Raw genomic sequence first — 256676 nt, 5'->3', positions numbered from 1 at the left:
GAATTTTATTAATATATTTGCACTGTGGAGAAATATTTTCCCTATCAAAATCTAAGGTTATATAAGGCGAGGGATAATTTATTTCGTCCTTTTTTCTCCACTTCTGCTTTTGCAACGCGTTGTGGCGGACGCGCAATGCCCACGTCTTTGCTTGTAAATAATTATGCTTTCCCGATGGATTAAAAAGAATTTAAAAAGATAAAAAGACTCTTCACTGTCTTCAAACTGCATTCTGCTACACATAAAATAATGTTACATATATATTGCAATTTCTTTTTCGATGCTTAGTATAGCAAAGGCATTTAAGCGTTCTCCACACATGTTCTCCACACAAGGCAATTCTTTATTAATTTTAATTTGATGAAAGAGTGCTCAGCACTCTCTATAGTAACTGGCAACATAAGTTTACGTTTAAAAATGATTCAGAATATTTATTATTTAATATGTATTGTGCGTTATTTACATCCCTTTTATTCGAAATACTGTAGCAAATCAACTTCCGGTATTAGGTTTTCATCTATATGTTTTAAAACTTTACAAAGTTTTTAGGGAAATATTCTAATTTATGTTTTCATAAAGATTTTATATCAGAGATTAATTTGAAATACTTTTAAATCTATCTTCTAACTATACAATAACAGCAATTACAGTATTAAAAAATAACATTTAAATTCCTCTACCGGATTAACTTCATCTCCTGCTATTTCGGAATATAATCATTTTTTGAGTTTGTTTTTCAGGAAAATACTTTGAAATATTCAAATTATGTACTATCAGTTTAGCTTTGTCTAAAAATGTATTAAATTTTAGATTTAAGTTTTAATTTTATTGATTAAACTAAGTTAAAACAATCAAGAACAATTGTTTTTGATTGAAAACGTTATTCATAGTGTTAATTTAAGATTATATTGCGAACCATACTATTAATCGTAAAATAAATGCGTTTCTTGTATTGAATCAAATAGACTTTTATCTTCGGATACCGCTGTATTATCGTTATTTGCATCAATAAATTCTTCTAGGACATTACAAGTTGTTCAAACTGTGTGTACACTGCGTTAATCGAATCTATTTTGGCTTCCCAACGAGTGACAGCATTTTCCAGTTATTATAGCCATCTATAAATCGTGAAGGTTGTTCATTTTCTTTTCTTTTGGAAAATAGTATACAACAAAAACAAAATACCAAATCTGGGGTTTTTTAATTAATTAACAAGCTAAGAAGTTGGGTTTCATCATTTGCCATTTTTTTTTAAAAGTAATACGTTGTGGAAAATAATTTACCTTCAGCATTCTTCTCTGTGTTTTACAAAACAGTACATGCCATTAACACAAAACATTCTAAACTTCCCAGTTATAATACCGGGCCATAACCTTGAATAACTTATATTCACTTGATCGTATTTATCATTATCATTTTCGTCGTTATTTTCTTATTCCATATTTGTATAAACATATAGTTCTTTAACGAATTTCACATTCACATTTTTATTGCAAGATTGTGTAGAAGTTTCTATAAAAGTTGAAGCTTGAATTGTAACTTCTGAATTCAAAGTAATTTCATTGCCAGAATTACGCCAAAAACAAATATTTGTGACTTGAAATTTGGCTTTTTTTTTTTTTTTTTTTTTGACACCTAGAGGGATATTTTCTTCGCATGGATAGGATTAGCTCTAATAGTGTTAAACATTCTATAGTATGAATTTTCAAAATAATACATACAATATAACTTAGTAAGTAAGGTAAATAATTGTAAATCTACTTGCCTTATGTTTATAATATGCTGTACACTTGCACTAGATTGCAATATACAGTAGACTCCCGATTATCCGGGCCTGCAGCACTAAGGTTTTTTTTTTTTTTTTTTTTTTTTTTTTGCTTCCATGCAAAGAGAAAATGCTTCCAAAGCAAGAAGCAAACACAAATAATTGATTTCTTCAAAAAGGTGTAGTTTTACAGTTATGCTTTTGTAATTACATAATACATTACAGTATTAAAACAGTACATATGTATTCATTTTTCTGTGTATCCTTGACGCCTCTCGTAAGTACAAAGCACTTTTCTGTTTTCATTAACAAAATGCATTTTAGGTTAGTTTTGAGTGATATACTAAGATATTAAGCGTTAGTTAAACATTTCCTGCTGTTTATTTTATGTTTTATTGTACATAAAACGATTTTTCAAAGTTGGAATGACTGTTTTCTCTTTTACTATACCCGTTTTTAGCTTTTTTCGGATTATCCGCGATTTTTGTTATCCGCGGAGGCCGAGCCACCTAATTCCGCGGATAATCGGGAGTGTACTGTATCTGTAAACTTCATATATTTCTAAAACCCTCGATTTTACCAGTTAAATTTCTTCCCCTTTTGCTTCCATCCCGATAATATTACACATGACATTTTTTTAGTTCTTGATCATGTTGGGCCCCTTTCGATTGTGAGGCCCCAGTGCATAGAATCCGCAGCACCCCCCGGATGGCCGACCTTGATTAGAACATCAAGAAAATGGGAGGAGGGGGAACGGACAATATCAGATTAGTTGGAATATTCACATGGTGGCATTCCAAAACGCAGTTCACAAGCATGTTTGATAAAAGCAGTTTTCGGAGAGAATCAAAATAACCGCTCCTTTTGTTTTTATTTCATGATTCTTTTATCCAATTAAACCATTTATGTTTTACTGAAGTTTTGCTGAGCTTTTTTAACTGATTAAAAAATTTTACAAGCATTATTAATGAACAGGTTTCTTAATTTAATGCCTATCTTTAAGCCTAATTTAATGAGTTAACATTTTTATTATATTCTAGAAACAAAAGCTTATGAGCACAAATTAACAAATATCAGCTTTCAGTGCATAAAATTTATTAAAAAAATGAATTACAAAAATCCTCGCTCATCCATTACGGTACCCAACTATAGGTCAGCCTGAGTTATCAGATATTTTGTGGAAGAATATTTCAATTAAATCATGAAAATTTTGGTTTCATTCTACTATAGTTGCTTATAATTTATCAACTGAAATCACACATAAACACATATTTAATACTAAACAAGCATTTATTCTGTAAAACAGAGAAATAATAAATAATGTGTGATATCTTTTTAATGATTCTTAGTTTATTTTCTTTCTTTACTAAATAACAAAGATCCCTAAAAAGGAAACAAAATAAGTTCTAAGTCAAACAAATGTAAATTACAATTACTATAATAGATTGTCTTTTTTTCCTAGTCGTATATGTAAACAATTCTAAAAGATAAAAGCAACGTTAAAAAACGAATAACACTGTATTTATTAACAGAAAAACTAAAACATCTATACAAGTATCATTTGTGTAAATATTTTTACATATTCATATCTAAGACACGTAGACGATAAATTAAAAATAAAGTTTATATTTCAAGAAAACATGGACCCTGGCATGTTTTAAATATTTCAACTCAAAAACAGACAAAAATGTACATATTCACAATTCATCATGGAAAAGTAATGTATATACATATGAAATAATTTTTATAATCATGAAAATAGATGCATAATCTATTTAACAATACAAAAATATTTTACACAGCATTTCTAAGTTAAGGCGCAAAATATGCCTGGCATTTCTCTTACATTTCTCCATTTTAAGTTCATTTTCATAAGAAGTATAAAAAATTTTAAGAAAACTACAACACAAAATTAATAACAATGATTCTTTTATAATGTCATATTTAACCTATATATATATATATATATATATATATTTAAACTGTCGTCACTTTCTCCTATGCTAGAAGATTAATAAATAAAGCAAAATATATCCGTTTAAGAATTTTAACGAAAAACGCATCATAAATGCTTTCATGCATTCACTTCGCTTAATTTTTTTCTAAATATCACCTACCCTATGAAAAGAAGCAAGTGAAGTCTGTGTATAACTTAAGATTAATAAATATTTTCTACAAATGCAAAATGTTTAAAATAAAAAAAAAACTGCAATTTTATTTTTTTTAACTGCAGCAATCTATTTTCATTCTCAATTATAAATAAATAAAATTTCAAAACTTGATGCGTTATTCATAATAGATTTTTCCTGAAAGTTAAAGTGACATTTTAAATTTATTTAAAATAATATTCTTTAATGAAAAGAAATAAAAATGGTTATAGAAATTAATTAATGCTTAGTTCTAACAGATCAACCAAAATAGCTTGTAAAAATACACTGGCTCATAACCTAATCTTGCAAACAAGAGAAATTGAAAAAAAAAAAAAAAAAAAATGCCTATAGAAAATTAAGTATTAGATTTGCACTGATTATGCATTTATACACAATACAGAAATTATTATTCAGAAGCAAAGTTATTTATATTCATAAGTAGTTCAGACAGATTTCTGAGAGCAAAACTTAAACCATAAAGAAAAACATTTGGCTTTAAAAGGAAAGAAAAGCATAGTAAAATAATATTAGGGTGTTCCAAAAGTTTCTTTCAGATCGCGCTATGATCCAATTTTAAAGAGACTTGTCTCTGGAGATGGGACTTGGATTTTATATGAAAATGTGCATAGAAAAGGTGTAAGGACAATAGGCCTTGAACTGTCGCAAAGTAGGGACTATACTCCCCCAAAAAGTTCTTTTGTTCATTTTTTGGGATTGGAAAGGCGTAATTTTCTACGAGCTCCTTCCTCATAGTGAAACAATAAATTCTGCAAAATACTTTCATCAACTGGATCAATTGAAAGCTGCCAATCCGACAAAACGACAAAAAAACGACATCCAGAATTAATGAATCGAAGAGGCGTTGTTTTTCATCATGACAACGCGAGTCCACATATTGCATTAGTCGTAAGAGAAAAGCTCTTATCGTTTGATTGGGATGTTTTACCGCATCCTGCATACTCTCCAGATCTCGCTCATATCTGATTATTACTTCTGTTTTTTTAAAAATTATCTTCGCGGTAAGCGCTTTAAATTCATCAGCAAAATAAAAGTGCACCTCGAGGATTATTTCTTGTCCAAAATACAGCAATTTTGGATAGAAGGCATAATGAGGCTTCCTGGGAGAGGGAAGAAGGTAATAGAGCAAAATGGTACTTATATAACAAAATAAATAATATCTTAAACAATAAATATTGTGTATTAATTTCATATCAGAAATGGAAAAGAAACTTATGGGACACCCTAATACAATCGAACTTTATTAACAGAAACAAAAAGGGTAGAATTTCTTTTTTCTTTTATATAATTTATTTTTTTGTTTTGTTTTGTTTTTTGAAGAAAGTAAGATTTTAATAATATAAAGTTTTATATTTTTCTTGATAAATATTATAAACCATTCACAATATCAAGAGCAGATTAAGTTGCAATATTGATCTGCTAAGACATTTGGCTAAAAGGGATCTTAAAATTAAAAAAAAAAAAAAAAAGAAAACACTATAAGTATATGCCGAAGGCTGATAACGTATAATGTCTTATCAAAATTGTTTTGAACGTTCCACCATCATTTAATTGCAAAGACTGAGAAACCCAACCGAATTTAGAATCACAGGCCCCTGGATCAATCTGTTCTTGCATAGAATAAGCATTTTTCTAAAATAATATCTACTGAAAATAAACAAACAAACAAAACTTAGCGATGAAAATAGAAATACAAAACAGAAAATGCATGCGTCTGTTTTCATGTCATAAGAACACTTTTGAAAAGGTGAAATGATGCGACATGAAATTCATACATACCATTATGGGTCTCATTTCTTAACTACCTGTGTTATTTTAAACTTTCAAAATTAATACATAATTTCATAATTAATAATTTTAAATATTTCATTAAATGACAAAAATTACTTTTAAAACACAATTTTTAGTAATGCTTTATACTGCGATAATTAAATTCCAATTTTAATGACCATCGTTGAAAGTTATAATTAAAATACTTCTTCTTACGGACATTAATTACAAAGCAAAATTATTGCTTCCGCTTTTATTTCGTAGCATGTATGCCATTTAATACATATGCAAAGAAATCCAAAGATATTTGTTTAAATACTAAACAAATGTTGTTTATTTTTTATAAATTTTTAATTCATTCTAATCTGTAATTAAGGTCGAACTAATGAACCCTGTTCCTTAAGAGAATTTTATTTTATTTACTTTTAGTTTCTAAACAACACGACGACTATTTTGGGACGGACTCATAATTTTGCATCATAGTATGACACCTGACCCGGCAACTCCTTCTCCAAATTTCCACTGCACACTAACGGGAAGAGATCTAATTCCAACAGATTTTGCACACACTAGACCCCATATGCATTAATAGGCGATTTTTCGGTTGAACAGTTTCAAACCAAAAGCTATTCACTAGCGAAGCCAAGACTCCACCAAGAGATGAGAAAAACTACGCAGCGTTTTTATAATCAGACACACCAATATCAAAAAGATGTGAATGATATTTCGAGTAATAAAAACCAAAACATAGCTCAAGAAACTTTTGTGACTGTCACAGAAATAATGAGACAGAAAAATGGAATCCTAAGTTGCTGCTCGACTTGCATTTTTTGCATATAATAATTAATAATAATTGATGCCTCTTTATAAAAACTTTCGTTCGAATCACATTTTAGAAAATAACTCTTATACTTTTTTTTGAAGAATAATCTTTAATAAATGACAATAAATATCCAATACAACAAAAGATGGCAGTAAGTAGTTCATTTTTTTTTTCTACTTAGATAGCAGAAATGATATTAAAACTTGTAAATAAGCTGATCAGAAAGAGAAAAAAAAATGAATCCAGGAAAATAAACTTAAAAAGGAATGAAAAAAAAAAAAAAAAAGAGGAGTCCAAGTTGAGGTTGGTGTGACTATTCATCTAATATCTTTAAATTTAATGAGAGGAAGGCTTACTTTTGATTTTCAAATAAATTAGTTGTGTGCACAGTTGGTTTTCATAGGTTGCTCACCAATTGGTCAGAACTGCATTTCATTTGCCTGTATTTCCTTTTTTTGTCTTTTGTTCATGTTTTCTATTTTTATTTATTTACTTATTTAATTTTTATTAATCATGAAACTCTCAGAGTGAAAAAATAAACAGAGCTTTGAACTTTCAAAAAGGAAAAGGAAAATTTAAAAAAAAAAATGCAGAACAAAAAAAAACAGCTATAAGAAATAATATCAAAGGAGCTGCGTCTTAGCAATCCTAATAGATGGGCTGCCACTGATCTAAGTGGGAAAAAAAGCGATGATGCCTAACAAGAAATAACAGAACTATTTAATACATGAATTGTATTATTGCTATTATTTAAATATTTTTAATTCAAAAATTAAAATTACTTTGAAACAGCAATTTTGTTGAATTTTTTTTTTTTTTTTTTTTTTTTTTTCATACTTGTAACTAACATTAAGATGATAAATTATTGAACCATCTGAAAATCCAATTGATATTATAATTAACATGATTTTAAAAACTTAGCTTTAAATTAATAGCTCATTTAAATAAACCTTTTGTTTTTTAATTATAGCTCTACAATCGTAATAATACTTTATCCATGGATTTATAAGGAAGCACACAAGTAAATATGAATTATCTACTTTTGAACTGAATTTTTAAAAAAATGGAAAAAGGTGATCCTGTTGTTCAAAGAAATAAACCCCACTTCTGCTCATGGGTTTACACTTTCAAAACTTTTAAACACTGAATACACATATGACTTAGGAAGTAACACACGATATAAAGTAAATTAAGCTAAAAATATATTTTAAAAAGAAAGAATACACAATTCTTAATATCACAAAATATATTATAAAAAAGGAAATCTAACTTCTTACTTTTGACAAATCTAGAATTTTAAATCATACTTATTACAAAACCCATTAAACTTTTCTAGGAGAATTAGATGCTTTTCCGTAGCATTTTTTAAATACTATGCAATATTAAATATTTCAAAATAAATACATAATTTAAAAGGAATCTAAAAGCTCCATCTAAAATGCTGTTAAAAAAATTTTGCATTTGTAAAAAAAAAAAAAAAAAAAAAAAAAGGACAGAAATGAGAAAATTACAAAATTTTTTCAACTAATTTTAAATACATAAACTTTCTTTGGATACATGAATTACTATTTTTAACTTTAGGTTTGTTCTTTATGCCCCAATATCCATTATTAAAGGCTTAAGTAGAATAAATTTAGAAATTAATATTTAGTGCAAATGCAAAACAATTAAAAGCCATTAGATTTTCAAAGCAATCTCAATTGCAAAATTTTTTTGCAATTTTAGAATCTACTAAAAGCATTTTAAACATAAAATCACAAATATCCTATAATAAAAAAAAGTTTTTAAAAAAATTAAAAAAAATTGTTTTAGTAAATGATGTAATTTAAAAAATTTCTGATTGTTATTAAAAAAATATTTTTAAAATCTAATTCTTTAAAGAACAACGATTCTGGAGCATACGCCGGAGAACACGCCTATATTCCTTCCTTCTAATTCTTAAAAAAAACAAAAATTATTAAAAAGGAATTTTATTCAAAAAATTGTAAAAATCTTTCTCGTGTTTTAGAAACAATGATTTAGATATTTATGATGCTTCTGAAAATCCTATCTATTGATTAGAGAAAAGCATATTATTTAAAATTATCACTATCACATTAAATGCTTTGTTACAAATATATGTCAGAAATTATCTTATAGATCTATAAGATAAAAAGTTAATATATTCAATTCTGTTGTATATAATCTTTTTTCAGTTCCATCTGTACTTAACAATTAACTACTTTAATTTCTTAAAAAAAATATTTATAAACAATACTTTTAGCATAATACAATATTTAAATATTAAAGACAAGTATACATCTTGTACATAGTTTGCTTTTGTATTTTGATAGCATACTGATACTCATTTGCTTCATCAGTTGTACAAAACTGTTATGGATTATTCTAGGTTTCAATAACTAAGAATGCCTTTTAATCCTGAGTCAGAAAAGACTGAGTATCAGCAAACTCATTCTAAGTAGCCAACTTCTGATTTATTCAAGCAGAAAAACTTTCTTTCATGTACATTTAAAAATACTACAGGTTCTCAATTGATTATGAATGTTATACTATTAGGAATATTAATATCAATCAATTCTAAAATAAGAAATTTAAAAAAAAAATCAGTTTTCTAAAAATTAGCCGTCATCAAAAAACAATGAAAAAAATTTACACACTTGAATAAAACATATTACAAATTATCAATGTTATCTTCCATAAATTGACTAGAATTAAAAATTTATCATGGAAAGAAAACATTCAAATAATATAAATAAATAAATTATAGATGCAATTTAAAATACCATTAAATAATGTCTATCAGATTTGTATAAATAATTATTTTTAATAAATATTATTTTCTCTTTGATTAAAACATTAACATGAAGTATAAATAAGCAACAATTTCAAAATAAAGTAGATCCAAATTATTTCAAATTTTGGAAATCACTAATTTGATGAGACAGATAAAAAGTTCTGAAGCATAAGCAACTTTTCGTAGAAATTATGAAAAGGCAATTTTTACAATCTTTAGCTGTTCAGCACTGCATTAATCACTACATTCTTAGAAATAATTATAATATATCCTCAAATCATTCATAACATTTCACTTGGCTCATCATCTTCAGAAAGAGAAAAATTGCTATTAATATTGAAGCTTCTACCTATTCTTAGGTCAGCAAAAGACTGGTTTGGGATAGAAGCATGTCCATCCACAGAATTGGCTAATCCATCATGAGGATGATTGTTATCACTTGCAAGCTTCTTGTCAAGTTTTTGGCTATGAGATCGCGTAGATCTACTTCTAGGCTTTAAAGAACTGTGTTTAGAAGCTTTATATGGCATTTTTTTCATAGCATTTAAAAGCTTTTCAACAGTTGGTGTGTAAGATGCAACTTCTTCAGCAATGCTGCATCTATGATTAAGAAGTTCTATTTGTTGATCCTTTTCACGCAGTAAATGTTCCAGTTTTTTTATTCTATCTCGTAGCTGATCAATTACGGTTGCTAGATCATGAATTTCAGCATCTTTCAAATCAGTAATGTCCCTTATAGTAGTTTGCAACAACTCGTCTTTTTTCTTTAACGTTTCCGACTGCTCTTTTGTAGTAGCTTCCAGTTCCATAACTCTTTCATGAAGCAACTGTAAATGGTCATTAGCTTCCTTTATGCTGGTACGATTTGGACTAGGATTGACTGTACGGTTTGAAAACATAGTAACTTTGTGATGGGTGTTGTCTTTCGTCTGCTAATAACTACGAAAACATATAATACGGCAGAAAAGCCGTGAGACACTTACTCAAATAAATATCGACATGTTGCGTACCATAATAAAAACTTTTTGTTTAACTCTTTAAAATAAATCGGCATTCATAGCGTGTATAACGAGGTTTTAAACATAGTAATAATGTTTGTTTTTTTCATTTCCTCTTTACACATTGCTAAAAGAGGAACTACCGGGTGTTGCCAATTAGAAATAGATAAAAATATAGAATAATTTTTTAAATATTATTTTTAATAACAAAATATAGACTTTAATCTAAAAAAATTCTAAATATATTTATAAATATTACATTTTTTTAAGATTTATGTACATTATATACGTATTTTCGCTGTTTATAAAATACTGAAAAAATTAGATTCCACTATTTTATAATTTTAAATATTCTGTTTTGATTTCTAAAAATTTTTCATAAAATTTAACCTTAGAATTTATATTTTTTTAGGAATTTTATTTCATATTTTTATCCGGCTTTTAAGTGATATTTCCTTTTGTCTGCTTTGAAGCATTCAGCGTAATCCATTAGTGTTCGTTTGTCAATAACGAATGTTGAATTCTTGATTCGCCATCTACTGACAGATTTATGAACTAATACTGAAACCAATTAAGAACTAAATACCGTTCAATGTTTTTCAGATACTCGTACAATCGAATGAAACTGTAAGTTAGCAGAAAGCAGAAGTCTCTCGTCAGATGAGATTTGGGATATGGCGGGAGTAACTGCCACAAAAATGAATTTGTTTGTTTGTTATAATATTTTAAGTTTAATATACCTGTCTGTAATGCCTTAAACTGTGATACTTTAAACTGATATTATTAATTTTTTTAATGCCGATGGAAAGAGAAGAGGCAGCTGGAGGTACATCGTTTTTTCAATTGGGTGATGATACACGGCCTCTTGATAACTGGCTAACAGAACCTGAAGATGATGGTCCACTTGTCTTTCATCGTGTTAATTCTAAAGAAATTATTTATCAAACACGTAAAAAAAAAGCAAAAATCATCGGCAAATATGTTATGGGTGATATTTTAGGTGAAGGCTCTTATGGAAAAGTAAAAGAAATGTTGGACTCCGAAACTTTGTGTAGAAGAGCTGTTAAAATATTGAAAAAGAAAAAACTAAGAAAAATTCCAAATGGGGAGCAAAATGTACAGATGTGAGTATTTTCGATTGCATTGACAGTTTTTATTAATGCATGATCTTAGCAACATTTGTATTGAAATTATTGCTTCTATTCAGTATGATTTTAAAGTTTTTTTTTTTTGTTTGTTTGTGTTTTGATGTTACTAACATTGAAAACATAGTTTAAGATTATATGCCGGCAATTTAAATTAATAAATTCGAAGTATGTAGTGTTATTAAGAGGTATCATTCATGTATCCATATAAAAGAAATTAGTATGAGAGAATATTTACATATACTTAAAATATGTTAAAGTTTCCCTTCTACATTTGAGATTTTGATGGTTAAAAACTTCTGACTTGAATAGTTTCAAATCCGATTCTCTTGTTTTTACCATGTATTTCAGCCTTTGTCAGAAATATACAATGATGGGCAGTTTATATTATTCTAATTAGTATAAGTTACCAAATTAATTCTTTGATATTAATATTGCTAGAATCTACCTCTTGCTGAATTTTATTGTGTGCAGATAAGAAAAATGTATTGGAAGATTGAAAGTTTTTGTGTTGTAAATAATTAAATTCAAGTAAAAACCATATTACCATGATATTACATTACTTTGTTTTACTTTCTTTTAACAAAAATTCTATGGGTTCTTGTTGAATTTGTGTAAATAATGTAGTGAAGAAAGAATAAAATGGGACAAAAAAATTCTTTAAGCTACATGATATCTATCTAATGCACTTCCAGTTATAAATAATTACAAATTTTATTTTTTGCAGTGTTAAAGCTCTTGCTATTTATGCTATCATTTAAAATAGTAGAATTATTTACATATCATGAAATGTCTGAATTGTTCCTTTAGAAATATCTGATATTGGAAGAGAATTAAATCTAGATTTATTAATCATCATGGGTTCAATATCTGTTCAACTGGTCTTTTTTGAAGCATAGATTTAAAATTATTTTTTGAAAGTTTTACTTATAATTAGCATTAAATTGAAACAATGATCAAGTAAGTTGAAAGAAATAAAAAATTTGGCAGAAAATAGACTTTGAATAAAAAATGTATATAGAATCTTCTAATATAAAAATTATTTTACCATTTAAAATACTTTCTTGTATTTTCAACATGTTTTAGATTAACTAAAAAAGTTTTACAATATAAGTTATACATAGTAAACTATATGATTTGGGGATAGTTATTTCATGGTAAATTGTTAAAAAGAATTTAAAAAAATTTATTAATGAAAAATAAAACCTATATATACCATTATATAGATGTTTCTTTTACTTGATCTGAGACTCTTTTTGTTACTCTTTGCTTGTATTAGAATATTTTGAATATTTCAAAGGAGTTTGAGTTAATTTTCTCAAATTAATTTAGCTGTAGTCTATTTATCTTTGCAATATCAAATTATATCCAACCAATTAAAACCATTTTTTTGATAAATTTATTTATTTTTACAAAATTATTAGCCATTAAATTATGGCTTTCTTGTGAATATTTTAATTACTACTCGTTTTGTAGATTAAGAAAATTTTGTGTGTGATAAAAAAATGTGTATTAAAATTATTATTATTATTTTTTTATTATTATTCAGGATCACAATTTTCATAAATTTTTTATGAAGAGATTTTATTTTTCCTCATAATATTCTCATATTTATGCTTTTACTTTTGTTTATTTAGTTAACTAAATTTTATTGCAAAAATTTTGCAAATAATGTAATTAATATTATACAGAAACATTCTATTTGTACATATGTTTTATATGCATACATATACAAATAAGATATAATTCATGTCTTAAATTAATATTTTGTTTTTCTTATATAGGGAAATTTTACTTTTAAAAAGACTCAACCATAGAAATGTCATTAAATTAGTGGATGTTTTGTATAATGAAGAAAAACAGAAAATGTATATGGTTATGGAATATTGTGTTTCTGTACTACAGCAGATGCTTGAAAATCTGCCAGAAAAGAAATTTCCTATTGGTCAAGCTCATGGGTATGTTATTAGCTTCTGTTAAAGTAATTTTTAAACTTAATGTGTTGTAGGACATCAGACACTTTCTTGTTTTACTGTTCATGCATTTTTTGTTTTAGTAGTGTATTTATTTATTTTTGCTATTTTCTAAAGAATGTGGAATATTCTTAAGTATATTTATAATTTTTTAAAAAAAACACCCTAAAATGTGAAAATGAAATATTTATATAAAATTTGATCTGTCAATAAGTTTTAATAAGTATATGTTTCAAGTGGATCTGGTTTTGTAAAGAAAAATATTTATATCATCTAAAAAAACAATCATAAGCTTGGTACTCTTGTTTTATTTATTCTTGCGAGATGAACTAGATACCATTCCTTCTAGAATAATGGGTGGAAAACCGTCTTAATAAATTGATTTTTTAGATTGAATCTGATGTACAGGTTATTTAACAAAATTGTTTGCTACTATCTATTTACTCAGCTAATACAGAGTTTCTAAGATTTTTTTTTTTTATCTTTTTTTTTTTTTTTTTTTTTTTTTTTTTTTTGCAATTAATGTTGGAAATTTGTTTACTAGAAATAGTATTCTTGTCCTTTTATGTATGCTATTTCAAACTGGAAGTTAGTCATAAACCTTGAAAGGCTCTCAAAATAAACATTGACATTAATTCTATTTTAGATATTATGCTTTTAGTGTACATAAGATGTGTTGAATATGTTTTAAAAATTGTGAGAAACTCTTTGATTGGCCTGTTGTGGGAAAAGGGAAAAAAAAATCTTAAAACTTGATCATCTTTATTTATATTATGTTTTACCATTATGTAAATGCTGCATGTTTTAAAAAATATTCTAATGATAAATTATTCTTATATGTATAGGAAAGTCAATTGTTTCTTAATATAGGGAAGTTGCCAGGTTGTTTATTTTATATGGTTATATTATTTTATTTTTGAATAGTATTGTCATCAAATTATTTTTAATAGAATATCAATTTTGTTTTACTTTAAAATAATTTTGCTTCAATCAAATATAGAAACTATCTGTACATTAATATTTGAAACACAATTTAATTAAAATATATTCTTTATTGTAAAGGTACTTCTGTCAGTTGTTGGATGGATTAGAATATTTACATAGTCAAGGAATTATACATAAAGATATTAAACCTGGAAATCTGTTGTTAACTACTTGCAAGACACTCAAAATATCAGATCTTGGAGTTGCTGAGGTAAAAATGACTGTTTTTTCATATATATATATATATATATATATATATATATATATATATATATATATATATATAATATAATATAATAATTTTTTCACTTTTTTATATTTTATATATTTGTTATTATAAATATACAAATATTAACAAATTTATTTTATGTATTTGTAATTTTATTATTCAGATAATGAAAAAGCATGTTTATAATCAAATTTTCTTGCTGCATTTGTTTTTAATCTGAATAAAAGTAACATTGCACCAAGCTACATTTTAATTGAATAAATTAAGCTATTAGTGAGTATATTTTTTTAAATGAAGCTTCACCAATTTGTTAGATAATAGTATCTGAAGAATATACACTTTGTGTCTTGATTTTTTATTGTTATAAGCTGAGAAAAGGATTGCATGCCATATGAACTGAATTTAACAACTTTTATAATTTATTACTGTTATACTTAATTTATATATTTTTACATTTTGTGTCATTTATTAAACTGAAGATTGTCATTAATAAAATTGAAATAAATGGAAAGAGTTATAAGTTATATAAGCTTGTAAGATTGCAATGTTTAATTGAATAAATTCTAAAGTATTATAAAATCTTTATAATATAGGGGGGGGATATGGAACTTTTAATTCTTGTTAAATAATTGTAAATAAACTTGCATGTAATGAAAATTACTTATACACTAAGGTAAGGCATTTTTTTAAGGTAGTAGATATGATACTGTTTGTATATATTTATATGGTTCTTTTCAATAAACTATGCTTTATAAAATATAAACAATGAAAAATTATTAAAAATTTAAAAAAGTAAAATTAAATTTGAAACAGAAATGAAAATTGCAAAATGTATTTCTACTAAATTATGAAAGTTTTAATGAATTTTTTTTTCATGTTATGATTAGTATCTTATAATATTAAGACAATTACTTAAAAGTTTAATTCATTAAATTTAATAATGTATGCAACATAGTTCTGGACTCTTTAAATTTAATTGCATGTTGAATAAATTATAAAGGCTTTACAGTATTTCTATCTTATTAAATGTATTTTATTAAATCATAATTTTTTTAATATTCTAGGCACTGGATCGATTTGCTAAAGATGATATTTGTTATACCAGTCAAGGCTCTCCAGCTTTCCAACCACCTGAAATTGCTATAGGTTTAGAAAGCTTCTCTGGTTTTAAAGTGGATGTTTGGTCTTCTGGTGTTACATTGTAAGCTCCATTTTATTATTATTAATTTGCTTAAATCTTTTGATTAAAATTATCATATTTTTCAAAGAATTTAACAATTATCATTATTAGTTTGATTAGCTCTTTTGATTAAAATTGTCATACTTTTAAAAGGATTTAACAATTATTCATCACTTAGTCAAAGATTTGGTGATTATATATTTGATTTTTTTTTATTAAACCAAATTACTGGTGTATTTTTTTATGTTTATATTTTCTTAAAACATATATATATATATGAAGAATGATTTCTGTATTTTAATAGTTTACATTCTATGTGCAAGGATTTATGAAGTTTAAAATTTACTTCTGTATCACAATTAAAATTTAAATAAATTTGATTTGTTGTGTAAAAACTGGAAAATTAAATTCTTATCTAAATATTTTTGTCTCATTTTGGATTTATAAAACTTTCTTTTATTTTAGGTATAATTTTACTACTGGAAAATATCCTTTTGAAGGAGATAATATTTATAAGTTATTTGAAAATATTGGTAGAGGAGAGTTTGAAGTTCCTAATGACTTAGATCCACTTCTACAAGATTTATTATTAGGTATTCTTCTTATACTTTTATGTATTTCTTATTTATTTTAAATGCCAAATGATGTAAATTTATTTTTTATAATAATTTCTTTTGATAATTAGAAAGTAAGATATAATAGTGCATCTGATCAATGTTTTTACTATTTATTTTGGCAGATTTATTGTATTTTTTGCTTTAAATAGGAATTTAACTAATATTTAATTATTTTTTTAAAAATATTGATTTCTTAAATTGAAATGAGGATTATAAAGCTGAAGGATATTTATAATATGTACTTTTAATAATTTGAATTTATTTACATTCTAAAAATAATTATTTTCTAATCACCTGAACTTCAGATTCACTAACTTTTATTTTCCCATTGTGATGTTTTAACATCTGCCTGGCGAAAATGTTATATCAGTAGATTCCTTTTTGAAACTACCAAAATACTTTTTAAGGTCATTTTCCATGCTAAAAACTTGGTTGAAATTGGATTTTTAAAAAGGCATTTAGATAAACGGATTTTCCTTTTCTTTAAATAACTGCACCACATTAAGAAAGTTTTTAACATTTTGCACACAATCTACAGTTTTTATCATGGCATATAAAACAAATTTTATCTTTTGTATATAAAACAAAAGCTTTGTAAGAGTTAAATTTTAATTTGCTCTGATGGAAACAGAAAAGTGATTGAATATGGGAATCAGCATTTCCATATATGAACAAATATTTTAATGTTGTATATATTTTATTATTTTTCTTCCATTAAAGTTTATTGTTTTCTTATTAAATATTTTATTTTATCCAATTTTTATATAATGCATTTTGTTTAAATACGATTCTTGTGAATAAATATATATGTATATTTTTACATGTAAGAATTTTTTGTTTATTTTATCGTTCAGTAATATTATCATCCAGCTTAAAACAATTCATATTCAATACAATAATAGTTTTATTATTTTTGTTTTGTTTTATAAAAAATACTTGTTATTTTATCTATACAAAAAAATTCAGTTTGTAAATTTGATATTTTCCATAAAATTCATTTATTAATTTATGCTTTAAAAAAAATTACCACTTTTTTCAAAGATTTAAAAAAAAAAAACATTCACTCATGAAAGCTTTTTTTTTTTTTTTTTTTTTTTTTTTCTCATGTACCTCAAGGTGTAATTACCATATAACTGAACTGCCTATCAATAACATGCTTTATTGAATGAAAACTACACATCTTAAAGAAGTGCCACATTAGCTCTTTTCTGCAAACATTCTGTTTCAAATATATAAAAAAAGTTAGAAAGTGCTGTCTCTTATTGTTTCTCTATGTGTTTGTATTTTAGTTATCTGCTATGAAAACTGTTAAGTCAAACCTCATTAACTTGCTTAAGACAAATTATTGTTACTACAAACTAAATTTATAAGCCCTGATGAAAAAAATTGAAAATAAATACTAAAATAGTTGTTTAAAATGAATTCAGTTAATGCAAATATCTGGCTAAGATGAATGAATTTTTGTTACAGGATCGATGAAATATTAAAATTTGATGTTGTCTTGTACATTACTAACTGAGTCAAAAAAAGATAACAGAAGATTTTTCATTAATATAGCAGCAGTCTAAAGGAAAAAAATGTTCATTTTGCAGGCTTTCATCAGCATCAACTAGATAGCAATATGAATGACTGAATCTTTTTTGATCTAACCCGGAAAGTGTGGGCACATTCTTAAAGAATAATTTACGGCCATTTTTGTTAAAATGCAAGTCGTTTACAATGCTGACAAAACTCAAACATTTTTGGAAGGCCCTTCCAGATTGTACCCTGCAAATTCATGGACAAAAATGTTCCATTCATAAATGTAGTGAAGAAATATTGAGTGTGTTAGTTGCCTGCAGTTTGGGTGGGTCAGTTAAGTTAATTTGCAAATTTAAAAAAAAAAAAAAAAAAAAAAAAAAACTGTTCTAAAAATGTAAAGACTCTTCCACTTCAATACAATGCTAGCAAAAATGCCTAAATTATAGAAATAATTTTTTTATAGAATGGTTGAAAAAAATGATTAAAAAAAACTGAATCAGAAAAATTCCTATGATTCTAGACAATTGTATTCCCATAATGATGTGCCAAATTTAAAGGTGATTAAATTGATCTTATTATCTCCAAACACAACATTTAAACTGTATTCTTGTGATCAAGGTATCATTTGTTGCATTAAATAGCATTATTAGAAGGAGGTGATTAAAAGGGCAATACCTTCATCTAACAATTTTAAGGAACGTAAGAAAGCAATAACTCCAAAGATTAAAAACTGATTCAAATTTTCTGATTTCATAACTTGAAAAACTACTGGTGTTGAAGTTATTTAGGTGAAATGAATGAATTAGTCCTGGAATTTGAAGAAACTCAAACAAGAGAAACAGTTCCCTAAAATGTAATAGCTGATGATTATGTGGATATTGATGATAATACCTACACATCAGAAAATGTTTTTACTGATTCAATAAGGAATAACTGAAGTGATAAGGAAGAAGAAAGTGATTCAGAAGATGATTATGAAAGCAATGATATAAGAATATAAACTTTGTTGAAAGCAACAATTGTTTTAGATACTGTTCATTATTTTTTAACAGGGAATGAAAATCCATCTACATACTTGAATTTTTTTGATGATCTGCTGTTGAATTATATAAAATGTCATAAAAAATATGAAGCAAGCATCTATAATGAATGTTTTAAAATTGAAATAAATTTTCATTAAAAAATTTGTGATGCTGCATTGTATGTTCTATCCCCTCCCCCATTTTCTCAATTTTTCCATTTCTTCCATATTAAAATGAAAATAAACAAATCTTGATGGTCACTTTAATTCATCTTAATGAGGTTTAACAGTATCTTCAAGACTGCTGCTAAAATAGAAATTTCTTCCCATCTACAAGGAAGAAATATTGTGGTTTGCATTTTATATTTCATATATATGTAGTAATATTCATTTATCCATATTACAAAAAAAAAAAAAAAAAAAAAACATTTTCTACTTTCTTGATTTTTTTTCTTCTTTGCTTTAATTTTTGAGATGTGCAGTTTTTTTCCTCTCTCGGTGCTTCAGATTCTACATTCGCCTAAAATAAACGCTGTTTCAATTTTAAAAACTTCCTTTTGTAGCTTTATAAATTTTGAATACGTTCCCATAGCCTTCCCCTCCTCTCCCTGCTTTTTTGCCTTTGTATTTGGGCTACATCATCTCTAAAAAGAATTTTTTAAATTTTAAATGGAGCATTTTTTCTTAATAATCATGAAAGAATAAATTATATTATTTAAAGAACTCAGTATCTGTTTTCCTTCCCAGAAAAAAATGCATTTCATATATTTTTAAAAAAATTAATATTTTATTGCCAGTTCTTATTAAATAATTTCTATGCCATGTTGTACTAAATTATGTAATTCCACTTCAGAATCTCTTTTATTATTTTTATTATTAACAAACTTTACTGCTAATTTGCTATTTTGTTTGCATGAGAAGTAATTCTCTTTTATAGTGCTTAAAGGAAGACTTCATTTTGATAGAAAATATAATATGTATAATAAGCTTTGTATGCATTAATATTTTTTTAGCTAAAATAGCTGATTTTGTATTAACTGACTTGCAGACTTTTTGCAAGTCAGTCTTGTGAGCTTTTTGCATTTATATAGTTTGATCTTTGTTTATAGTTAAATCTCCATTACTACATTATCGAAACTGGGACAAATAAATTGTGTTGCATACTTTGACATGAATTAAGGGTAAATTAATGGCTAAATTTAACTTATTAAATCGTTTGTATATGTTTGTGTAATTATTTAATATATATTAATTATTTAACTGCAGATTAATTATGGAACATTTTTATGTAGCAAATATTTATTCATATGTTTTTATTTTGAAGGTATGCTTCGAAAAGACCCCACAGAAAGGTTTACATTAAAGCTCATAAGAGAACATGAGTAAGTGAAGCATTAATTTTTTATATTAATTTGCAAGTGTCTAGAAGGGAAATAAAAAAATGAATTATTTTAATAATTATTTCAGTTTTGTTCATCTGAGAGCTTGCTTTGAAGCTTTATTCATACTTCAAAGGCAAAGCTCCCCCCCCCCCCTCCTTCCACCAAGTATTTGCAGAAAATCAGTAGCCAGACAAGTTAAGAAATATATGCAGTTTTTTATTTAAAAACTTGGCAGGCTTAGTATAAAACCTGCAGCCCAAATCGAAGAATATTCTGAGACCCTTTTTTTAATAAACCAGCCGATTTAATTTTACAATACAATGCATTTTTAACATATTAATACTTTATTTTAGGCTTTATTTTTATTATTATTATTTTGAAAATGTATTTATTATAACTCCAGATTGCCAGGCATCTGTATTTGTGCACAATCTTAAGCAGAATTCCAGTATTTATAAATATTTTAATAACAAAGTAAATGTAATAATACAATAAGAATAGGACCAATTATATTTGATAAAGTGTTAATATTATTGCAGTATTTTATAATTCATAAAATTTATATATTTTTTACAACCATTTATTTGATAATTAGAAAAAAGTTATTTTGTTGATCTGCTGTGGCCCCCTCTCAGCCTAGGAACCCTATCCACCTAGTTGTAAATCCATCAGTGTTTACATTTCTCATATAAGTTATAATTTGGAAGAAAAATTGTTTGAAAATATTCTTCTGACTTTCATTATTGAGGTTAAACTGTTTGTCAGTTTAGAGCAAATTTTCCTTACTATTGTCACTCATATCCCTTATTTTGTCCTCAAAAATGTTCTACAGTCTGGTTTATGAATTATAAAATTGCTTCTTAACTCCAAATGTCAATATAAATAAGTTTTTTTTTAAATTTGTTTGCTTACTTATATTGAAATTTTAGATCTTAAAGAATCTTGATAATTTGCATTTGTATTGCTCTCTTGTGATCAGAAATTTGTTTTTTGAGGATGTATCATAGATTAATATATATATATATATATATATATATATATATATATATATATATATATATATATATATATATATATATATATATATATATATATATATATATATATATATATATATATATATATATTCCTTTCAAATCAAAATTGTAGGAATAATTAATTATATTTACATTTTCCTATATAAATAAAATTTTCCTATCTATTCTGTTTCAATTTTTAGTTTGATTATAAATTTTCTGCTTTCAGTTGGGTCAAAAAGAAATATCCAGAAACTGAATATTCTTATGTGTTACCTTGTTCTAATGAAGATGAATACTGTAGCATGACTGTTTTACCTTATCTCCAAGATTTACATTATTCCATTGGGGATGATGAAGATAGTGATTCTCAAGAGTTTATTACAGAACATGATCTTCAAGGTAATCTTCAGGCACAATAAACTTATTATTGAAATCAAACTCTTAAATAAATACAGCTTTTGTATCAGATTGTTCAAAAATCAGATAATGAAGGGGAAAAATATTTTTAGTCATAAAATATATTTTTTATAGATAACAGGACTTATTTTTAATATAGTTTTTTCCATTTGTATTGTTTGACCAAGTTTAATATTGTTGTCATACTATGGAGTAGAAATCCCGAAATTATTTCATTAACTGAAATTTCCATATTATTTATTTAGGAAAAGTAAATAAATGATAATGATTGATTTATGTGATACATGCTGTGAAAAAAGTTTCCTATCTGTCTTAGTTTAATTATTCTGGATTTGGTAAATATTTGAAAAAATTAACTTTCACATAACTTTTGATAACTATTTTAATTGTGTTATATATTGCTTTTCCCTAAGAGACAATAATTCAAGCTTAAGATTTTTGATGAACACTTTTTACCTTGTACAAAAAAAAAAAAAATTCATTATATGTTTCAAGTTTGATTGATTTTAAATTGACTTTTTCATACAAAAAAATTTTATAAATGTCAAATTTGATGCCTGAAAATAAACCGTATTTTGAACTTTTTAGTTCAAAAACGATATTTAAAGCTGAACTTTTATGAGCATTAAATCTTGTTGCGTCACATTCTTCCATTTATGCATCCAATGATATATTGGAAATACTTTCACATATGCTCACTGTTAGTGAACTAGCTAAGAAATGTACTTTAAGCCATACAAAAATATCGTACTTTATTTGTTATAGATAGTTTAGATCTCATCAGAAATCTTTAGACAATAAAAAATTTGTGATATGCTTTGATGAAATTTTGAACTGCATTTCATAAAAATACCAAATCGATCTTATTGTAAATATTGATGTGAATCAACTGTTTCCACAGGATATTGGAATTCAATATTTTTAAGTCATACCACTCTTCAGGCATTGTTTGAGAATTTTAAAATAGTTATATCAAGTTTTTTACATGCAGTTACTTTTAAAAATTAATATAAATGGACCAAATGTAAATTTTAAATTTTAAAAAAATCTCAAAGAAAAACTTCCATACAAAAGTAGATTTGGGTAGTTGTGGGCAACACATAATCCTTTGATCATTTCAGTATTAATATAAATCTACTGAATGGAAAGTAGATGTTATTCTAAAAATAATGTATAGAATAAATAACCCACTAAATAATGATAGATCCGCTTTAAACATAGCTTCTGAATTTTCTTTGAAATTTTATTCTTTTCACTGGGTAGAAAGTATCAGTCAAAAGTGCTCTTAAAGTTTTTGACAGCATAAAGGAGGACATAGATTTCAATAAAAAGAAGAAAAAAAAACTTTTTCTGCTTCTACCACGAGTGTTAATATTATAAATACTTGTCAAGATAAATTGTCAGAATTCTGACTAAAATTAGCTTCTCTTATATTGCTAATATTCTTCAGCCATATCTTTAAAAAATTCAGACATCTGAACCAATGTGCCTTTCTTATATGAAAAACTTTCTCAAAAGAAGCATAGTCAAAAAGGTAAAAACATTCACTTATTTTTCATTGAACTGAGAATGATCCTAAAACTCTAAGGCTGAAAAAAAGAATGATATTGGAATAATAACTACAAGTGATTGCTAGTGGAGTTACTAAAATTGGGGGGGGGGGTTCTATTTAGCAGAGTATTTTATATTTGTGAAAAATACGATAAAAATATTTGAACAGCTATCCAAAAATTTTACTGATTTAAAAATTGTATCTTAAATAAATCCTTATTTATTGAAGAACCTTACTTTTTCCATTCATTAAAACTATGGAGTACTGTTATTCCATTATTATTAGCACGTGGGTGGTGTTCACACATTTCTTCTTATATTATAAATATGTATAGGGAAAACAACTCTGATTTTGATTGTTATAATTTTTGAATTTACCAGATTTAATTGCAGATGTGATACATTACAGCTGATTTCAATATTTATTGAATCAAATTTTACCATTCTTGAAATCAATGCTTTTTCTTTTATATAATTATACTACAATAGTTTTTATATCTTGGCCTTTTATGTATACATTTGTTCATTTTAGGTTCAATTAATAATTTATTTTATTTCTCTTTGTTTACGCTTGGCACAATTCATTACATATGAAGTTCTGCTTTTTTTTTATTTGTAGCCTGTAATTGTTTATGAAGAATATTTTGAATATAATGAAAATTTAAATACTGTTAACATTATTTTGCTTTAAAAAACGCAATTTTATTTCATTATATATATATTTTTTTAGCTATGCGAAGACAAGATGTTCTACCTCATAGAAATTCTCAAAATGGTAGTAGGACTCGTAGACATTTTAAATCGCTAGGGTCCTTGGCCTCAAATCGTTTAACTTTCTGCAAACAGTCCTGACACACAGTGAATGAAATATTTCAAGTTGTGGGTCTTGGACCTTATTCCTTGTGTACAAATTGCTGGTAAGATTTTCTTTTCCTGTGCAGTGTATCCACAGAAAAATTTAATTATGTATAGCATATTGTAAACAAATTGATTTTATCTTTTTTAAATAAAAGAATATGATCTAATATTATTGTTTTATTGTTTTTAAGGCAAAAAAAAAAATTTTTATATGTAACAGATCCCCTCAATTTATAGCTGACAACAGTCAGAAACTGTCAAATATCTTTAAAAGCATTTGGAGTTAAGGCTTCCTACTGTATGAACCACTACAAGTGCGTGTGTGCATCTTTAATCATTTATTTTGCTTACAATTTGCTTTTTTCTATCTATTCTGATTTCACCATATAAGTTCAACTGAAGTTTAAAGTTTTGCCATGCTGCTTTATTATTACATCATTGATGTAAGTATAAGTAGAAATACTTTATTAAAAATTTAATTCTTTTCATATTCTGCCATAAAAAATTATTTATCTATTAAACTTTCTGAGTGGTTCATTTATAGAATACATTCTGAATTTGAAATAAAAATTTATAATTTATTTTTTTTATAGAAATATATATACTACTGAAACTTTAAATACTCTGTTTACTTATATGTATGTAAATATAAATGTTTTAAAGCTGGAAGATTGTTAAGTTTTCTTTAAAAATATATTATAATTGTAGAATGAATAGAAGTATATCTAATTAACAAACTTTATATACTTATTGCTTTATAAAATTATGTACACTAAGTGTAATTATCAAAGTAGAGTAGTTATATTTTACAAATGTTGAATAATTTTTTTTTCATTCTCCCTTTCCTTTTCAGTATTGTCCTGAAAAAAAGGCACTTCACATATAACAAGAAATTTATAATCCAAGAACTTATTAGAAAGAAGTTATCCTCAATTATGTCTAAATGGGCATGGTTGTATCTAAATACCATTATTTTTTTGACATACCGAGCATTTCCTGTAACCACACGCATTTTTGAAAATAGCTGATACTGCTCTTATTAATCTACCTAGTTTCCTACTGTGTTAAATCTTATTATTTAAAAAAAATTTAGCACATTTTATTTAAATTGTTTTTTAGATTTTTGGCTAATCATATCATACATCAAGAAAAGTTAGAAAAACTGATAAAAATGAATACTTATGTCTCTCATCTAGTGATATTGTTCTGGGAGAATTGTATTCATGCCAATATTAAACATTGGATTGATTTTCATTTGTTATAAAGCTTTTCTTTTGAAATTTCAGATAGTTTTAAATCACTATCAGTTATTTCATTAATGCATTGTGGAGTACTCATTTCAAAGTTTTAAAGACTTTTAAAAAAATTAATTAAAAAAAACAGTGTATGCATTTTTAAAATTATACATAAATATGAAATTTTATGATAGAGCAGTAATATAAACTGCATTCTATATGGTTATATTTATTGGAAGGGGAAAAAAATATTAAGGCATTAAAAAGAAATTTTTATTTTGTAATTTTGATACATACAAGAGAAAAATATAATTATGTGAATATATACATGTATGTGTGTGTGAATTTGTGAGTTTTTATTTTAAATGTGTTTTTATGTTATCTTATTGTATTCTTTTTCCATGACTAAAATTCTTTATTGTATATAAGAAGGAAGAAAGTTTATTAATGATTGACATTGTTCATCCATCCAAATATGTCTTTATATGTTACATTATCTTATTTTTATGACATACAGCAGAGTGCAATAATGCTGTTATTAGCGCACAATATGATTATGTTTTGTTATAATGTTTTAATCATTTAATATTAGAAGTGTGTAATCATGTTGAAACTTTCCCTATTTTACGTGACGGCTAAGAACTTTGATAAATTTAAGGCTTACCTAAACTATAGCATCATAAGTGCCTTAAAATTATCAAAATACTTTTGTGCTCTGTGTTTCATTGTCACAAAAGAATACTGTTTGTTCACAGCATTACTGGGCTTGTTGTTAATAAAATGTTATATCTTATTGAGAAGTTTTATTTTTCGTTTAAAATAAAGCAGACTCGCTTTAAAGTATAAAGCAATTGCTAATGCATAGTAATGTTTGATTTAAAGATTTTTTTTTTTTTACAATTCAAAAAAAATTTAGGATTATCAAATATATTTTTGGCACATAATATATTAAATATCTGTTAGTTATGAAATTAGTATTTTAAGTTTTTAAACAAAAATACTTTTAGAGATACAAGTTTTCTTTCATTTTAAAAAAGTTACTTACTACAAGTTAGTTTTCTAACAAATTGCTCAGTTTTCTTACTTGTACATTGTGCATTTTAAAAATTAATTAAAAAAAAAACTCCCCCCCATTGTTCAGAGTTAATTTTTGATCTCCGAGAGCTGATGCTTGTGAATACCAAATTTTTGCTTCTACATTTAACCACTCTTCCTACAACTTACTGATGATTTTCTAAGGTAATTTTAAATTTAAAAAGGGGAGGAACAGACTTAGCTATGCTTTACTCCAAAGTCAAAAACTTTTCAGGTGTTATATATATATAGATTTTTTTTTTCTGGGTACCTTGAGTATATCTATTAATTTATTGAAAGAATCAGCAATTTTTTTCTTGGACTTCTGCTACCCTATGAGTTACAAAATTGAGTTTTGTTTTTTAAGTTTCATGTTTCATAATTCAATGCAAATCTGTATTGAATTATAACTCATATTTTATTAAAAAGTAATTAATTCATCAGCCTAATGTCAAATAAGATTATTCACAATATGTTTTTGAAATAATGTACTATGTGTAGTTGAAACATGATAGAATGTTTTGAAGTTAAAAAACTGATTTTATTTTTGTTATTGTGGTAGAATCTAGTTATTATTTTTCGTTGCAGGAAACTTTTCATTTTCAGCTTTACAGTCCATTTATAGTAAGACAACATTTTCCGAAGATAATGTTGTCTTACTTTTAGCAAATACGTTTTTCAAGATTTAACTGAAATTTTTATTTCATTACAGTAAAAATCAAGATATTGAAATCTATAAGGTATCGTTATACTATATAGATTATTTTATTTCAATAATAAAAACTTATATATAAAATGTTCAGCATTTTATCTTTATTTATTCCAAAACAGTTTATTATTTTGTTAAAGAGTGCTAAGTTCATGTGCTACTTCTTTAAATGATTCCACAGCTTTAATTATATCTTGTTCAGAATGTGCAGCCGATATTTGAACCCGGACTCTTGCTTTATCTGAAATGGGAAGAAATTAAATCAAATATATGTTTTTGTTATGATTATTAAACTAAAGAATCAGAATATAGCTTACTTTTAGGAACAACTGGATAAGTAAAGCCTATGACATAGATGCCCCTATCTGAAATAAAATTCAATTTTTCATGAGAATATGGAATTTTAAAAGACACAATTAAATCTAATTCGTGAGCAAGATCATCTATGTTCGTAAGCATGATCATTCTTTTCAAATTCCATTCTGCAACAGAAATGTTTTCTCTTTAAGATATTTAATTTTTGAATATAATTTTTCACCAATTGTCTTTAATTTAGATTTATATGAAGTATTAGTTGATTTTTAAAATTTATTGACATACAGTATTTAACATATATAAAGACCTGAGGACAAGTTGATGTTTAGTTTTCATTAATCCTTTTCATACCGATTGAAATTTTTATTTATCAATTTAGAAAGAGTTTTTGTGCCATTAGGCCTTTTCTAAATTCACATCATCAGTATTATTTGCATATTATTTACATTAACATAGTTATAGAAAGTACTGTTTACTGATTTTTTTGTGATATATTTAGTTGAAATATTAACAATAAATTTGTGTTGGAAGACAGATTTTCTGATTAGCTTGATAAATCTCTACCAGTAATAAAAATAAATGTATGCATTTTCAAGATTGACAGTTTGATTTCAGCTGCCATATTTGATACATATATACTTTGAAAGCTGGGAATATACATTGCAAAGTGATTTTTAAAAAATTTATCGAAATTATGTTTTTCTTACGATTTCGAAAGTATGATAGCACAAAGATTTTTATACCATCTTAAAATTAAAATAAAAAGGTAGTGGTGCTAATTTATTAATAATACACTTTTTTCTAAATTTAAACAATATTTAAAAAAAATATTGCATAATTTCCAACATTGCAACCATGCGTTTTAAGCTGTTTCCATTGTTTCATCAAATATTTAATCGCATGATTTATAATTTTCTTCCATTGTTGAAAGCTGAATAAAAATTCTGTTTCCAATATTTGTAGTTTACAAAATGAAGTTTGAATATCGAGAAAGGTTCGGTGAACCAGGCATTTACATTTTTAATAACATAATGTCACTAGTCTCTATCTGAAAGGTTCATGTACACAGTGAACAAAAGCATATGGAAGACAAAATAATACAGCTTTAATATCTGACAGCTTAATATCTAATCATGGATATGAAGTTAAATGTATCAATTTAATGAAACATAACCATTATTCCTGGTGAACTAGCTTGTCGAAAAAGAAGACTTATGATTTTTTTTTCGTTATGTTATATTTTTAATTAATGGATTAAAAAGCATTAACAGATTCATTTTCAGAAATCATTTGGAAATAACGTAAAAGATTTTTTTTTTTAAGTCAAGAAATTTAATCTTTTGTACCTTAAAAGATATTGAAAAATATTTAACGATATTCTAATTATTGTTTCATTGAAAAAAAATAGAATTTTTATACAGAATTATGGCTGGTAGTGACAGCATATTTTTTTATAATTAAAATGAAAGAAGCAAGAGTGAAAAGGTCTATCAACTAACTAAATAGTGCTGGTGGAAGCTAATTTATCTTGTGTATCGGATAAAACCAGATCATAGTCAAAAGCAAGTCATTGCTGACAGATTATTCTTGGTGAATGTTGCCAATGTTTCACATTTAATGAATTCAGAACAACTATTAAAACAAAAATATCCAGTAAATGAAAAATAATTCGATAAGATCATTCATCCTGAAAATGCTTGATCAGTTGCGAAGAAATCTATTAAATGTTTCAAGTTTTTGGATGAAATGTGGTGTTGCGCCTGTTACATACACCAAATGTTGCTTATTTTTAATACCATTTGCTATGAGTTTAGATGAGTGATAATTTTGTGTTTGTCAAGGCGAAAAATCGGATAAATGAGTCGCAATCAAAGATTTAGAGTTTCGATTCCATAATTAACTTATTGCCTGAAAGATAGTTCAAGATTGCAATTTTTAAAAAATACTTATAGAAAAAATTGTACGTGGAAAGATTGTAAAAAAAAAGCTTTTGCAAAGATAAAACAGGTATGTATCTTATTTGTTTATTATTTATAGCAGCAGAATTTAAAATTATCAGAGAAATTATTATTTAGATTTAATAATTATGATGATTACATAGATGTAAATTATAATCGTGGCCCAGAAGCCAATTCCTAAACTATTAGGCATAGACATGTGCTTATTGCTTTATAAATGTTCTAATTGGTGTAAGGAAATAAATTAGATATTAGGTTCAATAAATATACAGCTTCCAAAAATTTAGAAATATAAATTTTTATACAAATCCCTAGTCACATTTAACAAAATAATTTTGTCACTTTAACATTTTAAACAAAAGAAAAGGTCAATTCTTTTGCGACCAAAACTAACCAAGCTGTAAAGTATTGGATATCACTTATGTGTGTTAGTGCATTTTTGACCATTTCAGTGCTTATATCAAGAAAAATTAATACTCAAAGCTCGACGGCCACTATTTATTTAAAATAGTTAAACTTGAAGCTGCATAACTTGATTAGTTTTGTTCATGTAAGAGTTGAACCTTTTGGTTTCGTTTAAAATGTGTGTCAAGAATGTTTTATTAAATATGCATAATAAGGTCAGGGGAGTGTTTTAAAAGAATTATAATTCTTGATTTTTTTTTCAGTATTATATATATATATATATATATTATATATATATATAAACGTTTTAGAAATTAATTACGAGGTTAGAAATTAGAAAGAAAACCTTGTGTCTTGTATGCCCAGTAAATCTTGTAATAAGCCTTTCCCCACATTTAGAATATTTTTATTATCGCAAAAAAATTTGATTATCGCAAAAAAAAATTAAATAGAACCTGCAAAATTCGATCAATTTATTTAATTTTATCATCGTCTTTTTTAATTACTAAAATGAATATTGGTGTAAAGATAAATGGAAATTGTGTAATTTTGGTTATTTAAAATATTTCAAAGGCATTCTGTTCAGTATTGATAATTCATAAGCTTGTGTTAAAAGCCCATGTGCAAATAATTTAACAAAAGTTAATTGAACTTGAATCTGAATTTCTCTATTGTGTGAATTTCTTTATACGATATTTTTTAGCCTTAGAAAAAAAAATACTCGCATTAGATTTCGATTATAGCTTTACAAGAAGACACCGCTAGTCCCTCCCCCACGTACACCAAATTTCCCTTCTCCACCAATTCAATGATTGACCAGTCTAAATGGCTCCAATGCTAATTCTGTCAGGTTTTTTAGCAATGAAAATAGATTAGACTTTGAAATGTCATCACACCATTGGAGTAATCATGAATTTAAAAAAATAATAATAATCTTAAAATTTTTTTCTATAATGGAAAATATTTTCTATCTTTATAATAACAGAATTTGCATGTGTACAAATTCATAAATTTGATTACGAAAAGGATTGATGAGTTAAAATATTACTTTTTGATTAATTTTGAATTGATATTTCTTTAATTAATCCCTTTACTTCATTACATAGTTCACTTTTCTTTTTTTAATTATAACAATATAATCTAAAACTACAATTTTTTAAAAAATATATTTTGAGATTTGAAATTATTAGTTGGTACCAAGTATATATTTTTAATAAAATAATCATATTTTACTGTAAAAAATATCTAAAACTTACCAAGCATTTTATTTGCCATCAATGTTGCTTGGTTTTCTTCTGCCACCATAACAGGGCAAATAGGATGATCATCGCCCTGAAAAACATTCATAATAAGTAAAAAATTTGACTTTTTTTTCCCCCATCTTTTGAATTCTAGACGATTATATATATATGTTGCACCTACCATTCTACAATCTACATTGCATCTACCTTCTGCTACCATTTAATTAATCGTCAAGTTTTTTTAGAGCTGTTTATAGAATTGTACATTAAAAAGATGATTTATTCTCAGTATTATTTAAATTTAATAATAATACTCAGTATTATGTAACAGTTTACTATATTTCATGTCAATTAAACTGCTTAGCAACAAACTTTTTTACATCATTAAAAAAATCGTCACAATATTAGTTTAATATATTCTGACTATTTCTTGGTAAATCTACTATATTTGTAAGCAATAATCTAAAATTAACTTAGAATTTTACTATCTAGCTAGCTTTTTTTTTTTTTTAATCAGACAGAACAATAAATGTTGCTAGGGTTAAAACTTCTGAAATTCAATATTGTAAAATTTCCTATCTAATATTTCATATGCGATTTTTTATAGACCAATCATCATAGTATTTAGTTGAAAAGATGCCAAATATATTTGCCCAAAAATTCATTAAAAGAAATTTAATATTTCTTTTCATATCCTAATAACAGAGGTATAAAAACAGAACGTCTCCTTACAGAAGATCTATTGAAATGGTAGAGACACTTAAATAAACTTAAAAAATATATATCAAATTAAATGCATTGCTTAAATTAATCTATTCGAAAATATGTTTAACAGATATTGTTTATCTACTTTTTAACTTAATTGATTTCAAGAATACTTTATTCGAACCAAACTCAGAATAAAAAACAATTTCGATACGAATTATTTAAAGAAACAGGATTAAGATTCTTGATATTTTAAAAATTATACCCTTTGCTTTTTCTCTCTATATCTAAATGTAAGTATACGTTGGTAAATTTGTGTTTAATTGAAATTTGTTCATTTTCATTGTCTCATTTGTTGCATACAAAAATGTACAAAAAGAAAGTATTATAATCACCAAAAAGTGCGATTTGAAGTTAGAAAGAATTAGAATTATATCTATCTGAAGAATTAGAAGATGAATTATATCTATCCGTTCGTATATAAGTGGGAACAATAATAATGAAAAGAAAGAAAAAAAAAAAGCTAAAATAATGAAATTCCACAAATATCTGCAACAAAAATGTATATCTGTGTCAAATTTTTGATTAAATCCATATAAGGTACTCTATTTGTCATTGTATGCCAACTCAATAATAAAAAATTGCAAAGAGATAGACAAATTAAACCTAGGTAATAACACTAAAACTGTAAATCTGTGCATATATATATATATATATATATAGGGTGTCCCCCAAAAAATTTAGTAAACTTTTATTTCTTTAATTATTGCAATTAGACATATACTTCCATTTGCAAGTTTCCTTAAATAGGGACATAAATCTATAAAAAAATAATATGGCTTCTGTTCTGAAGAGTAAAAAGTTTTTAAATAATTATTTGGAATGTGTGAGATTTATTCCCCCCCCCCCTTAATATCGTTTATAAGCATATGAAGTTTCATTTTTATACATGTAGAACTTTACTGGAATATTAAAAGACAGATTTATTGACTTGCACCATTTTTCCATACCTCATACTGGTGTTTGAGTGAGTCTTTTATTGTCGTTTTTAGTGATAATATACATGTCACAAAAGATTATTAAAACAAGGAATGACAATGCATTTAATAACTTCCATTAAACTTTGAAAAATGATCAAATAAAACAATAAATAAAGTACTTAAAGAACTTGTTCAAAATAAACACTTTCGAGATCTAAACAATTACATTCTTTTAATAACCCTTGTACAGAAGCGATGTTCATCGTTTGTAATATCAAAACCGTGGGTGGGTGTGCGTGCGTGTGTGTGTTTATTCGTCGGCAAAGATCTACTGCATCTCCAGAAGTACAGATATGCACTGAAGAATATAAGCAACACCATAAATAAAAGTCATCAGGTGTCAAATCAGATGATATAGGAAGAAGTTCAATCTGCCTAGCAATGTACAACTGACCTATGATGAGGGTGGGTGATATCTCTTTGTACTTATAGATATAACTATTTTCAAAGACCAGTGGGCTCAGATTAATACCATTCAAAACTAACTGACTATATCGGTCACACGCTGTTGTATAAAATAGGAACAACCAAAGAGTTACTAAGAATGCCATACCACACACTTGTAGAAAATTATTACTGATAATGTCAATTTTATACCAAAATTGCAAAATTCTTTTTTCATTTAAAAAAGGGCTGTTTTTCCATCCATCTCGATTTAAGTTCCTTCGTCTATACAAATTATGTTCCTCAGGGAAAAAAAGAAAGATTTGATTCCATCTGAAATGGGTCCGATTTGTATCTGATCATGATTTGATAGTAGCAGTCCAAGGAATCAGATAAAAATTTAATCATTTTTAACTTATTAATTTCAAACTTTACAGAAGTCTAACTGTTTTCAAACAATTGCCTACTTTATTTAAAAGAACTTTGTAACTGGTGTAATCTCTAGGTGTAATACTTAGAAAAATAAAGGTTTGTTCCAATTTTTTGGAACATCCTGTATATCGCACCAAATTGGTAAATGGTATTGTTCCAATATGCAAACTCTTCTTTTCGCTATAAAACGGAACTAAACAGAAAGTGTGTTTTTTATTGTGGAAACATATGGAGAAATCTCGGGAAGAATATTCTACTTTATTTGGAATAAAGCCTTAACTCACGATTATATTCATTCCAGCAGCTTTCATTGCAGATCTGAATTTTTTCGTGTTCTCTTGCAAAGTGTTGACGAGTCTTGAGTTCTCAGTGAGTATATCCAGGGCCTAAAAAAAAGTATCAAAATTAATGTTGTGATATCAGCTTCGTAAGTGATTGAAAATTTTGATAATATTCATTTATGGAATGGATGAAAATTAATATATGAATGAATAATGTGAATGACTTTTTGAACCAGAAACGATGTTTCTTTTATTTTATCATTTTCTATAAATAAAATGACAGCAATTTGCAGTAAGAATAAAAACTATAATTCAAATTAAGAGAATTTTTATCAAGTTTTAAATTTAATAACTGTATTACATTTTATTTTTCAATTTTTTATTGATTTAACAAATAAAGCAATTGGCAAAACAATTTAAACCTTGTAGCGATCGTGCTAATTGAAAATGGCTTGAAGATTTATGAATTAAATACACTTTTCGGTAAATATAATATAACATTATTTTGTTTTATCAGTCCTTTTACTTGCAAATAAACTATCATAGTTAAAAGATTATTTAAACGATATCATAGTAAATAATTTCACGAAATTTATTGTTTCGTGAAAATGACATCACCTTGTACGCCCTTACATTTATTGAACGGGTGCGAGACTATTAATGAAAAATTATACAAAACGTTTCACTCAAAGATATACAAACTTCTGGGACGAATAAAGTTCTGGCACATAATTTGGGACCATATTTATGCAATATTCATAACTTATTTTCATCTAATGTTAATGAATGGGTTAAAATGGAGATAAGACAATAAATGTATATATCTAAATGAGCAAGTATTATTTAAAAAACACTGAGTATACAGTCCAATAAATTAAACAAATTTTGTTATGTCCTATCAGAGAACATAATACATGTGTACTGAAAATCATTGCAAATAATAATATAATCGATACATAATAATCATTGCAAATATGATAATGATTCATTGCTGGATCATTGCAAATAATAATACATAAAGTGTGACTATCACAGAATTGTTTCCTTTTCAGGCAGTCCATGCACACATTCCTCAAAAATGGATGCATTCGGTCCTCCACAGTTGGTCTATTAACTATACAATAATCACCATTAATGTTATGTATTCGCAGAAGTGAGATCTGCTCACTATCCCAAGCAACTTCATATACATATCATTGTGACGTCCCTCCCCTACCTTCATTGGAGGATTCTGCCCATTAAAAACAAGAATAAAGTTTCATAAAAAAAATAATTTTACAAAATTAGGAGCGAATAATCTTTCTTGCCAAAATATTTTTCTTTTATTACGATAAATTTATTCCATCTGTGTTTCCATTGTTCAAAATATTTTAGAAAGTCCTCATAGGCTGAAATTTTTTACTGTCACTTCGTTTGAAACTCGCAATATTACTAGCCCTATTGGTCATAAAAAAATCACTGCAAGTGGGCTTTTTTTTAAAGCACAGGCGTTATCCTTTATTATTTTCTTAGTAATAATGACATATACAACCTGTATATATATATATATATATATATATATATATATATATATATATATATATATATATATATATATAATTCATTTTTGAGCACTCTATCTTATGGTATCCCTTATATTCATCATATGCGACTCGATTTCACAAACTAATATCTCATACCGATTTAACATGAAAATGGGATAGTAATGGATTATTGAGTAATTAGTTTCCATTGTTGAAAATGATGAAACTGTTCTAGGAATGAACAAAAACTTTATTTAATTTTATATTATACATAATTATATTTCGTTTATTTTGCCAATATATGAAAAAAATAGTTGAAAAGGATGCTGTTATGTAATTTGAAATAAATTAATCATAATTAATTTTGAAAAATTGAAGTACTATAATTTTTTCTGCATTTCTTTATGGAAATCACTGTGTCTAAAAATATATATTTGGGAGATGGTTCTCCTTTTTATGATTGCTTTCCATTATATTTCCAAAATTAGATTTAAAAAATTAATAAACAGATGTATAACCTTAATACCACAGGCGACTACAGCAGGAGGCAGTGCATTGGAAAACAAATAAGGGCGTGATTTCTGACGTAGTAAATCCACCAGTTCCGATTTAGCGGTTGTGTAACCACCTGGAAAAGTGAATGTAAATAACTTCATTCTTATTTTGTTGGAATATAAAAATTATAGCTTCGTTTTTGAAAATAGATTACACAATCGAACTGCATAGTAGAGAAATGTTTGATAACAATATTTATTTGTATATACGATGTAGCAGATTAGACACAGAAATACGATGAATTCCCGGCAGGAAGTTATTCAGTTATAGTGAACCAATATTCTTTTTGTTATTTTAATTGCTTAAAATTCTTTTTTGTAAAGCTAAATACACTCTTTAAATTAAACATTTCGAATGACTTGATGTTATAATATATTTAATTCGATTTATTTTTTTCTTGTATACACTATAAATAACATAAAATATATCTGGAACCAAAAAAATGAAAACTAATGAGCTAAAAACTCAATATTACAAGAATATTTATTTCAATAAAAATAATTAAACGAGCTAAGATATTGTCCCGTACAGTTCGGTAGAAAATTGATGACCTTCATTCTTGAGTCAGAATGAGGTGGGCTCATTTTTATCACATATTTCGTCATTTAGAAGAAATTAAGACAATTGGGTAATACTTTAACTAAATTGACTAATTTACCATGATTTTATGAATTTTTGACTTATGTTAACTGATAACTTCTGTTGCCTTGAGCGTCATTTATTAATCCGGATTCTAATAAATTCTTCGATTTATCAATTTTGGACAATTTCCAAACTGAGTGATCAGTTCAAGATTCCATTTTATTTTTCATTTCCGCTGTATAGATATTATCTGTAACAAATGTACTGAAACTAAACGTGCATTTTAGGAGTTTTATATTCATTCAAATTTTGTTGATTTTTTTTTCATTTAAAAGACGCAATATGAATGTAAATGTTTAATATAATGAATCTTAATAACAATAAAACATTTAGTAAACAAAATAGAAATTTGAAAATTCAATTATTTAATTCTAAATAAAAAAAGATTTGCATTTTAGAAATTTTATTTATCTTATATTCATTCAAATTTTCCTGATTTTATCTATTTATTTGCTTATTTAAAGAACGCAATATGAATGTAAATGTTTAATATAATGAATCTTTAAAGAAATAAACTATCAAAAACATTTAAAAAAACAAATTAGAAATTTAAAAGTTGAATGTATACAATCCTAAATTTAAAAAAAAGAAAAAAAACTTTGAGAATTTAAGAATTGTAGACATCTGATTTTAAAAACGCCAACGACATATTAAAACTATCAAGTTCTTCAGAAAACTTGTTGAAAATTTTATAAAATTAGCATAAAGAGAAATTATCCATATTGCAAAATTTGACGAACACATTCTCAAATAAGGTGTTTTTAGATGTTATGATTGGAGCAGCATCAGTACAAATATATCATCGAAATCAAACATAATATTGATGACTTTATAATAAAGGAAAACATAAGAAAGATACAACGAGATTTCAAACTAGGAATGTCAAACACCTTATTGAGATAAGCTGAAAATCTGAATAAAAATAGTTAAAAAAATTTAAATTTGAATCTTTTGAAACTTATAAGTTAATAAAAATTCTAATTAACAACTTGTTATCTGAAAGGGAATATCAATTTTTGTACTTAATTTTCAAATGCTTACAGTCCCACTTCCCCCTTCATTTCTCAAAGTGTAATTTTTTCAATTGGATTTCAAAATAAAATATTTTGCATACAAATACACTTACAAAAATAAATATGAAAGAAGAAGAATTATAACATAATAATAAAATTATATTTAAAAAAATGTTCAGTTTATGAGGTTTTGTATCCATAAAACAAAAAGAAATGACAGTATTCTGCTTACCTGCTGCTCCTCCTAAAGCTTTTCCCAAAGTAGAATTGATTATATCGACTTTTCCGTTCAAATTAAAATGCTCCTCTGTTCCTCTGATAGAAAAAATAATTCAAATTGTTTTAATTTTTAATACATCTAAAATTTCATTATTTAATTTAATTTCGAAAAAACACAATGTTCAATTTCTTTTATTAAAAGCACCATAAAGAAATCAATATATTCTTTTATTATAAAAGAAATTTAATGTTCAAAAAATTATAAATTTTGTCCATGGGAAAATCTTATGTAAAAGAAAAAATTTATGAAAAAAGTTGCAAGGAATGGGAAAAGAAAAAAGTTAAACTCCTTGACTATAGCCATCTTATATTTACAGCTTATTAGTGTACTTTTCATCTCTGTTAATAATAAAAGTGAATGTTTATCCGTAAGTCTGTAAACACTTCGCATGTTTTATTAGTTGATTTAGAATTACCATATTTGGTACGGATATACTTTAAAAGGTATAAATGTGCACTTCGGAGCAATTTTTTAAAAACTTAGAATAGAATTAAATTAATTAAATATTAAATAAAGAGTTGGTGTTTACCATTTATATGTTCTTGAAATATAATTATTAAGAAAATGTAAACGAATAAATTATGGAGATAATCATAAAATTGTACCAGATTTTACTGTACCTGTATTTTTATATGCTGTAAAGAAAGATTTATAATTTAATAAAATTAGGTTATAATTATAAAAAAATTGTAACATTACTTTCTCATAATTTAAAAGCTATAAATTTTAAAGATTTGACAATTCATTGCAAACTATTTCAAAATAATCTCTTTAGTAAATTCATTTGCACATTAGTATTAAACAGAAATTTAATTTATTCAAAGGCACTTACCTTCCAGTTTTTCCTAGTACACCTGTTGCATGGCATTCATCCACAAATACCAGTGCATTGTATTTTTTAGCCAGAGCGCAAATTTCTCTACGAAGTGAAAGAAAAATATTATTAGGCGATGAATAATTTCATAGGTGAATTATAGTCTTCCCAACTGGTATTCTTTCAGAAGCCATTTCATGATAAAAAAAAAAATCTTTATATTATTCTTTTTATTCTGAAAAATGAATGCAAATATCAATACGCATACAGGTGTAGATAGAATTGTTCTTTAAAAATATTTCTTCTAGTTTTTCATATGCTAACCATAAAGAGATTCTTTCTTTTAAATTTCTACTTATATTCTTAAATATAATATATATATAAAGAGATTAACTTTGTGTTGTGATTCAAATTTCGCCATAATTCAATATTCTTAACTCATCAAATGTTATATTTGTAAAATAAAGTAGATGTTCAATCATATATTCATTAATTAACTTCAAATTATATAAAATCGATGTATTAAAAAAGTTATTTATATTCTAAAACGTTTTATTTAAAATATTATATAAATACATCAAATACTAAATATTTGACTTTCGAGCACACTTTAAGAGAAGTTTAATTCATTCATTTAATGTCAAACTTGTTTTGCGTTTAGATTGCTTAACAGCTCATTTTGAAGCATTTCAGAGTTATTTTTTAATGAACTTTCCAATTTCGTGCTTCTATAGAATAATAAAGATAAAACTGGAACTTTCATCTACTTCCAAACTTCCGCACCACACCAACAGATGAGTACCTAAAGCTAAATAGCAGAACAGAATATCAAAAAAAAAAAAAAAAAACTGTTTGGGGCTTTCAATTTTTCATATACTATTGTTGAGCACTGGTATGCCAGTCTAGCCTATAAGATTCAAACGATAAAAAGGCAATTTTTCCTAACTGTGTTTAGTATTTACGTTATTAAGACGGTTGTCAAAATATTTGTTTCATACATTTTTTCTGGGAAGAATTCAAAAATTAGCCCCATACAACATTCCACATGTTATTGCGGTATGTAACTATGAAGAATAGAGAAATAGAATGCAGAATCTGATATTCTTTTTAATATAGTTCTTATTTTAAAAGGTGGGTCACTAAGTTAATAAATCATACCAATAAAATGAATATCGTTATACAACAAGTAAATAATACAGCAAACATGAGCTTTCATTGTTCCATATCCATAAAACATTTTAGTAAATCCCCGAACTTAATTATAGTTCTTTAATAATTAAAAATTTTATTCTTTTTCGACGAAATTAATAATAATCTATAATATATATAAGGACAAATTCCTCTTAGCCTGCTCTACTATGAACAATTCTACTAAAGGGCATATTCGATTTATCAAATTTCTAAATGAACAGAGAGCGCAGCCATATTTGAACTATCATCCTTTTTAGAATTATTTAAATATGTATCACCAACTGGAGATCTCTTCTTAATGAAGTTCTGGTTCGATTTAAATTCAAAATATATTGTTTAACTGATATAAGGGAAATATTTTTAACTTATTGGTCCTTATTAAAAAATTTCTTGTTGTCATAAGGGAGGCAATCTTATAGAATGGTGGAAATATAGAATGGTGGAAAGTATATGCAGCCTTAACTTTTATTCTTTTTGTTTATACTCATATCAATTAAAATTCCAATCAATAGTTAAAAAAAAAACATATCCAATGTAAAACTCACGGCAGAGGCGCAATATTTCCGTCCATGCTAAAAACTCCATCTGTAGCAATTAATCTTATACGTGCCGAAGAACTTTCTTGCAGTTTCTTCTCCAAATCTAATTAAGTATAATATTTATAAAACAAAATGCTAAATAAAAATATCAATTTATTTTATTGAAATATATTAGTTATATTTCAAGTTTTATTTTTTAAAGGAAATTTGTTTTAATGCATGAATGATAATAATAGTTTTTTTACATGATTTTTATTATTATAATGACACTCATTACTAGAGATATATGATAATCAGCAGGCAAATTCAAATGTTTAATAGGTTCTTTAAAGACATAAATTGAAAAAAAAATTTGAATATTTCAAAATCTCGCGCCTTTTCATGATAAAATTAAACTAGTTAATACTCTACTTATACTTGGCTCATTAACAATGCTCAATTGAATAAGAAATGTATTAACAATAGAGCATATTTTTTTATACATAGTTCTCTAAACGTTTTCCTCTCAAAATCCCAATGAAAATAAATCAATGATTTTAAATAAAAAAAAGTTATTTGATAAAATTTAATAAAATCTTTTAATATAAAATATCTTTATTACGATATTTGTTAATAAATGTTGAGGAATTTGAAAAGTGCTTTTCCAAAAATAATTACAACAAAATTTTATTTAAGATTATATCGTTTATTGAATCATATTGATAAAATTCCGAAATTAATCATCCGGGGAAAAAAAAAGTTTTAAAGATCATTTTTTCCGCATGGCCGGTGTCGCCCTCTAAAAGAGCATGAAGATTTGAGATATCCTTTGCATTATTAAAAAAAAAAAAAAAAAAAAAAAAAAAAACGATTAATATAAAAGTGTAGCTGTTACATAATTCTACTACCTTCTTTTTTAATACAACAGATGGCGTTACCTTATTAACACCAAGGTATATTTCCCATTAACCTTTTTGAGAAAGATACCCATTTAGAGCTCATTATAATCATATGGTATTCTAAATGAATGTCATGTATTTTCGTGTTCGTGTTCGTTTTGTCTTGTGAAGTGTGGAACTTAGAAAATAAATAAATAACTGTTCCTAAAACTCGTGTATTATTTTCATTTACCTTATAATGAAGTTATAAAGAGTCTCGTCCATCTACAAATGTGATTTGATAGTTTTAAATCAAAAATTCTATTTTTGGAATTTTGCATATATGATTCTCAGGAGGCAGTATGTATCATGCGTCCAAACAGTGAAAATTAATTTACCGTACATATCTCTGTGTCTATATCTATATTTTTGAGCCTTGCATAGCCTTATCCCATCAATAATTGAAGCATGATTCAGTTCATCTGACAGAACAGCGTCTTCTGATGTTAAAAATGCTTCGAATAATCCTGCATTCGCGTCGAAACAACTCGGATAGATTATACAATCTTCGCGGCCATGAAACTGGGCAATTTTCTTTTCCATTTGCTTGTGCAAATCCTGAAAAAGAATGACAATCAGATAAAACTTTAAAAGTAGATAAAGAAAAATACAGAACAATATCAATATAAAATTTAAATTTCTTTAGACAAATATATTTTATTACAATTGAAATTCTCAGTTTATAATTTTTTGAATTTCAAAATCGCATCCTATAGCTAATCACTTTTTTTTTTATATATAACAAAGAAATCCTTGCTAAAAAAAACTTTTATTACAAAATTAGCACTAAAAACTCCTAAATATAGCATTTCATTTAACGAGTTGTTATTTATAAAATTAGATTTTTCTCCATCTTGACGAAATGTGGAGATTTTTTGCTACTTTTGGCATCGAAATCCTGTTTCTAAGGCATGCTAGATTAAAAGATTAGATATTTTGTTTATCTTTATCTTATAAGTACACTATTGCAAGTCCAGTTTTGCGAATTTTGATTTTTTTTTTTATCGCATTTACATTATTTGCTTTTTTGAACTTCTTTTGGTTCAATGTAAGACGTTAAATCTGTTTCACGATAATTACCTTTGTAGTATAGATATAAAAATCTATACATTGGTTAAAAAAAATTTCAAAGCATATTTTTAAAATTTTTATTAAATGAATATTACTGCTTCTTTAACGCTAGATGGCACTGGATAAGTTTATTTATAGAAAACCACTTCCCCTCCCCTCTCCTATATCGGTAGTTGTAGAGCAGACTGCCTTATAGCGTAAAAAAGAGGGCAACCGCTGTCATTTTCAGTGCTATGTTAACGTTGCTAAGTTTTACAACTCGTCTTGTATCTCATTTATAACGAGCATTTATAAGTAACAATCAGAACCAAACAGCTTTGAAACTTGGAAGCTGGAAATTCCCCAAATAAATTGGATTATTTCAATTACATTCCTAATATTTTTTATTCTTGTTTGTAAGCTTGCTATGTTTTTGTTAATTAACTGATTGTTCTGCTGCTAGGAGGAGAATATTTTATTTAATAAGTTTATTTTATTTTTAACAAAAACATTCATGTTTCTTCATTGCTACATAGACCGACACGAAAGCAGTCTATCAAATGTCTGGCGCAGAATGACCAAATCTGGTCCTTGTGCCATAAAACCAAACCAAACCAATCATTACTACGTGGTATGAGTTTATAAATTTACTTTTATAAATCTTAATATCTGTTATTCAGATCAATTCTGTCTATATACCATTATTGTTATTTGCATGTATGGTTATTTTTTTTAATTAATTCCTCTTTATTAAAGTTATCTATCGATGAAAAATTTTTTTACTCTATTCAGCATTTTCACCAAACAATTTAAATGCCCTTCTCCCGCACTAGCAAGTCTATTTAATTCAATATATTTATAAAGATGAGCATTGGTTTTAATAAATAAATAAAGAGTAAAAAATTTAGATCTGAATTAAATAAATAATATTCGAATACCTTTAAAAAATTCGTAATTTGGTGCAATTTCATAGGGAGCAAATATTTCAATTGGGCTCAGCTTTAAAGCAGATTATTTCGTTCATTCTATCTGCCATTCATTTAGATTTTCTATCAAATTCTTACTAATTTATTCTTGCGTTATTGTCAGATCATGCATTGAATTATCTCATAAAGATTTGAGATCATTTAAATAATTTTAAAGTTTCTTAAAAAAATGGATAAACATCATATTTTTTTCATAAAAATCTATCTTTTATCATCTAGGTTGTATTAATTAAACATTTTATAAAACTTTTGGTATTATGATATGGGTTTTGGTACAATTACAAAAAACTGAATTAAATTATATAATTTTTGAGAAAATGACAAAGAATCTAAATATACTCTACATTCAAATAAAGAAGAAATAGCTTTGAATTTTCGACACAAAAACAACTTTTAAAAACTATTCATTTTTCATGGCTTATTTTTTAAAACTATATGGACCATTATCTTGTGCATTCTCATGTCATATCCGTATACATGAGCAAACGAAGAGAAATTATTTACTAAAATTTTGTAAATTGTTACCTGTGTTCCGCAGATGAAACGAACCGAACTTAGGCCAGCTCCATATTCATCTAGAGCTTTTTTCCCGGCTTCAATTATGTCTGGATCACTCTGCGAATATTCATGTAATAATTTTTTCTAATTATATGAATTTAATAATTATTCAAATTAAAAAAAGAAATGAATATATAATAACAATATATATATATATTTAAAAGTAATGCAATGAACATTTTTCTTTATTTTAATTACATATGTACTCGTAAATTTTCCTTCATGCGTACGTTTTCTACAATTCATACTAATAGCCGTGTTTTTGAAACATTCTTCGAAAATTAAAGTGTATATTTAACACGTAAAAAGCTATGTCAGTTTTCGGTTCCATCATTGTAGGCATTCTGATTTATCTAAATGTAATTTTGGAGATTTCAAATGCCTTGATGGATAAAGTAATATCCAAACTATATTAATTTTTTTATATTATTTTGTTAATTTTTATGAAAAAATTTTAAAATGACTTTAATAGTATATTGAAATGTTAATGCTTAAATAACAAGTGTTCTAATATATGTTAAAATTAATGTAAAATTCTACATAAAAGAAGAAGAAAGAAAGAAAAAATTGTGAAAAACTGTTTAATTCGACATTTCTAATTTCTGTAAGATTCTATAAAATTTCCCTTTTTAACAAAGTAGAAAAATACATGGAGAAAATGAAAGGTATTTTTAACATTAATAGCTATACTTCAAAATATTACAGGCTGGCTACAAAAGGAGATTCCCTGTTTGGAGGTATCTACAGCCAGCTTTTAGACTCAGATTGTGAAAGTAACAGAAAATGAATTCCGGAAAAAACATTTATTAGAATTACCGATATACTAGTATCTTATACACAGGAAAAGTCGAGATGTACATTTTTCACTTTTTTGAATTTTTTTTATCAGTCAAACATTAATAAAATTTTTATAATCTATTTTTCGTGCTTTCCTTGTGACCCTTTTATCGATTCAACAATGTCAGAAATTTTTCATTGGCTCCTTTCTTTATCTATTTTTTTATGTAGATTATTTTATTCTGCCTTTTACAGTCGATGTATGAAAATATGATTCCATTTCCTCATCTACTGTAGCTGTAGATGACTCATAAATGTTATTTAAGGTTATCCTGTATTTGGCAGGTGTTGGATGAATCATTATTTTTTTATAAAATGTAAAGGAGATTCAACATCGTCGCATATTTATATTTTCTTTTGATTTATTTTATTTTTGAAATCTACTCTATTATAAAGTAACAAAAACATGCATTATTTAACTTTAAACTTTTATACTTAATATTGACAATTAATTTGCGACTGTATTTAATATAGTTGCAACTAGGGATTGCAATACCGGACCAAAATTTCAATACCGGTATTCGGTATTTTTAAAATCTTAATACCGGGATACCGGTTTTAATACCGGTATTAGAAATTTTGGGAAAAGAAAGAAAACACAGGTGTTTCTTTTTTTTTATTTGCCAGTTTTGTTAGAGAGTGTAAATATCACAAAAAATAATTTGTAACTTATAAATTATAACAGTATATAAAAAAGTAAAGAAGCATTTTATTTATTTAAATCACAAAAAAAAAGTGTAAATATCACTATTCAGTTTGTGGTACTATTACAAATTTTTGAAATGCGATCTAAAAAAACATAATGCAACAATTGTACTATCATTAAGCCTGAAAAGTAATTTTGTGTAAAAATGACCAGCTATCGAAAACGCTCTTTCGGCATCTACGCTAGTTGGTGGTACTGTTAGCAATGCGCGATATACTTTTTCCAAGTATTTACCTCTAAATCCCTCATCTTCAAATAAATCGATTTCTCGTCGGATGGTTTTGGATATAGCTGATTTCTGTATTGTATTTTGGTTCGTTGAAATCTTTTTATTTATCGCTAATTCTAATTTTTGTTCAAGAGACAATTCCTTTTCACTATCGACAGTAGTGACATCATAATCTTCGATAACTGAACCGAATTCTGAATGTGGATAGGTTTGTGGGAAAAAATTTTAAGAAACTTTACTCTAACTTAATCATATTTGAATTGGTTCTTTTCTTTTCTTCTTTTCATTTTTAAAATCATTAGAATTATGCAAATACCATAAGACATTTTCTATTTCGGTATGCCTTTCTTTTATGCGATTTTTGAATGTAATATATAATTCTTCAGATACTAATGTGTGCTGTTCTTTCAGTGGCTGCAACATGAAATTTATTGTAGCATTAGCTGTAAATAAATAGAATTTATCTGACATAATGCCTCAATAGTCAGTTTTATTGGAAGTAGAGCTGATATAGTTCTGGATATTAAGTCGAATTCACTATCTGAAAAATTGATTTACAAGTTTAAGTCGATTATTGCTTTTTGGATTGGATTTCTCAGTTTCAAAAATCGTTCCATCATTAGGAGTAAACTGTTCCAACGTGTTTTAGAATCTAATATTAACATATATTCTGTTTTATTTTCAGTTTGTATATATTTTAGTAATATATCCTTTTTATAGGGGAACGTTTCAATATTTTAACAATTTTTCGAACTTTATAAATTATAGGAAGCAATTCTTGATATGTTAATATTTCATCCTCATTAGCAATATCTTCTTCAACAATTACATTGTCATTATCTTCATTGTCAATATCAATCTCACTCCTACTCTTTTCAAAGTTGGAATCCGTAGTTTCTATATCCTCAGTATTTTGGATTCTTCTGTTCTTTATATTTTTGGTATAATACATCTATTACTCCTAATTGAATTCCATGTGCATACCACAACTGCTGATTTGCACCAATCAACTTTCCAACTTTTTTCATAATTGTTGCTTCATCAGTCGTTATGGATACAATATTTTCTTTCAGGGATAATCCATGTTTCGCTAATTTAGATTTAAGCAATTAATTAAGCCATTCATTAGCTAATTAATTTCGCCCGTTAGGGAGACATAAAAACAAATCGTATACTATATTGCTATGTTCGCGATACCTGAACATATAGTGGAGACCATTTTAAAAATTTCTAGTAAATACCGAAAAACCGGTATTTAAACTTGCGAATACCGGTATTACAAAATTGTACAAATGGCTCAAAATACCGGTATTCGGTATCCCGGTATACCGGTATTGCAATCCCTAGTTGCAACCCGAGTTAGTATAAATACAATAATTGAAATATTAAAAAATGTTATCACAAAGCCATAATATTATAAAAATTATTATATTATTGCTTTAATAATTATATTGGTAATATTTTATATTATTAATAATTGATAATATTTTATATTATTAATATAATAATTATAATTATTATTATATTATATTAATATTATAAAAATATTATCTGATATCATTGATAAAGTCATGGCGGATCACTGAAAAACTCACTCATTTTTGAAATGGTGTAAAAATAGTTTGTGCAATAATCAGCGCTAACTTTTTGATTAATTTTTAATTGAAAATATAATTAAAATCTTGAAGCATTTACTTTAGTGAACACTTAATACCCAGGAAGTAATTGTATGCTAAATTTTTTTAACTCTGGGTCCAACGGTCTGTATTGTAGAACAATTTGAACAACTTTTTTTTTTTTTTTTTTTTTGTCATTACGAATATCGCATTATGCAATTTACAGACATTATATTAAACTAGAAGCATGATCATGTTTTTAAAAAATGCTTTAAAATGTACTCACAGATAATCCTAGATAGTTATTAGCACAAAAATTGATTACTGATCTTGTGTCACCTTTGACTTTTATGTGAGCTGCTTGTTTGGACACTATGATTCTTTCACTTTTGTAAGTTTTAGCTTCTTTGATACCGTCCAATTGAGAATCAATCAGTACTTTTGTAGCAGCCCAAGCACTGCATTTTTGGCTGTATATCTTGCATGCGTTTTCCGCTTCCAGAAATAATTTGTTTATGACTAAAAAAGATAATAAAATTGAAATAAAAAGGGACTGTTTTGTTTCTAAATATTTTTAAAAATATCAGTTTCCGTATTTAAAACTGAAATTCTATTGGATTTGGATATAAATTATTGCAAAGATTTGGATATAAATTATTGCAAATATTTAGAAAATGATACGAATAAATGTTAATTATACAGTAAAAATGAATATACTTAAACTGAAATCAATTTAATCATTAACCACATAATTTATTTTTTTTTAATTTCTCAGTCCCCCCCACCCGTTTTTTAATGTCATGCGATGATGCATATGCACGTTGAATGCAATGCAAATAGTTCCATCTTAAAGTTTGGAAAAAATCCTAATGAAACGAATAAGATTTTATTTTTTTAGGTAAAAAATTACACATCGATCGTACCTAAATGAAGATTTGGGTTGAATGTGTATACACATAGAACACACTTAACTGGTTAAACCTCAAGAATATATTTTAAAAATGATATGAAATAGAAATTTTTAACATAAAATGTAATAAATTAAATTAATTTTAAAAGTTTCACTTTTTTAAATTGTAGGAAATTGTAATTATAACAAAAAAAAATTTCAATTTATTTATTTACTTTTTTTTCATTTGAAATGTTGAACATTTGATTTCAAATTTTTATTGAAATTGCAGTAAGCTTAATTATTTGATATAATACTTTAAAAATGAAAATGTTTAAGCTGCTGGATAGAAATCGAGAAATTCAATTATTTCTTACTCACTGAACTGCTGTTATTTTTAAATAAATAAAACATAATACCTAACAAAGTGAAAGCATTCTTTCCACTTAAAAAATTTATGCCTAAAGAAATAAATAATGAAACTACAAAATTATAAACAGCAAAACAAAATAAGTATTTCAGATGTCATTCCTTCAGCATTTATGTTAAAATTGTCATAATATTCTCTCCATTAAAACTTTTTATTATTTCAAAATAAAGTTTATATTGTTTGATCAAAGAAAATCAAGAAAAATCGATATTTTTAAGAACAAGTATAAAGCCACGTAAGAAAATATACCTGAGCGATACATCGTAAACAAACCGATGGTATAAACTGATCGTTCCACCAGAGTGAAAGCAATCGGCTGCGTAACCACCTGCCAAGAGATTTCACCTGTATCCACAAAGCGCCTGTCTGAAGTTGAAATACGAGTTCTGAATCGCTAGAAGGGGATAATTTATTTTATTTATTTATTTTTGTCTCTTCACAAATGAAAGAGGATGTATTGGGGCCAATTATTTTGAAAATTGTTTGGTGCCACTTGTTTTTCATTGCTGTTTGTTTTTGGTACGTTTCGACAACTTACCTAGTGTATGCTACTTAAATAAAATAGAATGCATGAAAGATACGTTATATTTACAAATCTGTATTGCTCTAGAGACGAATGATTACAAAATATGTATAAAGATTTCATACATTTAAAAAGAACATCTAATTCTAATATATGAAATGTATTATTCAAAAAAAAAAAAAAAAGCCTTGAGTAAAAATAATAGGGGTTTTTTCCCCCCCTAAATCTGTCTACTTTTGAAAAATTAAAGTTTATCCATCTAGCGCCGACGCATCGTGATTATTTGGACACGTCATGCGAGATTCGTCTACGTATAGCTTAAAAGTGAGATGCTCATGATTAAAATGCTTTGTTTTCTCTGTAAAGTAATTAGATGACATTTTCTATGTTGATTCAACCGGAAGTTCATAGAACATTTAAAATGTTCATGTACACATGATTTTGAATTGAATTGTAGAATGAAAGAATTATAGTATTTACTTTTAATTTATAAATTAAAAGATTTTATACGACAATTTTGATGTTTGTACGACTCACTTACAAATGAGTGAAATGGTGAAGTTAGCTAATAAATAAATAATTTTAAAGCTTAAACGAAAGAATACTTGGTAGCAAAGGGAAAATAAATGTATTTTTTTTTCCCGCGAGTTATGCTAATTTGTCAGGTCATTAAGAACAAATAAGAAAAAAAATTTTAACTGACGGAAAATGCGTTTTATAGTGAGCATATTCTTTTTTCACTGGTCTTCTATTCCTTAATCAAATTTATATTTATATCTGCATTTTATCCATTATATATTCGGGAGAATGATTTTTTTACTTTTTCCAATTTATTTATTTCGATGATTTGCTAAAATCATCGAAAGTTATTTCATTGAATGATTGAGCCACGAAATATTACCGCCCATTAATCTTGCCTTTTTATAGATACAATTACAATTTTAGTAATAAAACTACACGCCAAATTTCCCTTTACTTATATCGTAACACCCGGGGGGGGGGAGCACCTCGAAATGAGGATGAGATGCTTCCGGCATGGTGGTTGGATCTCGCCACCCTGGAGGGTACACAAATAGGTGGGGGATCTGACTTCTCTCATCGATGAGGGGACGTACTTCCTTCCGGGAGTGTTGTACCGTGGCCGGTGATGGCCATTAGGACTCAACCACAGTTCCCGCCAGTGTTGCTGTTGCGGCGATCCGGTCATTCAGTTTTATGGTTTAAATCCGTGTGCCTTCTTGGCAGGTCGGAGAGTGAGATGGCTGACTTTATTTATATCGTAGCGTTTTCACTTTCTTGAATACTAAGTATACAAAGCGAAATTACTATAATCGTGCAAAAATTCGAACGACATTTTGACGAGTTTCTACATTTCGGACTTCCTGATTTCGAAAGATATATTTCTGGAGTTATGTCTATCTGTCTGTGAGCATGATAACTCAAAAATGCTTTGAGCTAGATAGATGAAATTTTATATAAGGATGTTATACCAAATGTGTAATTTTTTCATTAAGTTTTGAACGAAATCCATTCAAAGGAAATCTGTTTTCTAGCTGCCCAAATACACATTAATAAAATAACTACAAAAAGAAGACAGCTAGATGGATGGATCATAGGTTTAACATATGATGTATAAATCCATATTAAAATTAGAACCATATCAGGTTGATCGCCTGTTGATTTATATTTTTGCAAGCACGTAAATGCGAGAGATCAAAAAAAAAATAATAATAATGATAATGACTTAAATGTATGGTATGTAATTATTTGTTGCAACTGTAGTTTTGTATCAAATGTTGTTTTTAATTGGGTCGGAAAAAAAGACGATAAAAATGCACATTCGATTTTCATGTATTTGTTTATTAATTGCATTCCAGTGACTCATCGCCAAAGATCGCACGCTTGTAAATTATTTCTTAAATGCTGCTCGACAGCGGCATGCGGTTAATAATGCACAAGCAAATCGCATTTATAAGAGAGTACGTTAGACAATTTCGGTGAGATCAGTCTCACTGGTTAAGCTGTAGCGTTTAGCTACATAAGAATATACAGATGTTCAATTTTTCGACTTATTTAGTTCAAAATTTTATATGAACTTGAATTTAAGATGTAAAAATTGTTTGTTAGTTTTTATTTGTCTGTTGGCATCTTGTAATTTTCGTGTTATTTATGCTTCATGTTACGGGAACGGGCAGACAGACAAGCTTCCTGTGGATGGATTTCACACAAAGTTTGATAGATATTTACAAATTTCACGTAAAGACCACTCATGAAATTTCATTCATTTAATTTAAAATGTTTTATAGTTAGTTCATTTATATAAAGACAGATATAATATCAAAAATATGTTTCTTTCAGCTCAAAAAAGTTTAAAATAAGATGGTTCATCATCAAAAAAAAAAAAAAAAAATTATGACAATTACAAAACGTTTCTCTTATAAAAGAAATTAAAAAGCCATTTTAAGACAGTAATTATTTAAATCTTCGGAATTCGTTTGAGGATGAGATTAAAATACGCAAATTTGTATTGCAAAGCGATGTGATTACGTAATCTAATTTAGATTCCCAACTTTCAAAAGGATGAGAATTTTTAGAATAATAGAACTTCTGCAAAATTATTTTCATTAAATTTCTCATCTATGTGAAGATTTTTCGGTAACATTTTAGAACTTCATGTCTATCGATCCTCCGAATAACATGGACTGATGAACTTTATTATTAGAAATTTCCTTTTTACCTTCTCGGCATATATATATACCATCTCGCAATCTTGAAAGAATGTAAATTCGAAATTTTGACGAATTTTTTGTTTCAGATCTCTTTAAATTTGAAAAATACATTTTTGGAATTATGATTATCTGTTTGTCTCTCTATGAACACCATAACTGAAAAATGCTTTCGGTTAAATAAATGAAATTTCGTTATGTGATCTTTATATCAAATTTGTAGATTTCTGTGACATTTTTAATCCATTCAAAAGAAGTCTGTCTGTCTGTGCAAGTGAATATAGTAACTACAAAACATAAAGAACTAGATAAATAAGATTTGGTATAGATTTAGCAATTGAAATGTAAATTCATATCAAATTTCAGCCATATCCTTTTGGTTATGATTGCTTAGCCATCTGTACTTTTCGCGAATAACTAAAAATAATAATAATGAAACTTGATAAGTAATCTCGTTATTAAAATCAATGTTCTTTATAAAATCTTGGTTTGAAGCTGTCGAAAAAAAGGTGTGCAAAATGCATAGCCAGTTTTCTTTTTTACACTACAGAACTCAAAACTTTCATGCGCAAGACTCTGAAAATAAAAATCTGAGTACTCGTGGCATTCAAGGTCTTACTGAAGGTTTACAATGCGGAGAAAGGAAATACGATATCTAAATAGAACTTTGTGAGAAAGCTTCGGGGAGACCGTTTTCCCTGCTTTGTGTATAAATATGTCCCTTAAGTAGGGTTTCTAATTGTATACAAATACGATAGATTTCTGATTAAAAGGATACATAATTTTTTCAATCAATATAAATTTGGTAGAAGGTATAAATGTGGTTTCTTTCTGATGAGATATGTGGTGCAAGAATGTTACGCCAAAGATTTGTGAAAATTCCATGATAAAATTAAGTAGATAAATTTCAATCAAATTTGATTCAATCAAGTTTAAACTTCTGCTTGGCAAAAAAAAAAAAAAAAAAAAGCTAGGACAATGTGTAAAAATGGTGAACATTTAATTGTTGTCATCCAAAACCTAGATTGAAATATACTCAAGAAGATTTCATTAAAAAAATATGATAATCTCTATTTTGTGAGAAATGTTAAAATGGAAAAAGAAAAATTCTACGGAGCTTGTCAACAAAAGCGACAGAATCTGAAAACAATAAGACAGTCATGACAACTGGAGTATGGACAATCCAGAAAGTTATGCTGAACTGGACAAATACTTTGAAGAGAATTTTGTATCTCTATTTAATATTGCTCTCTAATTTAATATTGCTTATATTATTTATATTTACAATAATATATGTCATAAATATTTTTGCTAAACTCTAATATTACCCTTCTCATTTAATGCTTTTTATTCTCTCACTTTAAAGTGCTGTAACTATATTCGTCTAAAAATTGTTGAAGTGCACACTTCAGACTACGATTTTTTCAAAAATGCAGAAGATCATCAATTCAAAATCAATAATGAATTAAGAAAATAATAGTAATAGAAAATAATCCATTCTCAAGTCAAAACTCATTTCACTGCTAGTCAGGATTTTGGGTTAAAACACTTATATTGAGTACATGCCCCTATTTACCTAACTTTTTTCATTATTTCGGCATTTAAGTTCATGGGATTTCTAGTAGAAATTTAAATATTGGATTTTCTGTAGAACAGTGTGAAATTCCTATAAGAAGCTGGCTGGACGAAAAAAATATATGAAATTAAAGATAACATTAAAAAAACAGAAAAGCAATATTACAACGAAACATTACAATTATTTTTCCAGTTTTTTTTGTGGCATATATTTAAAAACTATTTTTTGCTGTGAAATAAGAATTCTTTTATAAGTAATGTGCACTTTCATTAAATATATTATTGATGAAGATTTTGCTAAAAAATTAACTATCCTAATTCAACTATTGAATAAGTGTAGTACTTAAAATTTAGTACAACTACAAAATTTTATCATCTCTGTGCAATGAGTTCCCCTTCTTTTCCATTCAAATTTTGACATTCTTCGATACTTCTGGATAACAAATCTTTTAAAATGCAATTCTTGATGGTTGATGAACTGATGCAATCATTCTGGTTTTAAATTTTAAATTTCCACAGTACATTTCCACAAATGCAACTATTTTGTAGTTTCAGAACCATGTTCTTTAAATAAATGTTAATAATGTTCTTTAAATAAAACCGTGTTCTTTAATAAAATCTCCTTTATTTGCACAAAATACTATACTATATTTTTCTTCTCTTAATAAAAATTATTTTATATTTTCCAAATGTAAATTTAATTTTGAAAGTTATTTATTGAATTTTTCTATTACAAAAAGTGTTATAAGTTATGGAAGCGATGAGATTCATACGATAAGTTTTCTTGTTGCTCCTTCGTCATAGCTGATATTATAACATAACAGAATTTTTTTTTTCTTAATAGTGCTTTTTGTCAAATCAGGGGACTAAGATACTCACATTTCGTACATTTCTTTACCTCACTGCGCGCAGTGAAAAATAAAATAAGATCATAATTTTTAAGTAAAGAAAATTAAATTTCTTTTCTTTTTATCGATGCTTCTTATTTAAGAGTAATTGCGAAACTAAGATCTCCCCTAAATTTTCTCGCGTTCTTTTTAATAAAAGTATTATTTTCCTTTCATAAAAATTGGAGATTTTAGGCAAAGGCCAGAAGTGAACCTTACTTAAAAATTCCGCCTATTAGAATTTTGTTCTATGTAGTGTAATGGAAAAAAAAAAAAAAAAAAAAAAGAGAAAGGAAAAAAAAGTATTTTGGGCGATTGAAACAAAATTTGATATAGAACTACAATTTTAGTAAAAAAAATTATATTAATCAAATTTCCATTTTCTATCATAATGTGGTTGTTAAAATTGAGTTAAAATTTTGTCCATCTGGCTCTTTATGTTTTGTAATTATTGTATGCACTATTATTTGTACATATATATTTGATTTGATTTGAAGAATACATATCAGTTTAGCTCAAAGCACTAAGTCATCAAATCACAGACAGATATAATTCCAATTCCAAAAATGTATTTTTCAAATTCAGGGAGCTGTGAAATATAGAGATGTATCAAAATGTCGAATTCGAAATTTTTTGACAATTACTGTACTTTCCCTTTGCATACTTTGTATTCTTTTTATATAAGAAAGTAAAAAAAAAAAAAAAATCATGTTGTTAATGTTTTATAATTTACCATGCTCAACGTTGGGCAGAGTTCGTCATACTGTTTTCAGATACTTTTTATGGATTACTTTTTCGTATAACTTTCATAATTCTTTTACACATTTTTAGTGCAAATCGAAAAGTTTTGGTGGTTAAGGTTGAATTAAGGAAATAATTTTCTATCAGATTTATATTTTTCTATCAAAATGAAACAATTTTAGTCAACTTTCTCAATCGGCTTTCGATCTAATGTTCTTCAAGTATAATACATATTTATTTGGCAACAGATTTACTCTATTTATTTATATTTTCCGAAATTTGAGCGTGTTCGAAAAATGTGCACGTCTGAGTCTTAAAAATAGGTTTAAGTAAAGTTTGCATACTTTGTATTCTTTTGTAATTTGTTATTGCTAGTTTCCAATAATTTATATTAAAATGGCTACTAAATCTGTGTGTAAGTATAAAACGATAGATTTTTAGCTCAATTAATTAAAGTTAAGAATTGACATTTTGTACGAATTTTATTGATTGAATAAATCTGATGGATTCATTTCATTATTTAAATTTTAGTATCTGAGCATTATGAAAAAGGAGAAGTGACCGTTAAAGATAAAGATCCGAAAGCTGATTTCAAACATTTGCCTGAAAATATCTTGGTAGTGAGAGTGAAACGAGGCAGCAAAGTCAAGAATATAATGGGATTTGTTGAAAAAACTCTTAAGGTATTTTTTCGGATGATTTATGATTATTAAATGTAGAGTTTAATAAAATGAACATCCTGTAGTTTCGAATTATTGCCAACAAATTTCCTTAAAATGTGAATAAAATCAGAACAAATAACTAAATATTTAAGAAATTGTTTATACACGTTTTATATATCTTTTCGAAGAGTCAATTTATTTTTAAAAAGCATTCTGATACTGGATGGACTGTATTAAAAATTCTTAATGGTTCAAGATAACTTAGTAGCTCTTAAAGGTCTTATTTGAACATAGATTGCATATAATTGTTAAAATATAAAATAACAGAATCATAGTTTGAGAAAAAGTATACTGTGTATGATTATTACCACTTACATTGTCTTAAATAGAATTTATTATAAAGAAGATGTAATTGACGTATGATAAAAATTTTGTTTTAGTTATTAAAATTAATGTTATGTTGATTTAAACTATGTTTTGAAAAGTAAGTTCTTGAATTTCATGGAAATTTTTTTAAATTTCTTTTTTATTTGTGTTAATACATTTATATGTATGTATAAAAACATTTATATGTATGAATTTATTTATTTTTAGGATGAAAATAACAGGCAGTTAGTATTTTCTGGTTGTGGAGATGCTATTGAAAAGACAATAACTTGTGTTGAAATCACTAAAACAAAATTTAAAGTAATACTCTACTTTTCACTTTAAAAAAAAAAAAGTGTTGTTTTTTAGAGATTATATTCAGTTTTATCATAAATTATTATTACTGTCAAATTAACATGGAAATTCATATATAATATTTATATCATTTGGAAAATTATTTGAGCTATTTGAAATAAGAATAGCCTTTAATTTTTTCATCCAATAATTACTGAAAGAAAATAATTTTTAATAAAATTGCCCTAATGTGAATGAAATATATGTAATGAAAGAATGAAATATATTCAGTGAATTAAGATGGATTATTTTCATTTGAATAATTGTGTACTGCACTTCATTTCTTTGTTTCACTGTTGAGCCCATTTAGCGGCTTCTCTCTATTTTAGGAATCTTGAATACAAAAATTCCAATTTAATTGGTTCATTATTAAATGTCTTTCAATCCTTGTTTATTCAGCATAGTTCTGTGGTAACGAGTTAACTGGCTATAATTAAAAAAAAGGGGCAGGGGACTCATCCCTTAAAAAGTTATAAGCAAAGCAAGATAGTAATTACTTATAATAATATTTTTAGTTGTTTAGTTGAAATACTTTCTAACTTTTACCAGACTTATTCCAACCACTGTATGTAAAGATTCTTATATCCCTTAGGGATAGCTATCATTCTAATGAACTCAAGGAATGATTTAATTCTCTACATATTAATTATTACAAATTAGGGTATTTGGATTAACTGGTTGAAAAATGCAGATTAAATTCCATGTCAATTTGCATATTTGTTGCACATATTGAAATGATCCACTTGCCCCTGTAGATTGGGTAAAGATGGATGTACTCTGACAGTAATTCAAATTTCATGTCAATTGGCTCATTTGTCATATATCTTTAAATGTCTCCTCTTTATCCTAAAGTATTGAGTAAGGGTTTTTATCCCTATATTATTTTTAACTGCTCAATGAAAAACATATATTTCAAGTTTCATCAAAATCACTCCAATGATATGAAATTTCATGTAAATAATACATTTGTGGCATATATTTAAAGACCTATTTTTCCTGGGGTGTAGAGTTAGTGTTCATTTATTCCAACGGTCTAATTATTACCTAAAGGAAATACATGTAACAAGTTTCATAAAAATTATCCTAACTATTTGGAAATAATGCTAGAATAAACATATATTTATAGTTTTATACATACATACATATTGTTGCTTAATAAATATTGTTTTGCAAGTGTTTCTTTACTGAAACTTGAATTAAATTCAATAATGTTAAGCAGTTGTGTATAGTTCATCATATTTTAATGATCTTGTTCCAGTTTCTTAAAATTATGTGAACTGAATATTTTTCTGTTTGTACTTGACTTTTAATTTTCTTTTTAGGGTTTACATCAAATTACTAAACTAAGTGTTCTGAGGTATGTATGTAACCATAAATTTTATTCACTTGAACTTTAATAAATGTACATCTTTGGTAGTTGAATAAAGATATGCCAATATTTATTCACTAAAAATAATAACTAAAACATGTTAAATACAAGCAGCAATTAATCACACATAAAAAAGTTGCCGTAGTTGGTTTATTGATTATTTTTGTCAATTATATACAGTGAAGCCCACAGTTTGCCAATGACATGCAGTTAATATACAGATACCACATTATATTTAAATTATGTAAGAGCTTTTAGTGTGATTAATGTTTTTCTAATATAACATTTTTTTTATATAATGTGCAAATACACAATTGGTAGCAATTGTGATTAAAAATTGTAGGTTATGTTATTGTTCTGTGGTTTTCATTACAAAAATAGTTCTTTATTAAATATATACTTTTCACACACACCCCACCACCATAAAAGATTACTACTATATGTATACTGGGCAGTTTTTAGAACTTTAAAACATAAATAAAAAACAATGGATTTAAAACAGTTCTGCTTTTATTCATTAATTAGGAAGAATTGTATCTTGTATAAAAGAAAAAAATTTGTCCAAATATCTAAAATCTGTTTTCATTCAATCCCTTCCAAATCTTTAAAAAGCCATTATTGTGATAAATTCTCTTTTATCAGTTCTATTAAATATTTTTGTTTAATAGAGTTTTGAAAGTAGTGCTGTTAATTTTCTACAGAGCAATTTATTTGTTTGACCTAGAGTTACTAAATTTGGTACATAATTTATTTCTTGGATGTAGCAGGCATTCATTAAGAAGGATTTTTCAAAAATTGTATTTGATTTTAAATTAAAATTTAATACAAATGTTAACATTTTTCTACCTTTGTAACTTCAGAAAGTATTATTACATCAAATGTATTTTTGTACCACTTTAAAAGTCAATCAAATTAATATGTCATTAATGCCAATTTTATTTGGTACAATTTTTTTCTTTAATTTTAATAAATTTATAGTTATTTTCTAGTTATTATTTATAAAAAAAAATTGAGTAATTTTTATAAAAGGATTTTAGTATTTGAAGTATATATATATATTTCTGCGTATATTATCACTGTTGTATATTTTAGAACTTATTTTAGAAATAAGGCCAAGATAGACAAAGTAAGACTGAAACACTCTTTATATTTTAACTAGAAGTTTGGATTTTCTTTAAATCTCAGAAACTTACATTTTGAAATGGAATTCTTTTAAAATCAGAAGCAGCCAAAAACATATTTCCATCATCTCCTGTATTTCCATCATCCCTTGTATAGGGTTCATTTACATTGGGGAAAAGGGGGTGGGGGGTCTGTCATCATCATGTTTTTAAAACGGTGATGAAAGAACCCTTATTGACAAATAAAGGGTTCAATGATGTAATCTTTTTAAATCCTTGTTGATAATAAAAGTGTTATTTACAAATTGTTATTTAATTTTATATTTTACTAACAAATTTTCTAAAAGTTAAAAGTTTTACTTTCGTACAGGATTATAACTTATTATTTTATAAAAGGCAATTTTGCAAAAATATAACTTTAAATTTTAATGAGTATTCAGGTTCTTTTTAAAATCATTGCTACTTTATAAGTATATTTAATCATTTAAGAGTTTTTTTTTTTTATTTCAAGAAATTACTCATCTTGATAACTCACTGTAAATTACATTATTTAATTTAATCAATACACTGTTGATATAATATATGCCTACATTCAGAGGTTTGTATGATTTTTGTACTAATATCTAAATCATTGTATTTATAATTTTGACTATTTCAAATACTGATAGGAAAAGGTTATTGAAGTCTGGAAAATGCATTATCTTACTACAACCAACATTTTCCAAAATAATAACAATTTTTTTTGCATACTTTTCATACTTTGCTTTATAAATATAATTTCTTTTAAAATATTTTCATCACTTAATCTGAATCGAATTTATCAGATTATCAAACAATATCTTATTAATTTCTTTTTAAATTAAAGCATTCTGATAAGCATTCATATTAATAAGAAAGTTTAGCTATTACAAAATACAAAGTTTTATATAAATTGAGTATTTGTTTTTGAATACTGACTAGAGGTATCAGTTAGAAGTAACAGAGGAAGGAGAGCAAATATTGTTAGAAAGATTAAGATTACTCTGCTCCATTTACTGGCCATTTAGAAAAAAAGGAGTAAATAAGCATAGGACCTTTTGGTCATCACAGTCCATCAGTTTACATGATGGATTGTTTCATCAAATAGAGTGTTAAATTTTTGTGTATGTAAGTAAGTTTAATGTGTGTGAATTCTGCTTCTACCACTCTCGTTTCTTATTTATTCAGCTTGAGATTTATTGTATATCACTAATATAAAAAAGTGCTAGTATTAAAGTTTTTCTTTTGAGAGCTAGTTTCGCTAATTCTTTTTAGTAATCAATTTTTTGTGATTTATTTGTTATTGAATAATTTATTGGAATTTAAATTGGTTTTATTATGTGTATATAAGCTTTACTCAAATACTCCTGTGACAGATTAAGGGTATTAATTTTTTTTAATTTGATGCTGTCTTGTTTTGGCTGAACAAAATCAGATGAACTATTGAAACACATAATACTTTATTAGCCTTTTTTTTTCCCCCAATTTCCTCACTGGGAAAAAAGCAAGTTTTATGTTAAAATTTAGTTACGTATCTTATTTATTCATTTTTGCTAGCGTATTTCTGCTCAGCAATTGCCAATTAATTTGACTCTTAAATTTTGTCAAATAATAATGAAATTGGGGCTTATAAAAAAGTTGTTACATTACATTTTTAAGAAATGAGTCATCTATTTAATTTTTTGTTTTCTGATAACTTTTTCTTGTAGAAAACTTAAACTGTGCAGAACTACTGTAGCATCCAGAACAATATTACAAATAAAACATTACATTGTAGAAGACTGCTTATTATAATTGGAATGACTAAATTATTACAGGATTTAGATTATTTAATTGATAGATTTAAATTATAATAAATTAAAATTATTAAAATTTCTTATTTTTAATCCATTCTTGAATATAAAAAAACATGTAATTTGATGCTTTTAAAGAAATTTAGTGGAAATGTATTCGTTATAAAAAGTTACTTTTGTACACCATATCAATTTAAAAATTGGCTTATTTAATATAAAGTTTCTTGAGAAATTGTGTGAAATTGATGTTAGAGTATGGCATAATTAAATTTATTAATCAGATATTTGTATTATACAAACATTAAGAAATTTTTCTGAATAATAAAAGACATTATTATTGTTTTTGTACTTCTTTTTTACTTTTTAAAACAATTTTAACCCAATCATAATATTGGTTTATTTTCAAATTTATTTTAGTGTTCTGGAATTTTGGGAACCAAAGCAACCTGAGCTTGACAGGTTACAAGTCACTAGAGAAATACCTACTGTATCTATTTTACTTTCTAAGGACCAATTAGATTCAAATGAACTTGGGTATGTAAAAATGTATATAATTGATTACGTTTGAAACATTTCATCTAATCACATTTAATATGAAATGAAATAAATAAAGCACTGAATAAACCTTAGTATCTTAAGTATATAAAATAAATAAATTCCTTTTTATTATCATTTAAAACTCCAAATAAAAATGTATGTAAAGTATAATAAGTATAAATGTATAAATGTTTTCTTAATATTATAGAGTATATCTTCACTGTTTTAGTTAATCTATAGAGTTTCAGAGTATCTGATTGGGTCTTTTTTTAGATTTCAAAATAAATATAGTTGTATAAATATAGTACCATTGATATATTGTCGACTAATCAAGTTTTTTAACCGAGCATTTTATTTATCATTAATGTTATCATTTTATTCTTGTGATTGTGAAATTGCCTGTGTAGATTTACTGCAAGTTTATGTAGTTAAGTTTTTCTTTTTTAGTGTTTTTATTTATTAAAATGTTCCATAATGAAAAATATAAGTATAATAAAATTAGTAAAATAAGTATATTGGACTTTAAAGTCTATATTTTGAAAATGATTGTTTATTACAATAAGACTAAATTTAAAGTATGCGTTTTTCACCAAATGTTATAGAGATCTACTAAATCCCCTCCTTTTTCATAAATTCTTCTATTAATTCTTGTTTAAATTTCAGAATTAAGTTAAATGAATTCTTTGATAAAGTATGCACCAAATCAAAAATATTTAGTAATGATATTGTTTTTAATTAACTGAAGAATTAACTGTTCTTAACAATTAATATTGAAAAGGGTTATTGCCATAAAGCCTGCTAAATCAGATAGTTTATAAAAGATGTATATTAAAAAGAATTTAAAATGTAAGAAAATCATTCCTGACAAGTTGGTACATAAAATCAAAAATGTGTGTAATAAATGCACTGAATAAATATAATATTGTATGATGTTAAAAGTTATTAATTTAATATAAATTATTTCAATTGATATCACATAGCTTCAAATACAAATTTAAAGTGGTTAATTTTGGTAGATTCAAAGAAAACATACTATTTCATATCTGTTTTGGATTTATTATTGCTCTTAGAGATAGTTTAGATAGTAAGTGTAAAAATTTTAACATTGGAAAAAGAATTCTATTATTGACAAATTAAAAATTCTACTTTGAATATTATCATAAAGTTGACTTGTGAAGGAAAAGTCTATTAAATGCAGCTTTAGTATTTTATTTTGAAAATAAAACTATATTATAGTGTAATGTGTTTGTAATAATCTCAACTGGAATATCTCATCTCATCACATTAATTGCATCAATTAGATTTCTTTTTGGATATTATTATGTAGTAGAATTGAGATTATCGAACCCAATTAGATAATATTCAAAATCATCAAAATAGTTTTTAAATTTTTTTTACTGCAATTTTGACAAAACCCTTCCTTGAGACTTTGCTTAATCATGTGGTGCATACAATAATGTACGGTTTATAAAAATTCATTAATTTTTTTGCAATATCAGTGTTTCATCCCATTCTTGACAATTTGGTCATGAGTTAAAAAATATTTTTCACCAGTTTATATATTTATTTTCTTTATGTTTCTCCCTCTCTTTAAAAAAAAGAATTAGAATTATTTGCCCAGAATAATTTCAGAATAATAATGTCTAAATTCTGCTGTAAAATTCTGAATAAAGATCTGAAACAAAACTTGTTCATTTATTTACTAATTATAAGAATTCAGAATATGCAAAGTGAAATTAACTTTACCATTCATTGTAATAATCCATTTTCAGATTATTATATGGAAAATGTTTTCAATTTTTTATTTCTAAATTAATTATTTCTAAATTTTTATGTGTATAAAGCATCAATCCTTTATTTTCATAATTAGTATTTAATTTGGGGTTATTGATTTTTGAAAATAATCTTCTATTGTTCATTGTATTTGAAGTAATGTGTTATGCCCCCATTTTATATTTATTGGAAATGCACAATGTTTGTGGAAGAGTTAAAGAGCAAATTTATTATACCAATGTTTTTATGATTTTAATACATCAATATTAATTAAAGCCGTTGATGCTGTAGATTGTGCTTAATCTGAAATTGCTTATGCCTCATTGTATTTCATTATTATATAAGTTTTTCTAATTATACCTTTTAAGTTATATTATGTAAAATTTTTATAATATCATGTAAAGCTAAATTGAAACAATATTTCTGTTTCCCATCTTCTATATTATTTAATGATAAATTGTCATAAAATTTTTTTTTTTTAATGTTTTAGCTATCAAGCTCCTAGTAGTAAAGATAAGTCTCCAAAGAAAAGTTTTAAAAGAAAGAAAACAGACCAGAGGCCCAAAAATCAGGCAGAAGGTGAGAATTCTGTGAGAGAAAAAGTTGTTGAAGCAGAAACATGATTCAGAAAACTGAATTTTGAAGATTCCTGCACTATAAAAAATGTTTTTAGACTCATGTTTTTGAGTATGTACATAATTTATACATATGATACATATGTAAATAAAGCATTTAATTACACATGCTATTTGTTTGCTAATTATTCTAAAAATATTTTTGATATTGTGTTTGATAAGATAATTTCTTGATTATTGTAAATAAATTTCATCTTTGATATTTTGCTGCAATTTTGTTTTGTAGAATCATAGTCATTGATAGCTGACAGCATATTGAATGTTATGATGAACTTTTTTACTGGTGGATGGTGTAGTACATGTTTCTATGCAAATTATGGTGCTATTTAATTATGTTTTTATGCAAATTGTTGTGCCATTTAACTAAGCAGTTATCACAAAGTATAGAGTTTGTGTACAAGCTATCAATTTTTATTATTTGAAATTAAATATGAATAAATATATAAATATTCAGATATACAAAAAATCATTAAATAGATAAGAATCATATTTAAGATTATTTATCTTGATAGAATGAAGTTTTCCTCCTACTATCAATTTATGTGTTAATAAATATTTTTTTAGAAAAAAAAATATATATATTAGCACAAACACAATGCATAAACTATTTACAAATAAGCAGAGAAAAAAGTATTCAGCAGTAATGAATTAGAAATATTTTATTGCATCTGAGTTGATATGTTATGATGTACTGTTGCTAAAATGTTTGATTATTGCTTTCAAGTAATAGAAAGCTTATTTTTTGAGCATGACTATTATTATAAATTTTTGATGAAAATTCAAAATTCATAGATGCAAAAAAAGAGTAATCTATATTAATTTTTCATGAATATAGTTTACATATATGTAATGAACAAAATTTCTTCTATTTGTATCAAACAAATTCTTCTTTTTTTTAAATCGGTTTTCGGGGGATGATTACAGCATTCCACAATCTTTTAAATAACAATCACTTTCGTATTTTTTTAAAGGCATGAAACTCGGTTTTTGTTGACAAAAATATTAAAAAATAGTATGTGACAGTATGGAAAATGGAAGTACTGTTTGCTTTAATGTGGAGAAAATATGAATTATTCATAATAATTAGGGTTCTAACTATTTATTAAATAGCATAAGAAGTGCTTTTTATAAGTTATAAATATATGGAAAAAAATGTCTGATAGAAAAGTTTATGATATTAAAAATATCTACTTAATATGTATTTTTGTTAGAAAGTAACTATTTAGAATGAAGCAGATATCTGAAGAATCACTTTTTATTATTATTATTTTTTTTGTGTGTATTTGTTGTAGGAATGCCGATGGTGTCAAATGTTAATTTGACACCAGTGTTGCTTATATTATGCCAATTTGATAGCCTTATTACATCTACATAGTCAGTGCTCAGCCGAAACTGGTTATGAGAATATGTCAACACACTGTCCTTTTTTTATATAATATATTTTATATAATTTTATATATATTTTATATTATTATAAATGGGTTTAAAAAAGTCATTTCATAAATTTTGAGTTAAAATAAGTTAATTAGATCTTTTAAAAATGTTTTTACTTATTTATTTTGTCTATGTGTTAAATTTTAAAAGGCTGCATTATTATTTTTTTTTTTAACTAATCACAGAATTTATTTTTGTTAGAAACGATGCAGTTAGACAAGTTGTAACTTATTACAGTTTATGAGAGTTATTTTTATTCTAAGTTTATTCACATAGTAAGATTTTCTGCTTTTAATTTTAGCAAACACTCTGAACCAAAATAATAAATAATTTAAGTTCCACAAATGCTTTGGGGCCCTAAAGCCTTGTGATTTTTTGCAGTATTTTCAGAGTAATTTAATTTTTTCCTTGTATTGAATTTTTGAAGATTGAGCACATGAGTTTATTCAGATTAAATGTTGGACTATTGTTCTAACAATATTCTTAAAAGGTTATCTTTTCTAAATTAAATTTATAAGGCTTTGAATGTATATCTTTATAATTAAAAAAAAAATCCGATCTTATCATTAAATAGAATTTAGACTGTATTAAAACATTTTTGTCATTTTTTTATTATTTCATATAAAATTACTTTTAAATTTAAATTTTGATTTTTATATACCTGATATACTTAGTTTAAATTTTTTGAAAGTGGTTCTTAATTTAACGTTTTATTATTACTCAAATTTGCTACTTAAAATTTCTTAAATAGAGATGAAATTGAAGTCAATAAAAAATGTATTTGGCTTTGGAAGTTAGGGAATGGAAAAGGAGACATTAAGACTTCCACTGCCTAAGGGCCCCCTAGAAGATTCAATCTGGATCTGCAAGCACCCTCAGAGATCAGGTATCTCCCTAATGACTGACTGTTCCCCATCTGAGAGTCTGATAGAGGTTCGTTTGATTAAATAAAATAATAATAAAAGGAAAAATTCCAGCTTCATCCCTTTGATAAAAAAGCAATAGAAAAAGAAAGCGACAATAAAATTAATAGGAAATGGGAGCAAGAAGAAAGCATGAGAGAAAGAAAAAAGTTTAAAGGAGGGGGGGGGATCCAAAAGAGAAAACTAAAGAAAAAAAAAAGGGGGGGGGCATATATGCAGATTCGGAAGGAAAAAAAAATGGTTTTGTTTGCGGAGATGTGTACAGTAACTTTGACGATATATTATATTGTAGCATGTAAACATTAACATCCCATTATTAAGCGAAGTCAAAATTATTTCGAAATGGATCACTTAGTTTTGAACAATTTTTAAATGACAAAGAAAGCACTCAGCTTTCATCCTTTCACCTCCTTTCGCACTATACCAGGGGAAAAAAACGTTCAAACTTGAGAAATTTAATGCACATCTAAATCGCTTGCACGGCGCCTTTTCAGCAAGTCGGATTTTTAACTGGGAACCCTCCTTTCCTGAAGCCAAAACATTACAAACACGCCATCGGTGTCTGCTACTCGGGTAGAGAAGAATGGGTTCTTCACATTAGGTTATGAAATGTGAGAACAAAATGCGTACGATAGAAAGCAGCATATCATTTGTACGCAATCTTGATGAAGATGAATGACTAGATTGCTGAATTAAGTACAAAATGTTTATGATAGAAAGCAATTTATCATTTGTTTGAATTAACTACAATTCTGATGTCAACTGACTTTGATGTTGATTCGTCAAAAATTTTTATCTTTATTTTCCTTAAATCTCTTGATACTATTTATTACCACTCTGCAAAATGTTAATTTCAAATGCCTTATGTATTTTATTTAATGAAATAATAGTAAAAAATTATTTTAAATATTTTTGTTTTTACTGTTACAATTTGTCCCATATCCGGGGCAAGTTGTAACAGCTGACAAGCTTTGAAAAAATATTTCTGCTGCTAAAATTTGCAAGATTGTTAATTTTCAAATACATTTTGTGAATGAATATTTAAGCTATAAAAACAGTAAGTATAAGCAAGAAATAGCAAAGACATATAAAAGTATGATATCTTTCCAAAAATGCTGCGTTACAACTAGTTTCGTTTACCTTACATTATTCGAAAACTTCTGAAATAAAACAATTAGTTACTTTAAATGCACACCATAGTCGATTTGGTTTAACTATCTAAAATTAAACCTCAATCAAGTTTATATTCATGTATGCATTTAATAATGCTACTTACTGTTAGTTATCTGTCACCTGTTTAATGTTAACTGAATGAATTAATAAAACAGAATACTTTTCAAAAAAATGTTTAATTAAAAGCAGAATTTTTATTCTATACTATCAAACTTTCATACGTGTTTAACAAATTTATTAATTTTATATATGTTTACAAGCCCGAAAAAAGTTTTTATTATGCAGTTTTGAATAAAACCATGAATTTCGTATTCGTAAATTAATTCGAAATTAAAATATAATACCGAATATTGTGTCATTTTTATTTTGGCATTATCAAATTTTTTTTTACGATTTATTTATTTTGAGTAAAAATAAGTAAATTCGAAGTTTGTCGGTCTTTAACTTACATTATGTATTATTGCGGGAATTATTCGGCTATGAATTTTAATCTAACAAAATGTACCGAAATGCTACTATTTTATTATTATTTTGTCTATTTTTATTATTGCTTATTGTTTTATCTTGTTATTATTTTATTGTTTAATGAAAAACAAATATATTATTCCTAACTGCGCCTAATAGTTTTCTAAGAATTCGATGTAAAAAAATGATGTACTAAAAAAATATTATGATAGGAAAAGTGAAATATGATTTTTACTTTTTTTTATTGGAACAAATCATTAGACAGGTGTTGATTAAAGAATATTCTGATTCTTTCAGAACAAGCTTCGTGCTGTTTAATATTTTCTGTTTTAGGCTAGAAATGATTTTTAAAAAAATTCGGAGATATGCTCAGTTTTGTTGAATTTCATGTATGCAGCTTCTTGTTTGATTTTATATAAACAAATTTTATTTGTTCAATATTCAATGGCACGCCGTAGCAGAAAATCGAGATATAAGGTAGTTACAATTTTAGATTTAATTTAACGACTTTTGATAGTTTTCTCGTTAAAATTATTATTTATTAAAGTATGTGCTAGAAAATTTCGTTTATTTGTCTTATGTAGGGAATAATAAAACGTTTCAGAATAAAGGAACTACAAGAGTATTTGGAATTTGTGAAATTAGAAACTCATGGCAAGAGACCAGTTCTTTTTGAAAGAGTTTGGAGCTCCTTGAAAATGATATTGCATTGTTATGAAGAACTTCCTGTAGCTATCGAAAACAAAATCAAAGAGCTGGACGAGTGAGTTGTTTAAATCTTCCCATTTTGTATTTATTGTTTTTTTTATTTGTTTTATTTAGTACTGGATATAATCCGCTGAGTTAAATCTGCATTTATTTTTATTAATTATATTTAATTTCTTTCACTATCGCTTATTAGTGTTACCTTTTACTAAAAAAGAAATTCTGTACATATATTTTTCTATTTTGAGTATCTTATTGTATCCGTTATCATCTGTTAGTTTGAAGTAATGGACTTGAAAACAACTGTTTCAGCTGTATATTTTTCTTTAAAGCTCCTTAATGACGTCATTCAATTTTCGTAGTTTCATACTTTTGTATATGAGTAACGTATAGTTTGTAATAGTAAGTAACGTAAGTAGTTTGTATAAGTTGTATATAGTAACTAATATTCTTCAAATTTCATGCATATTTTATTGCATTGATCCGCATATTAAAATCATTTCCGTTTGTTCCTTCATAGAGTGTTTGCAAAATATCGCCATACTCAAGACAAAAAAAAAAAAAAAATATATGAACAATGAAAATTAAAGAACACAGTTTTACAATTACAATGTTTATACTTTGAAGTTAGTAAAAAAAAAAAAAAAAAAAAAAAAATCTTCATTGTGAAAAGTTTATAAATTGCATTCATTTTTTTTTTTTTATTTTACATTAACTCTTTTTTCTACTGCCAGATACAGATCATTTACAGATAGGAAACCTCCCATTTTGTATTTTACCTAAAGAAATTAAAAAAAGACATTATATCAGAAGGGAGAAGAAATTCACTAATTTAGTTTCTAAAATTTCATTAAAACCATTTGATACGCAATATTGTGTATTTTATTTGTTAAAAAGTAATGAAAGATAATGTAGTTAACTCTTGAACGTTTTATGACACTGATACACTTAACTTTTTAACAAACTAATTGCTTTTCTTGTTATCAAGCCAACAAATATCTGATCGTCACTGCAGGATTAAAATGTTTTTGAATTTTATTCAGATTGTAACTAGAAATCTGGGACCCCCGGGGCTTCAGATGATAATAAGGCTGTTTGTTGTTTCTTCCAATCTCAACTATTTTTTTTACTTATAGTTGATTAATTCTTTTTTATTAAAATGGCTTTATACTCTTTAATCGAATCAGTTTTTTTTTTCAGTGAATGTCTTTTTGATGTGTTCTACTACATTTTAATTTTATTCCTGCTTAATCCTGTTAATTTTTTTATTTATGTCATAAATAAAATTTTAAGATAAATAATAAGTAGTAATTAGGAATTTTAATTTTTTTTTTGTATTAATGAATAATAATAATTTTTCCGGCTTGGAAATTTGAAATATAGATATAGTTAGCGCAATTTTATAATTTAAAATAAAATGTCCAATATAAAAAAAAACCCATATGTTTTGATCTTTATTCGGAACACGGTATTGGTAGTACTTATGGACCTAATCTTACTTTATCTTTCATTTTAAAATGATTGCAGCTTTGCATCAAAAAATTAAAAATATCACTACTATAAAAGCTTTCTTTTCTTTCTTAAAAAAAAAAAAAATCAAAAGGCTACTGGAAAATACAATTTATCCTATTTCCCAGAATTCATATTTAAAATTCATATTTAATTTTATTTAATTGAATTTTTCAAGAATAAGTGTCATATTTATGCATTAGTATATTTAAATAAAATTTATTCTAAGTGAAAAAATAAAAGATGCGGCATAAATTTACAAAATGAAATTTGTTTGTGAATAGTTAATTAGTATTGACAGGGTATAAATACAACAACCTGAAACCAAACAAAAAATATTTTTAAAACATTATTTCTGAACAGGTCTAAATGACTTTTTTTTTTGTTTCATATTTAATTTATATTATATCTCAGGATCTCTACGCATTTTTTTGCATTTATTGATTTAAAAGACGAATCAAATTTTTAAAACACTAGATAGAAACTCGTAGCCTAAATGTATAAAAAAAAACTATTAAAAAAAACTCCCTGATTTTGTTGAATGAAATTATTTGAAGTCTACTTTGCATAATTTTTGATTTTTCGACCGGTGTTTTGAAGGTGCTTATCTTGATCAAAATTGGTAATGAATTATTGATAAATATTTTTTAAAAAAATATGAGCTTAGTTTTTTAAACTAAATTAAAAAAATTAAATTTTTAAACTAAATTAAAACTAATTCAAATTTCTTAATTAAAAGCTTCATTAGCTATAGTTAAATGTATAATGAATAATTATTTTATTAATTATCTGCTATTTTTAAAAAAGTAAAAAATATACTTGAAAATACACTTTACAACTAGACTTTGCCGAGTTTCTATTTCGTCTATTAGATTCTAAACCTATAATGTGCAGTGCAAATTCTCTGTAGTATTAGTGAGTAAAATCTTATATTTATTTATTTATTTATTGCACCGTAGTATGTTTGATATTTTCAGTTGTATCATCATTTTGTTTGTTGGGATGATGATGTTTCCAGAATGAGAGATATATTTTTTTATTTATAAATATCATAGTCTTATTTGAGCAACAAATTATCATATGTAGCATGAATTATAACTTATGCACATCATACTTATAAAAAAAGATATTCTATAATATTTTTCATTTTTTAAATTTAAAATAATTTAATGATTTCTTTTTTAAAAGATTGTTTTAAAACACTCTTTATTCGTGTAAGAAGATTCAGTATTACCCCCTCCCTTTAAAAAAAAAAAAAAAATCTTTTTAAAGCACTAGCGAACAGTAGTGTAAATCCGGAGATAGAGAGAAGGCGGTGGAATGTAAATTTTGGAAAACTGCTCTGCAGGAAAACATGTCCTGGAAATCTGAGGGTGCTAAAACAAGTGTTTTCGAACTTGGGAAAACCGTTAATAACCGAATATATATACATCGAAAAATTGTACATGATACATGTGAAGGCTTGCTGAAATTGACACAGATAACTCTTCAAGAAATCCCAGACAATAAATGGTGCTATTTTTCATGAAAATAGAAGAGTTTTATTCTATACCATTTTCTTTCAATTTCATTTGCCTCATAGTAAATAACTTTGCTTTTACAATCCCTTCTATAACGGTTTGCCCGGTGTTTAAACCCCTTTTTATTTATCCTCTCAGAGCATGATTGTTTATGCAAGTGAGTTTCCACGGTTTACATCCCCCCTCCCTCCCAGTTTACACCATTATTCTTCTGATCCCTTCAAAAATGTAAAAGAAGGGCAATGTAATATTATTATTATTATTATAGTGTTTTTAAAACAATCAATCCAATTGGAAACCCATTAACTCCTTATTTGTTATTTTGCTTCATTTTAGAATTCATTAAAAAAACTCTTTGAGATCGCTTAAAACTTGATAAATAATAATAATAATAATAATAAACCCAAACAAGTTTTTATTTAATGCTTTTTTTATAAGTAGGATGTATCATGAATTATATTGCATACATAAATCATTTCATAAATTTCTTTTAGTTGACCAAGCATTAAAATGTTTTTCATATACAACTACGGAACATCTTAATATTGTTTTTAAAGTACATTAAACCCTTCAGAGAGTATCAATTACTGTAGGAATAATAATAATAATAAATGCAGTCATACCTGCGTTTTTGCATCCTTGCGGAATCTGAAGTGCCTTAATATGTTAGCCACACACACTTTGATTTCCAACAGTGCAAAGCGCATACCTAGGCAGTTCCTCGGTCCCGCACCGAAAGGTAAATAAGAATACGGGTGATGCCTTGTTTCTGATGGATCCATGAATCTGTGAAATGTTTTATAATATCAATCTCAATTTTACGAATATTATCAATCATAAAGGCAAATAAGTATATGGGTGATGTTTTTTTTTTTGTTGATAGATCCATGAATTTTTAAAATGTTTTATATTATCAATCTCAACTAAGTGAATATTATCAATTAAAAGGGAACATATGGAAGATGTCTTGTTTCCTAATGGGATCATGAATCTATGAAATGAAAATAATATGAATCTCAACTCTGTGAATATTATCAATCAAAATTTTAAATAAGTATTTGGATGATGCCTTGTTTCTGATGGATCCATGAATCCGTAAAATGTTTTATAATATCAGTCTCAACTTTACGAATATTATAAATCATAAAGCTAAATAAGTATACGGGTGATATTTTGTTTTTGATAGATCCATGAATTTTTAAAATGTTTTATATTATCAATCTCAACTAAGTGAATATTATCAATTAAAAGGGAACATATGGGTGATGTCTTGTTTCCTAATGGAATCAGGAATCTGTGAAATGCTTTATAATATGAATCTCAACTCTGCGAATATTATCAATCAAAATTTTAAATAAGTATAAGGGTGATGCCTTGTTTTTTATGGATCCATGAATTTTTAAAATTTTTAATCTTATCGATCTCATCTAAGCGAATATTATCAATTAAAAGGATAAATAGGCATATGGGTGATGTCTTGTTTCCTGATGGGTCCATGAATCTGTAAAAGGTTTTATAATATCAATCTTAACTCACTGAATCAATTAAAAAGACAATAAAAGCAATTGTTCTATATAGGAGTTTTTCAAACTTTTCTACTTGCTATTATCCCTCTACCGCAGTAAAAGTGAAAAGTGATCTTGAATTAAAAACATTTAAGTAAAGAAAGGCTTCATTTTTGAAAAATAATATAAATTTAATTTTTAGTTGGTCTTTCGCCAGATTTCAATGAAATTATATTACAGACATATTATTTACATGGAAATGTAACTGTTCACGTCGTTTAACATTTAATTAAGTGCTATCTAATTCTGTTAATTTCAGTTTCTTATTTCTGATATTATATACGCAGTTGATGCTAACATAAAAATGATACGTTTTATTTTACTTCTGTTGTATGAGGGCCCCATGCCAATATGTTAAGTGGATTGAAATATGATAATAATAAAAGTAAAGGATAACCAATATAATCTTTTAGCAAATTGAATATATTATTTATTTTCTCAGAAGTCTTTGTTTATAAACTCCTTAAAAAGATTGATGAAGTAAAATAAGGAAACAAAAAATCATACGCACTGAAAAAAGAAAATAAATATTTGTACAATCATGAAATTTATTTAGATTTCATTCCAAAAAGTGACAATGACGGGTGTATAGCACAAAAATATTTTTAAAAATTGTTGAATTTAGGAAAAAAAGGGGATGACGATCAAAGTGATGTCATTAAAAATATACGTTTTTGTATTTTATGTTACGGTAAATTTTTTTATGTACAACAATATTTTCAATATCTTCGAAAATAAATACAAAACATTCAAGTTGAATTAACGAATAATTAATTTTTGAATAATTTAATTTTGAATTTTTTTTTAATTTTGAAATTCTTGATTAACTGAAATTCTAATTAAAAATTCAACCAAATACTGCGTTTCTTCTCTTTCTAAAGTACATTTGTCCCAAATTTAATAAATCTAAATCAAACATTCTGTGTTGTAGATCACACACACACACTACCCCCCCCCCCCCACACACACACGCACACGCGCACAAACATTCGATTTTCTTATCAGGATAAATGTTAACATTCCTAATTTTTTTTGTGTGGTTAGTTAATTTTGCTAAAATTCCATTTCGAAGTGGATCTTAGCTTAATTTGGATAATTCAGTATTATTGATTATATAGGATTATTTTTCAATTTTGACTATATACAAACTAGTCATTTAAATAAAAGAATCGTGAATGCACTTAGCTTAATATGTTATTCGAAACAATCTGCTACATTACAGTGTTCATTTTACAGTTTATGTATCATTACTCATAATTTTGAACTTGCACTCAATTTTACCTTGGTAAAATCTGGCCCGAAATGGCGTTATATGACATTGTTAGCATGAGAGCAGATTAAAAAAGGCTCTAATAGTTAGTTATGAAGATTTTTTTTTGTATGTATGTATGTGTGTGTGTGTGTGTAAAATCATTTCTTTATCAGAAAGATACAGATAAACTTCAAAAGCAAAAATATTAAATATGAATGCATAAGTTAAAAAATAAAGCAAAAAGCGCAACTCGAATCGGAGGCCCGCAATACATACACCATTCTTGCTGTTCTGTCCACTATACTGCACTGCTCATGCTTCGACGCAGAAGATGCATATACTTATTCTACTAGTTAATTATTTTTGTAAATAACTATTTTTTGTGTAAAATCTCATTTTTTCAGGAAAGATACTAATACTAAATACATAAAAAGTAAAACCTTATTTAAATATAAAATTTGATCCAAATCGTTTGAACCGTTTCCGAGATACACGAAATAAATTTATATATATATAAATTAGGTAGGTAAGGAATATATATATATATATATATATATATATATATATATATAAGAATTATTCGTTTAAAGTTTAGTTTAGTTATATTAACGTCCCGTTTGAAGCAACACTAGGGCTATTTTGGGACGGACCTGGTAATTTTGAACCGCGGTCAGATGACGAGGACGGCACCTGAGCTGGCACCCCCCTCTCCACACCACACCAGCGGGAGGACATTTGGTCAGGATGGATTTAACGGACAACAGACCTTACCACCAGGCCACCGCGGCCGTTTTAAAGTTTGAAACAAGATTTGAAATTGAACATTTTTGAAATTAAAAGCTAAAAGTTTAAAATCTAATATAATCTTACTGATTTAATTTCATTAATGTGAATTTCAAACAATCAGAATGAAGTAAATTTTACCTATTCGGATTAAAGGTTTCCGGATCTTGAAATAAATCCGGATGGTAATGCATTCTATATATAGGAATTGCAATACGGATTCCTTTTTCGATTTTTATTCCGGTGTTTCCCAGTTCGTAATCTTCAGAAGCTGTTCTTTCAGTTCTGGAAAAAAATAGATTTTGTTTAAAGAAAAGAAATGCTTTATGTATGTAATATAACTAATGAAACCTCGAATAATTCTTTATTTTGAAATAATTCTGCTAATCTAACTTTTGGCAATTGAAAAATAATTATTAATGCTTATTTTATTTATCAACACTGGTAATTATAAATACATTTTTAAATTATTTAGTACGTGTTAGATTTTTAAAGTTTTGCTGAATAAACTTCTTTATGATTAGTTTCTGCATTAATATTTTTAATTTTATGATATATACTCGTTGCAGTTTCCTGAGACGACCACTTTTCAACGATTCTATCTAAGAGGTAGGATTAGCGCATTTCCGAAATTCTTCATAATTCTTTTACCTTGATTTCTGCTCTTTATTAAATACTTTTTCTTTCAATTCTTTTGTATTTGTATGTCGAGTATGTGAGTATCGTGTTGTTTCTTTCTTTTAATTCAGTCCACGCGTAATTCGAATTTACTTTATTGTTAAATGTAAACATTCATCTTTCCTCGCATCCCTCTTTTGACGAATTAAACCCATCCTAACGCATGCGCAAAAGCGAGGAAGGTTTTAGAATCTGTTGACAAACAATATATGCTTTTTTTTTTCCTAGAATGATATTTCATTGATATTTTCGTAATTCATTCTTTATTTACTGTATTAAATACTATCTCTTTGTGATTATCGAAATTTTTTTAAAGAAAAATTTAAGGATTGTCAAATGCAATGGTTCCTTCTGTGTGTTTTCGAAAACAGCTCATTAAATTTAATAAGTGGTCAGTTTCTGAAAAAAATTTCGAGTTTTTAGAATTTCGGTTTTTATTGAAAATATTGAAACACCAGACAAAAATCAAATAATTAATATGCGAGTCACTCACACATGCAAAATAATTTTTATATTTCAAAATGTCTATTTTAGCTGGATTATATGTGCCGGATCATCTTTCGATCAAAAGTGATCAATTTTTCTTCGAAATTTATGTTCTAAATATTGTTTTATTTGAAAATATTATATTTTTTACCGATTCGTATCTTACTACGTAATAATTTTAATTACGTTCCTTATGTTAATTTCAGTAACGCCCTCAAAAATTGAAAACACAACAAATAAATGACTATGGACATAGTGGATATTTTGAGGATAGTGGATATTTCTTTTATTTCTCATTAGTTTATTTGATATTTTACTTTACATTAAAAATATACATAAATGTAAATTGAAACTTTTTATAAATTTCTTTCAAAGATAGCTAAATTCAAAGATAGATAAAGATAGCTTGCTTTTTTGAAATCGGCTTTCGCAAATCTTATCTCTTATTATCAGTACAACACTGTACTTAAGTCATCATCTTATCAGTACAACACTGATAGTAAATAGTAAGGAGATTCGAACTTCCATAGGAAACATCGTAGCTGATAAGATTTGAGGCTGCATTTGCTTCTCTTTATTTTATTTTTAAAGATTTATTATCCTAGCGATAAAATGCGAGTAAAAATATATTTAATATCATTGCAACGCCTGTGTATATTGGTGCATTACACACACAAAAAAAAAATTAGTATTATTAATGTAAAATAGGATAACATTTTAAAAACATTAAAATAAGAGATAAGAAATAAAATTAGAGTGACTGAATAATCGAAAACTAATTTTAATATGGTGGAAAAATAATTTTTGTGTTATAAGGTATTCCGAAATTGTTGAGGTAGAAACATTAAAATTTTAATTAAAAATTTAGTAAAATTTAAAAAAATTTCTTTCGCCAAGAGCATTTGCTATTCTATATGATTTTATTCCTAACCCTGAAATAAAAATAAGAAGATACCGCCCATTGACAATCCAAATTATATTAGGACATGTGAGATTTTCGGTATACTTCCAAATATTTGGGAAAATGCGGGGAAACAAATGCAATGGTGGAGTTGGAATTCAATATCATTATTTAAAGGAATGCATAGAAATGTCGAAATTAAAAAGAGTCTGAAAGTAGGAAATGAGAACTTAAGTACAATACTGATGGCAGCAGATAATCTTAAAACAATGAAGGACATGATGTTAAAAATGTCAGTTTTTTGCCCATTATTTGAAAGATTTAAAGTCTTTCGATTTCTTTTGTTGTGAAACGATAGTTTGGAGGAATATTGAGAATTTTGAGGAGATTTTCTTATTTAATAGGATGATAGGCGTAGGGAAGGATCAGGAGGAAGGTCAGAGTTTGACCACTTTGTGGCTGGGGGTAAACTGCCTCGAAGAGGATGTCAGTCGGCTGGTGTTATGGACGGCTATGTTAAAGACAGTAGTTGACCACAACAAATCCTGTCGAAACGGCTTCGCTTAGTGGTGCCAAGGTGGTCGGCTGTACACAAGAAGAAGCATTTACGGCTAATGGAATAAATGTGCACTAAATTAGAAAATCTGCCCTTAACGAGTTTTGAAGGTTTTTGCACGCATTACTCAATTTACAGAGAATTTTAAGTCTATAAATGTTATATTGTTAAAATATATAATGTGAAAGTTTTTACTTCCAGAAATCATTTTTACATAAATTAATATATGAAATTAATTAATGTATAAATGCATTTTTTTTAATATGGGGCTCAAATCTATTTACAACAATACTTTTGTGTAGTGGTATTCTTTGAATTACTCTATATTCTCTTTTGGATAATAGATGGCGATGTCTGAGTAGGTAAACATCACATAGTTCATTGCTATTGTAGATAATGAGATGAGATGCTGCTCTGTAAGAGAAATGCGCGTTTGAATGTCTTGTCTTGTATTTCGTGTTTGTGTTTGTTTTGTGTGAAATGTTATCATTAAAGAAATATTCCAGAAAACATACATCCTGTTGCTTCCACTGCATGGATCATAATGATCTCCATTCCACCATAGAATTCAATTTTTAAATTTCATAAATATTTTGTCGGCTGTTCCTTTTATATTTTAGAAACAATTTTTTCATAACTATAATTACTACAGCTAAAAGTTTTTATAAATTTTAAATATTCATTCTTTGCCATAGTACATGGTCTACAGACTCTATTTATAATTTTAAATTATTCAAATTTTTACTTACAATATAGCGACAGGGTACATTCGCAATATTTCTGACACTATGGCGTCCAGTACCTTCATATCTCGTACAGCGTCATAGCTCATTTCAGACTGGAAAAAAAATTGCCATCGACATTAACATTTTAAAGTGTTTTTTTTTATTTGCTGATAATCTACATTAATTTTTGTCATCCTATCAGAACTTGAATATTGGTATTTGGGACCTGAGGGAAGTAAGTACTTGACTTTCATTTTAAAGCAGGATAAATTAAACATTTAAGAACGAATTTTATTGCATGTATGCTTCTGAACCACATTTAGAGTTCTGTCAACCTATGCAGTTTCCCATTCTGTTTGTTGATGAAAATAATCATATTTTCAAAACATTAATTCCCAAGAAGGGTATGTTACATTGCTGGTGAAAGTTTAGTGGGATGTGTTAAGATTAATGTCCTGTTTTGAAGCAATATGAAACCCATTTTGAGATGCAAGCCTTAATTTTTAACTTGGCAGATATCGAGAAAGACGCTGTCACACCTTCCTTCATAGGCTTTTGCACTGCACTAATGACAAGATAAGATTTGGTAAGATAGTTTCTGGTAGGGATAGAGAAGATTATCTATTCGAGGCTTGGAAATAGTTTCATTTGGAAAATTGGTTTATTGAAAGTGACATTTATAGAAATTGGTAGATAGAAGTAAAGCTGATTTAATAAAAAAGTTTCTTATTTTTCTCAGTGTGTTATAACGAGTATTAATTTATTTATAATAAATCCATAAATATTAGCCCCGCTTATCAAATGCTCTTACATTTCCAACAATTCAAATGGATAAGCACGGTGGTGTGACAATTAGGTTTCGATTTTAGAGGATCACGGATTCTGATCTGATTCCGCCAAAAGATCAAGTGAAGGTGCTATTTGCGCGTTATTTTCGTCAACCAGACTTTCTCTCGAAAGTTTGGATACTTGCAGAGTGGTGGGAAACTGATGAAATGATGTATCGTTTTTGTTATTTGACAATTAATCCAAATATTCAGGTCCGTTTCCAAATAGACCTCATGTAAATTCAAAACGGGACCTTTACTTAACCAGTGTTTCTCTCAAATCTCCTTTGCCTTGTTAGTGTCGTGTAGTTTAATTAATGAAATTTTCAAGTCATGAACAACTTTATCGAAGTATAAACTTTGCCCTATTCATGAATACTGCATTTATTCGATAAACGCTAAAAATCAAATTAATTTGTATCAGATTTTTTTTTGAGATTGCCTATTTCCAGAATGCAATGAAACACAAAAAATTTCTTTTTTGCCTGTTTTAAAGCGATTTTTTTTTCTAGACTGATTTTCACGTTGTGTTCGAATTAATAAGTTCGTTAAATAAAACAAATATATAAAGTAAAGTAGTACTGTTGTTGCCCTTTAATGAGATCAATTTGGGATAACATTAACCGATTGATAACAAAAACAAAACAAAATAATCCACTTTTATAACATTAATTAACAGTTTACTTTTATATTGTCTCTGCTGTTTTTGTTTTTTAAAAGTTGTTGAGCGATGATACATGTCAGGTTTCAAAATATTGAGTGTTTAATCCTTTGTGGCGTTCCTTGGTGGGTTTTCTTGAACGTTTTCTTTCCCATCAGAATCATCAAAGTTTATTGTTTGGTCAGGAAAAGCTCAAGACTTTTTTTTTTTTTTTTAATTTTACAAAGCGGCTATGAAATTTTCATTTGTGATGCAGCATTTCGTTGACTCAAATTAGTTCTTTTATGTATATATTAATTTCATAATAAATCGCGGACAATACTAGTTTATATCTGAACCACAATTTTTTAAAAAGGACCTTGCAGAATAGTTGTCTGTTTAAACCACTCTAGATTATTCTAGTCCAGATTTTTTAAAAATGTGAATCTCCATCTTGTGGGAAAATTACAGCCAGAAAGTTCTTTACAAATGGAGTAAGAAATTTTCCGCGAGCATCAGTGTTAAATAGAAAATGAAGTATCGATCAATTCTATAGTCAAGTCAACGATGTAATCATCACATTAAACAATTTTTTTTAATTACTTCCATCCGGTATTTAATCAATTCTATACAGAGGATTTTGATAATATAACGCATATGATAGCATTTACCTCGATCACACTAAGAAGCATTCGCTGTAACATATAAACTAATATAAATAAAAGATCTGCAGAAAAATAATGTAGAATTTCATAACATATGGAATTTTAATCCTTGATTAGTTCTTATTGAATGAAAATTGTAGATTTGAAATGGCTCATTATGAAAACAACGATTTATCACAAAATTAAAAGCAATGCTTACGTGCTTTTCAAAAGCCTTGTCTACTTCTTCAATAAGTTTTTCTTGCCATTCTGGATTCATTGCGAGCTCGTATGCCAAAAAGGTAAGCACTGACGCTGTAGTTTCAAAGCCCGCAAAGAAAAACAGTACGCATTGCGATAACAACTCAATTTTAGATAGTTCTGAAATAGAGAAACAAAGATACCTAGTAAAGTAAGGTAAAAAAAAGAACAATGCTTTAAATTAAAATAATGATGCAAAATAAAGATACGAAGCTCCAGCTGCATTAAACTTGTTAGATTTTGAAGAAAAAAATTTTGTAATTTTTTTTTCTCTTTTTTTTTTTTTTAAACTTGTACATGTGCTTGATAGTTGTATTGCTAGTTGTAATTATTCTTCATAATTTCGCAAACCACGCAAACAAGCCTTTGGCGACTAGTTGGCTCGCCGCGATTAATGATTGTTATAAATTTTCTTAAAATTTTTGAATAATTTGGTCTTAATGGTTTCCTCATCAAAATATTTTAAAAATTTTGCTGCTTGAAAGGCTGACAGGCATTTAATTTGTTTTATTTTAGAAGCATTGCGCTATTTTGTTCATTATGTTATGCATTTCTCTAATTTTCTCTCTATATCTATTGATATTCAATTACAACACAGAAAAGAACAACGGTATTTAAAAATAGACGCAGTTTAGAAACTTTTCACTGTTATTTGATTCCAAAATTAACTTTTAATTTCAAATTTAACGAAATATTCAATTTAAAAAAAAACATGTTTTATATTGAAAGCTACTGAACAAGGGGGAAAAAATCGGAATTAAATAATAACAGCAATATTGAAAGTTATTTTAGTTTCATTTCATGATATTGTAATATATAATGTTATTTTTCAATTTGTTGTAAATATGTTTAAGATACTTTTTAAAAGTTAATAAAAAAAGAAAAATAATACATGCATCAAAAGAATAAAAAAAAAGAAAAAAGAATATATAATACATCAAATAATACATTTTTATTTTATCGTTAAGTAAAAGTTATTTTTGCGCTGTAATATTTTCGAAAGTTGTGGCAGAAAAACATTAAAATTTTTCTTAATTTTTAATTAAATTCTTATTGCTCTGAGGTATAATTTTCCATCATCAAAAACATATGTGCGCCAATTTTAATAGTTCTAGGTCAAGCAAAGACATCTTTAAACAACTTTTCCTTTTGATTCTATGGATCTGGTTTTGGTCAATTTCTGTTTATCTTTCGAATCTAATTTTGGTTAAATTCCTATTGTTCTATAGATGGACATTGACCAATTTCTAATTTAAAGCACAAATCAATACAATTATATGTTAAATTATATTTATTAACTTTATGCCAGTTTGCAAAAGATAATGTTAAACTTACTTTTATTTTTGAATAGTGAAGATACATTACTCTCTGCAATACTTCCAAATCGGTCGGTTTCATCTTCGAACCCTTCTGAGTTTAGTGATTGTTCATTTTCATCGGCAGCATCCATTAAGATTTGCAAGACATCATTGTACTTCTAACATAAAAAGGCATTTTAATATTCTTAATCATTTGTATTAAATGAAATGGTATAATTTACTGAGTTACTAAGAAAAAAAAATTAATCTAAAAGAATTTTTACTTTTTCGTATACGGAATATAGAGAAAGTATTGAAATCATCACAAAAATTCAAACTCGAGATTTTTAAGAATTTACATGCTACAAACTTTCTTGAGTTCGAAAAACACGTCTTTGGCAGTATGCCTAAATGTGAATACGATAACTCAAAAACCGCTTTGAGCAAGACCAATGGAATTTGGTTTGTGGTCTTTACAACAAATTTGTAGATTTCTATCAAAGATTGAGCAAAATCCATTCAGAGGTAATCTGTCAGTTTGTTTGTCCAAATATAAGTTTACTCAACTGCAAAACGAAAAGGGCTAGGTATATAAAATCTAGTTTAGAGGTTTAACATCTAAAGCGTAGATACTTACCGAATTTGGAGCCAAATCCGTTAAGGAGTTGACTGTATGTCGGTCTGTAGTTTCGCAAGCACATAAACACGATAACTCAAAACATTCAAAGATTTAAATATATGAAATTTAGTCTATATGTTTGAGATTACAATTGTATTGGTTTTATTCTGTTGGAAAAAAGGCTTTTGAAACATCAATTCGATTTTCGGGTCTTATTAACTGCATGCTATGGATTAATCGCCAAAAGAAAAATAGCTGATCTGAAATTGATACTTCATAAAATAATATAATGCATTTCACAAATTTTGTTGTATCAAAGTTGCTGAGAGAGATCTGGCTAAGTACACACTTTTATCGGTCAAAATGACCATTAGAAAGTGAACTAGCTGCATAAAACACGATAAATAGTAGTTTTTTTGAAAGGTAATAGTCCTTGATGCAATGCATTGGTGGATAAGTTTATATCTCGAGTTATTCATGCAATTATATGAAGTTCCAAATTTTAAATCAACGTTAAGAAAGAAAAAACACAAGTTCAGGAATAGTTGAAAACGATTTTTGAAAATGTTAGTGTAAATACTAACAGATAATAGCAAATTGCAACATAAAATCAACTTACTTTCCCAGTTTTTTTCCTTTCCTTAATAACAGTCTCTATGACATTTTGAAAGAAGTGATTTCTATCCAGATGGAATATAGAGAGTCTCAGTAATATCCACGAAGGAAGAATAACTGAAAGAGATGAATTTTTATTGTACTTATAAAAAAAGTAACTTTTCATATTATAAAAAAAAAAATTGTGAGAATTAATAATTATCCAGTATGGGATGTTTTTAAAAATAAGAAACAAGTCCCATTTGTTTTCAAACTTTGACAGATTTTTATCTTAACCCTTCTTTTCGTGATTTTTTTTTATGTGAAATGAATCAGGGTGATATAATTCATGCTCTAGATTAAAGGAAAAATATTTTAAAAAGTCCTAGTCAGAATATATAATATAAAATAATTAAAAAACAGCATGTTGGAAATATCTATCAGCATGCAAATTTACATGCTAAGCCTCAGCCTTATTCAAGAAATCGCACGTTTCTTCCAATCACAACAAACAGTGGAATGACAAGTTCAAACTCTCTATAATGATTTACATTAAATCAGTTTTGAGTATAATTTTTCATTTGCTAAATGTTATCATGGAAATTTCCATTTATCATGCAAAGAAGGCTCCGAATAAAGGAATAAATAATTAAACTAAATATGAAAATCATTGCACACAAAAAATTTCAATTCTCAGCTTTAATGCAGCATCCACATTCCATATATTTCTATTGTTATATAGAATGTTTTTCCCAATTACTAATATAAAAGAGTAGACAAAGAACGTGAAAGTAATTGGGTTCCTAATGTAATATACTGCGATATGGGCTGGTTAATAATCCAATAGGATCGTACCATATTCCAAGTTCTTCACAAAGATTGTGGTTTTCAATTGACTGGAAAAAACGTTTAAGCTCTAATCTAACAGTTACCATCGAACACGCAATTATATCGCTACAAGAGAAATTTAAATTATGTTTTGTCAGCGATTTTGTTTAGATATGTTGTTCTTTCATTTAATTCAGTTATCGCCATCTTAATAAATATCAGAAGACCAAAAAGATATGCCCTGACAATGGTTTGGGAATACTAACCTCGTAACACCTAGAATTCTTTAATATACCGCTTGAAATTAATCATGTCTGGTATATATAATGTTTAACAATTGTTCGTCTTTGTTTTTGAAATGAAAGTTTGAAATTCATAGAATCATTCATAGTATTTACCACTTGAAAAATTAATATTGAGCTCAAATACTTACGTGCGATGAGTATTGTTAGGATTCTTGGTTCCACGAAATTCTTTTTAGCTTCCTTTAAAAAGGCATTATCAGGATCATTGTGAGAATCGATTTGAGTACCAAAAGCAGCTTTTGCTATGACGTCCATGGTAAAAGTATTGAACATGCTGTATAAAAAATATGTAATTAGAAATTAGCAATAAAAGAAAACATTTTACATAGATTCTTTGCACCGTTTTTTTTTTCACGCTTTATTTTTGAACGTTGTTTCTGAGATATATGTTATGTTACTGGGAAAACACTGGCATTCTATAAAATATCTAGGTACTTTATAGAATGCCGAATGTTTTCAAGCAAAGTATGAAATACGAGAATTATTATATGCATTCCTTTGGCATTATATATAATACCTAGGCATTCTATAGAATGATAAATGACATGTAGGAAAGAAAGAAAATGTCATGATTATTTAAAATGTTTATTAGTTTAGAAACAGAGACTGCACGAAATATCATTTTCATTAATTTTACTTGAATGTCCACTTAAGGTATAAATTTTTTTTGACGATATCTAGTACATGTAAGTGCATTTCATGTTTCCTTTAAACGCTTGCAACAAGTAGCAGAAATTGAAATCTCTTCGGTAAACATGTCCTCATCATGCTCGTTTAATCCATCATCGAATATAGTTTTTGAAACATGCTCTTTTTCTTGCATGGATATCATACTTCGCAGGTTTGACATTTGGAATTCTGTAGAATACCTGGAAATGCGTGAAATTTTTATTCATTTCATACGTTGCCAGTTAATATTCGGTATTCTATAAAATTCCTTCAAGTTTTAACAGGAATAATGATTCATAACTAAACAATATGTTGTAGCATATGCTTTGAACTAGTTTGAGTGTCGGAATAACGAGTATCGGTTTAGAGACAATTTTAATTTTTTAATTTCAATAAAATTTATGTCAAAATTATATTTTAATGTGCTAATTTCTTAAAAAGAGGGAAAGAATTTCCAATAAGCTAAAGGATTTGGGTTAAATAAAGACTTATTTAACTTTTAGATACTCTTTTTTGATTGAAGTTTACGTTCGTATCTAATTTCTGATTTGCCTTTAGTTGGTTTCTTAGACTCTAAATTGGTTACCAAATTTTGTGTATATAAAAGTATATTTCTTGTAGCTTTATCAAATTTGCACTTCATTACTGTTAGAAAACTAAGTGGAAATGTTTTTTTAAATACTTTAGATTAGTTTCTATTGTACTGTCACTTGAACGTATTTTACTGTCGCGAAATTTCCAAATATTTAGTTGATACATACCGACTGGTAATTGTAATTCTCCATGCTTTGAATCTGAGAATTTTTTTAGAATTATGATCCTAAAAAATTTCACTTTTCCAAAACGTGTTCAAAACTAAGATAAAATTAGGGGAATTCATAAATCCGTTAGACGTCCAATTAGAATGTGTTCCAAAAGGACAGCTGTAAAATGAGAATCAAACAGTTCGTCTTCGGCGAATGAAATAAAACGAAAGAATATTCAAAGGAAAAGTATAAAAGAGTCAAATAAAAAAAGAACCAGAATATTTGGAACGATAATATATGCATATATTCAAAAATAGGGATTTCTATGTTCCATAAGCATACGTGATTAATTTCTAGCAGCTCTAGGCAATTAGACATTGCCTAGAGCTGCTAGACTGAGGGTAGATTGCAACAAGTCGACTAAGAAATTTAATTTTTTTAGTTGCCAAATGAAAAAGACTGTAATAAAATAGGAATTATATATATTATAAAATATTAAGACAATATTAGCAGTTTATTAAATGTAATTGGTCATGAGCCTATATATTTCACTACATTCGTTTAGTCATAATATTTAAAAACACCGAACGACGACATCAATAATATTGTGTACAGACGTAGATGCCGGACGGTCTGGAGTCATAGTAGATAAACAAAACAAAATGCATATATACGAAATTCATAAAATAAAAAATATCAAAAAAATTAATCGTTAACATATAAAAATAGGCAGAAATATGCATTTACAATCTTGTAAAAAGAGTGATCGAATAATTTGCACTGCCTAAAGTCGCAAATTACCTAAATCCACCACTGCGTGTTACCTATAATATTTTTTATTTATCTTTGGTTAAATAATTTATTTTAATGTGAAAGATATCTTGATTATTTCAGTTAGTATGAAGTTTTAATTGTTTTTGATACATTAATAGTTAATTTTAACATAAAAGTACCATTGTAGTAATTTTTTAAAATATACATAGCAATAAAACGTATTCGAATTTTGAATAAAAAGTTGTTTAACTAAGTATAAAAATAATTACCTTTTGCATTCAACAGATTTTCCCTCATTGAAAGATTTTTCGCAGTTTTCTATACATGATTTTGAACATTCATTTATGATAGATCCCATCTGAAACAAAATTGGACTTTTAACTCTCCAAAATGGGCTTTCGATTTTTGAAAGCAAATCTTGCTTTTTACTATTATTTACTATTTACTTGCCAATATATTTAGTACTATACTAGATATGATTAATAATGTTACTTATGAAATTTTCATGTCATATTGTGAATTTATTATCCTTTAAGCCTGTGCTGTGCTTTTTATCCGATAGATCCATTTCTTTTACATTAATTAACTGCACATCAAATTCCCGATGACCTGATGGTCAGGTCTTTGATTACGCTCGGGGTGGGGTGGGGGTTCCAGTTTAGAAACATAATTCCACTAAAGCTGTAAAAGCTCGTGAAGGCCAAATGAGGAAAGTATGAGGAGTAGATGTCATCTTATGTGTTGCTCTCGATTGCGATTCAAATTTACGAAGTTCGTCCGAATTAGTCCTAATGTTGTTTCAATCTTTGAATCTAATCTCTAATATCTCTGAATTAAATTTTCTTTTATTCATTGGTCCTCTTTAGAGGTCGCTGTTTGCTTTTGAGACCTCTTGTTCTATTTCAAAAATGACTTCGTTCTATATATCTGCCCCTTTTTAAAGCTTATCCGATGATTTCAGAATCAACTTGCATATGTATATTTATTATTTTGTTGTTGTTTGAATCTAATTACATTAAATTGTGGTTTGAGATTAATTTCACTCCACATTTTATTCATACTCATATAGCTATAAACAAGAGGCATACCTGTCTCATTCTCTTTGAAGTGAACGCAGGAGTGATGATCGTGCGAACACGTTTCCAGTCTTCTCCCTCCAACAGAGAAACTAAATTTTTGGTTAGAGGATCATATACGTCTATACGCTGTAAAGAAAAACATATGGCTTTATGATAGATCCATATAACAAGTACTGTTCGTTTCAGTGTTCTGAAATGACCGCTTTTCGACAATTCTATCTGATTAAGAGAAGGATTTCCGGAATTCTTTCGTTATTCTTTGACCTTGATTTTATGTTCAATTTTTTTTTTCACGTGTATGCAAATAGCGTGTCGTTTCTGATTGTATTATTTTAATTAAATCTGCGAATAATCCGAATTTATTTTATTGTTAAATGTAAACATCCCCTCTTTTCGTCTTTCCTTTCACCCTTATTTTGACGAATTAAACGCATTCTTACACATGCGCAAAAGCAATATCGACAAAATGAATAAGTTTATAGACTAAATACTTTGATTTCTGTTTGGGGAAAATGACTTCTTTCTTTTTCAGTTCAATTAAAAATAAGATTGGATTCTTTTTCATCATCGGCGGGCATCTATCTTGTCTTATTAACAATTGATTCAAGTTTAGAAAAAGGGAACGAACCCAAAAAGTGTTGTGGAAAGTAACAAAAGAAAATCCTCCAATTATTGTTATCTGTTATCCTTTCTTAACATCTTTTGTATGAGATATTTTACATTAGTGGCTTGCTGCTTTTCGTTTCTTTGTTGCGGCTAACTGCAGTCTTCTATATGATAGCATGCATGTTATGAGAAAAGGAAACGCATAATATTTTCAAATCTTAACAAACAGATTAATATCATATAACTAAAATTTATGATGTTTATTTTGTGGCATTTCGTTTTTAGTACTATGAGGAATTAATAGAATCAAAATTATCGTAATAGCCAGAAAGGAAAACGTCAGAAGATATATTATTCTTCCTCAGGAAGAATTATGCTTAGAAATGTGACGTAATTGTTCTTCCTTGAATACTATATTAGGTATATAAAGTACAAAAAAATTAAGATTCCATACCCTTCTGGAATGAAATATGTGAAAATCTTTAACCAAAACATCTCTCAGAAGATCAGGCTCAGTTAAAACAAATATAGGTGTGCTTCCTTCAAAGTCCCTATTAGGTGAAAATGAACAAAACAGATAGAATTGTATTAATTATAACTTCTTATATGAACCAATTTGAATGATTCTGTTTAAGTGATTGCATCGTGAAAACAGATGGTGAAAAAAATTCTTTTAATTATTTTTTATTCTATAGCCTTTATTTCATAATTCATATAAATATAATTAAATCTTTTTTTTGCAAATTCATTACCAGATTATGTGATATATATATCACATAATCCGAAATTACACCAATTTTAATATTTTCAAAACTTAATTATCAATTAATGGATTAATTTAATTAGATATTTGATTATATATATATATATATATATATATATATATACTAAATTCTTTGAATAATTTTTTAACTATACACACACACACACATACATACATACATATATATATATATATATATATATATATATATATATATATATATATATATATATATATATATATATATATATATATAAAATCAAATATCTAATTAAATTAATCCATTAATTGATAATTAAGTTTTGAAAATATTAAAATTGGAGGTAATTTCAGGGAGAACACAGAAGTATCCGAAATTCGATAACTAATCAGAAAATGATTAAAAAACTCAATTATGATATTTATGAACATGAAACAAATCAAGTTAATCAAAAGTTTTTAAAAATGGAGAAAATTTTCATTATTAAAAATTATTCTTTATAACATTATAACTAAATTCTTTGAATAATTTTTTAACTGTGCATCCATTATTATGTTTTGTTCCCTTTAATCATCTATAACTTTCTTGTTTCTTTGTTATTGCTATTTTTTTTATAAAATGCTGTCAGTCCTCTTCCCCTTACCTCACTTTGTTATGGCTTTTCTCTATTTTCAAATAGAACTTATGATATTTTATATATGTAAATTATAAAAACATTTGCTGAGACTTTATGCCTCCATTTTACCACGCAAATACATAAATGACAAATAAATAAAAATTTGCTGTTTGAAATAGAAACTGAAGCTATGGCCTTTCAGAGATACAAATTTGATATTATCCCGGAATTCTATTATTTTAGCCGGAAATTTTAGAAACTCTTCGCTTGTTTTCATTTTATACAACACTATGCTGAATGTTGACCAATATATTTAGTTAGTTTTAATTGGTAATATGCCTGAATTTGGTAATGAATTGGCTTTGGTAGTATCAGTATAGATCTTTATATATTTTCATCGACAAAATCAAAAAGCCTGTCTTGAAGACACAAGAGAGGAACTCGCTCGTATTATGAAAAGAAAGCAACTTTGTATAGTTATCGAAAATATTTATTTTGATCACGTTTTTAAGCACTTCAATTAATGAATTATCTGATCATTTTTGAAATATTTAATGAAAGTTATTAATACATTATTATTTTCTGATTCTACCCTTTTAATAAACTTTCGTGATATTTATATTAGCCCTCAAAATTATTGTACAAGTCTCATTCAAATACTGGTTTGTAGTATGGAAAAATAGTGCAATTCAATAAATTTGTTTCTTAGTATCTCAGAAAATTTTACAGATAGAGCATGAAAATTCGTATCTTTTTAGATGAATGTAAGAAAAACATTTCACTCTTTGTTACTTTTTCGTTATGGAAGCTATATTCAAAATTAACGTTTGTAACTTTTTATTACCTTCTTCTACAGAAGCCAGAATATTTCAAACATTTTTTGAAAACTTTGGAATTGGAAGTCTACAATAGTAATAATTAATGTATAAAATCTTGTCCCAGTTTCTTTGGAAAACCTTGTATATATGTATGCACAGGGTGGTTATAATTAAAGTTCTACTTTGAAATGGCCATAAAAGGAAAACTACTGGACCAAATGTTATCAAACTTCGTGATAGTTTAAAAAACGTCATGGGAATTTCTTTCCCACCAAAAAAAGAAAGGGGGGGGGGATGTTCCAAAAACTTCCCGCCCGGGCAGAAATGGCGCTGTATGCAATATTGATAAACAATATAAGACATGAAAGCATTGGTTTAAAATGTGTTTAATCGTTTCTGAAACGTGTTACAAAGCATGTTCAAGGTGTCGTTCTCCATTTTCTGAAAGCAAGTTAAATCGCATTACTGCATTCTCAAGAGTAGCTCTTAACATATCAGGAGGAATGTTACTCACATGTCGGTGTATCGCATCTTTCAGTTCCGCCAAATTGTTTATATTATCACCATAAACAGTGTTTTTGAGATAACACACATTGAACATGCTTTGTAAGACGTTTCAGAATCGATTAAACAAATTTTAAACCATTGCCTTCATGTCTTATATTGTTTATCAATATTGCATATAGGGCCATTTCAATTTTGCTGGGGAATTTTTTGAACACTCCCCCCCTCCCCCCTTTTTTTTTTGATGGAAAATAAATTACCATAACCTCCTTTAAGCTATTACCAAGTTTGACAACATTTAGTATATTAGTTTTCCTTTTATGACCATTTCAAAGTGGGACTTTAATTATAACCACCCTGTATATTAAAAAAATACTGAATTGATCTAAAATGCAAAAGATTTCAATATATTTCGCTGATTATAAGAATTCTTGTATAATAAAAATTAACACTGTTTTTTTTTTAATGTTTTTGTTTCTTTACAAATTTTATTGCCTTCTATACAAAGAAAAAGTATTGTAAATACGAAAAAAAAAAAAAACCCGCCAATTTTTCAAATTATTTTAATTTTAAAGCACGATAACCCAGAAACGCTACAAGTTAGACGGATGGAATTCTGCATTTGGTCTTTAAACCATAATAGCAGATTTCCAGCAAATGCCAGCAGAAATTCCTCAGGAAAAAATCTAACTGTCCATGAGTGTACTTACAAGTACAGTAACTGAAAACTCTGGGAGCTAGATTGATAAAATTTATGATTTTATTGATAGAATTCAAGATTAAATTTTGAACTAAATCCATTATAAATTGTTGGTTGTCATCTATCTATTCTCTCATACATGAAAGTGATCTTAATATCGCAGCAAGCTTGATATGCGAATTTTTGTGTATAATCTTTAATTTGTAGATTTTTCCTTAATTTTGGATTGCATGTATTAATGAATAGATTATTATTGTGTATGTAAGCAGTAACTTCAAAACACATTACACACAATGGATGAATTTATGTGGTTTTTGACACTAAAATCTTAAATTTTGGTCCCAGTTGGTCAATGGAAAAAGATCCAAAATGCATGCCCGACTTTACTATACTAAGAAGTTAAGCACAAAATGCATCTATTGTATGACCGTAGAAGAAATTCAAGGTATTAATACTTTCTCTATTTTGGACAGAAAATATATTTAAGTTATAAAAAAAATACTTTCAGCAATTTTATATTTTGGCTTGATGAACCCCTGTCCAATACTTTTCATTATTTCAAATCTCAGTCAATGTTTTTCTTCTTAGTCAATAAGCCGATAGTCCTATTTGTAATTAGCAAATTCTTATAGTATTTGACAAAGACGCCATTGGAAAGGACCCCACCTTTTCTCATTTTTAAAATCTTCCATAGCATAATATATAAATAAATGCTTATACATAATATATACATAGCTCCCATAATATATACATTTTGTTATTTTTAGTTAATATATTATGGAAGCTTCTTTCAAATATAATATTGAAGTGTAGAAAATAATTCAATCCGCATAATATCCGTGCCGCCTTCTTTATTTTTGAAAATTGGCTGAATTAAATTTGTACAGTAAAAAAAGCAATAAATTTTAAAAGAAAAGTACCGAAAAATAATTGAACACAAGTTGAAATTATTTCCATAAGTTATTTTGTACTTATAATATATAAAATTACAGCTGCAATTAATAAAAATGTAACAAAACTCTGCAATGGCCTGAAGAAATATGCTTTTTTTAAATCTTTAATAGTAATAAATGCTTAGAAAAAGTCCAGAAATAAACTAAATCTGTATTCTACTTACCCTACCGCATGCCCATATTTCCCGATATCCATTTTCAGAAGTTCATTTAGAGGCTACAGGGGGAAAGAAACTGTGATAAAGATTTTGTGGGAAAAAAATGACAATCTTTCCAATATTCAATTATTTTAAATTTTAATGAAGCAACATATAAAAATCTATTTTTATAAAAGACAATGGTGTAACAATGAAGAGTGTCCACAGTTTTGTTCGGTGTTGTTTGATTATATAGACTTGACCTAAAAAAATTAGGCTTTTGTACTTAAGAAAAACTTTCAAAAACTGAAAACTTAAGTTTTAAGTCTATCCAAAAACTGTAACCAATGCTTCCATCAGAGTTTTACCATTTTCAACAGAACACAAATGCTAGTGAATTTACTTACAGGTCTATAGAAGAGCTTGTTTATTAGAAACAGAAAAATATATCTTAATATATATTTTCTTTAAGCGTCGTTTTATTACTTTCTTGTATATGAAGTGTACAAAGAGAATGTATTGTTATCGTCAAGAAAATTCGAATTCGGGATTTTGAAGGATCTCCTCGTTTTAGACTTCTTCTGGTCAGAAAAAATAGTCTGAAAACACGATATTTCAAAAACGCTTTGAGCAAGAAAAATGAGATTTGGTACGGACCAAATTTGTAGATTTCTGTCACATTTTGAATAAAATTCATTCGTAGGAAGGTCGGTCTTCTTGTCCGACTGTCTGAGTATAACTGAACTTGATAATCACAAATCGTATAGAACCAGACAAGTAAAAATGGATAAATTAGTAAAGCGTCTAAAATGTAGATCCTTAAAAAATTTGGAATCGAATTCGTTAAGGAATTGGCTTTCTGCCAGATTGTGCTTTCGTATGCAGGTAAACGTCGTCAAATTTCTTGATGACTTAAATAAATGAAAGATGGTAATGTGATCTTGAGATTACAGTTAGTAATATATGTCAAATTTTAGTTTCGATCCAGCACTTTTTTCTGAATATGTCATCCAAGTATGCATTATGGACGCTTTTTTCCCCCGACTGATTGGAGCCAAAATTTTACACAGAACTATAGTTACAGTCATAGTATAGTCAAGTATACAGAATTTCATTGATTTTAGTTATTCCGCTTGTGAACAGGGCCCGACTTAGCCTAATTGGGGCCTGGGGCAAAAACTTTTTTAGTCCCCCCCCTCTGCTTCACTACTTCAGTAATGAAGAACTTTCATTAAAGAAAGAAACGTAAAATAAACTTTCTATTCGATTTGAGGTCCCTTCTCTGATGGGCCCGGGGAAACTGCCCTTGCCTTAGTCAGGCCCTGCTTGTGAATTATTATATTTACTTGCATCGAAAGTACCGAGTGACGGTCAATATTTAGATAGATTTGTTTTAAACTTTGAAAAGTATATACATTTTAGATATTAAATATGTGTACCAAATTTTAGTGATCTGGTTATTTTCGTTTCGTAATTATCCTGTTATCTTGTATTTGAACAACTAGACAGACAAACTTCCTCTGAATGGTCAATTTTATCCATCTAGCACAAAGTGTCTTTGATTTATCGTGTTCATAGATAAATAATAATGCCAAAAAAGTTTTTTTTGAACTCGGGGGTGGTGGCCTGGTGGTAAGGTCTCGGCTTGTGAACCAGAGGGTTTCAGGTTCGAGACCCGATTCCACCGAAGAACCGTCGTGTAAGCGGGTCTGGTGCACGTTAAACGTCCTGGCCAAACGTCCTCCCGCTGGTGTGGCGCGGTGTGGAGAGGGGGTGCCAGCTCAGGTGTCGTCCTCGTCATCTGACCGTGGTTCAGAATCACGAGGCCCGTCCCAAAATAGCCCTAGTGTTGCTTTAAAACGGGATGTTAATATAACTAAACTAAACTATCGAACTCAGGGAGCTCTAAAGCGTGTAGATTCGTCAAAATCTCGAGTTAACACTAAATAATAATTTATCCTTCATCATTTGGAGCGTATTTTCTTTTTCTGTCGATAGGTTTTATAAACTAAATCAATTTCTTTATTCAAAATAAGATTTATTAACATGATAAAATATACATAAAATTGACATATCTGGTAGTATAATATGACATATCTGGTAAAGTAATAAAATTGTATCAATAAGTCAACATTATATGAAGTATTTTATCAAAACTTTAAAGAAAAAATGCATTTTTTTAATCAAAATTTTACCTTTCTCAGGTCTTGATTTCAAATTATATGCACATTTAGAATTATGAATAGAGTTTTGAGCATATTTTAGTCAAAATAAGGATGAGAAAACCTCCTTATAGCCAAAATAAAATTTAAAAAAGTCCAAGAAGCCCTGCTTTATCTTCGAAGTATTTTCATTATATGAATTATTTTCTTTACAAGCAAAGAATTAGTGGTCGCAGACTCTCGCAATAAATTATTTTATTAATGGTTTGACTAAGTAATTAATTCCCTTTAATAAGCATTTGAATGTAAGAATGGGCTTCATTTCTGTGGGGAATAAGTTTTGCTACATTGGTAATTTCTGAATGGATGAATCCTTGCTGAATGCACATAAAGCAAAAGTCTCACCTTTTTGTAAACCAACCAAAGAAGTTTGAAAATGTTTCGTCGAGGAACAAAAGGCACGCCTCGTTTCTTCCAATAATTGTCATTTCTGGTTATATACCTGTAAATAATTTTTTAAAAACAGTTAATGAAAAAATTATAAGTATAATCGTTTCACTAATTTATAAAAATTCATGATATTTCAAATATCAATAACATTAGGTAATTTGGAAAAGCTTTATTTAACTTGTTTTAAAAGTTACTTCTAAATCGTGGAATAAAAAAACTTTAGAATTATTTTTAATAATAAGCTACATTGTTATTTAATGTCACCAGAATCGTCTAAAAATGTGAACATTGGCAGAAGTAATAAGTGATCAGAGACAAAAACCATCAAAATACTTTATATCACTTTTTGACTAAAACAAGATACCCAAAGATATATATACTCACTTTGAATAACTATAGCATAAAGAATTAATAAAATGCATTATAAAGTTTTACACCTGAAATTAATTAATGCTATTGTAGAACTTAGCAAATTATAAGAATAGGTCAAAATGGTAGCCGTCATAACCATAAGCCCATGTCATCAAAACTTGACAAAACATTGCATCCAGGTACAACTAGGCATTTCCTGAATCAAAATTAATGTAAACGAATTATCTCGTTCTGTCTTTTCTTTAAAAGGGACTTGCTTAATTTTGATACCATGTCCAAATTTTGGTCATACTACCCCCAGGCTTCCAAGAGGACTGGAATTAGACTTTAAAATAAACTTTGATACCCATAACAAAACAGCCATTAACAAATCGAAAATGGCCACTATTCATCTGAGTTAAAGCTTTATTCTGCTTTTATTTTCATTTAAGAACCCATAACCATTATGGAACTTTTGAAATAGCAAGTTTTTCAAAATCAGTATTGATGTGCATCATAAATGCTTTACAATATATCAGACATAAGATCTTTCTCTGTGATTTAAATATTTAAACCAACATTGGACCATGTGAAAGATATTTCGGTTAAATTATGATATAATATCTTAGATTAGCAAAGCAATGATTTCTTCCAAAATTTTCTATAATATGATCCTGCTATTCCCATTTCAAAGGAAAGATGCCGTGACATTTTGGACTGCACATTTAAAAAATTTTCAGCAATTAAGAGAAGAAGCGTTGATTTTTTAAATTATTGTGTTTGAAATTTGATCCATTAAAAAATCCTAATTTGTTGCTGATTTTTTAAAGAGCAATTATTTATATTTGTGTGAGTTCCTAATTAGTAATTCAACTTTGGGATCCATTTAACTTCTTATTTCAAACCAAAGAAAATTTCTTGATTCAAATTCGTAATGAATTCAATGCCTTTTTTTAATATTTATTTAACTAACAATTTTGCAATCAATTTCATTTTCTCAGGCCCCTTTCTGACCATATCAAAATTCTTCTTACGATAATGTTCTTTTTCACAATAAATAAATTCTTTGTTTAAAAATTGCAAAGCTAAATTTGTGTGTCAGTGTATTGCTGATGCTGAAGAGCAAAATTCATAGATTCAAGCAGAATTCGATAATTTCTACTTTGTTACTTACTACAAACTTACTATTTACTACAAAAACAAATAATTGTTCATATACTCTAAAATTTACAACTAAAACAAAAGTATGTTATAAAAAATTTAAAATGTCAAAAATGATTTAAAAGAGTAGAAAAATCAGTAACAAATCGGCTTTTAAAATAAACTTTTGAAATTATGTAATTTTAAGTACATATCATAATGACACGGCTAGTTTCACTATAAAAAATGTTTTAAAATTTTAAAATTTGGTAAATAATTGCTTTATATATGTGAAAACTTTTGTCGGTCGTCTTGAAAAATCTTTGAAATCTGTATTATATTTAAATAAATTGAAAGTAAAATAATATTTTCATGTGGTTGATAAAGAGTTATTTTTACAAATATATTTTCTTTCCTTCCTTTTCTTAAAGAAAAATTATTATATTTTTTACATTTATGTTTAAAGAAAAATCAACTGTCCAAAAACTGTCTTGAAATGTAATGATGCAAACGATTTTTTTTTCTTTCTTTTTTTCAATCGAACTATTGATCCTAGCATAATGAATCCATGACTCGATTTAGCATTTTTCTTTGAAGAACATTTAATAACCAAGAAATATGAGTATATTTTAAAAAATTTTGTAAATAACTTAATTTTTTTTTTTTAAGTTTCGTAACGAAACTGAAGATTGTAATTTTAAAAGAAATAATAAAAATACTAACTTTAGTCAAATATAATAATTTATCTTTAAGAAAATTCTTATTGATCTAGAATTCTACAAATATTGAATTTTATTTACATTCGTTTTATGAATTTTATATTTATTTAATAATTATTTGAATTTCAATCTTAGATGAGATAATTGTATTCAATCGATAAGATTGTGAATTTTTACTTAAAAAATATAACCTTTTTTAAAGATTGATTGATTTATTTTTTAGTAATTCTATGATTTTAAAACTTACCAATACAATACTGTAAATAATACTATCACGAAAGAAATGCATATAGGCATCCAAGTATATAAATCGTATCCGAACATCTCAGTCAATTTTCAAACTTATCTTCGTAAAATAGTATTTGATGATGGAAAATTTGAAGTTCTTGTTGAGCTGCTTATTCAGCTCTAGAGAATGAAAAACATAATGCCTGCTTTTCAACATTCAGTTCAACATCACTTGCTTATTTCTGACATCCCGTTCGAATTACATCATCTCAACGCAACATAACTGTAATTGTTATTATCTACGTACTTCCTTGTCATTTCGTCCACGTGTTTATTGTTTTGTTTAATCTTATTTCTTTTTTGTAAAAGAATGAAATGATTCTGTTTATAACTCTTCTTATTGGTGACTAAGAGATGATATGTTTATCATACGATATTTTATTACTTCTTATCTTGTATAGATGATTCAATCGGTATTAAATGAACAAAGAATTATTTAGATAATGTAGGTATTTCAGAATTTTATCATGCAAATTCTCAAAGATATGTTAAAATAAAGTTGGAGAAGGAACAATCACAAATTAAAATGCAAATGTTTACATTTTCAGTGCAGATGACTTGACGCCGGGATGCATCACAAGGAAATAAAATATGCTTCATATCTTTAAATACAAATTTTAAAATCTATGCTTCCTGAAAAATAGTTTAAAATGTTATATCATGAATTACAGAATATAATTTTTAAAAAAAACACAGTCAGTAAACTTGTAAAAAATCATATGTAATATTTCATTAAAGTAATCTTTCCTTTAAGTTATGTAATCTTTGCTGTATGTTATTATTTCTAAAATTTTTAATACTTTTGAATAAATAAATAGTAAAATTATTATTTATTTATTCAATCATTGCTTTCTTTGTTAATTTGTGTACGACTCCTAAAACACGAACATCCGACATGATTTTTTCTCTTTGCGAACTCATATCCAGGCATCAAAGAGTGGTTTAAGTCAGCATTTATGTAATTTCATATCTTTGAGATTTTTTGTGTTAAAATGCTGAAATTTCGTACATGATCTTATTATATAATGAGGCACATTTTATTCACTGGGAATTATTTTTTGTACAGGGTCCGTATAAAAATTTAAATTTTGTATTTTTTAAAGTTTAATCCCCTGAAAGCTTTAATTGATTTCATACAATTTTCACCTTTTTTTTACCCAACTTTGTAATTTACAGTATATGGCTACGATCAATATTTCAGAAATAAAAGCTGCGGTAAAGGTTTTTGAGACACCCTGTATATATGTATATTGTAAGTAATATTTATTAAGCCGAAAGTTTTCATTCAGAAAAAATATTAAATGCAAATAGAAATTGTTAAAAATTAATAATACTAAAAACAATATAGGCAAGTGACACAAACGAAGAATAAAAGACCTCCAACGCTAAAAAAAAAAACCCCAAAAAACAAAAACCCCTTTAAGCTATATTTATTTTTTTAAAATTTAAAAAGTAACTAAACTTTGTGACTACTTTTTCGATAAATGCTATGCAAGATTATTTCGTACAAAATTTTTTTATTCAGCTTTATCAGGTACTCATTTGTTAGAGATAAAGATAAAAGATAACAACTTAGATAAAGAAAAAAAGATAAATACTTCTATATATTAATAATTTGAAACGCATATTAATAGATGCTTGCATGTATTTTGATTATTTTTCCACTTTAAAAAGACATTTATTAAGAAATATTGGTACAATATATATCAATAAAAATATTTTCCATCATTTTCTACAACTTTTTTTCGTTTTCGTCTAATAATTCTTGCAATTAATTGTCTTCGAATTTCTTGGGCCGTTCTTTGGCATTGACATCGAAATCACCACTCTTAAATCGTTGAGGCCAAAACCGACAATTGGGATATGACGGAGCAGTATCACCATAAGTTTTTAAAAGTGTCTGATGGGCTTTGGCAGCAGATTTCTTCAAATAATAATAATAATAAAAAAAAAAAAGCAATGAATGCCGAAAATACAATTTGGAGCATTCCATGATTTAGGTCTTTATACACTGAATAACTCAATAATACTAAATGGGAAACTTTCAAAATGATAACAGTAAAGTAATAGTAAATTGGTAAAATCCAAAACCATTGTCGCTTATATAGATACTTCGGATGTTTACCAATAGATGTCGCTGATAAAAATACATGCAAGCACTTAATAGAATGCATTGCTCCCTCCAGTAAACAAGTTGTGGGAGGGTGAAGAGATTCAAAATGTTTTGTCTGCAGAACAATGGTGGAAAAATTTTCCTAAAACAAAATTTTTAATATTACAAATACTAAAAATTGATTGGTTTATACTTATAAACCGTAGAACATTTATGCCTTGTGTAGAAGTGTAGAATTTTGAGTTCTTAGGAAATAAGTTTCCTTCTTTCAAGATTTTTTTTTGTATGTATGTATGTATGTGTGTGTGTGTGTGTATTCTGTTTATTTCTAAGTTGACAAACTTGCAAATATTCTATTTGTTGTCAGTTTTTTGTCACATTTCTTCTCTTTAATTCAGGGAATCAAAGATACCTTTAAAGAAGCGTTTTCAGTTCTTTGCTCCGCCACCCGATATAAATGATTACCCGATGTTTCAAGAGATACAGCTCATGATTGCAGGACAGAAATTCAGTAAGTTTCTCTTAATTTTTTTATTTTTATTTTCTCTCATTTTCTTTAATAAATATTAACATTTTCTGCTGTTATATCTCTCTTTTCACTTAATCCTTAACTGGGGGGGGGGAGGGGAAGGTATCTCAGACCACTAAGGATGGAATTTTGGTCACTCCTACTCTATTTTAAGCTCAATGGAATGGGTTGATCCTGTAGCTTCTTGTTTCATGACTGTCACTACATGTGCACTTTTTCAACCGGTTTCAGCGGTTGCTTTTAAAAATATTTCAGCTATTTCTTTGCTCGACATTTGTGAGACCGCACCTTCCTTTTAATGTTCCAGTATTATACAAGGCTTAGCAGATGGCTATAAAACTTGTTTTTCAAAATATCATCCAACTTATTGATCTCCTTATCAAGCAGAGACTTTTAAATGAAGCAAAAAACGATTTTAGTGGTGAGGATAATACAGAAGATTTTTTCGATTAAAGTTCGCGTTCGATTGATTCTGATATGTATGTTCAAATATAATTAATTTTTCTAATGATCATGTATTTTGAGAAATTTCTAAAAATTACGAATGTTCACAAGTTTCTGCGTAGAAATTATGCCGATAGAAAAAAGGTTAATTTTTTTTTATTATTATTTTTATTTGCATATAATTGTTGAATTTTTCATTATATATTTCTGTATATTGGGGAAGCAAATATGATTTAAAAAGTAAAAAGTAATATTTTTTTTCAAGAATATTATTTATTGTAACATGTAATTTGAGAAAAAAAATTGTGCGCTCAAATGCAATTACTTTGATAATTTATTATGAAAAATTTCTAAAATGTATTTATATATTAAGAAAAATATCTGCAAATTTTATTGGTTGATTTTCGTACTAATACTTTCATTAGAAAATTTAATTTGAGTGTAAAGGAAATGAGGTCTTCCCAGCTAAGTCCTAAATTTTCACCGCCCCGGTTAAGGATTAATCTGCTTTTTTCGCTTATCTGTTTGATAACAATATGATTTTAGTACTTTCCATGAAATTATTGAAACTAGAAGCGTATTTATTCTGTTAGAATACAATATTTGAAACATTTCCGTCCAGCTGAAGTTACCATTAAGTCTGATTTAGAATTTTTTCTTGTCCAGTATTAAAGGTTTGATTTTCAAAAAAAGCTCTATATTTATTTTAAAATAGGTAGAAACATATAATATTAAAGTCATTGGTCTTATATTGCATACTAAACTTAAAAACAACATTGACAATTACATTGTGTCTTTATTATTATTATAATTGTGTGCCAACAAGTATACCACAAGGCTTACAAACGTAAATCGATACACAATTGATAGTAGAAGAACTTTCAAATATAAGGAAGCAGGCACAATTGCAAAGGGTATTGGGAGAAACAAGAAAATATACAAATGCAAACAAAAATAAAACAAAATTGCTCACATTCTATTACTCATACAGTAAATCATATAATACAATTGAAGAAGCATGATCAAATAAAAATAAAATATTCAAAATAAAAATGCAAAAACATAAAAGTATATATGCAAATATATGTAGGCGAACATATAGAAATTAGGTTTCAATAGCACGGGGGAAAATACTATTAATATATGTAAAAAGGAAATGAAAGATGATTTACTTTGTACAAAGGCAGATAAATAAGGAGGCCAATCTACACATGTGTGCAAAACTTAAGCAACAGGTGCCCCTTTTTTTTTTTTGCCATAACTCCACGCGAAATCATCTAAGTGACATAAAATTCAGAAATGAGAGACAGAATTTTGTACTTAAACGATAGCAAAAGCATAGTTGCGCAGAAATGAATACAGTGCATAAGGTATGGAATCGCACACACACACACACGCACACAAAAAAAAAAAAAAAAAAAACACTTTATTGAACTCATAGTATCGCTACATATCATTGTCTGTCCAATAGGAAGAACAAAAAGCAGATATTCCTAGTATGGGATATGCCCTTACCTTACTGCTATGGTTGCTTCGCACCGTCTCTCCATACTTAGCACCAGATTGTCCAACAATTCTTGACTCAAGAGTGCTCATTCCTAAATCAGCATCTGTTTCAGTTGTTGGGTGCTCCCCGGAGGATGTAATCATGCCGCAAGGTGTCTCTCCAAAGCATCCCACACATGTTCTATGGGATTTAATTCAGGAGAGAATGCTGGCCATTCCATTCGAATGATATGTTGTTTCCAGTAGTTGCTGAACTTCATCTGCCTGGTGTGGCAGTGCATTGTCATCCATGAAAACTAAGTCTGGTTCAATAACACCTTGGGGCAGACGCACATGGGGAAGGATCACCTCCTTATAAAAGAGATCCTCGGATATAGAACCTCTGTCGAAAACGTGGAGCTCAGTCCGCCCGCACTTCCCCGCCAACAATTCCAGGACCACTATAGCGGTCTCTTTTCATGATGTTACTAAGTTGAAGCCATGCCCCAACCTTTCTAAATTTACTGGCGTTGAGAATCACTTGTGCCACTGAAACGACTCTCATCCGTAAAGGGGACACGACTCCATTGATGAGATGTCCAGTTTTTGTTCTTCTTACACCACTCTAAATGGTGCCACCGATGGCCAGCTTTCAAAGGGGTGCAGCGTTCAGGATGTTACGCGAATAGGCTACCTTTGTGAAGGCGTCTGGCCACAGTAAACCGCGACACTTGCCGCTCTGTTGCTGTACACAGTTGCTGAGCAGTGGCGCTTGCTGACTGGTATCGGGCTCTTTCCGCCTGCAGGACGATATATCGGTCATCCACTGCAGTTGTTTACCTAGGGTGGCCACCACCAACCTTTCTAACAACTATACCTATCGTTTGGAAGGTTTCCCAAGCGCTCGAAACGACACTTTTGTTGATTCCCAACTCTTCAGTTACACTGGTGAAACTGCGCCCCTCTTCCAGCTTTTCGATCATTCTTCCAGGTGTGAAGTCGTTCAGGTGATTTCTTCTAGCCATATTTCAAGAAAGAACTCACTTGCACCTACGTTCTTCTTTTCCTTGTAGTCTTGAGCTGCGCGCGCCAACTGTACGCGTTTTGCGTACACTGTGATGTTTTGTTCCTGACTTCTGCATACGCATCACCTTTCTACTGAATGGTTATTGTATTGATCGCAATAACCACTTTTTTGAAATTTTATGGCTACCTGCTTAAAATTTACATTGTTGCTTAAGTTTTGCACACCAGTATGTATTGTCCTTTAGAAGACAGTTTTTGAGTTTACGTCTTTCGGGAATAAATTTGGTGCATTTAAATATCAAATGCTTCGCATCCTAGACTGCACCACTGTAGCACGAACAGTCGGCGACAAATGAAGCGTTTTAAATATGTTTTAAAGTTTCCATGCCCGGTCGTAAACTGGGTAAGCTTAACATTAGACTCAAAGTAATTAGCTTTTAAACGTTTCTGTATGGAAGAAATAAATTGTGTCTTAGGCGTCAATTATTATAAAGCTTACAATAATTATCCGTGAGTAAAAATTTTTTATTGACAAGACGTAGTCACTGTAAGTGAAATCTCATTGTTAAAAGAAACACTAAAATAGTGTAAACTGTAAATATATAAGTATCAATTAACTATCTTTGTCGTTTAGTGCAAATACTTTTATATACTTATTATACGCTGAGTATTTAGTTTTAGCTATTAGAAAAAGATTAAATATTTTTTTGTTTGTTTTTGAGGGGAGAACAAGGCCGGATTAAAAGCTTTAATGTCTCTTAGACAATGAAAATATAGAGATCCCTCTTTTCTTCTCTCGAACTTAAAGATTAAATTAAAAATTAAATTAAATGCCAATTTTATAATCCTTTTAACAGAGATGCAAACTTTATTCTCTTTTGATCTGCTGCTTTTCGATTTTGCTCTCAAAATTCGTCATAATATTAAATCCTATTCACATAATTCTGGTCTCTGCGTTATTTTTTTATTAGCGATGAAAAAAGAAAGTTTTTGTTTTCTGAAATATTATCCAATCCTTGAAGTGCAGGTGTTTTTCTTTTACTTCTTCATTGTTTGCTTTTCATGAAGTGTCGAATCAAAATATGGATATGAACTGTTGCTGAATTAAGTAATGAAATCAATGCACCAAAAACATAGTATAAAATAGTGAACGTACTTTATTTATTTAATTTTTATTTTAGTGATAAGAAATTCGTATTATAATAAAATGAAAAATTATGATTAGTTATTGTTGAAGCTTTGCAATATTCCTGGGTCCTGAAAAGTGTTCATAAAGTTTGTTCTATTTTTTCTATTCAGTTTTCAGCTTATAATAGCAAATTTTGCATTTGAAATTTGTCTGCAATTATACTATAAATAAAAGTAACTGTAAAATTTTAGTTAACAGTGGACGTACTTTTTATTAACCAAATTTGTCTTAGTCTTTGTCTATTAAAAACACAAATTGATTGTTTTCATATTTTCTGTAATATCTCAGTATTAAAAGAGAGAAAAGACCATTGAAAGGAAGAAATTTATATGATAAAGTTTTTCATTTAGGAAAAGAAATAAATATGAATAGTCCAGGATTTGATTAATCTTTTAGATTTTCACATCATGGAAAAAAATGGATTAAACTAATATAAGCTATCAAATTGATTCTCGATTCTATGCCTGAAGTTCATGGCGCCATCTGTATTTCAAAATATTTTCTAATATGAATTTACAACAGTTAAACTTCGACAAAAATTGTACAGAGATTTTCTTTTCTTTCTGTTTAATTGATTTCTTTTTAATATAAGAATAAATGAAACTATTTTTCTAATATCATACATTTTAAGAATTAAGAGAATTATCTGTCATTTTTTTTTAATTCCAGAATTTCAAAACAATCAACATATTATTGATTTTTGTTTGCCATTGAATATAATAAACGAAATAAAAATTGGGTAAGTTGTTTTAAGTTTATTATAATAGATTTATATAATAGATTAAGTTTATTATAATAGATTTTTATTTCCTTTCATGGTCCAACGTATTATATGATTATATGCAGAACAAAACTTTTAAAATTTCTGAACTTTTATTTCGATTGCTTTTAGAAATATTATTACATTTTTTTAAATAGAAAATGCTGAAATCGTATAATAATCATAGACATTTAATTTTTTAAATATATTTTTGGTGATGATACATTATTTTTCTACATTTTTTTTTTTTTTCTGTTTCATTTTCCATGAAAAAAATTAAATGAATCATATAAATTTCTGATAATTTTTGTTTTGTGCTTGTCAAAGTATTGAAGTTTTAAACTTCCAAAGCCAATGTGTATCATTATTTTTCTACATAATTTGATGTACAAGAATTTTACTTTTAAATGAGATATATAAATTCAGAAAGTTTAAATCAGATATCAAATATTACTTCAGCAACATTTTTTCGGCTCTTCATAATTTTTCTAAATTCAAGTGCGTTTGATTCATGCTCTGATAAAATTTAAAATAAAAGGAAATTAGCATCGCTATTCTGGGATTGAGCAATGCTTTTTCGATATTCTATCAGGATGCAGATTAGAAGCTAAACTCATTACTAAATATGAAATGAATAAGATAAAGAATAATAAAAGTTTGAAAAAAGTGTAGAAATTTTACCATATGGATTATTTTATAAGTAAATTTACGGAAATTATTTACCATTACTATTAATATTATTATATTTTGATTTTCTCTCAATGAAATAACTTGCAATTTTTCATTTTTTTTTGTTATTTTTTTATTTATTCTTTACCTAAACAACCTCATAACTGATTAGTGATATGATGAGTTATTGTCAGTTAGAAACACGAGCGTCACTTATACTTGCTTTGAAGTAGCATATATTGAGTATTTGTAATCCTTTTAGTTTTGATAGTTTTCTTAATAAGCACAACCAATGTCTTATAAATTATTGATATCGCTTGAAAAATCGATAATTCATATAGCTGTTTAATAACTGGTACTATAAGGAATTTTATATAATTAGTAACCGCTGTATAAACGATTTCGGTACTTCTGTTTGTACTGTACAATACAAACAGAAAAAAACAAAACAATATATATATATATATATATTATAAAATATAAAATTCCTTTAAACTCGAACGGGCTCGCTTGTAATAAGTGTATGGTGATACTGTCAGTTGGCCCCAGTAAAAATAATGACGTTTATTAACACGAAGATACGAATACACAGCCGAGATGTACAAAAGCAGCACACAGCAGTATGTACAACAAAAACCAGCCCATAAATAGTAATCTGTAATAAAAAACTTCAACGGCACACAAATCGACCAATAGAACTCAGCAGGAAGAAAGAATCCATTCACTAAGGTCTCTCCAAACGCCAGCTATTCTCCACTGTCACCTTTCTTTAGAAGTACCAAACTGCCCACTCACTACTATACGATTACTACTCAACACACGAACTCGATGCTTCTTCAATACTTGTCTCCAACACTGGGTGCATGACTCAGTTCTCAATCCACCAATCACTTGAGCTCCTCTCAACGCTTGTGCTTCGCTTGATTGATCCAACTATTTCGTCGCTGACTTACTATACGACTCTCAATATACGACTGACTCCGACTTGGTCTACCGGCCTTTTACAGCTTTCTTAGCAGGGCACAGAAAGTTCTCAAACAATCAAGCATAATTTGCTTCCTATTGGTTCCAATGACAAAATTCCTAGATTCTAGCGTCATCCATTTTGTCGCCAAATGATCTCCCAGTTTGTAGCCAAGCCTAGGGGTCATTGATCCGGTATCTTGTCAGCATCCAGTAGAGCTCTCCGTAAAAACCATCTTTCCTACGATGGAGCTAACTGTGTTGGGAAGCAACATTACATATTCATAACAATATATTTCTAAGTCATACAGTTTATAGTTCTAAAAAATGGAAACTATAAAAGTTATGCTTAAATTAGCTTTGAAGGAACTGATTACAAATCAGAAAAGTTTAAAGGTAATAGAGTTGATGTCACTATAAAGTAAAGTGTTTGAATTTTAAGTTTGTATAAAAATAATGTTAATGTGATGATTTCTTCAGAAGTTATGGTGATGGAACTTAAAATATTTTAAACCCCATTGTAGAGGAGAGTAAACACTTTTTAATAGCTCAGCTAGTCTTTTTAGGTACTCAGGCACATGTGCTCAATTTCGTTTGAATCTGTCAAGGGATGTGGATTTGTATAAAGTTAAAAAAACAACAGCAAATAAATAAGCTCTTGAACATTCAATTTTATGCATATAAATTATAATTATAGCCGTATTTTTTAACATATTAATTTTTTTAATAAAGTTCGACAAATTCTATAAATAACATTTGTATTGCCTAACAGTAGTGAATTTTTCTATTATGTTTCTGTTTTTATGAATAGATAAAAAATTTTGCAGTTATATGCAGCGTTGGAGCAGCTTTTAGTTTCAGTTTATTATTTAAAAAAAAGAAAAGAAGGAATAATCAAGAAATTTCGATTTTAAATCTCTCTCACCGAAATACTATGAGCAAATGAGCAAATTCCTCCGTTTACAAAAACATGATTTGTGTGTGCATTTGTTTGCAAATCCAAATTTTTTTACAAATCCAAAATCCAAATTTTCTGTTTTTTTTTGGAAAATATAAAAAGAAATAAAAATAGTATCATTCAAATTTTGCGAATACCCACCACAGTACAACCAGCAGTTTAGCAATACAAACGGAATACTAATAACTACGTTCCTGAAAATCTAATTATGAATGTTTTCACGTATTCTTTTAATCGGCAGCGAATACAGATATGTCATGATAAAACAATGACGAGAAGTTTCTGTAATAAAAATTACATTTAACTTTTTTTATTTGGAATGTAGTGTGGGAAACAATCGTGGTACTAATCTAGATATAAACAATCTCAATATATCATATTATCTATTTTCATCCATTAAAAACCAAATTTTCTGGGTTTTTTTGGATAGTATATTTTTGGATAGTTAAAAATAGTATCATTCAAATTTTACGAATACCCACCACAGTACAACCAGCAGTTTAGCAATACAAACGGAATACTAATAACTACGTTCCTGAAAATCTAATTATGAATGTTTTCACGTATTCTTTTAATCGGCCGCGAATACAGATATGTCATGATAAAACAATGACGAGAAGTTTCTGTAATAAAAATTACATTTAACTTTTTTTATTTGGAATGTAGTGTGGGAAACAATCGTGGTACTAATCTAGATATAAACAATCTCAATATATCATATTATCTATTTTCATCCATTAAAAACCAAATTTTCTGGGTTTTTTTGGATAGTATATTTTTGGATAGTTAAAAATAGTATCATTCAAATTTTACGAATACCCACCACAGTACAACCAGCAGTTTAGCAATACAAACGGAATACTAATAACTACGTTTTTGAAAATCTAATTATGAATGTTTTCACGTATTCTTTTAATCGGCAGCGAATACAGATATGTCATGATAAAACAATGACGAGAAGTTTCTGTAATAAAAATTACATTTAACTTTTTTTATTTGGAATGTAGTGTGGGAAACAATCGTGGTACTAATCTAGATATAAACAATCTCAATATATCATATTATCTATTTTCATCCATTAAAAACCAAATTTTCTGGGTTTTTTTGGATAGTATATTTTTGGATAGTTAAAAATAGTATCATTCAAATTTTACGAATACCCACCACAGTACAACCAGCAGTTTAGCAATACAAACGGAATACTAATAACTACGTTCCTGAAAATCTAATTATGAATGTTTTCACGTATTCTTTTAATCGGCCGCGAATACAGATATGTCATGATAAAACAATGACGAGAAGTTTCTGTAATAAAAATTACATTTAACTTTTTTTATTTGGAATGTAGTGTGGGAAACAATCGTGGTACTAATCTAGATATAAACAATCTCAATATATCATATTATCTATTTTCATCCATTAAAAACCAAATTTTCTGGGTTTTTTTGGATAGTATATTTTTGGATAGTTAAAAATAGTATCATTCCAATTTTACAAATACCCACCACAGTACAACCAGCAGTTTAGCAATACAAACGGAATACTAATAACTACGTTCCTGAAAATCTAATTATGAATGTTTTCACGTATTCTTTTAATCGGCCGCGAATACAGATATGTCATGATAAAACAATGACGAGAAGTTTCTGTAATAAAAATTACATTTAACTTTTTTTATTTGGAATGTAGTGTGGGAAACAATCGTGGTACTAATCTAGATATAAACAATCTCAATATATCATATTATCTATTTTCATCCATTAAAAACCAAATTTTCTGGGTTTTTTTGGATAGTATATTTTTGGATAGTTAAAAATAGTATCATTCCAATTTTACGAATACCCACCACAGTACAACCAGCAGTTTAGCAATACAAACGGAATACTAATAACTACGTTCCTGAAAATCTAATTATGAATGTTTTCACGTATTCTTTTAATCGGCCGCGAATACAGATATGTCATGATAAAACAATGACGAGAAGTTTCTGTAATAAAAATTACATTTAACTTTTTTTATTTGGAATGTAGTGTGGGAAACAATCGTGGTACTAATCTAGATATAAACAATCTCAATATATCATATTATCTATTTTCATCCATTAAAAACCAAATTTTCTGGGTTTTTTTGGATAGTATATTTTTGGATAGTTAAAAATAGTATCATTCAAATTTTACGAATACCCACCACAGTACAACCAGCAGTTTAGCAATACAAACGGAATACTAATAACTACGTCAATTATTAGAGCAAAAAAAAAAAAAAAAAAAAAAAAAAGCCAATACAATTCTAAAAAAGCTTGAAAGTGAACTGAATGAGAAGAAGTCGAGGTAATATTTGTCAAAATATACGCATTTAGCTCAAAAATTATAAACAATTAAAAGTTCTTATACTATTTAAGATGCTGAGTAATAACCATAATAATAATAACAACCATCTTTTAATTGAATATATTTATCTGTTCTTTCGGCTAAGATGTATTCCTTTAATTTTAAGACACATGAAACGGTGGCTGGCTACGATATACGAGGGCTGTCTAAAAGGTATCCGACTTATGGCCCGGAAAAATATATTACTTATGTGACGAAATTGGGACTTTAATCCCCTTCAAAGTAGGCCCCTTGCGTCTTCACACACATAGTCCACCGATCCTTCCACAGCCGAAAACCGACCTGGAAGGATTCTTTTGAAATGGTGTTAATATCCGTTGCCGCATTCTGAATGATCTCTTCTTTACTCACAAAACAGAATTCTTTCACCGGCATCTTCAATTTCTGAAACTACCAGAAGTCGCCAGGAACCATATCTGGAGAGCAGGGAGTTTGGGAGACGACTGGAATTCCGTGTTTCGCCAAGAAAGTCTTGATCAGGTTTGAAGAATGAGCCGGAGCATCGTCGTAATGCAACTGCCGTAATCCGACAAAATTCAATTGAGGGGGGGGGGGCACTTCATGAATATACATCTGCCAATTTCAGTTTGTTATTTATTACGTACTTATTTCAGGAAACAAAGTGACGGGACACTTAAGAATGAAATCCAGTTAAGAGTGTGGAATCACGCAGGCGTCGAGGAATGGGAAGAAATATATTTATGTGTGGAAGTCAATGGCACGCCCTTGCCAGTAAGCAATTTTTACTTCTTTTAGTTAATTAAGTATTTTAAATATACGTACAAGCTACTTTTAAGTATACTTAGTAATAATGGAATCTGAAATAAATATTTTCAATTTACGTTGGAATGCATTATTGTTACAATGCATTAAGGTTAATATGTATTTCTATAAATATATAAATACTTCTATAAATATATAAATAAAATTTTATTAATAATATAAAAGGAAGTATACTTTAAGTATAAGAATTAAAAATAAGTATTGCTGTATTTCAATCCATTTTTTTTTAAATATTGGGGTTCAACTGGTAAATAACACGAAATTTTCAATTTTTTCACATTCTGAAACATTAAAAGAACCATATAATATTTCTAAAGGAATAGGCTATTTCTTCACTAGTTCGGAAACTACAGAACATAGAGCGAAATTATTATACTAAATTTGAACGAAAAATATGCATTAGATTTTAATTTATGAGGTTTTTTGTAAGAAAATTCCATCAAATATAAATAACAGTTTGAGAAAATAGCATTTAAAGATGTGAAATAGTATTAAAACGTATGCAAATGAAAATATCAAAATCAGTGTAACTTTTCAAAAATTCTTGGAAACAAAATTCAAAAGATTTTATAAACAAAACTGTTCAAATATTAAATTTTGGGAAAAATTCATAATTTCTCAAAAATGTGACTTTTTAATGTAGTCACTTACTTTAAGTTGCATTTAGTGAGAAATATGTTAATTGACCCTTGATATCTGTTTGTAGAATGATTCAAGAAGCAAGTGAAAGGAGCGGCGGGTCATGGAACAAATTTGTATTTTCAATAAATTCAATTTCCTAATACTTTTAAATGGTCAGTGGCAAATTTCCATTTAGGTAGAAGAGGCAGCTGATTTGATAGAGAGGGCGCAGATAAATCAATTAAAAAATAATATAAACCTAATTGTCAAATAGTAAATTTGTAAAAAAAAAAAAAAAAGCTATAAACCATAAAATATTAGGATAATTTTAATACATGAAGTATAATTGGTTAGGTTCTTATATGTATCATTATGGTCAGTTAGTTATTATAGTATTTATAAAACCACGCGTTTGTTTCAAAGGAGAGTGCAGCACAATCTTGAGTCTTAATAAATAAATAAAAGCATCACACAATTTCTAAAATACGAAGCTGATCTAAAATAACTCATTAATGAGTTTATTAAACTTGAATTAATCATTTAATTAAAAGAAGAGCTCAAATCAATGCACATTATATGTTATATTCATTGCCTTGAATCAAATACTGTCTAAATCCACCACTCCAAATGCTACAAACTATGTAGCGTTTTCATGCAATTTTTATCTCCACTACCAGTAGCGAATTTCCGACTGGGCAGATAAAGCAGCTGTCTAATACCCCTGCATTCGAGGAGGAGGGGGAGGGCGTTTGCAGTCAAGATATTAAAAAAATTAATATTAATAAAAATAAAAATGTTTGTTGGCTTTCTACAGACCAGACTTAGAGTAATCAAATATAGCACATTTATACTTTGGATGGTGAAAACGTGCACCTAAGAGCAATTTTTTTTCGAAATTTTCATCAGATTTTTAATAAATTAAAAATTAAGCGAAAATTTCTTTTTTTTTCCCTCGACAATTACCGAAAATGTTATAGCACAAAAATAAATTTTATACCATTTCAAAAATTAAAAAAATGACTTTTTAATTATACTAATTTAATAGGCTTGCGGATTTTCTCTGAAGTTGGGCATTTTTCAAAAATATTTTTTTGCTAATTTCCAACAATATATTACGTTGTTGCCTTAAAATTCAAATCGTTTTTATTGTTTCATCAAATATTTAACAGCGTAATTTTTTTACAATTTTAAAGAAAAAGGATTCCGTTTAATATCTGTGCAGTTTACAAGACAAATAAGAAAGTGAAATTACAATATTGTGCAATGTAGAAACGAATATTTAGGTTTTAAATAGTGCTATGATGTTTTGGGAAAGAAAGGTACACTAGAAAGGTCCGTACTTACAATAAAGAGAGTGAACAAAATGAAACATTTAAAATAACACAGCTTTAATGTCAATCAGTTTGGCAGAATCATGAGTATGAAGTTATGTTTAAATGATTTATTTGAAATCAAGTATAACCAATATTCCTGGAGAACTCACTGATCACCAGAGTCGAACAGGGAATAATAAAATATTAGAATACGTTAATTACGTTTAATTCATTATTACAGTAATTATTAAATCTTCTGTTTTCTTAAACATAATTATGAAAAACTTGCATTCTGCACAGTCTGATTCGTAATAAATGAATAAATAAATATATATTTTCATAGTTATTAAAATTATTCTAAAAATTTAATCTGAAACAAGCAATTAGTATACTGATAATTTTTTTAAAAATGCTAAAATTTATAATTAAACTAGCCAGTTTATCAAAAAAGAAGTCATCATGGCTACAAGATAACTCAATCCATCACTGACCGCAAATAGCTGCTAGATGACTGAAGCTGATTTGCAGTGCCTCCTAAAGCGTTAACTTCATAGCTTCATTCTCATTCTTCAACTTCAACATTCAATTTCATTCTTCAAATATCACGTAACCTCTTCTTCCATTCACACTTTCAATTGCTAGTTTTATGTAAATGTAAAACGAATATGTTTTATTTAAACCAACATTTTTTTTTCTAATTTTCCTTGTACATAAATTTTTGTAATGTCCACATAATTAAACAGTAATGTGATTGATTGATTAATGATGGCAGAATTACATATTGCTCTACAAGAGTTTGAAGCCCGATTCCACGAAAAATACATCATGTATATAAAATTAACTCTAGATGAATTAAACGGGCCCGACACCCGTTTAATTCATCTGGAGTTAATTTTCCTTACGTGGAGTAAGAATTTGGGGAATAAATGTTAGCTCGGATATCGCCTCCTTCATTTGGTTAAAATCTGGCGATCACCACAAAAATAATCATCACATAAATTCAAAATTGTATTCAATGTTAATATAACTATGACTAATTTATCTTTTCATCAAAACATTATGTGCGTAATGGTTTAATAAGGACTACTTTTTTTTTTATAAAATCATTGTCATCTCTGTGATTTTAGGTCTCGGTGGCCTTGTGATTAGGTCTCGGTTTTGCGACTGGAGAATTCCAAATTCAAAACCCGATTTGCAATGTAAGTGGGTCTGATGCTTCAAATGAATTATGATTAATCCTTTCCTGGTGCTCCACGGAGGGAACCTCGTAATTCAGAATGAGAAGTTTCCAGCATGGTAGTTGGTTCTCGCTGTGAGTACATGATAAGGTGGAATCTGACTTCTCCCATCGATGATGGGACGTACTTCCTAGGGGAAGGATTGTAGCGTGACCGCTGATGGCCCTTAGGACTCAACCACAATTCCTGTCAGAGTTGCTGTTGCAGTGGTCCGGTCATTCAAGTTTTTCCGTGTGCCTTCGGACGGGTCGAATAGTCAGTCTATGATTAATCCTTTCCTGGTGTGGCGCAGAAAAATTTAGTGAGTATTACACCAGCTTAGGTATCATTCTGGTCATCTGACTGCAGTTCAAAATTACGAGGATCATCCCAGTATAGACCTTTTGATGCTTATAAAAGGAAGTCAATCATTATGACTGAAAGGAAGTCAATCATCAGTTTTCAATGACTACGACTGCGTTTCATTTTAAGTAATACTTGTGAATAAGTGGAATTTTAGTTAATAAATTCTGCGTATTTTTCTCATTAACTATTCGAATAATAAAAATGCCCGTCAAAAAAAAAAAAAAAAAAGGAGTTGTTTTGGAACATTTGAATTTTTATGTTTACTCGGGCAAAGAAAAAAAATGCAATAACATTTAATTAACTTTTTCAAATTTCACGAAATTCTCTACTTTTTAATCATTATTTGATATTTATTTAAAATATAGTTAATTTTATTTCACATTCATTGATAAAATTAAAGATTTTTTTTATAAATTTCTGTAATAGCATAATATTTTTAATATTTGCATAATATTTTTAAAATTTTGCAGGTTTATCAACCCAGCCCTCATATTATTTATATAACTTCCTACTGTGTTTTGGAAGAATATTCTTACAACAGAATGATCATCTCTTCTCCATTACCAGAGACTTTAGAAGTATGTGATGTGATAAAATATAAAATTTATAGATATATAATACTTTATTTCTTTACAAAGTCTCGTATAAATGTTTTTCTCATAAACATGTATTGTTCAAAGCATCTGATATCGTGAATAATTTAAATTGAAGAAAAGTTTGAGACGACATCCAATTATTTGCATTAATAGCTGTGTTAAATATTTTTTCGCTAGTGGTTATTCGCTGTACTTGTGGTGATAGCTTCATAAGCCAATTAACAGCACCCGGACTACTGTGATCACTTTTGTCTAGTGGTTATGTTATGCGGCTACGGGCCCTAACGTCGCAGGTTCGGTCATTGGCAATTCAGTCTCCACATACTCATGGTTTTTAGCTCAAATGGATGTCACCAGTTTGATTTTGGGGATATATTGTGTATTTTGCGTTTACGGCTTGTCACTAAGTGTATAACAATGTATATTTACACTATTTGATTGAAAATATCCAGACGTTTTCGGATTTTTACATTTTTTTTTTTTTCGCATTTCTTTAAAGGTTGGCAGAATTGGTCTTGAATTTCACCACATAGATAATGTATATGAACTCGCACATTTTATCATGAAAATTATTTCACGAGTCTCCGACCAGAAATTGATGAAAAATGAATTAGGCTCATTCGGCATCTAAAAAAGAATGATTTGCAGCTTTCACATAAATTTTATTTACAGTGTACTATATTTATATGCATTTTCTTAAAAATTGTGCTACATTCGGAAAAATATGAGAATTAGTTTTTTTTTCCCTTAAAAAACTAAATTTTACTTCGTTTTTTGTTTGTTTGTTTGTTGTTTCATGCATAGTTTTTAACCAAATAGTATTAACCCTCCACCTGCTTATCCGGAAATTTCCACGTCTTGGCAATCAATCCATTTTCTATTGCATCCCACGTTTACCGCAGTTTAAAGTGTTTATTTTTACGATTTATTATACATGTATCATACATCATATCATATTATTATCATGTATCATACAGTATATGTGTTATCGTTAAAGTATATAATGCAGTTATTTCATAGAATACCTAGTTATTCCATGAAATAACTGATCGTGTCCGTTAAAGTGTATAATATGTTATTAATTTGACACTTTAACTAGTTATTCTATGAAATAACTAGGTATTCTATAAATTAACTAATGAGTGACAGTTAAAATGTAAAATAAACAATTTATCTAAAATGAAATTAAACTAACGATAGACAATTAAAATGAAAAGAAAGCAATTTATCTAATTTATGCAGCGTATAAATGGTATTTATGGAAACATACCATAAAATCATTTGTTACAACAAGGATTACTAAAATGACACTTGGAATTACAAAGAACATTATTTCTAAAACAAAAACCTTTTTTATTTCTAAAACAAACAAACAAAAACATAAAAGTAGTAGGGGTGGAAGGTAAATGTATTTGTCGTGCGAGATATATGATATAGATTATTTTACACTTTAACGGGCTGCAGATCGTTATTCTATGAAATAACTAGTTACCATGAAATACAAGAGAGTTTTGCACTTTAACGGACACGATCAGTTATTTCATGGAATAACTAGGTATTCTATAAAATAACGGATTATTACTTTAACGGTAACATATGCACTTTTTTTTGAAAAATATTTGAACTAATGAATAACGCATCTAAATAGGGATTTTAAAAATTACGCAGTCAGAGGGTCAAATTCGCAGAATGTGTGACAATGCATTATAGAATTAAAAGAAAAAAGTAAAGCTTAAATATCTTAGGAAAAGAATATTTATATTAAATTACTTTTTAACTATGCATTTGCGAAACATTCCCCTCCATAATTTTAAAATATTTACATACTTATATAAAAAGTGAACTTGTGTACTTTTAAGATTCAGCAAAATATTAACATTGCGGCGAGCTGAATTGTGGTTGATCTTTAAGAAAATCTAAATGACAAAAGATTTTTTATATACTGATATCTTTTAAACTTGAATCTTCGAATAGTTGAAATGAACTATATAAAGATCAAAAATATGCTAAATTCCACAGAATATTTATAAATTATGTACTTGATATAAACTGTAGTAAATTAGACACCGTATATGATATACTTTATTACATTATTCGTATTAGAATTTGCAACAACAATTTGCATAAAGCAAGTATAAATTATTCGTGACTTTTTTCTTTGCCTCGCATCCATTAAGCGATTAAATACTTGATAATTCTTCATATTATTTTAATCCTATTCCTTACTGTCCATTCGTTTAATAAGTGCGAAGAGAATGTTTACACATAGTGACAAATAGAACGAATTTCGGGAGATTTTGAAAGAAAAGGAACTGAAATATAAAGCCAAACTACGTCTAAGAACACAGACTTTTCAATGAAACACTGCTTTTTTTTTTTTTCTTTTTGCTTTGGTTCAGTATTATACGCACCGCTAATATGCAATTAGTTTTTTAAGATTCTGTCATCTTCACGCCCCTGGATAGTAAAAATCGATAATAATAATAATAATAATAAATACTCCATTAGAATTTCTTTGGTAATATGTTACCAGCACAGTCGTGTTTTAAAATGAGTATGTTGGTAAGAATAACCGATTGTATAACCGCATCCAGTACAAATGTGGCGGCGTCCCGGCCTAGGGGTAGCGCGTTTTTACCTTAATATGATTTATAGGATCGAAGGACTGTATAAAATTTAGACTTCATAATTGTTTTCAGAAGTACATTTATTGATTGAAATAAAATAAATAAAATATTATTTATCGCATTTAAATCTGTTTGAAAGTAAAACTGTATTTTATACTGAATCAGAGAAATTTTTATGGAACAATTCTTTGAAATATTGTATAAATTATATAAAAAAATATTTTGTGGTACGCATATATATATATATATATATATATATATATATATATATATATACTGCACATTCTTTCTACTCAGGCAAGTCGCATTTTTTCAAAGCAAAAGCGGTGCAAAAAATTTGCAAATTACAAATGCTTTCAAATTCAACAGATGTTGTGTTGTAATATTTAATGAAGGAAGTAAATGTTTGTAACACGGAAATGTAAATGTATATCTTCAAGACAAAGAAAAACAAATACAATTTTTTTCCAAATTAATTAAACATTCTTTATTTAAATTTGTTGCTGAGTAGCATCTTAGCCGTTGCAGTTCCAGAGAACTGCCTCGTTGCCCAGGGAACACTGCGTGGAGATGTGCTACTCTCGTTCCCCGCCCGCCAATCCTCCCTTCATCGCTGCATCTGACGGCTCTCTTGATTCCAAGACAGCACCTTTTAAGTGACGACAATCTGTGAAAGAGCATTTTGCAATCGATGGCAGTCTTTGAAGCCGCATCTAGACGCCGATGACAGTTTTTGATGCAGCATTCGGCAACCGAAGACATTATTGGGCATTTTCAACATTATTGGGCAGCTGAAGACAGTTTTGTTGTTACACTGCATTCTGCCGTTGTCTGTACTCAGCTGGCAAGTCTAGGGCCATGCAAAATTGGTAGACCGCATAGGACTCCACAACTGGGGTTCCTATAGGAGCCAGGCGTGCCTGCAAATCCAGTGCGCAGCACATTTTGTAAATCCCAAGCGATTTTACAATTGGAGTCCCTATCTTCTGAACTTGAATAGGAACCAGTTCAGCAGGTAACTCCAGAGCCTGGCAGATCTTATAAACTGTATACGAGCTCACAACAGCAACTGGTTGAACAGGCGGATGAGATGGTGCATCCGTATCAAGATCCAAAACTAGATCTGAATCAACGTCCCCAACAGATGGTGCATCGGGGAAAAGGAAATACTCTAGTATTTCCCAAATCGTCATAAAGATGAGGAACACAACGATGGCCGAAGCCTCATTGAAATTCCCGAAAATCGCACTAAGCATCATTACTCAGCAAAAATAAAGTCGCACAACGTTCGGTTGCAAAACAGTAAATGAATTTTAATAGAAAGCAACAGAGCAGGGATTCATTGTTTGTTCTGTTAGATTGTTTGCATTTGTAACTTTGTTGAACATTTAAACAGTTATGCTGCTGTTTCAAACAATGACAGCTGGTGACTATTGATATATGTTGAGTTTATTAACAACTGAAATATGGCGAATAGTTATTACCATCTTAACAATTGAAAGCCATCAATAATGCTTTGAAAGTTGGTTAGGGGGGAAAAAATAGGAAATAATATCTAAATGAATTATGTAGAAATAAATATAAAAATTTATTTAAAAGTGATTAGTAATTAGAAATTCTAAGGACAGTTAAAATTACCCCATTTTATTTGAAATTACACGGAAAATATACAAATAATATTTTTATTTCGCTTTGTAAGTGGGAAAATAATTGCACCTTCTTACATCATATCTGGCATAGGAGACATGGAACAAAGAGGGTTAAGGTTACGAAAAGAAGTGGGGAACAAGAAAATGGGGAAATTAGTGTTGAATTGTCTAGTTACGTATTTGATAAATTTTAATACAGTAATTTATATTCATTTATAATCAGTCTATTAAAGGGAAAAGAGTTTAATACAACTGAATAAAAAAGCATATTATCGTGAAAATATAAATTTTTTTCCATTTTGATTTACATAGGGAAATAAGTATCTGATATTTAGTATAATTAAGTACAAATACAGCAGTGTGTTGAATGAACGTCCTTCTTCCAAATAAAAATGTTCGCTATAGTTCGTCAGCGAATGTTAATATTTTTAGACGTTACAGCATTATCAATTTATTTTTAAATAAAGACTTTCAGAAATGTTCTCACAGAAATTCATAATGTAGAAATCAATTGTATTGTTTACAAAATTGTTATGTACATAATAGTGACCAGTATCTCATCTTCCGAAACCGATATAAGTTTATCAATACTTACTACTTCTGGTTTTCAATTTCCGTTCTTATCGTTTTGAATTAAAATTTTTCCACCTTCTAAATAGAAGTATGACTGCTCTAAGTTGCGATATAAATTAAGACGTCAAAGTATACAGTAGGTTTACAATGTATTTCTGTTAATTTTAAGAATATAATTTATTATTTTTTTAATTTACGATTTAACGAGCATTTGGGGAATTCTCAAGTTTTCGAAATATTTTTGTACTTAAGCGACGAACATATGCTTGAATTACGGGCGATTTAATCTTATATATATATAAATAAAATTTTGTTTGTTCGTATTTTACTCGCTGCCGTACCGCTCATCAGATTGCGATAAAACTTTGTTAACTTATTACTTGCATTTGCGCGAAGGTAATAGGAATAGTACGATTATTAGCATGTATTTTGAACACAATAAAATATACACACAAATCTCTTCATACGTTTCTATGATTCATCATTATTTTAAAACTGATCATTGAAATCGACCAAAGATAAACAGTAAACGGCACATGTCATTCGAGTTAATCGCACAAATATTAAACAACATAAAATTATTATCATCGATACCGATCAATATGAGTGAAATGAAATCGAAAATATTTAGTGTAAGGATATATTTTTTCTTTTCGTTAATGAATAGTCATCTACATAATGTTGCGAATCTGTAATTCTGCTTCCCAGCATAGTTGGTTCCATCACCAGAAAGACCGTTTTACTGTCATCTGTATTGGATGGAGTCCGGGTGTCGCGTCGGAGGTCCCAGAGCTTGGCAACCATCTGCCTACTTGGCGACTTTGGTGCCAAAATAAATTATACCCGAAACATCGAGAATTTTCCCGATCCGTCCATTAGGAACCGAGATACGCCTCGAACGTTCCTGATTGGTTGAGAGGCTTCTAGCCCCACCTCCTGAGACCTATAAAAGGAGGCAGCCTACAGCTGCCGGGATAGTCAGAGAGTAGTTGGAATCGACGATAAACAACTGGCCTTCCAGAGATTAGCAGAGCAGCGACGGAGTGAAGCTAGTGCTGAACTAAGCTGTGCGCTACTGTCTGCGAGTCTTTTGTGCACGTCCCGCAACCGAAGATAATTGTCTCCTCTATGCTGTATATAGTTATCGTCTTTGTGCTGTCCTGTCCTGTCTTCGTGTAAATAAACGTCGTTGTTTTATTTTCTACTGCCGCCTGCTGTTTGAGCGTTCTCCACACCATATAACTTCCACTATCCAAACGAACCCGGGGAAATTCGTAACAATATATATTGTCATTCAACGTGCACAATATTTTGGCTGCGGTGAACCACACATATTATTGAGAGTTTATCTCACATAAAGAAAATAGAATTATTATTATCGATGCCGATCAAGGTAAATTATATTTAAAGAAAATTTTCCAGTGCAAACAGTAAATGTTCTATTTGTTCAGTGAATCGACAAACGATATTTCGGTTATACAAGCGCATATCGTGTTAATTGCTTCGTCAAAAAATAGGCCTCCCAAACGTTCGTCAGTTAGTAGATCTACACCGAAGCACATAGATATAAGCAAATTTGAGATCTCAAACAAACAAAAAAAGATGAGTGAGCGATGAAGCAGATTGTTTACGAATTGCAAATTCACGTGCTTCAAAATCTTATTACCAACATCGAAGGCAATGTTAATGTGCTACCCAATTAGAAGTCCAACATGAGTCAAAAATAGAAGCAACAATTCTTAACGGAAAGTCGAATGGAGAATATATGCTCATTTCACGCATTACCATTATTCCCACCATTTTGATTTCAAAGTACTGCAGTTCGTCATTCGACATGCATTCTCGATGACCATCAACAAAGCGCAATCACTTCAAGTGTGCGGATTGAACCTAAAAAAATCCATGATTTTCACATGATCAGTTGTATGTCGAATGTTCACAAGTCGAACAGTCAAGAAATTTATTTATTTTTACTGAAAATGGAAAAACAAAAACTATTGTCTACCCTAAAACACTTGAATAACAAATAATAACAAATTCAAATAATATAATAAATATTGATTGTACTTCTCCCTTATATATCATTGAATTTTAATGAATATATTCATCATCGACAATAAAATAAATATCATTGTTTCTATCATTCCTAATTAAGCAAGATAGCTATTTCAAATTTCCAAAATTATTTCTTCTGCGGCAGCAACGCGCTAGGTACCAGCTAGTAATGAATAAATGAATAACTTTATGAACAAATTTATTTAAAATTGGCTAGTCATTCTCAATTTTTAATGAATAAAATTATTGAATTAAAATGATGTATAATCAGAAAAAGGAAATTACATTGGACCCTATCAAAATCTTGGGGTTGGATGGACCAAATTTCATAATATGACTTTCTCATTAAATCCGCCAAGTACATGGGACTGGTGCAACTTATATTCGTCGAGAGTGAAACGACTTGCCCTTGATGAGATCCGAAAATTTGAGGAAGGGAGAGTGCCTCGGATGTTGTGTACACCATTTAAACTTAATGAACCCATTAATTTATCTGTTTTTTTTACTGTTTTTATTATATAAGATTATATATTTCAGCAATGTACTGTCTTATTGGTTTAATTCGAAATCCATAAAATACTTTAGATGCCCGAGGATTATGTATAATTTTTATATCGGGTTATAGCGCCTTTGTATGATTCAAATAAGTTTTTTTGTTTGTTTTTCTTCTCAAACTTATAAGTTTGTATAAGTTTGAGAAGGAATAATTAAGATTAAGGTGTTAAAATTTGCACTACGATTAAGAGGTTAAAAACTGAATGGTCGATCTCTAAATAAAATTCATGAGGTGTGAAATTGATGACCTAACTAACTAACTAACTAAACTAAACTAATAAAAAAATGTGGAAAAAATTTTTACTGTTAAGAAAATTTAATCTAAAATAAAACGTTCAATATTTGTAAAAATTTCTGCATGAAAAAAATGTAACAGAAAACTGTAAGCTATACTAGTACCAAAAAATGTATAATATTTAGAATAATTTTTAGCGATATGTGATGCACTAGGATAGAACCTGGGACCTTGTGGTTCGTAGTCCAGTAACATAACCATGATACAAAAGCGTACGCTCGTGTAGCGTAGTTGTTAACTGGATTATATGCTATTCACCACAAATTCTTAAATTTAGAGCACGTTTGTTTCTTTGGGGTATATTCAGTTTCGTGTGTGTTAAGGATCTTTTATGCTGTTTTTAAATAATATATAATTTCGAAGTTTGTTCCATAAACGATTACAATTAAAATTATTTTAAGTAATTGGGATTCGAAATACTTGCTAATTTCGATAATAATTACTATTAAGTGTGAATTAATAGTAAGTCTCAAAATGGCGCATAGTGAAGAAATGAAAGATGATATGAAATATGAAGTCTAGCATAAAAATGATTTCATCAATTATTTTGACAGTTTACTTGAGATAATTCATAAAATTTAATTGAATTTACTTGTGATAATTCATAAAATTGTTATTTTATTCTTTCAAAAATATCTGTGTTGAATAAATATCTCTAAATTATCAAAACAGTTTTATATAAAGTTCTTGATAATTTTTTAATTATTTCTTCTAGAATTATGTGTTTGGCTTATCTTTTGTTGCCCGACTCTCTTCTTCGGAAGTAATAACAAAATATCCTCCTTCCAAAATATCTCCGGAAGTAATTCCGAAATATCCTCCAGTTAAGGAGACTAAAGATCTAGGTAAGAAAAAATATTTCTTGTTTAATTTGGTATACCGTTGCATTTTCATTATTTTTCAACTAATTATAACTATAATTAAATCTCTAGCGAAATCTGATCGTACTGCTTAACATTTTTGTTTTAAAAAGTATTTGTTAAATGGAAATCTCTAAATTAAATTTTGAAAATAAATATTTCACCTAAACTTTCGCACATATTCTTTATAATAGGTACTATCTTCCTCCTTAACTATAAAATTGTTAACCTTGTGCAAGACCGTGAACGCCACAAGTACTCAGATTTTTATTTTCACTCTTGAGAATGAATGCTTTGAAGTGCATCAGAGAAAACCGGATTGGGAATCTAGCATTTTTACTGAATCTAGCTTTGTGATTTTTGATGATAAATCGTTGGTATGTAATTAAGACAAAAGTACGAGAAAATCAAACGTGCATTTTAGATGCTTTTTTTCTTAACTATAGAAATCAAAATTTGATATAGGATTATCACTATTAACAAGAACGTATGCTAAATTTCATTTATTTTAAATCATTTTGCTTTTGAGTTATTCATTTACATGCACATTAAAGTACAGACGGACATGCGATTTCCCCACTTGACGAATTTGCTCCCAAATACCATCTACATATAAATGTTAAATCCCATCTACATATAAATGTTAAATCTGTGTATCAAATTTTATCTACTTGGTTCGTTAAGTTTTGTAACTATCCTGTATATTGTACTCAAACAAATCAATTTCCTCTGAAGGGATCTTGTTCAAAATTTTATAGTATTCTATACATATAGTTTAAAAACTATATACCAAATTCCATACCTCTACCTCAAAGAGTTTTTGTGTTCCTTTTGACTTTTAAAAGGACAAGCATAATACCAAAAATGTGTTTTTAAGATTCTGGGAATTTTAAAATACAGAAATTTCTCAAAATTTCGAGTTCAGATTTTTTTGACGATTATAGTACTTTATCTTTTTATACTTCGCATGCGAGAAAGTAAAAAAGTCTGGAACTTATATATTCATCTCGCTTCAACACATATCCTAAAATGTAAGAAAGTCTGTAATTCTGCTTTGTGCAGGTACATTATAAACCACAGATTTTTCATAAGAAATTGCAACACTTTCGTAAAGACAAAAGCACATAACCTATTTTATTATCTATCATCTTATATAGCAAACATTTTTTCCCTAGATCTGCGATTCTCATTTTAACTATATGTTTATAATTAATAATATTAATTATAAACTTAAGAGTGCATAAGTAAGTCAACCATCTAACTCTCCGACCCGCCACGAAGGCACACGGATTTAAACCATAAAACTGAATGATCGGACCGCCGCAACAGCAACATTGGCGGGAACTGTGGTTGAGTCCTAAGGGCCGTCACCGGCCACGGTACAACCCACCCCGAAGGAAGTACGTCCCGTCATCGATGGGAGGAGTCAGATCCCCCATCCAGGGTGGCGAGATCCAACCACCATGCCGGAAGCATCTCATCCTCATTTCGAGGTGCCCACCGGGGGTCTAGAGTGCATAAGTAAAACTAAAATGTATTTTGATACATTATACTTGCTACATTTCATAAAAAGAAAAAAAACATCAGATATTTCTCCACTTCTTCGGTCACGCAAAGATATTTTTAAATTGGTGAAGCCTCAAGTGAAACATGTTGTACTCAGGTTGGTATGATTTCGGAAGGCTTTTTTAACCAGCTTGAGTGATCTTCCTAAAACTTTCTAGCATACTCCCTAAATAAACTTGTTATGCCAGAGAACGCTTTGCATGGTATTGGCTTACAAGAATTATGAAATATTAACTTCTGGTTTGAGTTTATCATCTTTACTGTATCTATCGTGTGTGCTTTAGTAAGTTATTTGACAATTAAACTCTGGTATCTCGTTAATAGTATCCGAAAAGGGAATTTGTCCTTTAGACACTTTTTTTCAACCGACTGAAACAAAGATTTGACACAAAACGGAGCTTGTAGTCACAAAATACCATACCAAATTTGATACATTTATGCGCTATGGCCAGCATAATTTGCAATATTTCCGGAAGGAAATATTACAGAAAAACAAGTACGCTGCTTCATTCAGGTGTTCGGGCAGCAAGTGTGGCTCTAAGAATCAATAACTGAGGATTTTCTGTCCACACATTGACACTAAATCTCTGTTAAAATTTCCATAGTACATTACCATGAGCATTATCCAACGCCCAAATGTATGCATTATGTTTGTTGACAATGCTTTTTGGATTGAGAGCCTGCATATATTTTTCACAGTTCTCAACCTCTCAATGTGATTTATGATTCTATATTTCATTGCAATTTTTATTTCTCTAGATGTCTACTAAACACCTGTTGAATTTCTACTTGAATCTACTAAACACTCAGAATTCATTGGTATAACTAAAGGCTCATGAGCTTAGAATGTATGTAATCCAATAAGAAATCAAGTTATATTAATTTGGGTTTTCAAAAATGCTAGATGTTATATGATTCTTTGAAATCCTCCTATATTAGAGAGAGAAAAATAGTAAAATTAAATAACTTTAAAATTAACTTTAATTCATCTAATTAAAAATGCATTAAGTGAAGTTTAATATTTTTAACATGTTGTGTTTCAATTTTTAAATTTATTTTACTTTGTTATATGTAAAAACAAAATGAGCCACTAGATTTCTAGCAAAAATGAAAGAAAAATCATTTTTGTTAATACTAGAGGATTTCCAAACATATTTTTATCCTCCTGTGTACATAATTCTTTTAAATATTTTTTTTTCAGTTATGAACATCTTGGAAGACTCAGCTTGTAGAATCTATACTCTCCATTTAGCATGTCCTGTAAGTTGAAATCATTTAATAATTTCTTATTACAGAATGGTCATTAAGTATTTCTCCCATCATAAAAAATCATTGACTATAACCTTGTATAATTTTTACTGTAAAATAGTTGTTTTTTTTATTTTTTTTTTTAGTCCAATAGATACTGAAACTAATTCAGCAATAGTGAGTTCACTTTCGATTGTTATCAAAATGTATTCATTTTTATAATTGTTGAAATGCACACAGTCTTGCTCCACTGTTAAAGAATAACATCAAAATAGATTGTTTTTTTTTTTATTTTAATTTAAAAATATATATTATTGTTTATGACACTTTTTAAATCTCATATCTATATTTTAAGTTGTAATGACATAAGGAATAGTCAATTTAGTCGGCATTTCCTTTTCAAAAAACCAATTTACCTTGCAAATCAAAGGCCAAGTACGTTTTTGATGATATTTTTTAAAAAATAACAAAATAAAAACAATTATGGGAATAAATGTATAACTTTTATTGGTATATTAATATTAATGCTGCTGCTCATAATTTTTATATTTTTGCATATTTTCTATTTAGCTCTCTGGTAATGGTTACAGTTTTCTTCGCACATTTTTACAAACGATATCTTCCTGCTCCTGAAAATGAAAAGAAAATAAAGAATTGAAAAATGATAAATTAATAATGAATAAAAATTAATTCCTTTAGAATTTGCTATTCAACAAAACCTAACGAAATATCTAAATGACTATCTATACTATTTTCTATATGCCAGAGAATGAAAATTTGATAGGAAAAGACTCAGTGGAAGTTTTTCATAAATTAGTATCAAGAATATCTTCTTCATAAATTAGTATATTAGGTTCAGAGATTTGAATGCATCTTATTGCTTCCTCATTATATTTGTAAATGAAATTTTAAAATATTTCTATCCTAATCATATATATTACTATGAAAATAGTTCGCTGGGTGTACAACAAGCTGAGTAATGGAAAACGTCCTTTATCACATGAATATCCCATAAAACCTGTATCACAGGTAACCAAAACACATCCGAGATCTGTATAAAGACTTAGTTATAAAAACTAACAATGTAAGTTGACAGAAAATTATCCATTAAATAATAACGACAGAATTAGCGTTTGACTCCTCTATCTCGTATACTATTTCTACGATCAAATCTCGAGAAGAGATATTGCTCCATGTTTGAAAGCTTCGGTATAATTTCTCGATATATATAATCTCTCGACGAATATAATATGGAATATACTCTCTCTCTCTCTCTCTCTCTCTATATATATATATATATATATATATATATATAATATCTTTCGATGTAATATATAATCTCCAATTATTGTTATATATATAACCTCTCGACGAATCTTTATATAATCTCTCGTCGAATCATAGCATGGAATTTTCTAGAAGAGTCTCCAGATCTGTGTTTATAATAGAAATAATGTCATAATCAGTTTAATTCCTCTTGAATTTCGTAGAACCTGCTTTTTTGTCTCCTATGTCTAGGTTATTAACTTGATATCCATTACGAATTTCTTCATAGCTGTGTTTGTGTGTATGTTTAGGCTTAGTTTTTTTGTTGTTGTTGTTATTAATATTTTGTGTTTGTGTGTGTGTATGTTTAGGCTTAGTTTTATTGTTATTAATATTTTTGTCATATTTAGCTGTTTTCCGCGTATTTTAGAAAGAGTTTTGGTAAACATTTTATTTATAAATATATTTCCAGGTTAAGAAGGATCTAATTAAAATACCTACCCGTAGTAACTGGTGCACTCATCCAGAAGTATTTGACCTCGAAACATTTTTAAACGATATGCAATATTATTTGCAATGGAGATGTCCTATTTGCAAAAAGTTAGTCAAATATCAGGACTTAATAGAGGCTAAGTAAGTTAATACTCTCTTTTATTGTTTATTTATTCATATATCACTGTAATTGAAAACGGAGAGAATTTACGTTTCTAATGTTTGGGAATTCTGTCGGTGCTTTATGTTTTCAAACAGAAACTGGCTTGAGTGTAGGCATTATGGAACTGTAGTACCCCGTTTTTAGTGTATAAATTTAATCATTAATAAGTTTAGTTGGTACTTACTTAATATTTAAATCTATCTAACAAATGCTTTCTTTTAGAATTTTCAATCTTCAGAATAAATGAGTTGAAAAAAAAATATTAAATTCGAATAGGCCTTTTTTTGGATGATATTATAATTTCTCGAATCTTAATCTAGTTCTGATTCCTCTTTGTTGCTCATAGGCTGAAATAAGGTGTGTGCGTGCGTGTGTGCATGTGTGCATGCGTGCACGCTTTTTTAATAACTATACAATTAAAGGGAAAAATGTCTCTTTTACTAAAAAGTGTAATTTCAAAAAAAAAAAAAAAAAAAAAAAAAAAATTAGAAATTGATCTTTTTTTTTTTTTTTTTTCCCCAATGAAATATTTTAATGACAAACAAACCGAAATTTTAAACAAAAAATTAAGGATAATTGATAAGAAATGAAAATTCTTTATTGTAAGATCATTTACCTACATTTACTTAAATCTTTATTAAAGAAAATAAGGATTACACGAAAAATAAACGAGAAAATTTAATTTGAAATCAAATTTTTAATTAAAATTAAATTTTGATTAAGGCAATGCGTAATTTCAATTTCGTTAGTAAAATTTTACTTTAATTTATTTGTAATTAATTTTTTTTCTTTATTAATTATTTAATTATGTTTAAATCCGTTAATCACTTCAGATATTTCAGCACTGAAATAAATATTCTAAATGGCTTACACTCTAGAGGTTCGCTACAGAATCATACCTGCTAATATTTTTCTTTTCTTTTGGACTACAAAAATATTTAAAATCTAATTTCTAAAGCAGAAAAATCAAATAACTCATAGAAAACCTTGATTGCTCTCGGTGAGGAACATAAAGAAACCCTTGTTATATTTGAAAGAAGAATTTTAAAAAGCATAGTTGGTAGAATTTGTTAATTATTGGAAAGGAAGAACTAACTGGGAAATGTACAAATGATTGAAAAGGCAGAACACTTAATAAGATTTGTTGACAATCGAGCCATTAACGAGATCTTTTTGGCTATACAATTTGGTACCCGAAAAAGAGGAAGACCAAAATTTAGGTGCACTGACTACCCGGAAAAAAACTTGAAAATTATTAAGGTGACAATTTGAAAAGCATCAGCCAAGAAAAGGACGGCATGAAGTGGAATTCTGAGTAAGGCCAGGGCCCATTCAGGACTATCGCATTAGTGACGAATTATTAAATTACAGTATACTCCCGAGTATCCGGATTACGACTATCCAGTTTATCTGGCCTAGTTTTCTTTTTCGTAATTAAATGAGGAAAGCAAGGCGTCTATTATAATTAAGGACTTTTTCAAAACCTAAAAACTGTAAGTTTTGATTCTTATCTTAGAGTTACCTTTTCTTATCGGTGTAATCATTTATCAGTGAAAAATAAGATCAGTTTGAACCAATTTTGGTAAGAATTAGGCCTACGATTTACGTTAATGTTTTGTTTATATTTCCTGCATTTAATTTAGGCATTAAAGAATTTATGTTAAAATGTGAACAGTTTATATGCTTTAACTTATTTTTTCTCTAATTCTTGAAGCTTGCAGTGTAGTATATAAATACCAGTACAGAGTACCAGTATATATAAATTACCAGTACAGAGCTTTCTGTTTTAACCCTTTCTAGGGTCGTGGGAAGTATGCTTCCCACCAAATTTATCACTCTTTGTATGAATTTATGTAGGTTGGCGTAAGTTCTGACAAATTTTTTTAGAAAGACAGAGAACTTAAATGCTTTAGTTCTTTATTTTACACAAAATGATGTGTTTTGATTTTATACTTAATTATTAATGAACCAAATTAATTAATTAATCAAATTAAATTTATCCAATAAGCTAAATGAATCCCTTTTCTTATTCTAATTTCAAGCCTAAAATATTTTAACATAATATGACTAGAAAAAAATGGCCCTTCAAAGGTTAACTCGACACGTTACGGCAACTGCTTCTATGATTCAACGGGTCGCAGCCGCATTCACATTCTACGTAGCCTAAGGCTTAGAACTCAATAAGAAGTGAGAAAATATGTGTTATAGCAGTGAGTTTTGCTATAAAAACTTTATCTACTGGTATTGGTGGTCAAAGAAATGAATTCATACTACTCTGGCCTATCTGGCTTTAGTTTTATCCGGCCAGTCCTTCCGCCACATTAAGCCAGATGCTTGGGAGTTTGATATATTCAAAATACTTATTTAATAGACAATGTTTAAGTTATGCTGAAATGTACCCTTTCTGAAAGTAGCATTATAAATTTGTAGGACTTCCCATAGTTACAATGCACAAATTGCCTTTGTTTTCAAGACAATCGTAGGATGAGTATCTCGAAGGATAAGATAATACAAAATTTACTGGTCTAGAAGTTCTACGGAAATTATTTTTGAATGTTCGTCGATATTGCGTTTAAATAAAATAATTGAGAAAAATAAATAACTTGCTTAACCCTTCTTTGCATGATCTTTTTCTTTTTTTTAGGAAATAAATCAAAGTGATATAATTCCTGGGCTAGATTAAAGTAAAAATGTTTTTAAAAAATCTAGTATAAATATATAATATAAAATAATTAAAAAACAGTGTGATGGAAACATCCATCATCTTGCAAATTTATATGTTAGTACAAAATCTTCAGCGTCCCTCTCTTCTAAATTTTTCCACTCATTATCGCTTTCATTAGCAAAAAAATCTCAGATTAGTTATAAAAAAATATTCGAGAAATCGCACGTTTCTTCTTACCATAACAAGTTCAAACCCGCTGTAATGACTGTGACATTTGATTTTTTTTTACAGCTATGTTCCTTATTAAATAATAGTCGCGAAAAAAAGTTGCAATCAACAACCAATTTGCAGTACACCTATTTTGAGTACAATTTTTTTGTTCATTAAATGTTATGATGGAAATTTCCATTATCATGCAATGAAGGGTTAAATAAAATAACTGATACCTTTTGAATATAACATAAAGAAGAATCTGGAACTGCGTTTATAGCTTTTAAGTTTTCAAAATACAAATTTCCCTCTTTTTATGTTAATGCTGTTCAGGAAAAGTGAAAATTTGTGCTAATTGTTGAATTAAAGCATTTTTATCTTTGATTTAAAATGGAAGTGCTTTTAAATAGTGTTAAAATATTATTCATTTAAAAGCCATGAATACATTGAATTTATCACTTATATGTTTTACCGAAATGACGAAAAAAAAAATTCCAAGTTGCAATAAGCAAAAGGATTCAATATTTAAAAGTATCTTTTCTGAAAATTTGCATATTTTTTTCATGCAATAATTTCAAGTCCACCAGCCTTTCGTCAGCGTTCCAAAAAATGAAATGGTATTGATAAAGCATTATTTATTTCGAAATAAAGCCCTAACATTTCATTAGTGTTTTTATAATATACTAGAAGTACATGCGCAGCTTTGTCCGTGGAATTACATCCAAGAGGGAAAATTAGCTTACCTAAGTGTGCACATTCTTTCTCTGATATTCCACAACAAACTCAGCATTTTGGCATTTTGTGTGCTCCGGCCAAGGTTGGATTTTCTCTTTTGGGGCATAATGAGTTTTGAATCCCTGTTTAAAATCAGACGTAAATAAAGAAATGTATTCCATATGCGTACCGCAGCTCTTGCTATTTGTGTATGCGCAGTTTGAGGTTTTTGCACATGCGCGGATATGTGCAAAACACAGGTGATGCTGTTTTACGCATGCGCGAATCGTAGTAGGAAAATAATTAAAATAGCAATTATAAAACTACTTTTTTTTTAAAATTTCAATATGACTTCAATGTACTTAGACCTTCCCTTTTAATGCCCTACAAAATGGTAGAAATGTCTCCAATATCAGTTAAGTATTTCTCGAGTTTTTCTTCTTCAAACATACAGATGCTTTCAGGAGACTTCATTTTATACTACATATGTATAGATAAATGTATTACATTATTTGTAACTTTTTATGTTATTCATTCATTTTTTTTCTCTTTTTCATTTAGAGACTTAAAGAAGTACCTCGATGAAGGAAAGACTACACTTGTATTTCATAAACCCAGAATTGTCAAGGAAGTAAGCCTAATTTTAATTTATCATAACTAAATTTGGTTTTTATATAGATACACTATTCTTGTAACAGAATATCTTGAAATGTTTTCACCTTAACTCTACATTTCGAAAATCAACGTAACAAAATTTAAAAAACAGATATTGCATTGAATTGCTTATTGTTGACTTTACAGTTTATGGTAAGGGATGTCTTCAATTAAATATAAACTAAAATAGTTGCTTACAAAATAAGGTAAAATAAATTATGTGAATTTGTTAAAACTTTAAACAACCTAATGTGGATTTGATACAATGAATCATTTTGTCAAAAATGGATAATTTAAATCCAATATCTAAAAGTAAAGCATAAGTGTATTTAAATAGCTCCTTTTAGTTCATGCGACATATAAATTATCTCAATATAAATGTAAGTTATTGTGGCTATGTATGTATGTTCCACGGCTTTTTCTAAATAACTGTGCTGAATTCAAACAAAACTTTCACATTTATTATTTAAGACACGGGAAAGAATTCTTGTCAATACTGTCTATAGTGAGTTATTTTTTTTCAAAGTAAAAAATTAATTACATCAGTTAATTAGAAAATGATAAATATTTTGTCTTCTTTACAACTTGGACTTCTTTTACTATTTATTTTTTAAAATTTCTCTTTTGTGTATTAGATATTTTGATAATGTCTCTAATAGTCTAAAAGTAGTGACTTGACTGTTTTAAAGTTAAGCTTAATTCAATATATCATACAAAGACAATCTTTCTTTTACTTTTACAATTGTAAAGCTAATATAGCACATATCAATGGCAAAAATTAGTTATCGGCGGTTTTTAAAAATCGTTTGTTTCAATCGATATTCTCATTTTAATTCAAAGCAGACGATAAATATATTTGTATATTATAATATTTTATATAGAAGTAATTTTTAGGCTAAAAATATTATATGAGAGAATTTAAAACCCTAGAAACACCTAGTATATAAAACAAATTCTAAATCAATATAATTTTAACTGCTTGTTTTACTAGCATTCGCCTGTTTTTGTGAACAATTGTGAACATATTGTTCAATTTAAGAAATTAAATTTGCAGATTTACTTAAGTCTAATACAGGACTAATTTTCTTATATTTTATATAGAAATATGACAAAAAATGAATATAAATATCCCCTTCACAAAAATTACTGCAAATTTTGATGTACACATTTGGGATCAGTTGCTGGAGAATTCAACTGAGAATCAGTTGCTTGCAGATATTGTAACTTGTAACTAAGCAAATAGCAACCGGGATCACTTTTTCTTTCATTTTAACTACTAATGAAACAAAAAAAAAAAAGCTTTTATTTTGATACCTAATATTTGTATTTTTTTCATATTTTTCAGCTGTTTGATTCAAATAATGAGGAAATTACCTGTGAAAAAGAAGTGATTGTGATTGATTGATCTGTTTTCTATGTTTAATAAAATTATTTCTTAAATGTGAATTATTTTTCATCTCTGTTTATATCATTCATCATTTATTTTGTGGTAGTAAAAGCACAGAAAAGTATAATTTCCATTAACCTGATTGAAATAATAACCTGCATTCTTTTAACAATCAAGTGACTGAATTGAAAAGTATGGTGATTACTTATGTTATATTGCAGTATAATTTTGTACATTAGCATATAAATTTGAATTATTTGTAACTAATTAATCGCAAATAACTAAATACTAAATTGTAACTAATTACTAATCGCAAGCGTAATTAATCATTAACAATGTAATAAAATATTGTATGCATTTTAATATAAAAAGGTATACGCAAATGTTTATCCCATTGTTCGCTCAATCACAATTTATTATTGATTACAATTTGTAAATTCAATAAAAAAACTGTTGTAAATTTAATCAGAAAATCCTGGAATTGAATTTCTTAATTGAGGAATTAGTAAGTGAATTACAAACATTAAGAAATTTTATTTCATATCCAACGGAAACATAAAATAATAGTATTAAAACATTTTTCTCGAAACGTAATTTTTCTTTAAATTCACAAGGTTTGCTCGCATTAAAAATCGTATTTCTTAAATATAAATTTTTATAAATTACTTGATTGACGCACCTTCAACTTAAATTTAATTTAAATCCGTAATTTTAGATCAGTAATATTGTAACGCCCTTGGTGCAAAGTAAAATTAAAAGTAATTGACAATTCCGTTCAGAAGATATTTTTTTCTAAGTTTATTTGAGAATAGTTTTAATAACAAGTGCCCTGAGTATATTCTAAGAAATGCCTACGGTATTCTTCCATTTTAATTATGGAAATGCTTACATTATTTTATAATTAGTGTTTGTAGCGAAAATTCTTTCCAATCGCAGAACTGTAATGAATCGCCAAATAGGATAACCGAACTCTGCTTTTGGCGACTTGGCGAACATTGACTTGCAACCCTTCACAACGGAAAAAGAATTTTTTCAAGATATCTTCAGTCGGTATGTGCATGCGGTAACATAATGTTTACTTTCTGGTTGTAATTGTTTTATAGTATTGGTTCATTAAAATTTATTTCAAATATTACTTGACTAATTCTTATATGTTAGATATATTCTTCAAATTTCTGATAAATATAGCAGTGTCAATTTAGAAATCAGATATTGAAATTCTTTCTTTCAGTATTTTTTTTTTTTTTTTTTACCCTACAGCTGTGAAAATGGGAATGCATCTTCATCTCAATGGAAAATGTAAACTACAATTTTAATGATAGATAGAATTAATCATTTTTATGTGTTGTGCTTAAATTTTTTTTAATATCAATTTACAAAAGCAGAGGTGATTTATTTTAAATGAATAAAAATATCTATTTATAAATTCCTAATTGTATATGTTGCGAATTCCGTGTGTTAGAAGTCTGTCTATTTTCTGCTACATCTACAATTTTCACCGGTTAGTATTTTTTTATACTTTGAAGATGAATAGTGTCATGAAATTATTTTGGGCAACATTTAACATTAACTCACTTTATTTTAAAAATATTTGAATTTATTTGAAAATTTGAAAAAGTGGTAATCAGAGGAGTAAAACATCTATGGATATATAAAATATTATTCTCATTGCATTTTTTTTTGTACTGTAGATAAAATATATTTATAAATTAGATAATGTTAGTTTACCTATTTTAAAGCAGAAGATATAGCAGTTTTCTGCTTTATCTTTTAAAAACTCATTTGCGTATTGAAATAACTTTGAATAATGTACAACAGTCATTGGAGCATAAGTTTTATATTTTTTGAAGAAATAATTTCTTATAGACTGGATCAATATAATATTAAAATGCCTTCCCAAAATATCCCTAATATTTGAAAACAATAGGGAAGCGTTGAGAGAATCAGAAAATGTGAATAAGAATAAGATAATTGAAAGTGTGTCAGCAATCATATTCCTAAGGAAGCTATGAAAATGTCAACGGATTTGACGATGCAATATTGAAAAGCTTCTGGAATCGCCAAGAATATTGCTACAAGCATCATGAATATTTGTTTGCAGCGTATTAGTAGTAGATATTGATGATGTGTCCGAGTTATCACGGAAAGGGGGTGCAGTAGCTTCTGAGGGTAAAGACCCCTGAGCAAAGCTCATATGAAGATGAAACTCACACACTCGCTTGCACAACCCCTTTTTACAGGAGGGCACATCCATACACCTCACAGATAGTACACAGATGAAGAACAACCATGCCCGAAACGGGATGCCCAGATCACGGGGAAGATGCGCTACCCCTATGACAGGACGCCGGCAGTCGTAGATAATGAAATGAACGATTGAAAATTCTAGTAAATAAGTTCTAAAGGGCATTTTGCTCAATTTTAGTTATATTAACGTCCCGTTTTAAAGTAACACTAAGGATATTTTGCGACGAGCCTCGTCATTTTGAGCGGCGGCCAGATGACGAGGACGAACCTGAGTTGGTACACTCTCTCCAAACTTCCATACCACACCAGCGGGAAGACGTTTGGTCCCGACGGATTTAACATGCACCAGACCCGCTTACACGATGGTTTTGCGGAGGAATCGTGTCTCGAACCTGAAACCCTCCGGTTTCGAAGCCGAGACCTTATCACCAAACCACCGCAGCCCACCGATTTCTGATGAAGTAGGGAAGATACATTTTAGGTTCATAAAATCGGTCATGGATTGTATATTTATCAAAGTTATGAGATACTACTGAGAATAAAAAAGATTTAAAATATTTATATTAAATGTCAACATTGGACTAAATTCATTTTCCGTTATCATTCCGTTTCTTCCGTTATCATTCCGTTTTCTTCCGTTATCATTACGTATTTATTTTCCGTTTTCCTTTATGTTTAATACACTACTTGTTGACTCTACCATCTTTTCGAAATTGTACTTCTGGAATCGAGAGTGGGTATGGGGAGGTAAAGGTTTTCCCTGAAAAATGATGCCGACATGAAAATATTTTGAAAGTCTTTATCCAACCATTTCAGATGTATTAAGTTAATTTTTTTTAAATGACTGTTACGTTTTGGTAAAAATTCATTTCCAAACGAAATTCCAAAGCTAATTTTATAATTTTAATCTTCATTCTTTCAAATTTATATCTTTTTCACTATCACGTTAGTCAACTAAAAACTTTTTGCTTATTTCAAGAGCTAATATGATTATATATCAGTTATAAAAGCTGAGACAATTCTTGAATCCACATTACCATGTAAATGGTCACTCGAGTGCTTGGACATAAAATTAAGCCAAAGTCATAGATTCCAAAGGACAGAGACCTCGAAGATTACTAAAGACCAAAGGCTGTTGGGCTCTATCTCAATCTGGAAAGAAATTTCCCGGTACCCTTAAACGGGAGAAATAAACACGGGGTCCAGATCCCGATCTCTTGCTGTTTACGACCATTAACGACCTGCAATGGGCAGCGGTCCACCTTTCATCAGCGTTTTCCACCCTTGATCCAGGGATCAACTCTGACCGGAGAATTAGGGATTAGGCAGCCACCCATAACACGACCCTAGGCCTTCTTACTTTTTTGTCACTTTCGCAATTGAGGGCCTTAATTTGCAGTTGTGGGACATTTCCTAGACAACCTTACCGCTTTTGTTAGCGGTCAAGAAGGGCCGTTAGCGTTAAGGATTCTTGTGAGGCTAAACCGATCAGAGCAGCCATTTTTGTCCACTTCAATAACTATTTTTTAAAAATATGATAATGTTCATAAGCTGCCGCATTATTTGTCAGTGGTGACAGGCATGATGATAAAATCCTCCCAAACACTCTAAAAGACAAGCCGTTGGGAGCCGAGCTACTAAATTTGGCATGTAGATAATAAAAAATTATCTACATGCCAAATTTAATAAGTAAGAAATGTAATGAGTAGAAAATAGTAGATGCTCATACTTAAATTAGAAGGTGTTTAATCTAACTTCTTTTTAATTACGTATAAGTGTTTTTAACTAGATATTTTTAATTAAAAATTTATCGAAAGTTTAATGTTTTCTTAAATAACTTCTGAACACATACTATCGCATAAAAAAGCATTTTCAATCATTTGAAGGTATCCGACTAGGTTCGGAAGGAATTTCTCAAAAAACCAAATATTTTAATGTTTTTTTTTATTAATATATGGATAAAATGATGAATGAAAGTGAAAATATTTAAATAATGCGTAGCTTTTAAAGAAAAGGGCATATTTTGATGTAAATTTTAGTATTTATTTACAAAAACTAGGATCGTTCTAGAGAAAAAAAATTGTTACAGTTTTTCATTTTTCTTTGTAACATTTCATGTATAACATATCTTACATTATTATCCAAGAATTATATTCAAAAATAAAATTTTTGTGTGTAATATATGAAATTATCTATGAAATTTTGGAAGTTTTTATCAACAATATTTACATTTTACAATCATAGATCCACTTCTAGAGCCTTTAACATCAAATTGGTCATTCATTACACTATGCATAACATACTGAGCACTAATTATAAACCTCATTTAGATATCTTGATTATTTTTTGATATATGACGATATTCGTACATTGGAACTATGAAAAAAACTCGTTCTTCAGAAAAGGCATTTAAAGTTTTTAAATGCTTACAAATGTGTATCGCTTAGATGTCAATAGATTGTTATAACTTGGCTTCTAATTCATATAAAGACAAAATAAAGATGAAAACAGAAACGTACTTATTTTTTAACTGCAAGAAAATATGATTAAATAAATAAAAATGCGAATTTTCATACAAATTCATGTTTTTAACCTAGTCCGATACCTTAAAAGATAAAACTTTTTAGTGATGCTGATTTCTGTTATATTTTTCTACAGTTTTAATATTTTTTTTAAAATTTTAAGTATATTTTATAGCAATGCTTTTCATTGCTTTAATAACCGTACCCATACTTATGCTTATTGGAACGGTATTAAATGTATTTTTCGGTCCACTTTATTACTTCTAGTAAATTCTAAAAATAAAATCAATATCGATGAATTAAGCCTAAAACATTAACTAAGCCTAAATTTATATCGATGATTCAGAATATAATTTCGAATCTGCTTTAAATATTTTTAGAATCTGATATACCTATTTTAGATTTTATATGTGTTATCTTCAGTATGATAGAATTTAGGAAAGATAATAATCGTTTTGATCAGTCGAAAAAAAATATATTAATTTAACTTAATATTTACAAACTCCACATTAGTATTTGTAGACAGATGCCACATTTTTTTAAAATTGAAAATATCGTGCATCTCATTACAGTCATTTCTTTTTTTTATTTGCATAAAAATGTTTCTGAAATTCGTTTATGAATTTTGCATGGTTGCAAATAATTGGTTTTTGATACAAATTTGGAGCTAAATGACAGGACCTAAATAAATTTGTTCTCAAATCGAGTGATGTATATAACATGTATCATCATAGTCATTTTGTATAGATAAAAACAACACATGTAATAAAATTAAAATATCGTGCATCTCATTACAGTCATTTCTTTTTTTTATTTGCATAAAAATGTTTCTGAAATTCGTCGATGAATTTTGCATGGTTGCAAATAATTGGTTTCTGATACAAATTTGGAACTAAATGACAGGACTTAAATAAATTTGTTCTCAAATCGAGTGATGTATATAACATGTATCATCACAGTCATTTTGTATAGATAAAAACAACACATGTAATAAAATAAAGAAATAAAAAGAGGGTTATTTAATTTATTTACTCTACCGTTATTCACATATTATCTCTTATTATGAATCAGTTATTGGATTCTCAACCAACTAGAGTTTTCTAATACACAAGTTCCGTTTTGAATTGAGGAAAAATATTGTCTTTCTCAACAAATTTGTCTGTGTATGAATGAAATGTTCTTGATAAATTCCAGAAAGATTACTTTCCAATTAAATGAGTTTTTTTCCGAAAAAACACAATATTTCAGATAAAAGACTTGATAACCTAATAGTTCAACTTTTGAATGCCATCATCTAAATACTAAAAAAGCCTTAGGCTTTAAAATCTGATAAAAACTAATTTTTTAAACAAATGGTCCTATGAGGTGTATACCAATGTGCTATGGTAAACAGAGCGTAAAGATTAACAAATTCTAAAGCTCCAACCCTTTATTTTACTACTAAAAGAAAAATGGTACAGCCTGTAAATATTTAGAATGAGGAAATATTAAATAAATAACTTTTACAAATATATACCAGAATACCTGTATACCTATATGGAAAATATAATAAAAATTAATAAAATGAAATTATCTAAATAAAAATAAGAACAATTTATCAGAAAATGTCAAGATAAGTTTTAAAAGAATCATTAAATAATCCAAATATATACACATAAACACGAGTTGTCGAAAAAATCTTTTCATTTCATTATTTTTAAGATTTTTATTAACAGCTTTCAAGCTATATCTTTTAGAAAGTGGTATCAAAAATGGCGTCAAGCACAGATCCAGATTTCAAGGGATTTTATTCGAAGTCTTGAGTACCAGCTTGGTGTCCTAACGATTCCCAGTTGCCTAGTTGCGAGCCACTCGAATTTTGATGGCCCTCTTTTGCGATCCTAAAACGACTCGAGTTTCCTAGGATGGCATTCGAGAAGTCCTAAGCCAAATTTGCCATCTTGAACTAACTTTTGAGACATCAAACAGTAGTTTATAGAAGTATGAAACAAACGATGTCATTTCTTGGCTATGTGAGTTTAAAGAACAAAAGAAAAAGAACTAATTAGTTTTTTAGGTAAGTAATATCCGCAAATCGGGGTATTTCGAATTACTTTATTTTCTTTGATTTATCAGCTAAAAGTAATAATTAAAAAAAATAACAAAAATTATATTGAGCATTTTTGGAAGGAAAGTAGAATTAGGTAATAACAGAAATTCCAGTTTTAAAAAAAACTGTAACAATATCCCTTCAATAAAGTTCTTCAACATGCTGTAATTATTAATATAATTATTGAAGATTTTTCCAAATATTTGTTTGAGAAATCATCAGTACCACCAGATCATCATACCAAAAAGTTGTCGAATTCTTGAAAATATGAAACAGATTCTACAATGCAATGTTGTGAAGATAGATTATATGTACTTTTTCATGCTTCTCTTCTTTATATTTAAAATAAGTAACAAAAACAAACAGCCTTTTCCCCAATGTAAATCACAGATTCTATTTCGCCGATTTCCATCTTTTATGAAAGCTCATAACCTCTAGGTACACCATCAGTAGTCATTTGCCTCTCACCATCCTCTTTGAGAAATTTCAAAAACTCTATTTCACTATAAATTCTATAGGGAAAAAAATCTTTAACAAAGTTACTGAGTCACAATTTCATCGATTTTGTCAATTCATATATAAACTTATGACCTTTAGATACATCATTAATGGTCACCATCTCCCATAATTTTTGAGAGATATCGTTAAATAAAACTTTGACAGAGGTTGTAACAGCTGGACTGATTTCGCCATTTTACGGGCATACCTGATAATATATGTTTATTATGTAAGAATAATTTAAAATAATACTGCTTTTTATTATAATTAGATGCAAAGCATTGAAGGCCCTTGACATAATTAAATTAATACCAACCAATCAATATGAATGAAAATGTGGGCAACTTTTGTTACAGTTTCTCTTATTTACTGGAAGAAAAAAAATAATTGAAAAGCTTAATTTATTTCTTTATTTTGCGCATTTGAACCCATCTCACCATTTAATGTCACCATGTTTCAGTGTGTTTATTTGTTCCTGCCTGTTAGAATACATTACCATAGCAAGTATAATAAGAAATGAAGAATTGGAAATCTGTCTCACTTTCTATGTAGCAGTCTTAACTAGTTGCCCAAAATATACATAAATCATACTTTTAGAGTTACACTTCTGGATATTTTTAACAACAAGCACTACATTAATTCTAAAAGAACTCTGCCTCCAGACGTCAGACTATCTTCATCGCCTAGAAATAATTAGCCGGCTTTCATAAATTCCCCAGAAGGGTTCGTTATCAAGACGTCACCGTTTAATTCGGTTAGGACGATCCCGATGCGCGCAGAGTCACTTAAAAATACGGCATTTTAATTTCCGGAGCCCTCATTTCGCTAATGGGAAGCGCAAGGCTCAAGATGCACTGCCCCACTTCCGCATGAACAACAGCTCTCATTAGATGGCTTGCTTGGCGCTCTGAGCGGCTGACAGGCTAATTGGTTGAGGCAGCTGTTTGTGCAAAATCTGATTAGATTTGTCGCCAAATTAAATGAGCAGGAGGTTAAAACGTAGCAGCGATGTCTTCGGATTCTTTAGGGGATCTCTTTGGAGGAACGTATACTTATTACGTTGCAATTGTTCGGATACAATGGTAGTCGCGTTCGCAGTCTTTTGAACAGATTTTTTCTTTGGTTCAACTTAATTTTGGCATTTTATTCAGAGTTGACTGCGATGCCATTCAAAAAAGAAAAAAAAAAATCTAAAAACTACATATTAAAGGTAAAAATGTTTTGAGGTGTATTTTCATAATTATTACATAATTGATTTGCCTGTGCTAATTATCATTTCACATTTATCAACTGATTTGCCTGTATGCGACCAAATTATCATATTTTGGAACTTTTAAATTAGATTTAAGTCATACATATACATCACAATTCAATATAAAAAAATAAAGAGAAATCTATGAATGAAGCTTAGATAAATTAATACTGAAAGTGTCATCTTATTGAATAGTAAAGAAAATAAAACCAATTAAGTGGTTAAAAATATCAACACAAAATCTGTAGAATTTTTTAATGGTTATAAGGATTAAAATGGATGACAAATAGGACTAAATATTTTTTGAGATTATTGTTATTTATGTGCATTGCTGAAATATTAACCCCTTCCCTTACAATCATGCATCGATTGTGCATCGAATTTCTAAATTTTTAGAATTTAAATCTGATATTAGATGAGAGCATTAAATAATTTAACCCTTTAAAGGGCCATTTTTTTCTAGTCATATTATGTTAAAATATTTTTAGGCTTGAAATTAGAATAAGAAAAGGGATTCATTTAGCTTATTAGATAAATTTGATTTGATTAATTAATTAATTTAGTTAGTTAATAATTAAGTGACAAACCAAGACACATCATTTTGTGTGAGATAAAGATCTGAAGCATCTGAGTTTCTGTCTTTCTAAAAAAAATTTGTCAGAACTTATGCCAACCTACATAATTTCATACAAAGATTGATAAATTTAGTGGGAAGCTTACTTCCCAGGGCCTTAGAAAGGGTTAAAATGCAAAAACCACTTGACAACGCTTCATGTTCTGCTTATGTTATTATAAGTATTGAACATAATCTGTTCTGTTTATGTTATTATAAGAATTTTATTTGGGATTAAAACATCCCAAATACAGTGTGTCACCTAATTAGAAAATTAAGCAAATTCGTAGATAAAGGGGTTAATATAAATAAAAGCCATTGTGATTATATATGCTTGTATATATGCTTCACATCTCCCAATGAAGCAACTTTGTCGATATCAACCAAATGTTGTTTTCTTATTATGTAAGAAAGAAAAAGAAGAATACTATCAACTTTTCAAAAATTTATTACATATTGAATTAATTATAAATGAACAAAAATTTTGTCATGTTTACACTTTGAATACTCTACAACTACTTTTTTAAATTTCTGATTCATTTCAATACTTCTTTTGGCAATACTTTTATTGGTCTTAAAGATGGTCTTTATTATTTAATCACGTTTAAAACTATGTTTATGTCAATCCTCATATGAAGACAACCAATTTTTTATATCTCAGTATATATAAACAACGTTGTGACTACTAATATAACAAATATTAATAACTTATGGGGAAAATTAATATCAGAATTTTTTTAAATTTGTCTGGTTCAATTGATATTCTAATTTTAATTGTAAAACATTTTAGATTATAAGATTTAGTATATCACAATATTTTTAGAAACGTAATTTTAAATTAATAATATTTTGCTTGTATGGATTTCACCCTCGAACAAAGTCGGGTATATCAAACGCTTTTTCTGTTGCTTTATAAAGTAAAGGCCTTTTTTATGAAATTACAAAATATTGCATCACTAATTTAACTCTTTCTAGAATTTCACTTTCTCAGGAAATACCATTAAATTCAGGCTTTTTATAGCCAAAATGATCCTGGATTAATAACAGTTAAAATTTTATGTACGTTAATCTTTTGTACCTACCAAATCTTTTTAACTGTTAATCCAATACCTTTTATCTTCAAATATATTTATACATATAATATTTATATTATAATCAGTATTACCTTTATATCTTGTCGTGCTTCATTATTACCTTTATATCTCATGATACTTCATCATTTTTATTATAAAGTGTTTATATTAAATTTATGTTAAAGATATAAAACATTTCAAATCTTAACATAATATTGTGTGACTGAAAATGATAACTGCTCTATAAAATTGTTCAAAAATATTTTTTATCTTAATACTTATATTCTATAACTACAATTATTGTATCTTTAATTTTAAATAAATAAATTCTGGTATATTTGATGCTAATATTTCTAAACAAAGCAAAATTTTATTTGTTTAAGCAAAAAAAAAAAAAATTAGGTATGATATTCCAAATTGTATGTTTCATACTTCAAATTGCTCATATGTAATTCCATTAATATTATTTCGATAAATAAAAAGGTCATTTTTTTTTCAAACCCAATAAGCAAAAAAAAAAAAAAAAAAAAGACGAGTAAAGAACAAAATGTTGCATTCAAGCATGTTTACTTTTATACATAATCAAGAAGATTCAGGCAATTGTCAGTATACATATGTAGAACAGGTTATTGGTCCCTTCGAACATTATTGCCGATAGTGAAGTATTATGGGTTTTAACATTTCTTTAAAATTCTTCATTAGTCTAGAAGTTTTAATTTCCAAGCCAACTCATTGATTCGATCTTTTATATGCTATTTGTTTCTGAAGACAGAGATTATTATTTTGGGAAATTTTACTATGTAAAGGGGTGAAAGCAGGAATAAGATTTGTGCATTTCGAGAGTTTTCTGTCACTTTTTTTGTTTTTTTCACTTATCATTTGGAACTTATTATTTCATTTTAATTCTAAACGTATATTTTTTGACTATATGGCTAATTTAATTTGCAGATTATGCATTATTAATACTTCTCTTCATTCCACCAGTAATCGAGTTTCATTGCTAAATAAAATATGAACGTCTCTGTCTTTTTTCTCATCCCACTTTTGATGAAATCAGTCTCTTGGCGCATGCGTAAAAGTGTACAGAATTTTCATTGTTTTTCTGTTAATTAGAAGCAAACATCTGTTTCGCTTTTTGAAAATAATGAAAAACTCACCGTTCGGGATAGAACATTTTCATTCACTTAAAAAAAAAATTCTCTCAGGTTACTCACATAATAAGTTGACAGAAACTTTCCTTAACAAAAATTTAAAAAAAAAGTGATATTTTCATTCAGTCACAGCAATACAAAACGAGGCATTATAATATTTTCAACTGGTCGTGAGTATGCAGATTTACATTTTCACAACCTAAATTAGATTTATACTTAAATGAAAATAAGAAGACTAGTCACTGAGTCAAGAAAATAATTTTTCGAAAACAAAATTAATTTTTTTAAAAAAATTATAAAAATAATTCTACGTGTACAAATTAGAAAAACGGAGAAAAAAATTTATTGCATTGGAAACTAAACTCATTAGAAAAGGCGTGGACATAACGATAATTAAATTCTTATAATTCCATTGGTCTTGTATCGCCCATTGTTTACAACTGCTTACACTGAAAACATAGTTTGCTAATTTCAATTTTCAATTCTAGAGTGAGAGGTTAAAAAAAGCTCCCCTCGCTAGTGTGGAAATGAAGAATGGCAGGGAAAAGTTAAATGTGACAAGATCATCCCCTTTCACCTCCCCCGCAGCACTCTTCCAGCAAACACTCCCTCCTTTATAATTTCATTAGTCATATAAATCGAAAACAAGCAGTGATCTCGTACTTCTTTTTCAGGAGAGTTTTCCCGGAAAAGTATCAACCCTTTCCCGAAAATTAAGTTGTTTTTTCTGAGCTTTTGTATTCAATGCAACAATAAAAAGGGAAGTAGGACTTTCCGCATGTTTGACATTTATTAGGCAGCGTGATGGAACGGTTTGAATACTGCTCTGTATATAATGTTCGAGAGAGGGAAATTTGATTACAATTTTTGCATTTTTCTTTGCGAGTTGAGAATATGATGAAATTGATTCTTTCCAAACTTTTTCAGCCGAATTTGTTGCGAAGAATCGTTAATGGCGATTTAGATTTGGTGGATTGAATTTTTTAAAAAGTATTCTGGAAAAAACACATTCCCTCCCCCTTCTTTTTAGTGTTGTACAATGTCGCATCGCCCTGCTTTCCAGTTTGTATAATTAACATTTAGCAAAAATGGCATCAGTGGTAAGATCATGTTTAATCTTTTAAATCAATATTATAATTAGATATTTAATGATTTAATTGAGAGAAATAAAGATTATGCCTTAGAAATACAAAGATTATGTTTAGATTTTTTAAATCATTAGAAGTTATAAGTATTAAAGTATTTATAAGTAATTTATTTATAAGTCTGAAAAAGTAGCACAGCAATATGACATTTAAAAAAAAAAGTAGTAATTGAGCGATGAAACATAATACTTACTATCAGTTACTTAACCCTTTAAAGGGCCATTTTTTTCTAGTCATATTATGCTAAAATATTTTTAGACTTGAAATTAGAATAAGAAAAGGGATTCATTTAGCTTATTAGATAAATTTGATTTATTAATTAATTTGGTTAATTAACAATTAAGTAACAAATCAAAACACATCATTTTGTGTGAGATAAAGAACTGAAGCATCTACATTTCTGCCTTTCTAAAAAAATTTGTCAGAACTGATGCCAACCTACATAATTTCATACAAAGATTGATAAATTTGGTGGGAAGCATACTTCCCACGGCCCTAGAAAGGGTTAAAAGAGTTAAAACTAACGAAATTTTATAAAATGCAGTAATAAACAATTATTTATTGAAACACAAAATGTACCTGGAAATTTAAAGTAGCAGAAATATTAATATTCTAAATTAAAATTTAAAGGCAGTTTAAAACAAAGATGATTGAAGTCCTAAAATAATTAGCTAGAAAAAAATTGAGTTTCTGTGAATCAAACTCAAGGTTGCTTATGAATATGCATTCCTTAATCTTCTATCGTTCAGAAGCTTTAAAAATTAGTGTTAAATGCAATTTTAAGCAAAAACAAAACTATATGAGAAACACTGCTAACGTACATATCAATGAATTATATCCATAAATATCAAGGATATCCAGCAGTATCATACAGCATAACCAAAGTCCTTTATTATAATAAAGGGTGCTCACTACAGTTCTTCTATCCCAAATTAACTTGAAAACGGCGACAGCTAATGCTGCAAACATGGTGTCTACGTATAGTAACGATTACACTATGAGGTAGGTAACTGCGCCATCTGGTGGTAAATAATGGAGTTAGCTTTTTTATTTCGAAAATGGGACAAGATGTGACAGAAAAGTTAATTAGAAATTGTAAAGTTTTCTCTGATTTAGTACGAAAAGATACTAAATAGTGAGTACAATAATGCTTGGGACAAAACGAGCATTTGTTTTGTCTAGGTACGTTAGAAGCTTTAGAAATAAAACAAAACCATTAGTTACCAGTAGATACTTTTATTTTCGCTGTTCGATCTGTTCTCTGTCAGTTATAATACAAATCTGAAATCTTTTTTGAGTTTCTTGTTGAGAATTTTGTATGACAAGTGATTCTCAGATACAAGTATATGTGAAATCGCCGAAAATCCTGCAGTTTGAAAAAGAGATCACATACATTTCTGTAAATTAACCTGCTGTTTGAGGAATCCCCACAGAAACGTTATTAGTTGACGTTTATTGTTCGAAAGATTATCTTTTCCCCTGTGGACGAGAGTTGATACGTTACAGGTTTGAAGAATATTTACTAAACAAATGCGCGTTTCAAACGTTTTTTCTTAGAATTATTGACTTCAGAGTGCTGTTTCGTATTATATCGAAGACATTTCATGTATTTTGGACCATTTTTGAGTCAGGGACAATAACTGTATTGTTTGACGCCTGGTGGCACTGTAACTAATCACATCCTGTAGAGCGTGGTTACTTTATTGTGCTTAGACATATTGTTTGTTGAAATTATTGTTTGATTAATTATTTTCAAATTAATGTGGGGTGGAAATTTGGTGAACACCCTGTGCATTAATTGTATGTTAACACAAAGAAAGGAATTATATATAAATATGCCTCACCTTCGACGTCATCGTTCAAGTTGCTCCAAAATTAATTAAATTTTCCTTCGGTGGTACTTGATTTTTATAGGCATTTGTTGTTATGGTTTTACAATCCGGATAGTTTTCCTAAAGCCCTGAAAAGAAAAAAAAAGAAAAAGAAAGAAAAAGTTGTAGCAAAGAAGAATATATATATATATATATATATATTAGTAAAGAAAACACTGAAAAGAAAAAGCCAGTTGTAGAAATGAAAACACTGAAACGAAAAAGCCAGTTGTAGAAAAGAAAGCATTGAAAAGGAAAAGCCGTCGGTATAAAAGACATTTATACCGACACTATAAATATAAAGTTTAAATCACTATATATAAAGACGGTTAAATCTCGATAATATACATCGCAATTCATGAGACGTGGGAGCAGACGTGTACCTACGTAAAATGGCGTCCAGGGTAAATACCAAAATAACGCCCCTCACATTTTCTTAAATTACAGTCTTCATTATCCTCTGCGCCCCAAAAAAGTTATGCCGGAGGAGAGTGTAAATTAAGCCTAAATTACTATATATAAAATATTCTTGGACTAAAATGGCCTAGCAGCTGATTAAAATAATTATTCACACGGATTAATTAAACTATTTATAAAAAATAAGCAATATAGACGTTATAAAGACTATTGTTAACAAAAATATAATTAAAATCTATAAAAATACTTGAAATTATATTTTAAAACGTAATGACTGACAAATCGAAATGTATGCTATATGTGATTGAGAGGAGGCTTCCCAGAACATTTATTGACAGGAATCCTCAGCAAGTTTATTCCGGCTGTGACTAATAGAATGTATATTGATTTTTTATTTTCTAATATGTTAAAATTTTAATGCAAATAATTGCTCAAATTTCTTATCTAAACCTTTTTTAGTGATTCGAATTATCATACACCAAATATTTCCAAATCAAGAAATGCAAAATTTGATTTAAAAAAACAACTTTCGAAAAGATTTTAAATTTTTAAAAAATCGTTTTAATGATATACCATTATGAAGTCTTTCAGATGAAAGAGTTGTTCATTTTTAATGTTTGTTTACGGTTAAATATATTATATTAAATGCAGAAATGTGTCTCTTGTTTGTCTGCAATGTCAGGCCAAAATATTACAATTAAAGTTAACTGACTTCATATATATATATATGCAAGGTGGTGCAAAGCTAAAGGTCCATACTATAAGGGGTGATAGAACTCGCCAAAATAAACAACTTTCACCATACAATATGGGGTCGGAAAGCAAACATCGGGCCGCGAGAGGTGCTTGCTTCGCAGAAAAGAAGAATACAATAAAGACCAAGAACAGCAATATGTACACAAGACAAAGAACGTTTATTTATAACAAATGCTCAAATGAGCTACCGGCAGCTGCAATACAGGCTTCACAACGGCGACGCATTGAATATTGGAATATTCCTAGCATATCACGAACGCCTGTAGCTGCAGCGCTAATTCGGGCGACGAGGTCCTCAGGTAACGCGATAGGCATCTCGTATACACCTTTTAGCTGTCCCCAGAGAAAAAAAAATTAAGCAGGAGAAATCGTGAGATCTGGGAGGCCAAGAGGCTGGCCAACTGCGGCCAATCCATCTGTTTGGAAAGGCAGTATTCAGGTAGTTTCGCACATTCTTGGAAAAATGAGCTTCGTCGTGCTGGAACCATATGATGTCTCGAACATTTGCAGTTGCATGTTTCAGCAAATCAGGCAACACCAATTGGAAGAAGATGAAGTACTTTTGTCCATCTAGGCGGTCAGGTAACAGATACGGCCCAATTAAGTGATCGTGGATCATTCCTGCCCACACATTCACGGAGAATCTTTGCTGGCTACCACTCGAACGTGTACTATGTGGATTTACTGCAGCCCATACATGATTTTTGTGCATATTAAATACGCCATCATAAGTTTGTTGGCTGTGTCTATTGTTGTGTTATCTATTGGGCTTTTTCTTTTTGCTGTGTGCTTCTTATCTGCTGGCTGAAAGGGCTGTTCCGTATCCATCTCATCATGATTTTCAGGGTTAGTCGGAGTTATCATCTTTTTGGGCTGTTCATCATTTCTTTTAACGTCTAGCATTCTTTCTACTGATCTTAGGTGTCAATCTGATGAGTTGCGGGGAAAAAATGAGTTAAGGATTCGTTTATGTCCTGGGTTTTTAATGTATACTTGTGAAACTGATGAGTTTCTACTTGAGCGTCCGCTCTCGCTGCTACTGTCCTCTTCCATGGCTGAAGGACAGAATTTGATACTGTCTTACCGCTTCTCTGGCATTGCCGACTTATCTACTTCAGACGAAGTGCCCTCTCGCGGTTTTCCGACCCCACATTGTATGGTGAAGTTGTTTGTTTTGGCGAGTTCTATCACCCTTTATAGTATGGACCATTAGTATTAAACTGTATTAATTATTGTAAGATGCTATATAACAAATACGAAATAGTCGAGAGGAAAATACTCCCGCTTGTATTCTGATTGGTGACTGCGTAATTCGAATAATTTTATAAAATGTGACATACACAATTTCGTTGAATTTACTTTTACTTTCCAAAGGAAATATGGATTCAAAAGGTGCTGATTTCAATTTAAGCAGCAATTTTTGAAAACCAATCTACAATATAAATAGAAATCGAGGCGTATTTCAATCGATTAAAGCACATTTATATTATAATATATAACATTTGTATGATAAAAAAATCCCAAATATTCAATGTAAGATACAGTATTTAGCGAAATAATTTAAAATTTATTTTCAGAGATATGACGAATAAGTATTTAAATAATTTTGATGTTTATAATTATAATGGAATTTTTAAGACACAATTACAAGAACTTTATTTTAAAGCAACTTACTGTCAGAAAATTAACTCATAGATTACCAATTACATCATTCAAGCGGGACATGTGATTGAATCGATTATGTCTCATCGCCTTTCATAAGATGACTCAGGGAAAAAAAAGTGCTCTCGAAGTTCATGAAGGCGTCCTAACCATTGAGTGAGTGAGTCTTCTGATACGCACCATTTGATTCAGCTATCGATGTCTCACAGAAAGCTAAGTCAGCCGCACACCATTACACACTTATTCCACTCATTAAATGTGCATAAAGGTTCGACGATGATGTCAAGCTGAACAGATTTCAATCTTGCAAATTTCAACGCGTAAATAAATAAAAGTGAGAAAGACCAGTCCGCCATTTTAGGTCACGTATTAAACTTAGACAAAGCATCTGAAACTGAGAATGGTGATTTTGAATAAGATCGTGCAGAACAACATTGGAATTGAAAATATTTACTGCATCTTCTTGTTTCAAAGTCTTTAAATTAAAAAAGTCAATTTAATTCAAAACATTTCATGAAATTACTTTGAATTCCATTTTTGTGCATTAATTATTAGTTAGTTCTATTAATTTCTTACTGATTTATCCAATTTTGAGAAGTTTGAATTCTTGAAAACGATATACAAAAAACTTTTTCATAAAAGAAATTATTTAATTATTTATTAAAAGAAAATGTGAGCTTCAGAATTAAAAAAAAAATAACAAGAACATTAAAAAATGCATTAAATATTTAATAAGCGTATACAGCCAATTTAAAAATATTAAAAAAACACATTAAGAATCATGAAATTGTGAATCCTAAAAGACAGAATCCTAACTTAAAAATGTAAAAGGATTTAAAAGCTAAATTTATCCATTTTCAAAAGCATGAAAAAAATACAATATTAATATAAAAGTTGAATATTCCCAATCATAAAAATATTAAAATTTCAAAAGCCAAATATAATCAAACAAGAAAAAAAAAACATAGAAAAACACATTGCAAACATTATTACATTTGATTTTAAAAAAACATCAAAAGAACATTAAGAATGAATATCAAAAAAGAAAAAAAACTTTTTGAATATTTTGTAAAGTTTATATAATGAACATATGTCAACGTTATTAAATAAAAAAAAATTATATAATGAACATGATCAACATTTTAAATTATAAATCAAAATTATAAAATAATAAAAAACCCTCAATCATGATATATTTGATGTATAAATATTTAATAGTTCGAATATATTTTAGTACTATTTGATGTCACACTTCTCTAACCTACCAATTCCAAAATACGGAATAATAAACAATTTTCAGTCATTTTTTAAAGTAAGTCAACGGTTGTAGTGATTATAGAAACCCACTATGCTTTCTGAAACCTTGCATATACTCGTCACAATTAAGATAAATCTATATTTGAATCTATGATATAACGTACCACGAATTAATAAAATGTTCTATAAATATAAGGCTACGCTAGTTTTATAGAAAGGTTAAAAACATTTATTCAAAAAGAAATAAATATTTAAAAACCGTACTATTTTTTATTGAAAAGGAAAACCCTTTTACCGTTTTGGTTCATTTTATAATATTTACTGAATTTAGAGAAAACGTATGAGAATTGCTGGGTTTTGAAGTCCTTTTCTATTTGTCCTTTAACTATATGATATTTGAAATAATCTATTGGAAGCATAAATATGATTCCATCCCTTTTAAAAGACAGTATTAATAGTACTACTTGCTTTCAAATAGATGGAGAAAGTTGTATTTGAAAGGTTTGATAGCATTTAAAAATCAATGTGTGACTTCTGGTTAAAATTTTAAAAATATTATTTTAGCTTAGAAAATATGTCGAGTGCCAAAGTAGCAGCATTTCCTGGAAATTGTGTTATATTATTTCATTTGAAAGAAAATTTCAGAAGAAATATATAAGTTGTTGTTGAACATTTATAGTTTAATAAAACTTCTTCGAAAGCAACTTGCAAATAGGGATTTAGCCGATTTAAAAGAACATACATTTCAATATACATAAAAAAAGGGTACTATAAACTACCAAAAAAAAATCCAAGATCCAGATTTAGAAATATTACTCGATGAAACCAACGATTGTCCAGTATATAAGCAATAGTTGATCTATTTGAATGAATGTATTAAAAGAAACACATCTGAAATATGGCGAAAGACATGACAAGTTTGTTTTTCCAATATAACAATTATCGTTCCCATTCTATCAGATCAAATGAAGAAACTTAAAAATCAGTTCATTGGAATATGTTTCCCCACTTTCCATATTTACCAGATGTAGCTTCTTCAGACTGCTATTTATTTTTTCCCTCCATGCAGAGTGCAATTTCTGGTGAGAAGTCCGATTCCTACGGAGATATCAAACATCGGTTGACTTAAATCTAAACAACCAGACTTTTTTTCTTCAATGATTTTGCTTTGTCCAAAATATGGATAAATGCGTTTTCTGATCAGAAATATTTTGAATAAACTGATCTTTAATTTTTAATATTTATATACTTATCATAAACTATAGATTTCTTTGCTGGATTTTGATATACACTGATACCTGATTTGCTCATTGACAAAACTGGAAAACTTTTCCTGATTCTACTAAAAAGAATAAATAAAAGCAAGAAAATAAATTAATAAGAAAATCAATCTTGTGGAATTATTCAGAATCTTCAACTGCTCTAAAAAACGACAGAACGAAAATATAACACAATTTTGAAAGATTATAATTTTACTTGAGACCGTAATAGTTGCTCTAAATCAGTTGTTTTGGTTGTATGAGAAATCACTTAACAAATCCTTAATCTGCTTCGGACAAAGCAGACTAAGGATTTGTCAAGGATCGCTAAACTGCAACGAAGGCATAAATAAGTGCATAAGAAAATCATCATAGTTGTCAAGTAAATAAATTTGTAGAAACAAATTCTGCTAATTATAAAATATCAGTATTAAATTAATATTTTATGTTATGTTGATGTTAAGTGATGTCAGATACAATGGCGGATTTCTGATGCAGGCAGAATAGACTACTGCTTAAGGCTGCAAATGGGACGATTAAAAAGCTTTATTTTCCTAATTTCCATAAATTTATAAAAATCCATAATTTTGTAATCCATAATTTGTAATACATAAATCCGTAATATATTAATAATCCATAAATTTGTAAAAATATATTTTTTATGAATTATAAGAGATTAAAATAGTATTAACACTTTTTCTATAATTCATCCGGTTGCTATGTGTATCATTACTTTCACTTTCTTATTAGAATATTAATAAACGCTGCACGTTTGCTTAAATAATGTCGAGTTCAAACATGATGCTGGACAGTCTGGAGTCGTAATAGGATAATCAAGAAAGTACTTAACAATAATTTTTAATAATTACAATAATACTTCACAAAATTAGTGAAATAAAAAAAAAGATAAACCTAAAATAAATCATTAACATGTTAAAAACGTTTTGGAATGTGAGAGTCCGTTGAAACAAAAGCCTCATAATGTGCACTACTTTAGACCATGTAATATGCTTAAATGCGCCACTGTGGGCAATATCATTGACTTTTATGCTCGTTCGACAATACGCATTCATTTTGCGTATTCGCAGCTATTGATGCTAGTTCGATAGACATTTGCATGTTCTTCATGGAGCTATCTAATTCTTCAGAAAGCGCTTCTTGTACCGTCATTTCGTTGAAATATACCATATACCCTGTCTGAACGTCTTTTTCTCAACAGTGAAAGGACTGAACATATGAATAGAGAATATTTCAAGTGGAATACTCTACAGTTTGGATGTTGACAATGCGACAATGAAAATCATATCGGGCAATTATAATTTACCACCACATATATATACAAAAAAAAAAAAAATCTTTTTCAATTTTGCATTGTATTTAAACTTAAAATCTTATTGTTTACACGGAAGTATAGCCATTTTGTATCCATACAATTGTTTTGAATGACCTCCTATTATGAGGATCTTATTTTTGACTCTATGAAATAATTTTCTTATACTGGTTTCTCAAGAGTTCTTGGATTAGATAAAGTTCTTTTAATAGTAAGAACCTTTAACTAACTATAACAACATTTATTCAGAGAATGAAGACAAATACACTGTGTTTACTTCCACTTAATTAAATGGTTGTTGTTGTTTATAATGGCACTTGCCATGCACAAGCTCGCTGACGAAGTCAGCGATTTTAAGCCAAGGGAGCGTCTCTTGTTTTAGTAGCGCCAACTGGGGCCAAGAGTACGTCTTAGCTACTCACACATCTCATTCGCTTGCAACCCTTTTTTACAGGGGGGCACATTCACACATCTCACAGATAGAACGGAGGAAGAACAACCGCGCCCGTACCGGGACGCGAACCCAGGACGCCCAGAACACGGGGAAGACGCGCTACCCCTATGCCAGGACGCCAGCAATTAAATGGTATTAAACATGAGTCCTACTGTCCCATTTAAAAGCTTAATAGAAATTTAAATAGAATTTAATTTATTAACCAATATTAAATACAGCAAAACCAGAATTGAGTGTATTAAAGTATAACAGAGCCAGATTATTAAATAGGTAAAATAGTAATGGCTTTGGTTCAGAGCTTTAGAGGACCCTAAGTTCTCCAGATTTTATTGCAGTATTTTGAATGTTATTTCACTGTGTGCTTCCAATTTATTATTAAGGCCGTGCGATCGAATTTATTAAAATTATAATGAAATATTATCTAAATTAATTATCATTATTTTTTAACATTTTAATTAATTATCATTTGCAAGTTTAATATTATATTATAATTCTAAAAGAAAGTGTTTCTTTATAATTTTAAAAGAATTCGATCTTATTTTTAAATTTTATTTAGATTGTGTTAAAAAAAACTTAATAATCATTTTTTATTCTTTTTACTATTTTTTAAAAATTAATTTTAAACTTCAGCTGTGTATTTTTTATACGCGATTTACTGAATAAGTGCTTAATTGCTCTTTACTGAAGAGCAATTAAGCATTTTGCTATTTCGGTGTGTCAAAATTAACTAATTAAAACCACTTAAATAAGAATTAAATTAAAATTTATAAATAATTTTTTTTAAGTTTAAAAAGGAAGAAGGCTTTCGGGATTTATTTAACCTCTTGAAAGCTTAATCTGGCCTTGACAGGAGTTGTGTATTAGCAATTAGTATTAAGTCACAACTTAAATAACAAACTCAAATGAGAATTGTTTAGTTGTGTATGATTTTTTGAAAGCAATAATTAATTCAGAATCACGCACTTCTACGATATTTTCTAAAGCTTCATTTTTTGATCCATTCAATACTTTAGAAGCAGTTTTTATCTGACGATATATATTTATTATACTTTTATTCAGAACTAAGTTTCACAGTGTCATGTGACATTTTGGGAACAACAGCACCGGCTGAAATATGTGAGCATTATTTTTTTTAAGCTAAGCCTGTAATTTGTGACCAAAAATGGTGGCTGCCTTTCAAACCGATCGTTCATCATTTGGAGACCCGCGATCCGTGACAAAACCTTTTAAAATAGCGACAGGGTGCTTTTTTTTGCGCCACTGCGGGCTTTTGAAGAGCAACAAAATAGAAAAGGGAAAGGCATCAAAAAAACGTTTTTAACCCTGCGCTTGAGAAAAAGCAATTAAAGGCGAAAAATGATTTTTTAATTTTCGACGGGCGCCAAATTAAATCTTCGTGAAGAAAAGGTCCCCGGCCTAAATGGCCCTCTTATTATTTTGGCCTAATGTCCGTGAAACTGAAATTGTGTTCTTTAGTGACGCGTTATTACCATCGTCACTTTTTCTTGGGACGTGCACTGCATGACTAACTTTTTGTCGCCTCTTTTGGCCTCTTTTTTACGCATTTAGTACAAAACCTCTCTTTTTGCTTCTACGCTCAGAAAATGAAAATAGTATTAAGGACTGGACTAATAATAGGTATTCAATAATTGACAAAAAATGTCTTACAATCACCAATTAATCGTACTTGATGTAAGTTATCTGCTTAAAATTGCTTTCATGATTTAAGATTTTAGAAGTAAGCTAGCTTTATTCCCGTTAATATCGAATTAACTAACTAGCTCTACTTTAATTTATATTTGATTTACGAGCAGTAATCAGAAGAATAAAAAAAATTTACGGAAAAAAATGTTGAAAGTAATTAGGGATATTTTGCCATTAAAAAATCTTATATAAAAATGAGGCATGCAAAACGTTACAATAATCAGGAAAGCAAGAAAAATAAAACCGCGTGTAAATTTTCGTAAGTAATTATTTGTGGCACTCTAATTCTGAACTATGTTGTTCACTGTCCTACAAGATGCAGCATTAAGTTCAACTAATTAACTTGTGATCGAGTTGACTGTCAGAGAGTTTAGATAAAGAAAGGGAGTTAAAAAAAGATACCGAGAAGTTATTCGCTATTATTATCAGTGTCACTGCATTCCTGTTACTTTTGGAAGTGTAAGGATGTAAGAATTGTGGTTATGTCATAAACTGAACGATTTTCTTAAGTATAAGGTGACCATAAAACAACTTTCACTGTTTGGCGGCTTTTATAGCTAAAACGAATGAGCGAAATGAAACCATATTTCATATACAGACGGTGGAAAGCATGGGAAGATGAATTCCGCAGAAGAAAAAAAAAAAAAAAGAAAAATTAGCACCAAAAGTTGCCGATAAAATAAATATATCGCCGCTGCTATCACGTACGAACGAGAAAATTTGCATATCTAGATGGATTATGCAAAATTCCTAGTGCGTGCGTGATAGTAGCGCCATGCATTCCTTGTAAAAATAGAAGAACAAAGTACCTATTAGCAGTTCATTTTTGACTAGTAATGTGTTCTTGACTGTTGATGTGTGCTTAATGTGAGTCTTAACATACCGCAACGTGCTTTACTGGTAAAACTGTTTTACACTAGACAGTGTAAAGCCTTGGCTGCTCCTAAGCAAACCTGCACGTCTGGAAACAGAAAATAAGACGGGCTGTTGTGAACATCGAAACCAACAGTTTATAAGCAACAGTGCAGAACGTCATACACTGCACGCAATAGGTTGTGCCCAGAGAAAATCAGAATATTGAAAATGTTGCACGGCATCCAGGAGATCTTATATTGATGAATAAAAGATTATTTTTCTGTGAGTCTCATGAATTCATTAATAATTGCACTCCAACAGCGCCAGTATTTCCCTATTGGCAATTTTCGGTACTAATTTTTTTTCTTCTGCGGAATTCATTTTTCCATGCCTTCTACAGTTTGTATATGAAATGTGGTTTCATTTCGTGAATTTGTTTTAGATGCAGACCCTGTATTTCTGATTATTAGTACTAATGAAATAAATTCAAAATCATCAATGTTTCCACTATCCCATTGATAAAAGAGATTCATAGTTTACAAAAATTTATTCTTAAATAAGTTTTTTGACTTTCAGCGTGGAAAAAAAATATTTTTGCTTCTTAATACTGAATATTAAGCAAAATTCAGTATTAATAAATATATGATACTAATTTGTTAATTTTCTATTTGTCATTTTTGAATTTGGAATTCGAACGATTGGAAGTCTGTCTCAAAATCTAGTCTGAAGAAAAAATTAAAAATTCATTAGAAATCACAAGATTTTCTTCTAAACGTGCGTCCTTTTCCTTAAATCGCTCAGGCCTTTCCCTATTTTATGGGTCAATTGATTTTCCATTATCTTTATTGCTTGAACCTTGTGCAATTCTCACACTCCTTGAAGAATTCGAATGAAGTTTGGCATGCATGTTCCATGGCATCTGAAAGGGTTAATTGCGCTATTAAAAAATTTCTAAACCCTACTAAAAGGTGGGAAATGGAAGGGAAAAGGCTGCGTTTTCCTGTTATAACTTTAGGACATGGCAAGAAAAAATTATTTTGCACCATTTTAAAATTTGAAAATAAGCATTTCAAATCGTTAGTTTCATTACCAGAAGACTTTTCTTCCATTTTCCTTAAATTAAAAAAAAAATCCAACAAAATTTGTATTAATTACATTTTTTTTTTTTGTCTATGTATTAAAATTGTTTAACCCTTTTTAGAGCAGTAGGAAGTATGCTTCCCACCAAATTTATCAATCTTTGTATGAAATTATGTAGGTTGGCATCAGTTCTGACAAATTTTTTTAGAAAGACAGAAACTTAAATGCTTCAGTTCTTTATCTCACACAAAATGATGGGTCTTGATTTGTTATTTAATTATTCATTAACCAAATTAATTAATTAATCAAATTAAATTTATCTAATAAGCCAATTGAGTCTCTTTTCTTATTCTAATTTCAAGCCTAAAAATATTTTAACATAATATGAATAGAAAAAATGGCCCTTTAAAGGGTTAATTACATCTATCGCTGGCGCGTTTTTAACCAATATTTTAGTTACCTGTCTTCAGACATTTTCATTTTTGACTTTATTACGTAAAATAAAAATAATTAATAAGAATATGCAATAATTTACATTAAAATATTTCTTTTAAGATTACTGAAATTTTTTTAAAAAATGTTTAGCTCAATTTTGTCACTTTTATTTAACACTTTTAAGGTTTATTTTAACACTTTTAAGGTTTTAATGCATCCAGTTGACATATCATATGTACTTTTTTTTTTTTTACTGTCTCTTCAGTTTGATTTCATTGATTATAATTTCATTTCACTTGATGAATTTATCTCACACATATTTGATATATTTTACCTCATTACTCACTTTCTTCGAAATAGTTTTAAGATGTACCAACGCATATTTCTAGTCACCTTTTTTTTTTTTTTTTTTTTTTTTTTTTTTTTTTTTTTTTTACCTCTGACAACAGATTTTCAGTTGCGATATCTAGAATTCGCCCCAGAATATAAATACTGAATTTTTAATATTTGATAGAAAATCAGAATATAAAAGTTTCTATAATAAAACAAATATGAATGTTGTAATATCTTGATCCTGTCCTATCAAATAAGAGAGTAGCTTAACAAAACAATTCTTTTATTTACAGCCTTATATATGTACACAACAATAACTTGTTCTCATCAAAATTAATATTATTTACAACATTCACACAACAGTTGAAAGTTTAATTATGGAATCGTTCCTCGATCAAATCAGAGAATAGACACCAACAAAAAAAAAAAAAAAAAAAAAAAAAAAACACTAACAAGCTGTTGGCTCAAATGACTATTCCAGAGGCCTCTCCAGAAATACACAGATCTTTATCGGGTGGATCCGAACGCAGAAACCGAATCAACGGAGTTTCTCACAAAATTAGAAACAATTTCTTCGAACATCGACGTCTCTCCGACTTCTCTTTCCACGTCTCCCACTACTCTCATCTCTTCTCTCCTCTCAAACACAAAAAAAAATACCGTATTTTATTTCCGTCAGATCTCCGTCTCTGATTTCCTCCTCGGTGAACTTCAGTTCTCTTTCACCCAATAACTGTTCGACAATCTTTCCTCAGTGGTCTCCAGTCGTTTGTGGGAATGTCTGTTAATGATCCTTCTTTGTAGCTGATCCTTCCTGAACACATGTTAATTATAATTAATTCACAACTAACACCGGCTAACGTCTACCTGATTTCGACATTTAATGACAACGGTTGCTGGTGATTGATCGTTTCTTGAAGATTTGAGAAGTCCCTTCATAATGGGAAGAAAGCTTAACTTCTGGATATTTTGATGTTCTTCTCCCTTGAAAACATGATGGATCTATTTGAAACAACGAAACACATATCTGTGAACCTGAATCACAGAAAACATACATCTGGATACAACAAATGACCAAACACAATTATTCTACAAATAAAGAGGATCCCCATCTGGCGGTCCGTAGGCACTTAACTATATGTGGAAAAATGGGTGACGTTACATCTGGCAGGAATGCCAACTACCATGTGAGAAAAACGAGGAAACATTACAACGTTGATCATAAAACCTTTCCCCAAGACAAAAATATTTTTGAAAATAAATAAATAAACACAATCAAAAATATTTAAAAAAATTACATTCGATTTGAATATATAAATGTGGAACTCTCTTTTTACTTGTTTATATTAAGACATGTGTTGTTAAATCAAGAATTAAATCAAGGAAGCATTACCAGAAATTAAAAGTTTTAATTTGCCTCCTCTTGGCATTATAAAACTCTTCGAATAAAATTTTATCTCTTAACTAACCAGCAATATAATTAGATTCTTAAAATAAAATTAAACCTCTTAGAAAGGCCATCATTAACCAAGAAACTCAATGCCAATTACATGTTGTTAGCTTCAAGTAATCTTGATATATTTAAATAAAACATGAGATTTAAAATGTCATTTATTAGTAATCTTTAGATTACTAATTAATTACAGTCGAGGGATGTTAAAACTTCTTTATGGATTATATATAAAAATTGTGCTAAGCGAGAGTATATGGGCTTCGCTTTTTTTTACTTGTATATAGAAGAGATAAAAGGAGGCAAAGCTTTGGAACTGGCAGAAAGTTAATAATAAAAAAAGATTTTCAAAACAATCGTTTAATAGTTTTCTTAAAAAAATAAAGGGAGGGTGGGCGGAGTTGTCAAAATTCTGGAGAACAAAGCAAAATCACTAAATAGATTGGTGCTGAAAAGAATACTATGAGAAAATAAAGCCACTGTATCATCAGGAATAAAATTCTTGAACATGCTTTAAAATGAAAAGCATACTAAAACGCTAATGAAATTCTAATTTGTTTGTTTATTTATGGACATTACTGCCTTTTCGTACCTAAATTTTCTTGATTAAAAACAGTTTTTTTAGTACACGCATAAAAACTATTGTTAAAATCCTTTTTTAATTTAATTCGCAGTTTTTTTTTTAATGTAAGGTTTCTTTTTCTTTTTTTTTTTCTTTTATCATACTAAAACTGATTTTAAAATTATCTGCATATTTATTCAATTGGATCAATAAAGAACTTAAAAAAAAAGTGTTTTAAACCGGGAGGGAAAAAATCTTGGTAATCATAGGGGAGGTAAAAAAATATATATATAAATAAAAATAAACGTACTTTCAAAATCGTTTTTTTTTTTTCTCCTTGTGATTAAACTTTTTCTTATCTAAATTTTCTTGATAAAAAATTCTTTTTAGTTCACAAATAAAAACTATTTTAACTAACTTTAAATTTTTTAATTGAAATTTTAATTTTTTTTTAAGCAGCTTTTTTTTTTTTTACTTTTATCATACCAAAACTGATTTTAAAATTATCTGCATACTTATTCAATTGGATCAATATAGAATTTTTTTAAAGTCTTTTAAAACCGGGGAGGAAAAAATCTAGGTAATCATAGGGGAGGTTAAAAGAAAAAAAAAAAAAAAAAAAAAAAACTTTCAAAATCGATTTTTTTTTTTTTTTTTTGACAAATGGGAGAGTTAGTGCGCGGGCGAACCACCGCAACTGTCTCTAAATACTTGCGGTTGATACAATAAGAAGGGATATATATATGAAAGACAGCAGGAAAGGGAAAAAAATACTTTCCAATAATCTGAGATCACTCTCTGCAGCTGCTGTCATATTCTTCAGTAGGTTACGGGATAAGGGAAAAATAAATATATATTTCGGATAGAAAATGAAACAAATCAAGAGAAGAGGACTCCCGATAAAATATAACTTCCTCGGGCAGGAGAAAAAAAAAAGGTTAGCCAGAAGGAGAGTGAGTGAGATGAAATTCTTCTCATCGATTTAGAAAGTTGTTGAAAAGGAGCCAATCATCAAAGCAACTAGCTTGAAGGAGCTGAACTCCAGTGGTGGAAAAAAAATCCAAACAAATCGAAAGTAAATGAATAAAAAATGTCTTCCTCACAGAAGTGAGTGACAGGCTTAGACCAAATAATAAAGTTTTTTTTTTCATCATCTTCTCGCTCCCCCTTCTCTCCCTCTTTTTTTCATCCCCCCACTTCGCCCCCTCTGTTCTGTTTGTGGGAAGTTAAAAGAAAAGTAAAGTTGCCTCTTTCAGCAAATTTCGATTTCAGAGAGAAGATATTACTGAATAGTTTCACCCTAAAAGTACTGCGGATTTTTTTTTTCCATGAAAGAGAAAAGTGGCTTTTTTTTCTGTTCCCATTTTTTTAATAATACAGTTAGACAGCTTTCTTGTTTTATATATTTTTTTTATCACTGCATGATTTGAGAATAAAGAAAGACAGATAAATGATGTATTTGCACTTTTAAATGCTGGTGGACAAATTAATACAAATAGAATGCCGTGATTCGCGCGCACACGTACACGCACACGCACGCACGCACACACACACACACACACACACACACACACACACACACACACACACACACACACACACACACACACACACACACACACACACACACACACACACACACACACACACACACACACACACACACACACACACACACATATATATATATATATATATATATATATATATATATATATATATATATATATATATATATATATATATACATTTAATGTCCGATTGTTTGTTTGAACTTTTCATTCACAATTACACACTTTTGGACGGATTCAAATGATATTTGATTGAATTCCTTAGCACTTAGAAAGATGAACTGCCATTAAAAAATTGCTACGCCACTCTAAAGAGGAAGCGATGAGGTTAGAATGAATTTACGTTTTTCCACCATGATTTCTAAACATATCGTTGTGTCACAATTATTTTTACACTGACTAAAAATTTAAAAGATTAGCATTTTTAGCGACACAAATTTCATTTCTGTACGACAATTTCTCTATTCTTAATCATTTTATCAAAATTAATTGAAAATAATTTATAAGAATTATTCTATTGTTTATTACATTCATTTACGCGCGCTTTTCGCCGTTGTTAAAATTTGAGCTTTATCAGAGTTTATCCGGTATCGTTGGTATTAATTAATTAACTGAAATTCATGATAGCGTTTAGAGTTCTAAATTATTTTAAGAGGTTGAATTAAGCGGATTCCACGATTGTATGACGTAAAATTATGTGCAATTTGCTTTTTCGTACATAAATATAGTAAGATTAAACGCATTTGGTGCTGTGGGTACGGCGGCTAGTATACCATAAAATGAAGTTGAAAAGACTTCCAACACTAATTCAATAAGATGGAAATTAAAATCTATTAACTAGGATATTTTTATATATAATATGTTGCTACGTTTTCCTAAGCTCGTTATTCTCTTAAACATTTATCACATGAGAAACGGATTTTAAAAAAAAATAATAAAATTCAACCTTGTTTCGTCTTTGTAAACCGTCCACTTCAGAAAACTACGGCCAATAACACTTTTTTCCCCACTGTGGTAAGAAAAACCCATGGAAGCTGAGATGCACACTAATCATAAACGGTCCAACTGCGTGTCTTGCAGCCAGCAAACGTCACGCCTGATTTAACGCAAATGCGACTCCAGGGACGAACACAGAATTATTTGATAGCCCCCTGGACGCCATTTTCTGAACAGGGCCCTACATCAAATTTCATCGGGCGCGTGGTTCCGGTTCGCCACTTTTATGGCCGCCCCACGATGATGCAGGAGTTGATAACAGCCCCTGCCCAGCAATTGTTTTCTTAGCCCGCGGTGTAAAAGCTCCGTTTGATTTGTGTTGGTTTCGCTTTTGATTCCGAAAGGGCCAGTTTGGGGCTTCGGTACCAAGAGGTGGTGGGGGAATTTCGAACATCTAGAGACCAAAGGTTTTCATTAAAAACGTTATGGATATTGTTGTTGGATCGAAATTATAGCTTGGGATTTAGTCACCTCTTAATAAGCTAAATAAGTGTCTAATAACGGCGGTAATAAATAGTTTATTCCTTTTAGACTTCCAATAAAGAAATACAATGGTTTGCGAATTATCTCTTAGTGCTTGATTGTTACTTTATATTGCTATAAGATTTTTAAAAAATAATTTTTATGATAGTTTTAAATTCAGTTATCTGTAAATGAATTATATTTTCATAGTTCGAACTTTTATTATGAATGCGCAATTACAATTGAATATATAGCAATGTAGCAAAATTATTTTTTACTAGCTGATATGGCCCATCTTCGCTTGGGGTTGTCATCATGTCTTTTACAAATTAAAAATTTGTTATTTAATTGTCTGAAAACTCTCATTAAGACTTTGTTTATACTTCAGTAATTTTAAGAAAATTTTTCCAATTTTTATAACAAAAATAAATATTTATATCAAAAGTTAAAATTATCAAATTCCAAATCAGCCGTTGAAAATTTCGTGGTATAAACTTCATATAGGAGAAGACATAAAATACATTTCATACTAGTGCTCGACAAAATCCCACTATTCTTTAAATAATAGTAAGTAAGTAGTACGTAAAAATTCATTCACAGTAGAATAAAAACACAAATAAAAAAATCTTAAAATCTGAATATAATACAAAATAATAATAACACTGAACAATTAAAACGCATATAAATTAAGAACTCGAAGTAATAAAAACTTTCAGAAATAAATAATAATACATAAAGATAAATATTGAGAAAATAATTAATAAGTCAAAAATAAATTTTGCATTTCCTTCAAAAATTTATAGACTCTCACGAGGATTTTTTTTAAATGCAGAAAGTTAACAATTTATAAATTGAAATTTTTAAAGAATGATATAAAATAAAGTACCAAAACAAGTACTGTACAAAATACCAAAACCATTATTCCATTTTTGTGAGAAAATAGTTTTTGAAGATACGAACTTTAGTGTCCATTGGGTAATCATAATGATTGCCTCGTTGGCGAAGATAAGTAGTTTTCATCCTGATTTCCGTCACATCTTCTTTTTTCTGACTGAATTCTATGGTGTAGCGAGTTTTCCTTCTAGCATTTCTAATAACAGTTTGCAATTTCATTAACTAGATGAGGGAAAATTGAATTAAAAGTAACTGTAAAAACATTTAATGAAGAAGTTGGAAGGTGATTTGTTTATATTTGACTGTTGCCATTTGATAACAAGTAATAAGAACGATTTCTGTGCCATGTGCAGTAGTACATTATGAATCCAAACGTAATGTTATAACATATATATAATATTATGAATTCAAATGAATTATTGAATGTTTTTTCACAAACTTTGACCGATAAAATATAAAATTTCTCAGAAGAGGTCATAGTGTTTCTAAAAAAAAGTTTGAATAACTTTTTTTGTCTGTTTCTTCAATTCTTAAATAAGCAGCAGATAAATTTTTTTTTCTGATGATTCATCAATAGTCATTAATTCCAAAGTCATGTGTTCGATTCGTATCTTAGTTCACAAACTACTGGAAAGTAATTTCGGCAAAAAATGACGTATAGCTGAAACTTTTTCTCTTATAAGAGAAGTACATTTTCATCTTAACAGTTACAGATGAATCATGAGATTGATAAAACGACCTATAAATGTTAACTACAAGTAAATAAGCACAGCAATGGAGCTTTGGTGCAATTTATATTTTTTTAATATTCATGAAAGTTAAAGAGATTTAAATTTAAAAAGAAATTAATTATAAAATTTCCCTTGAGTGCATAAATATGACTTTTTTTATTTGTTCACATTAATTATTTGCAAAAAGCTGATTTTATTCTTGCCATTGATAATTTTATTTATTATTATACATTTATCTTGAAATTGATAATTACTTTACTAAAATTAATGATTTTATCGTTTTAATTTTTTTAAAAAGCGTAATTGAAAAATTTACCGGGAAAAATCCTAATGGATGTTTTTTTCTCTTTCTTCTATTAGAAAAGTAACTATAGATATTACCGATAGATGGCAGTGCAAGAAACATTCATGTAAGAGAAGATGGATCTGGGAAACTCCGCATAGAGAAAGGATAACAAGATCCTATCTCTCAGTTTTATCTTACCGCATAAAAATATATGCGATTCTTTCCACGAGTGAATATAATTAATAGTAAATACAGGACAGTTTTTTTTTATCAATGATGAGATAAATTTACTCTTATATGGAATTAAAAAGAGTAATAGATTGCTAACCGTTTTAGAAATTAAGTTTCGGTTAAAAAATATCATTTTTTTAGCCGGGCAATCACAATATCTATAATATCTAGTGTCTTAACAAATAAATTTTACAAGAACTTTAAAAATGAATCATTCTTATACAATCGAATCGTTAAGGTTTGGAGTTTTTAAATTATATCCGGTTTTTGCGATTTTTAAAAAAATGAATAGTGGAATCTTCAACAACTCATTGCCAAAGTATTCTACTCTATTTTCTTTTAACATTAGAGTTGCCATTATAATTAATGAAATCAGAAAATAATATGATACTATATAAGAATCTCGAAGTATTTGCTATTCTCTGAAAAAAAGTTTTTTTAATTTTTATTTTCTTTGAAACTAAAAAATTTCTGCATTTCGTCGACAAAATATATATTGCAACAAATGAGATAAATCCTTCATAGAAAGTTCATTAAGTGTTAAATGATTTTTTTACGTCAAACAAATAATTTTATTTTTTTATTAATTTTAGTTAAAACATTTTAATTTAGACGTATTAATGTTAAAATCTGTCTTAAAAATTAGAATAAAAAAAGTCGCTCTTATTGCTTTTAAGAAAATTATATAGGCAGCTGCTTAGCCTGCAGAGTTGGAAATTGCCACTGCTAGTTCCTCTTTTAGGATGAAAAAAGAATTTGAAAATTAAAATTAAGAAATTGTAGTTGTAATGCAAGTGTCTGATTTAACATTACAGTATGTTTTAAATAAATAAATAAAATTAGTGTTGTAACATGCTGTTTAGGACCCAGCGAGTATTCAATTAAATGAAAAAAAAAGTAGAATAGTTAATATTATTATCTGTAAATCATCTGAAAAATCTCAGAAAATTGCAATACAAACTATCAGTCAATTGAAAAAACTGATTCTAAGCTTGTTAATGGTTTAAAATTTTAAACCAGTCTTAAATATTGCAAAATGCAGTTTTAATGCAGACTTGACGTTATGCAAATGAAAATCATCACTTTCACCTACAATCATTCGCTTATGCGAAGTAATTTTGTTATTGCTATCTCGGATAATAAAAAAACTTAACAATGCTTTTAAAAAATGTGTCGTGTTTTCATCGTTACATATTTTCGTAATATTTAAAAATTAGGCATAACCATTACTAAACAGTAATTAATTCAATGAAATAAATGTAAATTTCATTCATATAAATGCATCTGGATTTAATTAAGTAATTCGGTATGTCTAATTATTTCTTAAGATTTTTCTTAGTGCCTTGTTACATTTAAAACTGCCTACTATGCATAGTGCTTTTGATGAAACAACGATTAATTCATGTACCTTGTTTCCAGTCATATCCTGAAATCAAAGTTGATCACCCTTTGAAAATCAACAATTCTAGCTCTAAACTGTTGTTGTTTCTTATGGCACTTACCATGTACAAGTCCGCTGTTACGAAGACAGCGATTTAAGCCGGAGGGGGAGCGTCTCTTGTTTTTATAGTAGCGCCAATGGGGCCAAGAGTACGACTTTGCTACTCACGCATCACTCATTCGCTTGCACAACCCCTTTTTACAGGAGGGCACATTCACACATCTCACAGATAGAACAACGGAAGAACAACCATGCCCAAACCGGGACTCGAACCCAGGACGTCCAGATCACAGGGAAGACGAGCTACCCCTATGCCAGGACGGCGGCGCGCTCTAAGCTAAATTTAGACCATTTATTTTTTTATTATCGTCTAGATAACAGAAAAGGGATTATTTATATGAAATAAATTGACATTTTGATTCAAAAGCCGCATTTTTGATTTTCTATTTGCTTATTTTAATTCTTGTTAGGTAATTTCTCTCTTTATTTGCATAATTTCTTAATGTAAAGTTTTTACGATTTCTGTTTCTATTCTTTTCAGCATCAAATCATCATCGTATTCAATCTAGCATCAAAATTTCGATGCTAGATTGAATACGAAATAAACCTTGCGTACGATGTTAATAAATATCATAGAATTTCTAGCACCCGAGCTTTCTTTTCTTTTTTTTTTCAAAATTATATAAAATAATTGAACTTTCTTAAAATATATAAATAGTTGATTTAAAGAAAGGAGGGCGTTATTTATTCTCGGTTGCCTTAAAAGAATAGACAAATCGATTTCAAAAAGTTCTATAATCAATTTTTAGAACAAAAAGCTCTAAGACTCGATTAGCACTACAAAGAAACATGCATGCAAGCACTTGTTTCACATCTCAATCCTTAGGCAAGCATATGAACTCCCCCATTTCCGAGAGGGAGTGCAAAAAAAAAATACCCCCCCCTCCCTTTGGCTTCTGCCGAAACAGTATTTCACTCATCCATGTCATCATTTTGTTTTTCCTCAATTAAGAACCAACACCGGCAAAGAAAGGAAGACATTCTCGTGTGAAAAACTGCAGGATGTGTTGAAGCAATAAAGATAATAATAAAAAAAGGGGGGGCACTTCTCAACCCCAGCAGGACTGAGGGGATGGAGAAGAGGGAGCAGCAGCAAGTCTGTCCATTCAACACTCTCTAATCACTATAATGGATAGCCGCTATGACTCCTTTGACAGACCTTTCCCCACAAGAGTTGTCCCACTTCCGACAAATCTGGTACCACCCCTCTGCAAGTGACTTAACTCACCTCCTCTCTTTGGAAACTTCACCTTTTTCCACAAACCGCCGAGACCACACTCCCAACTCCGCCCTACAAACCGTCCCGGAGCCAATGACAGACCTGCTAGTACTTGGGCAGCGACCAATCCAGAAGGAGAGATCACTCGGAGTTGGGTGGGGAGTTGGAGGCTGCAGATGAAGAGAAGTTTGGGAAGTGTTCACTGGAGGTAGTGGCTAGAACTGAGCGGCGGGAGTTGTCCCAGACTAATTGGATTTGCAATTCTCAACCAGTCAGTCTACTTCGCACGAGTAGACTGAACTTTTCGGCTATTTGAAGTTCGGCACTTGGAACAGAGAGCACTGCTGGCACAGAGAAGAACTGTGGTACTAGCCTTTGTTTACGAGAGACCTGCTTTCGGATGGTTTGGTAACAATATCAAATAAAGCATTATTAGACATGATTTTTCAGAGACTTAATCGTACATTCATGTTGAAAACTTACACCGAAACTTTGAATTGGATGGCCAGGCAACATGGACTTCGTGTTGACGATCTGAGGTAGTGGATTTCATTAGACTTCAGCCAAAAAAATCTCCACGTGTTTTTGAAAAGTTTGTTATTAATTTTTTTGGAAGTTTCTGACTCTTAAAATCTAATTGAATCTTCCGATAAAAAATTGTTATTGGTTGTGATTAGTTTATTTTCGAAAATAAACAGCAATTAAGCATTCGGTAAAATTGTACGAACTTTTTAAAAATTGATTAATTATCAAAAATGAGCAGCCACAACGATCGATTACGAGGGCGAGCTGGTTTCTTCCCTTCGGGTCTGAAATTCCCACCGTTTCAGGTAAGAAAATTTTATTTCAGTCGAATGATGTGATTAAAATTTATACTTATAATAATACATAAACAAATCAACAATATAAAATAATTTAGTTGATTTGTAATATTTTTTTCTCTGAAGTGTTTTTCTTTTTTAAAAAATCACTGTAATTGTCTTAAATAGCTTTTGTTACTGAAAATAGTATATATATATGTAAATTAATCATTAGAAATTTTCATTAGAATTACAAATTATTTCTTATTCATAATTCTCAAATCAATGTATAAAAGCGTATTATATAATCGTTGAAGTATTATAAACTTATGTATAAAATATTGCGAATATCAAACAAGAATATAGGGCAAGGATCTATTAAATCTATAATACTGTGCTTAAAAAAACTTCGCAGTGTTTTGTTTTATTTCATATTATTTTATAAAAGTTTTTTTTTTAATTCGTGATATTAAATTGAATTTAAGGATGATTTCAGATAAAACAGCCAAAGAGTGAACACACATTTCAAAACTTCTAAGAAAATTTTCTACGAATTATGTGAAACAATGTGCCGAATTCTAAAAATTGAAATAGTTTTTGGATATCTGAAGAATCTTAGATTAGAGTTAAAAAAATTAAACTTAAATTAATTAAAAGTTAAAAAGTTTTTCTATACCGATTAATAAAGATTTTGTTATTTTTATTAAAAAATAGATAGTCTTTTGCTAAATTTACATATTTAAGTCTATAGAGTATACAAGGTCTATTCATTTTATTGTAACCGATTTCATGTATATACGATTAAACATGTTGTGCAAAAGTTTTAAGTTTAATTCATTGCCAAAAAAAGCATGTTATGATTACAACATTCTAATATTTAAATTTTGATTAATGCATTAAATGCTAAAATTATACATTTAAACAATAGTTTTATTTATGTTGTCATTCTGATTATAATGGCAGATGAAATTTTCGTATTAAAATAAACCTTTTTTCTAAATTTTTTCTTCTTTTTCAAATTTTTCAGACAGATCATAAATCATTACCTTCCTATTTAGTTTTGCATTCAATAGATTTTATTAGAATGTTCTTTAAATTATTATTATATTGAGTTCAGTACGCTGCAGTCTCTAGGTTTTTTTAAATTTAAATACTTCTAATGGATTAAATAAAAAATTCTAAAAACTACACAATGATTTTGCAATTATGTAGAAAGTCTAAAAAAAAATGTACACTTTTATTATTGAGTTGTACCTATAAAAGCTTTGGGAAACTTTAAGAATTGTAAATAATAAAGTTTTAAATAAATTTATGTTTATATATTTTCGATACATTTACTTATTAATAATGATACTCCAAACAATTATTATTGCATTAAAACCAGAAAGCTTCTAGCTAAGAAAATTATTCAGCATTTAATATAATTAAAGAGATGAAAACTTGGTTCTGACATTTATTTAAATAATAGTTTAATATATATTAGAATGAGGTTTTTTTTTAAATTTTCTATGTTGATTTGATTTTTTTTTATCTGGTTAAAAATACGATTAGTAAAACTGGATTTTGCATTCTTTCAAAACAAAGAATGTATGATTTAATTATCAATGCTTTATCATTAATATGTGAAAAAAAATTTTAAGTGAATAAAATAATTAGAAAAAAATTAAATATGTTTGACATATTTTTATAAGAAAAATGATTCTAACTTCAAATTATATAAAAGGAATTAATAAGAATTACAGAATTTATTACTTACAATGTTAATTCTATGAATAAGCAATACATTTTTGTAAAAATAAATAATGTTTTAAATATTTTTCTAAATAATTAAGTAGTTTACAATGTTGAATGATTAAACAATGATTCCTAAAACCATTTTTCACTAAAGATTTTAATACCATTTTAAATATAGAATTTTAAAGCAAGATCTAAGAGCATTTTATTCACATAGTAGTGAACATCTATCGTCCATTTTTCGCTAATTTGCCACCATAGTTAATTGTAATATTGCCGGCAACCATTTAGGTGAGTTAAAGAATGTTTAACAAATCCACGTTTTGAGATTCTAAATTTTCTTGTATTAAATATTTCATAAAATAAATTCACATTAGAAATATTTTAAAATTTAATATAAATCTTATTGTTTTTCTGCATTATCTTTTCATTTCCAAAATTACTGGTTAGCAGATTTCGGATACCAGGTTTGTGAGCTGCATAATTTTAGCTAAAATTATCTTTTTTTCCATTCATTTTCATTACCGAATAAATTCACCTAGTTTTATCAAGTAGTATCTAATCATTACTTTTATCCTATTTAAAATTTCATTCATACTAAATCGTATATAGTAAAAATAATATCAACACGCTATATTTTTTTCATTTATCTGGTCGAAATTAAAAAGGGTAATAGAAATGGAATTTTTATTTAATTCCCTTTCTATTTCTGTTATTTTCTGTAATATTAATATTTTCGTCAGTATCTATTAAAAATAGTAGCTTTCTGGAAATGGTTCATATTATAAAATATTTGAATAGATACAATCACCTTTTCATCACCAAAACGTGTCATCTTCAAAGCCATTATATGTTTAATGGTAGAATTTAAGTTTCACGATAGAAACATCATGAATATGAAAATGATCCCATCAAAAATTCAGTTGTGTAATGAAACCTAAAAAGAGTGGTGGTGGTAGTGATACCTAACAGACTAGGCATCTGCCTAGGACCGTTAGGTTAAGTGGAAACCACAATCAGGCTGGTTAAAAAAAATTTAGTTTTCAAGTTGCCAAGTCTAGTTTGTTTAATAAAAAAAGACAAATTATATTAATGATAAAATTTCGGATAATATTTGCACTTCATCAAGTAAAATTGCTTAGCTTCTTCTTATTTCTTTCATAACGTTCTCTTAGTTATTAGAATATATAACCGAAGGTTTATTTAATTAATATAGTTTATTAAAAAAGGAATACCGGGCAGTTTGGAACAATAGTAAATAAATAAAATAACAATTTCCAAAAATAAAACAAATATGAACCTAAATTAATCTTAATATGTTTAATATTTGTTGAAATGTGAAATTAAATTGACAACTTATTAAAAATGGTATCTAAGGCGCATTACTACGGCTGCAAGATACCTAAATCTGCATTTCCATCTAAAGGGTCAAATATCACGAGTCAACTAAAGCATTAAAAGGCAAAAGTTTGGTAAATAGTATATTTATCGTCTTCAAATAATCTTGCCGGTCCTGATAATCTATGATTAAAATATATAGATCGCATTATAGATATAGATCTCATCAACTGTTACAATAAACGCTTTACAAATCAGAGAAGATATGATACACGCTTTATTTTTATGCTATATTATATGATATATAAATGCTATAATGTTATGTATATATTTTCTCGAACGTGAACTATCCGAGATATTTCGACTAGACATCTGGTCATTTTGCTGTTACTAATTATCGCATTAACGTACGCTTCAAGAAAAATTGTAAATAGTTGCTACGTATATTGCTAGCATTCAGTAAAACATCTACATATATACTAAGATTTGGAAAAGAAATAATGCATTCAATAGCTATATTTTTTAAAAATTATTTAAAATTTAATTTTATCTATTATTTATTTTTAAGTATAGCTTTAATTATTCATTTACAAATATAAAAGGGGATAAGTAGATGCATTTGATTTATACCTGGACAATTTTCCAAACTTGAGCAAAATCATATTCACACGAAAAGAAATAAATCAGTTTTGTTTCGACTATAGTAATGTTTGACCATGTTATCTATTACAAAATTTACGGGTTGTATGTTTATGTAAGCGAAACCAATTTAAACCCCCAACATTTTTAAATATAATTTTTTAAAAGAATGATTATAGGATATATTTGATGAAGAAATTATCCATTGATATTCGTAATGTTCTATGTTCATGAATTTTTGAACTAAAATCGTGAAGAAACGAACTTTTCTTGCAATTCACATCCGATGAAAGATTGTCTACGCTGTTTTTGAAAAATTGAACTTCTTTCAAAGAGTTAGAATTAAAGAAACTCTATCTAACTAATGACTATATCCAAATTAGAATATCAGTTCCTTGGACTCCTTTAAATACGAAAAGAAAAAAAAAAGATAGAAAAAAAAACTTTTTTTAAAGTTTGTCTCCATCCCTTACAAAAGTTCTTTTATTATGGTAAACCGACTTTTTTTCCCTGACAAGACAAATGAAATCTGGAGTCATTTATTTCGAGGCTTTTAAAATTAAAAGCACGTAGAGAGAAAAAGAGGAAGATGGAATCGAGATTCAATTCCATTTCGAATTTGAGTAAGTGGAGTAAGGGTGGAAAGAGGGGAGTTCCACAATATCAGAAAGAGAGTATTTAAATAATCCTTCCGACCCCAACAAAAAAATGTGTCTCCTCTAACCTCTTCCGGCTGGTTTCAGAGAATAAATTGTGAAAAGACTTTTGAAACCGTGGTAAATCCAATGATAAGACATTTTTTTTTACGCCGTTTGTAATATTAATTAGTAAAAATAATTTAAGAAAACTATTTTAATTAGAATCAGTTCATCATTTAAATTTTTTATTAACTCTCTGGCTGCGTAATTTTTTCAAATCACTATTTAGATGCGTTGTTTGCAAATAAGTTCAAATATTTTTCAAACAAATTGGACTGATTCTATTTGTTACACGATAATAATACGATATAATAAAAATCTGTAATCGTAAAAATGAACTCTTTAAACTGCGAAAAACGTGGGGTGTAGTAGAAAATGGACTGATTGCCAACCCGCGGGATAAGTAGCTAAAAGGTTAACAACTCGTTTATTGTTGTTTCACTAATAAGACGGGCGTAAACTCTGTAGTCACGAGAAAATTTCCATTGCTGAAAATTCTGAAAGCTGAATTCATATTCATTGATGAAATCGGAGATTGCAAATGGTTGACGGAGCTATTGAATTCAAAAGATTCTTCAGCTCTAATGTTGCTAATGTTGGAAAAAAGGTGGCATTCGATTATAAAATGGGCTGTTATAGAGCATAGTAAGAATTTGCTTAACCAGTAACGTGGACATTTTTTTTTTTTTTTTTTGAGCTCTGAGCAATATTTATAAATAAAAATAACTAAGAAAACTTGTTAATTCGAACTAATTCATCAAAAATTTTTTGTAATGTTTCAATAATTAATGCTTAATCCAAGTGAACCCAAACCCTGCAGTCACGAGAAAATTTACATTGCTGAAAATTTATATTTATTGATCAAATCAGAGATTGTAAATGGACATTTTGCGAATGGTTGTCTGAGCTCTTGAACTCAAAGATTTTTCAGTTCTGAACATTGCTACTACTTTAAAAAATGTGGCATGGCATTCGATTTTAAAAAAGGGCTGTTAAAAGCATGATAATAACTCGTATAACCAGTGATCATGACATTTTTTTTTTTGCGCATTGAACAATATTAATAAATAAAAATAATTACAAAATTCTTAATTCGAAATATTTCATCAAAAATTTTTATTTTTTAGAAATGTTTCACTACCTGATGTTGAATCAAAATGAAACCAAACGCTGGATTTATGAGAAAATTTTCAAACCGATAAAAACGTTTCAGATATCGTGAATGGAAATTTTGAGTTAATAAAATTCTTGAACTCAAAGTTTTTCCAACTCTGGACATAGATACAGTTTCATTGCCATTACAATCACTTACTAAACTTGGAAGGTCTTATAGATTCAAAATATTTTTATTACATGATTTTACCTTCATTTTAAGAAATGTAATGAAAAAGAAGGTTTTTTTTAACGTGTTTTGTTAATTTTAATTTTACATTTGTTAAGAGGCAGATCCATTCCACTAAGAGTCATGCTGCTATGGTTGGGCTTCGAATCTTGCGAGATCTGAATAAAAATTGTTTGAAAAACTGATTGGTAACATTTTGAAATACGTCTTTTCAAAATGAGGGTCTCAACTCCAAGTTAGATTGCGTTAAACATTCTTAAAAAAGATTATAAACATTTTCGAATCATCCTCATTCAAATTCTTCAATATTTGTAATCAAAAAATTGTTTAGGAAATAACTCTAACTTATAATACATTTAAATTTCTGAAATGCTAATAAAAAAGGGGCCACGGTGGCCTGGTGATAAGGTCTTGGCTTCGAAACCGGAGGGTTTCAGGTTCGAGATCCGATTCCACCGAAGATCCGTCGTGTAAGCGGGTCTGATGCATATCAAACGTCAGGGTGAAACGTCCTCCCGCTGGTGTGGTGTGGTGCGGAGAGGGGGGGGGGTGAGTTCAGGTGTCGTCCTCGTCATCTGACCGTGGTTCAGAATTACGAGGCCCGTCCCAAAATAGCCCTAACGTTGCTTTAAAGCGGAACTTTAATATAACTAAACTAAACTCAGCTAATAAAAAAGTTATTTTTTGCTTCCTTTAATTAATGTTTTAATTTTTTAGTTTGTTTGTTTACTATCTAACTTTGAGGTTCCGACTTTACGACTTTTTGTCTCCTTAAAATTTTCCAATTTCTCTAAAAGTATTTTCTTGTGGAATTTCTACATATTTATTTTTACAACAAAAATTGAATTCCAATTGTTCAATTTCAAATTTTTGCAGCATTTAGAACGAATAGATCGACGGCTTGTATCGAGAGAAAAATCGTTTCTTTTAGTTTTTGCTCATTACATTATTTAAATCGTTTGGCAACACTTTTATTCTTCTTTTTATTCAGTTAAATGAGCAGTAATAATAATAGACTGGAAAAAGAGTGGTTTGATGGTGTAATCTTTTTTTTTGTATTATTATTTGTTTATACTACGAAGTTGATTGTCTTTTCTTGTTATTCCTGGAATTTAAATATGCATTTTCGAATCAAATGGATTGGACTCCAATACAGCATTTGTGATAAAAGCAAATAGATTCTACTGAATTATTGATGGGTTTTCATATATGAGTCGCAGACGAAATTGATATCCCGTTGTCAGAAAACTAGCTGTTAATTTAAGGATAATAAACTGAAGCAGTAATCAATTGGTAATGTTCCTTTATAATTTCCCGCATGCATTCTTTGACCAGGTATTATGTTTATTTTTTTAAAAATTTCAACCTTTTCTTCAAATGCAATTATGTAGGTCCAGCATTCCATAGTTGTGATTTTACTTGAATCTGGATCAAGATTTAATGTTTTTGAGACATATTTTATAGACATCAATTTATTTTGGACCATTTCTAAAATTTATTTTAATATGATTTTATCTTTACAATCCATTTTGATTTTGCTTTGTGTTTTATATTGATAGAAATAAATTTCTTATGGAAACCTGAACTAAAATACTTGCTTATCACAAAATTGCTTTTTTGTTATTTACTTAGTTTCCTTAAGCTTAAATCAGTACATTTTCATTATATTTTATGACATATATTTCATTTATAGTATTAACATTTTGATCGCGTAATGAAATATGGTGATTATTTTTTTCAATGACGTTTATTTCTTTAACTTAAAATGACGTTAATTTCTTACTTTTCAAAAAATATGAAATGTAATATAGAGTTTATTTTGATGAATTTTGTATCAATTTGCAGCGAGTACGATTAAAAAAATCAAATAGAAAAAACTTATTTCAGATAAATAAACGGCATATGATAAAAGTATTAATTAAAAATCATGTCTTAAAATTAGTTTTGTCTTCCTTTTTTAGAGATTTTTAAATCCCGTTTTTATAGGTATCAAATTTCCTTTAAACATCAAATTAACTATTCTAATGTATCAAAATGGTTAATTTTGATTTCATGCTTTAAAATTTTAACCGTAGTTTAGTTTATAAAGAAATTAGTAAATGCCTTTTTTTGAAAACATCCTTTTAATGGAATTCACACATTAGATATTTTGTTTCAGATATAAACTTCAATTTGTCAGGCAATCGCAGTTCATAAAAAGGAACCAAATTTAAAAATTCCCATGAGAGTTTATGTTTTAAATTAATTATAATATAATTAATTATATTTAATTTATTATGATCATATAAGATTTTTATTTCTCTCAAATAATATCAATTCAAGTAACTAAAATTTTTATGAATCATTCTTACTTTCTGTGTTATTTTAAATATAAAAAAAATGTATCGGTTGAAATTGAGATTAAAGCATTGCTTATGCCACAATCCAGCGGCGTTAAGAATCTTGTTGCACGCGATATAAGCAAAGTTGTCATTATTATTAGATTAAGAATCTTATTCTGAGTAAAAACGTTTATGTGCTGGTACTCAATAAGGCATGTTATATTTCTCACTGATTTTTTATACCTAACTTCTTTCATATTGTTAATTTATTATTAACTTTATTGTTAATTTATTTCTAATTTTTAATTGCAATAATTGCACTGGTTTTACCTACTTAATTTCAGCTTTACTTATTTTGCTTAAAGATTGTATTATGTCAATTTTAATTTTTATAATGATAATCTCTATGCTAATTTATCTATTCTCAGTGGAAGACACGTCGCATGTCCGATAGATATGTCACAGGCACCATTATAATCCATTAGTTTCTTCAGCGTACACTAATTTCTGTAATAGTATATGCTCTCAGAAAATCTTAAATTCATAGTACTTCGGATAGGAAGGACAAAATAAATTTGAGATATATTGTATAATTTTATAACCTTCTAATCCTAATAATTCAGATCGGCTATTTAATAAGTAGTTTTACAAATCATTTTATTCGTTAAGTAGGTATAAATTTGGTATTAATATTAAATATTTGGTATGAACAGTAGGTAAAATTTCTTAATAAACAATTTAAATATTGTTCATGTACTTTTAACGGTTCATTGCATACTCTTTCCGCCAAATTAGTTCATTAATTTGAAGATTTGCTTAATTTATATTTTCCATCCCTTCTTTTTTAATTATTGACAGTGTCATCATGATGGCATTTAACAGCAAGTTCCATCAGGTCGGTTCCCTCATTGTAGATTTATAATATTCTTCTTGCTTCTTAACTGCTCCAGCTGAATTTTAAGTTATATATTGCTAGTTAATTACACATATAAATATGGCTCTTTTCTCTAACAATTTGATGTTTTTTCAGGGTTTGTGCTTGGACAGCTCTGCTTACCTCTCCAATGCTATGGGCGGCCCCCTCATGGTCCTGAGTTCCACCTGCGGAGACGTCACTCCTCATGCCCAAAGCCACGTAACTTTCGCCGCTCGGCAACCGCCCGGGCGGCTCGATGGCAACAAGGAGGGCACAAATGTTTCAACCAATTCTTTCACCAGTCCCACGTTTCCCGTTCGCCCCCTTTTCGGTCAAGGGGATCCCTACTCCTCCCTGTCTTCACCCCTTCTCTCTCTTCAACACCCTCTGCTAACCAGCCATGCGTTGGGGCGAAGTTATCTTAATGCTGGGGCTTTTCGACCTCTGGGACTTATGGATGACCGCAATGGGGCTTTTCATGGATCTGCCTTTATGCCCGCCAAATGTATGAAATTGGATGGAATCTCCTCAGGTGGTGATCTAGGGGGTCCCCAACCCCTCCTTTTGGGATCTTGCTTCCAAGGCAATGGAAACGACAACAACTTTCATCAGAGTCCAGCAAACTCGACGGGCTCATCTCTCGGACAAGGTGTGGGATCATTCATGGATGGGAAGGATGATAGAGGGGACAGTGACTCAATGGCCGATGGGGCTGATCGCATGTCTGAGACACCGAACTTATCCGAAGAATCTCGGTCGATCGAACGATCTACACCCGAAGATTCAGGAACCCCCAAACGTAAGTAGCTTAATTTGGTCTTTTTAGTTTCAAGTATAATTTAGCTTTTGTTTGATTTGATTTCCTGTATAAATTTTTAATTTCTTGTAGTTTTGTAGGTATATGGGATTTCGACAATTATTTAACTGATTTCGAATGAAAACCCTTCTTTAATAATTTTTTCACATTTGTTGCTCATTAAAAATACATATAATTGTTATTTTCATCAATTTAAACTACTGTGCTGTCATATTAGTATCAATTCGAAATACATATCGAAATACGAATCCAAATACTAATTTCGAAAGTTTTATTTTGACTAACGGAAGTTTAAATGTGTACGCTGCAATTTATAGAATTTTTTTATTTAACTAAAAAATTGTTTCAAATGTTAAGTTTTTGTGTAATTTTATTTTATCCCATTCACTCTTTTTAATTTCAATCTGAGAAGTAATTTATCCAAAAAAAAAAAAAAAAAAAAAAAAAAAAAAAATTAAGGTCCAACGAATATTGTAAGGCAAATAACTTTTAAGGATATTTTAAACGGTGCATCTGAAAACAACGATACAAGAATTTTATTTTGTAGGTAATAATATCCAAGTGTTGTCCATTTCAAAGGAATAAATTTAAAAAAAATAATTCATATGTAAAAATATTTATTTGACAGAAATATTCTTTGAATAATGAATTTTTAAATGATTTTCAATGAAATTTTAAGATATTTGATTTAAATATAAGAATTACTTATCTAATAATTTATTGTATAATTAGTCTTCTCAATATATTTTATATTCATTTAAAAACATACAAATTTTTATTTAAATAAGTTATTCAGATCATTAAATTACAATTTATTTTCACAATTTAATTTCTATTTCAAAAAAATTTAATCAAATAAGTTTAAATCAGATCATTTAAACAATTTTTTAAACTGAAGTTTAGACTATTCCTAAAATGGGGTGTAAGATTAATTGTCAGTGACTTCATGAATTGAATGAATAGTTTTATGAATTTTAGGTTTATTGTATTAGGTTTATTACAAAATGTATCATAATTTGAAATTCCATAAGATCTATTAAATACACTGATATACTTTAAAAGCTCTTTCTACGTTATTTAAGTATACACGAGGACTTTTCAACAAATAAACCATAATCAAATCAAGCCACATTTTTGTAAATATTTCATCATTTTTATTTAAAATGTGTTTAAAAAAATAAAACTGTATTCAAGAATGTATAAGATATTAGCACAAAATTTCATAAAAATCCTATAAAACTCATGGAAGTAATATGCATATTTTTATGTATAATATTAAACAAAAAAATGAATTCACCAAAAGATGCATTTAACTTTGCTTTCCTTTTATGTTAACCATAAACAGCTATAGGTTTGAATTAATTAAAAATACTAGTAAAATTGAAAACAGTTTTTATCTATTAGAGAAATTCAAATGATATCGCTAAAAAGGTAATTTTTTAATGAAATTACCAATAAATATCTTCAGTTTAAAAGCTATGCTTTTACTAAGATTTTCTGTTTCGCACAGGAATTTTGTATTTTAAATCCGAGAACTCAAAGTGTTATGTAGCATGTTAAATCGATTTTGTAAATATAGCAATCAATTGATACCAGATTTAAGTTTATTATATTTTAATAATTTGACATTTATCTTGCATTTTTTAAAAATTCGATTCTGATTCTATGAAGCAGAAAACAGGAAAATCCTTGATATATGTTCATAAGATATTAACGATAACTTCAGATCCTGCTGGTCAATTCGCTACACTTTGAAATTATAGAAAACGTCATGAAATCTTAATTTAAATAGATAATTTGAAGAAATGCTGTAATATTCATTACATGTTTAGAATTTTTATAACGAATAAGTAAGATATATAAAAGATGATAACCAACAAATTCCATGCATCACAATAGATTATGATTAATAATAGTAATAGTAATTATTTGAGTTTTTTTTTTTCATTTAGTCCTTTATGCTTACAGTGCTTATAAATGTGATATCAAATTCGCATTTCATCAAGTGTTTTCGGCATTATTTTAACCATATAAATATTTTAATTTATATAAAAATTAGCAAATTTGGCCATGTTTGAATGAAATATTTTATACCAGAATCCTTTTAAATCTTGCATCGACATGTTTTGTGGAATTCTTTTAGTATCTATACAAATGCAATGCCATTTCAAAGTTTCATTTGGTTTAAAATTATAAATTAAAACTCTTAAGGTTGTTGTAGTTAATTTCTTTCTATCTTTTGAATAGTTTTAGTTTAGTAGTTACACATTCTCTCCCCTCGAGAGAGGGAAAGAGGTAGGTCTATGTAGGTGGATTAGAAGTTCCTTTCAATGTGTGAGAACGGAGTTTGTTCAGAATGCATAACATATCAAGAAATAAAGTCTAAATTATTAGTTTCATTAAGTGCCATTAAGTATTTATCAAGTTTATTCTTTATAACTAATTATGTAGAAGTCAACACTTTCTCTTGATAATAGTAACACATTCGAATAATTATTGTTATTCATTAAATGTTTGATTTGAGGATTCACCAAGCCACATTCTGAAGCTACATATAGTAAATAAATTAAAAAAAAAAAAAAAAAGATTCCATTAGAATAAAAGCTTTGGACCTAATCTGTTATCGCTTTAATGTGGCTGGGGAAAATAAGACAAAATAAAACAGTACTCCGTTTTCATAGTTAGTAACTTCTTTCAAACCATTTTAATGTAAATAAGTTGTCGTGGCTGTTGTTTGTTTCAGGATTCCAAGACAAGTACTTTACAACGTTTGCACTTCACTAAGGGGTGATACGCAGAAAGCTGAGCAATTATTACGCCTCCTAATTCCGAGAATAATCGAATTTAGTTATTGCTAAATGTAACATCTTTTTTTTTTTTTTTCATTTCCTCTCGCCTGTTTAGTTTACCAAAAAAAGTTCACCTAACGCATGCACAAAAAGTGCGGTGGTAGAATGAACAATTTGTCATATTATACAAGACATTAAAAAGAATACTGGTAACTTTTCTAAGTATAAAAACTAAATGTTTGATTAATTAGAAATTAACAATTTTTAAAAGTATTTTTTAACATTTTGAACAATTTCACCTTCATTTTTAAAAATTTCTTTTCATTTTTTGCATTTTTAGGCAATGTTTTTATTAAAGTAGTGATTTTATCGTACTTAAAATTATGCGTAAGTCAATCGCACTAACGAAGGTAACGATTCTTATTCTTCAGCATTTGTGAACTAATTGTGCAGTAATAATGTAACAAATGCTAAAAATTTATAGAAAAATTGGCTATCGATGTTTTTTAAAAACAGTCTAGTTTAAGTGATATTCTTAATTTAGTTAAAAGCAAATGATAAAAGATAAGAAAGACTAAAAACAGTAAAAAGACTTTTAATAGCTTTTTTGTTTAGAATGTTAAACATGATAGAATTTCAATCCCGAACAACGCCCTTTATATCAACAAGTTACTAGTAAGTTGGGATTTAAAATGTTCATATATTTGTCCTTCCTTTAACATAATTATTTTATGAATTTCTATGTTAAAATGCAATCTATAATAAATTTCTGATAATTAAGATTTAAGATTCTGCCAGAATAGCATTTAGACTAGTTTATTTTGGTTATTTCAATTTTTATAACCACACGTCTAAATGCGACTTACGATTCAACTCTTTTTGAATTTTTTTAACCTCTTAAAAATATTATTATCTCGATTATCTATTTAGATGATCCTTGCTATTCTAGAAATACAGTTGTTTAGATTCAACCAAATGCTGTAGAACACTTGAAATATTTATGAATTACTAGTCATTTTTATATCGAATTATGTCATCTGTGAATGGTTAATTTTAAACTGAGTTTAAATTACGATAATTAGATACCAATCTAGCTCGAGCAATACTGTTAAGAGATTAAGCTTCTAATTAGATACCGCATTTTAATTTACAATTATTTCCATCCATGTAATAATGGAAATAACATTTGATGCATTAAAGTATGCCCAAGTGCTTTCTACTTTATTATCATTTAAACTATTTGTTAATTTAATCTAAATTATGTAAATAACAGTTTTAATAAAGATATAATTTTGCGAGTAAAGACATTCTGTAATATAGTGCACTAGTCTAATATGTCATTTTAGTGCAAAAAATTTTTTTTAAAAAAAACTTAGGCATAGAATTACAAATATAAAACACCATTTTTTTTTTTTTTTTTTTTTTTTTGGCGAGAAATTTCAAGGACCTTTTGGAAGTCCCAACAAAATTTTATAAACTAAACTTTTACCTTAAAAAAATCTACACAACATTTTATTTTGTTGGACTTAACTCATCTTCAAAGAATTAAGTAAATGCCTATAAAATGTTCGACTCGCAACTCCTCCAATAAAAAAACATATATTAAGGAATAAAACAGTATCCCTCCTCAGTAAAAACCACCCACTTTTAAACAAAGGGTCTTAAGTAGGGTTAAAACGCGGTGGCATCATTGGGGACGAAGAAGAACATTAGTGGGAAGATATCACAATTACTGATAGGGTGGGAAAAAAAGCATCGTGGGCTTAAAAAAAAGTAAGAAGTGCTAAGTAAGGCAGGCTGAAAAATTCTTCGCATTTAACTCCTGTTAAGATATGGCATCTTTTAGAAAAAGAAGGGGAGGACCAAAGTACAGGAGGGAGGAGGTTGGGCTAATGATCCACAAGCAGGCCTCTGGTGAAGCCCAGCTGTCTCCTGCTTTCGCACGTAAATTACCCTCCATAAAGAGCATCACCAGTTTAAAGGATCGGAAGTGAAGTGGTGCAACCCTCGATGAAGAGCGGTCCAGGGATTTTTAATGCCACGCACGCCATTTCGAAAATATTTTTAAAAGTTACTAGACTTTTATCGCATGATGGGAACATAAACTGAGTTTGAAAATCTTACACTCTTCCCACAATAGGCTGTGAGGGAGGAACGAGTCTGTAAGAGTTATTAAGCCGCACTCTGCCAAGCATTGATTTACAACTCAACTTTAAAGCGCTTTTTGTTTTTTTAGTTTAATTACCTTTGGCATGGGATGCTGTTCAGTATCCTCAGGAATATTGTTTTATCATTACTTCTGGTGAGTGTTAGGATGAGGATGTTTACGTGGTATTCATCGTACCTCATTTCATTATTCATTGCGATATGTGTTTATTAATAACCATTCATCAAATAATATTTAATAAAATATATATTATGTGGTATAAACATGCCGAAATTTTTGAAAATCTGATCTTGAATAATTGTAAACTGCAATCACACATTTGTAATCCAATGTAACACTAATTAGTTATGTATAATTTGAAAAAAAAATCTAGTTTAATATATTTATTTAGTAAAATATAGAAATGTGTCAAACTAAGATTAATAATCAGAATTATTTCTGTTCATAAAAATAAACAAAAAAAAATCTATTATTTCCTTCCCTACAAAATCTAAATACATGATTTCATTTGTAAGACAGATGTCTATAGTTGAAGTTGTACTGTATCAGTTATAAAGTATTGATATTGTGGAAATGCATTTCAATTTGCAATTGACTTAATTTGTGAATTTATTCTGGATTCCAATTAATAATGTACTGTATAGTTCAACACAGTCAATATTATCATGATTTTGTAAAAAAAAAAAAAAAAATATGCGTTGTTAACTGAAGAATTTGATTGCTTTGTTAATTTTATTTATTTATTCTGAGCTCTGTAAAATCTAGAAAAATTTAGATATTTTAAAATCTTTAATGTAAATTTAACATCCATATTTTCTGAAATACTGGGTTTTAGAGGATGAAAAGGAGATAGGCATTGAATACAATCCAAAAATAATTCAGGGGAAAAAATGAAATAATTTATTATTAAATTAAAAAGGCAAAAAGAGAAAAAAACAATACACCATTCCACATTTTACTGTTTTTCTCTCACTGATTCTTTCACACTAATAACACTAGAATAAAAAATTTAATAAATAATTTTTTTAAAAAAATTTGTAACCATTTTTCAATGAAAATTAAAACTTTAAAAAATTTATTGATACTCATAAGATTAATTGGAAAAAAAAAAAAAATACGTGGCATTCAGTTTAAATCTTGGGGAATTTGTTCCAGATTGTTCGAATTCGAAACTGTTCCGATTGATTGGGGGCATCTAATCATTTTATAGAAACTAATAAATATTTTACACTTAGTTCCATCCAGAAGTTCTTAAAAGATAAGTGATTACGTTAAAAAAAAAGTCGATTTTCTTTTTTGCGAAATTAAGATTTTTTTTAAAATTTAATATTACTGTTTGAACAGGTCTTTTTAAAACCGTTAGAACTATTTCTAAGTGTATATTTTTGAGAAGTTACACTGATTTTTATATTGGCCTTTACATACGCTTTAATACTATGTTGCATCTTTAGATACCATTTCTACAAATTTTAATCTTTGATAAAATTTTCTTACGAAAAAACCTCATAAATTAAAATCTAATGCATATTTTTTGTTCAAATTTGGTATAGTAATTCTTTAATATGTTCTGAGCTACCGAACTAGAAAATAAGTAATCGATTCAATTATACATATTTTATAGTTGTTTTCATGCTTCATAATGTGAAAAAAAAACAAAAAAAAACAGTAAATTTCGTCTTCTTTCTCATTTGAATCTCAATATTTGAAGAATGGATCGAAATATAGCTTATTTTTTAGTTCAGGAGCTAGATTATATATTTCTCAATATATCTGCAAAATTTTAAGCAAATCATTTGATAAGCCTATAAATTAGAAGATTTTTGCTTTATACCTCTTTTTAGCCAAAAAATGTCCCTTTTTTTCCAATTTTTTTAGAAAGAAAATTTATTTAACTAGCATATTTTGGTTCCATAGATGTTTTTTCAATCTTTTTTATACAAATATTCAAAAATAACTCTTTTCGAACGTTTTTGAAAAAAAAAAAAAATCAGCCGGCACGTAGTCACATATATTAAGTAAACAGAGAACGTTTTAAAATGGATGAAAAATTTCAAACTGCTACGTTTAAAAAGTCGTCTGTTTCTTAGATTTTTTTTTTATGATGATTCCGATTGATGAACAAATAAAAGATGTGCTATCATTGATGATTGATACCTTCATTATTTTGTTTTCTTTTACATAGCAATCGAAAATTTCATTTTTCTTTCCTCAGTTTTAATAAGAATCAAAGAAATCGAAACTTTTAACAGCCAGAAATGCTTTTATTTCCATTCAAGAATATAATTTTGTAACAAGGAATTGCTGTTTTCAAAACGCTTGGTTTTCCCTCTCCTCAAAGATAGGAACACTTACGCAAGATAATTAAAAGTAATTATATGTTAAAAAGTAAACGTCTTTCATGCGAGTATTAGAAAGCAAACATTTTATTATGAATATCTGGTTTGCTCTTGAAAACACCTATGTATGTACTCGTAATTCATCGTGCAAAATGAAATCGGTTATCAATTACCCTCTGCATATAATGCAGTAACTAGAGTGGCAACAATGCTGTATTAGAATTAAACCTGTAACGACCTGCACAAATGCCTATTTCTCAAAATGTGTATCATGGTATTAGTTCTCTATTGCATGATGCATTCCAAATATACTGAGCCATAGATCAGCCAATACAATAACTCCCAGCCTCTTCCTACCCTCCTTCTCCAGACACTTATTTAAAAAGCATTTTATCTTTTGCTTGCAATAACTGCTTTAATATTAGAACAACAAAGTTATTACAAACAAAATTGCGTTATTCCGAATTCATTTTCGTTTGACAATTTTTTTTTTAACCAGTTAACTGTTTCGACTTCTTCGGAAAATGCGTATCTAAATTGTCATAAACATATATATTATATAAACATTATATAAATAGAAGAAAAAAATGAATTATAATTAAACAATTATATATATAGTAATTATCATTGAATAAACTCGTCATAATGCAAAATATTGTATTTTTATCTTGACGAGTACACTCGTCAAAAACCGTTAACTGGTTAATCGTTACATACTAATACATAATATAATTAACCCCATGATTTACGAATTTACTTAATTTCCTAATTAGATAACACACCTTATTTGAGACATTTTATTATTTTCATTTCTATAATAATATAAGGGCATTTGAGATGTTACAGCGTTTTTAAGCGATTTTTACATTTTAGGATTTAAAATTTTAAAATTCAGTAATTCGAAGCTCGAGTTCATCATTGTATACGAAGAGGTTAAAATCAAAGTTTATCCTCTATTTGTTAGAAGACTTTCAAAGGACAAACCTTAAAGATGCTTTACTCCCTTTTCTCGCACCGAATATCTTTCGTAAGCCCATGAAGGCGTTGCCAGTATCTACTGTGAAGCACCGGCGCTATTTAAGGGAAGAAAAAACACATTTGAATAAAATTGTATTTTCTCGGATACTCGCAGATCATCGATTTTTGAAAGCAACGCTCTGTGTGTGTGTTTTTTTTTTCTTTTTTTTAAAGATTTGTTTTGAACATCTTGGATCTTCTCTAACATACTATGTATGTTTTAAAGAAAAAATAGTCGAAGTATGTCGGACTCGAAAATTAACCTCATCCAAATGCATGAAATCTAAATTCAGCTAACAGCATTAAAAAAATGTAGAGAAATGTTGATATAGGTTAAATTGTATAACAAAAAAAGAATTTAATATTAAATTTACTATTTTCTTTTTAGTACTCGCCTCTTATGTTGTAATCTTCTCTACTTTCTTGAGTCGTGGAGCATCTAACTGTTTTTATCAAAAAGTATCGTGCTTCAGCGAGTGAATACGTCTTCACGCACGGTGTCTACTTTGCAGCTTTTGGCGTTTTTGCAGCTTTTTTATAAGCAAATAACGATCATTGCTATACGACATTTAAGAAAAAAATGCTTTCCAGGACAAGATATGAAAACTAAAATTACGAGGCAAAATGTTAAGAATTGCGTTCAAACTAGCATCCAATTACTATCTGGATATCAAAAAAAGTTTAGTTCACCAAAATTACTGTTCCCAAGATTCCAAATCTTACAGAAGTTTTTCTTAGTAACTATAAGTAGTTATTGGGATGGACAAATTCAGAAAAATTTTAGTGCTAATTTTCATTCTTTCCAAAATATCTGGCAAATGCTTGGCAAATTCAGATAACTTAAGTATTTTTAAATCTTGAAATTGTAATCGATATCCAGCACGATTTTAAGGCTTTGGATTAGTTAACAATTTTATGTGTATCAGGGACTTGAAGGATTCAACTTATTTTCAAGATGTTGAAAATTTGCTTGTATTAATGTAAATTCAGCCATAAAGTTTAATTTTTAACCTATATTTTTAATATAACGCAGTTTTATATCCGAAACTAGTATAAAGTTTTATTTTTAAATGTTAACTTACCTACAATCTACAAAAATACTCATTTTGTGCATTGAATAAAAACTGTTGCAAAAAGATGTTTTATGGGAAAATTAAAGAAGAAATTGTATTCATTTTGAAATAATCAATGAATTGTTTTTGTTTATGCGCCAAATAAACAGAAATGTTTATAGTAATAACGAAAATAATTCAAAATGGTGTTTGAGAAAACAAAGTTTATTCGCATTAAACATTATTATCAGAAATGTATCATAATTCTAAAAATACCGTTTTTCTAGTGTTTTTTATTAGAATTTAAAGACATTGCACTGCATGATTTTAAAATAATGAAATTTTTTTTGGAATAATGCCCCTTTATTTGTTAAATGTACTTAATGTTCTGAATTAGTAACTAATAATTCGATGCTTATCTCAGTGAGAAATTTCGGAAACTTGCATGATGCCAACAGCCTGATTATAAATATCTAATTTCGGCTACGCGCTTTCAGATGAATTTTATTTATCACATGCATTTGTGCAAATAGGAATGCTTCGATTTCTTGTTGTTTTAATTATAACCTCTATGACGCAGGAAAGTTGGCGAGAAAGCTGCGAGCATTCTCGCCAACAATCTATGACGAGCACGTTTGTAATCTCCCCAAAATAAAGAATTGAAAAAAAGTCAAATCAAGAATTTTAAAGTCAAATTTCTTGTTTAAATTTCAGTTGGTTTTTAAAACTGCTAAAATTCCTAAATTTCTCTTTAAAATTAAATTTTTAACCTTTTTCGTTGCTTGATTTTCCGCTCTTTGTCAACTTTAGTTCTCTCTAATATAATGGTTAACAATAAGCGATTAAATCAGGCAATCCATTTTTATGATTTTTTTTTAATTAAGATGTTTTTCTCAATTTTTCTTTTTAACCTCTAAATCGATGACCAAAGAATTTGCTTTTTTTAATTCCAGTATTCATATTAATGATTCTTTTTTGGAATCGAAACCTTAGTTGCCGAAAGTCTGTTAAAAGACAACCAAAATCAAAGAAAATAGTTTTTTAAAAATACAAACCTAAATGTTAAAATGTTTCTATTTTGTGTCGAAGAAATAACAGAATATTTAATCACATTTTTAAAAAATAAAAACTGGTATTTAATCCTTTAAATTAATCGTTCAATGATCAATATTTGTCACTGGGCATTTAATTTTGCTGATTTCTTTTCCCTATCCAGGGACTGGAAACCTGAAATCGATCTCGTAAGATTCAAACTGAAAAAGTTCCACCAAAACCTCTGTTGGGCCTCACTCAGAGTGATCCAATTAATCACATCCGATCACTTCTCTGCTTTCGGTTTCACATTCCAGGGTGTTTCCCAGCTCGCAGAGGCGGACCCTCTGAAGCAAGCGCACGTGGGCCTTCCTCCGCTTCAGCAATAAGTCAGCCGGGGAAGAAAGCGATCCTGGAAATTATCGGCCCTCTTTGTCGGTGGGAATTAACTAGATTTATACACGACAAGTGGAGATCAGGGCTTGAAAACAACTCAATCCAGCTGGTGAGTCCTTGTTTAGATAAGTGAGGGAACATGGCCGACCATTCATTGTAGCTTTGCTGGAATTTGACAGAGGCACACTGCTGAACAAACAGCCAGGATGATCGGCTGAGTTATGGCCTTGCTTCCAGCCCGAGTGAGAGAAAAAATATCGGAAACAGGATGGGAGGGGGACATATTGGGAATCTGATGTCGTTGATAGAAGAGGAAAATGTGTAAAACATAAATATTGAGTCATGTTTTTTGATGGCAGTCATCGAACTGGCATTTTTTTTTTTTTTTTTTGGGGATGTGTGTGTGAGACACTTGTATCGTAGCGTGTCGGTTGATATGTATGTTTGAAAGTGGTTGTTCAGTTTTCCCAGATAACGCGGGGTGTTAGAAATTAAAACCAGATGTTGATGTTCCTGTGTGGTGCAACGAAAAACCAGAAATAAACTCACACACAAAACATTTTATTACTGAACTTAGAAGTTACGTGACCACTCAACTCTGTTTTACTGATTTACTTTTGTTCGGGATATTTGATATTCGCATTATCGCATTGCCCATTTTAATAAGAACAAGCCTAATGTATGACGCGCGTCTTCTTCAGTTTCGCTTTAACCATTAAACCTGACGTAAGATGATTTCCGATTGTTGGATCTTTGAGACTGGGTGCTATAAGTTAAGAATTGTCTTAAATAAGGAATCGTTGTAACATTTATAATGACTGTTGCTGTAAAATTTATATATAACTTTGAACATTAATTTTTAATCAGTTTGATCATTTTTAAATAGATTCTAATGTTTATGGGGCTTTTTTTTTTTTTTGTTTTGTTCTCTATGTATAAACTCCTTGTGTGCCAACAAGTATACCACAAGGCTTACGGATGTAAGTCAGTACGCAATTGAGAGTAAAATAAATTTCAAATATAAGGTCGCAGGCACAAATGCAAAAAAAGAAGAAAGAAAAATAGGGGACGAATAATTTCAAAACGTCGCAGAATAATTTTGGTAATGTTATACCAATGAATTTTTTTTACTGTTCTAAAAACAGTTATTGAATATGATGCATCTAATTGCTAACCTGTATGCAACAAATCATGTTAAGTATATCAAATCAGACTGAAAGTTAGAGATGAATCATCTTTTTTTCCCATTTACCATTTTAATGTTATACTTAAGAGAAAATCTTATCACAGTTTATATACTGTTACTTTTTTTTTTTTTTTTTTTTTTTGTTATTCATGATAATATGGCCGTATTATTCGTTTTTTCCCCTTGTCGTGTAATGTTGACTGTTTTATTCAAAGTAAGTATATATAGGGATAAGTAGAAAATTGGAGTTCTTTCAAAAATGAATACATTACCAAACCTTAATTAACATTCAAACAGTAATCATTCTGATAAACAACAAAAATAAAGTGACAGTACATTTAGCCTTATACTTGCTATAGAAGTATTGTATCTCGAATATACGAAATATGCCATGTAACGGAAATATATAAGTATACAAATACTCGCAAAAAAAAAAAATTCTTTGTAGGTCAGTTACCATTAGTTTAAGAAGCATAAAAACTTCAAAAATTTAGATTGTATAAAACTGGACTTAAAATAAAAACGTGATGTGTAAATTTGAGTATCATAATATTATGCCATTTTGCATCATAAAATAACCTCCGCAAATATAAAATAATTCTTTATATTGTATATTGGTCATGTTTCAAAGGTATATACGTATTGGTCATGATTATCAAAGGCAAGGAGAATTTCGTTACTAAAAAATTAATAAGTAAAAATGTATGGATATGGATTATTATATATAAAATTCTGCCAAACTATATATAAAAATAAATTCTGAAGAGAATTATATAAACATAAAGAAATCTGAAAAGGTTTTTATCCATTTCATCGTCTTCATTACTCAAATTTATTAAAACAAAAATGTTTGCACTTCTGAATCTTTCTCATTGTGATTTTTCCATCACATGCAAAATCCCTTACCACTGCGATTCGTATTGGTCATGATACTTTCGATTCAATTTTTTAAAGCTAATTTAATAGAGCAAGTTCCCAGAAAATTGGAAATATTCTTTATGATCATGGCTACATAAAATAAAGGCTTTTATATGATAGATGAACGTTTCAACATCTGATATTTTTCTTAGCTTATTCCAGAAATATTCGGCAAATTTTATCACCTATATTAATTGCAATAAATTTATTTCTTTTTATTACTGTACTACTTCTATTTCTCCAACTTGATTTGTTAAATCCTGGATTTAACAAACATCGAAATGACGAAATTAGACAATGTAGAATAGCGAATGCAGTTTGGAAAAGAAAGTTTGTCGAAGCAAAATTTTGACCATATTTTTAAAAGATTCTGACCAAACCTTTAAAAGATTCGCTGATAGTTTGTTTTTTAAAGTAGTACTGGGAATGTAACAAAATCACTGCATTTTATTGCCATTATTTTAAAATTTTGATTATGAAGAAACAATATGCAACAAGAAAACAGTCGAATTTTAAATTTTTTTCCTTTCTCCTAATAAATAGCCCTTTTGTATACGTGAGTTGAAAAAGTTTGATATAGTAAAATAAAGAGTTTAAAATGATACATTAATACTACATGTACCGCAATTTCAAATGCAATATCTCATATTAAACATAGTTCTTAAACGATTATATATATCATTTCATTCCTATTATTCCGTTAACTGTATTTGTTCATTTAGTGTTTTGAAAATACTTTTTGATTGAGGACTTTATAGCATAATTTTGATAGAAAAATCCCTAACGAACAATTTAGTTAGCTTTCCTTATATTCCTAAGATGGGCCCAGCGATTCCACTCGTCTCGAACAATTTCAGTTCCGCTACAGGTCAATATTCTTCTTGACTTCCTAAATCCTCTTCTACCACAAAGCCACTCATTTCTCGCACTTCTTCAAGTTACCAAAGCCGTACTCTCGTCATTCGAGACATGCCGGACAAGGGTCCTCCTGGGTCCTTGCTACTGTTAACAAAAATGACGGTCCCTTTCAGTAAATCAAAGCCGAAGGGGAGTGAAGAGAACTCCAGTCCATCACAGGTGTGGAAAACCACCCCACGGACCCCCCCCCCTCCCCCCATGACGTACTTTTTCAAAGCATACCCTTTCTGATGACATTTCCAGACTGCCAGAATTGTGCAGTTCTTGGTCCACACGGAAAGGGGTTCTGTTTGCAAGGGGGTTGACATTTCTTGTAGAGGGGAAATACTAGATACTGTGTTGACTCAACTGTTTCACGCACGTGTTGCAGAAAGTGAAAAAAAAAATCGAAGTCGGTGTATAGAGAGGGGTCAGGACTTAGCTTTGTGAGACTTTCTGACATCGAAGAGCCTGCACAATGCTACTGAATTGGCTTTTTGACTTTTAAAGCGAAGTACTTTTCTTCTTGCAGGTGTTAGCGTGCGAAAAGTGAGTAACACCGCGATATTTATTCGAAAGGCATAACCGAAAGGAATGCGAAATATTTTCGGCAGCCTTTCTTGTATATTTTGTGATAGAAATATACACCTACACTGGTCGACTTTAGATATGAAATGTCTTCTCTTTTTGCAATGTATTTTACAATATTATATTTACTATCTTTTACTGCATTAGAATCACAATTTTTGTTCATTAGTTTATTAAATTTATTTATTCATAGTGTTAAAAATGATTTTGCTTTTAAAGTTACAGTATTATTTCTATGAAAAATACGAAAAAAGGGACAAAAATATTCCGTTAATGGGTTTCTTATAAAATTGATACAGAAGCAAAATTTATTGGATAATAAATCATTGAAATTGGATTTAATTTTCAGTTTCATTTATTAAATAATTATACTGTATTCGTTCTATTATAAACTGATTCAATACAATAACATAGTGCTAATGCTGGTGTCATTTCGTACCCGAAAGGACTTATTTATAATAAGGATAAAAAAGTATCCATTTTTTAATAATTAGTAACAAAAACAATTTTATAACTTAGCTGGAAGGTTTTAATGAATTTTAGTGAAATGTTTTGTTCAGCGTTGATTAACTGCTTGTTTCTGATTGATGATTTTTATAAATAATGCAACCAGTTTTTAAGTGTGTGTGTGTGGGGGGTGACCATAACTTAAACAGACATGTAAAACCTAACAACATTAAGAAAATGAAAATATATTGTTTAGCATCATTATTCATGCGCTGTTTAGTAAAGTATAAAAGGAAAAATTATTATTGTAAGATTCTAGTACCCAATCTTTACAAATTATACCCTTCGACAATATACCCTGCTAGATTTTATATTTACGAAGAAATTTTGCTTCAACATTTTTAAAAATGTATAAATTTTGTTTGAAATTCAGCTTCAAAACTTAATATTTCTTTAAGTTTTTTTTTTTTTTTTTTTTTTTTTTTTTTTTTAAGTAGGGTATAGTAGCCTATTAACTTGATTTGTGGGTATATATGTAGTACACGTGTGAGATAAGAAACTACAAAATTAAATTGCAAAATACGTTACAACTTTTCTATATTAATCTAATAGAAACGATAATATTCTGTGAATCAAGACTTAAAGGTGTTTGGTCTATTTGATTAATGGGACATATAAAATAATGAATGCAGTTAATGAAGTAATTTTGACAGAATCATTTTGACCCTCCTCACTTATTAGTATTACACGGATATGTAAAAGCTTGTTTTTTGTTTTATAGTAAAAGACTGAAACCGAAAACGGAAGGATCTGCTAATATGCTTCCTTTTTTCATTTTTTGAGTAAACATTCAAGGTTCTATTTTAGCTTTCGCAATTCAACACACCCTCTTCGTAACATTTGCGGAATTTCGTCCACTCCTCGTAAAGATGTCGTAAAAAAGAATTCCACCCTCAGCTATCTTTGTCCCGGGCCGTTCGTCTTGAGCAAAAAATTGAGACAGAATTATTAGCTGTCGTCTTCTATTTCAAGTCATCGGATGCAGTAAGTTACTTGGGTTTGAAATCTCACTGCCTGTGACTTCAGAATGTTGGCATTAATGGCCACGTGGCAGTGTGATAAATGACTTTTGAGAAAATAAATTTTTATTCGATTTTTTTTTCCTCCATAAGTACCGACACTGAAGCAGTTAGAATTTTTTGCATCAATTTTTAGACGAAATTAAAATTTATTTTTTAAAATTTTGTCGTTCAAAATTTTTTTTCCTATAGCAGCTTTTTTATTTTAATCCTTAATATGTAATAATTATAATAGTGTCTAGTAGATGAAGTTAGCGTAGATAAATTAATGTGTTAACTAAAGTTAAAGATGTGTTAACTGAAATCAAAGAAAGCACTCACTAATCTCGAGACTTTATTGATGGAAATAAACCTTGCATCTGTTTTTATCCACAAGACGAAATGATTAGAATCTTCTTAGATTTAGAAAGATACATAAATTATGAGATTCTAGAACATACGAAAAATAACAAAGTAAATTAATGCAAAACAATTTTTAGGCAACTTGCCTGCAGTCAGATACGAACTTGCGAACTGTCGCTTTCAGTTCATAGCATTCTACCACTGAGCCATTCAACCCGCATCAAGTTCCGTTACGATATCAACATAAAGATATTAACGATAGATTAATTCTTAATCTTTTAACTGATTTGCTTTAAAAGAATTTCTAATTGGACGACACAGTCCGTTTGAGGAGTGTACTGTCCTGCTTATTCTGTTACAGTGACTAGAATACTGGAGATGTTTGTGGATTATATGTACTTTTTGAATCAAATTATCGTGTTTTTAAATAATTTAATTTCACCTTATAAGTGTGAAAACTAATAATTGGATGTTCATTTAACGCACGATCACAATATAAGGAACCGACACTTATATGTAGCTAGCCATAAAATTTTTTAATTGCTCATTTATTACTTTATTTACTCCAATCAAAACTAAATTAACAAGTGATGTTTCACAAAACGAGTGGCATGGAGACACCGTGACGATATATGCTGGATTGACTTATATCATTCTGTGTTAAGTGATTGTTTGACAGTAATTTTTATATTTACATGGAAGTTTTGGCTGGAAAGCGTTGTCGAACACGATGCCAAGGAAGTTGAGCGAAAAACTTTTTGTTTCACTTATTGAGTATTTTGCATTATGAGTATAATTCGGGTATGAATTAGACTCGCTAAGCGAGGCTCCACTGCGTTTTGTTAAATCTGTTACTACAAATTTTTATTATAACAAATATAGGAGTAAGTAAGCTTGCATATTTAAAAAGAAAACAAACAAACTGCAGTCTATGAACCATTTGCATTAATTTCTAGTGATCAACATTTATAATCAATATACAAATATAATAAACGCCCAATGCGTTTTCATTTGTAGCTTTTCAACTTCTATATTTTCGAGGAAGTAGAAATGGAATATACGTTGAAAAATTCTGTCACTTGTAAATAAATGTGTAAAGAAATTCCGAATGTTTCAAGTTAACTTTTTTTTTTTCATAACATAATCAGCACTTCTGATTTCTTTATTGAAATAAAGACATTTCCATTTTAAAATATTTATAAAGACATATCACATTATTTTCATTTGTCTCTTAGTATAAGATCGTTAATGTTTTGAAATAATCTGGATTAACTTTGGAACTTATTACACGACTATTATGAAATTAAATTTCTGATATAACGAAAATTTATATTACTTCCTTAGATGTAACTGAAAAGAAAAATTATCATCAGACTTGATATCATATGAATATAAGCTTCTTATAAATTATAAAATTACTGCTATTTATTGTATATCAAAAAACTTCGAACCTATAAATGAAACAATTGAAAAACTAGAAAAACATAAGAATTGGATTTTCTTTTAATTCCTGTTTCATTTTAGATTGGGAATTCAGGTATTTAAAATCGTTAACTTTCTGAATATCCACCCCAGGGTTCATGTTCAGAAAATTTTAGTATATACCCCCCTCCCTTTTCGAGTATATTTTTGTTGATTAACAAACACATGCCAATTAACTATTAATTCACGTAAATAGAGAACAATTGATTACTAATAATTATTTGGGAAACTTTAATGAAACCCTCTAGTCACCAGAAAACTCTATTTGAAAATCAGTACAGTAGTGTTTTCAGGGTCCGAAATTCAGATTTCATTTTGGAACCAAAGTTAGTGTAAACTAACTCTTATATGGAATAAAGACGAGAAAACGACCGGACTTGAAAACTACTAACACTGACTGACCGACTGAAAAATTGATAATTTTCGCTTCAAAATGTCGTTGTAGAATCTGCTCTTTGTATAACAATAATACCCATTGTTGGTAGAAGTCAGGGTTTCCCTAAAAAGATACATTATATTGAATTAAGACATGAAATCGTCTTTTGTTGTTTCGAATGTCCGAAATCACTGGACAGTCTCTCTTATTGGCAAGTAGAGGGAGGTGGGCGTGAAAGGGTTTTAAGCGTAGTGCATCCATCTTCTTCAGAGGGGGTTGGTGTTCTCATTACTCACCTCGGGGCAGCGGACCCGCCTTATGCATGTTCCATTCGTTAAGACCCAAATGTTCGAGGTTAAGTGACCTACATTGAAAGAGACTTGTTTCGGAAGACCAGAGGTGGTCAAAATATCCCTTGTTGTTGGGACAGTATTGCCTTCGGAATGTTAAGTGAAGCGTTGCAATTGAGCTTATCGCTTGGTATAAACGGAAAAAATCTCCCGTAACTGGAAAAGAAAACTTATTAAATTGATAAAAATGGATTGGGTATATTATAAACTGTCGTTTGTCATTTTTGAAATGTAACCTGATACTTTATTTTCATCTGCCAGCTATATTATAAAGTAAAAATTATCAATTTTTAACATACTGCATTTGGGGAAAAAAAAAAGCAAATGAATTTCAATGAATTAAAGCATACCTTTTAATCTAAATTGTCCTATCCCCTCCCCCCCAAGCGATATTAACAAGCTAAATATAGTAGATAATTGTAATTTCTGCTCAATGGCTATTAAACCTCCTTTCGTTGTATATTTACTTTTATTGCCATTTTAAATTTTCCGTTTACAGAAATTTTAAATGTACTCCTTCTAAAACTTATATACATTTATATATGTGTATAAATTATATAATGTATAAATTTGTACAGTACTTACTATTTACATGTATTGATCATTCCTTCTTCGATATTGTTTCCAAATTTTTATGCCATTATTTCTAGAATTGTATTGGACCACGGTTCAAAACATTTTCTCTGATCCGCTGCCAAATATCTCTTGTCATTTCGAAACATGTCAATATTTTTGAACGTTAAAGAATTAGAGCTAAAATTTGAAAGAAAAAAAAATACATAGCTATTTTTCAGCTTTAAAATTTTAATGAAGCAGTATATATAGCAAGATAATTTTTTTAAATAATTCCTTTTTTAAAGCCAACATGCGACATCCTTTATCAATAAAATATGGGTTTCAAATGGAAATATGCGACATCCTTTATCAATAAAATATACCAATAAAGGAATTTTACTATCCATTTGGAAAACTTTGGTTGATTAGAAACCAATGTTGGCATTGTTTTAAAAATAATCATTATCTTTAATTGATCCTACCATTATTTTCGCCAATTTGAATGATATTTTTCTACCCTTTCAAACTAAATGGCAAAGCAGATAGTATTTAATTGCATTCCAAGAACATGAAATATAAGTACATTGTCCGACGGTAGGGTAAAATATAGCTTTACTCACGTTATCCATCCATTATAGCACATTGCATACAAATTTATCTTTGATAACGTTAACCTGAAGGCTAATAATGTGTTCGATAGCCGGAGTCCTTGCCTAGGAGTAGCGCGTCTTCCCCGTGATCTGGGCGTTCCGAGTTTGGGCATGGTTATTCTTTACCCTGTGTTCTATTTGTCAGGTGTGTGAAAGAGCCCCCTGTAAAAAGGGATTGTGCAAGCGAATGGGTGAGTGCCATCTTCAAATGAACTAGAAGTGAGACTTCTGCCTTCGGGTGCTCAGGGGGCATTTACCCCCTTTAGAAGCTACTGCACAAACTCGGCTTAAATCGCTGACTTTGTCAGCAAGCTTGTACAAGTGCCATAAGCAACAACAATGTGTTCGATTGTGATCTCTTATGAAATAGTATGTCTAAAAATTGAGTAATATATTTTATTTTTTAATTTTAAAGTGAACTAAATATTGTTTTAATTTTATAAACGGTAATAATCACATTTTATTTAACCCTTTCTCTACATGTTTTTGGCAATCTAAATAATCTTGCTAATCTTGTTTCTAACATTTCACATTCCATTAATAAATTGCCACAATTTTTACTTCAATTTTTGAAAACCCCATGAATTCTTATTAGCGCGCGGATGAATAACGATAAACCTAAATAGGCAAATTTTTCAATTTTCTTCTAATAAAATCTCATTTGTCGTATTGTGGCATTCTGTTTCAAAGTGAAAGATATTAAATATTTTGCTCCAATAAAAATAGTTTAAAGAACATTGTTTTAATTTACAGCCATTTAAAATGAAAAAAAAATATATATATATATTGCATATCCACGAAATATATTACAAATGCACTGAATTTCCACTATACTGTTCCTCGTTCTTTTGATACTATAAAATGTTTTTTAAGAAAAGCAACACTTACCTTATAAAGATACAAAAAAAAAAAAAAAAAAATCCTGAATAATACTTTACACTAATCATTTTTTCACATTTACGCGCGCCTTTGCGATCTAGCAAATTCAAATTGTAAAGTTTAGAAATTTGAAATCTAATCGCCTCGTGAACTGACAACAACAACAAAAAAAAATCCATAAAATTATCTATAATCTATGGTAGATTACATTCGGATACGCGTAACTACATCTGTCAAATCATTTGAATTTTCGGTATATTGCAGAAATACAACAACACAAATAAAAGGCTTAAACCATCTAATTTTTAAATGTTAAACATCATCTACCCAATCAATCTATCTAGCTTCGCTACAAATAAATGTATCGTTTGAGTAGTCTTCATTAACAGTAATTATGTTTATATTTTATAGCAAAATACCAAGCTTTTACACTTTATATCTGGGTACAATCTAGCAGTTAATTAATGCTGAAATGATAAAGAATAAAATATAGCCTCTCATTATTCTCTGTGGAATACATAAAAAAAGCAGTTTATTCTTCTTACTTTTTTTTTTTTTTTTGCCCAATACCAACTTACTTTTTAACATTTCTTTCTCAGCAAAGAGAGAAGGTTTTTAGTTTTCTGCCCAATTCCAACTTACTTTTTAACATCCCCTTCTCGACGAAGGGAGGGGGAGGGTTTTATATACACATGTATCCATCCGTTTCGATTTGCAGCAGCTGATAGCTCTTCATCCGTCTTTATCTAACGGACGACGATCCCTCTCCAGGTTGCCAAGGAAGAAGTCGTTTCTTTTACCAACAGCCAAATCAGCTCGGGGATTGGAACCGAGAAGAAAAATGGCACCAAACTCACTTCAATTTCCATATATAGAACGGCACACCTGCCTTCTCATTCCTTGTACTGCATTTTTCAAGCTTTAAAGCATAGAAAAGAAACGTCATTGGCTTTTTTCCCACCCACCTTTCCCTTTTGTTTCGAGGAAAAGAAATATAAAATCTTGGGGCGCCACAGAGAAAAATAACGGAGATCTCATAGCCAGAGGGCTCAGATGAGTTCCCCAGCTTCAGTTGTGGATTGAGGGGCGCACTCCGTTATAGTGATGCGCCCCGTACCAGATGTGGAGTTGAGATGGGGCTTATCAAACGTCCATTTAGGCACCTCTGCCGCTTAATAGGGCTGCCGGGGCGGGCCCCTTCTCGGCAGTCTCGCCAATGCATTGGAGACTGAGACGTGTTTATAGATCTGAATGCGCATTCGGTGGTATATACTGGAGATATTTACATTCCTCTCGTACTGGCACAAAAATAACGCCCCGTCGTTTCGTGATTCCACTGCTAAAGTTGTGGTTTAGTTTATATGCAACTACATGTATGAGGTTGTTTTTGTCATATAGTTAACTAACTCCGAGAGTGAACTTATCCTTTGAATAAATAAAGATATCTATCGTGTTTTCTTGAGCATCAAAATGGCTTCTATTGTGACGAAATACTGACCGTTGAAATGAATAGTGTTGGTTAAATATTTGAATATCTTTTCGGATATAATCAAGTAATTGCTTAATTGAAGGATCAGAAAGTCTCTTTGATTACTATTAAATTGCTAATAAACATTTTATTAAAGGGGATCAAAATAAAGTGTTTTTCATTCTATGAGAAGGAAATACGAATAAACTATTTCAGCAAATAAAGCAAATAATGGAATGGGATCAGCTATTTAAGGGAATTTAAAGATCAGCTACAAAAAAGAGAATGCATAGTTTTTAATTAATATAAAATTGCAAAGAATAAGATCGACAAAAATTGCAATTTTTATTTTCCCTTCTATGTTAATACACTACGCATGTTATGTACAAACGCAAAGAACAGTTGTAGTGTATGTTATTACACTACAACTATTTTTAGCGTTTGTCATGTTAAATACATTGAAAACGAGACTCTCCTTTGTTAAGGATTACCATTTAACAACAACAAAAAAAAATGTTAAAGCGAAGTTGATGCATTTTTAACCACGCTATGTGTGGTCTAAAGATTAATTTCGCGAAAGCATCAGTATTCTTAGACAGCTTAGAAGCGAGTGATTTATTCCGGTTTTTCAATCATTCAATTGTAAAGCTGTCATTCAGAGCATTTATAGAAAACATGGATTTTGTACTTAGCAATAGATCAGTCAGTTAGTTTAACAGGATCAGTTGTGTTTACTTTAGATGAAAATGGTATCCCACTCAGTCCTTTTGTATACTACATTCTCTTTTCAAGCTACCTTTTTTGAACTTTCAGACAATTCTATTTCAGTTTTAAATGGATAGTTAACATTTAACTCTTTTCCAAGTATTCATTTCCTCTATACTATCTTGCTTTATACTAGTTGTAATTCGTCATCCATTTATTTCAATGTAAAGACTTCTCTAATCTCCTGTCAATTAACATATAGTAAATACGTAGCTTGTGCATACACTATTGAGATCAATCCTTGCTGATTTAAATCATATCAAATTTGATGTTTAAAATCTCTTGTACACATCTACAGGACAAAAAAAAAAAAAAAAAAAACCCGCAGTCATCACTACATTATATTTTATTACAGCAATTATTCAATGTAACAACCTCTTTTTGGCAATCCATGTAAGTCTAGATTTAAAAAATCATTGCTCTTTATTAAAGAGATTGACCATCTTCAAAAACAAAAGTTAAAACTCCTATTTATGTTTTAAAGCGAATGCAATTTTCATTCAAATCTAATATTATGAAAGATACAACATACTACGAAATTTTAAAGCTTGCATTTGAATGCTTATTTGCGAAATTGAGAAATATCTTGGCATCAAAAATTAGACTTTTGAGGTTGGTGATTCAGGCGCGACACTCGATTCCACTGAAGATCAACCAGGCATTATGCTGACTTGCTGCTCGTAATTCATTGACTGCCGTGTGAATAGCCTCTGATTCACACATGCTTTATAATCAGACAATTCTCTTCTCTAATACAATTAAATGATATAAAAGGTAAGTAATCTAATTAAATAGAGGTCATGAGTCACAAGCGTGAATCGTGAAAGCAAACGCGTTTTATCTATCGTCATAAAGTGAAAATGACGATAATGTTTGGGATGTTAAAATTAAGAGCTTATTGGTATGAGCATTTCAATTGGAAATTTTAACTTAGAAAAATAGAATTAAAGTATAATAATTGCCTCTTCTAATTGGAAGTACAATAAAAAAATAATAAAAATAAAGCTGAGAAGCATTCCAATGAAACGCCATTAAACAATTTTGGATGAATTCCTGATCTATTTAAATATTATGCAGTTCATTGTTTTTCGAATTTGATAAAATATTCTATTTGAGGAATGGGTAATCGTTCCGATTTAAATTTAAATTCCTAAAACTCTTGAATATAGCATTTTTTTATTTTCTTTGCATCGAATTATAATGTTTATTTAATTATTAATTTATAAATATAAAAATACGATAATTCGATATAGTTTAAGGTAAGAACATATTAAGTAACTTTTATAGATTAATGCATTTGGACAGAATTTAGTGTTAGATACTAAGCTATTATAATTTTTGTTATGGCTTTTTGTAATTTATCATCATTCTACCAATGGTTATTTTTTGTATCATTTTAAAAGGAACTGTTTTGAATACTGAACTAGAAATAAAGCTGTTTGGCACAGTATGACCTTCAAATTGGCTCTTGAGCTATAAAACTTCAAGCCAATCTTATATATATAAGTCATTTTGGTTATGTATCTGTGTTGCATGTCTCTTAAACAATCAGGTCGCTTTCAACCAAACTTCGCATACTTATTCTGTAAGGTAAGAGATAGAATACTATCAACTTTTCAAAATGTACAAGTTAATATTCAGTTAATTAGATTAGAAATACTTATTAAATTTTGGACATTTTATGCAGTAGCTTCGATGTATATTTTTTTTACAAAAAATGTTTTAATATCATCTTAAAATTCAAAATTTATACCTATTCAATGGTGCTAAATTCCTCTGTGCGATTTTTTCTTCAATTGCTATTAACTCTTTTAAAATTTGAACGCAGACGATTTTGAAACATGGTGATAGTATAATTCTGGTGTACTCTATGATCTATTTTTTGAAATTTCCTATCTTTTAGATAAGAAACAAATTAACATATATCTTTCATCTTCAAGCGGTTATGATTAACCAATGCCAAAGGGCAGTCAAGCAAGTGGTGTATTATAACAAAAGGATGCTATGTATTATAATACTTTATACAGAATTAACTTTTGGATTAAAAATGTTATGCATAAAAGAATTTTTATTCTGAAACATTCCTGAACAATACCGGATATATCAATTATATATCCTGTATATCTTTAGTATTCTACAAGTAAAAATATGAAACAAGGCATTCTAAACCAGAGTTGTTTACAACCACAAAGATGATTCTACAGATTTTGAACATGCAGAAATACGCTTTTCACTTATGAGTCAATCTCTCCTAAAAGCAACTTTGAGGTGCTGTCATCGTAACAACGCATATCTCAAAAAGCATCTCATTTGGGGAAAAAAATCGCCAAATCTAGTAACCCCTATATCCTCCTGAAAAACTTGAAACTTTTTCTCGGAGAGAGCGAAGGATCTGTTAAAGCCAGCAATAGATGAGTGGCAGAATGTTTTACATGGCATGCACGGGGCGACCGGATGACCAACCCGTCCTCCCATCCGGAATAGGGTCCTGACAAATTTCCCGGATTCCGCGCTCATTCATCACGTTTCTCTTTTATTATGTTGCTCTCCCACATCCCACTTACCCCCTCCCCCGGAAAAAAAAGGAAAGGGCGGGGGGTGACGGTAAAAGCGCCTAGTAACGACTGCTCCCACGATTGGATTTCGTAGAGAATACAAGATTAAATTCATGTTTTCAAATCTTTGATAAGAATAATAGCAAATTATGCATTCTGCTTTGACGCAAATTGCTCATTAGTTATCGAAAAAAATAAACGTAATGAATCAATTAAATAGGTACTATTCACTTTTCTCGACAACTGAACTAGCAGTACTATGGAAACAACGGGGTTATATCATTCCCTTCCCAGGTTAAATATAATTCTACTGGATTCCAATATATAAAAGCAACTGATATTTTAAATTAGAACTACGAGTTAAATGCTATGTTGTGAAATGTTCTGATTTAAAATTAAAATTGTATAATTTGATATAACTAGTTTTGTAGCCCTCAAACGAGTATAAATACAGGATATTATCCGGTATTCGATTGCTTGTAGATTTCTAAATCTTTTTCAGTTTGAATTATTATGGGTGTATTGTAAAATTGCATTCAGTTTCATTACAGGATGAAATTTTATTTCAAAAACCATAGGATTCATTTGATAGACCAATTGAATTAAACCATGAAAAAAATATTATATATAGAATTGCTTTAATAAAAAAATAAATACAATAATAATTTATTTATCAAATTGCATCTAAAGCTGGACAATTCCAAAAAGTAGTACCAGTTACAAATATTTTTAACAGCTTTTTCATGGCATAAACTAATGAGAATCAAGATGAAAATTTCTTCATTACATTTTCTCATTTTCTGTCTTAGCACAATTACATAGCGAAGATAGTTGGCCGTCAGGGCCAGTGGCGTAACTGGTAGGTGGCACCCGTCATATGACTTACGGTATCATTGAATGACTTTACAAATGTAAACTGCCACCCTTGGTATGATATTTTTAGGCTCATCCATCATATTTTTGAAAGGTTGTATTTACGCATTAACGCTTGGTTCTCGATGGGGGCCCGAAGTTTCAAACCGGGATAACCATTCTCTCCTGCCTCCTGATTAGTGGTCGGTGCAAGGAATTATTTTCGCATCCCCTTAAGATATTTGTCTTAAAAAAGGATATGAATGCATTATTTTATTCCCATGGTATACCAGCGATCATCGTCTGGAGTATCTCTAACTCTCTTGCCTTCTTGGTATTTACCAACTGACGCCATTGTTTGAAAGATAATTCACTCCAGAAATGTTAATTGAATTTTAATAAATTAAAAATTAAGCAAGGTTTAGACGTTCCTTTCGTGATAACTCTCGAAAATATTGTATAGAAATTATTTTTACGTCATTTTAAAATTCAAAACATATCTTTTTAAATGGTACCCCTCCTCTGTCTGAATGTTGTCATTTAAAAAATTTTTTCTCTTCTGTATAATTTTCGACAATACATTTCAGCCTTATTCTAAAAAAAAAAGTTAAAAGCTAAAAAGGATTCTGTTTAATATCTGTGTAGTTTACAAGAGGAATAAGAAAGTGAAGTTACAGTACCACGAAAGTGAAGGGCAAATCATCTAGACTTTTATGTTTTTAACAACGCTATAATGTTATGGGGCTTGACTGCATTTGGAAAACTCTTGCACAAAATAAACAGAATCGATATAAGACTTTAATACCTATTACAATATGAAGTCTAAATTTACTTTTCGATGGAATTGCGAGCATTTGTTGTGTATAAGAGAATTAATTGAAACAAAACCATTATCCCATATAGTAATTATACCAATTTATATCTAATTCGCATGTAAATGAGCATTTCGTAAGACAAATTACGTTGTATCGATGGCATCTAATAGATGCAAATTGCTACATATTAACGGATAGTTAATTGAAATGTTTAAATTGGTTAATGTTGTATCGGAAATTTGTTGAATTTTGAAATTTTATTAATATAAAATTGCTTCTCTAAATATTTTAAAAAATTTTAACACTTAATTCATAAATAACTTGTAAGATGAGAAAATGAACCTCAGAGTAATTCATTTTAAAAAGTATTTGTTTGTGCCGTATATTGCTATAAGTTATTCTAAAATTTATTTTAGTTGTCCAAACTAATATAAATTTTCTATTTTCAGTAAAGATTTGCTTAGACTCTGTGAATCTCAAATTTTATGGTTAATCTCATTCACACAAAGCATTTCTCTCAATATTCATCCCTCCATATTATATGCTAATAACGATTCTCAAGACAATTTTTTTCTTCGCATTTTTTTTTTTTTTCTGATAAGAGTATCGATCCTTGGAAATTAGCATCTTTGGTTAATTTGCCGATGGTCTTGCAACATCATGGATGAAATGAAAAATACTGTATTTTGGAAGAGTAAACTTAAAAAAAAAAAATCAAATTAAGGAAAATTGGCTATCCTTTGCATAAATTACGGAGAGGCAAAGTATTGTAACAGCTGTTGGCAACTCACGCAGTTTGTTGTAAAACATTTTGAGTAAACATGAAGTACATTGTTGAATTTTCTCTTCATGGAAGATGGCGGCTGTATTTGAAAGAGTGAAAGTATTCTAATAGCTTCTTTATTTAAATTTCTTAGCAGAATATTAAATGAAACTCTGAAATTTCTAAGTTTCCAGTGCATGGACAAAATGAATTTGAAACATTAACATCGATCCATTCAACATTTGTTTATTCATTCATATTTCATTAAACAATTCTTCAGCAGCCAAACTCTTGATATCTCGTATCTGATTGGAATCAGCAGATACATTTTATCTCAATAAGAAAACGGCAATAACTTATATATAAACGAATTATGTGTTATCTGAAAGTAATGCGCAATCTTTCACATTTCACATGTGTAACGCCTTTGGCTGTTCGAAAAATAGTGTAGAAAGATCTAAAATGATTGTAAGAAGCTCATAAACGGACAAATTTTAAAAGAAAATTCTTTCGATTATAATAAGTTAACGGATTTGCTTCCATTTTAATTGTTACTTTTGGTTTAAAGTATCTGTTTATTGATAAAACTTAACGAAATTTAAATTCTTTAATATTTTATTTCATGGCAATTTATCTTGGGAAGAAGAATTCATTTTCTTAAGCGATGAATTCTGTATACTTACTTCAAATAAAATAAAGTTCGATTAAATTATTTATAATAAACTTAATTTAAATGATGAATGCAAATTTCTAATCAAATCTTAACAATATTAATTGGTAATTTTATATACTATACAGGACTCGTAAATTATTCACTGTATAAGAAATTACTACAAAAATGTGGGGAAAATGATTACAAAATTATTCTTGCTGCATTTCGTTTAACCATTTAAAAATTATTTCAATGATTTTATTTAATTTGATGCATTTCATGTTTGAATTTGCGAGGAAATTTTCCTTCGCTTTATGATCAGTTAGAGTATTAAGGCTATGCATACTTCCACCTTTACAATGAAAATAAGCTATTTTAATAGCTTTAGGACTTAATTATTTGTAAATTGATTATGATTAAATTTTGATTTCATATGTGTGATCCCATTTGGTAATAAATTAGATGAAAACTGATTCCAGTATTCCATAATATTTATTATAATGATTATAAGAAAAAATTAGGAAATAATTAATTAAAAAATTCTTAATTGAAAAAATATGAAGTGTTTATAGAAACTGTTTTTATAAATTTAGTTTTATGAATTGCTTTAGTAAAAAAAATTGTATTCAATACACTTGAATACATACAATACACTTTCTAAAAAAATTTGATGCTATTTTCTCTGTGTATAGAATAAAACCTTATTTATATAGTCAGTGTTGCTATGCACGGTAATAGGATTGTTCAAAAGATAGAATATGTCTATATAAATTGTTTTCATAGAGCAACTATATTCTTTTATGGTTATTCTGAATTATTTTAATCATGTTTTCAGTTTCAATGTGTTCTTTTTATCTCATATCTTTACATGATCGGCATAAATGACAGGGAACTGTTTTTATATTGTATCCTAGTAATGATAACTTTGACTTGTAACAAATATGTGGCTTATTTATTTCACATATATAAATAAGACGTCTGCTGCCATCACATAGTGAACAATAAATAAAATAAATACATTTTCTAGAGAACAATTTCGAGATTGATGGGAAAATATTCAGGAAAAGCCTGTTTTGCTAACATCAGCCTTTCTTTGAAAAGTCAAAAGATTCGAAAAGGCTCATCTTTGCATGTTTTGTGTGATGTCCTTCCCGCTGTTTCTAATATCCTTTTCTCTTTGTCCTGAATGGAATGTCAAATCGAAAGAAACGCATTATTCCTTGATCCTACATCTATAAAACATTTCACATATCCTGTCATTCAAAATCATATCGGATGCCGTAAAAGCATTTTTCTGTTCAAATTCGTGTCGTACTAAAAATGTTTCGTTTATGAATATTCGATTCTTTATTTTTTTATTTCTTTATTTATTTTGAATAGGATTTTGTTCTGTGTACGTAAATATGAGATATGCGAAAGGGTTTTATAAAATATTGAAGTTGGGAGGGGTGAACTTATTTTCAGAACTTTTGTTGAAGAAGAATAAATAACTGAATTATAGAGTAAAGACAATAAATACATGAATTAAAATATTAGGGTTTATAAAAAAGGTAATTACAATAGTTTCGGTTCAATGAATTACTATTCAATGAATTTTTTTTTACAAAATTTTGTAGGTTATTTATTTTTATTAAGAAATATATATATAATATATCCAAATAAAGACATTTTTGTAGACATTCTATGCTTTTTCGCAATTTTTTTACGAGTTTTTCATTTACTGAAGTTCAAACAAAATCAGCCACGTTTGAATTGATACTGATTCTCAATTATACCTGATGCCTTTGCACCTGATACAATCGGTAATCGATTTTTTTCTGTTCAAAATAAACTCGGTGCTCGGAGGGTATCGCTTAGGATTTATACAAAACCCGACTTTTTGAAAAACCGGTTTTCAAATTCGATATTTCCAAAAAAAACCGGTTTTAGCCGGTTTTCGAATTTTTGTCAAAAACAAATTGAATAGGGGAAAAAAAACCTTTTTCCCTATTTCCTATAGAGAAAAATAAAATATTTTTCCCTATTCTATTTTTTTTATTTTAATTTAATTTATATAAAATAACAAAAAAACGAAATCAATATCAAAGTCAAAATATAAAAAGCAAAATTAAAGATTACATATACATATTACTTACACAAAATAACGAAAACTGAAACAAAAATTTCAAATAATATTTATATTATTTTCACTAATTTTAATTTCTCTTAAGAAAATAGGATTTTAAAAAACGTAAACTATCCACTGAACGGTGGCTAAGTCTCGTTCTTATTTTGGACACAATATTGCCCGAAATTGAAAATACGCGTTCACTAGTTACTGAGTTTGGCATCAAATTAGAAATCTAATTTTTTTTGTTCTTTTATTCGTTTTTTCAAATAATGAGAATTCGGCTTTCAGTGTTTTTGGATTTGTAAGTTTTTCTTCAGGGTCTTCAAGAAACTAAACAATTATATTATTTCCGACAATTATTTTATGAAATGCTTTCAAATGATTATGTAGATTGCTCGTAGATGATCCTTTGCAGCTCAACATTTTATTACAATGATTTCAGATTGTCTTGTCTTTCCCAAACTTTTTGAAACTATCCCAAATTTCCGACTTACTCATTTTTATCTAAAAGTGAAATTAAAGTTATTGAATAAATATTTGGGGCGCAACTGTGCAGTGCACAAGCACTGACCAACGTAACTTGCAACGTTGAAAAAATGTGTTTGCTGCCCGTTACATAGAATGAATAGCAAATCAAATAAGTTCATAATTAATTTTAACATAATAATATGAATTCTTAAAACCGGTTTTCTTAATTTAAAAACCGGTTTTCGAATGTGACAAATTTACTTTAAAAAACCGGGTTTGAAAACCGTCAAACCCCTAGTATCGCTTTTTACACTTGCATCAAGAATAGGATTGAGTTGATATGAGTTTTGAAGATTCAGGAGCAGACTGATACTGGGTTGTATTTGACTCTGATACCTAATAATTTTATATTCAGATATGACACGTCAGCGGATTTCAACTTTTCGGAACCGGATTTTTCCATTTATCAAATCGATTAATTTTCTTTTATGTAATAATTCTGCAATATTATTAGCAACTCAAGGGTTTTCACTTATTTTTTGTAAAAATTTATTCGTTTTATTTTTCAGTCGTACTTGGCTTAGATCTGCGTTTATTTTGTACAATTCATTATTTTACGAAGTTCGCTTTTTTACCCCCAAGTCTGTGTGTATACATCCGGAAACCGATCTCTTTGCCGTCAAAATGCATCAAAAATGCATCTGTTAATAGATATTAGCTTTCAAAACTACCTCTATTCAAATTGGTCATTACATAGCTTTTAGTTGTACTCAATTTCTTTTGTTTTTAAAGCATGATTAAAAATTAAGAACTTTTAAACAATTTAAACAAAAGTTTTAATTTTTAAGTATATAGTCTTGCATTTTTTTATTTAGTTTTAGTTTTAAAAATATGAATATTTTAAGAGCAATTTTTGAATAATTATATTATAAAAATTCTATTCATACTCAAAACTTAATTTTTTAAAATTTTCTATTAATTTACTGATAATAATTCTGTTTGAAATAACTAATTATTTCGAATAAAAATATTTAAGGCAAAATAGATTTTTTTTTCATCCCATCGTACCGATCTCTCTTATAAAACATATGGATGTTAGGAAGAAGGGTCGATGTATTACTTTTACGAACAGTAATTACGGTACATTCTACGAAAATGGAATTTTTGCTTTAATATCAAAAAAGTCTTCAGTTTCTTGTGGTTAGTAGCGACTTTCCGAATAGGGAGACACCTAGGGCCGCTTGAATGAGAGACGGCCACAGGGAGTCGATTTAGAAACTTTATTTTCCTAGTTTGCAAATAAATTTATTATAAAAGCAAATTCTATGAATTATAAAATATTGATATAATATTAATGGTTTATCATGTGTAATTACTCGGGTTCCTATGCTTTATTACGCTTAGTAAACTATTATTTATATGGTTTAATATTTACCATCCTAATAAACACCGATATCAGTTTCCGTAATATTATGCACAAAAGCGAATGTTGGATGATCTTAAAATATATTAAATAAAAATGCTATCACAATGTTACCAAAATAAAAAATAATAACCCAAATAGATCAGTAACATGTTACATAAGTTAAAGATTCGTTAAAATATGAAACTAAATTGTGCAGCTTATTAAAAAGGACGTCTCATGCACTGGGTAAGACCACAAAAAGTCTTAAGTCCGCCACTGCTGGTGGTTGCTATTGAGCCAGATGCAAATCTAGTTTTCACTTATTCGATAGACATAACAAGATGAATTGTTACCACCTGTTTTTAATCTCTTTTGATGTTAAGCGAAACTGGGATTAAACTAAACTAAGATTTGCCACTTCTACAATTAAGATTATCTTTCATAAACTAAACCAGTGATTGAACTAAAACCAGTAGTTCTTTCGTACTTGCTGTCTTACATTCACTGAAAATGGATTATTTCTTTCAATCCTTTTCAAATAACGGATCTTTTCTTAGAACGCCTTGTGAGGTCCGTCGGTTTTATATAGTTTTGTATTTTGCCGATGGATTACTTAGTCTGAATACTGGCTACTGAATTCCGCTTTTCTGAAAGCATGCTTAGTCTTCCTATTCACATTATCAAATCTGTGTGGTCAAGGCTTAATCTGTTTACAATATAAAGCCAATGACGCATGACAGATTAGCAACTAGTTAATCCGAAAAGGTTTAGTCCCAGTATACTATTTATCATCTTTGGCCAAGCATGTTTAGCTTGCAGGTGCACAAGGATCATCATTCTCAAACTTACGGTCCACAAATATCGTTTCGATGTGGCAAATACTGGAATATATAGCAAAGATCTATACAGCAGTTATATTTTAAGCATAATTGAATTTTTTCTTTTTTTTTGCAATAAACTATTAAATAAATTTATATTCTTTTAAAATAGCCAGCAAAATGTAGCCTTAGGAAGAAGTTTGCTGATTTAATATCTTTTTAAGACTTTTTTCTATGAATTTAGAATAACATAGTGAAAATAAATAATATTCAAATTGAAGTAACAACTATACAAGTCGAAAATACTGGTTTCAAATTTTACGAATACTTTCAAGGTAGATTTGGAAAACATGCATATTATTTTCAATGTTAAAATTGCTTATCTATGTTTACAATACACTCTGACATCTTTCGAAGTTTCCGTTTTTCCAAAATTTATATCTTTGAATGCATCTGCTGTTTCCTATCCAAAACAAAGATCATTACGTGTTGTTAGTGTATGTTTTTCTTGCATTTTTCAATAATAGTTTACAAAAAGAGAAATAATTGCTGTTATTTCTGAATTAAAAATTTCCAAAATTGGACTTATTTTAAAAATTAGCAACCAAGTGAAGCAATTAAGAACATATTTTATATCTAGTCCATATAATTGAAAATCGCATCCATATTTCAAAAAGTCCTGATTTGATTGAATCTAAAGCATGGGCAGATCAAATATTCCATTCTATATAAACAATTTTTGTTTTTCGTAGTGCCATTAACTCCGGAGTCTGATAATTCAAATGCTCCATTCGACAGCCTGCTACAATGAAAATAATACTTAAGACAATCCTCTTTCAGCTTATTTATTCCATCAACAATTAACAATGTTATCTTGAAGCAAACAAGTTCCGCATAATTGCAGCCATTAAGTGAAGAAAACTGACCCTGCCAAGTCTCCTGGTACTGCATTTGCCATAATGATGCAGCCGAGCCAAGTTTCAGACCATTAATACCAATTAGCGAAAATGAAAGTCATTCTTTTCAGCAGATGGAAAATTCTTAGTCCAGTTAGACAACTCCTAGCTCCACTGGTTGGCCTCGGATTGCAAAAGAAGTTAAGATATGCTTAGTTATGCGATTTGTTGGAGGATATAATCGAATTAGCGTCCGCCTTTTAGGAGGAATGTTAAGTCTGAAAGAGCTCCAGTGTCTTGATATTGCTTTGTAAGAGGCAAATACAGAAACTATAATGGTTGAATTTGCTTCTAGAGAATGTTTCAAAAAATACTGAAAAGGGATTGTTTTGAACCATACTTTTGTTATGTTTATTTCACATTTTTTTTTCATGTTTTATTCGCACTGAAATTTATTCCATCTTAATTTATCCTCTAAATGTTGAATTTCTTAGAATTTTTTAAGAAATGTTGAGTTTATTCTGAAATAATTTTTTGCTTTATATAATTTTTTTATTAAAAGCTGATTTCCAGTTTAAAAAATTATAATATCTTTTTTGAAACTTAAAGAATTAAGAGAAGATAATAAGAATCATTATAAACGTCGAATTATATTCAATCATTTGATATATTGATTTCGCAGTTCAAATGCATTCATCTAATAAATTTTGATTTGGTTAGAAGTTTTAACAACATTTGTAATTTTGCATGTTGCTAGAAGCGAAAATTCATTCATGCATTTTTCAAAAACTACGTTCTTCTCACCTATAAAATATAAAAGCAAAATGAAATTAATCTGCATGAACACATTACGTCTTACATCTTGAGTTAACATTCGCTACACATTAACCAAATATTGATAAAGAGAATGCAAAACGTAATGAATTTCAATAAATTCAATACATAGAATATACTGAACTATTTAGAGAAATTCGGGAAAAAATTCAATTACCTATTATTTGAAATCATTTTAATTTTATATTTTAAAAACAAAATTGATAGAATTTAAATATTTTTGTAAATGAGAAGTTGATGGTCGTTCTGTATACAATCATTCACTATTTAATTGATTATGAAGGATATAAAATTTTTCATTTCCAATGTCTATTTTATTGTGTTTGATGATAAAAGCGATTTTGAATTTCTTGAAATTATATGTTTCGTGAAATTGTAGTAACTTTATTTTTGCATTATTGTATGAAATCCTTTGTATAATACGAATATGGTAAACATCAAAGTATTAGAATTTTGATTATCATTAGTTTAATCGCAATAATTTTCATTTGATTATAAGCAGTTTCCAAATCTTAGATGAATGCTTATGAATCTATCCTTATAAATTTATTTCAGATTAATAAAATTTTAACGTTATTTAATTTGAAACGATTATTCATTTCGTAATTTAATAACGATTATTCATTTTTTTAAATTTGAATTACTTCTTCTTTTACAGGCCATAAGAAATACTTTCTCGATGGACAGACTCCGTACTGCCCTGTTTGTGGAGTTTCTTTGCAGTTGTCTGAGCTTTCGTCACACTTCGATTTGGAAGTGGAGAGACTAATGGAAATGAACAAGTAAGAGCTGAAAAATTAGCTACTTGAAATGGAGCATTTTGGTAAATCCACTTACTTTGAAAATTTCGAATCAACTTTAGATTTAATAAAGTCATCAAATTAGAAAATTTAAATGAAAATTTGATATACCAATAAGATAAAGTAAGATACAGATTATAGACAAAGTGAATGTTGTATATTTTAACCCGTTCACTGTTTCAACTCGAGCATCTAATTAGATGACGTCTTTTTATCTTTTAACTGTTGTAGAAAAGTGGTGTACTAATTAGAAAGAGGGAATTGCATGTGATTCACGCGGCTATCAATGTGTTAAATATACTCGATAAAATTTCTTTACGCTGTAGATATTGTTACAAACTTCCTAATAAATCTACGATTCTGACCCGGAAAAACATTTGATAAGTTATTCTAGATTTCATAATTTCTTTGGAAGATAGCTAATAGTGGTTACTTCAAATTTTACATTTTCAGGTCTGTACTATTTTGACCACAAGATCCCCGTGGATCAAAGGACTTTTAATGTTTTTCATGATTATTTTTAAATTTAAATACTGAAATATATAATCAATTTTTGCTAGTAATTTCAAACTGTTTTTATTTGTAATGCAGAAAGCATTTTAAATATATCTAAAATTACTGTCTAATTGGGCATTGTTGGAGAAAGCACGTCTTAAGATCAGATTATCCATTTAACAAAATCCAATTTAACAAAATCCAATTTAAAAAATCCGCATAAGAAAAGTATTTTAGCAAGAAATTTTAAATGAATAAACATATAATGATGCCAGATAATCATAATTTCGTAAATCCAATCCAAGATGTTGTAAAATACAATAAATATGGATACCAACGAAATTAAATTTGTTTCTAAGTCGTTACATAAATATATGTCTATTTTGGACTACCATTTTCCCCAATTCCTCGCGCGCGCGCGTGTGTGTTCATATATAATATCTGAAAGAATCATGAACATATATAAAAGTAAATTTTATAGTTCAAAGAATTAAAAGTTGACACTGAAAGAAGCATTTAGAATAATCCTCCCATTCATAAATAAAATTGTTGTACACACATAGTACTACTACCAATATAGGCAGTATAGTGTGTATGAGTATATTCAGTTGAGATTGAGAGATAATGTTAGACGACTCTTCTTGTGCGTATGTGTTTGTGCCAGTCAAGAAAATATTTGCTGAATTAAGTGACTTAAGCGTCTCCTCTTCAAGAGAGAATGTAACAAATTTGGAGTCGATCCAATTTAACCAAACTGGCAACAGTTTTAAGTCTTTGAAGTCTTTCAGACACAGGAGTAAGTTACCAAGCCAAACAGTTGTCAGAAGAAACATTAATGATTTAAGGGCTGCGGGAGATTGCAACTGCCTCAGTTCAGACAAAACCCTCATGGTTTCAAATGACTCTATAAAACAAGATTAAAGAACTTTTCGTTAAAAAAATAAATGAGATAATATTTTAATGCCCATTTTGTTAACTTTCATTGTTTTTATGGTCAAAAATAGTATGTCGCGTGCCTCAATACGAGAGATACGATCATTTGGGAGTAAGTAAATGTATTGTTGGTAACAGAGGAAGATGCAAAAAATGTAGAGAGTTAAAATGGGGATAAAAAGTTCGAAAAAATTTGTTTCTCCACGTTAATATAAAAATTGAAAATTGCACAAATCCTGAAATGTATAAAAAACTAAAAGTTATTAATGCGTTAAAATATTAAATATTTTTTACGAACATATAACCTGTGAGAAGAAAATACTCATCTCATGTATATATTAATAAAAAATTATGGTACCAAATAGGTCACAATTCACAAGCACAACTTTGTTTGAATTTGAATTTGAACATAATTATATAAAACTAAACTCTACCCAACAAGTTAAATTTTTGCATTCAAGTTTCCTTCTCTCTGAATTGCTGATTATAATGATGTATATATCTGATTAACATAAAATAATTCATATTGTTTCATTGCTTTTTATATTTTAGTGTTGAAGTAATGATGTTATAAAAATTGGAATAAAATGTAAAATAAAAATAAATCCTGCAAATATTAATCTAAGTCATTTAATTCTTAAGATAATATAATTTCTTTATAGTCTTATTTGTTATGAATGTGCTATTTCCACCAAGATTTTTTGCTTAATGAGAATATAATTTAATGTGTTTAATTGGATAATTATTTTTTATAGTTGATATTATTTTGTTTAATGAGAATTCTACACCATTCATGTTCTTATCATTGAGTTTTGATAAATAATGATCATGTAATATTTAACTCCTCAGTACATTAACATATATATAAAATTTAGTACATTCATATATTTATCTACAATTTAAGCATTAATATTTGCAATTTATCGCATTAAATTAATGGATATTATTGTAGGAAGAGTAGCAATGACAAGCTAGATTTTGTCTAATTATTAAAATTATGTATATTTTCCAAATACTGTTTTAATTTTTGATGTCATTGAGATTTTAGCTACCAGATTTACGATAATTTGTATTTCGTCGTTTCAGATGCCCGTCTTCACATATGGAAATTTCCTCGATGCATTCGGTATGTATTTATTTGTTGTTTGTATTTTCCTCTGAAATAGTACTTCAGTGTTGGAAAAAAAAATTAAATTTCGTTAAATATTTTTAACTGAACAATAACTGTCAACTTTTAACAGAAAATAGTTATGTTTTAATTTAAAAATTAAAGAACTTCCAGTTCGAAACATCATAGAATAATATTTTAAATTTGATTATTTTATATTTAATTTTGTTTTAAAATTGCCTTACTTATACTGCTGCTATAGCATGTATAGAAATGTATTTTATTATCGTCGCAATATGTGTGATTATAAATACAGTTATTAAAACAATAAAAGTATTATAGTAAGATATATTTAAAAATATTATTATAAATTCATTAAAATCAAAGAACATGGTGCATGGAGATAAAATAGCAATGCCTTTTATATTTTAATTTAAGAGTTACACAAAAAAATTACTATGAAATTATTAAAGGAAAGAAGTTAAATTTAAGATTTTGGGAAATACTTTCATAATTAAAACCTACTACCAAAGACAAGGCTAAACAATAGGCACCAACAACAATCTGCCCTAAAAGAGTGTTTGCAATGTGTATGTCACGTGACGCTTATCGCGTACGTAGTTTGGAGATAATATGCTAGATTATTAACATGAACATGTTAAAATCTATTAACTTATAGTGAAAGTGGCTTGGTATTTAATGATTTGAATCAAGATATATAGATACAATCTATATTCCATCATTCTTGTATTTCTCGTATAGTATTTTCCCATGATCGTTGGAAATAAAGATAATAAAAGATATACAAATGTAAAGTAATTTGAAATAATTAAATTACATATTAATCTCTGATATTCTTTTAAAGTTGTTTAATTTAGAAGAGGAATTATCTGGAATAATGTGTACTTTAAATACGATTACTACGATACTTAAAATTTTGATAACATTAACGGCTTAAAAGCAATAAACAAATTGAGTAAAATCAACTATATTTTTATCACTTCAATGGAAATGAATAAAAAAGCCCTTCAGAAGGACCTATAACTTGCTTCAAAAATATTAATTGAATATATTCAACAAATGTTATTTGTCAACTATTTTTCCTTAACGATTCACTTGTATATTATTTCTACTTGTAATGTTTTTTGTTTTTTTAATTGTTAAACAATGATGCCTGTTGCTATTCAAAATATCAAGTACTTGACTCCGGAGCACGTGTGAGGCTTTCTTCAACAAATTCGTCGCTGTCTGAACAATCCACATGTTTTACCCGATCTTGCTCACACACACACACACGCACACACAAAATTAATCATTTTTCAAAGAAAAGGCTTCAAACTTTTAACTGTTCCGTAGTTTATGTTGACTTACCTATGAATTTATCCATGAAAATTTGAATTCGTCTTTAATACTTAATTTTTTTTACCTATTTCGCTTTCGTTATCCAATTGCCGATAGCAATGGTTTATAACTGTCTTCAAACGACAGTTGATACCGTAGCTGTCCATTTAAATCCATCTAAATTGCTCTACTTCAGATAAAAGAATACGTACGAATCCCATCTCATGGGCAGAATTATTCCTAGATATTTCTTTACAAATGAAGTGAGGAATTTTACAAATGTCAATCCTTAAAGTTTGCTGAAAATGAAATATCGATCAGTTCTTTATTTCAAAACTGATAATATTAAACGATGTTGTGATTGTATTAAATGAATATTTTTATGTACATTTGAATACTTCGATTCGGGACCAGAGGATTTTGATAATATAAAACGAATAATAGCATGAATACATATCTTATGGTTTCCTCATTCCTCAGAATTTTAATCGCTTAAACGAAATGCACAGTCCGGTTTACTCGCTGATTCTAGAAACCGTAAAGTTCTTTTAACATTTTTGATATATCCTTTAATGAATGACAAAAACTCCCGGATGTTCCTGGAGTGAGATGGATGAGGGCGGTTGGTTAATCCAACACGCCTGGAATCGTTTCAGTTTTGCGATGATAGTGCAGAGTAAGCGGGGAGAGATGATCAGGGGAGCCGCAGAAGGGTGCCAAGTGCCGGGTAACTTAATGGAAAGCGTCGCGCACTTTCAACGTTTTCCCGTCCTTTTTTTTTTTTTTTTTTTTTTTTTTTTTTTACTGTAATCATATTTTATATCGTTCTTTTAAGTTTTTTCTAAACTAGAAGCGAAAACTTTTATCGCGCCATAATTTTAGTTTCGACTTTAATTTTAAATAATTATGATTTAAAAGTTTTCATTACAATTTATGAAAGATTATTTTAGAGATTAATTTTTTTATAGTTATCATTAAAGGAAGCTACATTATCTTATTTTCTAATTTCAGTGGCAAAATAATTTTTTTAGGGACAGGAAAATAATGGGTTTTGCCACTCGATAATGGGCAACTTGTGGAAAGAGTTTAAAGTGTCCTTCTTTTAGACCACGAAATGAAAAAGGGACTAATAAATGAAAATTTAAATGAAGAAGAAAAACCATCTGACTTTTCAGATCTTATATAAATATGTGTATGTCTAATGAATACGATATAAAAACAACTTTAATTAAGCAAAAATGAATGTTTTTCTAAAATTGTGCACCCTATTCCACATAGAATTTTGATTTTATTCAAAGATTACTATATTACTCGATAATCCATAAAGAAAATATTCCGTGGATTCCTTGCTGAATTATAGAAATAAGACTGCGTAGTCGCAAAATGGAAGGCATCATCTAGATAATAAAAATAGTTAAAGGTTTAGGAATTGTATTTCTGCATTTGCGTATTTGATTAAGTTTTAAGAACTAGGTATAAATATCACATACCTTGATGAATTGCATTCACTCATATATATAATTGCGTATTTAAATTTATAATTTCGGAAAAAGAGAGACAAAGATTACTAAAGTTTTTTTTCTTTATTGAATACAAGATTTGAAACGTCAGAATTCATCAAAATTTTAAGATTACTTTTTTTTCTATCATAATTTCTGAAAATATTACATTATTTTACATCAGCTTAAAATTCAAAAATCATCTTTTCAATGGTATCACTCTTTGATCGCATAATTTACTTATTTAGTTTTGAGATGCATTCATTTTTCTTTAAATATGTCTTACGTAAAAGTAAAAACTAATTTGCTTTTTCAATTTGAATTAATTTAATGGAATGTTTCTGCGTTAGTTAAAGTTTTATTATATTTTTTTAGCCATTTTCCTCTCCACTGTGTATGGTCAGGAAAGATGAGAAAGGCAAACCCGAATCAAGATGGGAGGTAAATTAACTTTTCATAATTTCAATACATTTGTTTATTTTATTTGAAAAAAAATCCCTTTTTTACGAAGTTGCTATTAAATTTAAATAGACATATTGTAGTAAAAAATCATCAAATTTTGATTAGTTTTATTAGTTAAATTTATTTACAAATGTTTATCATTTTCCTTTTTATAAATGATCTGACTTTTTTTTTTTAAGATTAAATAAAATTATTCGAAAGATATCTAACAAAATTATGCAGCACTATTTTACTGAAATAGACTATGCTTTAAAATTTATTTAGATCTTTAGATGTTCTTTTTAAATAACGGTTATTTCTTTTTTTTTTTTTCAGACATATCAAAGGGTCAAAGGCAATCGAACAACCAGACTTACATGTAAGCTGATTAATTTGATTTTCTTTATTTGAGAAAAGCATATTCTCGTTGATGTGAAATTGTAATACTTTATATATTTACAGTAATTATAAAGGCACATTTCTCATATCCAAAACCAACTATTTAACTAAAACTAATACTCAAAACTAAAAACTTAGTCTAATTGTAAAGAAAAGTTTATTTTACTGTTATGAATAATAGAAAATATAGAATACAGTACACTCCCAAGTATCCGGTCTAATGTGATGGAAAGGTAGGCCGGATAAAAAAAAAACACTCGATAGCCTATGAATTCATTTCATTGGCCAATACTAGAAGACAAAGGTTTTTACACCAAAACTCAGTTATAATGCGTATTTGCTCATTTCTTATTGAGTACTAAGCCCACCATTTATTTCAAACTACGTAGAACGCGTCCCAATGAATCATAGAAGCAGTTGCCGGTAACGTCCAAAATAGATTTCATGCAAGTTTCTAAAAAATTTTTTAAGGATATAAACTGTTTACATTTTAACTTAAATTCTGTAATCCTTACTGTGGTATACTTAAAAAAGCATTAAGCACACTCCAAGAAAAATTTACGAATAATGTAGTACTGTGCAGTTTTAATCAGGAACAGCGACAACAATTGAGGTCCGTTACACACTGACAAATCAATGAACAACGAGCAGAACAAGGTTTTCCTGTCATAACTTGTATTTTGCACACGACACGTTGGAGGATCGTAGCAGACGCCCGCCTCCAATGCCTTGGTAATGTTGTCAATGCAATGGCTTACATTCCTTATTTAATTACGATAAAAGAAAACTCGGATAGTACGGAAGTCGGATAGACGCGAGCCGGATACTCGGGTGTATTCTGTATATATTATGTTATTGATTAAAAATGTAATTAAAAATATATATAGTTCCCGAGATTAACCTTCGGCTGTGTGTCTTTTTTCTCTTTCAAGCAGCGCGATGCGTCCTGAAGAGGAAGAAATGGGATGATCCCAACGAGAGGGCGCAAGAAGAGGCTGTGCATCTACTACCCCCGGGCCTCAGAAAGGTGAGAAATTGTTCAGATTTCCATTAAAATTGGTTATTAATAAATTTCTGGTACTTGAGAAAGTGTTGCTGCTTTTAATTATTGGAATAATTTAAATATATAAAAATGAATTTTTGTTTGTTCGTATTTTATGTGCTGCCATACCATTCATCCGATTACGATGATACTTTGCCAACTTATTGCTTGCACTTGCGTGAAGGGTATAGGCATAGTACAATTATTATATCCAATATATAAAAATAAATTTTTGTTTGTTCGTATTTTATGTGCTGCCATACCATTCATCCGATTACGATGATACTTTGCCAACTTATTGCTTGCACTTGCGTGAAGGGTATAGGCATAGTACAATTATTATATCCAATATATAAAAATAAATGTTTGTTTGTTCGTATTTTATGTGCTGCCATACCATTCATCCGATTACGATGATACTTTGCCAACTTATTGCTTGCACTTGCGTGAAGGGTATAGGCATAGTACAATTATTATATCCAATATATAAAAATAAATTTTTGTTTGTTCGTATTTTATGTGCTGCCATACCATTCATCCGATTACGATGATACTTTGCCAACTTATTGCTTGCACTTGCGTGAAGGGTATAGGCATAGTACAATTATTATATCCAATATATAAAAATAAATGTTTGTTTGTTCGTATTTTATGCGCTGTCGTACTGTTCATCCAATGACGATAAAACTTTGCCAACTTATTGCTTGCACTTGCGTGAAGGGTATAGGCATAGTACAATTATTATATCCAATATATAAAAATAAATTTTTGTTTGTTCGTATTTTATGTGCTGCCATACCATTCATCCGATTACGATGATACTTTGCCAACTTATTGCTTGCACTTGCGTGAAGGGTATAGGCATAGTACAATTATTATATCCAATATATAAAAATAAATGTTTGTTTGTTCGTATTTTATGCGCTGTCGTACTGTTCATCCAATGACGATAAAACTTTGCCAACTTATTGCTTTGAACTTAGAAAATCCATGTTTTTCACATGGCCAGATGTATGTTGGATGCTCACGAGTCGGACAGCCACGAAACCTGTTTTTGCTGAAGACGGGAAAATAAAAAAATACTGTCTAACCTAAAGTATATTTGAATAATAAAGTTAAAAAAAATGTTATTTATGCCTCTCTTTTATATATCAATCAATTTCAATGAATGTATTCACTGTAGACAAGAAAATAAATATCATTCTTTTTTTCGTTCCCAATTAAACAAGATAGCTATTTCAAATTCCAAACGATATTTCCAAAATTATTTCTACTACTGCAGCAACTCGCCGAGTAGCTACTAGTTTAAAATAAAATTTTAATTTTAATTGTATTGGAGTTTTTGCTCACTCACTGTATTGGAACTAAATGGTATTCTTGCATCACTATACTTTGCCAATCTCCAGCTTAATCGTTTGTGTTTGTATTTTCAGAGGGAACATCCAGAAATGGATGCCGAAGGTGCCATAGACAGCAGGACGGCTGCGAACTTCAACTGGGCTGTCACCGCTCGGCTGCACGCGTTTGCGAATTTGCAGAGATCGCTACCTGGTAAGGTTTACAGAAACATATTGTAACTTAATTGTACTTTTGTTTCTTCCCTTTCAAATAAAATTGCTGCACAACTAACTTCCTTTCATGTTACTGTAAAAACCATTTAATGTGATCGCTGTTAATGTTTTCATTTTCTTCATGTGATTAAAATATTTCGGTCTGGAGCCGACATGTTCAGACATACAAAAACGTATTCATTTAATATGATTACTAAATCACTTAATCTCTTTTGAAGTAAGGAAATGCACCTACTATTCATTTTCACCAGCGTTTAAGACTGACATTCGTAGACGTGGTTCATATTCTTTTATCTGGGGTTAGAACAGCCTGGGTAGGCATAAATGGAGAACTACGCTATCTGGTTTTATTTCAAATATGGATAATCATAAAACTACTGTGACTGAATTTTGAAAGCAAAATAGCTTTTAAAAAGTCTGAAAGTTCGTATAAAAAAAGTCAACGCAATGCTGTTGCTCAGATGTAAATTTCATGTTCTTTAGTTTGTAAAATTTTGAGAAATTATTAACTTTTTGTGAGCAAGATTAAGCAATACATGTTGATTATTTTGAAAGGTGCAAATGTGTTGATGAAAACCTCCAATGAACGCTGAAATGTGTCAAGCTCTAGATGTTTTGAAACGTGGTGTTCAACATTATTCAACAATTCTTTTAAAAAATTAGTAATGCATTTGAACTGATAAGAAGTAATTATCGGCGAATAACCATTCATTAATTTTCTTAATTATTTTTTTAATAATTAAGTGTTTTTATTTTTTTTCTTTGTGATATGATAAAAATATAGTTGATTTTACTTAATTAGGTTATTGTTATCAGTTGCTTAAAATAATTAAAACTCTTAAGTCTAAAAGTAATCAAAAGGTAATTTTGTATTACTTAATTGGGCCGACCGAAAGGTAGCTTTGTATCCGACATTGTGTTGGCTGATTTTTTGAAATTGGACTAGCGGGAGTAAATTTTCAAGATTTTTATCAAAATAATGTTTAAGATTTTAAAAGGATAGTAACAAAGCATTATCTTTTTCGAAAGTTTCTTATTATCACAGACTTAAGCAGTTTTTAAGTTTTGCACTTTTTTGTATTATTTAATACATTTACAAGAGAATCCCTTAAATTATAAAATCAACGGTATTCAGTCATTCTAAAAGTTCTTCGGTTGAGTCAAAAGGAAAATTGAATTTTTGTTTTTCAGAAATCACGCTTATGCGCAAAATATACTTTTGAAAATTTTAATTCCAAATGCTTCATAAAGATAAAAGTTAAAAATTTAATGTTTGATAAAAATTAAAATTAATAAATAAACCCGTGTTTAATTTTTCATAGATTTCTCTGCAAGGAAGTTTGAAGTTCCCGAAGATGAAAATCAAGAGCTCAACGTAGATGGAGATGACAGCGCTACCTATGGACAGCCTCAGTATCCTTTACTAAATCGAATAAAAATAAATCAAGCATCTTTTTTTTAAAACTATAATCTTAATAAATTTAAATGAAAGAATAAGTGTTTTTTAAATTTTCTTAACTGTGTCTCTAGTTATACAGAAGCCGATGTTATAACATGTTCTACGGAAGATAATGCTGACAACAAAGAACAGATACGTCGATTGCAAACTAAGTAAGTTGAAGGAAATAAATTCATTAAAGCATTATTTTTAGCTTTAAAAATATTTTAGTATAAGTTTAATTAAATATTTCTATATTATGTAGTTTCCTAATTTTACATTTTGTTAAATTTTATTGTTTTTTGGAGAAATGAATCATTTTTCGCAAGCTGTTGTTAGTCATGTTCGTATGTAGAAAAACGATAAAGTTCTTAATTATTCAGTATTAACTGATATTGCCGATGACAAGGGAAGATGTCAGGAGGGCCGGATAAAATCTTTTAGGGATCACTAGGGGCAAATTTCGGAACCCTTTCTTCCCTCAAAACCTCAAACTTTCAAAACCGATCTTTTATTGATTTTTAATCTGAAGGAAGAATTTTGAAAAACTGAAATAGTGAAACGCTTAATTACAAATCACTTTCGAAAACAGTGGTTTCAGTGTGTTTCATATAAAAAAAATGCATTGTTAATTTTAAATAAGATACAAAAAATGACAAAATTTAAACTACGATTTAAAAATATAATAAGATGGAAAATTTTTAAATTATAAAAAGATATATATATATATTAGAATTATCATATGTTAAACTTGCAGATAATAATTAAGAATGATTCCATAAAAATGTTCCAAAATTTATTTAAAAAATATTTGGTTTTAATTTGAACATATTTGATTGCCCGCCTTAATGAAAGCACAAAATCGAATAACTTTCAAAATACCACAAAAAAAAATCTTCTAAATCCTCCGGCCCTCTAAATTTATAGAGTTACTAGCATCTGTACTCATTTAATAATTAATACCAGGGAAAGAACGAAAAAAAAAAAAAAGGAACATTTCACATGGAATGTTAATATCCTTCAAAATATACTGTTACAACATACGATTTTAGTACAAATTATAGAAAGTCTGTTGTTTTGTTGACCAAATACACGTTAACACGATAACTTCAAAACGAAGAGAGCTAGGCAAATGCAATTTGATACATCGATTTAACATTTAAATTGTAGATACATGTCAGATTTTGAACCAAATCTTCAAGTGGTTGACCGTCTGTCTTTCTATACTTTAACAAACATATAAATGCAATAGCTAAAAGCTACAGTGACTTAATCTCACAAAAAATATCATATATTTTTCTGATTATAATAATTTTTTTTATTGGTTTTAATCGGCTAGAATAGAAGAACCAAAATGTACATTCAGTTTTGTAGTATTTGTGCTTTAACTACATCCGACGATTAATCTCTAAAGATCGCACTTTGATACTTCCAGTACTATTTTTCACCATTAGCATACACTTAATAATACACATTTATTAGAATATGCAAGACATTTTCGAGGAGATTACTTCCAATAGGTAATTTATGAAATTTAATTCAGTGCCAAAGTGGTAAAAAAGAATGTCAAATAACGACGTTCTGTTATATACCATAAAACTGAAGAGAGAATACATCTGCTTCTTTTCGTCACGATGTTTTGTTTTCTCATTTTGATAATATATTGATTACTAAAATGGATTCATTATTTTTACAGCGACTCGAGTTACCAAAGGATCTCTGATTCTAGTCAATGGAATGTGAATGGAGGTAAGTTATATGTACAATATAATTATTAAAACGCGTTATAAATTAGTAATAAATTTCTCAACGATTTTAATTTCAAATAGTTGTCACTTTTTAAAATTGATAACTTGATGCATAATATGTTTTAAAGAGAAATTGCTTGATGTGTATTAGACATTTTAATTACTCTTCTAACTACTTCCTCGCATACTTATATTTACGACTGATTATATTTCTAGGTAACAATGCCGAAGGTCAAGAAGTGACGAGTACGTGTGTCAGCAATAATGATGCGAGGTAATATTTTTCACTTTTATTTCTGATATTAAACTTGTATTCTATTCAAAGTGAACATAATCAGTTAAATGAAAAAATGAATCATATTTTGCTTTGTTCAATTTTTTTTTTTTTAACATTCTAAAAGAATTTTCTTGAATTTGAATATTTTAAAATCTCATATGTGGTATTTATTTTTATTAATAGTTATAATAATTAAGAGAGCTACTTATTTATTGCTAAACGTCATCGTAAAGTTACACGGAATAAAAAGGGGTCAACGGAAGAAACAAATAGAATATATATATAAATTATATTGAATCTTAATTTCCTAATTTTATCTTAATTTAACCCATATTAACATCATTCTAAAATGTTCTCTTTATTTCCTGTTCCAATTCCCACTTTTTTAATTCTGCATGTGCTCTGTAAAACTGTTGAATTCAACCGATTCTTGAGCTTTCTGAGTGAAGAGATAAAAGTCCTTAATGCTAGCAAAATTCTTTTAAAAATGCCTAAATTTCCCTTTCCTAAGTCTACACTGTAAATCATCACTGGGCAATCTCATTGTAAAACCAATGAAGTGAAAAATTTTGGTCTCTTTTGCTTTTCTACCTCGATGTAAACTAGCCTATTCCTTACTACTTCTTCTTGTATGTAAATTACGCCTTCCGGAAAAGAGTAAATCGGTTAAAAATTTCAAAGGTTTCTTCTATACTCGGTAACGCAACTGCTAATATATGTTTACATATATAATAGTATAGCAATTATTGACCAGTGAATGCTACGCAAATTAATGAAAAATGAATAATTGCACTTTATTATACCGATGTTATGTCTTTTATCATTCAGCGTGCTTATTGGCTGCAATAATCATAATTTGGTACTAGGCCGGTAAAATTTGGACACTAGATTTGGTGATGTAAAAACATGTGTCAAGAGATAGTCATCGTAGTCATAGTTATGTGCAAGATAGAAAAAGCAGTGGTAGATAGCAGTTCTTTCATAATTCTATTGGTGTGTAATTTCTGCAAACTAAATTTGCATGTAAATGGTTTGCTTCATTCTAAGCATGGCTATAAAAGATTTTTTAAAAATTGAATTTGAAAAAAAAGGCAGTGAATTAAATAATATCGTATAATATCTATCAAACTCGGGAAAATTTCTTATTATAATTCTTTTTTAATATTACTTCTATCAAATGGTTGTTTGCTTTAAAAAATTGGGAAGTTTCTATTCTTAAAGCTAACTGTGGCGTAGTGAAGAAAATGAACGCAAGGATAAAATTTTTTTGCTGTTATTCATATTCATCGACTAATAAATGAATAATACAAGTATATTGTGTACAGATATTCACTAACAAATGTAGTTGCAGAGCAATCGTTTTCTTCTTCTGTTACCCCCAACCCTCTGAATTCTTCAAAAAAAATTTCCCCTTGATGTTTTTTTTTTTGTCTATCTTGAACCACGTGTAATTTCATAAAAATGAATGCTTAATAGTTTATAAGTGTTTTTATAGAAATAATATCTGATTTCTTTAATTTCAGTAGCGAGTGCGTTTCTCCCTCTGAAAAGGGCTCTAAACCGAACAAGGAAGCCAATGGTGATAACCCCAAAGATCAAATCGAAGACGGGATCAAATGTCTAATCTGTATGGTGAGTGTAATCGATTTTGCTAATATGTGATATAAACAACTTTTAAAGAATGATATTATAAATAAAAAATAAACTCAATATTTTTCTACTTACGGTAATCTCAAGTAATAGAGTAGAAAATTGAGAACGATTCCAAACTCTGCAATCTCTCAATATGTGCTGCTCAAACGTTGATGCGGTTTTATTTTTGAAATTTATCTGATTATCTGGCCTTAATATAAATTTCGAGTCTCATCGTCACTATTGAAAAACATCGAAACTGTGAAAGAGTATATGTCAAAAATAAGATGTAATCTGATTTCCCTAGTTCGTAATATTTTTGGTTTATTTCTTATCACTGGTGAATTAAATTTATAAATTTATTCGGTTTATTTATTTAGGACAAGATCTTTGTCGCCAAGTAAAATATTGCCAAAAGCGATTATAGCTGATATTACCCGTTTTGCCATTTCTTTTGTTTAATTGTATTTCTGACATCGCACAATTTGTTGCAAATTTATAAAAGCCATGCACGGAATTTCAACATTAAACTCTTTGAAAGAATGTTTTACTGATACAAATGACTGAATGTGAAAGATATCCGCTATAGCAGTTATCTGCCAACAAAACACTCTTTCCAGAGTTTATTATTATTATTACACTTTCTTCACAGCTAGAGTTTTATTATTGTCAATAATAAGAAGAATGCTTTTGTAAGAGAAATTAACTGTATTTTAAGAAGATGTAGCCAATTATTTTTTATCTTTGCATGTGCCATCCATAGTTTTGAAATTCTGCTCCATCAAATGGTCAACATGTGGCAAGGCCAGCTGCTCATCTACCCAATTCTGAGCGAACACTCTAGATGGTTGAGAATTTACCTGCAAATATTCTTTGAAATATAATTCTGGTTGTAAAATCCTTCTCCATTCAGGCCATCTTGCATGCAGTCTTTCATTTGCAGAGGCTATGAGAGGATGAAAATAACGATGAACGCAAGAAACACTCTTATTTTCCAGATCGGAACTGATCAGATCTCGCCAAAGGGTGGCTGAGTTCTTTGTTACTTTCACACAATCGCGATGTCTACCGGGAATTCGCCTTTGTAAATAATGGGCGACTCTTTCTGGAATATAACGCGGATAGAATGGTCCCATATAGGCCTCTGCAGACGTTCTAGCTCCTTGAAATTCTGAAGCGCATGTTGGGCCCCTGTTGATGTAACGTGGGACAGGGTCCGCTACGCCGCAGATCCAGCCTTTTTCTTGAACACATCGTGTAGGTTCTTCAAGATGTGCTAAAGCATTTGGAACAGGAACGCCAGCTCCCAGACTTCTTTTTGTTCTTTCTAATTCAGACTTTTTTGGCGACCAGTTTTGGCGAAGTTTTTTTAACCGTACGCCTTCGTAGTCGATTGGTAAATATGGAAGCCAAAGATTTTTACGATATTCATCGTCATTGCGAACAAGTCCATGCACAAGCTTATATCTGTCTATTTCATCTAAAAAATGGTGGTAACTTAGTGGCATCGGTTTGTGTTAATTTAAATGAATCTATCTAAAACAAATTTTGATTGTGATAAAGGAAGGCGATTTTTTTTGTTAGATTTAGATAGAAAACTGCTGCCAGCTCTTTACATGGAATTATATCTTTATTAAATATGATATAATTTGTAATAGTAATCTTGGAACCATATTAAAATCGCACATATTTATTTTGCTGAAACTCGGTAACCTTGGTATTGATATAAATTTTTTGCTCTCTTCATGTGGAAACAGGGGATAATAGCCATTGATGTTGTAAATCCCAATCTTTCTTCTTTCAAGTTGGTAACCTGTAAAAAATTCAAACGCAGAATAATTTTGCTTTCATCATTTTGGAAAAATAAGATTTAGATGCATTTATCTAAAATTTAGGTCCATCCATACAAATAAGAAAGATTACATATTCCAATTTATTGATAGTAAAAGATGCATCCTATTAATTGCTAGGTTCGTAATTGCATTGAAGGTCGCAATAACTGACAAAGAAATTTGGTTTCCTTGATTTATTATATCAGTGAGGGGACTCTTTAGTATTATTTATTGACTTCGTACAATATACCCTCATTTACAGTGCATAAATTTGTGATTGAAAATTTTATTGAGTTGGTAGAAATATCTAGTATTTCTTCATATGTCCGATAAATGCGAAGTATCAACTGTAAAAATCAAGATAGCTAATTAGATAAACAGTGTTATAAACGAATTTTAATTTTTAACCAAGGAATTTTAATATTTAACCATATTTAAAATTTTATTTTCAAACCTTCGTAAGTTGTGTTTGCTCTGTTATCATATCATGAATTTTACCCGCAGTCTTACCTTTGGACAATGGCAATTTGGCTTCTTTTGGCTATATGAAGAAATTTCAGCTAGTGGATTTCAACTGAATGGTGTTTTAGTGCACGACTTCTTGCATTTTGAGTGATGATTTTTGCTTTCAATAGTTTTTTTCAAAATGAAATTTTGATAATAAATTCGTGATGTTCAAATTAAGAAGAACATTAAATTATTATTTTAAAGCTTTTTGATCGAATACTTTTTATAAAGTGTATCAAATACCAGCTGTTCAAACAAAATATCAGTGTTATAATGGAAAAGAAAAAAAAAACCTTTGATATACTTTTTTGTTGAAAATTTAAGGTAAAAAGGGAAGTACTCTAATCTGAGAGTGAATCTTTCTTTTTTCTAGAATATGGACTTCTTTTTCTTAACCAGAAATTTAAATTTTTTAGGAACCTTTTATCAAACCTGTTGTCTCAATCTGCTGCTGGCACGTTCATTGTGAAGAATGTTGGTTAAAAACCTTGGTAAGTTAACATCCTTTAACATACTCAGAGAAATTATAAAATCAACTTTTCCCTAGTAACCGAAGAAATTATACAACTTAGTATTATATTGCATAATGTATACAGCGCCCGATATAAAATGTTGCATGATATATCCATATAGTTACGGAAATATTTCGTATTTGATGCTCTTAGAAATATAGCATACTTTATTCTGCAAATTATTGCTTGTAACGGAGCTCAATTATTTCAGTAGAGAAATGTCGGTAATGTATCTAGTTTCAAATCTCAAAATTACGAGGAAAATGAAAGGAGATTCGAAATAAAGGGAGATTTTAATCCGAAGCATCGTAGCTTGTTTTATGTTTTGGGGTGATTTCGTCGTTGATCTTCATATTTTTTAAAAATTTACTTTGCAGAGGAACGAGACTCTTTATAACTTCATTATGAGGTAGATGAAAATAATAGATGAGTTTCAGAAACAGTTATTTAATTATTTTCCAAGTTTTACATTTCACACGGCGAAACAAACACGAACATGAAAATACGCGACACTCACTTAGAATACCATCTAATAATAACCCCCAACAAGGTTCATGGGTAATATACCTTGATATTAATGAGTTAACGCCATCTGTTGTATCAAAAGGGAAGGTAGTACTATTATGTAACCGCTACAACTTTCAATTATAATATCAATAATATGCATACTCAAAAATATTTCAATACCATGACAACGTGTATAAATGACGTGGCATAAATATTGAAAAGTATTGTTGCAAAATATAAACATCTTTTAATTTATTAAAAAAACGTAAAATGTAAGGTAATAGAACTGATATAATTAAAAGGCTAATATTTTAATTTAAAATGATATAAGAATGTTTTTTATGGGATAATATATTATGAAGTTACAGATGAATGAAGAAAATTAAAAATTAATTAAAATTTTGGATGCCCTTTTCTAATGAGCACCAATCATTTTGAATTTAAACTACACTAAATACCAAATTTGGTAGTTCTAAGTCGAACATTCTGCTCTGCGTACCATTTTCAATAATTTTTGGTCATGCATGTTTCATCATGAAATTTATAGACTGAATTTACTCTAGAAACATTATCATGCTAACATTCCAATGCCTTAAATTATATCTATATAATTATAAATATAGTACAATACTTTGAATTTGGTTCTGATCTATTCAACAAATTGAGCATTCTTAGGATAATTAATGATAGTAAAATAGTCAAAAATTACTGTGGCAAGTATTTAGATCTCTCACCCGATCGGAGACAGATTGGATCCATGCATTACAAATACATTGAACAAATTTCACCCATTGTAGTTAATTTGTTACTTTCGAATATACATAGTATAGAGAAAGTATAATAATCGTCAAAAAATTCGAACTTCATATTTTGACGTATCTCCTCGTTTGAGACCTCCCCTGAATTCGAAAAACACAATTTTGGGAAAATTCTGTCTGTGGCAAAATTAACTCAAAAACTCTTTGAGCCAAAAGGTTGAAATTTGGTATATGATCTTTACATCTAATTTACAGATTTTTTCTCAGTTTAGAGGAAGTCCGGCTGTTTGAATATAAGTTAAGATGATAATTTTAAAACGGAAGACAGATAAAATTCGATATACAGATTTAACATATATATAACATAACATATATCTATAGTTTAGACTCCTGTCAAAGTTTGAGAAGAAACCAACAAAACATTGACTTGGCGATAATTCAAAAATGCAATTACTTAAATATATCAAATTTTGTATTGGATTTTGTGATTACAAGTGCAGTTTTATATCAAATTTTTGTTTCAATCGGTTAAGAAAAACGCGTCTAATGCACAAATTTCATTTTCGGTTACTATTAACCGCATGCAGAGATTAATCACCGAAAAACTCGCCAAGGATGGCACGATAAATTCAGTAAAAATACTAAAATTATTCCAAAATTTAATTTTGTAACTATTGTACGCCAATGGTGTGCAAGGCGTTGTCTAACATGACAAGTTTAATTGAGAATTGCGAGAAAGTTTTGGAAAAACCACTTCCGTTGGTTTTACATTCACATTTTTTGTGGAATGCAAAATTGGTTGCTTAAATTGAAAATGTAATAAATATAATAACTTATTTTATTTAAAATTCCACATATTCTTCGAAGTATGTAAATCAACTAAATCTGCTGGTAACTAAATTGAAAGTTTTAATGCACATACCAATAACAATCAAAAGATTGATTTGTTTTTGTTTTACAGGGAACTAAAAAGCTGTGTCCACAGTGCAATATGATTACTTCAGCAAGAGATCTGAGACGAATCTATTTGTGACTTTCTTAAGCTGCAAGTTGCCCTTACTACTAGTCAGAAATAATCAACGACTTGCAAATATAACCCTGATTTATAGGCTATCGTTACGCGAGAGACGCACGTATGCGTTGGAATCTTTTCTTGCTGACTAGTTGACTGATCTGACAAAAACGTCTGCCTGCACCGACCCAGTCTACAGTTTCTTGTCAGCATTAAAAAATGCGCTGGATTTTATTTGCATTGTTGAATAAGAAGCTCTTTGTTAAGTATTTTGGAAAATGAATTGGAAATCTTTTTTAGTATTATTTTTAAGTTGTGCTATTATGTATTTTTTCAACGGTAGATTTCTGAGAATTAAGTATTAAAATATAAAATGCGCATTAAAGAATGTTTCTCCCGGTGTTACTTTTTATTTTTATCGTGTTTTAATCGAGTTACTTGCATATAAAGTTCCTGGGCTGATATGAAATAGAAAGTATAACTAAAGTGCGCGTATATTTTAGTTTGATAATACTGATTTATATAAAATATTAAATATTGTCCTTATTTCGATGCATTCGTTAATTGCCAATATATCAAATAAAAGTATGTGCTTAGATCTAATAATAAAGATTATTTATACGATGTCGATTCATCTATACATTTGATCTATATTCGACCTCGAATGTTACGGGAATGTTTCAGCAAAAGTTCATTTTGACTTAAGGAAAAAAAAATTGCTGAAGATGAACAAATTGCTCTTATGCAGTTATAAAATTACCAGAAAAAAAATTAAAGCATCATTTCTAAAATAAAAATGTATCTAAATCTGTTATGAAAACGTGGATCAGTAAAATTTTAGCTTTGAGAAAAAAATTGATCAGAAATTTTATCATTGGTGTATGTTTTATATCACTTCTAACATTTCTTTTGTTACTTTTAATGTTTTAGCATTCAGTTTTTTTTATTGCATTTTAGAATTTTAGTGTTTTTTTTTTTTAGAATTTTAGCAAGTTGATTTTATTGAAATATATTTGATTTTTATATGCCAAAATAATCAAATGTAAAAATGTTGATGAATTCGTCTCAAAATGTATCTTATGTACATGCAATTAAATTAATTTCCCGAACAAAAAACGAAAACGAAAAAGTAATAAACTCCATTCAATATTAGAAAATGAATGCATTGTTTCTTGACATGTTTGTAAATATATATTGTATCGAATAATTTGGAATTTTTACACTGGGATAAAAAAAAAGCATATAGGAACTATCAAAATTGAAATAGAAATATCTTTGATAAATAATCTGTAAATTTGTTACTGTTATCCTTGTTAGACACAATAAAAAATGGAGTGTTATATTAAATGTAATTATTCATTTTGTATTGATTATAGTTGTTTATAGATTTAGTCCTTTGTATAAAATCATCCACTTCCCTGTTGTGTTGTTATATTTGAGCTGTTTTTCCCTGCATGCCAAAATAATTTCTGCAGACTTTGTGAAATTTCTGTTATGTACAAAGTAAATAAAAGATGTGTCCTAATTGTATTCAAGTAGTGTTTTTTTAAGTGTGTTTGAAGGAGATATGTAAGAAAATAAAAGTTTACATTTCATCGTCTGTGATATAATTATATTACAGCCATTGAAAGCTATATCGAATTCTTTTTAATTTAATTCCTTAATCGTAATATATATTTTTAAAAATATATTCAAAAATAGTTGTTTTAATCGCAAAGTATCGATGTTTTCTGAAAATCGATTATTCTCCGATTTAAAATGTAAGTTTTATTTATAATGTTGGCTATGTGAGGGTTAGTCAAAGAAATAGTTGCACTCCTTAAGAAAATAAAATAAGATCGAAATTTTGCTATAATTTTATTGGTATCTTAAATTTCCATGCAAAATTTATTTTATATTATTATCACCGTTATTTAAACCTTTTCAAAGTGTGGCACAAGTTTTTCAATGCCTTCTGCAAGGAAATTTCGTTCTGCGTCATTTACATGAGCTACGATATCAGAATTTATCGCCATGTAATGGTCTTCCTTCACGCTGGGAGTTGTCGTCAGTATGTAACATTCTTAACATTTCGCACCACTTGGCGATAGCTTGACGTGACATTGCATTTTCACCATATATTTTTTGCTGACATGATGATAAATTTCAGCACACTTTCACATTTTTTTCGTCCACAAGGAAACGAATCTCAAAACGCAGACATATTAACGATTGATTACCAGACAAACTAATTGTCACATGATTGGTGTTACACCAGATGATAATACAATGTCTGAATTGTTACCACCTAGTTCTAACTAAGGAATGCTGCTAACATTTTGACTGACCAATGTATATTGAAATTTCTGTAGACCCTAGGCGCACATAAACGTGCCACTGGTGATCCGATCCTAGGTAGTTTTCTCTGTGCAGTCAACTCGAGTTGAAATTAAACGAAAAAATTTTTTTAAGGAGATTCATATATCTAGACCGAAATTTCGTTACTTTTGGCTGAATTCGTTTATTTATAAAATTTATTCTAGTTGTATGCACATTGACATTGCTGTATAATCATCTTATTTAATGTCGTTGCAACGCAGATTATGACCATCGCACTTTTGTCTAGATTCGTCTATTTTTAAAATTCTTTTTTGATTATACAGTAACGGCAATGCGCATACAACATTCTATTTAATGTCTTCACAACACATGTGATTATAAATCCAATAGCTAAGACAATGAAAAGTATTGTAAATATTTTAGAAATGTTTTAAAAATTTACTAAAAATTAGAAAAAACTATATAGAAAGGAAACTGGCATCACTAAAATGCATATTTATGAATTAAGTAGTGTAAAAAGTTTTCACGTGATAATATATTTCGAATTTATTGCTAAAGTTGGCGTTTTAATTAATTTCTAACTAAAAATTAAATTAAAATTTGAAATTTTCTTAGATTAAAACTTTATTTTTTAGTCCTAGAAGTTACTCATTTGTATGCAAACTCGGTAGCTTTATCTTCCCTATAGATATTTCACGTCATATATCTTCTATGACACGTCCATTAGCTTATCACTATTAGCTTAAGCATTATTATACCGAACATTCAAGAATATGCATAATTGTAATATTCTGTTCTTAGAAAACTTGTCTTTTAAATTTATGAAGAGTTGACATTAGAATTCACAAAATAGTGCAGATATAATAATGATAAAAAAAAGTAAATGTATAAAAATATCCATATAAAGAATTGACTTCTTGATCATAATTTTCATAATAACTCATACTGAAAATCTATTCTATGTAGGTATTTAATGTGCATCATTTCCAGTAAAATTGATCTAATAACTTCTCGTTTATACTACGTAGGATATTGAAGAGTCGGATGTAGTCATTGCCCTCAGATTAGTCATTAAAATTTATCATATCAGTTAGTATTTCTCTATAAAAAAAATGGGTGCTTTGTTTTCGTATTTTGATCTTTCATACAATGATCATACCATAGAAATGATTCTACTATAATCTTAAATGATGGCCATAAGAAAACGACATTTTAATAATTTCTTTACCTATAATATATAATTTTGAATCTTTATGCTATTGTAAAAGATTGACTTTAATTGGATAAACGTTTTTCCCCCAATGTTTTTTCAAAGTGCATACATAAAAAAAAAAGTTCTAAAATCTTATTTATTTTTATTAAATCAATTCATGATATTTCTGAATACACAGAAAAATATCTCATATCTTCGTCAAATTATGGCTAAATATTCACTTTCAGATCAAAGAGCGAATTTCTTTCGTAGCAGATATTTGCTACATACAGTTTTTCATGAACCTTCATGCCTGGAACTTCCTATTAATTGCACATCGGATATTCCGCAAAACTTGATGGGATGTGTTTTTGTGATATTGTTTGTACATAATAACAATTAAGTTTGTTAAGAAAATATTTTGACAAAGCTGCAAGCGTTGCATATAAAAACCAATATATTCAGAAAATTAAAAAGAATAGCCGCGATAGGAGGACTAATTTGTTAACGTGGATTAAATGTCCTTTTTATTCTGTAGAAATCTGGTTATTAAACGCAGTGCTTCAAATATTTTAGTTTAATTACAAAAAAATCTCTTTTGGAGTTCTTGATGATGAGGTATGATTTCTGCTTTGATCTCTCGTGCATGTGGATTGGGTGCATTTCATATCTGATCGTGGGTCGAACCGCCTTCCACTGGTGCAGCAACTTAGAAAGAGTACGAACTCGACTATAGTCACATGATTGGGATTCAAAAGTACGAGTTCCAAATCGAAATAGCCTTTGTGGTGCTTCTAAGTAGGGCATTAAGGGTTTTTTACTGTTATACAGGGTGTTTATAAAGCCCCGGACCCATTTTGATGTTTAATAACTCATAAAATAATAAAGATAGATTTAAATTAATAACATAAATGGTTAAATAGACTCAAAAAGTTTCATGACCCTTGTCAATGAACTTCCACGTGTGCCCCCTTCGTCGCACGGAGAATATCAAGTCGATAGTCAATTTCACGCCAGGTAGCGACAAGCATGTCGGCATCCACAGAGCCATTTGCGCACTTTATGGCGATTAACAATGCCAGAAACATGAAAGGATGCTTCATCGGAGAACATTATGCTCTTCAGAAAATCAGCAGCATCTTCTATCCTCCTTAGCATATCTGTTGCAAAGGCCATCCTCCTAGGCCTATCGTTCGGTTCCAAAACTTGAACAATTTGAACTTTGTATGCATGCAGTCTTAATTTTTTCTTAATAACCTTGTACACCGTCGAAATTGGGATATCCAATTCTGTTGCCGCTGATCTCACAGATATTCTAGGATTGTGTAAAAATGTCTCTCTGACACGCTCAACATCAAAATCATTTGTGCAAGGACGTCTGGAACGTTTCTTATCTTCGATACTTCCAATTTCTAGAAAATTCTTTTTCCACCGCAAGGTGCTGTTTTTGGATGGAGGATCTTTTTGGTAAATTCTTCTGAAATTTCTCTGTGCTTGCACTATCGATTTCATTTCTATGAACCACCATAAAATCTGTGCTTTCTCTTGTGGTGTATGCATTCTCCTTAATATCTGCTCGAATAAAACATCACATACAAAAGTACTACATAGAACAAACACATCAAAAGTAAACATAACATTGCAATAGTTGACAAAAACAAAAGAGAGAAAAATGCAATTAATAAGCAGACAATATTTAGAAAAGTACAGATATTTAGACTGGAAAATGAAATTATCTGAAATTAACCACACGCGCAGACGATATTTACAAAAGTAAAAATATTCAAACCTGAAAAGGAAAATATATGAGTTATTCCATCAATAAATGTCATAAGTGTGTTTATATCTTTATTATTTTATGAGTTATTAAACATCAAAATGGGTCCGGGACTTTATAAACACCCTGTATTTATGTCGTGTTCCGGAGCAACACGAAAGCTCTGTAATTTTGGACCTTGGTCAGATGACAAGTACGACAACTGATTTGATATCCTTTTTCTCCAAGCTTTTGCACCACATTAGCGCAAGGACATTAAACTCACGAATGAATTTAATCTGAATGCTTGATAGATTTGTTGTGAAATCGAGATTCGAATTTGTAGCTCCCGATGTCGACGCCTTACAATTAGACCATCGCTTCGAAACTATTATGTCAATCCCTACATTTAGTTTAACAAATCAAAAAAAAATTTACTTTATTATTAATTTATTTTTATTATTTATTTTATTTTATTTAATTTTTAATTTAAGAGTTTTCTGATCGAGTAAACGTTATGTGCTTCGCTAGTATCTGCTGACATAGAGAATTTTGAAGGATATCAATAAGTTGCCCCCCCCCCCGGTTCTTTCTTTCTTTTTCTTTTACCTTTTTAAAATATATTTTTTAAGTTTGTAAAATACAAGAATTAAAATTACTTAAATTACTGTGGTAAGATAAGTATAATTGAAAATGTAATTTTGAAATCGATAATATATTATGCATATATATGTAAAACTTATTAAGCTTGTTTCTCTGAAAGCAAAATTGACTCCATTCTATAATGAATTTATTTTCGAAAGAAAAAACATTCCGACAAGGTACAGAATACTCGATTCGGAAACAATTGGCTCATTTCTCATTGGGTTATGATTTACAATTAAGAACTGTGATATCAAAATTCTGCCCTTTTGAGTATAAGCACGTTTTACCATATAGAATTTGAACTACTTACTATAAACAGTAATCCCTTACCTCTTTCTTTCATTAAATATTCAGAGAACTCTGTTCGTTTCAGGAAAATGATGTCTTACTGCTTCGAAATAGAACATATAAAATGCATGAAGTGTTTGAGAATTATATTGAATTTTATGTCGAATTTTGGCTTCTTTGAATGGTTTAATTTCAGTTAAAAAAATTTGGGGAGGCGATAATTCATTGTACAAAATCTTACCAAGAGTTTAAATCAACTTTGAATGTATTATCATAATATTATTTTATAAACCGGCAATGTTACTGAAAATAAAATTGGATATTCATATCCAATACTGTAATTGAATGTTATCTTACAACAGAGAAACCATCGCCTGAAATCATATTTTTAGATATAACTGATTTCGCAAAATGTTATAAAAAAGTATTATGCTTCATTATTTTATTCTGATTAATTACTGCATTTCTAATGGATACAAAACTAAATATCATATTTTTTGACTACCAATAAAAAAATTTCATCTAAAAATTTCCTTCTCACATGGCACATTACAATACTGGAGTTAGGTTTGAAATAGTGAACATTGCTTGTCAATTCTAAAACCCTTCGGTCTTTTGCGCATGCGTTAAGATGAGTTTAATTTGAAAAAATAGGGGTGAGAGGAAATATGAAAGGAAGATATGTTTACATTTAACAATAAAAGTAAATTCCAGAAATACGCACATCCTTCCGCGACTCACCCCTTACTGAGATATAATCTTCAAAAAGTAGTCATCGTAGGATACTGAAATGAACAGTATATCCTAGTCTTATTAAACATTGTTTCATGCACGGAATAGCTCCTCTAATATTTGAACATTCTAATAATGTTATGTTGCATTTTCTTTTCTTTTTTTCACATTATTCTCTGCTGAAACTGGAATAAAATAGAAACCTTGTTGGTTGAAATGTACTTTAGTGTGCCCCCCCCGAGTTTGCCGCCAATATGGCAACCTAACAAAACAATCTTCTAGCAACCTTAATGCTGTTTTGTTTACTACTTTTTACAATGGTTGAGTTGTACATAAACTACAACTATTTTATGAAAAATGTTAAATTAAAAATAATAACAAATATCTATTAAAGATTTTTATTTCGTTTTGTATTATAATTAAAAGTTTTTTTTACTACTAATAAAACACAGCAATGTTATTTTTAATGTGAAATACGAACAGAAAATAGTTATTCTTTCGAAATTTTTAACTGTTGATATGCGCTTTAAGAAATCGCCTGAATTCTCACTTTAAAAATATTCTGCAATGGAATTCCTTGCAGTTCTCGTAATTCTTTTTGTGCTCTGACGGTTCTCTTAATAATTTTTTTATGCCGGTAATTGTGCAAGAATGGATGTCTGATGAATGGGATGGTAGAAAATATGGCCTAAGTGAAGATTAGTGTGCACCAGCCGATTGTCGCCAATATTGCAACCCATCGGATCCCTCTTATAGCAACCGTACTGCTGTTTTGTTTACTACTTTTTGCAATGGTTGAGTTGTACTTAAACTACAATTAAATTATGAAAAATGTTAAATTAAAAATATTAAAAAAATATCGATTAAATATTTTACTTTTGTTCTTTATTATAATTAAAAGTTTATTAAATAAAGAAAGTTAAGCTTATAATTAAAAGTTATTTTCCTCTTTCTTTTTTTAATGTGAATACGAACAGAAAATATTTATTCTTTTGCAATTTTTAATTGTCAGTATTCGCTTTAAAAAAATCGTCTGCATTCTCACTTTCAAAGACAGCTGCAAATGGAATTCTTCGCAGTTCTCGTAATTCTTTTGGTGTTATAACGGTTGGTTCCCTTCATAATTTGTTATATCGGGATTATTTCGAACCTGTAGAATGGATGAAGAGCGAGTTAAATATGCATACATATATATTTTACGAGTTAATGAAATTAGGAAAGGATGCTTGTTTGAAATTTTGTATTGAGAATGGTTTGATATCGAACCGGCAGAATGGATGGAAGGTGAGTGGAATATATTCTTTTACAAGTTGATGAAGGTGGGGAAAGTATGTTTGTTTGAAATTTTGTATGGAGAATGTTCCGATTGCTTATTTCTCCGTTTTTTCTTTTCTCTTGGTTATGTACTGTTTCTGTTTTCCACACAGTCTTTATGTTCAATGTGCTAGCGAAGCTACTAGGTTCCCGCTCCCGCTGCTAGCGAAGCCGTAGGATGTTTTTTTAAGTTAAAAAATCCTGCCCGGTGCCTTCTACAGATGCCGAAGGCACCGGGCAGTATGAAAAAAATAATACTTATCAGTAAAAAGTTCTAATTAGATGGCGGGAAATAGTAACCGTAACTGTTCCACGGAAGTATTTGTTTATTTTGTCCGCCATCTTTATTGGCGACTTGGCATTGTTGGCGCAGCTGGGTGCACACTAAAATTCACTTTTACCGAAAATATTTTGAACCTGCAGAATGGATGAAAGGTGAGTGGAATATTATTATATATATATATATATATATACGAAATGATGAAGTTAAAAAAGGATGCTTGTTTGAAATTTTGCATTCAGAATGGTTTGATTTCCACACAGTCCTTATGTTCAATGTGCTAGCGAAGCTACTAGGTTCCCGCTGCCGCTGCTAGCGAAGCTCGTAGGATGTTGTTTTTTTAAGTTAAAAAAAATATGCCTGGTGCCTTTTTCAGATGCCGAAGGCATTGCATGCTCTCAATTTTGTTCTCTACACAACAGACCGGCGCAACCAGTTTGAAAAATTTCTTTATTTCGAAATTGTTAAGATAAGCAGCGATAGTGATTCTGAAGATTAAAAAAAAAATCTCAAATAAAGCAATATTTATTAGTAAAGATCATAATTTTAATGCAGAAAGTGATAACCGTAACTGTTTTGCAGAAGTGTTTGTTTATTTTGTCCGCCATCTTTATTGTCTACTTGGCATCCTTGGACCACAAGGGACACACTTTACTACACTTTTACCTCTCGTTTTTCGGAGTTAATCCAATAAAGTTTATTGCGGACGAGAAAACTATTGTTTACTTGCCTTCTGGAGCGATTATTCTTATTTGTTTCTCGTAAGTTTCAACTTTTTTTATGAAGTTATTGAATTGAATAAATGTAATGATCTATTGAACTTGATAGGAATTTTTAATGCTCTTCTATAACACGTAATAATTTGTATTGTTGTATGTAATAAATTGTATTTTAGCAAAACATTTATGGTTCTTATATGAATCAAATGAGATTACTTAAGCCTAGCATTAGAAAAATAAGGCCATTATTATCTATAGTTCCGAAATGCTGTTATTCTTTCAAAAATTCAAGATTTTTTTTTATTTAAATTATTTCACTGCTTTTATTCTATGCAGGATTTCAAACTTTTTGATCATGTAATAAAATTTTTTGACAAAATATTCATTTTTTATTACTTTAGGAATTTTTTTTATTACATTCGAAGGATTTCAAATAGAAACAAATAAAATGCCCATTAAACAATGTCCAGCAAACAATTTATTATTGTTTCTTTTTCTTAATTGAAATAAAATTCAGTATGAATGGAATTAATGGAAAAATAGGAAACTGCACGAATAACCTTTTTTTAAAAAGGTCCAATATTTAAAAATCAAAATCAAGATGTAAAAAAAAAAAATATCTTTAAAAAAATTTTCAGATTAGATAATATAATAACCAAGTGCTTGCATCTTTTAGACATTTCTGAATCCTTTATAATTTTAACTTTAAATAAGAACGGCCATAATACCTACGTTTAGCGTATATAATAAACCCATAAATGAAGGTAAAAGAAAAGCTCCGTGCCAAGGGATTCTGTATCCATTCAACTCCCATCTATCACGCAGCTTAATGTTTCGAAGGAAGTAAAATGTGTAATAAAACGATCATTTAAAAATCGATGCATTTAAAAAGTGTCGGACGCACTGCGTCCGCACGCGCCATTACACCCTGCCGCAGAGATGCCGATGCTTTCGGCGGCCGAAGAGGGAGAACGTGTCAAGAAAGGGTGCTGAATTTTAAACAAGTTATTTCCGGCCTTTTTAGCGGATGATGAATGCGATCTCTTGTGAGATCGAACCGGCGGTGAGGCTTCGCTGTAGAAGGTGAGGGTTGTGCGGACTTTTGGAATTAGACAGAAAACTGCGATGTTAACATTGTAAATATCGATTTTTTTGTGGAAAGATTTTGTATGAATTTATATTATAGGAAGTGTTAGGAATTTCTGCATTCGATTTAAGAAATATCATGCATTTATTTCGAAATTCATGTTATTTACTCCAAAATTCGAAGCATTCTTTTTTCATTTGGCGTTATTATTTTGAATGTGCTTCAAAACTTCACTTGGCTTCTAAATTCACAGTTATTCAATGGAAATTTTGTGACTTGGTCTGTACAATAATCGTAGTTGATATGTAGATCTACTGAATATTGGCATAGCACATATGCTTATCTTTACTATGCGTCCCTTTTTAATATTTCAAAGTACAGAATCTTCGTAAATGGTTTCGTTTTATTATCTTTTCTTATATGTTTGTAAATGCTGCATATAGTTATTTTTGTTTTCTTCTACTCTAAATATTTTGGTATTTAATAAAATTCCCGTAACATGCCCATCAAACCGTTCAGTGACCAGAATGGTTACGGATACGGGGGTATGAGACGACGTTCTGCACTTTGTCCTTAAGATGTTACTATTACTGTAATTGTAATAGTAACATCTAGGGCGAGCATTTACTCTGTAAGATGGAAATGGTATAACTGTAACTATGTTTTGAAAGTATGTTTGCTCTAATAAATGTTGTTTTTTAACGGTTTTTTTAGATGTTTTTTTTTTTTTTTGTTGACATCTTTGATGCAGTTGGAGCGGTCTATTCTTCGTTAGATCCCCATTCAAATATCGGAAAGTTTTGGCCTATCACTCGGTAACAACTTTTTTATAACCAGACTATAAGTCAAGCTGCCTGTCTCTAATATTTGGTTATGACCTTTTTGGATTCAAATAGAATAAACATAACAAAGATCTTTGGCGAGCTTTCTTCCTGTCGCTGTTATTCGAGAATTTTTCTCGTGTAATAATCTAAGCCATTACTATCTTTCGGTTTCAATGCCGTTTCTGATTCATACATCGAATTACAGAATTTTTTAAAAATTTGTATGTCAAGGTAAAAATTAATTCAAACGATGGGAAACCCTTGAACAAGTTCAAGTATTCTTTACATTCATATATGGACTGAGATATCAATAAATGTACCATTGTCATGTCAAGAGGAGCTGAAGCAATTATAGAGATTATAAGGTATAAACTTTTCAAACTCCAAATAAGGCTATTTACTGGTTTTGATAGACTTTTAATAAAATTCTTGTTTGTAAACGTTTCTTCACACTAATATATTAATCGAAATTCTAAAGACGTTAGTTTCTAATATACGCATCATGTAAACTGTTCTAAATGAAAAAATAACTTGATCTTGCCTGTAAAGTTTTCCATTTCTGGTCATTTAAAATGTGCACCAAAAATAGATTTTAGTTCTCTCTAAATTCGGTAATTTAGTATTCCCTAAACTTTTAGGCATTTCGATTCACTTTTTATAAACCAAATTTATAGCGACTGTATTTTAGAAATCGAATCTGTGGCGACCATTACATCTTCGATGCTTTGAATTTTTTTTTTAAGAAGCTCAGTATATGTTTTTCTTCTAAAAGAGTTTTATGGTTAAAAAAAAGTTTTTGAGAAGAAAAAAAAAACACATTAATTATTAAACCTATAAATATTTACAGTAATGATATCGAAACACTTCGAAATCAATGCCTACTCTAACTGAATTAAAAAAATAGCGAAAAAGTGTTTTTGATTAGGTGGATGGATGCATGGCAAATATCACGTACTGAAGACGTAACGTTAGGGGAAACTGCAACAGGTAATGCAAAACATCTATCGTGTGTAAAATGCCATCCTTTATATTCGTCATTTACGCGTAAAAAAAGACATTTGTCTCCTCATATTTTGTCATTTTGCAAGAGTCGCTTGTTTGCGTATTGCGTTATTTTTTGTCGTATTTGTATCATGTGGTTTGATAAAGGCTTGAAGTCCCCATCAAATTCTTGCAAATTTGGGCAGATAAAGTATAGTTAAGAATTAGTCAAATCTCTCCCAAAATTGAATTTCAAACCACAGTTTGGGAATCGCTACTGTTATTCATTTTCTCCAATATTTAAAAACTTTTAAGAGTTTTTATATGTTTTAATCTATTAGTTTTAGTTGAAAAAAACTTCTTGTTCAATATCACTAAAAAGCAAAACAGATCGGTAGCTTTAATTTCGAGTGGTTTCAATAAAACCATACTCTGTTGTCATTAAATGTGTTCACTGAGTTCTAGTTGTTTACAAACTTAAAAAGTACTGCAAGATGGCAGCCCTTGTCTTAAGAATCGTTAGTTACTTACGTCGGTTTGTTGATTTCTTTAAACTTCAAAGAATTGCTACTCGACTGATGGTCTTAATTTCCGATTTTCCCATCTATACTAATTTGTCTGATAAATACTAATTTGTCATGTAAAATTGATGTGTACCTTATTCAACTTCCCTAAGGAATTTTATATATTTTCTAAACCTTCGACTTTGTCTCATCGAAATGTTTATCATTCGAATAAGCATATAATAAGAATTATGTATTGATAATGGATATCTTTTATTAGACGTTTTGTTCAAAAATTTTAATTACTTCAAATCGTCCTCCAACTTCATCAAAGCAACTACAAAATCATTGTAAAATGTGAATATCCATGATCATCATCATATTTGGCTAGACAGCCCAGGGTGGGCCAATGCTTTCCTCTGATTTCTGTTCCACCGCATTCTACTTTTGACACTTGTGCGCCAGTTTCTTTCTTGGATAGCCAGGAAGTCTGTCTCTACTGACTCTATCCACCTCATTTTAGGTCTACCCTTTTTCCTACTTGATAAAGGTTTATATAAAAGAATTTTTTTTAAATATGGAATCATCATCCATTCTAAATATATGAGCCGCCCAGTTCATCCGATTTATTTTTATGAACTCTATAATATCTGGCTCTCTATTTATTTTATATAACTGAAAGTTATATCTTCTTCTCCAAACATTGTTGATTTCTATCCCACCAGGAATAATGGCTCGCAGAATTTTTCTTTCGAAAATGGCTAATTTATTTTCTCCAGCTTTGATCATGGCCCAGGTCAGCATCCAAGATCATTGCAACAAATTTTTCTGATGTTTAAAAGTGGATCTTATCTACCATTCGGAGTCCAGCCTCCTGTAGCTTGACCCATAGCAAATATGTTTGATTTTCACTTCTTCCTACTCCACTGAAAATAGACGGAACTGCCGTGTTGGTGCCAATTTGAATTTTATTGAAGCGGCAACTTCTGCATTATTCAACGCACTCTCTCTCTTTCTCACCAGTGTGGGTTCCTTTTTTTTTTTTTTTTTTTCCTAAATTGGAAACTTTTTGAACCTACTAAGGACCTACCCGGAGAAGGTAGGAGCGTGGGTTGGGGGCTGGAAAAGTCCATATATATCTACCCCCACCCATCTCCACCTCGTATGGTATTCGGTTCCGCAAGTAGTCCGAAAAATCAAGAGGGGAGGGGATGGAGGAGAGAACCATACGTCAAAACTAAAATTGCGTCCTGGAGTGACAGAACTCATATTACTTACGCTCTCCTCTGACGCTAGACGAGTTTTGTCATTTTTGCTGAAGCAAGGCAGTGTTATAAATTACGTCTGTAACCGCAACTCACCTTCACATTCCCCCCCCCCTCCCTCTTTTATTTTATTTTATTTTTACACACTTCGCATTGCCATCGTAAAAAGATTCCACCTTTTCATCACCTTTTTACTTTACAGCAGTGAGAGTCGAGGTTTTTTTAAAGCAGGGTGCTTTGAGTTTGAAAGAGTTTTTACAAACAGAGCACGTATGATGAACGCTCGATGAAGACTGGATGATTGGTTAGACAGTTGCTGAATCGGAATTTTTCTGCAGATTTGTGAAACAAGATGGGAATGGTCCTTCGAGATATTTTGTCAGCAGTTTGTTGAGTTAAAGGGATTAGGTGGTGTTTTATATCAAAATAGAAAATGCTTTTCACGAAGCCTGAGTTATAGAAGATATACGATATCGTCAATAGCTCTTTTTGAACTATATGGGGTAGAAAAACATTTTCACAACAATTTTTTTTAATAATCTACTTATTTCAGATTCACCTGTATTTGTCAGAATATCAGTACATATATTAGAATTTACATATATATATATATATATATATATATATATATATATATATATATATATATATATATATATATATATATATATATATATATATATATATATATATTTTAAACTCTTAATTTAATCCAAATTTATATCCAAGATTCTATCTTAATTTAGCCCATCGTAACTTCATTCTAAAATGTTCTCTTATTTCGTGATCTAATTCCACTTTCGGTTTAATTAATTCCTCTGTAAAAATAATGCGCCATCTGTACTACGTAACAAGAGAAAGTGATATCTTCGGTTGCCCTTGAAAAGGTGTCAAAGGTCACCACGTGTATTGAATTGGCGCCTGGCCAGAAATCCTATGTTATATAAGACTAGTGATCATTTGTTCGACCCTTTTATGCCTGTTTGCCTTCTGTTTCTGTGCCGCTGCTGAGCCTTTTTGTAAATAATCATGTTTGCTTCCCGAAAGAGAATAAAACGGAATTAAAAATACCAAGTCTCTTCACCGCTTCGAACCTACATTCTACTTAAACCAAAAATATGTTACATACATATATACATACATATATATATCAGATTCTTCTATTTCAAATATAACTGGGCAGGGGGAAGGAATCATCTTAACCAAAAATACTTCATAAAAACAATTATTTTAATTAAATTTCTCTATAGTCATCGTTAATTATTACTTCATTTTCTTGTTTATTCTCTAATTTTGATATTCTGTAAATTAAATCTGATCTCAAAAATTTTTGATATTATCCAAAAGATGAAAATGGAGAAAATTTAAAGGAGTCCTAAATTAGTGATCTTACAACCTTAGATGACTAGTACGGGCTCAGTTTGCACAGGTTCAGTTTTGGCATTTCCAAGTCGTACATTTCCTCCAATCTGTTACAAGATTAATCTTATGTTTTATAATTTCTCAAATCTTAGATTTTACGTTTTATTCTTATATAAACACTAGGTGTAATCTTTTCATCTATATTTCCTAAGCATTGCAATGATCAAATCTATGAAGTTTGTGCAGAACTTTAAAAAATATGGCTTTTTCATACCCATTAAACCTTTCAGCAGGCCTAACGACAACAGACGATGAAATGCCATATGAGATGATGTTTCTAAACTACAATATATCTTTTACGTTCTAAAATGAATAAATTAAGTAAAAATATAAGTAGTGAAATATAATTTGCAGAAATATAAGGAAATGAATACTTTCATTATAGTCGTCTTCAATAGTGACTTCTTTTAATATATTGCCGCATTTAATATAATTAATATTCAGGGCATACCAGCCAAAATCAATTTAATCAACAACTGTAACAATAAACAAAAACAAAAAAATAGTCCATTAATCAAGAAAACAAAAGCAGGAATTGTCATAATTAAAATTAAAGGAATATGATTCATTAAATCGGATTTTCCATTAAAAAAAGACACCCAGCTGTATCTAGTTGATCAAATATTTTAAATTTCATCTCATTTAATTTATCAAATATATTCATACTATTACTTTTTTTCCAAAGGTAGAATGAGTGATAAAATAAATATGAATTTAATAGAGTTAATCCTCTTAATAAAATATTTTTGATTATCGTTTGGCATTTAGAAAGTTTTCCAAATAGATTTATAACAAAAATTTCTTACTCATTTTATTTCGTGGAACTATAATTAACGTGGATTAATATCATTCAGTTCTAAAAAAAATTTAATTAGAATCATTCCACAAAATTTGAAAAGAATATATTAATAACAACTGTAAAATTAAAGAAAATCCGATTTTGAAGAATCCATTAATATTTTGTCTTCTTTTTCGGATGCATATTTATACAAATGAATGAACGAAAATAGATAGAATTACATTAACTGTTTTTAGTAAAAAAATATTCCTTTACGATTATATACATTCGAATAAGGAAAGAATGAAAAATAACATTACATATATATTTTCTTATTTACTTTCTACTTTGTTAACTAAAAGCTTCAAAACTTTCCGAAGCGGAGTCTTTTTTTTTAGAACTGCATGCATGAAGTAATGTCATACTAATATGATCTGCTATTTTAACGGGCTATTTTAAGCTACCTAACTGTGGAATCAGGGCCGGCCATCTAAGGGGTGCAGCGGATGCTATGCTCCGGAGTAACCAACATGATTAAGAACTAAAATAATGTTCTGAACGGTAATAGAGGGATGGAAAGAAGAGAAGAAGAAATTTAACTAGAACAATTGAATATACGAATTAAAATATGCGAATTTAACAAATATATCACAGTTTAGTGCAAGTGTGCAACTTATTATAAACAAAAAGTACGGTCATTTGCCACACCTACTAGGTTAAATTGCATATATTACTTTGATTTCATATTATGAAATGTTTAATATTGTTAGATCTAATCATGCCCATGCCAAGGCAGCATTTCTCTGGATGTCAAGACTCGGTTCAAAAAAAGAAAATTAGCTGAAAAGAAAAAAAGAAGAAAAGTTGAATTTCAAAAACTCATTAATATATCTATTTTCTTGTGTGAGAAGTAACTCTGGCAATGAAATTACTTCGACTTCAGAAGTTACAATTCAAGCTTCAACTGGCGGTGAAAGTTCTGCACAAACTACACAATCTTGCAAGAAAAATGTAGAAACTGTGAAGAATCATATGTCTATACAAATATGATTGAATAAGAAATGAACGACGAAAAGGACAATAACAAATATGATTAAGGGCATATAAATGATTCAGGTTTATGACCAGCTGTGAATTCGAACCCCGCTGGCCGAAGACTCTCCGTGTGTATGGTGGCTGGTGCACGTTTGAATCTGTCATAGCCACAAAGTCCTGCAAGTCGAGACAATACCACTTGGGGTACTGGATCAAAGGTGATTGTTCTCTGATTCAGGTCTAAATTGCTATCTGTGGATGAGTGAATGAAATGTATGAATGAAGTCCGCCATGTGAAAAGGGCTGTGACGCATGAGTAGCTAAGAAGTACTCTTGGCCCTAAATGGCTCTACTGAAACAAGAGTCGCTAAAACTCGGCTTAAAATCGCTGATTTCGTCAGCGGGCTTGTCAATAACAAGTGCCATAAGCAACAACAACAACATAATCCTCGTATTAAGATGTTAATCTCATTATATTTAATCAGCCTGCAGTTTTGTATTCTTTTTGTAAAAAGAGGTAGAATTAAAAAAAATTATCGATTTTTAATATAACTTTTTCTTTGTTCAAATTTTTAAAAAAATTTGTTCTCAAGCAAAAGGCATTAACCTTGTCAGTACTTTTTCACTTGGGAAAAAAAAAAACTTTATATCAGCCGGATAAAACTTTTGTAAATGGAAAAACTTTCTTACTTTAACGCACAAGGCAAAAGAAAGAGAGGATAAAAAAAAAGCTTCAATAAAACCTGCATTTTTATTCTTTCTCCAGACTTTCTTCCATCTGAATAGTTCACCATCAGAATTAGAAACTTTTTACCATCCTCTTTAAAACCACGGCCTAGTTTGCCTTTTTATTCATTTCAGTGCACTGCCTGGCCTCCTTCTCTTCGAAAGCTTCTGTCAAACGCAGGGGCAACCTATGATCTTCTGCTGTCTCCCTCGCGCCAGAAGAAGAGATGTAACAATCCCGCAAAAAGGAAAAGGGGGTGGTGCGAGGGGAGGAAGCAAAAAAATAATAACCGAGGAATGCGTGCAAGGGAGAGGGCAATTTCATGAAACTATACCCTCGTTTCCTGGTCAAAATGAAATGCATATGCACGTGACACTTGCATATATGCATGCTGAAAACGTCACCAGGGCATGAGGACTCCTATCTGCCTCGTCCAAGAAGTAGCAGAACTTTTTTGCTTCAGATGGGGCCGGTTACATATTCACAAGAGGAAGCGGCTCACGGTTTAGGAGAAGAAATTAATTTTTTTTAAATACTTGACAGCACTTGATAAGAAGTTGGTTCTGAAATTTCGGTTGATTTTATCAAAAGAACACTTGATAAATGCAGAAATAAACTCTGTGATATCGCATTTGAGAATTCGAAATAAATAGGAAGGAAAACTGGAAACATATTAAAAATAAATTCGTCAAAATATTTTCTAATTAAAAAAATTAATCCAGGCAAGTTGCCAGACAAATATAGATTCTTTATCAAAGCTAATGTTTAACAACTCATTTCAATCTTTAGACAAAATAATGAATGAAATATTGCATATCGAAAAGGTCATGGACAAAAGCTTTATTGTCGTAGTGTAATTCAAAATTTATTGCAAAATAAATTAATATGATCTGTATCATATTTAATTAAATAATTATAATCAAATACATTCAAAAGAACTAATCTGAAGATTTCTAAAATTGAGTTTTTTAGGTAATACTGTGAATAAAAATTACTGTTCCTTTACTTTTATTTAATTAATTTTCTTCAAGCTATAAAACTTTTGCTATTGGAGATTATTGATATAAATTAAACGTAGAAGAGAGTCTTTTATTGTTATTATCCATTTAGTTGTAGCAATACAGATTATGCTAAAAATAGCCGAAATTAGGATTGAAAATTTTCAGGCTTTTATTTATATGCAAATGCAGCTCTCAAAAATTTTTTAGCAAAAAAAAAAAAAAAAAGCTTATCTTAATAAGGTACTAATTTGCCTAACTAGATTTATTTTTTTATTTTCTATAGTAAAGAGATTATGAGTAAATGAAAATTCTAATCTTCTCATTTTCTCAAGTTTGGAGATAAACCATCTACGAACTCATTCAAGATTTTTAATTCTCCTTACAATATATCCCAAGGAAGGTAAAATCCAATCAAGATTACTCTAGTTATGGTACTATCAGGATAGATAAAGCGTTATAAAACTTTGTAATTTTATATAAAATATGTAAATTTTTGAAAAAAGGATGTTTTGGATTCTAGGGACCATTATCAGTAAAGATTTGCAGAAATTTTCTGAATCCATGGAAACCAGTGCAATAGGACTCTTCCTATAAGATTGTTAGGATATTATAATAATATTATAATATCCTAACATAAAAATTTGTGCTGTAGAAAAGGAGAAAATTTAAATGTTAGCATCTTTTAGCTCAATTGCAATAAGCTTTAAAATGAACCTTCGCTCATTTTTCTTTCTCTCCGATTAAAGAAATAAATATTTTCTAATTGAGGAATCAATATAATAGAGAGAAAAAAAATTGAAGAATAGGCATTTTTTTTTTTTGAAATATTAAACGGTATTCTTAAGAATGGTCATTTATTTTTAGTTAAGAAACTCTAAGAACTGAATCAAATATCTGAAATTTCAATCAATTTTCGCATTTAATTGTATTCAACAAATGTTATGCCAGCATCGAGTGGCAAAGCCTAAAAATTTGATTAAAACGTTCAGCTTTATATATATTATACGATATATATTTTTCATTAATTTATCTTTAGTTTATCCAAGAAAACATTTAGAAGTGAAATATTAAAATTCAAAATCATGCAATGGTAAGAAAACTGCTATGGAGCTCCGAGTTTCTTATTTTTATCCAATTTGATTTATTTTTTGATTTACTGATCATTATCGATTAACTTTTATATTAGCCAGGGGGAAAATATCGAGATTCCATTTCAATGTGAATGTTTTTTCATTCATGTATATGTTAATACAATTGTAACATCTTTGCAAATAGAGTTTCAGTTATTGATAGGCAAAAGGAAATTTAATGTTATATAATATAGATTTTGTTAAATTGTATTAAAATTTCTGAAATCAGTATATGGTTTTGATTTTTTTTCACGTGGGGTTTGCGGTGTAACAGTAATTATTGGATTATGCTGCGCGAAATAAAGTTAATTGTAAAAAATTATTCAGCATATGGTTTTCTCAGTTTTTTTGCTGCTTGCGAATAAGCAGCCTAACATAAATATGTGCTATTTTCGGCAATTAAAAACGCTACTGACTGCATTCTGTGTGAAGACACTTAAGGAAATTCAATTCAATACTTTTCCTCATTTTATTTCAGTTATCCATAGCATTAGAGTCCTTATTTTATACGATTAAAATGGCTAGTTCGTTTAAAAAAAGCATTATAAGACTTTTTTTCAGTTTTAGTAAAAACTGTAACATACAAAAATTTAAAATTTAGGGAAATTCTATATCATATTATAAGTCAAATGTTAAGGAAACGATATTTTTTATTCAGATGTTACCATTTCTTTATTATACATATTTTGCAGTGATTCTTAAAATTACTAACATGTTATTTCGTATAATAATTTCCCTTCAAATTAATGTTTAGAATGCATTGTCAAAAGAATTCATTGATTAATACTATTTCTATATATGTTACATGGAGATGTTGTATACATATTGTGCAGTTTGAGGTTCGAGCTCGTAACGTTAGGGTTCATAGCCGAGTAACAAAGCCACTAGACAAAAATGTACACTCCTTTCCGGAGGTTGTTATCTGGCTTGTGAAGTTACCACCACAATATCATCAGAAGAACAGGTAAATTCTTTATATG

At 28.8% G+C, this 256676-nt stretch overlaps 6 protein-coding genes across 12 annotated transcripts; 4 read left to right on the top strand and 2 right to left on the bottom strand.

Annotated features, from left to right (window-relative positions):
- Nucleotides 1-10845: 10845 nt before the first annotated feature.
- On the top strand, nt 10846-26392 carry LOC129956055 (serine/threonine-protein kinase STK11-like). Of its 2 annotated transcripts, XR_008782686.1 has the most exons (9): nt 10846-11442; nt 13248-13421; nt 14499-14631; nt 15714-15850; nt 16295-16422; nt 20313-20370; nt 21616-21788; nt 24088-24274; nt 25069-26392. XR_008782686.1 is itself a non-coding variant. In XM_056068271.1 (8 exons), the coding sequence occupies exons 1-8, from the start codon at nt 11114-11116 to the stop codon at nt 24207-24209; spliced, it is 1254 nt and encodes a 417-aa protein (XP_055924246.1). In that variant the 5' UTR covers nt 10846-11113; the 3' UTR covers nt 24210-24278. The 2 variants fall into 2 exon arrangements, 1 of the variants encoding a protein (XP_055924246.1); XM_056068271.1 differs by lacking the exon at nt 25069-26392 and having other exon boundaries at nt 24088-24278.
- A 930-nt stretch (nt 26393-27322) lies between these two features.
- Nucleotides 27323-49138, bottom strand: LOC129956039 (2-amino-3-ketobutyrate coenzyme A ligase, mitochondrial-like). The gene is made up of 12 exons (XM_056068270.1): nt 49019-49138; nt 47737-47969; nt 44030-44119; nt 41807-42026; nt 40558-40654; nt 38840-38926; nt 37960-38042; nt 36036-36145; nt 33998-34099; nt 31168-31243; nt 27551-27598; nt 27323-27474 (listed from the first exon to the last, which is right to left on the bottom strand). The coding sequence occupies exons 1-12, from the start codon at nt 49029-49031 to the stop codon at nt 27368-27370; spliced, it is 1266 nt and encodes a 421-aa protein (XP_055924245.1). The 5' UTR covers nt 49032-49138; the 3' UTR covers nt 27323-27367.
- A 6338-nt stretch (nt 49139-55476) lies between these two features.
- LOC129960891 (ribonuclease P protein subunit p25-like protein) lies at nt 55477-63957 on the top strand. The gene is made up of 6 exons (XM_056074612.1): nt 55477-55636; nt 55753-55904; nt 56478-56570; nt 57926-57960; nt 61322-61438; nt 63705-63957. Exons 1-6 carry the CDS (start codon nt 55618-55620, stop codon nt 63835-63837), a joined length of 549 nt encoding a protein of 182 aa, XP_055930587.1. The 5' UTR covers nt 55477-55617; the 3' UTR covers nt 63838-63957.
- On the top strand, nt 63840-134453 carry LOC129960885 (E3 SUMO-protein ligase PIAS3-like). The gene is made up of 11 exons (XM_056074598.1): nt 63840-63901; nt 68449-68607; nt 100507-100619; nt 105451-105520; nt 111136-111253; nt 115292-115399; nt 123887-124016; nt 126799-126857; nt 128584-128744; nt 132917-132986; nt 134355-134453. Exons 2-11 carry the CDS (start codon nt 68543-68545, stop codon nt 134412-134414), a joined length of 954 nt encoding a protein of 317 aa, XP_055930573.1. The 5' UTR covers nt 63840-63901; nt 68449-68542; the 3' UTR covers nt 134415-134453.
- LOC129960878 (cytochrome P450 3A24-like) lies at nt 69190-98200 on the bottom strand. The gene is made up of 14 exons (XM_056074590.1): nt 97955-98200; nt 95453-95549; nt 92913-92965; nt 88869-88965; nt 87818-87934; nt 86999-87087; nt 84669-84814; nt 83433-83545; nt 82232-82373; nt 80856-81016; nt 78549-78637; nt 75320-75463; nt 72202-72364; nt 69190-69328 (listed from the first exon to the last, which is right to left on the bottom strand). Exons 1-14 carry the CDS (start codon nt 98029-98031, stop codon nt 69251-69253), a joined length of 1566 nt encoding a protein of 521 aa, XP_055930565.1. The 5' UTR covers nt 98032-98200; the 3' UTR covers nt 69190-69250.
- Nucleotides 134454-170523: 36070 nt separating the features above from the next.
- On the top strand, nt 170524-237211 carry LOC129962427 (E3 ubiquitin-protein ligase Rnf220-like). Of its 6 annotated transcripts, none has more exons than XM_056076196.1 (15): nt 170524-170841; nt 180205-180889; nt 216505-216628; nt 219161-219200; nt 222398-222463; nt 222800-222842; nt 223795-223889; nt 225338-225455; nt 226798-226888; nt 227006-227086; nt 228610-228662; nt 228878-228935; nt 230462-230570; nt 233326-233400; nt 235648-237211. In XM_056076196.1, exons 2-15 carry the CDS (start codon nt 180244-180246, stop codon nt 235717-235719), a joined length of 1671 nt encoding a protein of 556 aa, XP_055932171.1. In that variant the 5' UTR covers nt 170524-170841; nt 180205-180243; the 3' UTR covers nt 235720-237211. The 6 variants fall into 6 exon arrangements, with proteins under 6 accessions (XP_055932171.1, XP_055932167.1, XP_055932166.1 ...); XM_056076192.1 differs by having other exon boundaries at nt 170524-171132; nt 223798-223889; XM_056076191.1 differs by having other exon boundaries at nt 170524-171132; nt 230465-230570.
- Nucleotides 237212-256676: the final 19465 nt, after the last annotated feature.

The sequence above is a fragment of the Argiope bruennichi genome, chromosome 2 (genome assembly GCF_947563725.1).
Source record: "Argiope bruennichi chromosome 2, qqArgBrue1.1, whole genome shotgun sequence".
Classification (NCBI taxonomy): domain Eukaryota; kingdom Metazoa; phylum Arthropoda; class Arachnida; order Araneae; family Araneidae; genus Argiope; species Argiope bruennichi.
This window is presented reverse-complemented; position numbering and strand designations above follow the sequence as displayed.

Coding starts and splice junctions, on each gene's coding strand:
- LOC129956055 (XM_056068271.1), top strand. CDS start 11,114: ATGCCGATGGAAAGAGAAGAGGCAGCTGGAGGTACATCGTTTTTTCAA. Junction 13,422..14,498: donor CCTATTGGTCAAGCTCATGG/GTATGTTATTAG, acceptor TTTATTGTAAAG/GTACTTCTGTCAGTTGTTGG. Junction 15,851..16,294: donor TGGTCTTCTGGTGTTACATT/GTAAGCTCCATT, acceptor CTTTTATTTTAG/GTATAATTTTACTACTGGAA.
- LOC129956039 (XM_056068270.1), bottom strand. Junction 34,100..36,035: donor TAGTCGCCTGTGGTATTAAG/GTTATACATCTG, acceptor ACTTTTTTTTAG/GCCCTGGATATACTCACTGA. Junction 27,599..31,167: donor GATGGCAAATAAAATGCTTG/GTAAGTTTTAGA, acceptor ATTTTATTTCAG/ATAGGGGCATCTATGTCATA.
- LOC129960891 (XM_056074612.1), top strand. Junction 56,571..57,925: donor TCACTAAAACAAAATTTAAA/GTAATACTCTAC, acceptor TTTTCTTTTTAG/GGTTTACATCAAATTACTAA. Junction 61,439..63,704: donor TTAGATTCAAATGAACTTGG/GTATGTAAAAAT, acceptor TTAATGTTTTAG/CTATCAAGCTCCTAGTAGTA.
- LOC129960885 (XM_056074598.1), top strand. CDS start 68,543: ATGATATTGCATTGTTATGAAGAACTTCCTGTAGCTATCGAAAACAAA. Junction 105,521..111,135: donor ATAAACGAAATAAAAATTGG/GTAAGTTGTTTT, acceptor TACTTATTTCAG/GAAACAAAGTGACGGGACAC. Junction 132,987..134,354: donor AACCCAGAATTGTCAAGGAA/GTAAGCCTAATT, acceptor CATATTTTTCAG/CTGTTTGATTCAAATAATGA.
- LOC129960878 (XM_056074590.1), bottom strand. CDS start 98,031: ATGTTCGGATACGATTTATATACTTGGATGCCTATATGCATTTCTTTC. Junction 87,935..88,868: donor ACATATTTCATTCCAGAAGG/GTATGGAATCTT, acceptor TTTTCTTTACAG/CGTATAGACGTATATGATCC. Junction 72,365..75,319: donor GAAACCTTTAATCCGAATAG/GTAAAATTTACT, acceptor AACATTTCACAG/ATTCATGGATCCATCAGAAA.
- LOC129962427 (XM_056076190.1), top strand. CDS start 171,058: ATGAGCAGCCACAACGATCGATTACGAGGGCGAGCTGGTTTCTTCCCT. Junction 216,629..219,160: donor AGACTAATGGAAATGAACAA/GTAAGAGCTGAA, acceptor TCGTCGTTTCAG/ATGCCCGTCTTCACATATGG. Junction 230,571..233,325: donor TCAAATGTCTAATCTGTATG/GTGAGTGTAATC, acceptor TAAATTTTTTAG/GAACCTTTTATCAAACCTGT.